Source organism: Schistocerca cancellata, chromosome 4 (genome assembly GCF_023864275.1).
Source record: "Schistocerca cancellata isolate TAMUIC-IGC-003103 chromosome 4, iqSchCanc2.1, whole genome shotgun sequence".
NCBI lineage: Eukaryota > Metazoa > Arthropoda > Insecta > Orthoptera > Acrididae > Schistocerca > Schistocerca cancellata.
In genome coordinates this window covers 382,695,228-382,983,585 of record NC_064629.1, presented here as the reverse complement: position 1 = coordinate 382,983,585, position 288,358 = coordinate 382,695,228, and the positions used below count along the sequence as shown (strand labels likewise).

The following is a 288,358-nucleotide window of genomic DNA, read 5'->3' as shown; positions in this document are numbered from 1 at the left end:
TCAAACAAACTACCCTGGTACTTGCCTGGAACAATTGAGGGAAATCAGAGAAAACTTAAATTTGGATGGGTGGACACAGATTTGAACCACCATCCTCCTAAATGTATGTCCAGTATGCTAACCATTGTACCATCACTTAGTCTGTCTGCTGGAGGTTGCACCAGAGCAGGAGGTGGAATATCTGCAGGCAATTGACAGACATGTGACCCACAGATACAAGCTACTTTCCTCAATTGCAGTGCTGCCATTGCTATTGTGGGCACTGCCTATGAGCAATGATAGTTCCCCTGGTGGTGGCTGCTAGCGTTTAGCCTGTCAACAGACTGTATAGTACAGTGCCCACAACACATGATGTACTAGCATTGTGCATAAACAGCCTCTGAAGGAGGAGCGCCTGTGGCCCTGGAGCAGACAACCCTTTGGTCATGGGTGTTGTGCTGGAAACAAGAGTAGTTGATGAATATCCAGAGAGTAGACCACCATTCCCCTTAAGGAAAAGATGGCAATTATGTCTGGACACTAGGCAGAGATCCTGCAAGTCATCCCTCAACTGGAGATGGCAGTGCCAACCAAAGAAGAAGACTGTATAGTGCCACTGGGTGTCCACTGGAAGGGGTGCCTCTCCACACCAATGCAGAGGACATCCAAGCATGACAGGAGCTTTTGATGGCTGTGACCCTGTCCTCCAGAACCCTGTAAAGTGATGTTTTCATAGGTGGTTGGCAGCAGGGGCATGACTGCAAAGAAAGAGGTGTCAAACAATCCTGAAGTGGAAAACACAGCAGAACTGTGATACTGCGGGTGCTGATTGATGTGGATAGCTGATGGAGTGGTCCCAGAGAGTGACAGCAGAGCCACAGATGACTAGCTGGTGGACCACAAAAGCAGACCTGGTGACTGACTGGAGCCAATCAGTGAGGTGCACATACTCTGCCAGAAACAGACAAGGAAAGCTACAGGGGGAGCATGTGGAGCAAAGAAACCAAGGAACTGGCATGGCATCAGCAGGTACCAACAGCACCGGGAGACAGGGCATGACAAACGTGGCCACTGGTGTGATGGTGCAACTGAAATGGGGTGCCAGCAACACTGGGAGAACAGGCTCAACCAATGTGGCTGCAGGCATGATGTCTGACAAAATTGCATGGTACTGACAGGCACTGACAGTACTGGAAGACAAAGTTCAACCAACACGGCTGCTTTGAACACAATGGTGACAACGGGCAGCATGGCACTGATGAATCCAGACAGCACTGGGGACAGAACTTGACCAATGTAGCCACTGGATATGTGGTAGTGTGACAGCTGTGAAGCTTGTGGGGCAGTGGTCACCAGACAAGAAATGCATGAAGACAGTGGACAAACAGGAAAGATTGTGCACAGAGTGAATACTGTGAGTGCTGATAACAAGAATAGCCATAAGACTATAGGGTAGTGTAAATATGTATAATACAGTAAGTACCCAGTAACAAAATTAATTGCACAAGAGATTTCTGCATGTTGCCTTTGTGCCAGTGGAAGCAATGCTAGTGCTTTGTCACTGATTTTTTTTTTAATTCCAAAATCTAATAACCATCCATGATAACAATTCATTAGTGGCAAATCCATTAAATGGATAGCAAGAGATAGGCAGCACTGACAAGCTGTCACAATCAATAAAAGCGGAGGCTTTGTTGTCAATAGCTATAGGAAATAAGATTATTGATGATGAAGTCTAAATTATTTCTGGTTTAAATTTGGATATGTCAACTGGAACTGATTTTTATTGAAATTTTATTTTAAAATTGAAACTGCAGCTATAAAAATTACTCAGTTCAACCTGGTTATTGCTGCAGTTTACCGATCACCATCCGGGAATTTTTAACTTTTCTGAAACAAAATGAGTCATTGCTAAATAAAGTAAATAAAATGGATTGTGAATTGATCTTCTGTGGTGGCTTCCATATTGATTTCCTCACGAATAGTGGAAATAGGGAGACCATTTTGAACCTTGCAACATCCTACAATTTAAAGGCTGAAGTAAAAGCAGCTACTCAAGTAACAGAAACTTGCCAAACAGCTCTTGATCAGTTTCTAGTCAAGAAGAGTTTACACAACACCTCACTAAAAATTTTCAATGCAGGTTTTAGTGACCATCCTGCTCAAATACTAAGCATAAAAGTACAAATCAGTATTATTAACAACATGTCTTTCAGAACAGCATATCAAAGTTATAATCAGCATAATGTAAACTACTTCAACAACATATTACAGAAAGAAAAATGGTCAGGAGTATACAAAATGAATGATATAAATGAAAAATTCAACACTTTCATTGATACATTAACCCATTTCTTTGAACTTGCATTCCCACTGAAAACATTAACCATACGGGGGAACTCTAGAACAAACAGCTGGATCAAAAAGGGAATAAGGGTTTCATGCCAAAAGAAAAGACTACTTCATGAAATATGTAACTCAAAAAAATCCTTACCTGTAGTATGCGCATACTATAAAAAATACTCCAAAATATTAAGAAAAGTAATAAAAGCAGCAAAAATAATGCATAATGATGAAATCATTTATAATTCAGCTAATAAATCAAAGGCTATGTGGAGTGTTATAAAAAAAGAATGTGGAGAATACAGACTATCTTGCAAAAATATAACACTATCACATAAAAATAAAAAGTAACAAACTCCTTAGAAGTAGCCAACACATTTAACAACTTTTTCACAGGTGTTGCTGATAATATGTTACAATCAAACTTTAAGAGCACCCAGGCAAATGAATATAAAATAAGTGCATGTAGAGGATCAATGTACATCAGTTCTGCTTCACAAGCTGAAGTATCTAAAGCAATAAAAGGACTAAAAAATTTCAAATCGGCAGGTATTGATGGTATACCTGCAACAATGTTAAAGAAGAGCACATCAAACCTAATTGAAATACTCACACACTTATGTGACTACTCACTTCAGGCAGGCACTTCCCCCGATGTGAAAACATCAAAAGTTATTCCTGTATATAAAAAAGGGGATAAAGACAATGTAAATAACTACAGACCCATTACAATTTCCTCCTGCATCTCTAAAGTACTGGAAAAAGTTATGTATGAGAAACTTATGAAATTTATAAATAAAAACAGCATCCTATGTAATGAACAACATGGATTCAGAAATAAGAGGTCAATGACAACTGCTGTCTATGAGTGCATCAGTTCCATCCTAAACCTGATGGACAAAAAACAGGGAACAATAGTCCCTGACTAATCATAAGCAGGCAGTGTGCATCAAGCACACAAATATTGAACTAAAAACTGTATCTAATCACTTATTTGACTACAAAGAAATTAAATGTGGTATACCCCAAGGGTGGTTCATGGTGTGGGTTCCTGTAGTCATGTCCTAGTTCATGAACCACGGGCAACATATGAGTGGCCAAGTAGATGGTCCCAACAGTCGGGATACCAGTTACTTTGGAATAAAGCTGGGCATCTCAGACATACTCTGAGTCGTGGTCACCTTTGTGCTCATACGGCAAAGACTACCAAATCCACCGGTTAGTCCCTCAGCCGTTAGGGGTAAAACCCAATGGGACTCGGGGCAAGTAAGGCTAGCAACCTGCTTCCCTGGTACTCTAAATATGATGCTGGCAATAATCAGAGCAAAATGCCTCGGACCTTTGGAGGTGACGGAGTCCCACCTCTAACTGACAAACCAGGGACTCCTAAGATACGACTTGGCAAACAAATGGTAATGAGATGGGGAGCTATTAATATCAATGGGGGCTACTCTGGGAAGAAGGTAGAGCTGGCAGAGGCTGCAAGTAAGATGGGACTGGACGTTTTAGCTGTTAGTGACATTCGGGTAAGGGGTGAGAAAGAAGAGGAAGTGGGAGAATACAAGGTCTACCTGTCAGGCGTCAAAGCAGGAATAGCACTATGGGGTGTAGGGCTTTACATCAGGAAAGAAATGGAACCCAGCGTAGTTGCAATAAGGTATGTAAACGAACGACTGATGTGGATAGATTTGACAGTGTCTAGCAAGAAAATTAGGATTGTGTCAGTATATTCGCATTGTGAAGGGACAGATCAAGATAAGATGGATAGTTTTTATGAGGCACTCAGTGATGTAGTTGTTAGAGTAAAGGACAAAGACAGTGTTCTGCTCATGGGTGATTTTAACGCCAGGATTGGAACTCGAACAGAAGGGTATGAAAAGGTTATGAGTAAATTTGGAGAGGATATGGAGGCCAACAGGAACGGGAAACAACTCTTGGATTTCTGTGCCAGTATGGACTTAGTAATCACAAACTCCTTTTTTAAACATAAGAACATTCACCGGTATACTTGGGAAGGCAGGGGAACCAGATCTGTCATTGACTATATAATAACAGATCAGGAATTCAGGAAGGCTGTGAGGGACACACGTGTATTCAGGGGATTCTTTGATGACACTGATCATTATTTAATCTGCAGTGAAATTGGGATTGTGAGGCCGAAAGTGCAGGAGGTCAGGTCCATATGTAGGAGGATAAGAGTGGAGAAACTTCAGGATAAGGAAATCAGGCACAAGTACATAACAGCGATCTCAGAAAGGTACCAGTTAGTTGAATGTAGTCAATTACAGTCATTGGAAAAGGAATGGACAAGGTACAGGGACACAGTACTAGAAGTGGCTAAAGAATGTCTTGGAACAGTAGTGTGTAAAAGTAGGATGAAGCAAACAGCTTGGCGGAATGATACAGTCAAGGCAGCCTGTAAAAGGAAAAAGAAGGCGTATCAAAAATGGTTACATACCAGAACCCAGGTAGACAGAGAAAGTTATGTTGAAGAAAGAAACAAAGCCAAACAGATAATTGCAGCATCCAAGAAGAAATCGTGGGAAGACTTTGGAAACAGGTTGGAGACTATGGGTCAAGCTGCTGGAAAACCATTCTGGAGTGTAATTAGCAGTCTTCGAAAGGGAGGTAAGAAGGAAATGACAAGTATTTTGGACAGGTCAGGAAAACTGCTGGTGAATCCTGTGGATGCCTTGGGCAGATGGAGGGAATATTTTGAAGAGTTGCTCAATGTAGGTGAAAATGCGATCAGTAATGTTTCAGATTTCAAGGAAGAATGGGATAGGAATGATGATGGAAATAGGATCACATTTGAGGAAGTGGAAAAAATGGTCAATAGATTGCAGTGCAATAAAGCGGCTGGGGTGGATGAAATTAAGTCGGAACTCGTCAAATACAGTGGAATGTCAGGTCTTAAATGGCTACACAGGATAAGTGAAATGGCCTGGGAGTCAGGACAGGTTCCATCAGACTGGACAAAAGCAGTAATCACACCAATCTTTAAACATGGAAACAGAAAAGATTGTAACAACTACAGAGGTATCTCTTTAATCAGCGTTGTGGGTAAAATCTTCTCAGGTATTGTTGAAAGGAAAGTGCGAGTATTAGTTGAGGACCAATTGGATGAAAATCAGTGTGGGTTTAGGCCTCTTAGAGGTTGTCAGGACCAGATCTTTAGCTTACGGCAAATAATGGAGAAGTGTTATGAGTGGAACAGGGAATTGTATCTATGCTTTATAGATCTAGAAAAGGCATATGACCGGGTTCCTAGGAGGAAGTTATTGTCTGTTCTACAAGATTATGGAATACGAGGCAAACTTTTGCAAGCAATTAAATGCCTTTACATGGATAGTCAGGCAGCAGTTAGAGTTGACGGTAAATTGAGTTCATGGTTCAGAGTAGTTTCAGGGGTAAGACAAGGCTGCAACCTGTCTCCACTGTTGTTCATATTATTCATGGATCATATGTTGAAAACAATAGACTGGCTGGGTGAGATTAAGATATGTGAACACAAAATAAGCAGTCTTGCATATGCGGATGACTTAGCTGTGATGGCAGATTCGATTGAAAGTTTTCAAAGTAATATTTCAGAGCTAGATCAGAAATGTAAGGACTATGGTATGAAGATTAGCATCTCCAAAACGCAAGTAATGTCAGTGGGAAAGAAATATAAACGGATTGAGTGCCAAATAGGAGGAACAAAGTTAGAACAGGTGGACGGTTTCAAGTACTTAGGATGCATATTCTCACAGGATGGCAACATAGTGAAAGAACTGGAAGCGAGGTGTAGCAAATCTAATGCAGTGAGCGCTCAGCTACGATCTACTCTCTTCTGCAAGAAGGAAGTCAGTACCAAGACTAAGTTATCTGTGCACCGTTCAATCTTTCGACCAACTTTGTTGTATGGGAGCGAAAGCTGGGTGGATTCAGGTTACCTTATCAACAAGGTTGAGGTTACGGATATGAAAGTAGCTAGGATGATTGCAGGTACTAGTAGATGGGAACAATGGCAGGAGGGTGTCCACAATGAGGAAATCAAAGAAAGACTGGGAATGAACTCTATAGATGTAGCAGTCAGGGCGAACAGGCTTAGATGGTGGGGTCATGTTACACGCATGGGAGAAGCAAGGTTACCCAAGAGACTCATGGATTCAGCAGTAGAGGGTAGGAGGAGTCGGGGCAGACTGAGGAGAAGGTACCTGGATTCGGTTAAGAATGATTTTGAAGTAATAGGTTTAACATCAGAAGAGGCACCAATGTTAGCACTGAATAGGGGATCATGGAGGAACTGTATAAGGGGGGCTATGCTCCAGACTGAACGCTGAAAGGCATAATCAGTCTTAAATGATGATGATGATGATGATGATACCCCAAGGATCAGTAATGGGACCCCTTCTCTTTCTTCTGTACATAAATGATCTAAGCTTAAATGTTGATGCACACAAAACAATCATATTTGCAGATGACACCACGATTCTACCAAAAGGAGACAACGATGAACAGTTACAGCAGACAGTAAACACGGTCATGAAACAACTTAGCAGCTGGGCACAGAGTAATCAGCTTGTAATAAACAGTAAGAAAACCATTGCTCTAAAATTCCACAATGTTCCTAACAAGGACATGTTTATCCCATCAGTCTCTATCAATGACAAACCAGTCGGTAACAATACCAAAACCAAATTCTTAGGACTCTGGCTGCAGAGTAACATCAGATGGAATAAGCATATTGAATATCTCAATGCAGAACTGAGCAAAACATGTTACCTTCTTTGTTCATTAAAATCATGCTGTAGTGAGAAAACAGTATTGAATGCATACCATGCATACTTTCATTCTTGTCTTAGATATGGGGTCACATTCTGGCGAAACTCTAAAACAGTTAATAGCAATTTTAAACTACAAAAGAGGGCCATTAGAATCATGTTTGGGTGCAAGCCTAGAGACTCTTGTAAACCCCTGTTTAAGAAATCTGGTATTCCTCCATTACCATGTGTATACATTATGGAAACCCTTTTGTTCTTTAAATTAAATGTAATAGGCAAGGACTGGAGACTGCAAAAAAAACTGTGATATACATGATCACTTTAACAGACAAAACATAAACTTACACATGACTCAAATCAGTACAGCACTGTGCCAAAAAGGTACTTTTCACATGGGAGTTAAGCTTTATAACAAACTTCCTGAAAACATAAAAGCTATCACTGAGGTCAATACATTTGGAAAATCTCTAAAGTCATATTTACAGAATCATTGCTTTTACTCCATTGAAGAATATTTAAATTTATGAAATGTGTTATATAAATACTTACATGTAAAGTGTATTATTGTAACCTTAAATATGTATGCCTTGAAATGACTTTCAGCCTGTATATTTATAACTTGACTTGTCCAATGTCTTATGCGTAAGCTGCTATGTAGACAACAGGACCAATAAAAAATACAATACAATACAATACAATACCAGGGTAACTTACTACTGATGCTAAAGGATCAGTAAGCAGCTATGGTACCTTTTATGGATACACAAGTAACTAATGGAAAAGAGGCATTGGAGCTCCCTATTAGAATGACTAAATTAAAAAAAAATTTTTTTTTGAAAGATGGTATCACATTTGATAAAAAGGAGCAACAATTTGAAATTGAGGAGAGTGACATTTCAAAAGAAACTGAAATAAAAGTTAGTTAAACATCAGCAAGTATTTTCAAATAAGCTGGGAGTGGTAAGAAATTATGAATGTCATTTAACAGTGAAAACTGACCAGTATTTATTCAAAAACCCTTATCTGATCCCTGTTACTCATCAAGAGCCCATGAAGGAAGACATACAATGTATGTTAGATTTAAGGTGAAATAACAAGCACAAAGGGTGTGGTGGTACCAAAATGTGATGGAACCATAAGAGTGGTACTGAATGTGCATAGCTGGAATCAAATTGTAGTTGCAGAATGTGACAACCCACAAAATATACGTTAGTTACTACAGAAATTCCAAGGAACCATTTATCTCACTTTTATGGATATAACTTTTGGTTACTGGAACTTGCCATTAGGAAAGGAATCATAGAAATACATTGCCTTTTTATATGAAGAAATATGTTATCAGTATTTAATGGTTCCCTTTGGGTTAAATATACCTGTTTGTGCTTTTGTGAGAGCTATGGGCCAGGTATTAGGTAAAGAACCATTTGAACAAGTAACAGTTTACGTATGTGATGTTCTATTGGCAAGTCCCACATGGTGAGAACACATTACTTTATTAGATAAATTGTTAAATGTTGTACAGTAAAGTGATACAAAACTAAAACTGGCCAAAACTGAATGTGTTACAAGCCAATTCAATTTTTTTGGGTCATGTAATCAGTAGAGGTGGTATAATACAAGAACCTTCAAAGCTTTCTGAGATTGAATACTTTTGAGTACCGAAGAATAAAAAACAGCTTAAATCTATGTTCAGTCTTTCTTTAATTCTACAGACAGCTAATAGGTGACCAATTTGTCATTTAATGCTAGATTAGATTAGATTAATACTAGTTCCATGGATCATGAATACGATATTTCGTAATGATGTGGAACGAGTCAAATTTTCCAATACATGACATAATTAAGTTAATTTAACAACATACTTAAGTTAATATAACAACTTTTTCATTTTTTGTGCTTTTTATTTTTTATTTTTTTTAATATTTCTTTTTATTTATATCTAAAAATTCCTCTATGGAGTAGAAGGAGTTGTCATTCAGAAATTCTTTTAATTTCTTCTTAAATACTTCTTGGTTATCTGTCAGACTTTTGATACTATTTGGTAAGTGACCAAAGACTTTAGTGGCAGTATAATTCACCCCTTTCTGTGCCAAAGTTAGATTTAATCTTGAATAGTGAAGATCATCGTTTCTCCCAGTATTGTAGTTATGCACACTGCTATTACTTTTGAATTGGGTTTGGTTGTTAATAACAAATTTCATAAGAGAGTATATATACTGAGAAGCTACTGTGAATATCCCTAGATCCTTAAATAAATGTCTGCAGGATGATCTTGGGTGGACTCCAGCTATTATTCTGATTACACACTTTTGTGCAATAAATACTTTATTCCTCAGTGATGAATTACCCCAAAATATGATGCCATATGCAAGCACTGAGTGAAAATAGGCATAGTAAGCTAGTTTACTAAGATGTTTATCACCAAAATTTGCAATGACCCTTATTGCATAAGTAGCTGAACTCAGACGTTTCAGCAGATCATCAATGTGTTTCTTCCAATTTAATCTCTCATCAATGGACACACCTAAAAATTTTGAATATTCTACTCTAGCTATATGCTTCTGATTAAGGTCTATATTTATTAATGGCATCATACCATTTACTGTACGGAACTGTATGTACTGTGTCTTATCCAAATTCAGTGTGAGTCTGTTTACAAGGAACCACTTAGTAATTTTCTGAAAGACAGTATTGACAATTTCATCAGTTAATTCTTGTTTGTCAGGTGTGATTACTATACTTGTATCATCAGCAAAGAGAACTAACTTTGCCTCTTCATGAATATAGAATGGCAAGTCATTAATATATATTAAGAACAACAAAGGACCCAAGACTGACCCTTGTGGAACCCCATTCTTGATAGTTCCCCAGTTTGAGGAATGTGCTGATCTTTGCATATTATGAGAACTACTTATTTCAACTTTCTGCACTCTTCCAGTTAGGTACGAATTAAACCATTTGTGCACTGTCCAACTCATGCCACAATACTTGAGCTTGTCTAGCAGAATTTCATGATTTACACAATCAAAAGCCTTTGAGAGATCACAAAAAATCGCAATGGGTGGTGTTCGGTTATTCAGATCATTCAAAATTTGATTGGCAAAAGCATATATGGCATTTTCTGTTGAAAAGCCTTTCTGGAAACCAAACTGACATTTTGTTAGTACTTCATTGTTACAGATATGTGAAGCTACTCTTGAATACATTACTTTCTCAAAAATTTTGGATAAAGCTGTTAGAAGGGAGATTGGACGGTAATTGTTGACATCAGATCTATCCCCCTTTTTATGCAAATGTATAACAATAGCATACTTCAGTCTATCAGGGAAAATGCCCTGTTCCAGAGAGCTATTACACAGGTGGCTGAGAATCTTACTTATCTGTTGCGAACAAGCTTTTAGTATTTTGCTGGAAATGCCATCAATTCCATGTGAGTTTTGGCTTTTAAGCAAGTTTATTATTTTCCTAATTTCAGAAGGAGAAGTGGGTGAGATTTCAATTGTATCAAATTGCATGGGTATGGCCTCTTCCATTAACAGCCTAGCATCTTCTAATGAACACCTGGATCCTACTATATCCACAACATTTAGAAAATGATTATTAAAAACATTTTCAACTTCTGACTTTTTGTTCGTAAAGTTTTCATTCAATTTGATGGTAATACTGTCTTCCTGTGCTCTTGGTTGGCCTGTTTCTCTTTTAATAATATTCCAAATTGTTTTAACTTTATTATCAGAGTTGCTGATTTCAGACATGATACACATATTTCTGGATTTTTTAATAACTTTTCTTAATATAGCACAGTAGTTTTTATAATGTTCGATAGTTTCTGGGTCACTACTCTTTCTTGCTGTCAGATACATTTCCCTTTTCCGGTTACAAGATATTTTTATACCCTTAGTAAGCCATGGTTTGTTACATGGTTTCTTACGAGTATATTTAACTATTTTCTTGGGGAAGCAGTTTTCAAATGCATTTACAAAAGTGTCATGAAATAAATTATATTTTAAGTTGGCATCAGGTTCATGGTACACCTCATCCCAGTCTAACTGCTGTAGGCTTTCCCTGAAATTTGCAATTGTTAAATTGTTGACTGAACGTACTACTTTGGAGGACTGTTTAGTACTGCTGAATGGAGCTATGTCATATACCATAACTAGCTGTGCACCATGATCAGAAAGACCATTCTCAACAGGCTGAGCATTTATCTGGTTAAACTTATCTTGGTCTATAAAGAAGTTATCTATCAGTGAGCTGCTATCCTTTACCACCTGAGTAGGAAAATCAATAACGGGTGTCAAATTGAAAGAACCGAGAAATACTTCAAGGTCATTTTTCCTATTACCCTCTTTCAGAGAATCTATATTGAAGTCCCCACACTTGCTTGCATGCCTTATTGAAGCAAGATACACCATGGTCATGGACAAGAGATTGTCAATTGGCTTTTGAAAGCTGGAAGCAAACTTTCTGAATAGCCAACTATTACATCACCCAGATTTTAGTAATCCTTTTTATATTTTTACTGACTCGTGTGTGTGTGTGTATGGCCTCAATGTGAAGGAATCTCAGATCACAAAATAAGGTAATACAGAAATGCATGAATGCAGATCATTACAATTAGCAGAGATAAACTATAGCTTTTCTAAACAAGATACTTCAGCTTTTGTATTTGGATATCAACATTACTTGTTGGATAAAGTATTTTGGGAAGCCTTCAACATCCTAAAGCAGTAAAGTATTGTTACCTTAATAACAGAATCCTGTATGGAAAAAGGAAATTAAATTCAGCTGAATAAAAAGTATGTTACCCTTCTCAGCACCTGGATTCGGTAACAGGTTGTAAACATTTAAGATATGGACATTATGCTGCTAATAAATGTATTGTTAAATTGAGTGAAAGAGTGGTATTCACAAAGATGTACTATTGAGTGGCAAAATGGTTAACATCTTATGTGTTACATAAGAAGGTGAGATCAGTAAACAGTATCACACTAGGGTATATGCATTCTGTTCAACCAAATGAGCCTTTAGAATTAATAGCAAAAGTTCTTTTTGGACCTTTGCCAGTATCCAGAAGAGAATGCACTCATGTGTTTGTCTTAATTGATGCCTTCAGTAAATATGACAGATTATATGCAACAAAAAGAACTAATGTGCAACCTTTGCTGGAGAAACTGGTGAAAGATTCTCACATCCCTACAGAGACATTTAAAAACCTTCTGCCAGATAATGCTCCATGATTTACTTCCAATAAGTTCAAAGAGTGTTTGGATAGTGTATGTTTCTGCATATTTCCTCCAAGAAAATATGAGTGAAAGAGTTGTGAAGGAATTAACCAGATTGTATTTAACTTATAGTGCTAGTATACATTCAACCTGGGCAGATAACACTACATACCTACTTTGAAGAAATTATTAATAACCTAAAATATGATCCTACAGGACTGTCATCACGCAAATTGCTCTGTTGACAGGATTCACATAACTTAGTTTCTGAACTGAATGATTTGCCTATATTGTTCAGTTTAGCTTTATATGAAAATAAATCACTAGAATGAAAGAATATAAGAGCTTTCGACATAAAAAAAATGCATGATGTAAAAGCTCCACCTAATAATCTTACAATACGTGAAATAAACCTAGTAAATCCAAGGACCAGTCCAAAAGAATGACAGCTGAGACTAAGACATTTATGCACATCATCATGGCCCATCTAGAACATAAGAGAGCCTCATGCTAATGCAACTCACCTTGAATATCCTAAAAGTAAAAAAGACTTGGGACTTGGAAATGTAATTCTGACTTCAAGAAATTTGTATATAGGAGTGGATAAAATTGTAGGAAGCTTGCCACTCCATGGCAGATATAAGGTCTGTCAAACTGTGTGGTGCAAACTAGATAAAACATTATTTTCCTTTTAAAGTTTCATTCTTTCTTCATCCTTCTTATCTGTAGTACATAAGTATAATATGTCAGTTCAATTCAATTCAATTTTTATTATCACATAACATGCCTTATACAATCAAAGATTGTGACATAAGTGACTTGTCAGTTTTTACACTATATATAACAATACTAAAAATAGACAATAAACTAATAATATACATGGTGTAACATCTTCAAAGAGGTATTTTAATTACAATTATAATGCATTGTTACCATTCATGAAATCTTCTACACTATCGTAACATTTATCTTTCAGATATTTTCCAGGTCTCTTTTGGTGCCTTTTACATTTGGGTCATCCATATCTTTCCATATTTTATTTACAAATTTCATGCCCATATAGTATGGGGTTTTTTCATATGATTTTAAACGGTGCGTAGGTAACATGTAGCTCGTTCTATGTCTTGTATCATATTGATGCAAGAAGAAGTTGCCCTCAAAAAGTTGTGGGTTTCTTTTCGTGAAAGTGAGAGTTTCATAGATGTATATGCTTGGAATGCTCATTAGATCCAGTTTTACAAATAGAGGTTTGCAGTTTTGCTTTGGTTTTGCTCCCACCATTGCTCGGATGATTCTTTTTTGTAGTCTAAAAGCTCTAAGTAAATTTGTTTTTTCAGACCCCCAGAAAATTATACTATACCTAATGACTGAAACAAAATATGCATTATATACAGTTTTTCTTACAGCTAAATCAGTAATACTATACAAGATATTCATAATATATACAAGGCTATTCAGTCGACCCAGTATGTTGTCCACATGGCGACTCTATAACAGGTTTTTATTGACTAACACGCCAATGAATTTGACACAGTCTGCAGTCTCTAATTTTTTGTCCATATACCTTATTTCACTTATAGACTGTGCAGATTGTTTTGTGGTAAAATGAACAATTTCTGTTTTTGTAAAATTTAATATCAAGTTATTGTTTTTGACCCATGCCTCCACTTCCCCAAGTGTTTGTTCAATATGACGAATTAGGTCTACCTCATTTTTACAACAGACTACAACTGTTGAGTCATCTGCATAAAGGATAGTATCAGACTGGACCTGACATGGCATATCATTAATATAATATAGAAAAAGCAGTGGCCCTAATATTGAGCCTTGTGGAACACCTAATTGAGTGTTTTTCCAGCCATAGAGAAATTTCTTGCCGTTGATGTTAATAAGTACTCTTTGTTTTCTGTTTGCCAAGTATGATGACATCCAGCTAAGAGATTTGCCTTGAAAACCATAGTGTGCCAATTTTTGGAGATGCAGGTCATGATTTACTGTGTCGAAGGCTTTGGGCAGGTCACAAAAGATGCCTGACACACACATTCTATCATCAAGACATCTGCTGACTTTTGTGACTAATTCATTTATTGCATGGATTGTGCTGCGGCCTTTTCTGAAACCATATTGATTGCCTAAGATAATGCTGTTAGATGAATTGTGATTTTCAATCTGATCACATGCAGCTCTTTCAAATATTTTTGAAAAAATTGGTAACAGTGAGATTGGCCTATAGTTGCCCAATTCATCTTGTTTGCCTTTTTTGTGTATGGGCCGAACTTCTGCATATTTTAATTGATCTGGGAAACATCCCTCATCAAATGATTGGTTGATTATGAAAGAGAGTGGATATGCAATATTATTATTTCTGTGGGGACCTCATTCCACCCCGCAGATTTTGAATTTTTTAGGGACATTATGATTTTGATGACATCTGAGATGCAAACGTGAGAAAACTTAAAACATGTGCAATTGCTATCTGTCATATTGGGCTTTGTATTTGGTGGTGAACAGTCACCAAATTTGTTACAGTTTATGAAAAAGTCATTGAATGATTCACAAATGGCACTGGGTTCTGTAACAGCTCTACCATTTATCACTATTTTAGAAGGGCATTTTCTCTCTGCCTCACTGCCAACTTCACTTCTTATAACAGACCAAACAGCTTTTGATTTGTTTTTTTGCATTTGAAATGAAGTCGTTATTTGCAGTACATTTTGCTAGTTTAACTATTTTGTCAAATGTTTTTTTGCATGTGCTTACATACTTAAGAAATTGAGGGCTTCGATTTACTTTTGCCTCCATATGCAGTTTCCTCTTAGTAGCACTAGACACTCTAATTCCTTTTGTTACCCAGGATCTACTTTTTTGGGACCTGGTCCTCACTGTTACAAAAGGGAAGCATTCATTGAATATACCCAAGAATTCAGTTAAAAAGTTATTGTAATTGTCACTTGTGGAAGTGTGTTTGCTGACTGTCCACTTGGTTTGGCTTAGTTTTTTGCAAAATACTTCCACATTTTCTTGACTGAAATTCCTACATCTTTTTGTTGTGCAGACTGAATTTTGCTTCGGTAGTGATACAAATAGTGCTTTATGGTCTGATACTCCTAAATCTAGAAGAAACTTTTCTTTTACATAATAATTACAACTACTTACAATATTGTCAATACATGTTGCAGAGCTTCCTGTAATTCTTGTATACTGATCGAAATTGAGATTTAGCCCATTTGTGGCTACCAAGTTCTTTAAGTGTGAAGAAAATTTGTCATCAGTCCTTACATCTATGTTGAAGTCAGCACATATAACCACTTTCTTGTACAGTTTCTCACATTTTAATTTATGTAGCAATGTATCAAACTTATCTAAAAATACAGAGCTTATATGGTACCCAGGGGTGCGATATATACTGATAATTAGTGTGTTATACTCTTTAAGTTCTATACAACAACTTTCAAATGTGCCTTCTTCATTCAGATGGCTAAAATTCTGTCTGATATCATAGTCTACCGTGGAATGAACTAATATGCAAGAGCCTCCATACCCATTGGTCCTACAAAAGCTGGTAGCCAGTTTATAACCTGTAAGTTTATTTAGGAGACTGATATTTTCAGATTTTAGCCAATGTTCATTAAGGCATATTACTTTCACAGATTGTTTCACACTTTCTAGCAAAATTTCTATATTATAAAGCTTCCTGATCATTCCTTCAGACAGACCTCTTATGTTCAAGTGCATAACGAAATCACTACTGCATATATTATTAGGTAGAGGGTCTTTAAAACTAATTTGACTATAAAGTAACGGAACGTCCACCTGAGTGTTGACTACTTGTTCTGGATTCGTTGTATTGGGCCAAATTCGGATAGAACTGGCCCCCTTCATCAGTTTCCCTGTGTGTGAGCATCTGGATGATGAGTAGGTACAGTTTTCTTGACGATAATTTCAGTCTTTGCTGTATGTTCTGAGGCTGGTTCTGGCACCGTCTCATCTTCTGGACGTGATGTTCCTGTTTGAGCTGGCGCTGTGGCTGCGATTTTGAAATTGTTTTCTCGTTTATCCATTTCCTTGGTCGAAACTGGTTGCACAGCAATTGGTTTTCTTGCAACGTCGTAGTCTTTTTGTATTAATTTCGCTAGCATTTTGCCAACGTATGACTTGCCAGCGTTATTATAATGTAGTCCATGTTTCGTAAACAAATCTCTTGCATCTGGAAGATCAAGAAATGTTACATTTTGTTGGGACTTGCATATTTTGTAGAATTGTCTGTTTACTTTTGCAAGCTCCAGATTTACGATGGAATTGTCTTGCAGGTCGTATCTGTGAGGCAAACTAGTAACTATGATGTTCGGAACTTTCAGATCAAGTAATGTAGTTTTTAAACACTGGGTCGCATGTTTACTCTCATTTCTGTATACATCATTACTTCCACCCATGATTATGACGGAATCATTCTTAGATAGCTCATTAAGTGAGTTGCTGCTCTTAATTATCTCAGTCAAAGGTGCACTGGGTTTCGTCATACCTGTTGCCGTGAATAACGTACTGTACTCATTTATTTTTTCGGCAATTTTCTTGGCGTGGCTATCACCAAGTACAACAACTCGTCGTTTGATGTTCACTGATTTATTTTTCGTATTAGATGTTTTCTTGGCTGCGCACTCGATTGGAAGTTTCGTCACTGATTTTTGTTCGTCATTGTTCTTTGTCTTATCACAGTCTTCGTCTAGTGTTGTGAATTTATTTGCTAGCGGTATCGCCGGAACTGTACTCACTGTCTGTTTGTTTGTTTTTTTTTTCGGCAAACGCCACGTTTTTTGCGCAGAACGACGGTTAACAACACTGTCTTGTGCTAGACGATGATCTCGCTCTATCTCTTTGTATTTCGTTTCCAGTTCTTGATATTTCTGCCGAAGTTCTTCATATTTCGTATTTATAGTCATTAGTCTTCATGTTCATCTATCTTTTCAGTGTTAAGAACTATTGGACCCGAAAACTATTTTCTGTATTTGATGAGCCTGATTATGACTAACATAATAAAGAGCATTTATATTTGAAATGTTAAAGAGAAAGATACCGTCTCAAAAGTAGCAGTAAAATAATAATAGGATGGACAGATACATGTGTTTATTGCAAGAAGGAAAAATTTAATAATTTTAGTACTGATGAAGGAAAAATATACATAATGTTTGAGTGTACAAGGAATAATTAGGTGCCATTTGCCCAATTCAGCTACATTAATGCAGCTGCCAGATAAGCAACCAGTGTCATTTTATATGTTGGAGAAATAACAAAACTGTGTGACGTACTTGTCAGAATGAATGACAGGGTCATTATATGACCATGTATAAGAGTAATACGCATTAAGGGGTTTAAGGGAGAAAACTGTAAGTGAAAGTAACATGATACTGCAATAGGAATTACAAAAAGGGTATAAAAAAACTACGTATACAAAATTTTAGACTGTTTATAGGAGATAAAAAGACACTTTTTTATCTGATAAAAATGTCACAGGTACACTTTTGCCCTCAAGGGTCCTTGAAGGTTTTGGTGTTAGTGATGTTCAAAGATGGTACTCCAACTGCAGTGTGATGAGTGCTGTTTTAGATATGCTGCTGAAAGTGTTGCCCATTTAAATAATGCACAACTGACATCTAACTACTAATGATTGACTAGCACACTCAAAACAACCAGGTTTACATTACTGCTACAAGTGTCTACAGCCTAAGGGAAGGACAGCATCAAATCCTTTAGGGATTCCCAGCAGGGAAATGGAACACCTGTGACATTTTTGTCAATTAAAAAATGGGTTTCATTTTTCTCCAATGAAAATTCTAAATTTTTGTTTCTGTGGTTTCCTTTCCTTTTTTCCCCCCTATATGGGGAGAAGAGAACTTGTAGTCATTTATTTTCTCACCTCGCCTAACGAGTAAGATAAATGCATACTACTGCTGCAGTGCACAAAAGTCAGACAACATATGATAACGATTGGTGAAAACAAAAATATGATTTTTTTAGTAGTAAATACAAAGAAAGTAGACTGAAATTTTTTTCCAAAAGTTGACTAATCCTTAAAAAATTTGCCAATGACAATTAATAACTGCTTAAGAATTCTAATTTTTCAGCAACTAATGCTAGGAAATGAGTACATTTAACTAAATAATAACAAAGGGAAAGGATACACTTACAGAAGCTACTCATAAATTGTAAGTTTAAAAAAAACATATAGTTTAAAACTAAAATGCAAACAAGGCATTATTATTATGAACGTAAACTATTTAAAACTTAACTTGCTATAAAAACACTAAGACAGAAGAGCATTATTGTTTGAAGTATGACTATCAACAAAAAATTAGTGATCCATTAATGCAACTTGTGTAATGTGTACAATCATTGGTAAATAATGTGATTTTAGTATGAATCAGTGTAAAATATGTAAAGGATAAAGTTTAGAATGAATGGTAGGTTTTCTAAAGAATAATTCACATAATTTTGTTCATTAATTAATGAAAAATAATTTTTCTAAGAAACCTTGAATTGAATAGATAACTTTTGCAAAATCATTGGCTTATTTAGAACATTTGTGGTAGACAGCAGAGTGTTTAAAAATGATTCATTCTGTTAACTTTTTTATTTTTGCTTTAGTATTAAGTAGTGAAAAAGTGACACTGTAGAAGATGTTAGTTAACAAGCCTGCTACCACATGATACAAATAAAAACTCTAATGGCATTATTTGTTGGCAGGAAGTTGGAGACTATGTACAGGCTGACCAGAACTGTATGTTGAAAAGGTGACACAGAGGAGGACACTCATAACAGTGACTCCTCCCATACCCCATTTTTATACTAAACTTTACAAGTGTGTATGTATCAGTGCCTACCATAGTGGCAACCACAAAGCTATGCAAATAAGTGATTGAGTGTTGTGTAAAGGGGTGTCTTGCTTTTCAGCTGTGACTGATTTAAAATGCTTAAAGATGTAACTAATTATAAAGCTGTGTCATTGACTGTCCAATACAATGAACATTTAATTTACTTGAACAGATTTTTTGGGAAAATCCCTGAATATTTGTGGAACGGTTTAGTGGTGTATACATTCAATGATTGTATCTTCATGTTGTTTGCTAACTAATTACAAATTGAAATAAATATGTAAATTTAATTTTAATTTAAAAGCAAGCCCTTAAGTAAATTCGGAAACTTTTTTGAACCTTTAGCGGAAAAGCTCTTGAAAACAGTGAAGTAAGTTCAGTTTACACTTGCTTCTACCAGGTGGTTATAATTAAACTGCAGTTACTCAGAGGTCCAGTGTAGGCTGTAATTATCATACAGCAGCAAAACCTGGTAGATATGCTAATGTGTTAATGCAGAGCTGATATATGCTGGAAAACTAATTAGTTCCTTTTGCGACCACCAGGTGCACATCTGGCACTGTACACCGTATGATGGTATGACATCTGTGTTGTTATCTGAGAAGCCATAATGTGAGTGAACAGTATGACTATCAAAACCAAAGATTGTGTGCCTTTAGTGGAACTGATGAATGGTAGTAATTACAATGTTGCATTGAGAGAGTATCACTGACTGAAAGGTCTGAGGAGAGGTCCAATGTAATTAAACAATTTAAAGAAGAAGAAGAAGAAGAAGAAAATAGTGGTGATGGTGATGATGATGATGATGACATTTGAAAACACGGGTTACCTTGGAGTGGCACCTGGAAGACAATGGCATCCTATCCCAGTGGAAGTTATTGATGAGTTTGCGGTTACTGCAACTGTCCAAGCTGCATGTACCCAGGTAGTGCTATTGCTCATGCAGTGTTACGAGAATTATCCATCCAGTGGTCAACAGTACGGAAAGTTTTGTGGCCTATTTTGCTCTGGTAGCCATATAGGATCTGGATGCAGCAACTCACTCTGGTAGCCATATAAAATCCAGATGCAGCAACTGAAACCTCATAATCTGCTGCAACATTCCAAAGTTGCTCTTCATGGATCAAAGTTGATGACATGTGGCTGCACAATACTCTATGGAGTGATGAGGTACATTTTACACAACAGTGTGTAGTGAATACACAGAACTGCCAAAGTTTGGGTACTGTTAAACTGCCTGTTGTGAACGAAGAGCCATTCCACTCATCATATGTGACTATTTGGTGTAGATCCACAAGCACCTTTATTCTCGGTCCATTCTTCTTTGAATAGAGTACACCCATAGGACCTGTCAGGTGTTAGTGTACCATCTACATGTTATTGAGACCACCTTGAACAACATGTGATTCCTGCTTTGCAAGAGCACAACTGTGTGGAAACCACTGTTTTCATGTAAGACAGGGCATCATCTCATGTCTCCTGCCTAGTGAAAGATCTGCTTAGTGCAACCTTCCACGAAAGTGTCATCTCCAGAGATTTTTCCAGATGCATGGCCTGCAAGATCACCTGATCTGGATCCGTGTGAATTTAAGCTCTGGGCATATTCAAAAGAGTGCATTTACCAGGAACACGTTCGGTCTCTTCCTGATCTGAAAGCCAATATGCAGGAACATGCTGCTCAGATTTCACTGGAACTGCTGCGAACAATTGTCAGTCATTCAGCATTTCGATATCTTCAGTGCTCATATTGAACAAATTATGTAAGCTGCAATTAATTATTATCAACATTATGCTTTTCTCACTTGTTTAATCTTTTCTGCCCATGTTACATTTCTAATCTGTAACAAAAAAAAATGTTTCAAATGGCTCTGAGCACTATGGGACTTAACATCTTAGGTCACCAGTCCCCTAGAACTTAGAACTACTTAAACCTAACTAACCTAAGGACATCACACACATCCATGCCCAAGGCAGGATTCGAACCTGCGACCGTAGCAGTCCTGCGGTTCCGGACTGCAGCACCTAGAACCACACGGCCACCATGGCCGGCCTAATCTGTGACATATGGAAACATTTCTATACATCTTTCATACATTAACAGTGACAGACTTGCACCTGGTGGACAAAACTCGAACGAATTTTCTTTTCCCCTCCATTGTAATTCAGTTCCTCATTATAATAGCTACCAAGCTTCACTGCCATGTGATAATTGCAGCCCACACTGGACCTCTGAGAGCAGCTGCAGTTTAACCATAACCACCAGGTACAATTTGGTATTTAATTTTGTTTGAAAATTAAAAAAAAAAAAAAAACAGGGTGATGTGGCAAAGCAGTATGATTAATCACCTTGTGTGCTGACAGTAGAGATTCAGCTCTCCCACTTTATGGAACCTGTATGTGAACATAACTCAAGCTTGCTTGTCAAATATTGCACAGTATCACATAATTAAAATTATTGCTCTACACTTGTATAAAAAGTAATGAAGCTATTTAGAAATGTATTATTTACAAAGCTCAAAGTTAGTACAATTAATAATTTACCAGGAAATTAAGGTTTTTGTGTCGTCTGAGATCCACCAAAATATGAAAGCTACAAGGCTGAAATTTTAATAGTATGTGTATTCGAGTAAGGAAACATCCTCCTGAGGACTTTGTTTAATTATTTTCAAAATTTTTCAAGTTATTATAGTTAAGCATGCATCTGTAATAGAAAATCAATAAAATGTTATAGATTACATCAATCTCTTCACTTAACATGTACACCATAAATTTCAGCATCATTTTGATTAAATGATATAACAAAGCTGTACCAGTTTTCATGTTAGTAATTTCAAGGTAAAAAGAGTATTAAATTGGCACTTTCTGACCTGAAAGTCTACAGCAGTTATTGTTAACATGTTTATAGGATTAGAGGATGCTAATTAACTTTGTCATAACAAGGAAACTGCACTCTATTATGGAAAAATTTGACATTGACTTAAATTCCCAACTGGGAGAGGTGTTTAGATTTTTGTATGACGTGATGGCCCATTTATAGCCTCCAGCAGAGTTCTCACTGCAGAAACTTGGGCATTCCCTCATACACCCGCACCCACTAATGACATTCAAATTGTTCTGGAGTCATTGATCAGTAGATTAGATTAGATTAATAATAGTTCCATGGATCATGAATACGATATTTCGTTATGATGTGGAACGAGTCAAATTTTCCAATACATGACATAATTAAGTTAATTTAACAACATACTTAAGTTAATATAACAACTTTTTCATTTTTTGTGCTTTTTATTTTTTATTTTTTTTAATATTTCTTTTTATTTATATCTAAAAATTCCTCTATGGAGTAGAAGGAGTTGTCATTCAGAAATTCTTTTAATTTCTTCTTAAATACTTCTTGGTTATCTGTCAGACTTTTGATACTATTTGGTAAGTGACCAAAGACTTTAGTGGCAGTATAATTCACCCCTTTCTGTGCCAAAGTTAGATTTAATCTTGAATAGTGAAGATCATCGTTTCTCCCAGTATTGTAGTTATGCACACTGCTATTACTTTTGAATTGGGTTTGGTTGTTAATAACAAATTTCATAAGAGAGTATATATACTGAGAAGCTACTGTGAATATCCCTAGATCCTTAAATAAATGTCTGCAGGATGATCTTGGGTGGACTCCAGCTATTATTCTGATTACACACTTTTGTGCAATAAATACTTTATTCCCCAGTGATGAATTACCCCAAAATATGATGCCATATGCAAGCACTGAGTGAAAATAGGCATAGTAAGCTAATTTACTAAGATGTTTATCACCAAAATTTGCAATGACCCTTATTGCATAAGTAGCTGAACTCAGACGTTTCAGCAGATCATCAATGTGTTTCTTCCAATTTAATCTCTCATCAATGGACACACCTAAAAATTTTGAATATTCTACTCTAGCTATATGCTTCTGATTAAGGTCTATATTTATTAATGGCATCATACCATTTACTGTACGGAACTGTATGTACTGTGTCTTATCCAAATTCAGTGTGAGTCTGTTTACAAGGAACCACTTAGTAATTTTCTGAAAGACAGTATTGACAATTTCATCAGTTAATTCTTGTTTGTCAGGTGTGATTACTATACTTGTATCATCAGCAAAGAGAACTAACTTTGCCTCTTCATGAATATAGAATGGCAAGTCATTAATATATATTAAGAACAACAAAGGACCCAAGACTGACCCTTGTGGAACCCCATTCTTGATAGTTCCCCAGTTTGAGGAATGTGCTGATCTTTGCATATTATGAGAACTACTTATTTCAACTTTCTGCACTCTTCCAGTTAGGTACGAATTAAACCATTTGTGCACTGTCCAACTCATGCCACAATACTTGAGCTTGTCTAGCAGAATTTCATGATTTACACAATCAAAAGCCTTTGAGAGATCACAAAAAATCGCAATGGGTGGTGTTCGGTTATTCAGATCATTCAAAATTTGATTGGCAAAAGCATATATGGCATTTTCTGTTGAAAAGCCTTTCTGGAAACCAAACTGACATTTTGTTAGTACTTCATTGTTACAGATATGTGAAGCTACTCTTGAATACATTACTTTCTCAAAAATTTTGGATAAAGCTGTTAGAAGGGAGATTGGACGGTAATTGTTGACATCAGATCTATCCCCCTTTTTATGCAAATGTATAACAATAGCATACTTCAGTCTATCAGGGAAAATGCCCTGTTCCAGAGAGCTATTACACAGGTGGCTGAGAATCTTACTTATCTGTTGCGAACAAGCTTTTAGTATTTTGCTGGAAATGCCATCAATTCCATGTGAGTTTTGGCTTTTAAGCAAGTTTATTATTTTCCTAATTTCAGAAGGAGAAGTGGGTGAGATTTCAATTGTATCAAATTGCATGGGTATGGCCTCTTCCATTAACAGCCTAGCATCTTCTAATGAACACCTGGATCCTACTATATCCACAACATTTAGAAAATGATTATTAAAAACATTTTCAACTTCTGACTTTTTGTTCGTAAAGTTTTCATTCAATTTGATGGTAATACTGTCTTCCTGTGCTCTTGGTTGGCCTGTTTCTCTTTTAATAATATTCCAAATTGTTTTAACTTTATTATCAGAGTTGCTGATTTCAGACATGATACACATATTTCTGGATTTTTTAATAACTTTTCTTAATATAGCACAGTAGTTTTTATAATGTTCGATAGTTTCTGGGTCACTACTCTTTCTTGCTGTCAGATACATTTCCCTTTTCCGGTTACAAGATATTTTTATACCCTTAGTAAGCCATGGTTCGTTACATGGTTTCTTATGAGTATATTTAACTATTTTCTTGGGGAAGCAGTTTTCAAATGCATTTACAAAAGTGTCATGAAATAAATTATATTTTAAGTTGGCATCAGGTTCATGGTACACCTCATCCCAGTCTAACTGCTGTAGGCTTTCCCTGAAATTTGCAATTGTTAAATCGTTGACTGAACGTACTACTTTGGAGGACTGTTTAGTACTGCTGAATGGAGCTATGTCATATACCATAACTAGCTGTGCACCATGATCAGAAAGACCATTCTCAACAGGCTGAGCATTTATCTGGTTAAACTTATCTTGGTCTATAAAGAAGTTATCTATCAGTGAGCTGCTATCCTTTACCACCCGAGTAGGAAAATCAATAACGGGTGTCAAATTGAAAGAACAGAGTAATACTTCAAGGTCATTTTTCCTATTACCCTCTTTCAGAGAATCTACATCGAAGTCCCCACAAATAATAATTTGCTTCCCCCTGTCTGTCAGATAGCACAACAAGGAGTCCAAATTTTTCAGAAATAGATGAAAATTTCTCGATGGTGACCTATATACAGTTACAATTATAAATGTGCCTTTATTTAATTTAAGCTCACAGGCACATGCTTCCATATATTTCTCTACACAAAACTTTTTTGTTTCTATACTTTTTGCACAATGATAACTTTTGACATATATGGCAACTCCTCCTTTCTCCATATTTTCTCTAATTACATGTGCAGAGAGCTTATATCCACTTACATTTACCTTATCCATATCAGTAACAATGTGATGCTCAGACAGGCATAGTGTATCTATTTCATCCTCAGCTTCTAAATCTTCTAAACAAACCAGAAGCTCATCTATCTTATTCTTTAAACTCCCAATATATTGATGAAATATACTTACATTATTTTTAATTATACTTTTATGAGAACCTTTCCTTATTCTAACATTTGCAGTAATCTCCTGTCTGAGTTTCTCATTGTGCTTAGGCCTAGTTCTTATACCAGTGGTCACATGGTGTTCAGAGAGGCAGATTATGTCAACTGGGTTGGGTGACTTTAATTCATCAATGCAATTACCTAGGACTGAGATACAACTTGGTGCAGATAAACTTTCTGGTGATTGGTGAAAATTTATAATTGACAGCTGTGATTGGTGATCTAATGTGCTAGAATTGTGCTGTTTAATTTCTTTCCTAAACTGAAGATTTGTTTCAATCCTGACCTCTCGTAGAACTTGACATCTTTCTGTCTTACTTATCCTAAAAAAGGTGCTGCTCCAACACCTGTTACCACTGGTATTTTACCATTCATGGCAGTGCCTCCCCCCCTTAAATTTCCTGCTATTACCCCAGCCAGTTTACCCTTCCCTTTCCTGTTGAGATGTAGGCCGTGCCTGGTATAGTCCCACCTACTGAGAGAATCAACAGGAACCACACCAATATGAGGCCCCGCACCCAACCCAAGCAGCCGATCCAACTCCAAATTAACTCTCCCAACAGAAGAGTTCAAATGAGGCCGGTCATGGCGTCCCAGGACAGATACAAATTCAACATTGGTGTGTCTTGATGCCAACGCTATCTTTACCAGGTCACACTCTATACTGTACCCAGGATCTCTGTCGATACTGTTCCCTGGCCCTCCCACAATAACCATGGTGTCTTCCCTGGTAAATCCTTTACAGAGTGAACCTAAATCCTCTGTCACCTGATCCAGACTAGCACTTGGTTTGAAAACATTTGTGACCTGGTATTCTGGTCCTAATTCCTCCTGCAGAAGTTGGCCTACACCTCTGGCATGAGAACTGCCTAACAACAAAACTTTCTTCATTTTCGATGACTTTCCTACATTCTTTTTCAATTTCCTATTGAAAGTTTGTTGTGTCCTGTCTACACCTACCTCTGCTTGAGGCTAATCAGTTTCTAACTGAAGCAACAGGTCAAACTTATTTTTGACATTCATGTCTATCACAAGCAGGCAGTGTAAGAAATGTGTCCTAGTCTGCATGAAGCTGTCATCATAGCAATTATAATTGCATGCCATGGATGCTGTTTTGATTCATGTTGGATTGTGAAAAGGTCAATGCAAACATTTAATCAAAATTAGAAAAATTATGTTTTATAGTGGTATTTTTATAATTAGAGAAAGAGACTTGCAAACTGAAGTATCTCAGATCTACAGGTTTTTGTTCACTGCCTGCATAGGTATCCGAGTTGACAACTCCAGTAAAAGAACTTTCCACTCTTCTTCACCTTCTTCTCCCAAATGGCCAAACTTTGTCTCTGCAGCCACAGTTTCCTATCTTCAGTAGTTTTCTTCTTCATGTATATAAAACATCCCATCTTACATGTAATGTTTTTTTAAATAGAATGCTCTCAGTTGTACCCCCCACACCCTCCATATTTTCTTCCCTATTATCTTGCCTTTGAAAATGTTTTATAGAAAAATATCCTGTCAAATTAGTGTCCAACAAGTTTTGCTTTGTGTTAGCTTACAACTTTCATTAGTTCTTCCTTCTTTCTTATTTCCTTTAGAACTCTCACTTTTCTCTCTCTCTCTCTCTCTCTCTCTCTCTCTAGTTGTAGAATGTAATTTACTCATCTCATAATGCACAGTTACAAACAAATTACTTAAAAAAATAAGGTTATAATAATTAACAAATTTAAGCAGGCATTTCTGAATTTTTAGACATGAACAATTTAACAATAACATATATCACACTTATGATCATTTTGCAGCTTTCAATACAATTTATACAATATATTAACAACGTATTTTACAATAAATAACATTTATTGTTTGTTTTCTTTTCAAATTGCCAAACTGTCATGTATGGATTCTTCAACTGAACAATAATATTTTTCCACCAGTGTATTAAATAACAATCTTTTTCGTGGGTCAAACTCCATATGTAACAGATTTGTGTTATTTAATTTATTGTAAATTTTTAATCCTGTGTACAATGGTGTTTGAAGGTAAAATTTTAAATTATGAGAGGGAAGTTTGAAACTATGTCTGTGATAAGCACTGTAATTGTGGTGGAAATGAAAATTGCCAAGTGAGTTTTGATATTCATATATGAAAATCAAAATTTCATAGATGTACAGAGAAGCCATGGTTAACATTTTTAATTTTCTATATAGTGGTCAACATGATGTTCTTTTTGGACTAAACCCATTTTTCTTACGATTCTCTTTTGAAGTGTAAGTGATCTCGAGCTGTTTGTAGAGTTTCCCCAGAAAATTATTCCGTATCAAATTATAGTTTCAAAGTAGTAATCAGGAGATCCCGGGATCAAATTCCGATCTGGCACACATTTTCACTCATCGCCACTAATGATGCACACAGTCCTGATGCAGCTGATAACAACATTTCTGTAGCTTCGAGGCAAGTGTTCAGCTTTGATATTGCCCAGGTCTCAAACCCGTATGTCAGGACACTCCCCACGAGGTATTCGCTTGAAGGTTCTGATTCTCGAAAGCACTCTTGGCCAGTGTTTTTCTTCTTTCGATTTCCTCGCGACATCTATTGTTTTCCTCTACCATGTTACTGGGATAATTAAATATGGTTACTTCCTCAAGTTGCTTACTACTTATTTTTATGTCAGACTTACCTCCTCCACCTTTATTGTTTATAATCATGACTTTTGTCTCCTTGGTACTTATTTTTAGTTTTATTATCTCTTGATATAAGCCTTAAACTGTTTATTTAGTTCTTTCTCTGTGTCTGCCACTACTGCAATGTTGTCAGCAAGTCTGATGCAGTAAATATCAGTACCATTATCACATGGGGAAGGGGGAAGGGGCTGTTGATATCAGCTGTATCAGGACTGTGTGCAGCATCAGTGAGTGAAAATGTGTGCCAGACCAGGATTTTAACTCAGGATATCTGGCTTACAAGGTAGTTGTGTTAACCACTGAGTCACCCAGACACAGTGTTTGTTGCAATTGCACAGACTATCTTGGCACATCTCTCGGCCATCTGACATTCCCACCCAGTCCCAGGTCCCCAGGTCGCCAGGTCCATGTCCATGTCCATGTCCATGTCCATCATGCTCACAACTGTGAAATTCCTGCAGGAGACTGGACATAATTGTGCATCTGCACTGAATGTGGTGGATTCATTGTCCATCAAGGCAAATCAGTTATACGAATGCATGGTGTCTGTTCTTTCAGACATTTGCAGATGCATGTGTACGTCTGGCCTTGTGGGAATCTCAAAGTAGCAAGTCTGGAGAACACCGACAGGAACTGCAAATTGGCAGCACTAGGTGGGAACTTGGGTTGGCCAAGAGGTGCGCCGAGATGGTCCACGCAATTGCCATAAACACTGTGTCTGAGTAGCATTGTGGTTAACGTAACTGCCTAGTAATCAGAAGATCCCAGGATCAAATCCTGGTCCGGCACACATTTTCACTCATCGCCGCTGATGTTGCACCCAATCCTGATGCAGCTGATAACAACAGTACAGTACAGTACAGTCCACAGTCCAGTGTCCAGTGTCCAGTGTCCTTTCCTTTCCACTTAATGTATATCACAGCTGTGAAATCGGTGTGGTATCTGTTCTTTCAGACATGGTCTCCAAATGCTGCCAGCCTACCATGGGCCTGCTGTCAGCATCACAGAGCGCCTGCTCAGCATTTAGGGTGGAGGTCGCTGCCTAAGTGTCATCATTGATCAAGAACAACAGAGAGAGAGAGAGGCTTGTTTGCCTCACTGGGTCATGATACATCATATATTGGAGTGATAAAATGTCATGCTTTGTTGCCAACAATGTTTCCACAGGGTCCTCAAGCCCACCACTCTGACTATTCACAGGAAAGACCTCTTCTTTGTTATCGGTGATTCCTTATTGTTTTCAGTAACCAATTTTCCTTCTCCAGTATTCTCATCTAAACTTCCATTTTCAGCATAACTGTGCAGGTCTTCAAATCCTCACATCTGTCACTTACATACTCTATGTCAAATAGTAGTTAGCCATTTTTATCTCTTTGTTACTGTCCATGTTAGAACAGTTTAATCTTGTAGTACACTTCATCCTGTTTTTCTGTATTTAAAATCATTTGTTTCTTTACTAATTTTTTCCATCCACTTTTAAAGGAGTAGCTTTTAACCTACATAGTATGTGTTCATTACATTGTGCACCTGTTTCTCTGTTAATACAACAGCTATTCCATTCTTCCTCGAAAACTTGTCAACTAATGTCACCATTTTCAGTCCATCTTGTCCCTCATAGTCCTACAATATCCACTTGACACTTTATCATAGTCTTTTTGACTGCCTACAGTTTACCAAGATTTCGCAGTGTTCACACATGCCAAGAGCCAATGTTAAATTTATCTTTTCTTCCTTTTTCTGGTCTTCCTGCACCTTTCTGCTAGAATCTTGCAGAATGATGACTTGAAAAGCCTCACCACTTCTCCTGCCAGACCTTGGGCTCAAAAATCCATTATCAGTGAGGATACACACATTAGTAGATTCTGCCATGGTTGCTACACTTGTGATATCCAAATGGATCTTTACTGTGCTAAGTGTCCATTGACTTCCATATCTACATGCTGTTGGCCTTGGTAGCTCATCCGTCCTCATGGATAGTTTTCCATTCCCACAGGAGCAAATATTTAGACCAAGTTTTTTCCCTTATTAAGGATAAGACCACTTTGTTAATGAGCAAATTAACTATTGAACTAATTGGTGAACAATTATTTCAAGTAACTGTGTAGAACATTGGAACTTTCTGACTTTCAGAACAGATATATTCCAAGTGCTGTTTGCTTGTATTTGAGTAGGGCTTGCTTTTGATGTGAAATTTTAAGATTCTGTATACAGTAGACTCTTGACTATCTGGGGCACCTAATTAACATCATAATAATACTTCTTTGTGATAAAATGAGGATGAGTTCATTGTACATACTACACTTTTTCCAAGCTTTAGCAAGCAGATGCTCTGTGGCCTTTTGAAATGTTTTATGCATCTTTTGTCTTCTAGCACATCTGAAGCCACAATTTTAAGGTACATACAGTATTTTTAATATTGAATAAATTATCGGAATTGCTATTCAACTAACAATACTTAGAATCCCTCCTCTAGCACCCACAAACAACAATGAACACACACAGAGAGCAGCACTATTGGCAGCCTTGTGTTCTTTGTTTCTTCAGTCAAATATCAACTGTCAAAAGTTCGTGCATTGTTAAGTTGTTTTGTGTGGTCCTTTGTGTTTCAATTAATGAGTGCAAAGTGGCTGATAAACAAAAAACTTGTAGTGACTATGGATCAGAAACTATGTGGTGTAATGCAACTTAGGGTCGCATCCAAAATTATTGCTTTGGAGTTAGGGGTTACTATTGTGACTGGAAGTAAAACTGAGCAGGAATTGAAAAGTGGTGTGCTTCCCAAGCTAGCTAAAGTGGAATACAAGTAAAAAAGAAAATGTTGAAATGTAAGCATAATTAAGTTGTTGAAGTTTTATTTTTGTGGCACGAACATTTAATAGGAAAAAGGTTTGCCCATTACCAGACTGATACTGAAGGAATTGCAATGCCAGTGGCAAATAGAAGATTCAGAATTTACTGCCTGTGATGGATGGTTGAATCAATGGAAAAAACGATTCACTATTCACCAGTTACCTTTAGTGGAGAGGCTTTCACTGCTGGCAAAGAGATGGTGCCATTGTTTAAAGACTATCTTTCAAAGTTAATTGATGAGGAGGGAATTTCTAGTGAATATTTAAATTTGTGATGGCAGTGATTTAAGAGATGCTAGCTACAAAAATGTTTTTGTCAAAAAAAGAAAGCTGTGGCACCCAGATACAAGAAAAATAATGAATGAGTTACCATATTGGCTTGTAGTAATGCAACTGGTAACCACAAGCATAGGCTTTCGTTGACAGGGATATGGTTGAAACTTAAAAAAAAAAATCAGTTTTCACTGTCCCTACATTATGCTCATCTAAATAAACCATGAATGAATTTGTACCAGCTCTCTGGAGCAATATTTGAAAGAGAGCAATTTACTGAGGGAATTTCTGCTGCTTTTTGATAACCTGCCGTCGCACCCTGCCAGTGACAGATTCACAGATGGAGATATGGAAGCATTATTTTTATCAGCAAATAAGACTTCTCTTTGTCAGCTGATGGACCAGAGCATCCCTGAAATACTAAATAAGAAGTATCTCCACCATCTTCTCAGTTCATTGATATCAGCAATTGATAACAGAGAAGACTGACACCATTCTGAAAAGGATTCATATATTTGATATCATAAAATGGTTGACCGAAGCAGCTGAAGATTTCTAAACATATCACTGCTAAGGTCTTGGAAAATTCTTTTAGACCGTGACATTGGAGATTTTAACTTTGAATCAATGTGTGAAATTGAAGTCAAAGATGGAAACAATGATATTTTTTTGGCACTCAGAACTGTACCAGGCTGTGAGGGTGTCGACGTAGAGGATGTCATAGAATGGATTGCAAATGGTGAAGCTGATGAACAAAAATATAACAATAATGTGTAAATTGCAATCCTTGGGGAAGTGACACATGAACAGGGGGATGGGGGGGCAGGGGGGGGGGGGGCAAACATAGATGGCAGGAAAAATCTCATCCCACATTTGGAAGGGTTCAAGATGATTGTAGTAGGGCTACAGCACATTAGTGAGCAGGAGGAAGCAATGTCAGCTCATATCATCTGTTTGCCTTAATGGAGGGATATTGGAGCACAGAAAATTGCTACAGGAGGGAAACAGTCATCTATCAAAGACTCTTTTAAAAACTCAAATCTGTAAGTTTCATCTTTTCGTTGGGCCTTGCTTTTCACATGACTAATACATTCATACTTAAAAATTCAGATCATTTTATGTTTCCTCTAATAATGTTAGAAGCATGCAGCATATAAAAATCAAACATATGTCTAGCTATATTATGCGAGAAGTCAGAAAATGTTAATAAAATTGGGTTTTGGTATAAAAAAGGGTGTTCTGAATGGTATGGCTGGGGTTGGAAAAGAGAATTTATGGAACTCCAACCTATCCAGGTTTACCTTCCCCCACATTGGGCCATAGAGTGTAGAGTGCACTGGATGTCAGTTTTACAATATCCAAAATTTACCTTATTTCTTGAAATGCACACCTTACTGTCCATTACTGTACTGCAGGCAGTGTTTTTAAGCAGAGGTGGGATGCCAAGTTTACTGCGGATTACAGGCAATTCCTTTAGACTTTTCAGGTTACCTATTCAAGTGGCCTGCAGGCCCTTGTTATGTGGATGACAAACTTTAGGATGTGGTGAGTTACTATTAAGTAGAACTAACTGTATACGGAAAACTGGCTGTGGTTATGTTGTGCTTCTACTGAACAATATCAGACTTTCTACTTGCCAGAAAAAAAAAAAAAAATCAGAAAGTAGAAATGTGGGTTAGCTACTACAATCAGCATAGTGAACACACTACATAGCACTGATAAAGTCAACAACTACCACAGCAGTAGAAGTGTGTATGACTAATAGCTCTGCAGCTGAAGAGATTAAAAGAATGTGTGATGAGCTGATGAGATAAAGTAATTATTCAGGTTGTTAAGGAAGTTGAAGATTAAATTGTGGCAGGGAATTGAATTATTTTTTTTTTTTTAATCAGGAAAATTAAGACTATGGACTGGGGAAAGGTATGAAAGGGGAAGCCACCTGGTGGAATTTAGCATGGAGAAAAATTTGATACTTGCAAACACTTGATATAAGAATCATGAAAGATGGTTGTACATGTGAAAGGGACCTGGAGACACCAGAACATTTCAGATAGAGTATATAATGGTAACAGTGTTTAAAATCAGATTTTTAATTGTAAAAAATTTCAAGTCTTAGAATGGAAAGGAGCAATGTGAAATAGCTCCATGTACTATAATACCAGTAATGACAAACCCTTTCTTTCTACCACATGTGCCATGAACAACACACACATACTATGTAGGTATGAAATACCCAGACTCTCACCCAAGGCATATTTTCAGTGCACAGTTTCCAGGCTGTTGAAAATAACAGTGTACCGTATCTTACAGCTAGAAGACGCTGCTGACTATAAGATGTACCTTAATTTTTAAGCAGTTCTTTTAAATAATTTTTTACCTCTTTTGTTATTAGACTACAAAGCCAGACTAAAGAGCAACTTAGTTTATGAAACAAACTGACCTTTAAACTCCCTGAAAATCGTCATCTAGTTTTGGCCGTTTTGCATTCAGTCATCTATTTGCACATTTAGTATTCATTTTTTCCAGTTCTTTACTAGCCCACCAATCACAAATGGTTTTTCTCTGTTGGTGGAGGGCTGAAATGCCACTCAGCTGCTCTGTTTCCAGGTTCTTCTGCATATGCAATTACTTTCAATTTACAGCCCATTTCATATGAATACCATTTATTGTTTTACCATTATGAAACTAGCTACAAACAAAAATATTGTACTTTCAGTTCTAGTTCACTTGAACCGTAGACTGCAATGACACATCAAAGGCTAGATGGTGTTCTGGTTTTGTGATGGGATGGGAGGGAGGGAGACAGTGTTAGCAAGCTTGTGAATCCCAACAACTCATGTTCATAGCATTGACATGCACTGCTCCTTCCAGTTGAATCCGGTGTTGCCACAGAGATAGGTTTCCCATGGCATCAAATATATGGCTATTGTTAAGACTGATGAGAATTTTAAATAAAACACTGTATATTTTTATGTTAATTTTGAGAAAAAGACACACTTGAATGTAGGAGGCAATTTTGCGACAAAATAAGTGCATCTTATAGTCCATAAAATATGGTAAATCGTTCATGCAGAAGCATTTTCTTTAATGAAATATTCCAAGTTTATAATTAAGTTGAGAATTTGACCACACTAATAATTCTGTTTTAGGATTGACATGCCTTATTAGAAAATCCTCTTTCTTCTCTTTCTAAAGCTCTTTCCTTAAACTGTATTAAAAAGTTATAGTTCTTCAAAATTGGAAGCTTTCAGTGTGTTCAAATCTTAGAATGTTATCCTTTAGAAAATTCAGTGTTATTGTCTTGTAACCCAGATTTTTTTTCCATTGCAATATGTATTATTTTCCTGTTACCTTCAGGTGAAAATACCCTCACAGTAGTGAAAATGACAAATATGCAACAACCCTCAGATGCTAAAGTTCTGTGACGTGGTTGCCATTGTGCAGATCATCACTGAATTCTTACACGAGATGCATACCAGTCACCTCTTCAGTAAACTTATGCACACTGCTGTAAAAACACAAGAGACAGAACTATGCAGTACTGGCAAGTTTAAGGGTGGAGACAAGTATGGGCATCACTCATCTACAGCAAGTACTGTGAGTGAGTGAGCAAGTGGAACAAGATAGAACACATGCCATCAATATTTTCACTGCTATAGAGATACTGAGACAAATGATATAAGAAATCCAACAAAATGCAATTACTCTATAACATGCCACCAAATATCTTGTGTTCCAAACACCAGAAGATCCAAAATAACTTTGAACAACTTCCTAAACACTATTGAGTTTGGGCTCATCCTGAATGTTCCCTTTTGCTGGGCATAAACTTTAAATGTTTGTGCAGATTAACACTTTGTACAAAAATGAAGCCATAAGCTTAAAAGCTGCAGAACAAACTTCCCTATCCAGGGCAAAGTGCATGACCACATTATGGGTAAGAAAGACTGCATATTACTAGTCAGTTTGAGCACGTAAACTCAGTGACCATGAAGCCCATATAACCTCTTCACTTCCCACACAGAACTGGTGACTACTTAGCATACAGAACCCATATAACTTCAAAGATACTCTGCTCGTGTTCTGTAATGTGTCATTACCTACTGCAATAAGTTTCAACACGCTTGTCAATTAGATATAATATAAATATTAGATGAACATATTTCTCCATTAGAACTGAAGAAGGATGAAGTGGCAATCCAAACATTTTATGATTGCGATGACAATGTGCGTCACTGATTTAATCCTATCTTAGCAGCTAGTATGTGTGTTTAGTAGCACAGTGACCAATCTGTTGCAAATTTCTGAAAAGAGTATTGTACCAATGCCTGCTGCAGTAAACCATTTAGGCAAAACATGCAAATTTTTTGGGAAGGACCATATATATATATATATATATATATATATATATATATATATATATATATATATATATATATGAGGTACTAGAATACTATGGGCAACTGACTTAATGAATGTAACATGTGCATTTTGTGAACTGTCAAAGCAGTCTTTCTTTCATAGCAATATTAATCTGACAGTCACATAACTGTCTGTGTGAATGGTAAGGCTAATGAGGATCATCACTTCTTGGGGCCCATACTGTGTGGAAGAGCAAGGGAAGATAAAGAAGGACGAGGTGGTTTGGTTGGGTATGGAAGGAAATTAACAGGCAACAAGAGGGAAACTGGATATAGGCACAAGCACTAGCAAAATAATGGAGGTGATAAAGTCTCACAGGTCCATTAACATTACCTTAAAGTTGGTTCCAGCCGTGAGGTTAATGTGTCACCATAATTCATTCCTCCTTTCTGTATACAACTACAGCTATGCATGGAGAAAAAAGGTTATAACAAATGGGAACTGTCTGTTGATTATGCAGATCAGATTAACTGCTACACTACTTGCCCGAGACCATAAGCAAATGATGCCAAGAAAAGCCACAAATCTATTCATGGCCATGATCATAATGAATATAGTAGATATTTAAAATGAACTTTGAAGTAAAAACCCACCAGTTACACAGTTTAAAGAAAACTTATGTTCTCTGTCACTTCTTTTCTTTTCATACGGTGCATGTTTTAAGTATCTAGATCTTTTCACATACAATATTGTTTCAGTATTTTAGATCTGAAGACAATAGTTTGAGCAGTTGAATGCAGTCATTTTATAAATGTGCAATCAAGAAATTTTACATTGCAAATTAAAATCATTTACTCCACAAACTTGACTATGTAAAATCAAAGTCAGAGTCTAATCAGCAAGAGATCTAACTAGGTCATTAAAGATTAGGCAGGTAATTGCCAAAAGAAAATACTAAAATAATTTTTAGTAAAAAGTGCACTGCATTAGGTATCACACCAAGACACTAAAGATATGATTGCAAACCCACACCCCTCCCCCTCCCTCAAGCACAATCTGAAAGCTACAAGTGATCTAGTACAGTTTAAAATGCAAGTAAAAATAACCATATAATATGAAAGCTTTGCTTAAGAGAAAAGTTTCACAGTTGCAGTGCAAATTTTGTAATGAGTTATCACCACTGGAGTAAGTTCATATGCCACAAGTTATTCACAATTAAAAAATCACAAAATATTTTGAAATAATTCACAAAAATACTTTCCAACCAACATAAAAATCATAACTAAGGGAAGTTCTAGAATGTACATCAGGTCAATGGCACAGTTAACTTCATGCATGTTAAATTAACTAGCAATGAACAGGCACTGTTAGTCAAATGACTCCAATATAATATCAGTTCATAACTAAATAAAAACAAAGGGAGAACAGCAGAAACAAAAGTCGCCACTGAGACAGCTATGATGAATAAATTTAATACAACCAAGAGCGAAGTCAAAGCTAAAGACATGCTAGTACAACATTTTGAGAAACAAAGTATATTTTAAATAATCTAAATCAAAAACCAGAAAGTGAGAAAGCTGTCATCACTAATGCTGATAAGGTCAACCTGGCTGTATTACTGTGGATATAGACAAACCAGGATAATTTTTACTGAGAATGGCACAGATGTTAAAGCTTCAACAAAAATTTCAGTAATAATGTATGGCCGCAAATTAATAGCACAAACTTTGTACTACCAGAATCTGGAAAGTGTCTTCTAAAATAATGAACTCTCAGATTCCAAAATTGAGATCACAAAATATATCAAAAGAAATCTATTCACCCTATGGTGAAGAAAATTACACATTTTAACTTCAAAAGCTTTCGAAGAACCAGCTAAGAAGTTTACATACATTTCAGCAATCTTTCAGCATAAAACAGCTACAAATTTTCTCAAGCAGTCTAAAATGTAAGATCCAAATAATGCAATGTTAGTGTCATCAGGTCTCAACAACTTATACAGTATTGTGACTTTGAAAGAAACTATTCCAATCATAAAAAGAAATTCATTAACACACAAAAAGATGGGTACCACATAAGTATTTGGGCTAGTATAGCTTTTAGAACTAGTTTTATCTTTCAATCAATTCACTTTTAACAGTGAAATCCATTACCACAAGGGTGGGCCTAATACAGGCTACTGCTTAGCTGGCACATTGGCAAAAACAGTCATCAACAATCTGGAGAATGAGTTTGAGAATGTGATAACTTGAAGACACAATATACCTCTTATTATGGACAATACACAGATGATATGATTCTCACAAAGCAGTAAGACAGATGACTGCAAAAACTGAGTTCCATGCACCCAAGAATCAGTTGGTCAGTTGGTTGATTTAAAAAAGGGGGGCAGTGGGTGGGGGGAGAGGGACTGAACTGCTAGAACATTGGTCCCTCATCCCAATTAAAATAATTCTACAAGGGTGGAACTAAAATAATCCAGACATACAAAAAACAGCTGGAAGAAAGGAGAAAACCACAAGAATGACAGAAGGGCAACTAACACTAAAATGGACAAAATCAGACAAGGAAGACCACAGGTAGACGCAAGAAACATGAAGAAATCAAAACAAGAGAACAGATTGCCATGGCTGGCTGACCATGAGAATAAAAAGGAGAAGCCAGCCACTCTGCAACACATTAAAACCTTCACCCTAAAAGCACTAGGGTGGAGGACACAGAGGGACAAAGGGCATGCAATAAAACTTAGATCAAATGATAAAACCCACCCTCACGAACAAAACTTAAAACTAAAGCTGCTGCTGAGGCATTGTCGCCCAACACCGAAGATAGGGTGCTGGGAAAGTTAAAAGTCCACCACAGAGTGGCAGAAAGTGGGCAGTCCAGCATGAGGTGGACGACTGTCATTTGTGTGCCACAGCGACACCAATGTGGATCCTCGCGACAGAGGTCACCATGCGTTAGCCACGTATGGCCAATGCGGAGCCGGCAGAGAACAACTGATTCCCTGTGAGAAGACCCCATGGAAGACTTCCACACATTCGTGGTCTCCTTAATGACACACAGTTTGCTGTGTGTACTGTTATGCCATTCCGTCTCCAAAACCTGAAAAATCCTACGGCATCAGTCAGAATGCAGCTCAGTTTCAGAGATGCCCATCTCCAGAAGCAGTTTCCGCGTAGCCTGTCGGCAAGTTCATTGCCTAGGATTAGGACATGTCCTGGAGTACACACAAACACCACGGAACGGCGGGACTGTTCCAGGACATAGATGGACTCCTGAATGGATGCTATCACAGGATAGCCAGAGTAGCACTGGTCGACAGCTTGTAGGCTGCTCAAGGAGTCAGTACACAGAGGAAATGACTCGCCAGCGCATGAGCGAATGTGCTAAAGAGCACTAGATATGATCGCCAGCTCTGCAGTGAAAACACTGCAACCATCTGGCAAGGAGTGCTGTTCAATACATCCTCCATGAATATACACAAAGAGTATGTGACCATCAGCCACCGAGCTGTCAGTGTAAACCACTTCATGGCTGCGGTACATGTTGAGAATCGAGAGGAAGTGACAGCGGAGAACCGAAGGGTAAACAGAGTCCTTTGGGCCACGCGAAAGGTGCAGAAGAATCCGCGGCCTAGGTGTACACCATGGAGGATTATGTGAATGGACCTCAAGGTGCGGTGGTAAACGGAAGGACTCCAGTTCTCACAGAAGGGATCGGACGTGAACTGCAATCTTAAGCCCTGACCTTGGCTGCCAATACGTGAGGTGAACTTCCATAGTTGGAAAAAGGAGACGTTAATTCGGATGCGCAGAACTATGAATGTGTGCAATGTAACTGGCGAGCAGTTGTGCATGCCCAACCTTCAATGGCGAGACTCCGGCCTCCAAAAGGACACTGATCACCGGACTTATTCTAAAAGCTCCCGTTGCTAGGCCAACACCACAGTGGTGCACGGGTGGAGTAAACAGAATGCTGAGAGTGCCGCTGAACCATAATCCAGACTCCCATAGTCAAGGTGGCATTGAACAAGGGATCTGAAGAGCTGCAGCAGCTTAGAGCAATCTGCACCTCAGTTGGTGTTGCTCAGGCAGTGAAGGGCACTGAGGTGCTGCCAGCACTTCCGCTTAAGCTGACAAAGGTGACGTAACCAAGTCAATCAGGCATCAAAAACCAGTCCTAAGAATCAATATGTCTCCACTACAGTGGGTGGATTGACATTAAGGTAGAGTTCTGTTTCTGGATGAACGGTGTGCCGCCGGCCGAAGTGCATGACACATGACTGCGTGGCTGAAAACTGGAACCCATGGGCTAAAGCCCATGACTGCGCCTTGTGAATGGCTCTCTGTAGGTGCCTCTCAGCAACACCAGCACTGGAGGAGCAGTACAAAATGCAGAAGTAATTTGCATACAGAGAAGGTGAGACTGACGGCCCTACAGCTGCTGCTAGACTGTTAATAGCCACTAAAAATAGAGAGACACTCAATACGGAGCCCTGCAGACAACGATTCTCCTGAATACAGGGCGAGGGGGAGAGGGGGGGGGGACTATGGGAGGCACTGACTTGGACACGGAGAGTAAGGAGACACAGGGAGCTTTGGATAAAAATTGGGAGAGGGCCCTGGAGACCCCACTCATACAATGTGGCAAGGATGTGATATCACCAGGTCATCTATGTTTTACAAAGTCGAAAAAGACGGCAACCAGATGTTGGTGTCTGGTAAAGGCCGTTCATATGGCAGACTCGAGGGACACATGATTATCAGAGGCAGAGCGACACTGGCAGAAGCCAACCCAACTGCTGACACACCATATGTTCCAGCAGCTAACTATGGACCAATAGCTATCCACATCAAGGGTTTTTTTACCGAGTTTCAGTACCAGAATGATGGTACTCTCATGCCATTGCAATGGAAAGTCACCATTCCACCAGATCCAGTGAAGAAGACGAGGAGATGGTGCTTGTAGTCAGATGACAGATGTTTAATCATGTGACTGTGGATCCGATCCGGCCCAGGAGCTGTGTTGGGGCAATGTGCAAGGGCACTGAGGAGCTCCCACACTGTAAACGCCGTGTTATAGGGTTCACTGTGGTGTGTAGTGAATGAGAGGACTTTCCTTTCCATGTGCTGTTCAAGGGTGCAAAAGGCTGGGGGGTAGTTCTTCGATGCAGAGGCTCGGCAATAGCACTCGGAAACAGCAGGTAACACACCATTGATGATGTTAATGCCAGGGACATCTGTTGGGGTCTGGTACCCAAAAAACTGATCTTCATCCAGACTTGGGAAGGTGACATTGTCCCCAATGGGCGACACGTACCTCTCCCAACACTCCTGTTTCCATCGTTTTATAAGCTGGCATACAAGGGTACAGAGCCGCTTAGACTATCAGACGCTCTAGAGAAGGGTGCTGCTTATGTAGCTGTAGAGCTTGCCGACGCTCTGTAATTGCCTCAGCGACTCCCTGCGACCACCAAGGGACTGTCTTTCGCCAGGGGCACCCTAAAGAGTAAAGGATCGTGTTTTCCACCGCAGAAACAATCGTCATAGTTACCTGCTAAACAACAACATCAATGGCACTCTGTGAGGGAGATTCAGCAGTAACGGAAGAGGTGAAGGCTTCCCAGTCTGCCATGTTTGAAGCTCATCTGGGTAGGCATCCATGGGCACGGCACTGGGGGAGTGATAGGAAGATGGGGGAAGTGGTCACTACCACACAGGTAGTCACGTGACCTCCAGTGAATAGATGTGAGAAGGTCAGGACTGCAAACCTTGAGCATTGGCCGAATATGTGCCATGTGCCACACTGAAATGTGTAGGAGGCCCCTGTATTTAAGAGGCAGAGGTCGAATTGTGACAAATTTTCTACCCCCCTACCTTGGCCAGTAAGCATGGCACCACCCCATAAAGGGTTATGCCTGTTAATATCTCCCAAACGTAGGGAATATTAAGGGAGTTGATCAATCAGTGCAGCCAATATGTTCAGGGGTACTGCACCATCTGTAGGAAGATAGACATTGCACTCAGTCATTTCCTGTGTTGTCCTTATCCTGACAGCCACAGCTTCACTACATACTGAGTTCAGCACATAGATGCAGACTCCACCTGACACTATTATAGTCGCTACGATTCCTGTAATGTCCCTTACAGCCATGGAGGACAGGGGGTCCGGATTGCCGGGAACCAGGTTTACTGGAGGGCAATGCAGAAAGCGGGTGTAAAGCTCACAAGTTGCCGTAGCTCAGCAAGGCGGTAGAAAAAAACACCACAATTCCACTGGACGACTACATAATCATGAGACTGGGAAGGCATGAAACACTCCATGAGGCAGTCTACACCTGAGTCACCTGCTGGCACCACATGAGTACCTGGCGATTGACATCCATTGTGTCCGAGGGCCCAGTGAGACCTAGGTCCTCAGCGGACGCTGGAATCTGCACCTCATCCTTAGATCTTTTAAGTAGTAGTCGTGTGCGTGCCACTGCAGTGCCTTGGTTCTTAGGGGTCTTTTTCCTTTTAGGATTGTCTCGCTGCTCCTGAGGTTTGTCCAGCTGGGACGGCTTCAATGATTCATTCTCTGGGACTGAGGACCGTGAAGCCCTATGACCAGCTACCTGTGTTTTTGCTGCAGCCACTGGTGGGTGTCAGCTTTCCCAGTGGTAGGAACGCGGGAAGGGAGTGACCCAAGGGACCCCTTCCTGGCGAGAGGAGCCGAAGAAGACATGCGCTTCTCGGGATGAGAATTGGGGACTGACATCCCAGATGTTTGGGGTGGGGAGGGGGGAGGTGTTGCTCCTGAAGTAGGTTGTGCAATAGCAACAGGGAGGGAAGTGCGCCCACAATCAATTGATGGCTCAGAGCCAACTGTACGAGGCGGAACAGAAGATGGTAGAACCGTTGTCGTAGTGGTGACATCATATGCACAGAATGTAGCCTCTCATTCTCTCTTAACCTCAGTGTACGACAGTCAGTTCAAGGTCTTGTATTCCATTATTTTTCTTTCTTTCTGGAGAATCCTGCAGTCAGGCAAGCAGGGCGAATGGTGCTCTACACAGTTGACACAGATGGGAAGCGGGACACATGGAGGATGGGGATGTGAAGGACTTCCACGATCCCGACAGGTGACACTGGAAGTACGACGGGAAGACATATAGTCAAACTTCCAGCACTTAAAGCACCACTTCGGGGGAGGGATGTATGGCTTTTTGTCACAGCGGTAGACCGTCACCTTATCACCTTGACCTTATCGGGTAATGTTTCACCCTTTAAGGCCAAGATGAAGGCACAGGTGGCAACCTGATTATCCCTCTGATCCTGGTGGACATGATTGATGAAATGGACACGTCGCTGCTCTAAATTAGTGCACATCTCATCATCAGATTGCAAAAGGTCCCTGTAAAATGTGATACCCTGAACCATATTTAAGTTCTTACTGGGCGTGATGGAAACAAACATCCCCCAGCTTGTCACAGACGGGGAGTGCCCGTGACTGGATAGACGATGCTGTTTCGATAAAGACCAACCTTGACCAAATTTTGGAAAATCCTTCCACCTCCCCAAACTTGTCTTCTAAATGCTCTACAAAAAAAAAACTGAGGTTTGACACAAAAGATACCCCATAAACTCTCGTACATACGAGGTATCGGGGTGAATAAGCTTCGCTGCCATCCTTAGCCTGGCGTTCCTCGCATGGTGTGGCCGGGGATGGGGGGGTGGACTACGACTTGGGGTCGTATCTCTTAGCATTGAAGTTAGTTAGACCTTGACCACTTAGAGACTGTTGGTGTTTGGCCACTCTTCATGGCGTGTCATCTGCCCTGATGCCACTCCCTCCAATCAGGGGCCCTCCGCACGGGCGCCACCCAGCCGCAGCCAAGGCCACCTGGCAGGATGGCCATGCCGGGAGTTTGGTGCCCCAGGGTGACAGGCATTTACTCCTTGGCATTCGTTAACAGTGCAGGCATCAGCAGAGCGATCCCTGTGCGGTCAGGGGGCTACAACCAACAGGTACATGGTGGCATCACCACATCGGGCTGGCTACTGTGCTGGATATCAGGCTCAAACAAGCTACGAAGTCCATTATCGTCGAAAGTGCAGAAAGCGATACTGCACAGAGGGTGGAGGAAAACACACCCAGGAGGGTGACCTCGCCCAACAGCTGAGAATGAGTGGAAGCACAGATCCACATCAACGAAGGATGCGAGAGGTCTCAGCACATGATGGACACTATGCACCATGTAATGCACCCTTCCCCAATTGGCTCGCTCTTCGGGAGATTTTGAGAAAGGGAGGTCAAACCCTATAAGGGACCATCATATAAAGGCCTAAACATGTCAGACTTTTTGGTCACCTCTTACAACAGGCAGGAATACCTCAGGCCTATTCTAACCCCCTGGACCCAAAGGGGGACCTAAAATCAGCTTAACTCTAATTACAGCACAGTAACTGCATCCACTACTTAGATCTAATTGTAACATGAAAGAAGACAATTTTTTTTCCAAATTTATCGAAAACCAACACTCATGAACATGATAAATACTCATTCATGTCAACCTCAATTTTGTAAGAAACCATTTTCAGCTCCACGATTCACTGTCTAATACCCATGTCATTACTACCAAGCAAACTAAAGAGCTCTATGTACTGAAACAAACTGCCTGTTAACCCACCAATGTTGTTAATACCTGTAGAAAAGTTAAGAAATAAATCAGAATGAGGTAAACTTGTAACAAATAGGGACTTCAAAACAAAAATTACGAAATTGCTATGTAATAATAGACGAATATCACAGAAAATGTGCAATGTTTCAAAATTACATGCCACAATAGGTTTTCAAACAATTGCGGTCTCTCATAAAATTGGATCTAAATCTAAGTTCACCTCCAGCATGTATAATATAAACACCGATTGCGATAATTCTTTTGTAAATCAAACAGGATGTTCACTTGACACACACTTTAAAGGAGTATACATATTTCTGAAATAAAGCAGCCCCCCCCCACCACACACACACACACACACACACACACACACACACACACACACACACACACACACACACACACACACACACACACCCCTCTGAAGGTAAGTACTCCACAACATAAAACAGAACACCAAAGTGCTACATACAGCTATCCAGGAAAGACTGCTCAGTGTACAAGAAATTTAAATCTTAACCAATGGAAAGTGCTCCCCAAAACAGATTTTTAACAAACAGTCCACATTTAGTCAGAATGAGTTTCCTGACACTTAAGCTCCTTTACTGGTTTGATATTTTTAATGTCATGTGTTAAAATGTGATGCATTAATACGTGGCAGTCAGACCAATTGTGACAAAGCCTTATGTGAAACCAAGGCGACAGCAAGATTGCTTCCGCATGATCCATCTGCCCTCTTCCACATCAGCAACTGAAGAAAACAATTAATTCATGCACACTTTGAAGTATGTCACCACTGCTGACTGCAATAAACTCATCAGTGGTGCAACATCTCCTCTCTGCCCTTTTATAGCTTTCATTTTGTCAAATTATGATGGGAATCCCAAAAGTAAGGTCTTTTTTTTATAAGTACATTGACCTGTTTATTTCTACAATGGTTTACATCAGTTTACAGCTTGAACATTTAGCTATTTTTCGACAGTCACTGTTTTTGTCTATGCATTTTTGTGGACGCTGTGGCAGTTTTTGTATGCCCATGTCATACCAGCTCGCCGCCATGCTGTTCAGAAGGTTATTAACCTCTTCTTTCACCTCGTCGTCAGAGCTGAATCGCTGGGACCACAAATAACACTGACAGGTACTGCGAGACAACTCAGAACTGGAGGAGAGAAATGTTGAGCAAGGGCGTACACATTCTCCATGACAACACTCGCCCACACATTGCTCGGCAAACCGTTGCTCTCCTGCAACAGTTTCTGTGGAACATAATCACCCACCCTTTAGTCCTCATTTGGCACCAGTGACTATCACATGTTCCCTTGGTTAAAAGAACATCTGGCTGGAAAGTGATTCAGCTCCGATGACGAGGTGAAAGAAGAGGTTCATAACTTTCTGAACAGCATGGCAGCGAGCTGATATGACATGGGCATTCAAAAACTGCCAAGGCGTCTACAAAAATGCATCGACAGAAATAGTGACTATGTCGAAAAATAGCTAAATTTTCCAGCTGTAAACTGATGTAAACCATTGTAGAAATAAACAGGTCTATGTACTTAAAAGGAGACCTTACTTTTGGTATTACTCTCATAATTTGAATTTTCTGTTGAATTACTTTACTACCACGAAACTCCTAAAATTCTTTATCTGTTTATTTTTTTTATACATTAAACCTAACTACATACTGTTTGTGCCTTTTCACAGATTAGTGTGTTTTCTATATTATTATCATATTGGACCATTTCAGTAGGTGCGTGAGTGTACTACATGCGACATTACTCACTGCAATGAAATTTTAATGGCTTGTTCTGTCACTGTTTTATTGTAGTAAGTATAATAAGGTAGAACTTTCTTCAAACTATTTTTGTCTATTTTAGATTTGAAGGTAATTGCTTGAGCAATCGACCTGTTCCATAAATCTACGATCAAATCAATTTTTACCTCCACATTTAAAGGAAATACTTATTAACCAGTAACAGTTTTCAGTGTCAATGATCTTGACACTAAAAGATTACAGCAGGAAGTAACACACTGTCCTGAACATTTAGGCAGGCAGGGGAAGACATGTTTTACATAATATGAAGGGATTATCTATTAATCACAAAGTCTATATACCATGAGCAAAACAATGTTCAAATGCCTATCTTGTGATGAATTCTATTGGACTGCTTTTTAAGTGCATACACCCGTGAAGTGATTAGAACAATTAAATGTCAAACCAAAGTCTAAAAAAACATTTACATTTAGTGTTTGAAATTTTTGGGTAGAATTTAATGTGTGTTAAATAAAGTTTCTTAAAAAATGAACTCCAACTGATGAAGTTCAACAAATTTCAGTTAACTACATAACTTTGTGCCACACACTACCCACAATTTAGCTCCGCAACATATTAGCTGCTTAATCTAACTTACTTAGAAATCAAAAATATGACTGTGACAACACTGAAATCTAGTGTGTGTAGTGTACTTGTGAAACCACTGTGGACTCTCAGCCCGAGTGGTATGAGCCCCCAGAGATGCTTGCTGACTTGAAACTGAAGTTATTACACACAGAAAGCCTTAAAGCAACACTTAATCTTAAATAAACAGAACATCTTGTCAAATTTTTGTAAATATATTTATTTAAAACTTATGAAATTAATATACAAACTGTAGAAAAGCAAAATACATCTATGAAAATGGGAATGATGATTCTATTTATATTTAAAACTCAAGCAGTTTCCAGTAAAGCAAATTTTAACAACAGATAAGACTGAAGGGATGCCGACTGCTTTCCCTATTACCTCTGTTTTTGATTGACAGGATGCACATACCAATGTACAAGCTTTAACTACATTCACATACCACATGCAGTGCACTGAACCGAAAAGTACAGAGTTCTTTTGAAACAGTGGAAACAAAATTTTAGCCAGACTTCCACAGTTAAGTGTTATTGCTTAGTTAAGGACCAGTGAAGCTACAGAAAATTATGATTAATTCACCAAAGTGCAATGACACAGCAACAACTGGAATCATTTACTGCAACATGAATATTCGAATCTAAATTTATCAATTTTTTTCAGTAAGCAAATAATAGGTACTACCCAACAACAAATTAGAAACTTCACTCATACAATGATTCATATCAAAATAGAAATAACAGCATTAGTTTTAAATGATTTATAGAAATTGGTTGCCTTTCTCAAATTCATACAGAATCTACGTAAGATAACACTGAGTAAAATTAACTGTGTTGAATGCTCCTCCAACTCTGATGTGCTCAGTTTTTTTAGAAGCAATGCACCACTATTTCATCCTGGCCACTTTTTCAATTTATTCACGAACACAGAATATCTTAACTACTATTAAGACATTAAAATTCAAGGAAAATTTGAAACAAAAGTGATACTTCTCAAGGCACACACAGAACAATGTTTATCAAGAACATGACGTGCTTTATACTACATGACAAATTTTCTGAATAAAACACACACACACACACACACACACACACACACACACACAATTTGCATATTTAAGAAACTTTAGGAATACACTCAACACACTAACCAAATGTGTGTGCAAGATCATAAACCACTGAAATGACAATTCTGTTTGAAGCCCCTATTAATTTAAAAATACACAGGAAGGCAACAATAGCTTTCAACACTTCTTTAAATGACCATTTCTGTTCCAGAAGTATTCACATTAACACTTAATATGTAAGTTAACTACATTAAGAGCACTTTATTTTTCCGAGCTAATTCCATTGATACCAATTGAATAATCACCAAGTTACTTTAACATTTTATGCTTCTATTGCTAATTTCATATCCCCAAGATGAAAGTTTTCCTAATTGACTTTGCATTACAAATGATATACATCTGGACAGACTGGAAACCAGCAAACAATATTTGTGAAATTGTAACTTTTCACGTTTTACTAATGCAACCTAAAACAGTAGACTGCCTTTGCCCCATTTTATTAAGTGTCACAAAACTGTCTGCTAGTACAAATGAAACATCTTCACTTTACCTATGATACTGAGTATCTTTTTATTGAAGCTTTGATACATGGTGCTTTTTCCTTCACACTATTTTTTACTGTTCAATTGAAATTATGCATTGAAACTTAAGGCACTGTTATGAAGGACTTCCCACCCAAGTAATTTCATTTTAACAATGCATGTAGTCTCTAGATGTTTAACTCTGCATTTGTGTGTAATTGCATATGACAGAAAGTAAATGCAAAGGTCACTTAATAACCAAGGAAAATTAACCCTAATGCACAAACAATGAGCAAGTAGTACAAGGAAGTCCTTGCCAATGAACTATGAACTGAAATAAGCTTATCTGAAAATGCACCCTTTATCCATGTGTCAGAAGGCTTCACAATTCATTATGACAAAATGTTATCCAATATCTTTGCATATGATTTAGACAACAAATTCTGCAGCAAAAATACCAGTTTCTTTTTTGCCCTTCAGTAGAATATGTATAAGAATGTTTTAAAACTATGAGAAGACAGAAAAGCCATGAAACAAGCCAAACACTGAAGTTCTGAATCTGTTTGCAGTGCCTAAATGTCTTCAAATGAAGTACCCCATAATAGATTACATGTAACAAAGGAACAAAGAATTTCGACCAGAATAATGAATATATATAATAATCATTAATGACTGGCCCTTTCAGAAAGGTAATCATCGAGAAAAGTCTAACCACACTAACTGCAAAGATCTTTCCAGAACAACTTATTTATTATACAATGCTGTCACAACTGACCACTGCACTGCCAGATGAGAATCAAATTTAAGTACTCCAACTGGCCTAAAGGAACTTCTAAGACAAAACAGATCATGATAAGATAATGATGGTTAAACAAAAACAAAAAATCTTTTCAGATCAAATATCCAGCTTTCAAATTTTAACTCTCCAAATGGTACATGTGCACTTACAAAAGAGCTTCCACTATATAAAACTGTGCAGAAAAAGTTATTGAGAGTAACTGCAAATGGTTTTCCTGATGATACAGAAGGATTTTCTTCAATTACAGATCTATAGCACACCAAAGCTTTCATTAACATTATTATAATATACTGAATTTGCAAAATAACTACATGTGAGGAGCCAACTAATAAAATTTATTTTCTACAAGCCTGCCAAATTGTGCAAAGCAATCTTAAGAGCAATCTTAAGCAACACACATGCCTTCTCTCAGACCCATTTCACCTCATACCAACCGTAATGACACACACACACACACACACACACACACACACACACACACACACACTCTTAACTTCAATATCACAGATTTCAGTCTTCAGAACTTGCTGAACATGGCTGAAAGGAGTTTGAAAGAAATACTTTTGTTCAGGGTTAGATCTCCAGATATTGCCTCAAGCAAGGCCACCTCTTGCTGGCTACACAAAAATAAAGTGTGAGTAGCAGTACTCATTAATTCAAAAAATAAACAGTTCAGTTTCAAATTTCAGGACACCTGCCTGATACTGTGATACTAGTAGTTTGAATTCCTTTTAGCTAGCTCAACTGAGCACTGAACCTACCACTAAGGACATAACCAACCTAAACTGTTTACAGAAAAAACAACTCGTGCCATGGCTTACATTTCACTGAAATGTCCGGCAGAAAAAAATTTAACAAAAACAAAAAATACCTTACTATTATGGACGCCAGTAACATATGACAATCTTTCACACACTCCACTCTTATTACTTACCCCATAACAATCTTAATTAAATATTTTAATGTGATCACAGACTATATCCTAACTGTACATAAATATTAAGGAGTTGAGATTGTGATGTAAGCAGATTTTCATGTCTGTAAGCCAGGATATTGCTGAAGTATATTAAATTGGAAGTTGAAAAATATGGACCAAAAATAGTCATTTTTCATACAGTACATTGTTAATATCCAGGTGGTAGCTTTACTATGCAGACAGTTTTCATCATCACATCACTGTAACCTGCATTTACAACTGACCTGTCAAACATTCTCAACAAGCCAAAATGTTGAAAGGGGAAAGAAAAAATATTATGAAAACAAAACAGTGTGTTACATCTTTTTACAGCAACAATTACAATTTGTGGTTGCACATAGAATATAAAAAATGTGCAGTGAATGCAACTTGTGACTTATTACATACTTTATATGCTCTCAATTTGCCTGGAAAAACATCTATCCACAAATCAGTGTCAACTCTGTACAGTAACCACAAAGCAGACTTGAGCAAAGCATTTTGCAAATACACTGATCAAAAAATATACATTCGTAACTGTACAGGCAGGCATGATGTAAATACATGAGAATTTAATCTCATCACAACCACCACTGACATCTCAAAATGTATGCCAATTAAGCATTTTAACATCTATATCCTAAGTTCCCATAATAACAGACAGTGGTCAGTAATCAAGACAATTTTAACTATTATTTTACGTGTAAGTGAGATTCTATAAATGTACTGGAAATAGGACCTATAAACATTTGTTCCAGAGATTTCTGTATAAAGTAACTTTTACACAAGCAAAATATGACCTCTTGATATTCCAATTCCAAAATAACAACACAGTCAATTAAAGAGTGTGATAGTTCCTTTCTGTACGAGCTTTGTAGAACTTGAAAGCCACAAATCCAATTGCCATTGTGCCCAAAGAAAGCACAATTCCACCTGAAATTTAAAACAAAAACATTAGTCTGAAGACTTACTAAAATTACTATCAAATTTCATATTCAGATTAAGTTATAATTTACAACAGGCACGCAATATTTGATACTTAACGAAGTTGTTAGTGACTAAAGGAGTACTAATAGAAGTTTTCCACAACCTTACTGCACTGTACAGTGAATTTACTTTCCCATAGAAAGACTATACTGAAGCAAAAAATTCAGTCAACTTGCTTACAATAAAACTTTCAATGTTCCTACTAATGAGAAAAGTCAACTCACTAAGCACAAATTTCCCTCACCATAATAAATCCTGCACAACATATTTCTGATGTAATTTTAATAACTTCACCCAACATTACTGTTCTGTACCTCAGTAAAATTAGGTAGGGTTAGAAAGCAAACCATGTTCTCTTATTCTGACACCATATCATGTTAGTTTTAGGTGGGGACAGGCTGTTTTGAGCTCTAGTTGCTCTAGATGTTGACTGATACACACTTAGTGATAGATGTTTCACCACCAGGTCAAGCTCAGCACCTGGCATTACTGTCTGCTGTGGTCACCAGCAGCCACATAGTATCAGGCTACTTTTATGGCAATGCTAACCATTACTGAATGCCTCAAACATTTTTTATTCAATTTTTTTGCTTTGCATTTTGAGTTGCCTGCTGCTCATTCTCTTATTTTAAAATAAGTCTCAGGTCTGTCACACAGTTTAATTACATTGTGATCCATGAAAGGAAAGGGGTCACTGGTGCTCTTAAAATGATGCACCATGTGCTGCAATGCCCCAAGGTGAAAAAAAATTAACAGAAAAAATATCTACACTATCACACAGGCCTATAAAAGAGCAGCCACTTACACTGGCTAAAGTCTGTGGCACCTACACATTACTAGGAATTTTGCCAGCTCTCATCCTCATGAACTGTCAGACTGCTGGGAAGAACAAGCCAGTTTCAGTTACATCTCTAATCCGTACTGTAAAAGTGTATAGTTGTTTATATTCAACACTGCAGCAGTTGGGTTCAAATTACTTTATTTGGAGATGGGGTAGTATCTAGAAATGACTCAAGTCTAAGGGATTTGTATGGAGATCCATCTGTTCCCAGAAGATGGCAGCACTGCTCTGGCAGTCATGTTTCCTTGTGCACGTTAAGAGTATTACGGGTGCTTCCAAAGACTTATCTTGGCAAGTCATGCGTCAATAGCAACTTAACATGGAGCTGCTGTTAACAGAAACCTAAAGACTTCATGGACATCACAGTGTGGTGAACTGCCTCCAGAAGAATGATAGTGGGAACGGTTGGATCAAGAAACAGATCTGATGCAAGCAGAGCTAAATCTGAACAAGGAGAATATCTTAAGAAAATGAATTCTGCGAAGTTCAAGGAATGGTTTTCAGAGATTGTGCTTCCAAATCTCTTGCCCAATCCTGTCACTGTTATGAACAATGTTTTCTATTGTAGGCAAACTGACAAAATACCACCAGCAAATTACTCAAGGCTGCCGAGTGAATGGTTACAAAAGAGGGGGGTAGAATGCAATGACAACATGGCAAAGGCTGAGATGTATGCCCTAGTGCAAGTACAGAAATCTCATTAAAAGACAACTTTGACAAATTAGCTAAAAGCCTCAGAAGCGGCGTGCTTCGCCTTCTGTCAGACAACTGCGACCTGAGTGCAATTTAATGGGCATAAACAAAGATTAACTATAACAGGCAGCGTAAGGTGTCTGACTAACATGACTGCATAAAACCTTCAGGAACTCTTATGCTGTCTCATTCTGTTACTGCAAATGACTGGTAAAGGCATCGCAGGGAAGTGCAATAGGTGGAGCTTGACTGCAAGAGGACCTAATGAGGACATGCCAAAGTAATTACTCTAGTAATGACTCATATTATACAGACATCAGAACATAAGTTTTCATCTTGCAGAAAGGGAGGGGGTGGAGGAGAAAGGGAAGGAGGGAGGGGGTGGAGGAGAAAGGGAAGGGGGGAGGGGGAGGGGGTGGAGGAGAAAGGGAAGGAGGGAGGGGGAGGGAGAGAGGGAGAGAGGGGGAGAGAGAGAGAGAGAGAGAGAGAGAGAGAGAGAGAGAGAGAGAGAGAGAGAACAACAGAAGCACCATGAAAGTGATTAACCTAAGTTGTCAAATATTTTTACACAACATCTAAGCACATTATAAGTCTTATTTAGTTAATTACATTGGCTGTCAAATATCCATAATTTGTTTTCTATCAAACATAATTTGCCTATAATTTTGTATTGTTTCTGATAACTGATACAGATTTTTTCTCAATAGATGATTTAGTGTTCTTTTCAGAACACATTTCAGAAGATCATTAACCAAGTGAGGAAAGGGGACCTACAGTTTGACAAAGAATCTGAACCACATGTCATTTCAGGTAAGTTTTCACTCTAGTGACAGGTGAAGTCTTGATTGCAGAAGCAGAGAACATAGGTGCAGGCTATTTGTCCTTCAAGAGGGAGGCACAGATTGACCCACACACTGATCTGTCCTCGACTGGTCAAGGTCCTCAATTGTTGCTTTCTGAGGCAGCTGCCATGATAGTGTCTTAATTAATCAATGGTACTACACCATCAAAAAACAAAAATATTCTTACACGTCATCCAAAATCAGATCCTAGAACAAAAGTAGTAAAGCTAAGAACATGTTATGGCCATTTATGAACTACAAAATAAGGAACCTATTCACTTACCCATATCGGGGAAGTGGGTAGAGAAAGGGGAATTTTATTATTGACATTTAAAGAGAGTTATGTAACTGTGACCAATGAAACTTCATGCAGCATTCAATGATTAGAAAAAATAATCCACAGCCCACCAGACTAGCAAAAAGGACAAATTACTTTCTTTCTAAATGGAAATGTATGTCACAAATACACTGAAGCCATCCAGGGTCAACAATTTTATGAAGTTAAAGGGAGGAATTCAATTGTGCAGAGCCAACAGAATTAGTTTAGGAACTAGACACTAAAAGTAGTAGACGAGTTCTGCTATCTAGGCAGCAAAATAACTGATGAAGGCCTAAGTAGAGTATATAAAATGTAGACTTTAAATGGCAATGAAAGTTTTTCTGAATAAGAGAAATTTGTTTATATGCAATACAGATTTAAATGTTAGCAACTCTTTTCCAAAGGTGTTTGTATAGAATATAGCCCCACATGGAAGTGAAACATGTGGTGAAACAGTCTAGACAAGAACAGACTAGTGGGTTTTGAAATGTGGTGCTACAGAAGACTGTAGAAGATTAATGGGTAGATTGTGTAACTGATGAGGGGCTACTGAATAGAATTTGTGGGACATGAAATTTGTGGTACAACTTGCATAAAAGAAGGGGAGTTATTGGAAACATTCTGAGACATCAAGTCATCACCAATTTAGTACTGGAGGGGAGTGTGGGGGGTAAAAATGGTAGAGGGAAATCAAGACGAATACTGTAAACATATTCAGAAGGCTGTAGGTTGCAGTAGTTATTCAGAGATTAAGAAGCTTGCTCAAGATGGGGTAGCATGGGGGGCTGTATCAAACCAGCCTTCAGAATGAAGACAACAATGACAAACTGAGGACCTGGAGGAGATCTGCTGTACAACAAAATTTACACAACAAACGACAAATAAATTGACATACGAATTCTGCAGTCCTAAATTACTTCTGAACTACATGTGGCTTTGAACGCCTATGATAAAACAAGAACAGATCATTTGAGAGGAAGTAAAATTTTTCAGTTATAGATTTATATCTAGGCACACCTGATTAAATTGAGCAACAAGTGCAGTATCTTAGATAAGTACGATTAAATAGACAGATGGAAGGGGCTACCTAACAATGGAACTTATGTAAACATTTAAATAATGTTGCTGGTATGAAGAAAGCAAAAGAAAATTTCAAATGAGACAAGGTACCAATTAAAAGATAGGGTGGCAATAGGAACAAAACAGTATGCTGAATTAAGCTTCATTATTCTTTTAAGTCCTCAACAGTACACGAGAAGATAGTGAATTTTGATTTAAGATGAACAATCAGAAACAATGAATGTATAAAGGAAATTGAAAACGGTTGGCTTATTTTTTGTGGCACAATGGCCAGGTGCAATTCTTTGAACTTGACAGCACTACAGTAACTTCATCTGTGTCCCCAATCTGCACTATTTAACCAATTGAGGAAAGGGGACCTACAGTTTGACAAAGAATCTGAACCATGTGTCATTCCAGATAACTTTTCACACTAGTTACAGGTGATGTCTTTATTAAATACAGACTGATAATGTAGTTCTACCAGGATTTTACCCCAAAACCTCCATTTTCAGGCAACCACTTTGCCACTAAACCACTTGGCCCGACACTGATAAACTATACATTTTACGCAGCACAGTAAGCAAGAAGATGAAATCTTAGAAGCATGCCAAAATCTCTTTAAATATTCAAGAAACAAAAAGACTTGAAAATGAAATTACACTTTCTCAATTAAAGTAATGTCAGAAGTACTACAGTACATGTACAGTGTAGTTATTTTTATTTTTTCTGAGAGGTCATTACAATATAACATCCTCATTTGTTGGTATCCATAACACAAAAAATATATTAACAGTCTGATGTTTACTCAAGTACCTCATTTATTCTAACTCTGTTAAACTGAAATGGCTGTTTCTCAGTCTCTTTAAATTCAGTTAAAGAAGGTTCTACAGTAGTTGGTTTGAAAGGGAAAATTTCCTTTGCACGGAGTCTGCTTAAATGGTTGCTTATGGATGGTTGCTTTTGTAATTCTTGGGAGTACAAAGTCATCTTTGGAGAAACACTGGTCTAAAAATGAACAAAAGATTAAGCGAATTTTGGGGAGGGGACAGGTACAATTCTCAGGGGTAAAACTAAAGCGTTTTATGATTACTGGTGCAAAATTAAATAAGTGCATAAGATTTGTATTGCAAATCTATAATGCTGTTGCTGGAAAACTAGTTCGCCTCCAAGAGTAAGACAGTTATTACCTACACCAAAGAACAATCCAAGTGAATTTTTAAGTAATGTTAGCATAGTGGAGAGGGTTAATATTACAAGAGAGGACAATGGAAGGAACTAGAATGCAGCATATCTACCCCTGCAAGACTTTTGGTGAATATAATACATAGAACACGATCAGGAATGAGTTTAGCAACTGCAATTTTGGTTGGCTGGATTAAAAGAGGGGGAAAGGGACCTTGTTCTGAATAAAACAAACCAGACTGACAACTCAAAACTGAATGAAAGGAAAAATCACAAGAACGATGAAGGGCAACAAACATGTAAATGGATAAAAAGGGGACAAGGAAACCACAGAAACGCAAGAAACCGCACAAAGAGATTAAAACGATAAAGTAGATTACCATAGCTGGCTGACCAAGAGAATAAAAGGGAGAGGCCAGCCACTCCACAACACATTAAAACCTCCCCCCTAGAAGCACTAAGCTGTAGGACACAGAGCGACAAAGGACATGCGTTAAAACTTTAATCAGATGATAAAACCCACACTCACGAATAAAACATAAAACTAAATCAGCCAATGATACATTGTCCGATAAAATTAGCAGCAACGAGTACAGTAACCCAAGATTTCGTCGCTGGTCAGTCAAAGTGGGACAGTGTAGCACAATATGGACCACTGTCAACCGGGTGCTGCACTGACACTCAGGTGGGTCTTCACTGTGCAGAAGGCAACTGTGGGTCGTCCAAGCGTGGCCAATGCAGAGCCGGTAGAGGACAACTGATTCCCTGCAAGAGCCCTGCATGGAAGACTTCCACACATTGGTGGTCTCCTTAATGACACACAGTTTGTTGTGTGTACTGTTATGCCATTCCATCTCCCACAGCCGAAAAATCCTACGGCGTCAGTCAGAACGCAGGTCAGGTTCAGAGATGCCCATTTCCAGGAGCGGTTTCCACTTAGCCTGTTTGGCCAGCCTGTCTGCATGTTCGTTGCCTGGAATGCCAACGTGTCCTGGGGTCCACACAAACACCACTGAACAATGGGCCCAGTCCAGGACATAGATGGACTCTTGGATGGACACTACCAAAGGATGGTGAGCATAGCACTGGTCGATAGCTTGTAGGCTGCTCAAGGAGCCAGTACACAGAAGAAATGATTCCTTGGGGCAAAGTGCACAAGAGATGGCCACCAGCTCTGAAGCAACACACTGCAGCCATCGGGCAAGTAATGCTGTTCAAAACGGCCTCTGTGGATCTTAGGGTCATGCAAAAGTTCCAGACAAATCTGAGGCCTACGTGTACACCATGGAGGTGTATGTGGATGGACCTGGATGGGAGGTGGTAAATGAGATGACTACAGTTCAGACAGAAGGAATCGCATGCAAATCGCAATCGTTAGCCCTGACCTGGGCTGCCGATGAACTGCCACAAGTGGAAAAAGGAGATGAAATTTGGATGCTCAGGAAAACTAGGAATGTGTGCAATGTAACTGGTTAGCAGTTGCGCATGTCGGCTCTGCAATGGAGGGACTCTGGTCTCCACCAAGACACTTGTCACCGGACTCTTTCTAAAAGCTCCCCTTGCTAGGTCAACGCCACAGTGGTGCACTGGGTCGAGTACACACAAGGCTGAAGGTGCCGCTGAACCATAAACCAGACTCCCATAGTCAGGGTGGGATTGAACAAGGGCTTTGTAGAGCTGCAGCAGTAAAGAGCAATCTGCACCCCAGTTGGTGTTGCTCAGGCAGTGGAGGGCACTGAGGAGCTGCCAGCACTTCCGCATAAGCTGACAAAGGTGAGGTAGGGAAGTCAATTGGGCATTTAAAAGCAGTCCTAAGAATCGATATGTCTCCACTACAGTGAGTGGATTGTCATGAAGGTAAAGTTCTGGTTTCAGATGAATGATACGATGTGGACAGAAGAGCATGCCACAAACTGCAAGTCCCGGGCAAGCCCCCATGACTGCACCTTGTGGATGGCTACCTGTAGGGGCCACTCAGCAACACCAGTACTGGAGGAGCAGTACGAAATGCCAAAGCAATCCACATACAGAAAAGGTGAGACTGACGGCCCTACAGCTGCTGCTAGACTGTTAATAGCCACTAAAAATAGAGAGACACTCAATACGGAGCCCTGCAGACCACCATTCTCCTGAATACAGGAGGAAACTATGGGAAGCACCGACTTTGACATGGAAAATACAGAGTGACAGGGAGCTTTGGATAAAAACTGAGATAGGGCCCCGGAGACACTACTCATACTATGTGGCAGGGATATGCTGTCGCCAGGTTGTAGTGTATTCTTTACATAAGTCAAAAAAGACGGCATCCAAATGTTTATGTCTGGAAAAGGCTGTTTGGATGGCAGACTCGAGGGACACAAGATTATCAGTGGTAGAGTGACCCTGGCAGAAACCGCCCTGCCATCAAGCCAGTAGGCCATGTGACTCTAGGACACAACCCAACTGTCAACACACTATACGTTCCACCAGCTTGCTAAGGAAGTTTGTGAGGCTGATGGGCTGGTAGCTATCCACGTCAAGGGGGTTTTGACCAGGTTTGAGCACCGGAATGATGCTGCTCTCCCGCCATTGCAATGGAAAGATGTCATTGCACCAGATCCGGTTGAAGATGACAAGGATAAGTTGCTTTTAGTCAGATGAGGTATGTTTAATCATCTCAACTGTAGATCCAATCCAGCCCAGGAGCTGTGTCAGGGCAATGTGCAAGAACACTGAGGAGCTCCCACTCCACAAGTGGTGTGTTATACAGTACACTGTGGTGTGGGGTGAACAAGAGGACTTTCCTTTCCACCCGCTGTTCAAGCGAAGTGCTCGACAGCAGATAACACGCCATTGATGTTAATGCCAGGGACACCTGTTGGGGTGTGGTACCCAAAAAGACGTCTGATCTTCGTCCAGACTTGGGAAGGTGATTTATGGCTCCCAATGGTTGACACGTACCTCTCCCAACACTCTTGTTTCTGTCATTTTATAAGCTGGCATGCACAGGCACGGAGCTGCTTAAAGGCTATCAGATGCTCTAGGGAAGGGTGCTGCTCATGCTGCTGTAGAGCTCGCTGACGTTCCTTAATTGCTTCAGCAACTTCCGGAAACCACCAAGGGACTCTTTCGCCAGGGCATCCTAAAGAACAAGGGATCGCATTTTCTGCTCAGAAACGATTGTGGTAGTCACCTACTCAACCATCACATCAATGTTACCATGTGGGGGAGAGCCAATGGTGACATCAGAGGTGAAAGTTTCCCAGCCCACCTTGTTTAAAGCCCATCTGAGCAGGCTTCCATGGGCCTGATGCCGGGGCAGTGACAGGAAGATGGAGAAGTGGTCACTACCACACAGGTTGTCATGTGCACTCCAGTGGATAGATGGGGGAAGTCCTGAGCTGCAAACTAATAAATCAATGGCCAAGTAACTACCTCAAGCCACACTGAATTGTGGCGGCCCCAGTTTAAGAGGCAGAGGTTGAACTGAGACAGTAAAGTTTCGACATCTCTGCCTCTACCAGTAAGCATGCTGCCACCTCATGGGTGTTAAAATCTCTCTAAAGTAGGAAAGGTTTAGGGAGTTGATCAACTAGTGCAGTTAATACATTCAGGGATACTGCACCATCTGGAGGAAGATATACATTGCAGACAGTTTATTTCCCGCATCATTCTTATCCTGAAAGCTACAGCTTCAAGAGGGGTTTGAAGGGGCACAATTTCCACTACAGACTGAGTTTAGGACATAGACACTAACTCCACCTGACATGTAGTCGCTATTGTTCCTGTAATATCCCTTATAGCCACCGAGGACGTGGGTCCACATTGCCGGGAACCAGGTTTCCTGGAGGGCAATGCACAAAGCAGGTGTAAAGCTTAACAGTTGCTTTAGCTCAGCCAGGCAGTGGAAAAAACTGCCGCAATTCCACTGGAGGATGACATCTTGAGATTGGGAAGGCATGGAACATTCACTGAGGCAGTTTACACCTCAGGATCAACTGCTGCCACCAAGCTTTTTGCTTGAGCTGTCTATATCCATTATGTCTGAGGGTCCAGAAAGATCCAGGTCCTCAGCGGACACCAGAATCTCCACCCCATTTTCAGACAGAGCTTGTAGGTAGCGGTGGTGTGGGTGCCACCCCAAGTCCCTTGTTCTTTGAGGTCTTATTTTTCTATTTCTCATGTTGTTCCTTGGGTTTCCCTGGCTGGGAGGACTTCATTGAATCAGTCTCCGGGACTGAGGATGAGTGTGAAGCCACATGACCAGCTGCTTTTTGGCTCTTCAGCCACTGGCAGGTGTCATCTTTCCCACTAGCAGGAACATGGGAAAGGAGTGACCCAAGGGACACCTTCCTAGCAAGAGGGGCTGAAGAAGCCTTATGCTTCTCTGGCTCGAAGTGGGGACTGAAATCCCCGATGGTTAGGGGGAGGGTTGCTCCCAAAGTAGGTGGTGCGGGAGCAACAGGGAGGGAAGTGCCCCACTATCAAGGGGGCAGGTGTAGTCTCCCAGTTCTGAGAGGCGACAGTAATTCGAAGAACTGATGGGGCAACAACTGTTATTGTAGCGGTGGTGTATGAGGTGGTCATAGCCACATGATGTAGGCGCCCAAATTTCCTCTTTTCCAGCCTTAGTGTACATCAGTCAGTCCAAGGTCATATATTCCACGATTTCCTCTCTTTCTATAAAATCCTGCAGTCTGGCGAGCAAGGTCAATGATGCTCTCCACAGTTGACACTGATGTGAGGCGGGGCACAGAGAGTATTGGGACGTGAAGCACATCCATAATCCCAACAGGTGATGCTGGAAGTACATCGGGAAGACATATGGCCGAACTTCCAGCACTTAAAGCACCACTTTGGGGGAGGGATATATGGCTTTACTTCACAGCGGTAGACCGTCACCATGACCTTACTGGATAATGAAGGCACCGGTCGCAATCTGATTATCCCTGTGGATGTGCCAGACGAAATGGACACCTCGTTGCTCTAAACTGGAATGCAGTTCATCGTCAGACTGAAAAAGAAGGTCCCTGTGAAATGTGACACCCTGGATCATATTCGAGCTATTATGGGGCATGATAGAAACAAACATCTACCAGCTTGTCACAGGCGAGGAGTGCCTGTGACTGGACAGAGGATGCTGTTTTTGGTGAAGACTGACCCCGACCGAATTTTGGACAAGCCCTCCAGCTCCCCAAACTTGTCCTCTAAATACTCCACAAAAAACTGAGGTTTCATTTACAAGAAAGATGCCCCATCAACTCTCGTACATTTGAGGTACCAGGTTGAATAAACTTTGCTGTCATCCTTAGCCTTGTGCTCCTCCCATGGTGTGGTCAGGGGGGGGGGGGGGGGGGGAGAGAGATTTGGGGTCGTATCTCTTAGCATTGAAGTTAGACCTTGAGACCTTGACCGCTTAGAGACTGCTGGTGTCTGACCACCAGCAAGAGATGAAGTACTATGTTTCATGGCGTGTAATCCATCCTGATGCCACCTCCTCCGAGCAGGGGCCCTCTCCACAGGCACCACCCAACCGCAGCAAAGGCCACCTGGCAGGATGGCAATTGCCACGAGTCTCTATGCCGCGGGGCAACAGGCTTCTACTCCTCGGCATACGTGGGGAGTTAATGATGCAGTCATCAGCTGGGTGATCCGTGTGTTGTCAGGGGACTACAACCAACAGGGTAAATGGTGGCCCCCACCACAACAGACTGGCTACTGCGCTGGATATGAGGTGCAAAGAAGTCCATGGTCATCGTCGGGACAAAGTGACACTGCATAGTGCATGATGGAAAACACACACAGGAAGGTGCACTCGTCCAAGAGATGGAGAACGGGTGGGACTGCAATGCAACGACGTGAAAGTGGGCTAAAGATCTCAATGCACGATGGACACGATGTACCATGTAAGGCACCCTTCCCAATTGGCTCACTCTTTGTGGAAAATTTTGAAGAATGGAGGTCAAACCGTACAGGGGACCATCACATGAAGGCCACAACATGTCTCACTCCTTTTGGTCTCCTCTTACAACAGGCAGGAATACCTTGGGCCTATTCTAACCCCCGGACCTGCAGGGGGAATCTGCAAGTTTAATGAATTTTATTAATGGTCACATGATCCAAGATGCTACCAATGTGGGGAACAATTATAAAAGTAATCGTGAAACTAAATATTTCATCAGTTGGAGCCTGCAATAGGGCAAAGCCAAAGGGCCACCAATAATTAATACTCAAATGGCTAAAAGCAGAATCAAGAGATCAATCTTAAATTAAGAATGTCATCCTAAGAGAAACAGATGAAGCACAGGAATAATATAGTGACTGCAATAGAAAAATGTTGGAGGTGCCTTGTTTCATGGTATGATTAACAGTGGAATATGAATTATGAGTATGTATTTTTGAAATTTCCTGGTAGATTAAAACCATGTGGCAAACTGACTCCATTACAGGACCTTCACCTTTCACAGCCAAGTGCTCTACCAACTGAGTTACCTTAGCACAACTCACATCCTGTTGTCATTGCTTTACTTTTAGCAGTACCCTATTTCCTACCTTCCAAACTTAATTCTAGAAACCTCCAGACCATGGCTAAGCCATGGATCCACAGTATCCTTTCTTCCAAGCCTACTAGACTTACAAGTTTCACAGAATAGGTCCACGGCTTTTAGAATTTAGGAGATTAGGTACTGGCGGAAATAAAGCTTTGAGGATGGATCATGGGTTGTACTTAGGTAGCTCAGTTGGGACCACTTGCCTGCAAAAGTGGAAGGTCACAGGGTATTGTCCTATTCTGGCTCTCAGTTTTTGATCGGACAGGAAACTTCGCATCAGAGCAAATTACACTGCAGAGTGAAAAATTCATTTTAGTTTTGTCTGTCTTTGCACTAAAATTAATCAAAAAAAGATTTTAGAGACCTAATTTTTGATGTGATAGTAGAGAGGACTTTGACAATGCTGAAGAGGAAATCTTTTGAATTTGTCTGTGATTGTAATCACAGACGAGTCTAAACTGGAGAAATTATGGAACAGCTCAGTTTCTAAACAAAGAAACAAGAAGCTAAACTTCTTGAGTGTCAACTATAAAAGGAAACAAGTTTGTTAATTCAGATAATTTTTCCAAGAGAAGACACTAATAGAGATTGTTATAAGAAGAAAGAAGAGTTTCATTCAGTTTTATAGGTACATAGAATATTTTACAATCTTTTGGTTATGTATCTAGGACAGTGCTGCTTTTTCAGACACTTCAGCTCATAACCTTACAGCCAGCTTCAATATTTCAACCAGTTGACAACACTGACTGATGCTCTTGTGGCCAACAGTTCTCATGCACACACATTTAGTCTACACTACAGTGTAGCAGCCTTTGAATATCTTCTCTAAAGTGAAGATTTCTTGTACCCTGTGCCAGCTATTTTACTTTGATGGGCAGTTTCTCTCAAGAGTTTTATACATGTGTATTTCATTCTTTTCTGTGCTGGAGATAGATTCACTGCAAGCTTTTTAATTTGATTGCTTTATCTGTAAATCTGTTACTTTATTATTGCAATAATCACTATGTGGACGATGTAGCCTATTCTATACCATATTTTAAATCTGCGAGATGATTCTATGCTGATTACATTTATATGTTTTGACAATGCCATTATGGCCATATCACTTTAGGACATGGTGCAAAAAAGATCTGAGAATGGTCATCAAAGACTGAAACCGGTCATCGTCTAAAGATTTCATTTGTGTTCAGAGACTGGAATAAAAAAGCATTTTACAGTAATGGATCACTGTTTGTACACGTGATTATGTCGCAGTTGACAAATTGCGAAGTTCGTTACAGTGTGGTATTGAACATAAGAATTGAATACATACTGTGGTACTTCATAAAATCAGTGGGGTATCAATAACAAGGGGGGCTAGTTTCAGTATAAATGAACCATTTATGACAACTGCAATGCACAGCTGATTACAAAACTTAACTAGCCAAATGGCAACTTCCTGCACCCCCCCCCCCCCCGCTCTCTCTCTCTCTCTCTCTCTCTCTCTCTCTCTCTCTCTCTCTCTCTCTCTCTCTCTCTCTCTCCCCCCTCCTTTCGTGGACATTTCTTACTATTGCCAATCTGTATTTTTATCCTCTACTTCTGGTCTCGTATATTACTTTGCTACCCTAATTTCATCATCCTTGTTTGATACTAAATACTCCATCCTAAAATCTCTTTAAGAAGACAGTCAATTTAAATGCTCTTCCCAAGTACTTTGCTGTATCAGAATTACAATGTCATCAGCAATGCTGAAAGGTTTTATTTCTGCACACTAAACTAATTCCTTCCCATATTTCTTCTGCACCATCATATTAACCACAAAGACTGCACATGCACAGACACCTACACATCCTCTCCCCCATAATATAGGCCCAAAGTTTATTAACATCCCCAAATGCTTTAAGAAGTGCCTACAAAACTCTGAAAATTTATGATAATTATGCATTTGCTGGGTAACTGTGTAAATTGCAAATTGCCTTGGTACAGTAAATCTTACGTCTAGTAAAATTTAAGAAACACACGAAGATATCAAAAGTTAAGATTGTAAGATAACATTAAGAATTAATTTGATAACTAGGTTGATTTATCTTAATAATTTGATGTAGCATATTTCTTCAAACATATGATTCTGTTTACTCTGAAAGTTATTATTGAACTTTCAATTTTATGTAGTCAAGCCAGAATTTTAGATAGCTACTGAGCAACAAATTGTGTTCCACCAAGTGAAGGAAGTAGAGTACCTGAATTCTGTAGCAACATTTGCTACAAATTAACTCAGTAACTTCACATCTACTTGTCTTAATGTATGGCACATAAGGTTTATAATTGAAACAGCAACCAGCCCCACGTATGGTTTAACCATTTATTTGGATCAAATCATGACCAGTTTTGGATTTTTTCCACATCCATCTCCAAATTATTTTTACACACCCTTGTTTTCTTGCTGGGGCCTTGCTTTGTATCCATTACTGGTTTGCTGCACTGCTGTATACTTCTGGGTAACTAAATCACTCTACGTTTTTGTTATGAATTTTAAAATTAGGCCTAATATATTTTTTATGTGCACTATCAGAGCTGTTCAGTTATATGAACAATACATCACACCATTCTGTTTAATGGCAGCGCACAAACATTTACAAAGCATGGCCCAGCTTCAAATAAGTAATGTAGTTAACAAAATGAAGGCGTGTAACAACCACCTGAAGAAGAATCCAAAACAGGTCATGATCTGATCCAAATAAACCATACTTGTGGCCGCTTACTGTTTCAATTATAAACCTTACAGTATTATAGCCACAGTTCTCAGCAAGTCAAAATAGCTGTATATAATGCATATTTTCAATACCACCAAGCAACCTCTTATTGTATCAAGGTTTCATAAGACATTTTACAAGAACTGGACAAAGGACAAAGTGCTGGAAACAAACATTGTTTAAATACATAGCTCTTTCTGAACATACAGAAGACATGCCACACAAAATATCACCAAAAGGGTTTTAAGTAAATTAGAGCCAGTCTGACAATTCAACTTGGTGCACCACACCCAGGCCTTATAAGAACACATTCTACAGGTTAGTGTCACACAAATTAAAAGGCATTTAATCTCTAAGTGATAAAGCATGTAATAATAACTACTGTCGAAAATAAAGCTTACCAATGAAGCTTGGGCCATCAAATCTGCGATCTTTTACTGGAATTGACTGAGTTGACGTTTCTACAAATGGGATTGGCGAAGTAACAATTTGTTTTGATGATGTTGACGTGGGTAATGGAGTTGGTTCGGTACTCGATGAACTGTTAGTTGTAGTTGTACTAGCAATAGTAGTTGTAGTTGGTGATGAGTCAGAACTTGAGCTCTGAGTTGTTGTAGTAGTAGTAGTAGTAGTATTTGCTGAATCATTATGGGCTTGTGCAGAACCATTCATGCTGGTAGGAGCTACAGTGGCTATGTTAATGCTGCTGGATAAAGTGGTACTTTGTGTCGCGCCAGGTGCAAGAGTTGGCACTTCCCCATTTGTAATTACGGTGCTTCCAACAGGTACTAAGGTGGTTGGCACGTCATCACTTCCAGGTTTCCCATTATTCGGCGGTACAGCGATTTCACTGTCTGAACTTTTATTCTTTGTCGACGCGTCGGGTGCTGTAAAAAAAACAATATTTAAATAAGTCTAGCGTTAAAAATTCTGAGCGAATCTCTCTTTGACAGCATGAAACAAACGCATAGACAAGAAATTCAGAAATTAAACCAAAGTGCGCGGTAAATATGAAGTCACTGTATCAACAACATTCCCTTTAGTTCGCATGCGCGGAAACCAAGTAATTTTTTAAAGGACAAGGAAAAACTAGATAAAGGGGGCTTCTCACACGTAACTTACGTCATTCAGACACAGAGACCTCTGCAATAATTACAAAACAATCACGACTGCAAGATACTCACAAGCTCCAGCAGGTTTAGCTTCAACATAATGAGAAATGGCTAGAATGGAAAGAAAAACCACTATAGCAAAACCCTTCATCTTTACTGACACGATGCTTACAACGCACGACTTCTGACACGCAAGAGCAACTTCACTCATCCACCACTACAGCGAATCCTAAGATTCTAATAACTCTATCACAGATGTTTATTGAGATAATTCAATAATTTGGAACAAAGGGCGAACTGTAATTGAGAGAAATTTAATTACTGTGTCGTACTGCACGCACGTTACCAAACTTTCTGTGAGTCTTTCTAATATTACAATAAAAATAAAATAAACTTATGAAGTATTAATTCAAGGAATGTGTGTGTGTGTGTGTGTGTGTGTGTGTGTGTGAAATTAGGGGTTTTATTTCAGAAAAGTGCGAATGAGAACAGATATTCTGAAAAGTGTTATTCCTTTTGCAGATATTTCCAAACTACCAGAGCAGTAGCTGATTGTTTTATTATCGTTGACTATCGTTTTTACCAAAGTACACATCTTTGACTTTCTTCTCTTTCGGAAAGATTGTATTACTAACAACAAAGATTTGACGTTTTAAGATTGAGAATTCGGTGTTAAGAATCTTTCTTTATGTTGGAGTCATAAATATTCTAACACAACTTTATAACTATGGCAACAGATGAAAGGACTACTTTTGTGAAGTTAGAGGCGTTGAAAGAAATCAGGTATTGTTATAAACTGTAGTAATGGTAGGATAATATAAACATTATGTGTGTATTGCAAGTTCAGTGGTATACAAATGCGATCTAGTGTAATACTGTAGCTGTTAGTAGTATTTATAGTTATATGCAATAAGTATCAACATCTCTTTCATTCATATATCTATGACTGATTATACGGAAATATGATGTATAGTTATGTCCGGAATTGTTTTCGTTTGTAAGAGTCAGTAGACAGAAGTGGAAAAACGTTATTTAGTAAGGTGTGCTAAAGGATATGAGCAATAATTTCATTTGTGTGTGAGAGGTAGGCAGTGAGACAGTGTGGTGGTTAATGTATTGCTAATGTTTCAGAAACTATTTGATTATTAATTCAGTTTGTGTTACGGAATAGTAGTAAGCAAAAGCCTGGATTATAATAAGAGTTGGTAGCCTACCGTAGTATGTTAAGAATTTATTATCTATACTTCATGTAATTTACCAGCATGAACTCCGTTCGTAATTGAATTAGTTTTATATGTTCTTTGGATCATATTCCCCATCTGTCGCCATGTTGTTGAACGTCTCAGTAGATTCATAAGTAACATACCTGTTCTCTGCGAAGAAATATTTACATGTTGACCATCGAAGTAAATGGATTTTTTATTTTAATCTTGTTCTACAACAAACTTTGATAATTGTAAACCATACATAGCATCTACTCACCAATTCATCTATAGTGTAGGAATAGCAAAGTACAAAGGATTTGGAATTGTCTTCAACGGAAGCGCCCGATTCCACCCGTCTGCTTGACCCCTGACCTAATGGTGTGGGTAACGTCATTATGGCTCGCAATTTTTGAGGTAGTTGCGTTTGGAGATGTTGTGTTGTTGATGGTGCCCTCTGGTGATGGATGTAGACATGCTGAGTTTAACTTGTGGTATCAGGTTCATTTGAGTTTTTGGTTGTCATCATGTTAATGTGGTTTTGAGTTTAGGTAGTTAGTGCGGTTACATGGGTTGTGGAAGTGTTTTAAGTGAGTGGTTAAGGTTATATTTTGTTCATGTGGTTTGCGTTTTTGTAAGTTCTGATTAGTTTGATGTTTGTTGTGAGGAAAGAAGACATACTTATTTATTGCTTTTTCATTAGGTATGGATATGACAGTGAAGTTCATAATTGTCTCATTATGTTCCGAGATGGGTGATATGATGTCTGTCATTCAGTTTCTGCAGATGTTCGGTTGTATTGCTGAATATGTTTCACGTTAGTTTGGTGGTGGTGGTGGTGGTGTGTGTGTGTGTGTGTGTGTGTGTGTGTGTGTGTGTGTGTGTATAGTGGTGTCATTGTCATTTTGTATATGCTGTCAGTAGCCATTCCCACCATAGGCCTATTGATAATGTCATGGGCCGAAGCAGATGGTGGACTTCTGTAATGACAGTTCTTTTATCTTCCAGCTACTTTAATTCACAAGAGAAGTGATCACATTCTTTTATGGCTTCATGCTTTGCCCCCCTTTTCTGTTCAAGAGTAATGTTGTGTATCATGGAGGGTATATCTCTTCCTGGTGATAATATTTATGAATGGTCTGTCTGCAAGAAGGGTAGCAGAATGATCCATAAAACTACTGTCCAGTATCCTTGATATCCATTTGTTGTAGAATCTTGTAGTATACTCTGAGCTTAAACATAATGGGGTATCTCAAACAGGATGACCTCCTCCGTGCCAAACCATTATGTATTTCGAAAACGTAGGTCATGTAAAACCCAACTTGCACTTTTTTCACATGATATCCTGAAAGCCATTTATCAGGGCAGTCTGGTAGATGCAGTATTTGTCAATTTCCGAAAAGCATTTTACCTAGTACCACACCTGCATGAAAAGTGTGATCACATGAAGTATCAGATAAAATGTGCAACAGGAGTGAGGATTACGGGTCAACCGAAGCATCCGATTCCGCAGGTCGGCTTTGGGCTGTGACATAAGGCTGTTGTGGTGTGTGATGTCACGACGGTGCGTAGTTTATTTTGTGAGAGTGGCGTGTTTGTATGTATCATTTTTATGTGATTGTTGGTGCTCTCTGGTGGTGTGTTTATGTGTTGGGTGTTACGTGATGTTTTTGGTCTAGTTTGAGTGTGTGGCATGTTTGTAGGTGGCGTATTGTTGCGGTCAGTGGTTCTCTCTGGTGGTGTATTTATAGTTAGCGTGTTTATAGTTAGCATGTTACGTGGTGTATGGGGTTCATTTGCGTGGTAACATTGCACGTGTGTGGTATCGGTGGTGAATGTGCTTTCAGCGGAATATTTTTCAGTGAGTTAACAATTTTGGTTTTGTTATGTTGACATTATTGTAGTTGTTTTTCTGTTTGTCATGTGTAAATTTTGGTAAATCGCTTTATTTATGTCTTTGGTAGACTGTATGGATATGACTGACAGTCAACAGTTTTCGGTTGTCTGCGATGATGGGGACAGTGTGTTGTCTTTCATAAAATTTCTTCAGCTATTCGGCCTGTTGGCTGAAGTCGTGAAGTGTTCAGTGTGTCGTGAAGAAATGATGCTTACTAAAGTTCTGACGTCTCGGATCAGGGACGGCTATATGTGGAGATGATGTAAGGATAACAGGTCAAGGGAAGTGTTAGATTCCAATTTTGATTTTATAGGTGTGTTTTTTGGTGGTAGGATTAAGTGTGGTGGTGGTGAAACTTTTGAGACTTGTAGTGTGGTATCGGTAGTAAAAAGTAGTATACACTGAATATAAAAGTAATGAGTCACAGTGGAAATCTGTAAACTCATACATATACTTCGATGTAACACTTTGTAAGGACATTAAATGGAACGATCACATAAGCTGTCGAGGATAAAGCAGGTAGCAGACTTTCTTTAATTGGCAGAATACTTGGGAAATGGATTCAATCTACAAAGGATAGTGCTTACAAATCACTTTTGTGACATATCCTAGAATACTGCTAATGGGTGAGGTACCTGTACCAAGTAGGACTGGCAGGGGATATTGAATGTCTACAGAGGGGCAGCATGAATGGTCACTGGTTTGTTTGACCCATGGGTGTCACTGAGATGTTAAAAGAACTGAACTGGCCGACTGTTGAAGATAGATGGAAACCATCCTGAGATAATCTGCTTAAAGTTTCAAGAACTGCCTTTAAGTGAGAACTCTAGGAGTATGCTACAACCCCCTACATATCACTCCCATAGGGATTGTGAGGCTAAGATTAGGTTAATTACAACACTCACAGCGGCATTTAAACAATCATTTTCCCCCCACTCCATACATGAATGGAATGGGGGAAGCCCTAATAACGAGTCCAGTAGGATGTACCCTCTGCATACATTTAACAGTGGTTTGCAGAGTATAGATGTAGAGGTTTTTATTTTCAAGTAGTTCCCGATTCTTCACAACAAACATTATACAAGAGAAATGTATTTTGAGGCTGTTGTTAGTAAGCATAATTTTTTACACAGTTGCCTAGATGAAGTTCTATATTGTCTTTGCAGCACCTTTCTGTGCAATGAATACTTGGTCTCTATGTATAGAATTGCCTCGGAAAATTATTCCCTTTTGCATCAAAGAATGAATGCTAATTTTATGTTGCTGAACTCATGTTTGAGAAGATCCATAATACATGATTTCCAATTAAACTTCTAATTTCTATACACACCTAGAAATTTTGAACAATCAGCTTAACATGTTTCATTCTGCTGGTTGTGTGGTGTTGATCACATATCTTGCCTTATATAGGACTGAATGAACTGAACTTCCTCTAAGTAAATTATGTGATAAGCTAGGACTAGTCAATAATATTTGTGAATATTTAATTTTTTTGTCATTCCTTTTGACTGGATTATGAGTCTTCCATCTTTGGCAAAGATCACAGTAAGATGGAGGGTCACTTACACAGGGTGCCCAGGAGGAATGGTCAATATACACAGATATGATAGGAATGATCTAGCAAAGCTAAGATGTCTAGTAAACATTGGCTCTAAAATGCATACCTTAAGAGCTATGTGCGCTTCTTTAATAAAGACATGTTTCATATTAGTGAAGATTAGCAAGTGCTTACACCTTTCAAGGTAGGCATTATAGAGCATTTCTATAGTTTTGATTCCATACTACGGCCCCCCCCACCCCCACCCCTATGCAATATGGAAAGCAAAGAACTTTCAATAGAAGAAGAGATTTATTTCAGAGTATCGAAGATGAACTGGTGCTCATAGTTCTTAAGGTATGCATTTTAGAGCCCATGTTTTTGCTTTGAATAATTATTTCTGTCATGTTCTTGAATATTGACCATTCCTTGTGGGACATCTTGTATATACCAAAAAACAGTAATTGTCCAAGAATCAAACACTGTGGAACACCAGTAGTAATTTGTCCCCATTGAGAAGATTCGTGGGGAGAGCTATCTAAAATGAACCTTTGCTCTCTGTTGGTTAAATATGAAGTGAACCACTTAATCAATATACTTTGATAGCCATTAACTTAGTTTTAAGAATGTTGTGATTTGCACAGTCTAATGCCCACACAGCACAAAACATCTCAGTACTTGAAATCTTGTCATTTCGATCTATTGTAAATGGCATGTCCAATGGAAAGGTTTTTTCTGATCCATATTCTCATTTACCCATTACCTTGTCCAAACCTTTTGAGAAGGAAGTTAGCAGTGAAATGAGTTGATTCTTACTGTATCCTACCACCGAGATTCTGGGGTTACCAGAAGTTGTGATTCTACCCGTCTGCTTTGACTCGTGGCATCATCAAGGTAGCACACATCCTTCTCTCAAGCACATACAATCAGTCATGTCAGTCATTACAGCTGCAGACAAACGTAATTAACAAGTGAAATATTTAATACCAGCAATAAAATGCAGCTAAAGAGCCAACTACAGGACATATGGGGGGTTTGGGTCAACACAAACTAAATATATGGCAATAAGAATAGCAACACCATTCCAAAACAAATACTAGCCTAACACGGCAATAAAATGTGTGAAATTCTCAACATTAAACACAACCAAAAAATGCGAAAATGAAAACTGTTGGTATTGTAAATCTCTCTTGATGTGTGTAGCTTAAAAAAGCCAAAGGTAACAAGAAACTCGCACACTTACCAGAAACTCAGTATCTCAAATTTTGCTTGGCCTATATAGCTCAAACGAAGCCCACGATTCCAACAACCCACTACTGGCAGAACTAGATGTAATCAAAACCTAACCAGACAAAAATAACAACAAAAGTGATACCCACCTCTGTAAACTTTTCAATATGAACTTTAGCTACCAACACAAACTGCAAGATCAGAAACTACTATAACATAAATTTCTATACCCAAATCTCAAAGAAAATTACATACATAAACACACTATACTTAATAAAAACTGTACTTACCACTAAAAGTTAGTTAAAAATAAATCTAGGTGGGTAAAACACACACTCTAAAGCATCAAGATAACCATTACTGAAACCCACTGGAAACACCACCACATTTGCTCATTTCTGATTTGGGAAGTGAAGAGTTTGCTCAATTTCATAAATTCTGTACACTGTTGACCCTTCACACATTCCATCACAAGGCCATGTAACTGTTGTTTGTTGTTGTGGTCTTCAGTCCTGAGACTGGTTTGATGCAGCTCTCCATGCTACTCTATCCTGTGCACGCTTCTTCATCTCCCAGTACCTACTGCAACCTACATCCTTCTGAATCTGCTTAGTGTATTCATGTCTTGGTCTCCCCCTACGATTTTTACCCTCCACGCTGCCCTCCAATACTAAATTGGTGATCCCTTGATGCCTCAGAACATGTCCTACCAACCGATCCCTTCTTCTGGTCAAGTTGTGCCACAAACTTCTCTTCTCCCCAATCCTATTCGATACTTCCTCATTAGTTATGTGATCTACCCATCTAATCTTCAGCATTCTTCTGTAGCACCACATTTCGAAAGCTTCTATTCTCTTCTTGTCCAAACTATTTACCGTCCATGTTTCACTTCCATACATGGCTACACTCCATACAAATACCTTCAGAAATGACTTCCTGACACTTAAATCTATACTCGATATTAACAAATTTCTCTTCTTCAGAAACGCTTTCCTTGCCATTGCCAGTCTACATTTTATATCCTCTCTACTTCGACCATCATCAGTTATTTTGCTCCCCAAATAGCAAAACTCCTTTACTACTTTAAGTGTCTCATTTCCTAATCTAATACCCTCAACATAACCCGACTTAATTCGACTACATTCCATTATCCTCATTTGGCTTTTGTTGATGTTCATCTTATATCATTCCTTCAAGACACCACCCATTCCGTTCAACTGCTCTTCCAAGTCCTTTGCTGTCTCTGACAGAATTACAATGTCATCGGCGAACCTCAAAGTTTTTATTTCTTCTCCATGGATTTTAATACCTACTCTGAATTTTTCTTTTGTTTCCTTTACTGCTTGCTCAATATGCAGATTGAATAACATCGGGGAGAGGCTACAACCCTGTCTTACTCCCTTCCCAACCACTGCTTCCCTTTCATGTCCCTCAACTCTTATAACTGCCATCTGGTTTCTGTGCAAATTGTAAATAGCCTCTCGCTCCCTGTATTTTACCCCTGCCACCTTTAGAATTTGAAAGAGAGTATTCCAGTCAACATTGTCAAAAGCTTTCTCTAAGTCTACAAATGCTAGAAACATAGGTTTGTCTTTCCTTAATCTTTCTTCTAAGATAAGACGTAAGGTCAGTATTGCCTCACGTGTTCCAGTATTTCTACGGGATCCAAACTGATCTTCCCCGAGGTTGGCTTCTACTAGTTTTTCCATTCGTCTGTAAAGAATTCGTGTTAGTATTTTGCAGCTATGGCTTATTAAACTGATTGTTTGGTAATTTTCACATCTGTCAACACCTGCTTTCTTTGGGATTGGAATTATTATATTCTTCTTGAAGTCTGAGGGTATTTCGCCTGTTTCATACATCTTGCTCACCAGATGGTAGTTTTGTCAGGACTGGCTCTCCCAAGGCTGTCAGTAGTTCCAATGGAATGTTGTCTACTCCCGAGGCCTTGTTTCGACTCGGATCTTTCGGTGCTCTGTCAAACTCTTCACGCAGTATCGTATCTCCCATTTCATCTTCATCTACATCCTCATCCATTTCAATAATATTGTCCTCAAGTACATCGCCCTTGTATAGACCCTCTATATACTCCTTCCACCTATCTGCTTTCCCTTCTTTGCTTAGAACTGGGTTTCCATCTGAGCTCTTGATATTCATAGAAGTGGCTCTCGTTTCTCCAAAGGTCTCTTTAATTTTCCTGTAGGCAGTATCTATCTTCCTCCTAGTGAGATAAGCCTCTACATCCTTACATTTGTCCTCTAGCCATCGCTGCTTAGCCATTTTGCACTTCCTGTCGATCTCATTTTTGTGACGTTTGTATTCCTTTTTGCCTGCTTCATTTACTGCATTTTTATATTTTCTCCTTTCATCAATTAAATTCAATATTTCTTCTGTTACCCAAGGATTTCTACTAGCCCTTGTCTTTTTACCTACTTGATCCTCTGCTGCCTTCACTACTTCATCCCTCAGAGCTACCCATTCTTCTTCTACTGTATTTCTTTCCCCCATTCCTGTCAATTGTTCCCTTATGCTCTCCCTGAAACTCTGTACAACCACTGGTTCTTTCAGTTTATCCAGGTCCCCTCTCCTTAAATTCCCACCTTTTTGCAGTTTCTTCAGTTTTAATCTACAGGTCATAACCAATAGATTGTGGTCAGAGTCCACATCTGCCCCTGGAAATGTCTTACAATTTAAAACTTGGTTCCTAAATCTCTGTCTTACCATTATATAATCTATCTGATACCTTTTAGTATCTCCAGGGTTCTTCCATGTATACAACCTTCTATCATGATTCTTAGCCCCCTGCGGGTTCGGGGGTTAGAATAGGCCCGCGGTATTCCTGCCTGTCGTAAGAGGCGACTAAATGGAGTCTCACATGTTTCGGCCTTATGTGATGGTCCCCTCTCGGGTTTGACCTCCATCTTTCTAAATTATTCCGAAGAGCGAGCCAATTGGGGAAGGGCGCCTTACGTGGTGCACTGTATCCGTCTTGCATTGAGACCTTTAGCCGGCTTTTTCGTCGTTGCAATGGTGTCCCGCTTGTTTTCCATGTCTTGGGCGAGGATACGTCCCTGGGTGCGATTCCCACGCTGCACTCTGCAGTGTTTCTTTTAACTGCGACGACGACCTTGGACAGTTTTGCACCTAAGATCCAGCACGGTAGCCAGTCCGTTGTGGTGGGGCCGCCATGTACCCTCTTGGTTGTAGCCCCCTGACAACACAGGGATCGCTCTACTGATGCCTGCGCCGTTAACTCCCCACGTATGCCAAGGAGTAGATGCCCGTCTCCCTGGGGCATCAGGACTCCCGGCAATGGACATCCTGCCAGGTGGCTATTGCTGCGGCTGGGTGGCGCCCGTGGGGAGGGCCCTTGGTCGGAGTAGGTGGCATCAGGGCAGATGACCCGCAATGAAGCGTGGTACATCATCTCTCGCTGGCGACCAGCCGCCAGCAGTCTCTAAGCGTTCTCGGGCTCAATTTAATGCTGAAAAGTACAATCCGAAAACGTTCCCCTCTCTGGCCACGCCGTGGGAGTTATTCGCCCCGATTCTTAGTTTGTACGAGAGCTGATGGGGAGTCTTTTCTCTCCACAAAGCCTCAGTTCTTCGTCGAGCATTTAGAGGACAAGTTTGGGGAGGTGGAGGGCTTGTCAAAAATGCGCTCTGGATCGGTCCTGATCCAAACAGCATGCTCTGCCCAGTCACGACGGTTGCTTGCTTGTGACAAGTTGGGGGATGTTGCTGTTACGATCACGCCGCATAAGAGTTTAAATATGGTTCAGGGAGTTATTTACCATAAGGACCTTCTTTTGCAGTCTGATGACGAGCTGCGCGCCAACTTAGAGCACAGGGGTGTACATTTCGTCCGGCGCGTTCATCGGCGTCCGAAGGAAAATCAGATAGCTACCGGTGCCTTCATCTTGGCCTTCGAGGGTGATACGTTACCGGAAAAGGTCAAGGTGATGGTCTACCAATGTGACGTCAGGCCCTATATTCCTCCCCCGATGCGGTGCTTCAAGTGCTGGAAGTTCGGCCATATGTCTTCCCGCTGCACTTCCAGCCTCACATGTCGAGATTGCGGACACCCGTCTCATCCCGATACTCCATGTGCCCCGCCTCCCATCTGTGTCAACTGCGGGGAGCACCATTCACCTTGCTCGCCTGACTGCAAAGTCTTTCAGAAAGAGCGCAAAATTATGGAATATAAGACCCTGGACCGGCTGACCTATACTGAGGCCAAAAGGAAATATGACAGACTCCATCCTGTGAGAATGACATCTTCTTATGCAGCTGCTACGACAACTGTGCTAGCCCCATCAGTTTCGAGACTTCCAGCCAGCTCGATAAGCAGTAAGACTCCTCCTGCCCCCTTGCCTGTGGGGGGCTCTACCCAACCGGTTGCTCCTGCACCACCTACCTCAGGAGCAACCTCCTCCCACCCGTCGGGGACGTCCGTCCCCGCTTCTCAGCCGGAGAAGCGTCTAACTTCTTTGGCTACTCTCGCCCGTAAGAGTTCCCTTGGGACCCTCCCTTCCCAGGGTTCCACCAGCGGGAAGGATGACGGCCGCCAGTGGCATAAGTCCTCACCAGCGGCCGGGCGTAGGGCTTCACGATCCTCCTCTGTCCTGGAGACTGAATCGGTGAAGCCTTCCCAGCCGGTGCAACCCAAGGTTCAGCAAGAGAAGTCCAAGAGAAAGACCTCTAAGGCCAAAGAACTTGCGGTGGCGCCAACCCCACCGCACCTTTCGCGCTCTGCGTCTGAGGATGCAGTCGAGATTCTAGCGTCCGCTGAGGACCTTGATCTCGCTGGTCCCTCAGACGCCAGGGATGCCTCTCGTACGGGTACTAAATCGGTGGCAGTGAGTGAACAAGCGGCGTAAATTGCCTTCCCAGTCCTTTCACGCCTTTCTCAGCCATGGACAATATCATCCTCCAGTGGAACTGCGGCGGTTTTTTCCACCATCTAGCTGAGCTCCAACAACTTATCAGCCTTCACCCTTTCTTCTGCATTGCTCTTCAGGAAACTTGGTTTCCTGCAGTGCGAACCCCCACCCTCCCTGGCTATCGGGGTTATTATAAGAACCGGGCAGCATATGAAAGGGTGTCGGGTGGCGTCTGCCTCTATGTCCTTCACACTCTGCACAGCGAGTCTGTCCCTCTCCACACACCTTTAGAGGCTGTCGCTGTTCGGGTGTGGACGCCACAGGCTGTTACCGTCTGCAGTCTTTACCTTCCACCGGATGGTGATGTCTCGCAGCATGTCCTGGCTGCGCTGATAGCCCAATTGCCGCCACCTTTCTTGCTATTGGGCGACTTCAACGCCCATAACCGTCTGTGGGGTGGGTCAGTGGCAACAGGTCGAGGCGCCATTGTTGAGCATTTATTGTCGCAGCTCGATCTCTCGATTTTAAATGATGGTGCCATCACACACTTCAGTGTGGCGCATGGCACATACTCCGCCATTGACCTTTCAATATGTAGCCCTAGCCTCTTACCGTCTGTCCAATGGAGTGTGTATGACGACCTGTGTGGTAGTGACCACTTTCCGATCTTTCTGTCACTACCACAGCGTCACTCTTCTGGGCGCCCTAGCAGATGGGCTATGAATAAGGCTGACTGGGACTTGTTCTTCTCCACTGCCGCTCTTGAGTCTCTCTCTAATGACGACATTGATGCGGTGGTTCAATCGGTCACCACCGGCATTGTTACTGCCGCCGAATCTACCATTCCCCGTTCTTCTGGGTCCCCTCGGCGGAAGGCTGTGCCTTGGTGGTCGCCTGAGATCGCTGAAGCGATTAAAGATCGCCGGCGGGCGCTCCAGCGTCACAAGCGACATCCCTCCTTAGACCACCTTATCGCCTTCAAACGGCTGCGTGCGCGGGCCCGCCTCCTTATCCGCCAAGGCAAGGAGGAGTGCTGGGAGCACCGTGTGTCCACCATTGGCCTCCATGTCACTCCTTCGCAGGTCTGGGCCAAGATTCGACGCATCTACGGCTTTCGGACCCCTGCCAGCGTCCCTGCGCTCTCACTGAATGGAGCAGTTTGTACTGACTCCGACGTCATTGCCAATCGCTTAGCAGAGCATTTTGCTATGAGTTCTGCTTCTGCGAATTACCCCCAGGCCTTCCGCTCCATTAAAGAGCGGATGGAACGTCGGAGCCTTTCGTTTCGCACCAACCACCCAGAATCTTACAATGCTCCATTCAGTGAGTGGGAATTTCGCAGTGCCCTAGCTGCTTGCCCTGATACCGCTCCTGGGCCAGATGGCATCCACTGTCAGATGCTGAAACACCTTTCAGTGGACTGCCAGCGGCGCCTTCTCAATCTTTACAACCGTCTTTGGGTCGAGGGGGTGTTTCCGTCGCAATGGCGGGAAGGTGTTGTCATCCCCGTTTTGAAATCTGGAAAGACCCCTCTGGAGGTGGACAGCTACCGCCCCATTAGCCTCACCAACGTTCTTTGTAAGCTTCTCGAACGGATGGTGAGCCGGCGCTTAAATTGGGTACTGGAGTCTCGGGGCCTTCTGGCTCCGTCTCAGGGTGGGTTCCAGAAAGGCCGCTCCGCCGCCGACAATCTGGTGAGCCTGGAGTCAGCCATCCGTACTGCCTTTGCCCGCCGTCAGCACCTGGTCACTGTCTTTTTCGACATGCGGAAGGCGTACGATACGACATGGCGTCACATCTTTTCTACGCTTCATGGATGGGGTCTTCGGGGCCCTCTGCCGATCTTTATCCGCAATTTTCTGTCGTATTGTACCTTTCGCGTGCAAGTCGCAGCCTCCTATAGTTCCACCCACGTCCAGGAGAACGGTGTGCCACAGGGTACTGTTTTAAGTGTCTGCCTGTTTTTAATAGCCATTAACGGGCTCGCTGCGGCCGTGGGAAATTCTGTCTCTGCTTCCCTGTATGCCGACGACTTCTGCCTTTATTACAGCTCTACTGGCATTGCAGCTGTTGAACGTCAGCTACAGGGCGCTATCCGTAAGGTGCAGTCTTGGGCTGTAGCGCATGGGTTTCAGTTTTCGGCAGCCAAGACCCGCGTTATGCATTTCTGCTGGCGCCGAACAGTCCATCCTGAGCCGCGGCTTTATCTTGTCGACGAACTCCTTGCTGTGGTGGAGACCCACAGGTTTTTGGGGGTGGTTTTCGATGCCCGGTTGACTTGGCTGCCTCATATCCGGCAGCTTAAACAGACGTGTTGACGGCATCTAAACGCTCTGAGATGCTTGAGCCACACCCGCTGGGGCGCCGATCGCTCTACCCTGTTGCGGCTCTACCAGGCGTTAATCCAGTCCCGTCTGGATTATGGGAGCCTGGCTTATGGCTCAGCATCCCCATCTGCGTTACAGGTGCTGGACCCAATTCTCCACAGCGGGATACGCCTTGCCACTGGTGCTTTCCGCACCAGCCCTGTGGACAGTGTACTAGTGGAAGCAGGTGTACCTCCACTGCGGTTCCGGCGCCAACGTTTGCTGGCCGCTTATGCTGCCCATGTTCTAAGCTTGCCCGGGCATCCAAATTATCGTGTCCTGTTCCCGCAGTCAGTCGTCCATCTGCCAGACTGTCGGCCCCGGTCGGGTTGTCTGATCGCCGTACGCGTCAAGGAGCTTCTCTGCGGGCTTGGGTTTTTACCTGTTCCACTTCCTTTCCGGGCGCCTCTGCGTACACCCCCGTGGTGTGTTCCTCGCCCTTGCCTTTGGCTTGACTTGGCACAGGGCTCGAAGGACTCGGTCCCTCCAGAGGCCTTCCGCCGCCGCTTTTATTCCATCCTGGCCACGTATCAGGGCTCTGGAATTGTTTACACCGACGGTTCGATGGTTGCTGGTCGTGTTGGGTATGCGCTAACTCTAGGGGACCATTCCGAACAACGGTCCTTGGCGGCTGGCTGCAGCGTTTACACTGCTGAGCTAGTCGCCATCTTTCGAGCCCTAGAGTATATCCGCTCCTGCTCAGGTGAGTCCTTCGTTATCTGTAGCGATTCCCTGAGCGGTTTACGAGCTCTCGACCAGTGTTTTCCTCGTTCTCGTCTGGTGATGGCTATCCATGAGTCCCTGCATACTCTTGCGCGTTGCGGCCGCTCTGTGGTCTTTGTGTGGACCCTCGGTCATGTCGGTATCCCGGGCAATGAACATGTTGACCGCCTGGCGAAAGAGGCCACGAGTAAACCATCTCTGGATGTTGGCCTCCCAGAGGCTGATTTGCGGGCAGTCCTCCGCCGAAAAGTTTTTGCGCTTTGGGACGCTGAATGGCGTGATCGGATTACACCCAATAAACTCCGTGCCATTAAGGAGACGACGACTGTGGCGGTCCTCCATGCGAGCCAACTGCAGGGACTCAGTCGTCCTTTGTCGGCTCCGCATTGGCCACTCCCGGCTAACACACAGTTATTTACTGCGCCGGGAGGACCCTCCTGTATGTCGCTGCGGGGCGGCTTTGACGGTGGCCCACATTCTGTTGGCCTGCCCTCTTTTAACTGTGGTCAGGCAGACATTTGCGCTGCCTGATACGCTCCCTGCCGTTTTATCTGATGACCCTGTTATGGCTGCCTTAGTTTTACGTTTTATTAGGGTAGGGAGTTTTTATTCTTTCATCTGAGTGTTTCTGTTTTATTTTATTTTTTGTGTTGATTCTGGCCTTTGGCCTATGATTTTAAACTGATCTTTTAATGTGTTTCTAAGTGGTTGGCTTTTCCTTTTTTTATTTCTATGGTCGGCCAACCACTGTCACACTCTGTGTGGTTTTAGTTCGTTTTGTCTTGTCCTTGTCTCCGTTTCTCTTGTTCTGTATCGTCTGTGATCTATTCTGTTCCTCGTTTTTATTCTCTGTGGGTGTTCTTTGTATTTGGAAAAAGGGACCGATGACCGTAGCAGTCTGGTCCCTTTCATCCCCCAAACCAACCAACCAACCATGATTCTTAAACCAAGTGTTAGCTATGATTAAGTTGTGCTCTGTGCAAAATTCTACCAGACGGCTTCCTCTTTCATTTCTCTCCCCCAATCCATATTCACCTACTATGTTTCCTTCTCTCCCTTTTCCTACACTCGAATTCCAGTCACCCATGACTGTTAAATTTTCGTCACCCTTCACTACCTGAATAATTTCTTTTATCTCATCATACATTTCTTCAATTTCTTCGTCATCTGCAGAGCTAGTTGGCATATAAACTTGTACTACTGTAGTAGGTGTGGGCTTCGTATCTATCTTGGCCACAATAATGCGCTCACTATGCTGTTTGTAGTAGCTTACCGGCATTCCTATTTTCCTATTCATAATTAAACCTACTCCTGCATTACCCCCATTTGAATTTGTGTTTATAACCCTGTAGTCACCTGACCAGAAGTCTTGTTCCTCCTTCCACCGAACTTCACTAATTCCCGCTATATCTAACTTTAACCTATCCATTTCCTTTTTTAAATTTTCTAGCCTACCTGCCCGATTAAGGGATCTGACATTCCACGCTCCGATCCGTAGAATGCCAGTTTTCTTTCTCCTGATAACGACATCCTCTTGAGTAGTCCCCGCCCGGAGATCCGAACGGGGGACTATTTTACCTCCGGAATATTTTACCCAAGAGGACACCATCATCATTTAATCATACAGTAAAGCTGCATGCCCTCGGGAAAAATTACGGCCGTAGTTTCCCCTTGCTTTCAGCCGTTCGTAGTACCAGCACAGCAAGGCCATTTTGGTTATTGTTACAAGGCCAGATCAGTCAATCATCCAGACTGTTGCCCTTGCAACTACTGAAAAGGCTGCTGCCCCTCTTCAGGAACCACACGTTTGTCTGGCCTCTCAACAGATACCCCTCCGTTATGGTTGTACGTACGGTACGGCTATCTGTATCGCTGAGGCACGCAAGCCTCCCCACCAACGGTAAGGTCCATGGTTCTTTGGGGGGGGGGGGGGGGGGACATGTAACTAGAGAAATTTAATTGTAGAAGTCATATCACCACTCACAGCTACAACCAATGAACAACTAGTAAATTTCATCATGAGCCATATCTAGCAGTAAACAAAAACAAAAACAAAAATTAACGTTCAAACTATTAACAACACGACAAACTAATAATTTCAAAACTGAAAAAGAATTAGTAGGCAGTACCTAATGAGATTAAAGTAGGTCACTGTTGTAATGCACAGCACTAACTCCTATATCACACAAACGTCTTTCCCAAATAGGTAAAAAATACAAACATCATCTCTTAATGTGCTGCCGCTTACTCCAACACATCCACTACAAACACAATTTAAAGTACGCCACACCACAAAGGCATCACATAACAGAGCTACATCACTGGACAAAGCAGACAGGTGGAATCACAGCTTTTGGTTGACCCGGAATTCTCCTCTTTGTTGTCATATAGCTTTGAATTCCAAGAAATGGTCTGTAACTACTCGTTCTTTTTAATATGTTCACTGTAATGTCTTCATTGAACTTCAATTTTGTGCAGCAGTAGTCAGATATCACTACTTGTTAGTACCCAGTACAATCTTCTACTACCTGAAGATTTCTCTCTGCTGTAATGAAGTTCTGTAGTCATTTGTAACCCACTTGATGTGCAGGATGACACTTCTTAACATTTCAGACCATTTTATTTAGATGATGAATTGTGTTACTGTTCATGAAGCTATCCCAGAATTCGGTATGACTGAATGAGTGAAAGAAACCACAGAAAATCTAAATTAGGAAAGCTTTATGGAGATTCACATGCTGTTACAGCACTTCATTTTGAGGTAAATGAATGGCATAGGCCTACTGTTAATTTTCCCAGTTATGTTCATCATAAATACATAGTGCTAATCATTTTGTAAGTCCCACACACTATTTTTATTTTGGTAAGTGGAATAATGGTTTGATAGGATATTTGACAGTGACATTTACTGTTTGTGGCATGAGTGCTTTATCATGTACTTATGTTCCCCATTTGTGCGGTGCAGATTCGAAGTATCAAGGGAACTGCCATAATTCTTCATAGTTTTTAACAGTGATGTACAATATTCATTATTTTCAAAGACATTTCCCGTCTGATGTATAACTTCATCTCTTGTCTGATGAACCCATTTTGATCACAGTAATAACTTTTTTGATACTGCTCAGGATCTTGTAAGTATTCAACGTGATTCTAATGATTGTGACTTCCTTGCTACTGCCCGATGGACATCATACCACTCAGAGTTCAGAAAGCCAACTGGCAGTTCACTACTTCAGATGGCTCCCATGAAAAATGATCGTATGATAATGAAACCTTGTGGAAACATTTGTAAGGATGTGCAAAGAAATGTAATGACTCAACTATTGAAAGAAACCCATTTTAATTTCCACATGAGGGGGTAACATTTGTTAATTGTGAATCATGTTTATATTCCAGGTTACAAATGTTGCTCAGTGTGATGACCATCTGCATCCGTGACAGCTTGGAACCACACTAAAGATATCATTTCATAACTGTTCACAGCACTTTTTAAATAGTACACCATTTCATGTTCAGCTGTAGTGACAGCTCACACACTGCACATTGCCTCCAGCAGTCTCGGCTGTGACGACGATTTGTGGGACCGCTCATCGGTCTTTCCCAGGAGCTATTCCCAAGTTGCCAGTTAAATCAAACTTCAGAATCATGTTCTCCAACCCTGGTGAGGGAGGAGGACCTCTCCATATTCCTTTTGATGTGTTGTTGCAAAGAGCAGCAACACTACTGCTGTTATTTTGATAAAACAGCTTTATGAGTAAAGCACTGCTCACTTTGTTCAGACCCATGATGAACTGTTTGAAGCTGTAATGCACACTGATAGTTGGTTTAAACCCTATGTCATGGGGCCAATGCCAGTGCCTAATTGAAAGTCCTGGCCCTAACATTTCTAGTAACACAAATCCTATTGAGTCAACAAGATTGTGGGAGATGCCTCAGACGTGATCACCTGTGCTGCTGGAACTGCTGTCACCCATTTTATGGTCCCATTCCACTGTTGCCCAGTGCCATGGTGGGCCAGAGATATAGTATCTGCTATTCAGGATCATTGAAGGGCCCTGCAACACCTGGAACTACATCCTTCGCAGACTACATTCAGTACTTTTAAATGGCTCTGTGCTAAGCCTCACTATCTAATTAAACAAATTAAGAAGGAATGATGGGAGTGCTATGTTTCCTGCTTATGTCTCTTCATCCCATGTGTTGACCAAGCCCCATAGTCTGCTGGGATGCCAAAGATAAACTACTCTGCTGGGTCTCTTCCTTTAGGGTAGTCTTTGTACCGAAGCAGCAGTTCTTGCTGAATATATTGCGACCCACTTTGCAACAAGGTATTACCCCTGCCTTTGAAATGCATAAACAAGAAGATGGGGACATCTGTGATCCTCCTCCTCCTCCTCCTCCTCCTCCTCCTCTCTCCCCCTCCCCCCTCTCCCCCCCTCCCCCCCCCCTTCCTGTACCTTCTCCAGCATGCTGAATTATATAATGAACCTTTCACTGACTGGGAACTGCTTCAGGCTGGTGCCTCGACATAGGATACAGCTTCAGGCCCTAATTTGATTCATAATCTGGTAATCCATCATCTGAACATTACTCAAAGGCCTTGCCTACTCAGGGTATTCAACTGTACTTGTCTTGAAGGTGTCTTCCCTCCACAGTGGTGACACATTATCCTTATTCTAATTGTGAAGCTGGGTAGAAACCTGACCTCAATCAACCCATTAGCATTATCAGTGCATTTCGTGGACTGCTTGAAGGGGTGGTTGCTTGCTGATTATACTGGGTTCTTGAATCCCAGGACCTTTTGTTCCCCTATCAGTGTGGTTCCTGGGAGTGACTGTCTGCACAGACAACCTGGTTAGGTTGGAAACGGTAATTGGACAGGCTTTTCCTAAATGTCAACACCTCATTCTAGTCTTCTTTAATCTAGGTAAGGCATACAACACTGCTTGGCACCATCACATTTTACTTACCCTCCATGACTGAGGCTTTTAAGGCTCCCTACTGGTTTTTATTAATAATTTCTTACTCCACCAGTTGTTCCAGGTTAGAGTTAGTGCATCACCCAGTTTCCCACAAGTCCAAGAGAATGCATCATACATGCTGTATGTGTGTGTACTTCATCACCGCCAGTGGGCTATTGAGCGTCATCGCGCCACTAATCATTCTGCAGTGTGTTGACAACTTTTGCATTTCATATAACTCATACTCAGTCGTCTTTGCTGAACACTAGCTCCAAGGCACCATCCGAAGAACATCCACTTGGATCCTCTCCCACTGTCCCCAGCTCTCTCCTGCAGAAACATGGGTCACCCGTTTCTGCAGCACCATCTAAAGACTAGTGCATGCTGAAGCTTAACGCTCTGTGCTTCCTTGCCCGTTTGCTCGTACTTTAGTACCCAGATACCCAGACTGTGAATTATGACTGATCTGTTCCAAGGTTCTAAAGTTTCAGTTGTCTCCATGACCTTTTGGTGTAATTTTTCTTTCATTTCTTCAGGAGAGTTTAGGTGCTGCTGTCAATTACATGGACAGCTCTAAAACCATGGATAGGATGGGATATGATTTTACGTCAACCCTTTGTCATGAATAAAATTTGTTGACGGCAATGTTTAGTGTTTTTGCAGCAAATCTGATAACTATTAACAGAGCCCCATGTTATCACACACACCTCCCTTGACAGTGTTTTAATTTGTGGTTACTTGGTAAGCAGCCTCCAGGCTACTGATTGGGGTTACTTCTGTCACCCTGTGACATCCATTATTCATGAACTCCTTTTGGACCATAGTCGTACTCCGTGCTCAGTTGTCTTTCTCTGGGTCCCAAGTAGACAGTAGCTCATATCCTGATGGAATGCCCCCTCCAGGCTCTCCATGCTAAGCATGGTCTTCAGAATTCTTTCTCTAATATTGGTAGATAACTCAGTCTGTCTTCTCTGAAAGTGGTTTTTATTCTCGGAGACATTACTTTAAACTGCGTTCAAAATGGGGGCAGGTGATTAGGATTGGGGCATATCCCTCCAGATGCTGTATCAGGGGTGCCTCAGGCCTACATCTTTTGCCAGCTGCCTCTGTCATTCCTCCTTCACTCTGTTTTAATTGCTAGATGCGGTTTACCTGTTTTCTTTTGCCACACCCAATTTTCTGTTTTAGGTATCGAGGCACTATATTTAATAGTGGATGATGGTCCCCTCATCAACCTTTTAGTATAATGGATCAGGTGTGAGGTGGCTGTGGGACCAAGCAAGGTAGAGCAGTGATTAGCACACTGAACTCACATTCAGGATGATGACTGTTAAAACCCACGTCTGGCCATCCTGATTCAGGTTTTCCACGATTTCCCTAAATTGCTTAAGGCAATGCCTTTGAAAGGACACAGCTGATTTTCTTCTCCATCCTTTCCTAATTCGAAGCTTGTTCATCCCTAATAACCTTGATGTCGATGGGACATTAAACCTTAATCTCCTCCTCCTCCTCATCGCGTGCAGTGCACCACAGGACACCCACATGCTGCCTTACTTATTTCTGTCACCTTGTTTTATTCTTGGCGGTTCAGCTGATGTCTGTTACATTTCTAGTGATCTCACTTGTGCTGTTATGAATCTCCTGCCAAAAATGTGTTCTTTATCTGTAGCTGTCTTTGCCTTTATTCAGATTGGCAGGGAATCCGATGTGGGTAGGGTTACTCTCAACACAGTTGATTCCTGGGAGACCCCTCGTCTGCTCTGATCTATGCACTGGGCCTATCCATATCCTTTCACTTCTAAATAAATTATTTCTCCCCCACCCCTGCGGGTCCAGGGGTTAGAATAGACCCAAGGTATTCCTCCCAGTCATAAGAGGCAACTAAAAGGAGCCTCACACGTCAAGTCCTTTATGTGATGGTCCCCTATAGGGTTTGACCTCCATTTTTCAAAATTCTCCTGAAGAGCGAGCCAATAGGGGAAGAGCGCCTTACATGGTGCATAGTGTGTCCATCATGCACTGAGACCTCTCGCATCATTCGTCGACGTGGATCTACGCTTCCGCTCATTCTCCAATTGTTGGGCGAGGTCACCAGACCTGGGTGCATTTTCCTCCATCCTCTGTGCAGTATCGCTTTTTGCACTGTCGATGATAATGGACTTCTTAGCTCGTTTGAGTCTGATATCCAGCACAGTAGCCAGCCCGTTGTGGTGATGCCACCATGTACCTGTTGGTTGTAGCCCCCTGACCACACAGGGATCGCTCTGCTGATGCCTGAACCGTTAACTGCCCACATATGCCAAGGAGTAGATGCCCGTCACCCTGGGGCATCGGGACTCCCGGCAATGGCCATTGTGCCAGATGGCCTTTGCTGCGGCTGGATAGTGCCCGTGGGGAGGCCCCTGGTTGGAGTGGGTGGCATCAGGGTGGATGACACAAGATGAAGTGTAGTACGTCATCTCTTGCTGGTGGTCAAAAAAACACCAGCAGTCTCTAAGTGGTCAAGGTCTAACTTCAATGCTAAGAGATATGACCCCAAATTGTCGTCTCCCCCTGGCCACGCCATGGGAGGAACGCCAGGCTGAGGATGGCAGCAAAGCTTACTTAACCCGGTACCTTGAATGTACAAGAGTTGATGGGGCATCTTTTTTGTCAATGAAACCTCAGTTTTTTGTGGAGTATTTAGAGAACAAGTTTGGGGAGGTGGAGGGCATGTCCAAAATTCGGTCAGGGTCGGTCTTGATCAAAATGGCATTCTTTACCCAGTCACAGGCACTACTCGCCTGTGACAATGTGGGGGATGTTTGTTTCCATTACGCCCCATAAGAGCTCAAAAACGGTCCAGGGTATTACGTTTCACATGGATCTTCTTTTTCAGTCTGATGATGAACTATGTGGCAGTTCATAGCGACGAGGTGTCCATTTCGTCCAGCATGTCCACCAGGGTCAGATGGATAATCGGGTTGCCGCCGGTGCCTTCATCTTGGCCTTAGAGGGTGACACATTACCCAGTAAGGTCAAGGTGATCGTCTACTACTGTGAGATAAAGCCACATATCCCTCCCCCAAAGTGGTGCTTTAATTGCTGGAAGTTCGGCCATATGTCTTCCCGCTGTACTTCCAGCGTCATCTGTTCGGATTATGGACATCCTTCACGTCCCAATACTCTCTGTGTCCCACCTCCCATCTGTGTCAACTGCGTAGAGCATCATTCGCCTTGCTCACCAGACTGCAGGATTATCCAGAAAGAAAGAAAAATAATGGAATACAAGACCCTGAACTGACCAACCTACACTGAGGTTAAGAGAGAATATGAGAGGCTACATCCTGTGTATATGATGTCAACCTATGCTGCCACTATGACAACGGTTCTTCCATCTTCCATTCTGCTGTGTACAGTCAGCTCTCAGCTGTCAGACTCCACCTGCCCACTTGATAGTGGGGGGCACTTCCCTCCCTGTTGCTCCTGCACAACCTACTTCAGGACCAACACCCCCCAACTATCGGGGACGTCAGTCCCGACTTCTCAGCCAGAGAAGAGTAAGTCTTCTTTGGCTCCTCTCACCAAGGAGTGATCCCTTGCATCACTCCCTTGCCATTGGCTGAATGCCAATGAACGCCGAAATCTCCACCTCATCTTCAGACACAGATCTTGTAGGTAGTGGTGGTTTGCATGCCACCGCAGTGCCTTGGTTCTTGGGGGTGTTTTTCTTTTTAGGTTCTCTCGCTGCTCTTAGGCTTGTCCAGCTGGTAGGGCTTCAATGATTCATTCTCAGGGACTGAGGAGGACCGTGAAGCCCTATGACCAGCTACCTGCAGTTCCCCATCTTCCTGTCTCTGCCCCGGTGTAATGCCCATGGACGCCTACCCAGATGGGCTTTAAACAAGCCAGATTGGGAAGCCTTCACCTCTTCTGTCACCACGGACTGTCCCCCACATGGTGCCATCGATGTTGTCGTCGACCAGGTCACTACAACGGTTGTTTCTGCAGTGGAAATGAGATCCCTTGTTCTTCTTTATGGTGCCCCCAGCAAAAGACAGTCCCTTGGTGGTCGCCGGAAGTCGCTGAGGCAATTACAGAGTGCCGAGCACTTTGCCGAGCACTTTGCCGAGCACTTTGCCGAGCACTTTGCCGAGCACTTTGCCGAGCACTTTGCCGAGCACTGTGACGAGCACTGTGTCTGAGAACTACCCCCCCCCCCCCCCCCCCTCCTCCCTGAGCCCCTCAAACGGCAGATGGAAAGGAAAGTCCTCTTGTTCACTGTACGCCACAGAGAAACTTATAATGCTCCATTTACTGAGTGGGAGCTCCTCAGCGCCCTTGCACATTGCCCTGACGCAGCTCATGGGCCAGATCAGACCACAATCAGATGATTAAACATATCTCATCTGGCTACAAGCAACATATCCACGTCATCTTCTACCCGGTTTGGTGCCGTGGCATTTTTCCATCGCAATGGCGGGAGAGCAGCATCATTCTGGTGCTCAAATATGGTCAAAATCAGCTTGATGTGGATAGTTACTGGCCCATCAGCCTCACCAACTTTATTTGTAAGCTGCTGCAACATATGGTGTGTCGGCAGCTTCCGCCATGGTCGCTCTACCACTGATAATCTTGTATCCCTGGAGTCTGCCATCCAAACATCCTTTTCCAGACACCGACATGTGGTTTCCGTCTTTTTTGACTTACGTAAAGCATACAACACAACCTGGCGACGTCATATCCTTGCCACATTGTATGTGTTGGGTCTCCAGGGCCCTATCCCAATTTTTATCCAAAGCTCCCTGTCGTTCCCTACTTTCCGTGTCCAAGTCAGTGCCTCCCATAGTTCCCCCCAGTATTCGGGAGAATGGTGATCTGCAGGGCTCTGTATTGAGTGTCTCTCTATTTTTAGTGGCTATTAATGGTCTAGCAGCAGCTGTAGGGCCGTCAGTCCCACCTTATCTGTATGCGGATTACTTCTGCATTTCGTACTGCTGTTGCTGAACAGTGCCTACTGGGAGCCATTCACAAGGTGCAGTCATGGGATCTAGCCCACGTCTTCCAGTTTTCAGCTGGGAAGTCGTATGTCGTGCATTTATGTCGGCAGCGCACCGTTAATCCAGAACCATAACTTTACCTTAATTATGAACCACTCTCTGTAGTGGAGACATATAGATTCTTAGAACTGTTTATCGACACCCGATTGACTTAGCTACCCCACCTTCGTCAGCTTAAGCTGAAGTGCTAGCAGCACCTCAATGCCCTCCGCTGCCTGAGCAACACCAACTGGGGTGCAGATCGCTCTATGCTGCTGCAGATCTTCAGAGCCCTTGTTCAATCCCATTGGAGTCTGGTTTACAGTTCAGCAGTGCCCTCAGTGTTGCGTTTACTCAACCTAATGCACCACTGTGGTGTTCGGCTGGCAACAGAAGCTTTTACCCCTCAGGGGCTCAGCATTCGTTTGCTGAGTACGGGCTTGGTGATGCCGGGGTTCCTGAGCTGGGAACTGGTAAGCACTACCAGTCCTCTGTGGAATGTTGTGTGTTTCGGAGAATGGAGGTCTTGGCTTCACTGCCTGGACTGTGAGGAAGGTACCCACCTCTATAAAAAAAATCTTAACCTCAAGGTGTGCTCCGTGCTGAGGAGGTGAATGGCTGTTGAGGTAAAACAGTCTTTAGCGGGCAACATCTGGGGCACCTGCCGCACTCCAATTCAATCAGGCTTGCTCACGCGTGCAGGGCTCTGCCTGGTTCGACGGTTGTTTCCCTAGCGTCTCATGGGATCCTTATGGAACTGTCTCATGAAACTACTACTACTCCTGATGCGGTGGATGTACTGCCAGGCAACACCTACACCTACTCCTCAAAGAGAGCTCGGTTGGTCAGTCCTCCTGAAAAGAAGTCTCCGAGTAGTAGTAACAGGGCATTAGTGTGCCATAACACTTTCATTGTAATCAAACGAAATGGGGGAAGCTTTGAGACAATATCCCCTTTCTATAGTAACAAGGCATTGGAAGGCATTGCTGGGTCTCTGAAAAGTGTCAAATGACTATGTAATGGAACACTTTTGGTGGAAACTGCTAATTCCACCCAAATATCTAATCTTCTGGGATGTAAGGCCTTAGGTAACTACCCAATCGAGGCTGAATTGCGTAACACCCTTAACTATAGTAAGGACGTGGTTACCTGCTCCAATATAATGGAGATGGACCTCGCGTTGTTGCGTGAAGAGTGGAAGAATGTGGGCATCAAGGAGGTGCAGAATTATGTGGGGAGAGTCAATGGCAAATTGGAAAAATCGGCAGTGTTTATTCTAAAGTTTAGTACTCCCGAATTACCGGAATATATCCTTGCCAGCTATATCCGACTTAAGGTTCACCCCTTTGTTCCTAACCCCGTGCGATGCTATAAATGTCAAAGATATGGCCATACCACAATGGGATGTAACGGGAAGGCTACGTGTTGCAATTGTGGAGGCTCCGCTCATGAGTCAGGGACTTCTTGTACGCTTCCTCTGAAATGTGTTAACTGTTCTTGAGATTACTCAGTGTGGAGCAGAAAGTGTGGGGTTTACAACAAGGGAAGGAAAATTGAAGAGTTGAAAATACAGAGACGCATACCCTATGGTGAAGCTAAAAAGGCTTATAAAGCCATGCAACCACCGGTTTTTAGCAACTTCTTTTGCATCATCCCTTAAAACACCAATAGCTAAGTGTGATGCCTTCACACAAACTCAGATCACAGATTCAAGTACGAGCACATGCACTTGTCGCTATACTTGTGGAGGAAATGCTCTACTTGCAAATGATGTCACTCGGAGGCCATCAGCAGTAGACTTACCACCTAAGCCACATACCACTCCCCAACTTCGGAAGCCACCTAAGCCATCTCAGCAACCCAGGCAGTCTCCTCTTCGTGTCAGTAAAGAAAAACGTCCTTCTAAAAGTAGTTCTAAGTCCAAGAAAGCGGTAGGTAAGCCTTCGGATAGACATGCGCTCTCCCTTTCTGATGGCGACTGTACTCTTTGAGGATATGGACTTCCAATCGGAGGAACTAGAGAACCTGGAAGCGGCTAACGTTCCCCCTGGCCTCCCTGGTACATCGCCACCTCCGAGGGAGAAAGGAAAGAACCACCAGCGCTAACCAATGGCTTCCATAGGGACTTCTGTGTTGCAGTGGAATTTGAATGGATATCGCTCACATTTTGAAGAATTGCAGCTGCTGGTCCAGGATAAACCTTTCTGCATCTGTTTACAAGAAACACATTTTAAAGTCACACACACACACACACACACACACACACACACACACACACACACACACACACACCTACACTACGGGGCTATTATACAGGGTGATTCAAAAAGAATACCACAACTTTAGGAATTTAAAACTCTGCAACGACAAAAGGCAGAGCTAAGCACTATCTGTCGGCGAATTAAGGGAGCTATAAAGTTTCATTTAGTTGTACATTTGTTCGCTTGAGGCGCTGTTGACTAGGCGTCAGCGTCAGTTGATGCTAAGATGGCGACCGCTCAACAGAAAGCTTTTTGTGTTATTGAGTACGGCAGAAGTGAATCGACGACAGTTGTTCAGCGTGCATTTCGAACAAAGTATGGTGTTAAACCTCCTGATAGGTGGTGTATTAAACGTTGGTATAAACAGTTTACAGAGAATGGGTGTTTGTGCAAAGGGAAAAGTTCTGGACGGCCGAGAACGAGTGATGAAAATGTAGCACGCATACAGCAAGCATTTGTTCGCAGCCCAGGAAAATCGACTCGCAGAGCTAGCAGAGAGCTGCAAATTCCACAATCAACTGTATGGAGAGTCCTACGAAAAAGATTAGTTATGAAACCTTATTGTCTGAAATTGGTTCAAGCACTGTCTGCAGCTGATAAGATTAAAAGAATCGATTTCTGTGATTTTATCCTTGCACAAATGGAAACAGATGAATCTTTCGTTTCAAAGATTGTGTTTAGTGATGAAGCAACTTTCCACACTAACGGGAAAGTCAACCGTCACAATGTCTGTATATGGGGCACTGAGAATCCGCGGGAAACAACTCAGTATGAACATGACTCACCTAAGGTGAACGTTTTCTGTGCCATTTCAGCCAATAAAGTTTTTGGTCCCTTTTTCTTCGAAGGTGCTACTGTAACTGGACTACAGTATCTGGAGATGTTAGAGAATTGGCTGTTCCCTCAGCTCGAACAAGAAGCACAACAATTCATATTTCAGTAGGATGGAGCGCCACCACATTGGCACTTATCTGTCCGTAACTGCCTGAACGTCAACTACCCGAGGCGATGGATCGGCCGCCAGGCAGCCTGTGACAGAGCACTTCATCACTGGCCTCCAAGAAGCCCTGATCTTACCCCCTGCGATTTTTTTCTTATGGGGGTATGTTAAGGATATGGTGTTTCGGCCACCTCTCCCAGCCACCATTGATGATTTGAAATGAGAAATAACAGCAGCTATCCATATATGCTATATATCCTGATATGCTACAGAGAGTGTGGAACGAGTTGGAGTATTGGGTTGATATTGCTAGAGTGTCTGGAGGGGGCCATATTGAACATCTCTGAACTTGTTTTTGAGTGAAGAAAAACCTTTTTAAATACTCTGTAATGATGTATAACAGAAGGTTATATTATGTTTCTTTCATTAAATACACATTTTTAAAGTTGTGGTATTCTTTTTGAATCACCCTGTATATACAGGAAAGACGATACTACTGTAGGCAGCCCTAAAGGTGGAGTGGCTATTTTTCTTGATGACAGATACCACGACCATCCATGCAATTGCTGTGAAAGTTCTCTCACCATTTACTATCACAGTGTGTTCTTTGTACCTGCCACCCCCCACCCCCCATGACGCTTTGGATGCAAATGCACTGGCAGACCTCTCCCAGGTGCTCCCACGCCCATTCCTTCTTGTGGGGGACTTCAATGCCCACCACGTGATGTGGGGCTCGGCTACTAATTGCTCCAGGGGTCGGCTGATCAAGCAACTCGTCCATTCTGAGGATATCTGCCTTCGGAACACGGGTCAGATGACTCACTTTTCCACAGTTACAGGGTCTTTTGCAGCTATTGATCTTTGCTTTTGTTCCTCGGCTATTGCAGATTCAGTTGAGTGGGAAGTGGCTCCAGATTTATATTTTAGTGACCACTTCACCGTGTGGATTCATCTGCCGCCTAGGACAGTGACCAGCAGGAGACCACGCAGATGGACGATACAAAGGGCAAATTGGTTACAGTACAGTCGACAGGCTCTTTTTGAACGATAGGATTGTGCACAAGAGGTGGTGGCCCATATCACTCATGAGATCCAAAGGGCTGCCGCAGAGTCCATCCCCAGGTCTAGTAACCACCTCGGACAATGGACTGTACCTAGGAGGAATGATGACTGTTGATTGGCAATCAGGGCCAGACGGACAGCTCTTCGGAACTTCAAACGGTGTCCAACTACAGACAATCTTCATGTCTTCAGGTCTCTGAGAGCACATGCAAGGCGAGTGATCAAAGAACGGAAGAGGGCTTCCTGGAGAGAATTCATGACTTACATTAATCGGTCCACTTCCGGTGCGCACATTTGGGAATCAATAAGATGGATTTCAGGCAAGGGTAGTCCACACCTCCTTACGGCCTTGTCAAATAATGGGGTCCTGGTGGACATTCCAGAAGAGATGGCTCACGTTTTAGCTGAACACTTTTTTACTGTTACTAAGTCATCCAGACACGCTATTGCTGTTCAGGTATTCCGTCGGACTGCAGAGATGAGGAAGCTCAATTTTTTCTCGCATAATGAAGAAGTCTACAACCTTCCATTCTCCATGTGGGAAATGGAATCAGCTTTATCTGCAGCCAGACACACTGCTCCAGGACCCGATGAGATCCATTATACCATGCTTCGTCATCTGTGCCCTGAAACGAAAGGTCAGCTCCTCTCTTGTTTCAATCAGATTTGGTTTGATGCACAGTACCCCATGACTTGGAAGGAGACAATCTTAATTCCATTGTGGAAACCAGGTAGGGACCGTACCGCCCCTAACAGTTATCGGAGTGTCGCCCTTACTAGTTGTACGGGCAGGACTCTTGAACGCATGGTCAACCGCCGCCTCGTCTGGCTGCTTGAGTCCCGAGGTTACCTGAGACGCTCCCAGTGTGGTTTCAGGCACTACCATTCCACTCTTGACAACTTAATTCTACTGGAGACAGCGATACAGGAGTCCTTACGCTGGAACCATTTAGTTTGTATGTTTTTTTGACCTCAAAAATGCATATGACACTACTTGGAGGTACAACATCCTTCGCCAACTTCATTAGTGGGAACTACGTGGACGCCTACCACTTCTGATTCAATCCTTCCTTTAGGACAGGTGTTTTCATTATCGCATTGGCGATGCCATGTCTGATTGCTATGTTCAGGAGAATGGTGTGCCCCAGGGCAGTGTCCTCAGTGTCACATTGTTTGCCATCGCTATCAATGGCATTTCCTCTGCAGTCAGGAGCCCTGTCAAATAGTCTTTGTTTGTGGATGACTTTTCAATCTTCTGCTCTTCCTCTGATCTTACGACAACGACGAGGCAGCTACAATTAACCATTAGGAGGCTGGAAACCTGGGCCCAAACAACTGGCTTTCGGTTCTCACCTGAGAAGACTGTGTGTGTGTGTGTGTGTGTGTGTGTGTGTGTGTGTGTGTGTGTGTGTGTGTGAATTTTAATTGTGCTCGTCGGAGTTTTAACCAACCAGAGCTTACAATGGGGAACTGTATTTTACTTTTTCAAGACATGGTGTGCTTTGTGGTTTTATTATTTGACTCAAAATTGACATGGCTCCCACACCTGAAAGACCTTTGAACAAAGGGCTTCCGGTTGTTGAACATTTTGAAATACCTTGGCGGAAAAACATGGGGAGCTGACAGGTCCCGCCTCCTACAGTTTTATAGGGCATTTTTTTGATCACACTTAGACTATGGCAGCGTGGTCTATGGATCGGTCCATCCTTCCAACCTCCGGATGTTGGAAGCTGTCCACCATGTGGGTATTCGGATATCGACTGGAGCCTTTCGGACCAGCTCAGTTCAGAGTCTGTGTGCAGAGGCTGGTGAACCACCTCTCTGGATTCAGCGACGTATCCTTTTGTCTCAACAGGCACCGAAAATCTCAGCATCGCCCCAGTCATTGGCTTTTAGTTCAGTGATCCAACCCGCCTTTGAACAACTGTTCAGGAATTGGCCCCAAGTGACCCCAGCTATTTGGTATACGTGCTATGGATTGCCTCAAGTATCTGGATCTCTGGGGAATGAAAATACAGACCCAAGGGTGGAATGCACTGCCGCCTTGGTGTCTTCGGAGGCCCAAAGTGATTTTAAGCTTGATGCAGTACCCGAAAAATTGTACTCCAGATGTGGTTTTTACAACTTTGTTTTCGTCTGTTTTAAGTATGTACCATAGTTTTATCGTTATTTATATAGATGGATCCCAGCAGGGGAAAGCTTTCGGTTGTTCTGTGGTTTTCCCTGAAAGGGTTTTTAAAATGCGTCTTCCAGAACAATTTACAAATTATGATGCGGAGTTATATGGCATCCTAATGGCACTGGAGAAGGTCCACAGACATCACCGTAAGAGTTTTCTTGTCTGTTCAGACTCTTAGTGCCCTGCAAGTGCTTCACCAAATGTATCCGGCAGACATGCTGATTCAGCTCATCCATACTGCTTACAGCAGCTCCAATGCTGTGGCAAGGAGGTGATATTTTGCTGGGTACCTGGCCATGCTGGGATACAGGGTAACAACATTGCTGATAAAGCTGCGAAGGAAGCATGTTGGGATGATGTTGTCCATCAATGTCCAATCCCATTGCACACCATTATCTCATTTTCTGACAGATGCATCATGCATCAGTTGGAGACTGAGTGGTTGCAGGTGTCGGACAACAAGCTGCGGTCGCTCAAACCGACCACGAAAGCTTGGCGGACTTAGACTGCACATCAGGCATAGCCCTTTCACACATGGCTTCCTCTTGCGGGGGTGGGGGGGTGGGGGGAGGATCCACCTTTCTGTGAAGTTTGTGGCGTGCTGCTTTCAGTTCAGCATATTTTGGCTGCGTGTGTCTTGTATACTGATTTGAGGGCAGCCCTTGGTCTCGCTGGAGATCTGCCCACCGTCCTCGCAGATACTGATACCAGTGTTAACAGAGTGGTGAAATTTTGTGAACTATCAGGCCCCATCCCTAAACTGGTGGGGAAGGGCAGCAGACTCTAGTATGTTTTAAACTGCTCTGCATGTGGGGACAGCCTTTGTCCCCAGCCATGAGATTTCATGTTGACTTTTCGTCAGGGCGCTGATGACCGTGATGCCGAGTGTTCACTCAACCCAACTTGTCATTGTCATCATCATCATCATCATCATCATCATCAGGAGCTCTTAGGATGAGTCTTGTGACCAGTGTCCTAGTGGAGGCCAGAGTCCTTCCATTGAAGGTTAAGCACAGACAACTGCTGGCCAGTTATCTTGCACACATTCGTAGTTCTCCTACTCATCCGAATTACTATCTTCTTTTCCCGACCACGGTGGTTCATCACCCGCATCAGCGGCCCAGGTCAGGGCTTACAATTGCAGTTCGTGTCCAGTCCCTTCTGTCAGAACTGGAGTCCTTACTGTTTCCACCCCTCCTCAAGGTGAATTCATGTACTCATCCATGGTGTACACCTAGGCCGCAGATTCTTCTGCATCTTTTGCATGGTCATAAGGATTCCATTAACCTTGCGGCTCTCCGCTATCACTTCGTCTAGATTCTAGATACGAACCAGGGCCATGAAGTGGTTTACACCGACAGCTCGAGGGCTGATGGTCACATACTCTTTGTGTATGTTCATGGAGGACATATTGAACAGCACTCCTTTCCAGATTGCTGCAGTGTTTTCATGGCAGACCTGGTGGCCATATCTCATGCGCTTGAGCACATCCGCTCGTGCCCTGGTGAGTCATTTCTCCTGTGTACTGACTCCTTGAGCAGCCTACAAGCTATCGACCAGTGCCCACCCTCGCCATCCTTTGGTAGTGTCCATTCAGGAGTCCATCTATACCCTGGAATGGTCCTGTCGTTCAGTGGTGTTCGTGTGGACCCCAGGACATGTCGGAATCCCAGGCAATGAACTCGCTAGCAGGCTGGCCGCACAGTCGATGCCGCAACAGTTTCTGGAGATGGGCATCTCCAAAACTGACCTGCATTCTGTCTTACACCACAGGGTTTTTCAGCTTTGGGACATGGAATGGCATAACAGTACTCGCAACAAACTGCGTGTCATTAAGGAGACTATGAATGTGTGGATGTTCATTGTGATGTAAGCCAAAGCAGAATACTGTTCACCATTTTAATAACATTTTCGTGAATACAATTCACCAACGTTGCAACTGCGACCAAAATGATGAGGTTCAAGTGACATAAATATTTTAAATCATTTGATCTGTTCAGTGGACTGATACTGAAAATAATATTGCTCAAATTCTCTATTTCTGTATTAGCAGCTGCTGCATAAATAGTTTATTAATATTGGCACTGTGTGTGTGCGTGTAGTAACTGATACACCTTTTTTCATCAAGATACATATTTTGTTCTGTTCAGTTAAAACAATGCCAATGGTAAGGCTGTCACATCTGTTTTTTTGCTTACACTGGGGATGTCATTACTGTATGCACATTTTACTAGAAATTTCCTCTATGGCACTGCTGCGGCGCATAAAAATGTGCAAGAAAGTGGGAGACCAGGAACTGTGAACAATTTAGTCTATTGGTAACATTCTTATTGGACACACTTAAAAATATCTCGTTGAAACTCGACATTAAAATATAAAGCAGTCAAAACTTTCTCAGATGTAGGTTGTCAGTGAAGCTGTCAAGATCACACAATATAAGGCGAAGAAAAGTCTAGATAAGAGCCAGTGGTGTACCCACGTGTTTCATGCAGCTATATTTTCTGTGCATTCCATGAAGTGTGAAAAAGTGTGAGAAGAGTGTGTGTTGCTAGGTCTATGCAATCAGTGAGATAGTAATGGACAGTCAATGTGTTTCGTAGGAATATTGTCACATTCTCATGTCAGTATATCGCAACCTTTAAAATCATAACACACATGGAAGAAATGTGCAAATAATTTGAAAATGAAAATACTTCATTTTTATTAAAGTTGTTGTGAAAGATCCCAACCTAACCACAACCTCATAATTTGTGGAACATGTGACAATAATAATTGAATTTAATTTTTACAAGTATAATATTCTAAACTAATCTAGGCCATGGGCTAAGCTACAGATCAGTTTGTCACAACCACCTGGTATTTTGGTTTTAACATTAATTTGTATTCACCAACTCTCAACAAAACTGTCACATCCCAGCCTGGCCACAACCACAAAATTTTAATGTAGTTAAACAAATATTTATGACAACAGCAAATACAGAATGGTTTCCATTATAGTGCTTGACATTCATTTTCTCGCCTTCTGTTGGTAACATGAAAGTATCATCTCGGTGGCTTTGCAAAAGTTACACATGATCAATCTGTGAATGGTAGAGACTGTCACTGGCCCTGATCTAGAATTTGACCCAGGAATTTCTTTCTGATCTGTCACCAGTTAACGATGCACCTAACAAAATAACTAGGTACAAATTATTATAAGAAAGCAATACATAGTTTTTCCTAATTTACAAGGAAAGTGAAGTGAATATGTAAAACAATAATTAAAAAAAAACACTGAGATTACATCAAAGGAAAAGATTGGGAATTTGAGCATTTATTTTTTTCATTTTGACTAAATGTGAAATCTAGCATAATTACGATAAATTTATATACATCATTCATCAGTATATGAGTAAAGCTGCTGCAGTTTGTTATTTGTATCTGCAATTCGTAGAAATGCTAAAGTACCTGAACTAGCACATACTTGAAGACAGATGCCAACAACACTGGGGAAACATGTTAAAAATTTCAAGAATCATTCTTATGCGATCTCTTACGTATCGTTCCCAAAGGGACCAAAAAGGCAAGATCAGAATCACTACACCACATAGAGGCACTTATGCAGTTGTTCCTCCCCCCCCCCCCCCCTACCCCGACAACACACACACACACACACACACACACACACACACACACACACACACACACACACACACAAAGGGGCTCACAACTCTTTGGTGCATTCGTGCTTGGCTACCACAGGGCCCCGGCCTTTGCAGCACTTTTCCCTTCCATGCTGAATGTGCGTCATCCTGCTACTCTGTTTCCTCTCCTGTGGGGAACGTATCTGGAATATTCTTGGGACTATGTCCCGCATTTTTAGTAGTCTGACATCAGAACAGTCCTCCCACTGATTTTTCGTTCTTTTTTTCTTTCTTTGTTCCTCTTTTCCTATCCTTCCTCTACTTTGGTGTTTGAGGTTCCTCTTTTTCTTCTTCCTCCCTGTGTACTCTTGAAGGCCAGCCCACTTCTCTGTTGCATAACAGGTGACTGGATAAGTTGGAATTCCCAGCCTTTGGTCGACAGGTAGGGTTTGCACGTACCCCTGGTACAGACCAGGCCCAGGGAGGGATAATAACCTGAGCTGTTATCTTCCCAAGTTCCCAATTGGACCATCTGTCAGGTGTTCAGGAGGTGTGACATGAGGTGTGAACAATCACCTGAGGTGGATGAGCCGCCCTCTGAGGAGGAGGGGGGGGGGCGGCGGGCAGTCAGAAGGAGGGGGCCATCAGACACTCTGGCAATCATAGAGGATTTTCTTGCAATGAGCCGAAAATCTTCTCAGTCTAAGTCTATGAAATGTAAACAGAATGAGGCTAATGATTCAAAGACCCTCTCAGCCGCAACTTGGTTCATTGCAGTTTTACATACTGAGCAAAGTCAGTACTTTGCTATGATTAGTCCGTTTATTATTCAGAAAGGTGTTGTTGCAATTGCAGCCCTGAGAAATCCTGGTCTTGTTTATACAATGGCACTGTGCTTTTGGAGACTACTTGCGATTCTCAAGCACAACTTCTAGAGTTTCGCTCCTCCACGGCTATCCCATACATGTCAAGGCCCATGAAACACTGAATACTTAGTGTGGTGGTATTTACACTAGGCTGCTCAGTGGTCTGACTGGGGCAGAAATCCACTTACCTCTCTGATCAGGTGAAGAAAAAGGTAGATGCATCCATAGTGCCCACATGCACTTTTTTTCTCATGTTTGGTAGAGTAGTGCTTCCATTAAAGATCAAAGCAGGCAGTGAAATCATTACAATCCAACCGTACATTCCAAACTGAATTCGCTGCTTCCAGTGTCATCATTACAACCACACTTAAATGTTCTGTCAATACCTGCCCAAATGTGTAACCCGAGGGCGATTGCCTGCCTTCTCCCTGCTGTATCAATTGCAATGGCAATCATGCAACCCACTCCCCAGAATGTACCATGTATCTCAATGAGCGGGCCATCCAGGAGATCCAGATGAAGGAAAAAGTGCCTTACCCTGTTGCTCGTAAGTTGTTGGTTAGTTGGAAACCCAGCATTTTACCATATGGCACTTACAATACTTTTCTTGCTAAATCTTGCTCCATGAAGGATATGGCACACAGACATCCAACCTCAAATTCAGCACTGCGGTTGTAGAATTGCCCAGTGTCACAGTAGCATCTCTGTCTCCTCCTCCTCCTCCAGCTGCGCAACAAGCCACTAAATTTTCACCTCATACAGCAAAATCACCTGCTACACAACCAGCAGGTCAGACAGGACAGAAAGAATACTCCTGCAAAGACATTTTACATTCCTCCAAGTGGCCAACACCTGAATCTTCATCTGCCAACTGCAAAGGCTCCAAGAAATCAAACAAAGGCAAACAGTCTTCTTCTTTGCCAACTCGCAGATCCTCTTGAACAGAGTCACCATGTGATACCCTCTCCCAGCCGACCTCAGTGTCGTCGGTGCACACACCACCAACCATTTTTCTGCCCTGTACTCTGCAGACACCTCTGTAGAGCTCATTGAGCAGGATCCTCCAGTTGACAGTTGGAGTGCTGGCACATTATCTGCGTATCCAGTATATCATATCAACCCGTACCACATCAACAACAGCCTGAAGATGACACACTGAAGCATTGAAACTGGTTGTAACAAAATAAAATAAAAAAATCATAAGGACAGCTGTATATGTTTTATTTTGTCACTTGAAGTAGAGTGTCTTCGAAGGCTAGCACTTGGCAGCTGCCAAGGTGATGCCTGTTCATTTTTTTCCCTCCTCCCCTTTCCCCATCGTGACACTCCTCCAACGAAATGTTTGCAGTCTTAGATCCAACAAGGAGGAATTACGGCTGCCCTTGGAATCAGAGTATAATTTTTATCTGACTCAAGGAAACAAAATTGCGTCCTCACGATGACTTTGACCTCTAGCACTTCTTTCCAGTCTGCTTAGCCTCCCCCCTGACAACAGAATTCAGTCTTGTGGGGGAGTCGTGCTGCTCATCCGAGATGATGATGATGATGATGATGATGATGATGATGATGATGATGATGATGATGATCATAGTCAAACCATCTCTCTGAACACCTGGCTGCAAGCTGTTGCAGTCCCCATTTTCCTTCCTCGCTTCACCTTTTCTCTTTGTACCATTTACATCCCTTCGTCGCTCAGTGTCACCAGGGCAGACTTTCTCCAGCTTATTGGGCAATTCTCTCGCCCCTTTTTGCTGCTCAGTGACTTAAATGCATACCATCTCCTTTGGGGTTCTCCCAGGACCTGTCGGAGAGCTGCCCTCTTGGCTGAACTTCTCAATGACTCAACCTCACCTGCCTTAACACTGGAGCACCCACATGCCTTTCAGACTCCATGCACACCTATTCCCATTTGGACCTCTTGTTCTGCACTGACCAGCTTGTCTGTCATCTCGAGTGGCCCATTCTCTCTGACTCTAGCAACCATTTCCTATGTGCTATTAATTTGCTGACTCAGCCCCACCTACGTGCAAACCCAAATGGCAGCTTCCTAAGGCTGACTGGAGGCTTTACTCCTCCTTGGCGACATTCGACAAACAACTTGTCCTCAGTTGTGATGACCAGGTAGAATACCTTACAAACATTATCCTTACCACTGCAGAACATTCCATTCCTCGCACTTCATGTAAACCGTGTCATGTCCCGGTTTCTCCGTTGACTGCGGTATCCTGTGACACAGTTCTTACACAGAGGCGTGCTGTTCGTGTTTTTAACAGTCATCCTATAATGGCAAACTGTATCTGTTACAAACAGTTGCATGCACAGTATCTTCGCGTTCTTCGGGATAGCAAAAAAGCTAGTTGGATTTCATTTACAAGTTCTTTTAACAATTACACTCAGTCTTCCTTCGTGTGGCCAACCTTCGATGGCTTTCTGGGACCAAGGTCCATTCCCCAATTTTTGGCCTGACAGTAGCAAATGATGTCGTAGTGGACCCTATTGCTATCTCCAACACCTTGGGCTGCTATTTTGTAGAGATTTCGAGTTCCACCCACCATAACCCTACCTTCCTCCATCAGAAACGAGTGGAGGAGGCTCGTTCAGTACTCTTCTCTTCTTGTGAGCGCTACAATGCTGCGTTTCCTAGGAGTCAGCTTGATCATGCTCTTACTTCATCCCGATCCTCTGCCCCTGGGTCGGATGATATTCACATTCAGATGTTGCTGCACCTTTCTCTTGTGGGCAAGCACTTTCTTCTTCATACACACAGTTGCATCTTGGGAAAGGGCGTGTTTCCCAGATGCTGGTGTGAAGCCACTGCCGTACCCATACCTAAGCCTGGTAAGGATAAACACCTTCCTTCTGGCTACCACCCCACTTCTCTCGTCAGCTGTTTTTGCAAGGTGATGGAATGTATGATTCACGCCCGGATGATATGGTGGTTAGAGTCTCGCAATTTATTAACCATTGCACAATGTGGATTTCTAGTGTGCCATTCTGCAGTTGACAATCTCGTCACTGTCAGCCTGTGTCATGAATGGTTTTTTGTGAAAATACCCGACTGTGGCCCTATTTTTTGAATTGGAGAATGCCTATGACACCTCTGGAGGACTAGTATCCTCTGTACACTCTACACATGGGGCTTCCGAAGCCGCCTGCCCCATTTACTTCAATGATTTTTAAAAGACAAGAGTTTTCAAAGTACATGTGGGTTCTGCCTTGTCGGACTCCTATATCCAGGAAAACATTGTGCCTCTGTTTGCTGTTGCCATTAACCTAGTTATGGCTTCTCTCCTGCCTGGCATTTCTGGCTCCTTTTTTGTTGACGATTTTGCGATCTGTTGCACTTCTCCACGGACTTGTCTCCTTGAGTTGCATATTCAGTGTTGTTTCGATCATCTTTACTCGTGGAGCATTGACAATTGCTTTTGCTTTTCCACTGACGAAACCATGTGTATAAATTTCTGGTGGCACAGTTGGTCTTTACATCTTGGGCTTGTCAGTATTCCAGTCACTGAAAGTAAGAATTTTGTGGGGCTCATGCTCAACAGGAAACTTTCTTTGCCTGATGTACTTGTCCCTCAGTGTCCTGCATGTCCTCAGCCATACTTCCTGGGGAGTGGATTGGACCACCCTCTCCGTTTGTACCGATCCCTTTCTGATCAAAGCTAGGCTATGGGTTTTTTTTTATGTATCAGCACGTCCGTCCATCTTACACCGTCTCAGTACAGTCCACCACTGTGGCATCCGTTCAGCCACTGGCGCCTTTCACACTAGCCCAGTGGAGTCTGTATGCAGAAGCTGCTGAAGCTGCTGAACTACTGCTGTCATACAGACGTGGTGTTCTCCTCAGCGGGTACGCATGCCATTTCTCTGCCATGCCTGACCACCCATCCTATGCCTCCTTGTTTGATGACTCCTTTCACAGCCAGTATGTAGTGCATCCCTCTTCTGTTACCTCATGGAGTTCGGTTTCGGCTATTGCTCTGGCAACTTAACTTCATGCTATCTGCCACTTTCCTGATGGGCATGAACCCTCCACTACCTTGGCTTTGTGCGGCAGCACATATTCACCTTGGATTTAATTCACTTCCTAAGGACACTACTCCAGACTCACTCTATCACCGCATGTTTCTTTATCTTCGCGATAGTACCACTGTGTACACAGATGGCTCTCAGGCTGACCATGGTGTCAGGTGCATCTTCATCATTGGCACCATCAATTTTCGGTATTGACTTCCAAAACAATGCATGGTATTTACAGCAGAGCTCTTCGCCCTGTATCAGGCCGCACAGTACATCTTTTAAATTGTGTCATTTGCTTCAACTCTGTGCCCTTCAGAGCCTCTGTATCAGGCCGCACAGTACATCTTTTAAATTGTGTCATTTGCTTCAACTCTGTGCCCTTCAGAGCCTCTGTGTGCTGTACACCAGCCATCACTTCGTGCAGCGGGTCCAGGAAAGCTTCCACTTGCGCGGCTGCTAGTTCTTCCATTCCCTCTGATCATCTCTGGGTTGCTGTCTGTCAGCAGGTGGTGTCCCTTTGGCATCACCACTGGTCTCCCCTTCATGGGAACAAGCTCCGGGGAATTAAACTTCTCCCAGTGGCTTTGCCAACTTCCTCTTGGCCCTCTAGTCACAAGGAGATTATTTTAGTTAGGTTGCATATTGGCCACTGTCATTTTAGCCATTGCCATTTGTTAAGTGTTGATACCACTTTGTGCTCATTGTCATCAACCTTGTAAGTTTCACCATATCCTGGCGGAATGCCCTTTCTTTAACCACTTACATTCTAATATATGTTTGCTGTCTGAGTTATCAGCAGTTGTAGCGAACGATGCACAGCCTGTTGACCGAATTTTACTTTTTATCCATTGTAGCAATATGGTCAAGGACAGTTAATCTTTAGTGCAGGACCTCCATTGTGTGTGGCATATTTTATGGACCTTTGTCCAAGAGAAAGTTCCTGTTTTAGCTGTCTTTCCTTCCGCCGATTGGGCTTAACATGTAGTCGCTTTTCACTCCCATTTTCATCTTCATGTTGCTTGGTTCTGACATGGACACGTGTGGACTTAGTTGTTTTTGCTCCCTAAATCACAACAAAACCAAACATTCTGCCTTCCATATTCAAATAACAGGAAGAAACCATAGTACGTGGTACAATGGGAAGTACCATCTGCCATCCACTTAAGTGGACTGCAGACTGTAGATGTAGATATTCTTCACTAGATTATTTATAGAGCCACAAGTTTATCAGAGTTATCGGCTGGGCGTAACTTGAAAAACTCAACAGGAAATAACATTTTGCCAGCTACAGGCAGGCAACTCTAAGTATCAAAATGTTTCCTAGAGAAAAACTATTATTATTACTATTATATTGAAAACTTCCAGTTTTAATAGTTCACAGTATTTACAAAAGTGTCATATTCATGAAAAGATGGCCATTTCAGAAAATATTACTCCTTGTGAATTTTGAAAGTATGGATACTATGCATATTTTAACAGGGAAGGTGAGGGGTGTGTGTGTGTGTGTGTGGGGGGGGGGGGGGACTAGCCTCCACTCAAATTGTGCTCATAAGCAGTGTGTAAAATGAATTTGAATAGTTACTTTCTAATATTTGTGTTGAGGGTGCTTCATTAATAACATCAAGAACATCCAATATCATAACATAAGCTACAATGGCTGGAATTTTAATAGCGGCAACTATTTATTTACAGCTTTTACAAAATAGTTAAGTGTTTCAAAGTTTTACTGACCTTCAAAGTAGTCACCAGCATTGTGTATAACCCGTTGCCAGTGATGTGGAAGTCATAGGATACTCTTAGCAGTGCCAGTTGCATTGACAGTTCTAGTGGCGCAGTCTATTGCTCGACGAATTTGCAGTAGTTCTGAAGCAAATGCCGTGAAATTTTTCCTTCAGTTTAGAATTCAAGTAGAACTTACGATGGCTTAAGTCAGGGGAGTGCAGTAAATGATGGTCAGGTCCTGCAGAAAGTGTCATCAATTCTGCCTCTAAGCTGGTCATTGGTTGGGTTCCAAAAATGAACAGCATAAAGAAAGAAGTGGTGACACTTTCTGCAGGACCTGACCATCATTTTGCAGAACAATGCTGAAGCACATAAAGTGCAAGCTGTTACTGATTTGTTTGACTGATGGGGCTGCTAAGTGCTATACCACCTGCTGCACTCCCCTGACTTAAGCCCTCGTAAGTTCTACTTGAGTTCTAAACTGAAGGAAACATTTCACGGCATTCACTTGAGAACTGCTACAAATTCATCGAGCAATGGACTGCGCCACTCGAACTGTCAACACAACTGGCACTGCTAAGAGTATCCTACGACTTCCACATCACTGGTAAGGGGCTATACACAATGCTGGTGACTACTTTGAAGGTCAGTAAAACTTTGAAACATGGAACTATTTTGTATGAGCTGTAAATTAATAGTTGCCAGTATTAAAGTTCCAACCCTCGTATAATAATAGAACTGTAAATTACAGTGTTGTGTGGAGTGGCTGATATAAACTTGCTTATTGCTTGTTATGTGAAAAATCCATTAATAGGGTTCTATTAGCATTGCATTTTCCAATAGTCTTGCGATTATTTCAGAGCAAAAACACTGCAGTTGGAGAAAATGAAAATGAGAATAATTCAAGAGGTTGAAACAACAGAACAAGAAGAAAAATGTTTGTCAGAGTACAAACAAGAAATGGATCTCCTTATGCAAGAGAAAATGGCACACGTTGAAGAGCTGAGACAGATCCATGCTGACATAAATGCGGTGAGAAGAAAACTTGGTTGCTAATATACAAACAGTACTAATGAATCGTATTTTTAACTTAATGCTAAGCTAGACATAACATGATCAGCCTCTTCATCATAACTAATGAACAAAAATATCCCATTCTGTTGGAAATGTTTAACAGTGTAATGGATGTTGGCTGTTTGTAATTCCACTTTCTCAATCTTTTTTGTTTGTAATTTTGAAACTATCCTATTGGCACCTTTCTAGGCAGTTATGTCAAACACACCAGATATTTGCTTTTGAGAATGTTGTTGAAGTTTTCTCCTCCTCTCCTCCTCCTCCTCTATTCAAGCATTGCTGCTCCTATTGTTACAGCAACACATTAGTCGGTCATCTAATGCTTTTTGCTGCAGACTGATGCTTGAAAGCTACATTTTGGTGGAAAAAAAGGCAGTGTCTTTTATGTGAAAATTGTCTTATCATAAATGACGTACCTATAGAACAAATCTTGTTTTAACTTGCAGGTGTCTTATATCATCTGTGACATTGGCTTAGCAAACTTCTGAAGGGAATGCCATTCACTGCATTCAGCTGAAAATTTTCTGTTTGTACTGTTTATTGTTATGTGCACATTTCCTTGAAAGTCTGATTTAAACTGGGGGATAGTGCTTGCCGCATCCATGGTATTTTCATAAAACCACACATGCCCTAGGTCATTCTAAATGGCAAGCATCTGAGAGAGCTCAGCCTTCATTTGGTGGATCCAAGCTTGACTCGCTACGTTTCCTGAGCTAGGGATGGGTAAATGCCACTGGTCCTCTGTAACCTTGAGCTCCAGCCATGCTTCAGCAATCGTGATGCAGTGCAGTGGTGAAAGTTGTGTCACAGGGATCTTATCTTAACTGCATGGATCATAGGGACAGTAAAAACCCATATTAAAGGAACATCAATCTCAAGGTGTACTGTGCACTGATGGAACATATGGCTGTTGAAGTGGAACAGTCATTAGTGGGCAGCCTCTAGTGCACCTGTCACACCTCAGTTGTGTAAGGCATAACCAGGCAAGTGGGGCTCCATTGGGATGGACCCTTATTTACCTAACGGCTTGTGGGACTGAGATGGAACTCTTCAAATTCAATCAACCATCTCCCTATGGAATGGGTGAACTGCTGGTGAGTATCAACACTCACTTGCACTAAAGAACTCTTGTAGCCAGTCCTGATTTGGGATTTTTTCCAAATAAATCAGTTTATAATAACTGAATGCTTGTGTTACTAGACAGAATGTGTTTTTAATACTTAAAAGTGTGCCCAATTCAGTTCTAGTAAAACTGATGTCCGGACAACAGAAAGCATTTTGTGTTCTATATATTGCATAGTTAGGGTCAGTAATTGTTCACTGTGACTGTCGTAATGGGTATGGTATGGATCCTCCTACAGCACAGAGCATTAGATGATGACGTGAAAAATTTCGAGAAACAGGTTGTTTGTGTAAAGGCAATTTGCTGGGTCGCCCTCAAGTGTCTGACACACATTTCGAATGCATCTGCCATATATTCAGAAAGTGTCTGTAGAAACCCATTTGCTGTGCAGCTCTACAGGTAAACATGCCTCCAATGTCCGTCTGGCGTATGTTGTGCCAACGTTTTCACATGAAACCATACGAAATTCAGCTACTGCAAGCTCTTCGTGAAGGTGACCAACAGCAATGTGTGAAGTTCTGTAATTTCGTTCTTCACAAGATGGAGGATAAATTTTCTTCCATACTTGGTGTTTAGTGACAAGGCAACATTCCATTAAAATGGAAAGATGAACTGTCACAATGTGAGAATATAGGGTACACAACCACCACATGAAATTCTACAACACAAGAGGGACTCTACAAAATTTAATGCGTTTTGTGCAGTTTCACGGGAAAAGGTGTATGGTCCATTTTCATTTGCCGAGAACACTATTACAGGATATCCTTGACAACTTTCTTTTCCCATAGTTGGAGACTGATTGTAATGACGTTGTTTACCAACAGGATGTGGGGCACTGCCTCGCTGGCATCTGGAAGTGCAGAAACTTCTAAATCAAAGGATTACTGAATGATGGGTCAGTCACACTGGACCAAATGATTCAGCCTTACATTACTATCCTCAAAGGTCACTGGACCTGACTATTTGTGATTATTTCTTGTGGGGTTTATAAAAGACTGTTGATATGCCTCCATTGCCGACAACAATGGATGAACTGAGACATCACATAACAGCAGCTGTGGAAGCCGTACCTCAAGACATGCTTGCTGCAGTGTGGGAGAAATTTAAATACTGCATTGTCATATGCCGTGCATCTCAATGGGGTGCATATTGAACACCTATGAAAAGGCATGAAAAACAAGTTTTTGAGTTTCCCGTTGCTCAAAAAAACAAAATTCATTGTATATGTTTTACTTTCAGAAATACAGACTTGCCAAATTGGATGATTCTTTTTCATATAACCTGTATAATGAAAAGTAAGGTGACCATATTATCTAGACTCAAATTCGAGACATTAACATATTTCCTAGGCCCAAATCCGGAACACATTAAAAATTTTGCAAAATAGGCTGTATTTGAAACTTCCTGGCAGATTAAAACTGTGTGCCCGACAGAGACTCGAACTCGGGACCTTTGCCTTTCGCTGGCAAGTGCTCTACCATCTGAGCTAGCGAAGCACGACTCATGCCCGGTCCTCACAGCTTTACTTCTGGTTCGAGTCTCGGTCGGGCACACAGTTTTAATCTGCCAGGAAGTTTCATATCAGCGCACACTCCGCTGCAGAGTGAAAATCTCATTCTGGTAGGCTATATTTATTTATTTATTATATGAGAAGAAGGTTTCAATAAAATGTAATAAATACAAAATATCAATTAAATTTGTTACAAAGTAAAGCACATTTACATTTTATTAATACCGTCCAAGATGAATGAGTGTGATCAGGGCAACTGTATTAATCAGTGCTGTGAATTTTCTGTATCAAGTCTGTATTTTTCAACAACATATGAAAAAACTCGACACAAGTTTCATCATAATTTATTCTACTTACTAACATTGCTTTCATGATTTCTACAGCCAACTGTGTTTTGTCACTTGTCCATATATTGTCCATGTGGGAAAATACCCTTTCAGTAGCAGCATTAGTGCCAGGAAGGCAGAAAAGAAACTCCACTAGCTTGAGTACATTTGAGAATGGCACATGATTCTGGCTGAAATGAGAAATCATCTCAACCCATCTTTGACCTGGAACAGTGTTGTTAGCAGTCCATTCAATGATTTTCTCAGTGGTTACAAACTGTTTGACACTGACATACTCATCACACATTACATTTTCTGTAAACTGAACATATGGCACAGTTTTGCTAACTGGGGAAGAATTCTTTCAATGTCATCCCATACAGATATTTGATTCAAGGTAACTCAATTGTAGCAGTCCATTCTGGAAACTTTTTTCAGTCCACTTTTTTAAGTAGGATAGAGCAGTTTCATAGAAAAATAATACAGTATCATGAAAACTCTTTACCTCTGCTGGAAGCAGACCTACCTCTGTTTCAAGAGTTTCAAGAATTGTTTTAACTCTTGAGGGAAGGAACTGGTCTTAAATTTTGGACTGCAATGTAGTTTTCAACTTACTAATACAATCAGCCAGTTCAAATATAGTGACTGTCTGTCCTTCAACTTTTTTAACTGCTTCATGAAATGATGAAGCCTGACTGTGAACAAAATATAGCCATACTTCAGACAAAAGGTTTTGAAAGAAGTTTTGAAGTAACAATGGACACTTTTTTTTCAGATTTGAAGTATGATTTTAGTGATTTAAACATTTTAATGACTCACTCAACAGCAGGCAACAGTGCTAACCATCTTGTTTGAGCATAACCCAAAATCGTTGTAAAATCTGTTTCAATAAAGCTGCAAAAGTCCTTCAGAGTTTCAACTCTCACAGTGCATGATTTGAAATAGAAAAATATTTTGGAAACTACCGTTTCTATATCTATAGGCAAAATATCAGTAGCTGTTCGAACAGTATTATGCAGTATATGAGCATCACAACCAATCCCTATCAGTCTATTACCGACTTTCACTTGTAGTTTAGTAAAAACATTATTCTGACCTTTTCTTGCAGCACCTCCAAAATTGCAATTAGTGTTATCAGCACACAGTACAACAACTTTTTCTTCTAAGCTGTTTTTTCTGAGGCAGTCTGTTAAATAGCCACTCAAAATAGTAAATGTTTCCCCAGGCAACGGTTTTAATTGTAATAACCTTACTTTTACACCAGTTTTGTAATCAAAATATCTGACAAGGATAGGAAAGACCTTAATCTCTTTGTGGTTAGATACATCAGTCAGAAGTGAAATAAATGTCACTTTTTCTAAATCATGTTGCAACATATCTAATGCATGAGGAGCTAACACATTCACAATTATTGCCTCTGTTTTTGTATGTGCACAAACAAAATTAGGCTCTAATGTTGCTTGAAGAAGCTTCGATGTACAGTCCATAGGTCTGAAACTATGATTGTGCTGAATTGTATGATACGCAAAAATGCCCTCAGTTGCAACTAACCTCTCCTCCTGACCAAAACGTTTCTCTGATGTAAAAAATGACTTTAATGTTGCACTAGATGCTGCTGCAGAGACTGCTCTTTTATGTTTTGAAATCTAGTTGTATACCACCACATCCACTGTGACTTAGTGAGAAACTAGAAGCACATGTGTTGCACCTCACTTTTTCTTTTGAGTCTGAAGAACTAATGTCACTGTTGAATGGACATTCTTTCTACAATTGTTCATTGAAGGAGCATTTGCGCTTCTTTGAACTCATTCTTACGAAGAAGTATTTTTACAAAATAAACTTATCAAACGTAATATACCATAACACGACGTAACACAAAATTCAATCTGATATAATATGGTGCACACAGATGACAAATGGTAGTATTCTAGAGACCAGCATACACTGCGTTGGCGACGCCAAAGTCAACGAGAGCGTATATTACTGTTCGTCTGTTCGAGTTACTTTGTATTTCGTCTGCATGTTTGCCTTAAAACCTCCTCTGCCTCTTCCGTGGCTATCAGAAAATATGCAGATTTCTTCCTTCTTCTGTTCGAGTTATGGTTAGGACCATTTCGACTGCGCAAATGCGTTTGAGTGCGACTTTTTCCCAGTTGCCGTGGTCTCTGACTGCCTATTAGCTGTTCAAGCTGCGGCCAACATGTGTTTGCACAGTAGAAACAGTTTGATAACGGTTTCGACAATTTGTCGTACCCTCTTGTCAAACAATTTCCCACCATAACTAAAACTAATAATAAAATATACCGATACAGGTGAAATGAATGTCTAATTCGGGACAAATTGGGTCAAGATTGTTAATTTCGGGACAAACAGGTGTCCTGAATTACCTTTGAAAAAATTCGGGACAGACACACAAAAATCGAAAAAAAAAAGAAAAAGAAAAGAGAAAAAAAAACGGGACGGATGGTCATCTTATGAAAAGGATAGAGGGTGAACTGATGATACCAGTTTCTTTCTTCTTACATTCAGTAGCTGCGTCCCATGGTGTATCAAGGTAGATTGTATTCGCTTAGGTGTGAGGCCTTATATACTCAGTCCAATATACTGTTTTAAGTGCCAGCACTTTGGACACACCACTTGAGCATGTAAGGGAGAAGCCACTGGCAGCAAATGTGGTAAGGCCTCATGCAGAGGAATCATTTGTTCATCTCCATTGAAGTCTATTAACTGCTCGGGGATCAGAGTATCTACTGTGGAGACTACATTGTCTGTCTTGAAGAAAGGGAGTTACCGTCCCCCCAAGGGGCTCACATTTCTTTCGTGAGTTCGTGCATGACGCACACAGAGCCCTGAGCTGTTGTGGTCCATTCTTCATTCCCTGGCTGCATTTCCTTCATCCTGCCCCCTCCTTCCGTATCCTTGCTCCTTCACCGTTGCCACCTCCTTCCCCTCTCTCGATGTTCTGATTTATGTTGCCCTGGCTATCCACCTGGTTTCCTCTATTAGTTGCAATTCTGTTCCTTTTACCTGTCCTTTCATTCTCTTTGGCACTTAGTTCCCCACTTGAGGTTTGACCTCCACTACAAAATTTCCTGTTCTTAGTGGGAGTCGTACAGGGAATAACTCCATCCCTAGCATCTACGGTGTGGATTACTCTCCCCCTTCCTTCCCCTCTCCCTTCCCCACTGTAGCCCCTTTTCCACCCTGCTAGGCCACCAGTACGTGTAGTCAGTCCTTTTGGTGGGACTGTTATGTACCCATATGGCTGAGCCCCCTGACAGCACAGGGATCACACTACTGATACCAGAGCTGTTCCCTCCCCCTGTATGCCAAGGTGTAGTTGCTTATCTTCTTGGAACATCAGAATTCCTGGCAATAGCCGCCATGCCAAACCGTCGTTGCTGTGGCTGGGTGACGCCCATGGAGAGAGCCCCTGGTTTGAATAGGTGGTATCAGGGCAGGTGCTTGGTGCATGAAGCGTATCGAGCTGCAAAAATCTGACCATTCTCAAACAGCTGTATCTTTGAACAGTGAAGGATCTTTGAATGCTCCTTCGTATGACCCGGCAACCTTCCTTTCCCTGGCAACACCATGGGAGGAGGGCCTGGCTCGCCGTCTTGGGCTGAAAGCCTGTCCCCGTCACCTTGTCTGTATTAGGATGGATGGAGACACATTCACCGCCACAAAGCCATTGTTTTTCATGGAAAATATCGAGGACAAGTTTGGTGAACTGGAGTCCCTCAGTAAGGTGTGGTCGGGCTTCCTGTTGATCAAAACTTCTTCTGCCACCCAATCCGCAACTCTTTGTGCCTGTGATCGTCTTGGCAGTGTCCTGGTGTCTATCTCTTCTCAACAATCTCCGAGTATGGTCCAAGGAGTAATTTTCCATAGGGATCTCATCCTGAAAATTGATGAGGAACTCCGGGCTAATCTTGAGTGGACGTTCTGTTTTTGAATCTGTTTGACACGTGCAGAAGGGTCACAAAGACAACCGCACCGATACTGGCACCTTCATTCAAGCTTCTGAGGGGGATATCCTTCCAGAGAAGGTCAAGGTTATGTGCTACAGCTGTGACTTGAAGCCGTACATCCCTCCACCTGTTTGGTGCTTTCGGTGCTTGTGTTTTGGGCATGTCTTCCTGCTGTACAGCATACCCTTTGTGTGGTGACTGTGGTCACCCACTCCATGAGGGAAGCCCCTGTGTTCCGGCGCCTGTGTCAATTGTGCTGACCGCCACTCCCCTTGCTCACTGGAGCTCGGCTTACAAGAGTGAAAAGAAGATCCAAGAATAAGAGTCCCTGGATCACCTGTCTTATGCTGAGGTTCACCAAAAGTATGAGACACCCCACCCAGTGTCACTATCTTCAACTTTTGCCTCTGTTACTTCCTTTCCTCGTCATCCTCATCCTGATCCTCACCCCAGCCCCCTCCCCCCCCCCCCCCATCCCCTGCAGTTCCCACGACCTCCTGTCAGGGAGCCGCTCCCCCACCCTGGCCGAAGACGTGCCCCTCTTCTTCGGCATCTGCCTGTGATCGAGCTCCCTCCCAGGACCCCTCTCCCCGGTGTCTCTCAGGCCAGAAGACTGTTATCACCACTCAGCCACGAGGCACACCATCTGTGTGCCCCAAGGCGGCCTGCTCTCTTTCAGTTCCAGATCTTGCAGAAGCCAGTACTTCCCCCTGTGCCCTGCCCTCCTCCACCTCAGAAAGAGAAGAGGAAGAAACAAATCCCAAGACAAGGTGCCCCCAAAGGTGCCATCTCCCCCCGCCCCCTCCACACCTTCCCCTGCAACCTGGGTCTGACATATTATTTATGGACGTCACCCCATCCTTCTCAGTGATAACTACTGACTGAGTGACCTGACCTCTTCCTTGGCTTCTTCATGTCTGCCTTGGACTCACGCCACACGATCATCCACTGAATTGCAACGGATACTATTGTCACCTACCAGAAATGCAACGTCTTGTCTCCTCTTATTCTGTGTTCTGTCTCATTCTTCAAGAAACACATTTCCGTGATGACCACTTCCCAACTTTTCATGGTTGTTGAACGTTCTGTCAGAACCATACAGGCCCCGGAGTAGTATCTGGTGAAGCAATAGCGGTTTGAGTGCAAACGACCCCAACAATCAACATTTGTAATGTCTACCTCCCTCCAGATAGGCCACTTGCTTACATTGTACTGTCTATCTTAATCCAGCAACTCCTGCCACCGTTTCTCCTCCTTGGGGACTTCAATTCTCACCATCCACTGTGTGGGAGCGTTGCTTCAGTGGGTAGGGGTATCCTAATTGACCAACTTATCACAGACCTCGATTTCTCTATCATCAATGATGGTTCCCCTACCCACTACAGTGCCACTCATGTCATATCAATCTCACGATCTCCCCTGCCCTCGTGGCTTCCCTACGTTGGTCATTTCATGATGACCTCTGTGACAGTGACCACTTTCCGGTGATTCTATCATTACCTTGCTGCCGCCAGGCACACAGGCTCCCACGTTGGGCATTCCGCAGGGCTAATTTGACCTTTATATACATTTGCTGTCCACTTTGACATCCCCTCTTGAATTCAATTGATGTAGTTGTCCAAGGCATCTCTGCCACTATTGTTCATGCTGCTGGTACTGCTGTACCACTATCCACAGGTCCCTCTCATCATTGGCTGGTACCATGGTGAACCAAGGATGTTGCAGTCGCTGTCCAGGACTGCCGACGGGCCCTGCAGTGATTTAAGCAACACCCTTCACAGACTGCCCTCCTCACTTTGAAGTGCCTCCATGCTAAGGGTTGTTACCTGATTAAGCGAAGTAAAACGGAATGCTGGGAGCACTATGTTTCCTCCCTGGGGACAGAAGCCTCTTCATTGCAGGTTTGGTCAAAGCTCCATAGCCTTCTGGGCCCCCAGTGATAGTCAACTTTCCAGGGTTTGAACCTCCAAGGTGCTCTGTGCACTGATCCATTGGTCCTTGCAGAAAACCTCGTGACACACTTTGCAATGGCATTGTCGTCCTCTTAATACCCTACTACCTTTCTCCGGCAGAAACACAGAGTTGAACTGATCCTCCCCTCTGTTTCATCCAGCACCATGTTGAGCCCTATAATGTACCCTTCGCTGAATGGGAATTGGTGCAGGCTCTTAGCTCTTCACAAAATACAGCCCCAGGCTCAGATTCCATCCACAACCAGATGAGCCAACACTTGGACGTAGCCCAGAGGCAACAGCTCCTCAATGTCTTCAACCACATTTGGCTCACAGGTGCTTTTTGTCACAATGGTTAGACAGTATAGTTATCCCTGTCCTTAAGCCCAGGAAAAACCCAACATCTCTCGACAGATACTGCCCAATTAGCCTGACGAATGTACTTTGTAAACTGCTCAAAAGAATGGTCAACTTCACACTATGTTGGGTACTTGAATCTCGGGGCCTTTTGTCCCCGTATCAGTGTGGCTTCCGGGTGGGGTGATCTGCTACTGACCATTCAGTCAGATTGGAATCGGCAATCCGACAGGCTTTTACTCACCGCCGGCACCTTGTCGTGGTCTTCTTTTACCTACATAAGGCATATGACATGGCTTGGTGCCATCACAATTTAGTTACCCTCCATGACTGGGACTTCCATGGTCCCCTTCTGTTTATTATCCGCGAGTTTTTATCTTACCGGCTCTTCCGGGTTCAAGTTGGCACTTCACTCAGAGCCCCTCAGATTCAGGAGAATGGTATCCCATAGAGTTCTGTTTTAAGTGTCATTGTCTTCCTCATTGCCATCAATGGGCTTGCGACCTCTTTGGGCCTCTGGTTACCATGGCATTTTTGTTGTTGACCCACAGTACGTCCCGATCCAGAACTTTATTTAGGCAACTAGCTCCTCAATGTTGTAGCAGTCCCGTCCTTGATGTTGTAGCAGTCCCGTCTCTTGGGCTATAGTTTGGATAACAAGCTGACATGGCTGCCCCACATTCGCCACCTAAAGACTACGTGTATGCGGAAGCTTAATGCTCTCCGCCTCCTGGCCCACACATCTTGGGGTGCAGACCATTCCACTCTTCTCCATCTATACCACGCTCTGGTATTGTCCACTCTGGTAGTCAGGTTTACTGTTCAGCAGCTCCTTGGCCCTGTCCATCATTGTGGGGTGTGTCTGGCTATTGGTGCCTTTCGCACTAATCTTGTTGATGGTCTCCTCATAGAAGTGGGGATTCCCCATGTACACATCTCATGGATCGAACTCCTCGTTTCTTACGCAATTGCCTTTGCCAACTCCCTGACCATCCTCTGTACCCTGTGCTCTTCGCCAATGAGGGATGTCTCCCTCCTAACACCCGCCCATGGCTGGGATTGCCGATTGGCATGCGTCTCACTTCCCCCTGTCGGGATCTCCATTTCCACTCACTGGACTGCAGCTGTGTCTTTCCTCCCATACTCCCCCCTTGGATGGTACGTAGACCACAGATTAGGACTGATCTATTCCAGGGTCCTAAGGTCTTTGTCATTCCTATGGTTTTCCGACGCCTTGTCTCTGCCATCCTTGCAGAGTTGCAGGAGACCACCATCTTTTACACTGATGGTTCTAAGTCTATTGATAAGGCGGGATACGCTTTCACATCTCCTACTGGCTTCGAGCACCATTTATTGCTGGGACCATGTAGCGTGTTCACAGCAGAGCTTCTAGCCATTCACAGGGCCCTCCTTTTTGTTTCTGAGGCCTCGCTTCACAGTGTTTTAATTTGTTCAGACTCCATGAGCAGCCTGCAGGCCATCAAATGTCACCCTTTGGCCTCTGCTGTCCACGACCTTCTCTGTGCCCTTGAGTGCTGCCTGTTCACTCATCTTTCTCTGGGCCCTAAGTCATGTGGGCATCTCAGGGAATGAACTGGCAGACTATTTGGCTAGAGAAGCAGATATGTATCCCCCCCCTCCCCCCCCCCCATTTTCTTTCATGATTCCAGCTGCGGATATGTGGATCTATGTCTGATCTGTCTTTGGCCAAAAGTGGAATGCCATCTGGAGCGTTACTGCTCGTAGTAAAAAACTCCCCACAATCAAGGAGTCTACTGCAGTTTGGCGCTCTTCTTTCTCCTCCTCTTTGAAGGAGTCCACTATTTTATGCCGTTTACGCATTGGTCACACCCGGCTCACCCATTGTTTCCTCCTACATAATGACCCACCCCCACGATGTGGTTGGGGAGCCAGATGATGGTATCTCATATTGGTGGAATGTCCCCTTCTTTTGGTTCTTCGTATTAAGTATAGCCTTCCCGATTCCTTAAATTTAATATTAGCAGATGATCCACGTATGGTTGAACTGATCCTCTGTTTCCTCCATGAAAGTGGTTTTTATTTCCAGATAAATAAAGTTCTCATTTAGTCTTGGAGCAGGGGCAGGTTGGTTGTGGTTGGGGCTTCTTTTACAGTCTTCTCAGTCTCTGACTCCATGACAGCATCCACCTTTCTTCCAGTTTTTAGATTTGGCCTCACCTTTTATGCCTTTACTGTGTGTGTTTAATGTTTATTATTTTATAATTTGACTCCCTCGACTGGATCCGTATGCTTTTAGCAGACCCTCTTTGTTCAGCAACTCACTTCGGAATCGCAGGACTGATGACCTTGACATTTGGTCCCGAAAACCCTCTCAGTTAATTAATCAGTCAATCAAAGGAAGATATTTTGGTTAAAAACAAAAGGCCAAAAATATTTATAAAGCAATGCAACCTCCCACTTTCACTACTTCATTAGCTTCAGTTATCAAAAAACCTATTCAGAAATGTGATGCCGCTACCCAAATAGTTCATAGCTATAATATGTACATTTGTAAGTACAGTTGCAATGGTGCTGTCAGTACGAAGCCTATAGATCCCCGAGAACATCAGAAGGTCTACGCTTGCTGACATTGTATATCATCTGGCTCGTCAACAGGCAGACTCTGGTAAACAGGCCAGAGCAGTTACTACCACTGCCACAAACATTCCTCCAAAGTCTCCTCTAGCAAACAAATTGACAGGAAGCATCAACCACAGAAGAAAACCAGTCAAACTCTCAGACCATGTATATCTCATTTTCAGTCTGGTGTTCTAAGGATTTTAATGTGGAGACAATTGAATATGAAATCTGTTTGTCAACCATCTAGCTCCCTGACTAAGCTCGCCACTGACAGGCTTGCCACTCTGCCAGAGACAAGGCGAAAGAAAAACCTCGTAGATAAAAAGGCTCTCTTACTACAGTGGAACGTCAGTGGGTTCAGGACACATGTGAAGAAAGTGAAACTCCTAGTGCAGGACTGTCCCTTGTGAAAATTTTAAACATACTCTCTTATTCTACGAAGCCATACCCTTCACCCCAAGGATGACCTGAATCGGGGGAGACCAAAGGACAGGTGGCTTTGTTTGTAAATAAAATACACCACTTCTCTGCTCTGCTCCTCATTACTGATGTTCAAGCAGATACAATTGAAATTCATGTGGGTCAAAGGAACACCATCTACCATCTGCATTTACCACCACAGTAGATTCTGAGCACCACAAGGAGCTGTAGATTATGAGGATCTTACAGATCTTGAAGGAACCCCCCCCCCCCCCCCCCCCACTCACCCCAATCTTGACTATTTCTCCTACTGAGAGACTTCAATGCCCATAAGGTATTGTGGGCACCAAATCCTACTTGCCCCAGAGGTAGAGCTCTGGAGAGTATTATGGTGTGTCACGAGCTGTGTAGCTTCAACACAGGCAACACTGCTCATTTCAGCATTACTACTGGGTCATTCTTAGCCATAAACCTCTCTTTCCACTCTCCAGTCCTTGTAGTTCTGCTTAGTGGAAAGTTACCAGTGACCCAGTGACTTTCATTCCAGTGACAATTTTTCACCCCAAATCCACCTACCAGGTGGAGCAATACTTGAAAGGAAGTTGTCAGGATGGATGCTGCTGTTCAGCCACCTGGCTGTGCTTTGAACACTGAGGCAGCATACAGGAATGTGTGCACCACATTAAACATGTGATCCACCTTGCTGCTCACTTACCCAGAGTTCTCAGGTAGTATTAGAAGGCAGCCTGTACCTTGGTCGACTGATTGCTGCTCGGCAATCTTAGGTGAACATGCAGTTCTGTGATAGTTTAAGTGCCACCCAACACCTTATTGAGCAGCAAAAGCCAAAACTTGGCACGTAACCCAGGAGAACAAGAAAAGTTCATGGCAAGCATTCCTGAACTCTGTCAATTGCTCCAATTGTTCCACAAAATCATGGGAAATCATCAGGAGGATTTCTGGTAAATTCTGTCAGTTATCAGTGGTACTAAAGCAGGAGTGACTCCAAACAATGCCTGAAGACATAGTCCATACAGTAACAGAGGATTTTGCAATGACTACTGCTACTGCCAGCCAGAATTCAGCATTCTGCTGCTAATGTGTGACCATGGAGAGGGGTGAGTTGGACTTCAGATCCAACAATTCTTAGTCATACAACTGCCCTTTCCCATGTCGAGCTGGATTCAGCACTGTCTGAATCTCGTGATATTATGCCTAGTCGCAAGAAATCAAATACTGCATCTGGTGAAATTTGCGACAATGTCAAAGGAAACCCTCCAAGAATGTGTTAATTAAATATGACAGACAGGACAGTTCCCCATCTCATGAAAGAAGCCAACTTTTGTAGCTCTTCTCAAACCAGGAAAGGACCAAACATGTCCCAGTAGTTACTGGAGCATCACTTTGAGTTGTGTAGGAAAGACAATGGAATGGAGAATGGTCAACCATGATCTTGTCTAATTGTGAGGCCGTGCAGCTCCTTAGCCAGTCCTTAGCCTCATTTTAGGAGACATTCATTCACTGTTGACAATCTGACTCTGCTAGAGGCGGCTCTCTAGCAAGCTTACCTACTTAAACAACATTGTATAGTGATGTTCTCTGAGATCAGGAAGACATACAATACAGCTTAGAGGCACAATACTGTAGGACAGCTTCACCACTGGGGCTTTTATGGCCACCTCCCATCCAATCATTCCTATCACAATGCCATTTTTGTTATTGAGTTGGTGACATGCTGTCAGATGGTTTTGAGCAAGAAAGTGTTTAAAGTGTAGCCCTCTTTGCCATAGCAAAATTCAGTATAACATCTGCAGTAAGGAGTCTTATGCAATGCTCCTTATTTGTGGACAGTTTTGCATTTTTATGTTCCTTCTCCTATGCTGTAACTTGAGTAGTCAATCACATCTTAAAATGAAGAAGTTGGAGGAGAGGGCTGCAAAGACAGGTTTCACATTTTCTGCAGATAAGTGTTCGTGATTTTAATTTACCTGACTTGCATACGAGGGGCACCAGTCTAAATTTTAGAGACTCCGGTGTATATGGACCACATTTTTAATCCAAAACAACTTGGCACTGATTTGCTGGGTACAGGCTTGACAACCCCGGGGTTCTTGAGCTGGGGACTGGTAATGCTGCCAGTCCCCCGTCACCATAAGCTCTGGGCAGGCTTCAGTGACCACTGTGTGGCGGTGGATTGTTGTGTGTCTCAGAGAATGGGAATCTTGGCTTGACTGCCCTGATCGCGAGAATGGGGTAAACCTCTATTAAAAAAATCTCAATCTCAAGGTGTGCTGTGCACTTAGGGGATGCATGGCTGTTGAGATGGAACAGTCGTTAGCAGGCAACCTCTGGGGAACCTGCCCCACCTCAGTTGTATAAGGCTTATTCAGGCACACGGGGCTCTGTCTGAGTGGACCCTTATTTCCCTAGCTGCTCCTGGGATGGAGATTGAATCCTGGAATTCTTCTTCTCCTCCCAGCAGGGAGGTTATACTGCCTGGGAGTATTCACACCCATTCATCAAAAAGAATGATAGGGGCCAGTCCTCCTGATAGTAAGAATACTTTGGACTGCAGTAACAGGGCTCATGGAGTCATGAATAACAATGTGTTTCTCGTGATAAAGAGGAAGGAGAGAACATTTGAAAGTGTCCCCCTTTTATATCCAGAAGGGTTTGGAAGGCCTTGATGGAACATTAACATCTATGAAACGATTGCGTAATTGCTAATTGTTGGTCGAAACTAACAGGTCAAAGCAGGTAGACCTTCTTAAGAAATCACAGAAACTGGGTGACTGTGATATTGTTGAGATGCACACCTTTCTCAGCTCCAGTAAGAGCATTGTCACATGTCAAGATATCATGAACATGGACATAGGAAAACTGAAGCAAGAATGGATATCCCAGGGAATAGTCGATTGGAGCAACAAACACACAGGAATAACTAAGTAACTGAAAAGACTGCCACTTTCATCATCACATTCAATTCTCCGACACTGCCTGAACATCTTGTGGTGGGGATCCTTCAACCTAATGTTCGGCCTTACATTCCAAACCATATGTAGTGCTATAAATGCCAGCATTTCGGCCATACAACCATGAGTTGTGGAGGTGAAGCGATCTGAGGGAACTGCAGAAAAGTAGCTCATGATGCTGGGACTCGCTGCCCGTCTCTGGCGATCTGCATCTACTGCTCTAGAAACCGCTCAGTATGGAGCTGAGGCTGCCCTTTTTTTTGGTGAAGAATGCAAAATACAGGAGATACAAGTGACAAAGCAGATTCCCTATGCCGAAGCCAAAAAAGAATATAATGCGACAAAACCCCGTCTTTGCCACCTCATATTCTTCCATGGTGCAGAAACCTATTCCCAAGGCAGACACTTTGACACAGATGACGCCTAGTGTGCCTGTATCCACCACAAGCACCTGTACTTGTACGTGTACATGTCAAGGGAAAAAGAGTATGGACAAAGCAATCCAGGCAGCTGCACCAGTAAAGACCAACAACAGTTCCACAGAGAGCATCCAGAAGGTACAAGAACAGCAGAGTGCCTCTCAACACCCCTTTCCCCCCCCCTCATCCTTGAAGGGACAGGGTGCAGGGAAAGGCTCACAATGTTCAGGTCAAAAGCTGTCCTGAGTGCCGTCAGACATTATTCTTTCCCATCTGACTGATGAGGATGTCATGAAGTTAGATGACTTGGATTCAGGCGGCCACTCCACTCCCCATTGCTCTTAAAGTGCTTCGCCTCCTCAGTTCAAAAACGGGGGTGGCGGGGGGGGGGGGGGGGGGGGGGGCAGCCTTATGATGTCTCATGAGCTGTGCATCCTCAACATGGGTACTCACTCACATTTATCTGCTACTGGGTCATTCTCAGCCATCAACTTCTCTTTCTGTTCTCCTGCCCTCACCGACTCTGTTCAGTGGGAGGTCATTGATGACCTTCATTCCAGTGACCACTTCCCAATCCGCCTTCACCTACTAAATGGCTCACCACCTGAAGTTAAGCCCCCAAAATGGATGGTCAGCAGTGCTAACTGGACGTGTTTGTCAGCTTGCTGTGTTCAAACACTGCGACAGTGTCCAAGGATGAGTGGACCACATCATACTAGTGATCCATTGTGCTGCTAACTTCTCCATCCCATTCCTCAGATCATCTTAGGAGGCGACCAGTACCTTGGTGGACACTTAAGTGCCACTCTGCGATCCAGTAAAGGTGTTCTGCTCTTCAACATTTAAATACCAACTGACAGCAGACAACCTTATGGCCTTTTGAATTGCGAGGGCCAAGGCTTGACGTGTCATTGGGGAGAGTAAGAAAAGGTCATGGCTAGCATTCCTGGACTCCATCAATCGTTCCACTTCTTCTGTAGAAGTATGGGAAGCCATCCAGAGGATTTCTGGTAAACGCAGCTGTTTACCGATATCGGCAATGCTGGAACGGGAGTGCCTCCAAACAACACCCAGAGACATTGCTCAGATGCTGGCCGAACATTTTGCACAAACTTCTGCCAATACAATCCAGGATCTGGCATTTTGTCACTATCATGCGACTTCAGGTACAACAGTTCTGAAACCTACAACTCCCCTTTCTCCATGTGGGGGCTCGAATGGGCACTGACTGAGATTCGTCACACTGCACTTGGTCACAACCAAATCCAGTACTACATGCTTTGACATTTGCCAGTGGTATCAAAGAAAATCCTCGTCGAATGTTTTAATCTAATATGGCAGACAGGCAACTTCCCCAACTCGTGGAGGGAGGCAATTCTGATCCTTCTCCTCAAACCAGAAAAGGACTGCCTATGTCCCAGTAGTTATCGGAGTATTGCCTTAACAAGCTGTGTAGGAAAGACCCTGGAGCGAGTGGTTGTCCGTCGTCTGGTCTGGTTGTTAGAGATCAGGCAACTCTTGTGGATTCCGAAGAGTTTGGTCCACAGTTGACAATCTGACCCTCCTAGAGGTGGCTATTCAGCAGGCTTTCCTCCGTAAGCATCACTGTATTGGCATATTCTTACATATAAGTAAGGCATGCAACACTACTTGGAGACACTGTATTCTCACACAACTGTATCAATGGGGTTATGGTGGCCACCTCCACAACTTTCTATGGTCTTTCCTGCCTCAGCAGTTTTTTAGGACCCAAGTTGGTGACACACTGTCTGATCGATTTGAGCAGGAGAGTGGTGTTCCTCAGGGCAGTGTTCTAAGTGTTACCCTCTTTGCCATAGCCATCAACAGTATCACAGCTATGGTAAGAAGTCCTGTACAGTGCTCCTTATTTGTAGACAGTTTTGCTGTTTTCTGTACCTCCTCCACTGTTGCAATGGCGAGCAGTCAGTTGCAGTTTACAGTGCGGCGGTTAGAGGACTCCAGATGGTCTTGGTTACCACACCTGTGAGACCTGAGAGCCAGAACCCTGAAGGCAGTGAACACCATAAAGTGCCTTAGCCATAGGTCTTGGGGAGCGGACAGGGCACGTCTCCTTCAGTTTTATCCAGCTTTTGTGTGTTTGCAGCTGGACTATGGTTGCATGGTGTAAGGGTCAGCGAGGCCCTCTTACATGTATATCATTGACGCTGGCCATCATGAGGGGATTTAGCTGGCTACAGGTGTTTATCGGACCAGTCGCATACCTAGCAACTGTGTTGAGGCAGGGGAACTGCCACTTACCATGCAGTGCCAGCTCCTCATGGTGCGTCAGGTGAGCAAGTCCACCTCTGGAACGCCTTTTTTCCAACCTTCCACAAGCCACAATGCCATTTGGTATCTGTGTGCAGCGTTTGCTGGAGTCACTGTGCGTGGAGCCAGTATGACCCCAAATCCAGGTTTTTAACCGCCTGCTACCCTGGTTACTGGAGAGGTCCAGAGTGATTTTAGGTTTTGTACGGTACAGGAGAGAGAGCATTCCTGCTTCTGTTTTTAATGTGATGTTCTCTGATATTTTATCTGAGGACCATGACCATGTAGCTGTTTTTACAGATGGGTCTAAGCAGGGGAACTGTGTTGGTTGCACTGTCGTTTTCCTGGATCGTGCCCTCAAGGTCAGACTGCCTACAGAATATACCATTTTTGATGCAGAATTATATGCGGTCTTGTGATCGCTGGAGCAGATGAGACATTCTCCCGGTGTTAGATTTCTGATCTGCTCAGATATCTCTCTGTGCCATAGCCACAGGTCTTGGTGAGTGGACTGGTTACATCGGCCTCATTTTTATAGGGCTTTCGTAAGATCATGGCTTGACTGAATGCATTTTTTATGAATCAGTGAGACTTTATATAAAGATCATTGACACTATCCACCATGAGGGGATCATGCTGACCACAGAAGCTTGTGTGACCCAGTCCCATATCCAGTCTGTGTACTAAGGTTGGGGAGCTGCCATTCACCATCTGTCGGCAACTCCTTGTGGAGCATTAAACATGTTGTATATCTGCTGTTCCCATTCCATCAGCGTACCTTACTGGTGCTTGTCCACCTATGGAACACCTTTTCTCAAACAATCCCTGAGCAACATGGTTATTTGGGATCCACATCAGGCATGAGCTTAAGTAACTTAATGCTGGGCCAATGCACACCCAAATCCAGGGTTGGAACTGTCTTCCACCCTGGTTAGTACAGAGACCAAGAGTAATTTTAGAATTATTGTAATACAAGAGAAGCTGCAGTGCTGTCTCTGGTTTTAACACTGTTTTTGACATTTTAAATGAGAACCACAACTGTTAGCTCTATTCACAGATATGGTTAAACAGGGAGTACCCTTGGCTGTGAGGTGCTGCAGCTGTGAAAATTCAGTACCTTTGACTCTCTGCAACACTTTTACTCAGCAGATAAAGTATTCCAGCATTTCCAGGACTCCCTTCTCCACTTACAAAGGCTGATTGAGGTGGTATCAGGGTATCAGGGCACATTGGTATTGAGGGAAACAAAATGGCAGATGCAGCAGCCAAAGAGGCATGTTAAGATATTCAGATAATTTAGTATTTAGTCCCCTACATTATATCGCTATCACCTCACTGTTGAGGTAAAGTCGTATGTGGGTGGGAAGAAAGGTGGCTAGTAGTGACAGACAATAAGCTGTGTCTAGTAAAGTCAACAATTTGGTCATTTTACACCTTCTTCCAGCCACACAGACAGGATCTACATCGATGTCTATGTCTACAGCTACATGGCTACTCTGCAAATCACACTTAAGTGCTTGGCAGAGGATTCAGCAAACCACCTTGACAATAATTATAATGTCATTCCACTCTTGAAGAGCGTGCAGAGAAAAACGAACACACACATCTTTCCGTGTGAATGCAAAATTTCTTGTAATTTTTTTTTATAATCATTTCTCCCAGTGTAGGTCAACATCAACAAAACATTTTTACATTTGAGGAAGAAAGTTGGTGATGGAAATTTCCTGAGGAGATTTTGCCACAGCAAGAAACGCCTTTGTTTTAATTATGTCCACCCCAAATCCTGTATCATGTCTGTGACACACTCTTCACTATTTCTCAATAATACAAAATGTGCTGCCCTTGTTTGAATTTTCTTGATGTACTCAGTTCTTCGTATCTGGTAATAACCCCATGCCGTGCAGTAGTGCTCCAAAACAGGGCAGACAAGTGTAGCATGTAGTACTGGATTTGGTTGTGACCAAGTGCAGTGTGACGAATCTGTCAGTGCCCATTCGAGCCCCCACATGGAGAAAGGGGAGTTGTAGGTTTCAGAACTGTGCTCCAGAACAGGGCAGACAAGTGTAGCATAGACAGTCTCTTTAGTACATCTGTTGCCTCTTGTAAGTGTTCTGCCAATAAAAGGCAATCTTTGGTTCACCTTCCTGTATTTTCTCTGTGTGCTTTCCAATTTAAGTTGCTCGTAATTCTTATTCCTAGGTATGTAGTTGAATTTATGGCCTTTAGGCTTGATTTATTCATCGTGTTACATTTACTGGATTCCTTTTAGCACTCACCTGGATGATCTCACACCTTTCATTATTTAGCATTAATTGCCAATTTTTGTACCATATGGATATCTTATCTGAATTGTTTTGCAATTGGTTTTGATCTTCTGATGACTACTAGACAGACAACAGCATCATCTGAAAACAGTCTAAGATGGCTGCTCAGATTGTCTCCTAAATCATTTTTACAGATAAGGAACTAATCGCTGACAAGTCACTTTTTAAAGAAGTTTACACCCCATTTGCTAATGAGTTATTCCCTCCACAATGACAGCAACCCCAGTAGGGTGAGAGCCTGAAAATGGATTATCATATAATCAAGACTGTATACTACTACTCATTTATCCCACCCCTTGCAAGCAGTCGCTGCATCAGTATATGTGCATCGTAGGGTAACTACGTGTTCAAATGCCCCCTCACAAAACTATAGGCAGAGTAACTCTCGCAGATCTCATCATGCAATTCCACCAAAAATGCTCCTGTGTGATAATTTTGATACAAATAATCTACTTTGGTGATCATTTCATCACCATATGCATCTCCTGAAATGGGGCAGGACATGTACTTAAGAACTTCTAGAACATTGTTTTTTGCTAATGATCTCACAATGTGCTCTCTAGCCCTTGCACATTCTTCTCAGTGAGAAGTAATCAGTAACTTGCACTTTAGTGACCATGTGTCTATGTCAGACATAGAAATGCCTGAAAACAAGCCACTCAAATGGATGTTCAGCATGGCTATGGGTATACTATAGGGTCAGCTTCCTCTTTTAGAGCATCATGGTAGCATACAGAGTAGGTGGATCATATTGTGAACATGATCTACCCAGCTTCTGAGGCACTTATCTCGCAGGATTCAGATGAACTATGAAGACAGTCTTCTAGGGGAGTGATGAATCATGCTCTGCAATCAGAAGCAAGCATGTGGCTCAGCTTTAGGATCAAATGCAGATAAACTGCAGAGAATCTCGCAGAGTTTTGGGTGGTGAGGGCAAAATGTCACAATGATTAAATATAATGGCTACATTCTCTGCTCCATAAGTTGTTCCACTAAGAGTATAGGTATTTGATACACCATTGGTACATTTCAGGAAGAAGCAGAGGTGCACAGATGTTGCTGTAATATAAGACGGAAGTCTCCTATCTAGAGACATAGCCCAAACAATAGCAGAACGTTTTCAGTGTAATTTTCACTGCCAGTCAAGATCTAGTTATCTAGTATCATTGTGTTTGTCAGTGGTGGGAGTCCTCACTCTTTTTGTGTTAATGTGGTAAAGAGAGTTACCTGACTACTGAAGAAATGCTCTTTTAATCTTTCTTCTGAAACCTATACATGACCAAGTAGTTATTGGAGTGTCGCCCTCATGAAGGTGATTATACAAGAAGCCAACATATCCCAAAAAGTATTTTCTTTGTTGATGGTATTCTTTTGATACCACTTGGAAGATCAATATCTTGGAAATTTCTGTGAATGGTGCATTTGAGCATATTTTCCCAGGTTTCTACAGTCCTCCCTATCCCCACATTATTTTAAATATGTAGTTGACTTTGTCCTGTGTGACTTTCTTTGAAAGAAAGAACAATAGTTCTCAGGATGGAGTTTTAAGTGGTATTGTCTTTACAACAGTTATTAATAGTGTAGTGTAAGAAATCATCTCGAGTGTTTCTTGATAATGTTTCCATGTTTTATTCCACCACTGCCACAATAGTCAGTCAGTTGAAACTGTCAACTAGAAATCTGTGAAATGCACCGTAAAAATAGTTTAATACTCAGCTGAGTATCCTGTTTGTCCATTTTAACTGTTCACATTCATTTTTTAATTTTTGTTCATTGTGAAGGGATACTTGTAGTATTACTGACATGACTTAACTGATATGACAGAAGACATCTTCTCTCGGCGTCCAGTTACTAGTTTTTATGAGTAAATTTAAATAACTTTTCACTACACAATTGAACTAGATTCTGAGTATGTACAGTTTGTTTTCCTTATCCTTTTTGGGAGTGATCAGGTTTTGGATTCTGAACTTCAAATTTGTAACATACAGATCAGTACTATATTTTTCATAGTTCCCATTTTAGTCTAGTAGGTGGAGTGCTAGACTGCAGTTCTGGAGGTCCTGCATAAAAGCAGGCATTGTTTCCTCATTGTAGTCACTCCAGGATGGCCCCAAATCCCCTCAGTATGCTATCAAATTCAGTCTTGGTCATCTTGCCTGGGGGTAAAAGGCAGCCAGAGCAATGGGCTCACCACCCTCTCCTCCTCAGTGTCAAATTGCAACGAAAGGGCACGTCCTACCTGCAGTCAGCAAGAGGCAGGAATGATAGTTACTACATATATAAAGTATGGGGCTATGTTGTTTATTAATAAATTGGATATTCTTCAAATGGCAAAACTGATAGGTACTGTTTTATGTAGCAGAATTTTGGGTGCACAGTGTTATCCCTGGGATTCATAGAAGTCTGCCAAGAATTTTCCAGAAACTTAAATCTGCTAATTGTAATATTTTGTTAACTAACATGTTATTCTAGTAAAATTATTCATTTTTTGAAACGGAGAAATCATGCTGCAATACTGTGGCTTGTGGTTATCGAAAAGATTATATAATAAGAATTGAACATTTGAAAAAGAAAAAAATTAATAAAGAAATCTCTAAAGTTTTAAGAAAAGCAAATACACTTCTTAATTCTTGATTCAGGAAACCCGGGTCCAGGGGTAGAATAGGCAAGAGATATTCCTGCCTGTCGTACGAGGCAGCTAAAAGGAGTTTCACATGTTTCGGCCTTTATGTAATGGTCCCCTGTAGGGTTTGACCTCCATTCTTCAAAATTTTCCCAAAGAGTGAGCCAATTGGGGAAGGGCACCTTACAAGGTGTATCATGTCCATCGTGCATTGAGATCTTTAGCCCACTTTCTCACTGTCCCATTGCAGTCCTGCCCATTCTCCATCTCTTGGGCGAGGACACCTTCCTGGCTGCATTTTCCACCATGCACTATGCAGTGTCAATTTCTACGTCGATGATTACTATGAACCTCTTCGCACCTGATATCCAGCACGGTAGCCAGTCCGTTGTGGTGGGGCCGCCATGTACCCTGTTGGTTGTAGCCCCCTGACCACATAGGGATCGCTCTGCTGATGCCTGCGCTGTTACTTCCCCATGTATGCCAAGGGGTAGATGCCCATCCCCTTGGGGCATCGGAACTCTCGGCAATGGCTGTCCTGCCAGGTGGCCTTTGCTGCGGCTGTGTGTCGCCTGTGGGGAGGGCCCCTGGTCGGAGTGGGCGACATCAGGGCGGATGACATGCGATGAAGCGTAGTCCATCATCTCTTGCTGGTGGTGAAACACCAGCAGTCTCTAAGCGATCATGAGCTCTATTCAATGCACAGAAGTACGACCCCAAATCACTCCCCTCCCTGGCCACACCATGGGAGGAACGTCAGGCTAAGGATGGCAGTGGATCTTATTCACCCCAGTACTTTGTATGTTCGAAAGCTGATGGGGACTCTTTCATGACGATGAAAACTTAGTTAAACTTAGTTTTTTTGTTGAGCATTTAAAGGACAAGTTTGGGGAGGTGAAGGGCTTGTCCAAAATGAGATCTGGGTCAGTCTTGATAAAGACAGCATCTTCTGCCTAGTCACGGGCACTCCTCACCTGTGACAAGCTGGGGGATGTTTCTGTTTCCATCATGCCCAATAAGAGCTTAAATATGCTCCAGGGTATCACATTTCACAGGGACCTTCTTTTGCAGTCTGACAATGAGCTGCGCGCCAATTTAGAGCAATGAGGTGTACATTTCGTCCGGCATATCCACCGGTGTCCGAAGGATAATCAGGTTGCCACTGGTGCCTTCATCTTGGCCTTTGAGGGTGATACATTGCCCGAGAAGGTCAAGGTGATGGTCTACCAGTGTGACATAAAGCCCTCTATCCCTCCCCCGATGCGGTGCTTTAAGTGCTTGAAGTTTGGCCATATGTCTTCCCGCAGTACTTCCAGCATCACATGCTGAGATTGCGGAGGCCCCTCACATCCCAATACTCCATGTGCCCCGCCTCCCATCTGTGTCAACTGCAGAGAGCACCATTTGCCTTGCTCACCTGACTGCAGGATTCTCCAGAAAGAAAGGAAAATCATAGAGTACAAGACCCTGGACAGACTGACCTACACTGAGGCTAAGAGAAAAATTGAATGCCTGCATCCTGTACATATGACATTGTCGTACGCCGCCGCTACAACAGTTCTGGCACCATCAGCTCCGCCAACCCAGGTCACTTCTCAGAGCAGAAAGACTACACCTGACCCCTTGATGGTGGGGGGCATTTCCTTCCCTGTTGCTCCTGCTCCACCTACTTCAGGAGCAACACCCCCCCCCCCCCCCTCCAACCATCTGGGACATCCGTCCCCACTTCTAAGCCAGAGAAGCATAAGTCTTCTTTCGCTTCTCTCGCTACAAAGGGGTCTCTTGGGTCACTCCCTTCCCAGGTTTCTTCGAGTGGGAAAGACGACACCCGCCAGTGGCTGAAGAGCCCAAAAGCAGCAGGTTGTAGGGCTTCATACTCATTCTCAGTCCAGGAGACTGAGCCAGTGAAGCCCTCCCAGCCAGGGAAACCAAAGCAACAGCGAGTGAAGTCCAAAAACAAAACTGCTAAGATCAAGGAAATTGCAGTGGCACCCACACCACTGCTACCTACAAGCTCTGCTGCTGAGGATGGGGTGGAGATTTTGACGTCCGCTGAGGACCTAGAACTCGCCAGACCCTCAGGCACAATGGATATAGACTGCTCGGGCAATAAATCGGTCGCAGCAGGTGACTCTGAGGCGTAAACTGCCTCATTGAATGTTCCATGCCTTCCCAGTCTCACAAAGTCATCCTCCAGTGGAAACTGTTCAGCTTTATACCTGCTATCTGCATTGCCCTCCAGGAAACCTGGTTCCCAGCAATGCAGACCCCTGCCCTCGGCGGCTATAAGGGATATTACAGGAACTGTAGCGACTATAATCGAGTGTCAAGTGGGGTTTGCGTTTATGTCCTAAACTCGGTCTGTAGTGAACATGTGCCCCATCAAACCCATCTTGAAGCTGTGGCTGTCAGAATAAGGACGACACACGAAATAACTGTCTGCAATGTATATCTTCCTCTAGATGCTGCAGTACCCCCTGAATATATTAGCTGCACTGATTGATCAACTCCCTAAACCTTTCCTACTTCTGGGAGATTTTAATGCCCATAACCCCTTGTGAGATTGTATCATGCTTACTGGCTGAGGCAGAGATGTTGAAACTTAACTGTCACAATTAGACCTCTGTCTCTTAAATACTGGGGCCACCACACGTCAGTGTGGCTCATGGTAGTTACTCGGCCATTGATTTAACAATTTGCAGCCCAGAACTTCTCCTAACTATCCACTGCAGAGCACATGACGACCTGTGTGGTAGTGACCACTTCCCCATCTTCCTGTCACTGCCCCAATGTCAGGCGTACGGTCGCCTGCCCAGATGGGCTTTGAACAAGGCAGACTGGGGAACGTTCACCTCTGCTGTCACCGCTGAATCTCCCCCACACAGTGACATCAATTTGATGGTTGAGTGGGTGATTAGCACAATTGTTTCTGCCCCAGAAAGCGTGATCCCTCACTCTTTAGGGTGCCCGAGGCGTAAGGCAGTCCCTTGATGGTCGCCTGAAGTTGCTGAAGCAATTAAGGAGAGTTGGCGAGCTCTACAGCGGCAGAAGTGGCACCCTTCGCTGGAGCACCTCATAGCCTTTAAACGGCTCCATGCCCCTGTTTTCTACCTTATCACACAACAGGAGGAGTGTTGTGAGAGATACGTTTTCACCATTGGGTGCCATATGCCACCTTCCCAAGTCTGGGCAAAGATTAAACGTCTTTTCAGGTACCAGGCCCCAACAGCTGTCCCCGATGTTAACATAAATGGCGAGTTATGTACCGACACAAACGCGATTGCCAAGTACTTTGCCAAGCACTTTGCTCGAGCCTCTGCATCGGAGAATTATCCCCCAGCCTTTTGCTGTATTTCTCATGCATCTGAACTCTCTCCATTAAAATGTTCAGTTAGTTCACATGGAAATGGAAAAAGATGGCATCTACCATTTCTTGGTTATTTTTAGAAGAAAAGCTGACAAAACAGTGGAACACAGTGTGTACTATGAGCAGAGTTATATTTGCAGACCAAAATCTATCATCACATTGTACAGTGTGGGTAGTGTCTTAGTCATGGTATATAGAGCAAGCATGTCAGTCTCAAATACCAACAGCCTGCCAGGTGATTGCAATGCCTAAGAGCAATGCCCCAACAAAATGATTACTCTGAAGGAAAAAAAAAAGGTACGTAATGCAGTCTGATCAAAGTGGGTTCATTGTAAGGGTGTAATTGAAGATACATAGGCAACTACTGCAGTATTTTGGTGGCATGTCTTAAAGATTTGAGAGGATCTGTGAGAAATGAATGTCCGTTGAAAAACTTGAAGAACCTGTTGTGTTTAGTTATAGATGATATTGGCCTGAGAAAACATGGCATATATAACATCTCATGCCAGTATAAAATGTTTCATATTGAGCAGTCATGTCACACCATGCAAGAATGTTGGGCCTGATGGCATCGACGTACAAGCTTGAGCCAGTTTGACAAATCAGCTGTACCAGAACCCTGGTTGAACCTGAGGCATCGCATGTTCTGTGAAGTTTGAAGTTTAATCCTCAGCGCCATCATTCTGTGATTGTCTTTTTTAAAAAAGGGGCCATGTACAGCCATGTGGCAGGTAACCTTAGCGATAGGGATGCAGGATTTCAGCTTGACAGTGCCTGGAATCTAGAACTGGCTGTCACTGAATTTAAACAGGAGAAATAAGAACCTCCAATTTCTGACTGAAGCCATGACAATGCAGAGAATCAATTCAGATTTTAACCACAGCAGTGTCTGACAGGACAGTCATTGCCCATTTAGCACCCACAGAAAACCTCTTTACATTTTGGCAGGGGCACTAGGAAAGTTATTCTCATCCAACTATGAGTACCTATCCATGTATGTGTAATTCCTACTCCTGATCCCCAATAAATTTTAGCATCACTACTCTGGTGTCACCAGTTATCTTGCAGCAGTGAACACAGCAACCACCACCATCTAAAGGTGTAAAGCAGTTGTTCCCATGAAATGTTGTGGGACTTGCACAATGTTCTCCCACCCCAGAAGTGTATTTGCAGCAGATCTGTTCAGGAAAGCCTGAAAAGTCACAGTTCAGACGGTCTTTAAAAAGAAGAAAATGTGGGCTTTTAGATAAGGTATGTCAGTCAGAAAACAAATAACTATTAGCATGGTTGAATTTTCAAGTGAACATGGTTTCATGAATTTTAATTATTGGATATTTTTTAAATGAAGTGTTTATACATTAACTATTTACACTGTTATCAGCAGCCTATGAACTGAACTGTACAGCGAGTAACTAGGTTTTGAAGAATATGCCTTGGATAAGAATTTGGATACTTCAAATATGTGTGGTACATGTACAGGCATTTAGACATTACCAGGTACATAAGAGAGACTGAAAATTTGAGGTTGCAGATGAATCCTTCCCCATTACTGTGGTATGTGTTACAAATGGGACAGATGGCAGAAAAAAAAGTATTTACCACAATATGATGAAAACGGTAATTGCTACTTGCTGTATAGAGATGTTGAATCATAGACAGGTACAACAAAAAGACTGCTGTACCTTTGAGCTTTCGGCCAAAAGGCCCCTGGTCCGGCCTTAGTTACCAGAGACAATGGTCATGTGTGTGCGGGTGGTTGTGTGTGTGAGTTGTACTTACATGAATGTATGTTTTTCTACATTAGAAGGAGACCTTTTGGCGGAAAGCTCACATGTATAGTATTCTGTCTGTTGTGATTGTCTGTGACTCCTCTCTGCTATATGGTGAGTAGCAGTCCACCATTTTAATAATACTGTTGTGCTATTACACCCAGCTGTGTTACACACTGTTCTAGATTTTAAAGAATGTGAGTTTCCGGTCTGCACATTATTTATTTGCCACAGTTTGTAGACCTAAAGTCACATTCTATAAAAGAAATGAATATTTTAAAATTTCTTTGTCATAATTCATTACGACGAGCAGTCTAAGCCTGCCGGCTAGTTTTGAACTGGGCCCCACTCAGTTATGGGTGCATGGTTTATGGGTCAACTAGACCATATTATTTTAAATGATGAATGTGTTGTACAAGGAATTATGCTGGCCACAAGGCCCCTCAGTACCAGCACTATTCCCAGCCTCTATACTATAGCTGGTGGGTCTCCAATTAACCAGGCATCGGCTTCTCATGCTGCTTCAGGCTTATTAAATACCATCCACACTACAGTTAGTTACATACCATACAGTCATTAAACCAATTGACTGAACAACTTTTCACTAGTCATCTGGGAGCTTATTCAATTGTTTCATACTTAGTTTTGTGCAGGTGCTTAAGGAAAGCATTAGGAGACACAAGTGAAAAGAGATAAATTACTCTTATTGTCATGCTCTTTATATTGTTCAAAATATGAAATTAAAACATTTTAATTTTGCCAGTTTAAAAAAATCTAAAAAATTACTTGTTTTTGTTTCTTTCTAACAGCAATTAGATCTGCTTCTCTCTCTGTACTATACAAAGCATCAATCACAAAGGCAGTGGCTGAGCACTGACACACACAAACGCGAGCAGGGTCCTCCCTCTTCATTCCAATTGTGGCCAATGGTATAAATAAAACACGAAAGCAAAAGTCTTTCATGAAACCACATTAAAAAATTATTGCTGTTCTATTGTGAGACATATTAGTAATCATTATAAAATTATGGTAAATAAAACTTGTAACACAATATTGGTTAAAACACTTAAGTTCTACATCTACATCTACATATACATCCATACTCCGCAAGCCACCTGACTGTGTGGCGGAGGGTACCTTGAGTACCTCTATCGGTTCTCCCTTCTATTCCAGTCTCGTATTGTTCGTGGAAAGAAGGATTGTCGGTATGCCTCTGTGTGGGCTCTAATCTCTCTCTGTACTATACAAAGCATCAATCACAAAGGCAGTGGCTGAGCACTGACACACACAAACGCGAGCAGGGTCCTCCCTCTTCATTCCAATTGTGGCCAATGGTATAAATAAAACACGAAAGCAAAAGTCTTTCATGAAACCATATACGTAGGAGGGAGCAATATACTGCTTGACTCTTCGGTGAAGGTATGTTCTCGAAACTTTGACAAAAGCCCGTACCGAGCTACTGAGCGTCTCTCCTGCAGAGTCTTCCACTGGAGTTTATCTATCATCTCCGTAACGCTTTCGCGATTACTAAATGATCCTGTAACGAAGCGCGCTGCTCTCCGTTGGATCTTCTCTCTCTCTTCTATCAACCCTATCTGGTACGGATCCCACACTGCTGAGCAGTATTCAAGCAGTGGGCGAACAAGCGTACTGTAACCTACTTCCTTTGTTTTCGGATTGCATTTCCTTAGGATTCTTCCAATGAATCTCAGTCTGGCATCTGCTTTACCGACGATCAACATTATATGATCATTCCATTTTAAATCACTCCTAATGCGTACTCCCAGATAATTTATGGTATTAACTGCTTCCAGTTGCTGACCTGCTATTTTGTAGCTAAATGATAAAGGATCTAGCTTTCTGTGTATTCTCAGCACATTACACTTGTCTACATTGAGATTCAATTGCCATTCCCTGCACCATGCGTCAATTCGCTGCAGATCCTCCTGCATTTCAGTACAATTTTCCATTGTTACAACCTCTCGATACACCACAGCATCATCTGCAAAAAGCCTCAGTGAACTTCCGATGTCATCCACCAGGTCATTTATGTATATTGTGAATAGCAACGGTCCTATGACACTCCCCTGCGGCACACCTGAAATCACTCTTACTTCGGAAGACTTCTCTCCATTGAGAATGACATGCTGCGTCCTGTTATCTAGGAACTCCTCAATCCAATCACACAATTGGTCTGATAGTCCATATGCTCTTACTTTGTTCATTAAACGACTGTGGGGAACTGTATCGAATGCCTTTCGGAAGTCAAGAAGCACGGCATCTACCTGTGAACCCGTGTCTATGGCCCTCTGAGTCTCGTGGACGAATAGCGCGAGCTGGGTTTCACATGACCGTCTTTTTCGAAACCCATGCTGATTCCTACAGAGTAGATTTCTAGTCTCCAGAAAAGTCATTATACTCGAACACAATACGTGTTCCAAAATTCTACAACTGATCGACGTTAGAGATATAGGTCTATAGTTCTGCTCATCTGTTCGACGTCCCTTCTTGAAAACGGGGATGACCTGTGCCCTTTTCCAATCCTTTGGAACGCTACGCTCTTCCAGAGACAAGTTTGCACGAAATCTAAAGCTTGTTGCATACCAGGAGGTTACTCAGTTCAGGGACATTCTGGATGAGAAAGTGGGTGGAAATTGTTGCCATGTTATGTAGAATCTTGAGGAGGAAAGTGTACATTTGCATTATGTTAAACCAATGTAAGTCTGCGCACCAAATATGGATTAGCAATATTGCACTCAGAAGTAACATTGATTTGTGAAAGCCCATTGTAGAGACAGCTGTCTTCAAAAGTGGTGTTTATTTCTATAAATGACTCTGGAATTAATTAAAGCTGTTGTAATACAACACATTGGGCGGGAGGAGGTTGCTACTAAAGTCACTATTGTCATATTGTGATTATCATTAGTGCAGTGACTCGGCATACCTTCCAAATTCTGCAAACCTATAACACGGGTGGCCATGACGCAACATGCCGACAGTGAAATTCTTGCTTACTGTGCTAATACTACATTGCGGGATCAATAACTTATAATCTGTTTTTTTCTGCTTTGTTTCAAGGTTGACTTTGAGCAGGAATATGATGTACTTTCTGCAGAAACCCATCTGAAAATCCATGTTAAAGGTCGTGATAACATCAGAGAAAATGTAAAATGCAGGAAATGTTGTAACACGGAATTGTTAACAATGAGAAGTCACTGTATTGAGAGAATAGGACTTCTGTTGGGACAACAAAAATGAATGTGAAAAGCAGGAAAATGTAAAATGTTTTTACTGTACATTGCATAATTGCATCCGATTCTCAAATCACTGGGGCAAGTGAAGTATCATTACAGAGAAATGTGAACTAATGCAAAATATACTTGACAGCCTCACCCAGTAGGGAAAACATCTATCATCCAGCTGTGTACTGTGTCACGGGAAGATCTGAGGAAACTAACAAATCAACTTGGCAGCCAAGAATTGGTAGAGGTAACATAATGCAAAGTAACATGCAATTCCTTGCAGACTGTCATCTCACAGCTAAGTATGTGCAAATATGGTGGTGAGGGCAGTAATCTGTTGACAATAAAACCAATGTTTTGTCTGTACCTTTCCTCCTACTGGTCTCTCTGACAGGATGTCATCAGGGAATATTATGTTTTAATCCATGTTGCTTGTTGAAATTGGTATTGTATTATCACTTTAAACTACACTAGCTTCTCATGACTAATATATCAGTATTGTCATGTGCCCAAATTACATGATTTTTTTATTGGAAAGTAACTTCAGAAACTTTTTCCAGATTACTAGACTGTGCATTGAAGTTATTGTCTGTATTGAGGATTATATGATTTTTGGTTACCCCTAATTTGCAGTTTTTGTACTGGCCTTTGCATGGAATCTGTGACTAAAATTAATTTTCATCAAATCACTTTACTGAAGTGTAGATTGTGAGGTATTGCATTATTGTTGATAATAGTAATTAATGTCAATAAACATGCAAAAGAAGCCAGTCAATAGTTGGTTCAAATTTTTGATTTTGTTTTATGTTTGTTGAGTTTTTGCACTTGAGGATTTAGTGTCCATATACACACTTGGAACAATACTTTGGTTCTCACTGTACACCTGTTCCATGTATTTGAAGTAAACCAAAACACCTTAAATTTGTGCATGTATTAGTATAGTTTAAGTTTATTTGTTTGTTAGAAATAATATTTTTCACGCAAAACTGACTCCACTCTGTTAGTCATCACACTTCACTTAGAACTGTGGGATGATGATGATCAGGTATGTCTTCTGACGTAGATTCAGTGATTATCCAGTTTGACAGCACAAGTCATCTTTAGTTTACTGATACTAATGGTGTTGCTTCCACTGCCACGAAGACGATTCTTCTGACTTCTCTGCAGTTGAGCTCTGTATTGTCATCTGCCTTTGTGGAGTTGATAGAAAAGTACAGCCTTTAAAAATTGATACAGCTGGCTTTTGCTGTTACTACAGATTGTGACTGCAGGTGAAGATCAACAGCTTCAGTTTAGCATGGGTTTTAACCTGCAGAATCTGCCCTATCATACTGGATGCAGGTTGGTAGGGTCAGTTCTATAAATGTTGGAATTGTTGTAAACTATTGGGCAGTTAAAAAGTATATTTGTTGAAGCAGTTTCCATACTGAATGCTGTGGTCATTGAAAGAATGAAGAAAAGACTGAAGACATAGTACTAAAGGTGCCTTTATTTTCACGAGATATGTTTACAATAAAAGAGGATGACCACATCTGCTTTCTGAAAATAGCAACCCATTAAAAAATGTCAGCCATATGAGTCACATAAATAAGTTCCAGGATCACATTCGTTTAAAATTATCATGACACTAATACTCTGTTTCAGATGGAAAACGTCATAAAACAGTCTGAAGAGTGCCGCAATCGTGCGCTTGACACTGCAAAGCGAATTCACGAAGAATATAGACCTCTAAAACTAGAAATTGACCGTATGAGGCGTGAATATTTGGGCCTAGAAAGGCTACCAGAACTGCATGAAGAGGAAGGGGATTTAATTACTCCTGAGTAAGTTACACTTGCCTAATTCTGTTAAGTAATTATGTTTCTCTTAAGTGATAGTATCTGTTCTTGATGGTGGCAAGAATCCTGAGCAGTGTGTGTGTGTGTGTGTGTGTGTGTGTGTGTGTGTGTGTGTGTGTTTTTTTTCCATCATTCTATAAATGAGAGATTGTATAGGGTGAAACTGATTTCATAGGAGAGCATAGGTATAAGCACCTGTTGGGTCCTGTCCATAGGGACATTTTCAGCAAAATTAGCATGTATTTTTGCTGAAATTCCCACATTTTTTGTAAATCAGTAGGCATATAAATTTAAAAAATTGCCACACTATATGCCTGATGATCAAAATACCCATAAGAAATGATTGGAGATAAAGTAATAATAAAAGAGAATAAATCGTTCTTATTCTCTCTAATAAGTGGAATGTTTGCTTCTGCAAAAACTTCAACCATTTTTTTTTTCCCAAAATGGTCTTCACTATTCTTATTCTTTTGTCTACTCATCTTTTATTGGTCTTCTTGAAAAGCAGCATTTATTTCTTTGGCCTGGTTGAAACACATTGGCTTGGCTTATTTTCCAAGTGGTGTAAGTGTGGACACTGTAGTGTAGTAGTCGACCACAAGTGTAAACAAACAATTTTGACTGTGTGTGTGGTTCAGGGGATCAAACACTGCCACCTTCTCACAGGGCAGCCAGCCTACACCACTCCTCTGTTTCTCTGCAGAAACAGAACTAACGTATGGTCATAGGGATAGCTGATCCATACAGTGTTGAGAGACCTGTAATTGAAGATAAGAGTAATAATGAGCAATGCACAACCCACGACAAAATGGAGTGCACAAATCATTTGTGCTATTGCCTGTCAGAATGAGTATCCTCACACTTAAGCTCCTTTAGTGGTTTGATATTTTTAATGTCGTGTGTTAAAATGTGATGCATTAATACATGGCAGTCAGACCAATTGTGACAAAGCCTTATGTGAAACCAAGGATACAGCAAGATTGCTTCTGCATGATCCATCTGCCCTCTTCCACATCATCAGCAACTGAAGAAAACAATTAGTTCATGCACATTTTGAAGTATGCCACCACTGCTGACTGCAATAAACTCATCAGTGGTGCAACGTCTCCTCTCTGCCCTTTTATAGCTTTCATTTTGTCAAATTATGAGGGGAATCCCAAAAGTAAGGTCTCTTATTTTTTTATAAGTACATTGACCTGTTTATTTCTACAATGGTTTACATCAGTTTACAGCTTGAACATTTAGCTATTTTTCGACATAGTCACCATTTTTGTCGATGCATTTTTGTAGACGCTGTGGCAGTTTTTGTATGCCCATGTCATACCAGCTCACCGCCATGCTGTTGTGAAGGTTATGAACCTCTTCTTTCACCTCGCCGTCAGAGCTGGGGCCACAAATAATGCTGACAGGTACTGTGAGACTCTAAGTAAACTCAAACAGGCAATACACATTCTCCATGACAACACTCGCCCACACATCGCTCGGCAAACCGTTGCTCTCCTGCAACAGTTTCTGTGGAACATAATCACCCACCCACAGTATAGTCCTGACTTGGCACCAGTGACTTTCACCTGTTCCCTAGGTTAAAAGAACATTTGGCCGGAAAGCGATTCAGCTCCGACAATGAGGTGAAAAGAGGTTCGTAACTTTCTGAACAGCATGGCGGCGAGCTGATATGACATGGGCATTCAAAAACTGCCAAGGCATCTACAAAAATGCATCGACAGAAATGGTGACTATGTCGAAAAATAGCTAAATGTTCAAGCTGTAAACTGATGTAAACCATTGTAGAAATAAACAGGTCTATGTACTTAAAAGGAGACCTTACTTTTGGGATTACCCTCGTAGAACCGTTCCCAAGGTGACATCCTCAAATTTCTTCATAATACATTTTGGTATGGATGAAGCTAACGAACTTTTCATTGAAACACTTTCCATTTGCTCAAAGCACTGTCAGTCATATATATATATATATATATATAAAAAAAAAAAGTCCAGATCTTTGTAACCAATCAGACAGTTGTGGTATCAAAGAAATCTCAGAGAATATCCTTATTGTCTTTAATAGGAACACTCACTAATAATGAGACCTCATCATAGCTGACGTGTCACTTCCAATTCAGCTGCTGGAGTCATCCATATTCTTGATATGACGTGATATGGTATGCACAATTAGCTCTATGCAGAATAGGAACACTGAAGAGATTTTTTGCCAATGTAATGTTGTTGACCCAGTGATATTAATGGGCTGAAAGCTAATTCCTTCTATGATATTTTGGGCAGATGATGTGTACGTTGACTAGCCCCGAGGGTGGAGATTAACATCATTATCTTCCAATAATAGCTGCATTAGAAGCTGTGACATCTTCATTATTATCCTTGGCATTGGGTCCTGCAGAGATTGCTGATAGATATTCTCTTCAAGCATCAGTCAGATTTGTGCTTCACAGTCAGCTTGTTCCCAAATTACAGTGCACTGCCAATGTCAAATGGCAGAACCACAATGAGGGAGTCATTTTGTAATCTGCAAAGTGCATTGTGTTCAAGCCTAGGCACACTAGGTGCCAGTAGTATGATTTCAAATGATTCTGCTCCTACACAACAAACATAGTCCACATTCTCACTGGGCAAGTCACGCACTGTATGTTCAACATCAATTTTCATTTTATTGGGAAACTCTGTGTTACTGGGGCAAAGTTAATTTCATTCCTAAGTGCTGAGATGACGTCAGTGTTGAGATCTGTCATGTTTATAATTGTGTTTTATTAATTTACACACCACACCACTTTAAACCCGACTGAATTACACTTCGTATTTTTTATGGTACTCATCTGTGATGACATATCTTTGCACAGTGGTGATGGGCTAGATTCAGTACAGTCCAATTATTAGAGTGACTCCATCAATTGCTGGTGGTCTGCAGCTCATGGCTGTTTAATCCAACTGCGTGCTAGTGAAATGTATTGTCTCCAAGACCTTAGTGGGGTCTTGATGTGATGCCATGCTACAGCAAGTTGTAGAATAATCTCATCATGGCAGTTTAGCAGGAAGGCTTTAGAGCTTAACAGATTAGCCTACTTCACACAAAACTTGCCCAAGAATTTGATGATATGCCGTGTTTCCTCCTTGTAGGGGTACATAAGGTATAGATGGTTGATCTTGTGATTGAATTAAAATCTTGGAAGATGCCCTCAATAAATAAGGCAGCGTGTCTTAGTAGAGCATGGGATTATGCCATTGTGAGAAAGTATGCTGTAGTCGAATTAAGTCGGGTGATGCTGAGGGAATTAGATTAGGAAATGAGACACTTAAAATAGTAAAGGAGTTTTGCTATTTGGGGAGCAAAATAATTGATGATGGTCAAAGTAGAGAGAATATAATATGTAGGCTGGCAATGGCAAGGAAAGCGTTTCTGAAGAAGAAAAATTTGTTAACATCGAGTATAGATTTAAATGTCAGGAAGTCGTTTCTGAAAGTATTTGTATGGAGTGTAGCCACGTACAGAAGTGAAACGTGGACGATAAATAGTTTAGACAAGAAGAGGATAGAAGCTTTCGAAATGTGGTGCTACAGAAGAATGCTGAAGATTAGATGGGTAGATCACATTACTAATGAGGAGGTATTGAATAGAACTGGGGAGAAAGGAGCTTGTGACACAACTTGACTAGAAGAAGGGATCGGTTGGTAGGACATGTTCCGAGACATCGAGGGATCACCAATTTAGTATTGGAGGGCAGCGTGGAAGGTAAAAATCATAGAGGGAGACAAAGAGATGAATACACTAAGCAGATTCAGAAGGATGTAGGCTGCAGTAGGTACTGGGAGATGAAGAAGCTTGCACAGGATAGATTAGCATGGAGAGCTGCATCAAACCAGTCTCAGGACTGAAGACTACCACAACAACAACAGCAGCAACAACAACAACAACATGCTGATCATAAACATTGCCATCATTGGTGATGGAATGAGCATGAGCGATATCTTGGTCAGCAGCATGAGGTTGAAGACATCAATGAGATGTAGTCAGTTACCACTTAAGTGATTGAGGATTAATTGCCCAAAAGCTCATGGAATTTTAACGAGCTGATGCAGCGCCAAGCCTGGGAAGGTCTTATTAACCCTTCTATTGCTACAGACGAGCTCTTTGTATTCTATGTTTAGGCAGCTTTTCTTATGTATTTACTACCGACCAAATACGGTTACCTGTTCTGAAAGACGGCGTTCCAGCTGATATGAAATACTTATCTGACTTCTGAAAACTATTTAGGTGAAAAAAATTTTATTTTTGCACATCTTAGTCTTCACTTGATAAAGTATTTAATTTCTTTTCATTATATGCCATATTTACTGTACTGTATCAGATTAATTAAAACATTATACGAAAGTTTAAAGTTTCTGCAGTGGTATAAAATCAATGTGTAAATTTTGCATGCAGTTGATTTTAGCTCATATATTGCAGCGAACAAAATGTAGGTAAGGTAAGAAAACTTTATTTAAAATTTAGAGCAGAAAGATATTTCATTTCGTTCTAGAGTTATTTGGTTTTAATATCTGAAGGACAGCCTCAGACATCGCGCCCATTTATGTCTATGCGCATTGCAAATCATGTGGTTGTAGAGGATTCAAAATATTGAAACACAGTTTTCTGCAAATGGTTGCATGCAACGAGCCATGTGTATTGTGTGATAAATGCTCTAAATGTTTTTATTCGCCGAGGTATGCATGTAACTCGCTTGCAGCAGGGAGAGTTCGATGCATCGGGACGCATTCATACATCTATAACACTGTAAGAAAATCCAAGCAACACATATATAAACATCCACAACACGTGGGGAATGGCATAGCAGTACATGCATACACTCCCACAATAGTGAATGGGTTAATTGTGATACTTGTAGTCCAATTGGTTAGACTGGCTGGCAGCATTGGAGAAAGGATTTAGTTGGCTCTATTGCTATTTATGTAATCACACTATCTAAGGTCATGATATATTTTAAATATTTAACAGCACATTGTCAGTCTATATGAAGAATAAACCTAGTTTCTGTAAATCTGTATTGTGTTCAGTGCTTTCCAACATGGCTCACAAATCCTCTTTAGAGCCAGATGATGAATATAAAGTAGAAAACAAAATCATTTGAATGATATATCAGCATATTAGAAAGTTGACTGAAGTCTAAAAAATTTTTAAAAAAGCCAATTCTTTATAGAAAAGGATGTTATATCTTCCTTGATTCTCTGTATACACAGAGGTATAGTTTCAGAAATGCAAAGCTACTGTATGCAAAATACTTCTCTTCTACACAGCTCGTAATAAGTTAAGAAACTGTTCCACACATCATAATTTAAGGGGAGACGGTGGCAGAAATAATGAAAAAATTACAAATTATTTTTATTTGCTTATTTGATAGTAAATATAACTGAGATTATTATCCCAAATTTTTTCCTTGAAATTCAAACTACAAATGGCATAAAAATATTAAAACCCTAAGCAGTGTAATGCGCCAAGCCCGCTTTTCAGTGTACCAAATGGAGGAAAAATTTTATTGCAGAATTTGGCCTGTGAACCTAGAAAATATAGCTTTATAAGGCTGTGATTTTTTTGTGTACGTAACAGCAGTGTTGTAAAGAAGGCTGTGGAGCCAATTTCTGGTTCAATCAGTGTGGTATAGAAAGCTGTGGAGTGTTGTAAACAAGTTTTGTGCTGTTCAGTGGGATTCGAGTGACGCTTGATTTATTGTGCCATTCTTTGTGCAAGGTTGAATCTGTTGATCCCTTTTTACAATGCCTAGGCCTGGTAAAGTATTTAAAAATATAGTACGTCCCATATTTCTAGTATAAATAGAAAAACTGACATTGAGGTTAGGGTTGGGCCTGCAGTTGCAAACATTAGCTTGTCTCCAAGTGCATCTAAAATAAAACTTGGGACAGGTATTGTGTCAGAAGAAACAAATCATGACAGAAAACAGGTTTCAGAATCGTGGATCTGGAAATGGTGGCAGAAGCACTTAGAAAAACCTCCAAGTGCTCTGTTTGTGGAGGAAATGTGGATTTGGTTGATGATGGAATGAGAGAAGGTTTGGTTTCACATTGCACATTTTGTGTCAAAATTGTGACGCTGACAGCCCATTCAAGACATCAAAGGTTGGTAATAGAATCTATGAAGCCAATATGAGATTTGCTTATGGACTAAGATGTATAGGAATTGGAAGAGATGGTGGAAGCCTTTTATGTGGTATTATGAACATGCCTGGCTCTCCCCTAAAATTTTCTTCAGTGAATACTAATCTCCTCAATGCAGTTGCAGAAGTAAGTGAAGAGAGCATGAAAATGGCAGTCCTGGGGGCAATTCAAGAAAATTGTGAAGCAACTAATAGCAATGATATAGCAGTTTCCTGTGACAGTTCCTGGATGAAGAGGGGGCATACTTCACTGCATGGAGTTTCAGCAATCATTAGTGTCGACACTGGAAAAGTATTAGACTTAGAGGTGATGTCTAAATATTGTTCTGCATGTTCCTTGCACAAGAAATATATTGATGCAGGTAAAGAAACAGAATGGCAAGAAGCCCATAAAGCTGTTTGTAGCAGAAATTATGCAGGCTCCAGTGGTGGGATGGAAGCTGCAGGTAGGAAATTCATTTTCCATAGATCTTTGCAAAAGTATGGAGTAAGATACGTACAGTATTTAGGAGATGGAGACTCTAGTGCTTTCAAGAATGAGGTTGAAAGTCAGCCCCATGGAAAAGATTGCACTATTGGGAAACCGGAGTGCTTAGGCCATATTCAGAAGAGGATGGGTGGACAACTCCGACGACTTGTTGCAGACAATAAAGGCAAGCTACTAGAGGATGGGAAGCCACTGGGAGGTAAAAACAGACTAACAAAGAAGAGAATTGACAGCCTACAAGTCTATTATGGTGCTGCAATTAGAAGTAACCTCACAAGCTTGGATAGTATGAGGAAAGCAGTATGTGCCATTTGGTTTCATTACTTGTCGACAGACACTACACCTCAACATGGCCTCTGTTCTAATGAATGGTGCAAATTTTTGAAAAGTAAGGAAAGTGGGGAAGCTTATATCCATAAAAGTAACCTTCCTTATGAGGTTTCAATGGCCACTAAACCAACTTTTAGAGCACTGGCTTCACCAGAACTGCTAGAAAAATGTCTGCATGGGAAAACACAGAACCCAAATGAAAGTTTCAATGCTCTTATTTGGAAAAGATGTCCAAAGACTGTGTTTGTTTCCAATTTGGTGGTGAAGATTTCTGCTTTGGAAGCTGCAGCAGCGTTTAATGATGGGAATGTGGCAAGACTTCACATCCTCAGCAAGTTGGGCTTTACACCCGGAGTCTTCACTGAGCAGATACTGCAGATCATCGATAAGCGAAGAATCGCGAAGGCGGAGACTTCAGTCCACAACATACAAAAAATTGCTGGGCAAAGGAGCAGAGAAGCTAAAAGAGCTGTAGAGGATGATGAGGAAGAAATGGAATATGGATATGGGCAGTTTTAGCTAAGGTATGACAGATTTATTTTATTTATTTATTTATTTTTTTTTTTTATCCAAACTTTAAAATGATTTTTCTGCACCTTAAGGTTTTCTGCTTTCAGGAACACACAAATCTGAAACTACTGGAAGGACTGCAATGAAATTTGGCACACCTATTCTTTTACTTTGAAGCAATATTTAAGTGGAACAAAATTTTAATCGAGATATTATACTCACTTTTGTGGTTGATAATATATTGAAAAGTTTGCTTGTAAAAAATCTTCGAATCCAAAATATCACAGAAAATAATAGCATTAATAGTAATAGTTACTGCACTTAATTGTACACCTATTAGTGTAGATACCTTTACCATTAAAAAAAAAATTGCCAAATTTGCCTCGAAATTATGAAAAAGTGTACCTTAAAATAATAATGCAATAAAAAATTCAAAATTATCTCACTGCATTAGATTGTTATTAAAAATTCTGATTTTTGTTTAAACCATATTAGATCTCTATACATAAGTGTGCAAAATTTCAATGAGACTGAACAACAAATGGCAAAGATATTGATTTACAAAAAATCAGTGCAAGACTGCCACCGTCTCCCCTTAAGGGACCTTACGAATTAATTTCTCTGCCCTAGTGTCTTAGAAGTGCGTATCTTGCACTGCTTTTAACTTTTGACACACTTCCTAGCCTCTCAGTCACAGTCCTCCACCGTTGAGGAAACGATGAGGGAACAAAGAAAATGTAGTGTATATTAATAGTGCCCCACAATTTTATAATAAAATTTGGAGCTGGGTATAGTGCCAGTTCTTCCATGTTTGGGTGTTGTTGCATTTCCATATATTGGTCAATTTTATGAAGTTTTTATGGGCAGTAATGTCACCTGGGAAAATAATTTCTTGTGTAAGAGTAAGAAGGTGATTGAGATTTCTTCCTGACGTTTTTCAAATGTGCACAGATCCTTAATAAGAGCCCTGAGTGTCTTCCAGTAGGGATGCTAATTCAAAATGATTGAAGAACTATTCAAAATGATTAAAGAACTTCAGTATTGGCCCCAATAGTGTTATTAGTTGGTTCTGTTTGTATGAATGACAATTATTACCGAGAAATTGTAAACTGTGTAAAGGCTGCTACTCTAGCACATGGTAAGGCCTCTCCTGTGGCTCAGGTACCACTAACTTTGTTGCATAATTGATGAGTGCATGGTAGATACAGATCAGTAGCAACTGAGGCTACATTGTGATACATTTATGTTCTGTACAATGGAAGAACTTCTGAGATAAGTTAAGACTACTTTCAACACACGTGAGGTTGGACAAAACCTCAAATGTGTGTGAAGGAAATTATGGTGTAGGAATTTGGTTTATTTCATAAGCGTATAATAATGGTGATTCACAGGAAGATAAATCTTTTAGACATTCCTTAAAGTAGTGAAGAATCTAAGCAGGTGTAAAGCATTAGAACTTTGTTTCAATTTCAGCATAATTTGGGCTTTTTGTCAGTTTAGATTTTCCCTCATGATATGACAAGCATACAAAATACCATATGCCCAGTTGTTACATATTTTGCGTATCACCAAATAAATATTGTGGAATTTTGATTAAAGTAGCCGAACTGGGCAAGGACCACAGGCTGGCTGCTTACAAGTTAAAAGTGAATTTCACTAGATCATATAAAAAGCTGTGATACCAAATGTGTTGTTTGTGATTGAACCCTAGCTGAGCACAGCAGTTTCTTGTTACCTAAGAGTGATTGTCATACTACATCAAAATTATTGCTTCTGGGAGTATGATTTTGTTAACCTACAGATTATTTTATGTAATGTGTAAAAAATTGGTCATTGTTCTGGTGCATATTGTGCTAGTTTAAAGATACTGCGTGAATTCTCTCTGACACTCATTTTGTGCTTACATTACAGTTATTTTGAGAAACATTTCAAAACTGACTGGCGACCAGAAATGAGGGAAGAGCCTACTTTGTCTGGTTTAGCACTGGCTCACCAGAGTGCTGCTTCTGCTTTTCTTGCACCATCACAGCCACCTATGCAGCTGGTACAGAGTAGTAATAAACCAGAGCAACGTCCCATGCCACCTGCTCCAGGTCCAGCACCAACTTTTAGGTAAATTCATTTGGCTGTTTGCTCCGTTTTTTATGCTAAAGTTTCTGTAAAAAAATTGAAAATGTTGTGTGTTTATTTATTGCATATGTAATGATTAGTGTTTAAGTTATGATGAAATTATTTGTAAACTTCTAAGGGAGTGTGTTGTTATGCTGAGAAATTTGTGGCCACAACCTACCTATTGTGCCCTAAATGTTCCATCCACATAGTTATTTTAACAGTATGTATTCCCTAGCCACTTGTACCATGCACTATGCTTTGTTCTTGGTCCAGCATCTCCCAGTTATTTCATGGTCTCCCCCCCCCCCCCCCCCCACATACACACAGTAATGCTGCCAGTTAAACAGTGTTTGCTTGCTAGAGAAAGGTATGTTACATTAATCATTGTTGCAAGTGTTTCCTCCAAAGTACTTGTCAAATTAGGGAAGAAAATTCAGTGCAGAATGTGCCACTTGTATAACAACAGTGCGGGAACATAAAAATTCTTTTGCATACATTTACGTCAAAAATATTATAAGCAGGGTGAGCCATATTTTTTTGTGTAAATGTTTTTCATTGACTTGATAATAAATGTACCTGATGTTAATGTATCACTTGTTGGGTAGTAAGTATGGTACACAACTAATTGGTTACAGAACTGCATAGCTGAAGAAAGTTAACTCACTTCTTCTCACCCTCTAATTAAATTAAATATTTACATTTTTAATGTTGATAGAGTATCATCTAAAACATACCCATAAAAAATAATTTTGGATGGACTGTATGAGAGGCAGTTGTCATTCTCATGATATGCTCAGTTAGCCATAGAATGGCAGCTCCATTAAGTCCATACAAAAAGCTTTGTACTGAAAACAAATCATAGACAGTAGTATATACCAGACTCTTAAAATGTACACAAAAATTCTTGTGTCAGCATTAATGGGATAGTGTAATTTCTGTAGCATGTACATACTGATGTCTGCCAAGTACATCAGTGTTCCATATGGAAATATTGTATATTGCAAATTTGAGGATTCACTAGAGGATCATTTTTTCAACTCGATGTCGTTGTGATAGGCAGCCTTCTGCAGTTGCGATGTTTAGTGAAGTATGTATTATCAGAAATCATTTAAAGTGCTTTGTGAACACTCTTGTGGGTCCAGCACTAAAAGCCCTGTTATTAGGTCATAAAGCATACAGTTTCTTATCTTGGTGATTCACACACATTTTGGTTTCCTCAATTAAGAAATTGAGAAATATTAGTGTTTTTATATCTCCAAAAAGAGAAAAATGTAATTTGAGTGAGGAAATCTAAGGACATAACAATGCTACAAAGCTTGTATTGCAGTTATAAGAAGCATTCTTCTAAATTTTGCAATGTATCCTCTTTTAAAGATTTCTCCAAAGTCAATATGTTGCACTCAAGACTTAGCTGCATTTCCAAATTTCTATAGGGAAGTGGCCATTCTGGATAATTAAATGTTGTAATACTCATCTTGCACAGTCACATTAAAAGAGAACCTCATCACAAGTCGGTACTTTTTGGTTGTCTACAGCACTGTTGGCACTAGTAATTTTATTTTGCTTATCCATATAAGATTTTGTATTTTTAAACTTCCTTTGCAGCTTTAACCGCTTTACAAGAACATAAAGTTTCCAGAATTTTATATTGACACCAACCACATGGGAATAATATTTTGGTTTATCGCTAAAATTTACTGGATGTAGTACTTGTACTACTTAATTTTTTTGTGTGAACACACGTCAGTAAACGACCACTTACCTGTTTTGTGATAATTCCTCATTCCAAACCTCAGTATAGGCACTTTTTAAAATTGTGCGTTTGCAACAGAACCTACAACAGTAGGACAAGCTGGTGTCTTAGGGTTTCAGTGTTAGTAGTAGTGGACAACTATTCAGTTAAATAGTTCTTTGGTGCTGTTACAGTGACCTACAAGCAAATTGTTGCAGATGACAGTAGGCCTGCCTAATTTGACAGCATGCATAAATAAATGTAAAATATGACCAGGCATCGGGAGAATTTATCAGACAGTAAGAAAAATGTAAGATATCCGAACATCTTCAGTTGGCCCTCGGAAACCTTCCATCACCATTCTCTCTGTCCTGATCAGGGTTTAGGAGTAACTTCCCTTTTCCATCTACCATGTGCTCAACATCTTTCTGTATATAATAAAGTTCTCTGATGTCGCAAGTGCATTAAGTTTCGTAAATTAAATTCCAGAAATTGGTAAGTAGGTAATCCTTTTGTTTGATATGCTGTTAAGTTTAATTCCTGTATTTCATAGTAATAAGTTTGCAGACAATGTTTCATTACTGTTTCCATTTAGGTTACAAGTACTTTCTTAAAATTGCTGTTCAATTTCTGAGTGTTACAGTGTTACAGTGTTAAGTATGTGGTATTAGCTCAGCATCTTCACGTGCATCACTGGTAGAGTCGTGACGCTGTTGGCAATTGGACACTTAACAGCAAAAATATTATCCAGTAGCAATAAATTGTGGATATTGCTGGTTCAGATGAAGAGTCAGCTCCGTATATAATCCCTGTTTCGGACACCCAGCAGAGGAAATATTACTTAAATTTAAAATGGAAATTGTCGTGTTCATTATGCCCTGTTCTCTCTCTCTCTCTCTCTCTCTCTCTCTCTCTCTCTCAACAAATGAACTGAATATTGAATATACATATTTGAGGATACTAACAAAGTTTACAAAACCTAGAAACCGAAAAAAAGGTGCTGTTCTTAACTTCAAAATTGTTTGTAGATAAAGTTTCTTAATAAGCATGCAATTCATTTCCCCTTATGACATAAAACTTGCTTTATGATGACTAGAGAAAATACACATTTTCAGAATTTTGCAGGGTAATGTGACACCTAATATGTCAAGTTTGCTCCATGGTGTAATATCAACATGTTCCATGTGAAAAATTAAAAAGCAATGTGTTCCCCATGCTTCCACCTTACATGTAATTATGCACATTATCTTCCCAAATTGGGTTTCACCACAGTATGTGCAATACTAGTAACCAAAAACTTGTTCCATTTTTGCTACTTGTATGCAGAAAATAAAGCTATTTCAAAGTCAGTTTGATAAAAAAGTTCACCTGGATAACATTTGCTATGAAATAGCATGTATTAGGTACGTCAGAGTTTTTGCATTTTGAGGCAGAATTTGCAACTATATTCACATTCATCATAAAATGCAAATTTTCAGGTCCCTACTCATGGAATATCTTGCATGAGGTGTTGTCATATCGCTAATTGTAACTATACCAAAATTTTTGAATGTCTTAGCAACCTATTCTCTCTTATTCATCTACTATAGGCAACTTCAAGAACAGGCAGTTCTGAATAGACAGGCATAAATACCTCTTATATTACCTTCAGTTCCTTAAATTCTTTGTAAAACCTGTTCATGAATTATTGAAGTCACTGGTAAATTTGTTACCACCAAACAGGCATTGTGTGGCAGTCGCGTGGTTTGTAAGATGCATCTTTGCTGGAAAGTTATGCTATAATAACTAAGTACTTTATGTGAAAATAATGGTCAGCGCATGACTATTGCCTTCTCCTTGGAGGGAATTCCTCAAGAGGCCTGGACAAAGTGTATTTGAAGGCAGGCAGGCAGCTAAGAATTTGGACTGTGAAAATATGCTTGGATGTACCTTTGGTATAACCCCTTTTTATTGTATCTCTGGGCACCAAAATATTTTTTCTTAAATAGGAGTTTAGCTCTAGTGTGTTACCAAGATCCCTCCACAAATGGGTAGAATGTCCCTCATAAATGGGAGGCATTCTAGCTAGTATTGTCCTCACCCCTCCTAAAGTGGTGCTCCATTGCCCGCACAATCTACACAATGTCCTAATCCATCCCTCTACCACTACCACTCCACTCCCAACGACATGCCACAATGCTACAAGGATGGCAGACTAAGGTGCAAGACCTACCCAATCCACACACCCAGCACCTCGTACTCCAGTCCAGTCACAGGCTTATCCTACCCCATCAGAGGCTGGGCCTCTTGTGAAAGCAGCCATGTCATATCCCAGTTCTGCTCCAAACACTGCACAGCCTTTTATGTTGGTATGACTACCACCAAACAGCTGCCCACCTGGATGAATGGCCTCACGAAATTATTGTAAAGAACAAAGTTGACCACATGGTGGAACAACATGCAGCCGAGCATGACATGTGCAATTTCAATGGCTGCTTCAGAATCCAAGTCTTTTGGATACTTCTCTCCACCACCAGCTTCTCTGACCTATGCAGATGGGAATTACCCTTACAACACATCCTTCTCTCCCATAATCATCCTGGCCTTAATCTCAGGTAACCCACTGACCCCGCATCCTCCACCCAACAGTTTCCCCCTTCGTCCATCATGTCACCCACTCTCAATTCACATTTCCATGTCATCTTCAGCACGTTGCTGCTTCCCACTGGCCACTAGAATTGTGCCAGCCCATATATCTGAGAAACTGTTTATATCCAAAAGTTGTTTAATTCAGCTAATGGTATACCAGGGTGGCGACTCTTCTGGAAAATCTGAAATTTACCTGAAAAAATCAGGGAAATCTCAGGGGATTTCAGGAATTTCATAAAAGCTTGGGAAATTGTTTTTAACCTAGCATTGAAATGGAATTTTATTGAGTTTTATAAATAACAAATTTTAAAATACTTAATTACTCAAAGTGCATTCATCACATGGATATTATTTTATATAAATTATCAGTGTTTAAAAGTGCAATTAAACTACTGCCTGTGGCTGGTATATAGCTTAGCTGATAGGAAAGAAGAGTCATTATTGTGGTATGTCCCCCCCCCCCCCCCCACTTCCCCCACCATTAACTTATCAGGAACTTCTTGACACTATCTTCCTCCTCACATTTGAAATTCTGAGTGATCCCCCACCCCAAGTTTGAGTATACACCCTCTAGAAATAATATAACAGGGAAAGGAAAAATTTTCAAGTGTTGTCCTTTTTCTTGAAACAAAACAATAGTTTGGCTTTCCTGCCAGCATAACGTACTGACAACTTCTTCTTCAGCAACGGAAACTAATCCACAGTCAGCAGGGTTCAACATAGTCAGTTGTCACATTCCAGGCAGCAAAAACATGGACATACCTTGTAAATTATTTGTTCTCATTACTTCCTTCTGAGGAATCAAATTGATCACTACAACAAAACCATTCTCTATTCAGTTTTCCCAGGGTGAATTATTTAAAAAATCAGGAAGTTGCGGGTAGCTTACACTTCAGCAGGAAATTATAATAATGACGGCAACTTTTCACTGCCATTACTGTTAACACACAGCAGGCCCATCATTCTTTCATTGCTCTTTTTTTTTTTTTTTTTTTTTTTTTTTTTTTTTTTTTTTTTTTTTTTTTTTGCCCTTGTGACATTTTCCCTTCAATAGAATAGGACTATATTTTTGATTTAAATAAATTGTAGGAAAAACCCTCCAGTCCACCTGAACATGGAAAATGTTTCTGGGCTCATATCCACTATCAGTTGTGGTAAAATATCCATCTTCTGAAGTTCAGTGCTTCAAAGTCACTTTATCCAGTTGAATTTTGGCAAGAGATTATGGGAGTCTTTTGACTCTATTGATAAGAGGATGGTTTCTATGCCCTTACGGGGCCAACACACCTCGAGTTTAATTGTGCATCTTATTACATGTAACATCATGTCTGAGCGATTAACTGTACAGTTACCTGATCTATGCATATTTCAGACAGGTCATCCATCTGTGCAAGATACTAGTCCATAAGTGATCATAAACTTCACCCTCCCTTCAAGTAATTAAAGTTCGCACAGTCTTACCATTACCTGTTACCAGAACCTCATCTCGTTTATGTCGTTACCTCCATGGGAAGAAAAGGTACATTTGGATTTGATTGATGGCTTCTCAAAACTTCATAAACATTGAATGTAGAATGTGTTTCATATTCTAATTTTAATGTAACAACTGACACAACTCGCAGTGTAGTGAAGCAAATAAACAATTTTTCAAACTGCTTTTTGGAAAGAATGAAAGAAGCAACACAGCTGAAACCAGGCAACAAACTTCCCTTTTTCTGTTACTCGTGTACATGATATCATCACGAACATTGAATGTAATGCCAGAATTGAGAGAACTGAGGGCAAAAGCTGAGTGTATACACACCTGTAGTTCAGATAACCACACAGTTTTTACTTGAATGGATAACTGCACAGCTATCTTGAAGTTATGTAGTCCCCTGTAAGTGATAAAGTACAAATGTTCTCCTTTTTTAATGCAGAAGGCCATGAGTTCAAGCCTTCAAGAATACCTGCTTGTTTTTCAATATATACTGTGTAGAGAAGATTCTGTCAAATCACATTTGTTTGACACATCTAAGACTTTAATATTCTGATTATTCCAGACGTTATGAATAGTCGTCAGTTACTGCTCCTACACAAAAATTCCACAGTTTAAAATTCTTCACTCTGTAAACAGCACAAAACTAGGAATTGATTGCAATATTTTATGTGAAATCAGATCGTGTGACCTACATGTAGACATCTGCAGTTGTTCAAAATTATTGACCAAAAGCTATGACATATCTATTGGCAGTAAGAATTGATTCAATTATAGACTTTTTTTCCTAACAATAATTTCACACAACTCATTCCAAAATGTTAGGAATTTTGTGATATCTGTATTTTAGTTAACAAACTGTTTCAATATTTATTTGTTAAAAGTTGACTTTCTGAAATTAGGTTCCTTAAAATTGAATATCTGTAACATTCTTCTTACGGCATTTCACTGGGACCATAAAAAAAATTGTTAAAAGAGGGAAATCCTTAAAAGTATCCTTGTTAGTAATGGGCTTTATGGTACTATTTCTAGTAATAGAAAGTAAAATAATTTGATTGCAGTTTGACTCCACATAAATTTTTAGAATACAAATGAAACATGGGATTCAAACATTTTAGTCCATGCCCTTTACATTAAACCATTGGAACTTACAAAAGCAGATAACTTCTTCTAAAAACTATCAGATCAAGTGTTTTTTGTTTGTGCAAATTGCTGGACAGATAGAAAGCTGGTATGTCATGTTTATTGTTGTATTAGTGATTGATTTGGACTTCGTAGCTGCAGTTTCTGGTAGGGGAGTATCCATAACTATGTTCTGCTATTGTAGAGGAAAGAAGTTTGGTGGCTTGAGAAGTTAGGGACAGTCTGGAATTCCTGAGCATAATGTAGTCTAATAAATTCATATTTTTCACAGTGCCTGGTACTCGTATGCCTGGCACAAGCTGCCTGTTTTGACCCTAAATATATTAATCTTCTCACTATGACTATTGATGGTGCTTGGATATATATATTCCTGTGTATTTTCAATGCTTCACAAAATAACTGTTTGGATTCATACTACTCATTAATTGATTTCTAGCAAGAGGCATTCCTGAAATGTGTGTATCAACAATGAATAAAAGGTGGTTTACGGATCAGAAAGAAGTGGGTGGAGCTTAGTGACCTCTTCCCGCTTGAGGCTTCATGTGGGGACAGATAAAACAAATGCAGCAATAAAACTAGCCTATCTTGTGCCTAGCAACTGAGGTGGCTTTTTGAATAACACTCCTATTTGCCTGGGAGAAGATAGTGTAACATGGCCAGTTTGTTGTCAGTCCCAATGACACACTCTCAAGCAGGCTACAGTTGCTCATTAAGGTCATCAGACCTTATGACAAGAAATTAAGTGATGTAGTAACCAGTTGCCTTGCCCTTTAGAGAACCCAATATATTTTATTAATAATTCTGATACCTTTGCTGATCTAAAATTTCATATTTTCTAAAGATGAAACTCATTAATTCAGTAACACACACATCCCTTAAAGTGGGACCCAACCAAGCTCATGTCATAACACATTATCAGTCCAGTCTGTCAACTAAACCACCGAGATAGCAAGAGATTATATTGCTTATACAACCATTCAGATATTCCTTGACATTGTCCTATTATTAGCAGCTCATCAGAAGGTCAAGTACCTTATCAGATCTGTAATCCTAGAAATTGAACATTTTTTTGTATATTTAGTGATTGTCAAAATGATTATACTGTTTTTGTCCCACAATTATTAAGATTGTCTCTTTTTGTGACAAATACTGTTCAGCTAACCTATAATTTGCTCATGCCTAAAATGATGGACAGCTTACATTTAGCTCTTGCTATTTCTTGTGCCATCTCTTCCAGTTTGGAGGTATAAGCCACAAGTAAATGTAAACACATTGCTTGGTATTCCAGAGCAGAGTCAGTTTTTACCAGGAGGAAAATATACTAATTGGGCAAGGAAAAGGGAAGTTTCCATGTCGAGGGACCAGTGTGTTAGGGAATCTCTTACCTCTAGGTAAAAATACGACATTGGAACAAGGAGTGAGGCAGACATCTTAAAATGATATGATAGCTCTCACTCATAGTGACACTGATTTATAGGAAACCATCATATATACTTTCTCATTGTCAGTAGTATCCAGTGTAGCACTAAATAATTGCAAAATTTTCCTGGTAGCTTGAGTTAAGATAGGGTTTGATCATGATACTACAAAATTTCACATAGAAGGCAGTTTGTGTTGCAGTAATTAACTTTTCATACATTTTAAGGTTTTCATCATCGTCCCTGACTTCCTCTATTTTTCTGACCATCTTTCCCAAAGATACTGTCTAAATATTAAAGCAGAAAGATGATCTGAAGCTGTCAATTGGAGTCAAGGGAAAAAATGCCTCTTATTAATAAACTGTCACACTTTGAAGGTTCTGTTGTGAATTGTGTAAGTGCTCAGACTACAAATCGAAAGGTGTGGGGTTAAATCCTTGGCTGAAACAATTATTTTATTACTTTTGGTTCTAAATTTTACTCCCCAGGTGGAAACATCAAAAATTTAAAAAAAAAATTGATTTTTCAAAAACTGCTCATTTTCTAGCACACATTTTCCAAAGAGTTTTGTATATGAAACATATTTGTTTGAGGAAGTATAAGCCATGCTATTTGGTCTTAAGTTTACCAAAGTGCAGTGCCAGACCTCTTTGCGCAGCATTCTCCTATCCTATGTCACTGTATTTCGCTCTGTGGAATTCAAACGTGTATATTTTTGCCAGGGATTGTCAAAGGACTATTGATATTGATACTTCTCTGCTGCTATCAACGTGTATTGATTTTTTTCCCCCTCTCTCTGCTTTGAAAGTCTTGCAGTGTGATTTTATGAATTTCTAATCAATTTTCACGTGGCTGCATTGTTTCGTGCTTGTTTGTGGCCTATTATCTCACACGATGCCTAGGATTCGTTGCTTCAACCATTAACGAAGTTACCAGGCAACAGATACACCTTAAAGCAGATACACCTCAAGCAGAAGACTGCAACCTCTGTGCAGGTAAACGAACCACTACTGAGTGCTTCAAGAAGGAAACTTGTTTTTGCACTAATCAACTTCGAGACAGTGGATGTGAGGGTTTGTGCAATATTATTGTTGACATTAATTTACTGTCACAGTTAATATTGGACAATGTTATGTGCAAGCATTGCTTGTTGTGCAGTGTGTTTCTGTGGTGGAAGATGACAGTGCCAGGAAAGGCCTTGCTACAAACTTATCAGAACTCTGCAGCAAATGCAACCTTGGTGCATCTTGCACAACATATACAATCATAAACAAAGGATGTGATGTGAATGTGAGGGTTCCATATGGTATGTGCTGTATTAGTTTGGGACAGAAGGCAGCAAGAACATTTTGTGCTGTGGCAAAACTTTCATCTCCTCCAGCAAAATTAGAGATACACTATGTGATCAAAAGTATCCAGACACCCCCAAAAACATATATTTTTCATATTAGGTGCATTGTACCTCCATCTACTGCCAGGTACTCCATATCAGCGACCTCGGTAGTTGTTAGACACCGTGAGAGAACAGAATGGGGCACTCCGCAGAACTCACAGACCTCGAACGTGGTCAGGGGATTGGGTGTCATTTGTCATATGTCTGTATGCGAGATTTCCACACTTCTAAACATTCCTAGGTCCACTGTTTCTGAAGTGATAGTGAAACGGAAATGTGAAGGGACACATACAGTAAAAAGTGTACAGGCCGATCTACTCTGTTGACTGAGAGAGACCGCCGGCAGTTGAAAATAGTCATAAAGTGTAATAGGCAGACATCTATCCAGACCATCACACAGGAATTCCAAACTGCGTCAAGATCCACTGCAAGTATTATGACATTTAGGCAGAAGGTGAGAAAACTTTGATTTCATGGCAGCGCGGTTGCTCATAAGCCACACATTACTCTGGTAAATGCTAAATGACGCCTCACTTGGTGTAATGAGCATAAACATTGGACAATTGAACAGTGGAAAAACGTTGTGTGGAGTGACAAATCACGGTACACAATGTGGCAATCCAATGGCAGGGTGTGGGTATGGCGAATGCCCTATGAACGTCATCTGCCAGCGTGTGTAGAGCCAACAGTAAAATTCCGAGGTGGTGTTATGGTGTGATCATGTTTCACGTGGCACTATCACAGCACAGGCCGATATTGATGTTTTAAGCATCTTCTTGTTTCCCACTGTTGAAGAGCAATTCGTGAATGGCAATTGCATCTTTCAACACAATGGAGCACCTGTTCATAATTCACGGCCTGTGGCGGAGTGGTTACATGACAGTAACATCCCTGTAATGGACTGGCCTGCACAGAGTCCTGACCTGAATCCTATAGAACACCTTTGAGATGCCAGGCCTCACCGACCGACATCGATACCTCTCCTCAGCGCAGCAGTGTGCGAAGAACGGGCTGCCATTCCCCAAGAAACCTTCCAGCACCTGATAGAACATATGCCTGTGAGAGTGGAAGTTGTCATCAAGGCTAAGGGTGGGCCAACACCATATTTAATTCCAGCTTTACTGATGGAGGGAGCCACGAACTTGTAAGTCTATTTCAGCCAAGTGTCTGGATACTTTTGTATGGCTTACTGCTTAGTGGGGTAAAAAAAGTTACAGAATCATCAATGAAAAGTGCTGCTGAGGAATCCGTTGCTGAAAATAATGGTGACAGGGACATAATGAGCACTTTTTGATGGTATCTTGTTAAAAGAAAGAGCACAGTTCATTGAACGGAGTTGTTAAGCAACATTTGTCTACATTGGCAAAGTATTAGATGTTGAAGTTTTGAGCAAATTTTGTTATAGGTGTCTGAAAGGGATCCTAAGTCTTGAATGTAATGTGAACTATATAGGCTGAAGTGGAAGTATGGAAGTGCAGGGAGTTGTCAGCTTGTTTACCAGATCAGTTGCTCCCACAACCTGCGATACGTGAAGTATCTTGGCAGTGGTAGCTGTAAAGCTTTCCTTCATGTTCAAAAATGTGCTCCATGTGGAACTGGCGCTATTTTGCAGAAGTTAGTGTGTGGGGCATGTACATAAAAGACTTGGCATTATAGTTAAAAAGCTAAGGCAAGATTTGTTGGGATAAAAATTATTTGATCGAAAGGGAATAAAAGGGAGAGGGCAGCTGACTGATGCAGAATTGCAGACACATTATGACTTGGCAGTAAGAAGGAATACAAGAGACTTGAAAAACACAAAGCGAGAGGTTTGGGCCTTACACTTCCACAAAATATCCAGAGACAACAACCCTATCCACAACTAGTCACCAAAGAGAAGTGAATCATGGTGTGGTTACCAAAGGTCAATTGCTGGTGGTGAAGATCATCACAGGAATTTTCTACCAGTTGCTGTAATGGAATCCATCAGACCTATATTCAGAGACCTTCCAAATGAAAACTTATTGAAGAAATGTCTTCTTGACAGTATCCAAAACCCAAATGAGTGTTTTAATAAATGTGTATGGGAAAGATTGTCAAAAACCACTTCTGTGTGAAGAAATACATTTGCTGTTGGTGTTTATGATGCAGTTTCACATTTTAATGATGGTGTGTAAAGCAGGAAATATTTTAGAGAAAATAGGGACTAAGCCCAGAGTGGACTGTATGAAAGCATTTTATATGATAGACAGAGCATGTAGTGACATCAGATAAGTAAGTTTTGGAGGTGACAGAATCAAGAAGAGTGCATAATCGGAATGTGAAAAAGAGGTAAACTGATATAGAAAGTGAAAAAGAACATACGTATGGTGCTGTACACTTCTTAAAGAATGCCAAATAGAAACAAGCAATAATGGGCATTTTCTGCAGAACACAAATTTGTGTATGTAGGTACATATAACACCCAAAGTAAAAGTGCTATTACTTTGAACCTTTGGTATGATTAGAAAACACCATCTCCTTAATGCAAAATTCTAGAATTTCTCAAATCTGTTAAAAATTTGGTAGGAATTGAAAAAAATCAACTACAAATTTTGAGTTTTTCCTAAACATGAAGCTTAAAATGTAAGTGCTAATTCATTTTTCCGTCAGTTAAATAAATTCTAGGGTTTCAAACAGCTGCAAGTATGCTTTGTATGCTATGCAAAAATCTTCAAAGAATATATCTTCCTTATGAGGAAAAGTTTCCCTACATAAACAGGTGCATCCAATAGTTAGTGAAAAAAATAGATATTTGACGCGCATAAAAAATTTCTGTTGGGTTTTTTAACTTTCACTATTATGAGTGTGAAACCCGAATCTTTCCTGCTCATGCTGAAAAAGTTTTATTAATTTATTTGGGAAAGTACTGGCAGAGGAAATTAAGTGATCTGTGGTGCATCTCCTGCTCCCAATTGGCCAGTTTGACATCCTACCCCTCATAACTGGACAATCCCGTGTAGTTTTTCTGATTAGGTTATGTGCGGGAAGAAGATTAGGCACAGGACCTCTAATAGGACATGATTTGTTAAAATGCTGTTGTTAAAACTAAAATTATGGTTGATGACCTCTTCAAGATTTGCAAAAATGTATGTAAGTAGCACAAAAAGCAGCTCAGGGATATACACTGCTGAAAAAAAAATTGAACATCGTCAAGCAAGTCTTGTGACAGGGAGTTCATCTTTCTAGGAGTGTATGATCACAAATTCGTGTCAGATGAAACACAGCTCATAATAAAGGGTGTCCAAATGATCATAGGAGTATACAGTGTATTTTCCTGTGGCAGCACTGGAAAGATCTTAGAAGTGCAGAATGGCAGCCTGTTAAAGATTGTCCCATGCACCTCGGGCTGTGTGTTGCAGTTCGACAATGGTTCTTGTAGGCTCTGGAGAATGAGTAAGTTCCCGTTTCATGATGTCCCGTGCATATTCAGTTGGTGACAGATCTGGTGGTTGTGCTGGCCAGGCCAGTTGTTTTATATCATGAAGACCATGTCACATTTTAGCAGCCCTATGTGGATGTGCATTGTCCTGCTGAAAAAGCACGCACTCTTCCTGTTGAAGAAATAGGAAGTAGCAGAGGGATAACAGCATGTGCAATATATTAGGCACTGGTTATTTCACCATGCAGAAACATCAAATGTGGCTGTGAGTTGTAAGTCGTCTCTCTCTCTCTCTCTCTCTCTCTCTCTCTCTCTCTCTCTCAAACCTGGAGGACGGGACCTGTGTCTCATGGGTGAATGCATTCCGGAATGATGAGCCCACTGCCTGCATTACAGTCATAAAATGTGGTGAGTGTTGACCAATTTTTCTTTTTGAGTGTTGGACATTTTCTTTATTTGCTTTGTCAGGGTAAGTGTTAGTGTGTTTGGGGCAGTAAGATTATGATATAGTGCCATTTACTTACTTTTGTATTGGGTTGAGTATGATGTTTTATTTATCTCAAGATGAGATACTGAACTGTAGGAAGTCAGTTCCTTTTTTTAGTAAAATGTTTTGTTTCTGTGGGATTTTATAGGTTGAAATAGGACTAACTGGGAACGAAAGCAACACAGTGGCAGAGTCAGGGACACAAGGTGTGTAGGAACCAGAAGCGGTACTGATTTTATTGGAAAAGGTAGCACAACTGACAGCGGACATTACGCAGTTGAGAAGTGAATTAACATCTAGGAGTGATCGGGGAAACTGCATCTGATCAGTTGTTATTGCCTAGGGTGCCACGGCAGGAGATTGATCCAGCTACAGTGAGTTTGATTATTCTGTTTTCTGGTAAGGCATCTGAGGATGTGCGTTCGTTTGTGGAGGTCGGGGAAACTTCAGCTATGATAAATGGTTGGTCTAATGAACAGTTGTTACATGTAGCCAAAATTAGATTAACAGGTGAAGTGAAGACATATGTAAGGTGTTCTCAGGCCTTAAGGAAGGCAGGACAGTTTAAGCAGTTGAAGGAGGGGCTTTTACAGAGGTACAAGAAACAGAATAGCACTTGGTACTTTAGGGAGAGGTTGAGTACACTGACAAGGAGACAGGGAGAGATGGTAGAGAAATTTGCGGACAGAATATAAGAGAAATTAACAAGTATACTTAAGAGTTGGATCAGAGCAATGAAGTGAATGGAATTCTGTTGCAGGAGGCAGAGCAAAGGGCACTTGATGTATTTTTGAGGGGGTTACCGGCACACATGTCGCAGAAAGTGCACGAAGGGGCTCCGAAAGATTTGTGTTCGGCCATTCAGCTGGCAATCCAATGTGAGGAAATAGACGTGGCAACAGGGTTATGTGATAAACAAACAGTGTTTACAGTGGGTATAAAATGTTATGAGTGTGGTCATACAGGACATGTGCAGAGGCAATGTACCCAGTCACCGAGGAATAGAGGAAGGGGGGGAAATCAGCAGCATGGAGGATGGAGAAGTGGAGTTACTAGAGGTGGAGAATCATTAAATGGCAGAGGGGCTCAAGACCCACCTAAGGGGGCTCCCGTTTATTTTCAGTGCTACAAATATGTATGCAGAGGTGGAATGTTCAGTGGTAGGATCCATAGGAACTAAAAAGTTTAAGATTTTGTTGGACAAAGGGGTAAAAGTGTCTGTGGCAACTAAGAGGAAAGGGCACGGCCGACTTCCTTCCCCGTCCTTCCCTAATCCGATGAGACCGATGACCTCGCTGTCTGGTCTCCTTCCCCAAACCAACCAACCAACCAACCAACCAGCTACTAAGAGTTTAATGGGGTGAAGGCAGTTTGACCCACCCCGTTATAGGTTGCGTGGAGTGGGGGATAAAGCCACACCTTTGGGGTCAGTGACAGTTAACTTTCGCATAGGGAAAGTCCAATTTGATACATGCATGGAGGTAGTACCATCGGTAACCGAGGGCTACGACATGATCCTAGGAGTAGATTTCTTGCATCAACATCATGCCAAAATTGACCTTGGACAACGAACTGTGGAACTTGGTGGAATCTTATTTCAGCTAGGGGAAACTGTTGTCAATGCAGAGCTGTCGCGAGGGACATTCAACATAATGAACAAACCAATTGAGCCGTGTACATTAGCATTAAGGCTTAATTCGCGTGAATGTGTGTCTAGTGGCACCGGGAAGTCGCTTTGGATAAGTGTAGAGTCAAATCTACCTGTGGGTACGGTGTGTCTTGTTGAACCATTGGAGGATAATGAAGTTTTGGATCCATTAGGTTGTTTTGTGAAACGTAGTATGGTATGTGTACAAGAGGGAAAAGGCGGGCAAGTAGTCCTTGTGAACGTGGATAATTTTAGCGCCGTAAACGCGAATTTGGGAAAAAGAGTTTTAGTAGCGAATTTCAATGTACTGGATAACTGGTGTTAGAGAGGTAGGCATAGCGATCAACCACTAACTGCCGATAGAACTGCAGAATGTAACAAAGTGAAGCATTTGAAAGGAGGATAAAAAGATCATATATAAGAATTGTTGTGGGAATTTATGGATTTGTTTTTTCCGCGAGGACCATTACCAGCAACTCCATTAGTTCAACAAAGGATACCAACAGGGAACGAAGCACCTGTTTACCATAAACCATACAAAATACCGAGGTATTTCCAGCCGATTGTGGAGGATTTCATTGATCAGCAGCTTTCAGACGGTGTTATAGAGCATAGTAATAGTTGCTGGGGAGCGGACATTGTCATTGTGCCTAAAAAATCTGTGGCTAGAACTAAGAAATACAGGTTATGTTGTGACTGCCGATATCTCAATAATAAGACAGTAATGGATGCATACCCCATTCCAGACATATCAGAGACTTCGTATCACTTAAGACAGTGCCAGTACTTTTCTGCAATGGATTTGATAAGTGGTTATCATCAGTTAGAGGTGGCTCCAGATGATCGTCCAAAACCTGCTCTCTCTACTCCTGGAGGCCATTACCAGTACATTAGAAGTCCATTCAGTTTGCTGTGGCAACGTTTCAGAGGTAGCTAGACAGTGTGTTGACGGGTTTGAAACCACGGCAGTGTCTTGTCTATTTGGATGACATTATAGTGTTTTCAAGTAGTATGGAGCAGCATAGACAACAGTTAAGGGAAGTCTTTATGAGGTTAAGATCAGCTCATTTGATGTTGAGCCTGGAGAAGTGTCATTTTGCATTGGAAGAAGTGAAATATTTAGGTCATCTCATGAGTAAGGACAGAGTGTGAACAGATCAGAGCTTTGTACAGCACTCTACATCTTCAGGCCACGAGTGGCCTACCGGGACCATCCGACCCCGTGTCATCCTCAGAGGAGGATGCAGATAGGAGGGGCGTGTGGTCAGCACACCGCTCTCCCGGTCATTATGATGGTATTCTTGACCGAAGCAGCTACTGTTTGGTCGAGTAGCTTCTCAATTGGCATCACGAGGCTGAGTGCACCCCGAAAAAAGGCAGCAGCGCATGGTGGCTGGATGGTAACCCATCCAAGTGCCGGCCATGCCCAACAGCGCTTAACTTCAGTGATCTCACGGGAACCGGTGTATCCACTGTGGGCAAGGCCGTTACCGGAGCTTGGTACAGGCTGTAAGGGATTTTCGGGAGCCGAAAACAGTTAAGGAAGGACAATCGTTTGTTGGAATTTTCAATTTCTATCAAAAGTTTGTGAAGGGTTTTGCAGATTTAGCACAGCCATTTACACGATTGTTATGGAAGGGTGTGAAATTTGAGTGGACAGAAGAGTGTCGGAAAGCGTTTGACAAACCGAAAGAAGTGTTAACATCAAGTCTGGTTCTTGTGTTTCCGGATTTTGAAAAGGAATTTATTCTAGCATGTGATGCATCGAATCAAGCATTAGGGTGTGTTCTTAGTCAGGCAATTGATGGGAAAGAACATGCTGTAGCCTATGCATCTAGGCAGTTGATCGCAGCAGAGAGGGATTACTCAACAACAGAGAGGGAGATGCTTAGCATAATCTATGGGACCACATATTTTAAATGTTATTTATATGGGAGAAGATTTCGGGTAGTGACAGATCATGCTGCGTTGAAGTGGTTGTTGGGGTTGAAGGATCCGTCCATTAGACTCGCTAGGTGGGCTGTGAGTCTTAGTGAATTCGACTACAAGGTGGTGCATAAGTCTGGGAAGAAGCACGGTTATGTGGATGCACTGAGTAGAAAGGTGGCAAAAGTAGAAGTCATAGGTTATGACCTAGCAGTATGGCAAGAATTACAGGACGCTGACAATGATTGTAAATTGTGTCCGACACAGCCACAATTTAATATGTACGACGGTCTTCAGTGCAGGGAAACGAAGTTAGGGCCGAGGTTAGTAGTGCCAGCGAAACTGAGAGATGAGGTTGTAAAGTAAGCACATGATCACATGTTATTTGGTCATTGCGGGTGTAGAGCGACGAATATGAGAGTGGCGGAGAGGTATTGGTGGAGGGGTAGGAAAGGAGATGTGGATCAGTATGTCAAGAATTGTATACCATGTGCGCAGAGAGCAGATTTGACTCAGAAACGGATACAGCAACAACGATTGCCGGAAGCAACATGTCCATTTTCTGTGTTGGAAATTGATGTCTTAGGACCTTTCAGTCAAACACCATCGGGGAACAGATTCGTTCAGACAATAATAGACCATTTTTCAAGGTATGTGGAGATGGTGGCTGTGCTAAATCAGCAGGCAGCAGTGGTCATGCAAGTGTTAGTATACAACTGGATTTTGAAGTTTGGTGTACCAGAGACAATAATTACTGACCAAGGGACCATCTTCATGTCAGATTTAATGAAGGAGCTGCGTAAATTGTTGAACGCAAAGAAGTTGAGGATGAGTGCGTTGCATCCATAGGCAAATGGAAGGACAGAAGGGGTACACAGAACAATCGGGAAGATGGTGAGTTTTTATGTGGATTCTCATCACCATCACTGGGACGAGTATTTGAAGCATATTGAATGCGCATGCAATGCAAAAGACCATACCAATACCGGTTTGCCTCCATTTGAGGTCGTGTATGAGTGAAAAATGGCATCACTGTTTGATTTGGTGAAGCTACAGAAAGGAAGGACTGCTGAATCTGTATGTCAATTCCCGAGGACAATTCGCGATGTTTGGAAATGGGTGCAAAAGGCGAATACGAAGGCTTTGGAAAGACAAGAAGATGCAGTGAAGCAGAAAGGAAGTTTACTGCAGTATAGACCAGGGCAATGGGTAATGCTATCCAGCCCCTATACACCAAAAGGGAAAACAAAGAAGTTCGTCGTGAGGTATCAAGGGCCATACCAAGTTGTTGAAACCACATCCCCCATTAATGTTAAGCTTCAGCTGCCAAGTACACATTGGGCAATTGCGGCCATTTGAGGGTTGTCCAGATGTGATTCCAGATATGTCACAGGAAGGGGAGAGGGGGTGGGGGGGAGAGAGAGAGAGAGAGAGAGAGAGAGAGAGAGAGAGAGAGAGAGAGAGAGAGAGAGAGGTGTTAAACGCAGGGAAAACCAGGAAGATAAGAGTACAGCATGATGTACCATATGCTTTGCGATCCAGAAAGAAGTAGAGTATTTGTAGTTTTTTGTTTTCTTGTTATGTAGCATTGGGTTTGCACAGATTAATTAGGTATTGCATTTCCATATGTTGTATGTGTTTTAGAGTATTGTGAGCCTGCTGGGGACAGCAGTCTTTTTGAAGAGGGAGGAAGGGTGATGGTGATCACTGTTCGCAGGTCACTGAAAAGGGGAGCATTGAGCAAGTTGGTAGAATCAAAAAACTGAGGAGGTATTGGAGTTTTTGCCAAGGCAGAATCTGACCTTGTTAAATCAAACTCTGGAGTCAAGTCTGTTGAGGTCCGTAAACCAGTTCATTTCAGAGCAAGAGGGGTGCATATCAGCCAAACAGCTTGTGCAACATGTCGCTCGGTATAAGGACAGATAACAACAAGTAACGATTGCTTTGAGCACCTCTGTGCCAAGTGCCATTGCAGCCTTAACTTTGTTGTGTGTTGTTTCCATTCTGATCAGGCAGAGAGTCAGTTGCAAAAGGGAACCGACGGTAGTCCAAATCCCAGTAGATTGGCTCCCGAGGGTGGGGGCAGGTAGGTAAGGGGTTGATCGAGCATTAAGTGGAGTGGTCATCCAGTATGTAATTTTTACATTTTGTCTCATGTTGTGTTTTAAGAGGACTAGACCACATCTAAGTTTTGTAGTAGTAGTAGTAGTAGTAGTAGTAGTAGTAAATATGTCGTAAGTACATGCCGACCCAAACAAGTTTAAGAGTAGTTAGAGGTCTTTCTGAAGGGGGGAATAATGAAGTGGCACCACCGTTTAAGAGAGGAAAGTTAGATTAGGTGCAATATTGCTGAGCCCACAAGTTACAGCCAGGTGTGGGCCTGTTGTCAGTAAGTTACGCTGACCAGCAGTTGTGAAGTAGAATGGAGGCCACAGGGCCGAGGCAAGGGCTGCAGATTTGGCTGTCGTATCACAAGTGCTTGTTGTCACCCACGATCTTAACCACAACGGCAAAGAAGCATGCAGCGGGCCGCCCTGTGGCTCCCCGCAAGCGGCGGTGAGGCAACGGGGACGGAGGCTGCTAAATGGGCTGCCGGCACATCCTGACACCGCAGTACATTACACGGGTCACTGAGGGAGCCCTTCCACGCCAAGCTTTCGCAGACAGCGAAGTGGTGTCCTTGGCATTGTGGGACCCTGTGACGTAGACAGAGAGGCACTGTAGCTGGGAATAATAAAACACTTGAGGACCACGGCCGAGTTTTAATACGGCACTGTTGACAGTTTCCATCCACATCCTACATTCCTCCACCAGATGCCAGCATCTACATTTGGCAGTGACGGCTACAAAACAAAAACTTCAAGGGTTTCTTGCCTGCCAGTGTATCATATTCCATCTCCTTATTACTGGAACAATGTTTCGAACCTTGCATGTTAAACTTGTTCCATCACTGCTTAACAACAACATACTTCCTGCATGATGGAAACTACTACGAACAAGTTGATGAGGTTCAGATTATCTCATCTCTTGTCTCCAGTCATGGTGAACGTTTATGGGAAGAATTTGGAGAGATTGCACTAAAGACAGCACCACTGCCATCTAGCAACTTCTATGGCTATTTTGAAGACTCATTTGTGGTATGGCAATATGGGAGGGATGCTTTAAATGACTCCCTCAACCGCTTCAACAAGATGCATGAAAACATTAAATTTGTTATGGAGGTTGAGAAGAACAGCTACCTTCAATTTCTGAATGTCCACATGCAGAAGAAATCTGATGGAACTCCTTAAGATATGAAACATACAGCAAACCCACACACATGAACCTGTATCTTCCAATAACTAGCTACCACCAGTGGCACTGGTGCACAAAGTGAAAATCATATGTAATGATAGCAACTTACCGATGAAGCTGGATGCCTGAAAGAGACGTTTGCTTCCAATAATTAGAGAAGTAATGAAATTAAAAATGTGCTAGGGGTACAGAGGTGCAACAAGACCAGAGGAGGAGAAAACAATGAGGAGGAACAAAAGAATGTTCCTGACATAATGTTGGTGCAGCTTCCACAAGAATTTGCAGAGATGTCTAAGAGAAGTCTCGAGCCATTGTTTTAACATCTGCAACAATAAGAAAACTTCTGAGCAGCATGGAAGATAACCTCGAACTTCATATACTTGAAGTCCATCACATTCCCTGCGAATGTGGAAAATGTTACGCATTTGGCACTGTCTGCCTGTGTTGTACTGTACATATATGCAACATATGACTCGACCAGGAAAATAAATATGCCCCGACCAACACTGTGTTTTGTAAAAGTACATGTTAGCTTTCAAAGAGATACCTTCATCTGCTCACCTAACGATTTCTGGGACAGCATTATTATGGATTAATCGAGAAAAGTATGTCGATGAATCTTGTTAATTAAGATACGGGTTTTCACCTCGGTGCAGCTCGATTACCGGCTTTAAAAGCAGTAAGACAGCAGTGGAAAGTGGACAGTGGGCATAAGTTGCCAGCTGCCTAAACAATCAACTGGTGTGATGTTAAGTTGTTATGGAGCAGCTGAGGTGAGGTTTAAATACCCACTGCTGATACTTATATCAGGAAACTGAATGTGATACACCAGCTCTTTGTCAGAAGATAGTGAGTACCCCTTCTGAAATGTCTTGATCACAGCATGATCTTCTGTGACAAAAAACCCATGAAGCTTCTGTTGGCATAAATAATGTTTTATATAAAATTGGTGAAAAAGACTGTAAAGTGTATTTAAAAAGTACTCGGTGCAAGGCTTGTGATAATGAGAATAGTAGTATGTTCACAGGATTTAACTTTATGCTTAATGAATGTGAAAAAATTAAACAAATTATGTGGCAAACTTTTAAGTTTGCAATGTGTGTCTACCTGTACAACAACTTCATTGGACTTTACAAGCTTGTGTAAATTTTGTGCGGAAAATTTTACAAAATCTCTCTTAGTAATTCCAACAGAATGTTGTGATTTGTGGAACATAATAAGAATGTGATAGGCTATCTTACTTTAAAATGTGACTATTGTCACTGTGTATGTTCTTAAACTATGCCCCCCTGGGGGTCCAGGGACTAGAATAGGCCCGAGGTATTCCTGCCTGTCGTACGAGGGGACTAAAAGGAGTTTCACACGTTTTGGCCTTTATGTAATGGTCCCCTGTAGGGTTTGACCTCCATTCTTCAAAATTTTCCCAAAGAGCGAGCCAATTGGGGAAGGGCGCCTTACAAGGTGCATCAGGTCCATCGTGCGTGGAGATCTTTAGCCCACTTTCTCGTCATTGCATTGCAGTCCTGTCCATTCTCCATCTATAGGACGAGGACACCTTCCTGAGTGCATTTTCCACCATGCACTATGCAGTGTCACTCTCTGCGTCTTTGATGACCATGGACCTCTTCGCACCTAATATCCAGCCCAGTAGCCAGTCCGTTGTGGTGGGGCTGCCATTTACCCTGTTGGTTGTAGCCCCCTGACCACATAGGGATCACTGTGATGATGCCTGTGCCGTTAACTCCCCATGTATGCCAAGGGGTAGATGCCCATCCCCCTGGGCATTGGGACTCCCGGCAATGGCCATCCTGCCAGGTGGCCTTTGCTGCGGCTGGGTGGCGCCCGTGTGGAGGGCCCCTGGTCAGAGTGGGTGACATCAGGGCGGAGACATCTAAGCCAGAGAAGCGTAAGTGTTCTTCGGCTTCTCTCGCTAGGAAGTGGTTCCTTGGATCACCCCCTTCTCGGGTTTCTTCTAGTGGGGAAGACGACACCCGCCAGTGGCTGAAGAGCCCAAAAGCAACTGGTCGTAGGGCTTCACACTCATTCTCAGTCCCGTAGACTGAACCAGTGAGTCCTCCCAGCCAGGGAAACTCAAGGAGCAGTGAGAAATCCAAAAAGAAAACCCCCTAAGACCAAGGAAATTGCGATAGCACCCACACCACTCATACCTGCAAGCTCTGCGGCTAAGAATGGGGTGGAGATTTTGACGTCCGCTGAGGACCTAGAACTTGCCAGATCCTCGGACAAAATGGATATAGACTGCTCGGGCAATAAATCGGTCGCAGCAGGTGACTCTGAGGCGTAAACTGCCTCATTGAACGTTCCATGCCTTCCCAGTCTCACAGTGTCATCCTCCAGTGGAATTGCGGAGGCTTTTTCCACCGCCTGGCTGAGCTACGGCAACTGTTAAGCTTTACACCTGCTATATGCATTTCCCTCCAGGAAACGTGGTTCCCAGCAACCTTTCCTACTTCTGGGAGATTCTAATGCCCATAACGCCTTGTGAGGTTGTACCATGCTTACTGGCTGAGGCAGACATGTTGATACTTTACTGTCACAATTTGACCTCTGTCTCTTAAATACTGTGGCTGCCACACATTTCAGTGTGGCTCATGGTAGTTTCTCGGCCATTGATTTATCAGTTTGCAGCCCAGGACTTCTCCTAACTATCCACTGCAGAGTACATGACGACCTGTATGGTAGTGACCACTTCCCCAACTTCCTGTCACTCCCCCAGCATCAGGCACGCGGACATCTGCCCAGATGGGCTTTGAACAAGGCAGACTGGGGAACTTTAACCTTTGCTGTCACCACTTAATCTCCCCCACATGGTAACATCAATGTGGTGGTTGAGCAGGGGACCAGCACAATTGTGTCTGTGGCAGAAAACACGATCCCTCACTCTTTAGGGTGCCCAAGGCGTAACGCAGTCCCTTGGTGGTCGCTGGAAGTTGCTGAAACAATTAAGGAGCACCAACGAGCTCTACAGCGACACAAGCGGCACTCTTCTCTGGAGCACCTCATAGCCTTTAAATGGCTCCGTTCCCGTGTTCGCTACCTTATCAAACAACGGAAGGAGGAGTGTTGAGAGAGATACGTTTTCACCAATGGGTGTCACATGCCACCTTCCCAACTCTGGGCAAAGATCTATGGTACCAGGCCCCAACAGCTGTCCCCGGTGTTAACATAAATGGCGAGTTATGTACCAATGCAAATGCGATTGCCGGGCACTTTGCTCAAGCCTCTGCATCTTAGAAATATCCCTCAGCCATTCACATACTCAAACTGCGACTGGAAGGGAACATCCTCTTATTCCCTACATGCTGCATTGAATCCTATAACGCCCCATTTACAGAGTGGGAGCTCCTCAGTGCCCATGCACATTGCCCCGACACAGCTCCTGGGCCTGATCGCATCCACAGCCAGATGATTAAACATCTGTCATCTGACTACAAGCAACATCTCCTTGTCATCTTCAACTGGATCTGGTGTGTGGTGTATTTCCATTGCAGTGGCGGGAGAGCACCATCATTCCGGTGCTCAAACCCGGTAAAAACCCACTTGATGTGGATAGCTATCGGCGGTTGGGTTGGTCCTGGAGTCACGTGGCTTGCTGGCTCCATATCAGGGCGGCTTCTGCCAGGGTCGCTCTAACACTGATAATTGAGTCTGCCATCCGAACAGCCTTTTCCAGACAGCAACACCAGATTGCCATCTTTTTTGACTTACGTAAAGCATACGATACGACTTTGCAACTTCATATCCTTCCCACAGTATATGAGTGGGGTCTCAGGGGACGACTCCCAATTTTTATCCAAAACTTTGTCGCTCAGTACTTTCCGTGTCCAAGTTGGTGACTCCCATAGTTCCATCCATATCCAAGAGAGTGGAGTCCTGCAGAGCTCTGTATTGAGTGTCTCTCTCTATTTTTAGTGGCCATTAATGGTTTAGCAGCAACTTTCGGGCCCTCCATGCAACCTTCTCTGTATGCAGACGACTTCTGCATTTCGTACTGCTGCTCCAGTATTGTTGTTGCTGAGCAGTGCCTCCAGGGAGCCATCCACAAGGCGCAATCATGGGCTCTAGCCCACTGCTTCCAGTTTTCGTCCGTAAAGTCGTGAGTCGTGCACTTCTGTCGGGGTCGTACCGTTCATCTGCAACCTGCACTTTACCTTAATGACGATCCACTCGCTGTAGTGGAGACACATAAATTCCTAGGACTGATTTTCGACACTCAGTGGACTTGGCTCCCTCATCTTCGTCAGCTTAAGCAGAAGTGCTGGCAGCACCTAAATGCCCTCCATTGCCAGAGCAACACCAATTAGGGTGCAGTTCGCTGCACGCTGCTGCAGCTCTATAGAGCCCTTGCCCAATCCTGAATTGAACATGGGAGTGTGGTTTATGGTACAGCAGCGCCTTCAGCATTGCATTTACTCGCCCTGTGCACCACTGTGGGGTTCGATTACCGACAGGAGCTTTTAGGATGGGTCCTGTGACCAGCATACTGTTGGAGGCTGATGTCTCTCCACTGCTGATCAGACGTGTGCAACTGCTCGCCAGTTACGCAGCACACATTCATAGTTCTCCTGAGTATTCGAATTACCATCTCCTTTTCCCGCCCGCGACAGTCCATCTCCCACATTAGCGGCCCAGGTCAGGGCTAAAGATTGGGGTTCGCGTGCGGTCCCTTCTCTCCGAACTGGAGTCCTTCCCTTTACCACCTGTACTTGTGGTCCGTTCACGTACGCCTCAGCCGCAACTTCGTCTGGACCTTTTTCATGGCCCTAATTACTTCGTTAACCCCCGCTGCTCTCCACTGTGACTTCCTCTTGATTCGTGACGTGTACAGGGCTCTAAAATGGTTTACACCGACGGCCCAGTGGCTGATGGTCACATAGGCTTTGCATATGTTCATGGAGGACATATTGAGCAGCAGTCCTTGCCAGTTGGCTGCAATGTTTTCACTGCAGAGCTGGCGGCCGTATCTCGTGCTCTTGAGTACATCTGCTCGTGCCCTGGCTAGTCAATTTCTCCTGTCTACTGACTCATTGAGCAGCCCACAAGCTATTGATGAGTGCTACCCTCGCCACCCTCTGGTAGTGTCCATTCAGGAGTCCATCTATGCCCTGGAACACTCCCACCATTCCGTGGTTTTCGTGTGGACCCCAGGACACGTCAGAATCCCAGGCAACGAACTTGCCAACAGGCTGACCAAACAGGCGACACGGAAACCGCTTCTGGAGACAGGCATCTCCGAAGCTGTCCTGCATTCTGTCTTACACCGCAGGGTTTTCCAGCTTTGGGAGACAGAATGGCGTAACAGCACACACAACAAACTGTGTATCGTTAAGGAGACTATGAATGTGTTGAAGTCTTCCATGCAGGCCTCTCACAGGGAATCAGTTGGCCTCTGCTGGTTCCGCATTGGCCATACGTGGCTAATGCATGGATACCTACTCCATTGCAAAGACCCACCTCAGTGTCGCTGTGGCTCCCAAATGGCAGTCGTCCACCTCTTTGTGGACTGCCCACTTTTAGCCACTCTGCGGCAGACTTTTTAACTTTCCCAGCACCCTGCCTTCGGTGTTGGGTGACAATGCCTCCACAGCAGCTTTAGTTTTATTTTTTATCCGTGAGAGTGGGTTTTATACTTCTATGTAGGTTTTAGCGCATATCCTTTGTCCCTATGTGCCCTCCACCCTAGTGCTTTTAGGGTGGAGGTTTTAATGTGTTGCAGAGTGGCTTGCTTTCCCTTTTTATTCTTGTTGGTGGCCTGCCACTGTAATGTGCTTTCATGTTTTACTCTCTTCTGTTTCTAGTGTCTCTCTGTTGTTTTCTTGTCCTCTTTTGTTCCTTTCAGTGTTCGTTACGTTCCTTCATTCGTGTGGCTTTTCCTTTCTTTCCGTTTTGTGTTATATGTTTCGTCCATTTTATTCTCACACTTGTGGCACTGTTTTACTAGGAACAAGGGACCGATGACCTCGTAGTTTGGTCCTTTCTTCCGCCTTTAAACCAACCAACCAACCAACCTTACACTACATAATTTGAAATACGAAGCCAGTCCATAAAATGTTCAAAAGCAGTGACAAAATTTGTTCACAGCAAAAGGCATTAAACATAAAGAAGGTATAATAATGTTTTGTGTTGCTCTTAGATTCAGAATGGAATAAAATTAAGTTTGGTATTCCTGACACTGAAATATAGTGAACTGTTAACTCACAGCAATGCTTAAAAACTGAGTGCATGCTTAAGCAGACTAACATTCAGGGGTGGCACAAGCCTGTCTTCAGAGATGTGATGTACTAAATGGATTTAACAGCTTTAGAAAACTTTTATATCTGTGAATGTGGATAAGAGAGTTTGGGGTGTGAAAAACACTTTCATATATGTGGCTAACATTTCTCTGATCCATGCAAAACTCTGGCTAATGTGTGATTAAAATAACTTGAGTTGAAATTTACCTTGAAGGAGAGTGGGTGACACTGTTGATGCAGTGGCGCCAGTGGTGAGCCAATTTCACTCAGGTAAGAGTTATGTTTCTATAGTACACCCTGTTGCAATACTCAGTAAATAGTAGAATGTCGGGTCTAGCAGCAAGGGCTTGAGTGTTTAATGCTCAGCATGTAACAACAACAACAGAACCTTCCATTCAAACTTTGATGAACTGTCTGTAGTTGTAATTTATTTTAATCACTTTCAGAAGCGTCTTTTAGATATCATCAATTCATCCACCTTTCAACACAGTAAATCTGAGTTCATTGCATTGTATGAACTACATTCTGATACATTTAGAGAAGACTGACAGCAATGGCATGTTTCAAGCCACTCTTATAGTCATGCCTGATTATTTGGATCCATGTGCAATACCTTGCTTCACAAGACAGCAGCTAGAATGTTATTTGATCTGGTGTCATACATCTATGAAACTTGAGGTTAACCACAAGATTTCAGTAAAAGTGTTGGTAGCACTACAAAAGAAGGTGTGAACAGTTAAATGAGAGAATCATCAGACAAGCTCTTTGACAACTTATGCTTACAGACTGCTGACTAGAATAATATAGAGAAGAAACATTGAAGATGTACTGGAAAATTAATTTTGGATTCAGAAAAAATTGTGTCTACCTTATAAGAAATTCTGGTGTTAAACATATTAATGACTGGAAAAATAAACTTTAGTGAGGAATCTATATTATTAAAAGGCAGTCTTGGAATTTGTTACCAGTTGCAGTATAAGCATAACAAAACTTCAATTTTTAATATTTCACATAATTATTAACTGAATTTGATAATTTAAAATGCTGTGCTAATCTACTCATTGATGTATAATCTTATGTTAATGGTTTAACACAACAAGCCAAGTATTACACTTAGAACTGTGTGTTTGTCATGAGGCAGTGTAACTAACAGTGTACGAATACATGGACTTTGTTCATTCATTCAGTCGTTGTTTGAGATGAGAGCATTTAGCAACTTCCAACAAAGATTAACACAATTTCAAACCTTTACACAACTTTCTCTCACTGACACCCCCCAAAATAATGAAAGGAAAAAAAGTTTATCGCTTACTACATTTTCGCTGTCCATGTAGTCAAACTTCAGTATTGAGCATGAAGTTTTAATTACTACTTTACTAGTAAAATTATTCACAACACACTTTTCAGGCAATATCTACATAGGCCATATAATGTAGCTGCAAAATCATATCAATGCACATCACGCAGTTCAGGAAATATAATGCCAGAAACGTTGAGAAGGGTGAAAAACTAACTTCCGCTTAAAATAGATTGCAAATTACCCAGTTCATATTCACCCAGTGTTTCATGAGTGCACTTTGTGACTTTCAACAAACTTAAAGCATAATTTCAATCCTTTCGTACACTTTTTCTCACTTAACATGCTCCAAGGCAAATATGTAAAAAAAAAAAAAAAACACACACACACACACACACACACACACACACACACACACACACACACACATATCCGTAATCAGACATTCGAAGTGGATTTATACGTGGGAGGTCGATTCTTTTAAGAATGTGGGTTTATTGGTAATAGTAGAACGAACATTAAAATTGGGGGAGATAGGGTGATAGGTGTGAAAAAATTCTCCTGTCTAGGATATAAGACTATAAATGATGATAAAGATAAGGTAGGTAGTAATTTGCAAGAAGCAAAGATGGTTTGCTTTAAAAAGGGTCCTCCTCTGGTGTCAACTATTAACACATAACTGAGGAAGAATTTTGAGTGTGTGCATCAAAAGCATAGTACTCTATCAAAGTGAAGCATTAATTGTTGGAAAGTAACAACATGAAAGGCTTTCTGGTATGATGAAACTTTGATATGTGACAAAGTGCATGGGGGAAAAAAAAAGACACCATGAAGTTAGGTGAGCCACTTTTTGAAATTTTGACTCCCTTTATTTTATTTCCTGTCATCCTCGCAAAACTATTACTTTAAAGTTATCCTTAGCCCTGATAAATTGTAATGATCGCCTTACGTCACTCCAGTTCATGTGAATTATTTCATACTTTAATCAGTATGTTGAAATTATTGTGGATCTTACAACTCTGTATTGGGGTATAGCAACCAATTAGTCACATTCATCATTTCATTAGGTGTGCGAATGATGTCTATGCAATGCACTTTATTATAAAACTGCATTCACAGCTGGGGAACTGGATTGTTGTCAGATGTCATCAAAATAATGAGTCTGTTGTCAGACAGTCTTTCCGTAAGTGTGTGGATCTGTGATTATCATCTACATTGTTCAACCCATGTAATAGGCGAATAAAATTATAATCGCAAGGTACAATTGACTCAGGGCACTTGCTTTCCAGTTTTGGTGACTCACATAATGCACTTGTTTTAGTAAGGCTACAACCATTTTTGTTCTTAAATTTATCCATGTAGCAAAGATATGTGATTTTTATAGGACATTGTAAATATGACATTTCAAACCAGAAGGTAGATGTAGCTGTATAATGTTTATTCTGGCTATCAAGTCTATCATTATTCTATTTACATTGTCTCAGTACTCTTTCACTTTCTTAGTTATATTCAGTTTGCTCCAGATGTTGTTTTTCTTTTACTGTCCTTACAGTTAAGGTCTATAAATTACTTTGCTGTCCCTAAATTTTTAAAAAAGAAAAAAAAAAAAACCATTAGAAGTTGCTGTAGTGCCAGCAGGTTCAATTATAAGGGATTTAGTAGTACTTACACAGCTATTGCACATACAAACCGTGTCCATGGTATATTCAGTGAAACCACACATACCCAAAAGTGGTCACTATATATAGAGAACCTCACGGAGTTCAGTATTAGTTTTCTTGGGTATAGTCTTGGCGAACCTGAGTTTCCTGAGCTGATGTCTAGTAAAAGCCACCAGTCCTCTGTAGCCACAAGCTCTGAGCATGCTTCAGCGACTACTGTGGAGTGTGATGATAGGACATAGTGTGTCACAGGGAACAGAGATCTTTGCTTCACAACAGGGAACATGAGCATGGTATAAACCTCCATAAAAAAAAAACAATCTCAAGTCCTCTTTTTGAGAGGACCCTTGTTTCCGTAGCTGCTCATGGGACTGAGATGGAATCATTGAATACTTCCAGATCACCTCCCAGCAGAAAGGATGTACCAATGGTAGGTATCAACAAAAAACCCAAAAAGGGGGTTTGTAACCAGTCCTGAAACAGGAATTATTTCAAATACTTCAGTTTATGGTAATGGATCACAGGCTGATAAGACAGAATATGTTTTTAATAGTTAAAAAGAAAAAAAATGCAGCTTTGAGAAAGGTTTGCCTTTGTACATTCAAAAGGGTTTTGAGGGCATTGCTGGCACCTTAAAATCTATTAACCAATTGAGGTATGGACACCATTGGTTGAAACATCTAGTTCCCAACTAGCTACAATCATCCAGACAGCTAAATACCTCAGGGAGTATGCCATCAAATAAGAGCTACACATCACCTTGAACTGTAGAAAAGGTGTAGTGTTGTGTGCAGAGATAATGTAGGTATTGCCGAAAAAGAACAGAAAGATGAGTGGGCACAAGATGTGACTGATGTGCTAAATATTTTGAAAGTAGATGATGAAATCGCAATCCTTATTACTAAGTAGCCCAGATGCTTTCAGGCGTGTTTCCTAAGTGTGGCATTTCATCTGAGAATCACTTTGTAGAAACTGCAGTGTCTACCTTGAAATCTAAAAAAATTAATTGTATCCCATATGAAGAGGACAAAAAGATCTATAAAGCCATCAGCCTCCCATTTTCAATACCTCATTTGTTTCTACTCTCAAAACCAGTGTTCAGAAAACCGATGCCTCTAGATAAAGAAAGGTTCATAGTGCTAACAGTAATACATGTGTTCGTAAGTGCAATTGCAGTGGTGCTGTTATTATGAAGCCCATAGCTGCCCCCCCCCCCCTCTCCCCCCAAACACAGAAAAAGCTACAGTTGCTGACATTGTATAACTTTTGGCACCTCAGTGGGCAAACTCCAGAAAACAGGCCAGCACTGCTGCTGTCACTGCCATGAACATTCCTCCAAAATCTCCTGTGCAGAACAAACTAAATGAGAAGTGCTGAACACAGAAGAAGACAGGTTGTAAACCATCAATTCATGTAGATCTCATGTTATCCAACACTTCCAGTGATTGAGCGAGGTGGTGTAGGAGTTAGCACACTGGATTCACATTCAGGAGGACAACTGTTCAAACCCATGTCCGACCATCCTGATTTAAGTTTTCTGTGATTCCCCTAAATTGCTTCAGGGAAATGCTGAGATGATTGTTTTGAAAGGGCATCGCCGACTTCCTTCCCCACCCTTCCCTAATACAATAGGACCGATGACCTCACTGTTTGGTCCCCTCCCCCAAATCAACCAACCAACCATTCCAATGACTCAGCTCTGGAGACAGTGGACTATGTAGTTTCACTGGGGGATCCATCTAGCCTCAAGACTAAACCTCCATCTGTTGTAGGATCCCCAACCTGGTAGAGAGAGAGGCTGGAAGACAAGCCTCACTGATAAAAAGCTTCTGTACTACAGTGGAACATCAGTGCTGAAGCACGGATTTCTCCAAAAATAGACACATTGCCCAAACAGTGGCAGAACATTTGGGACTAGTACTACTAGTGCGCAGCTATAGAGAGGGGTGAGATAGACTTAAATCTAACTATTCTGAGGTACACAACTGCCCTTTCTCCACAAGTTAGCTGGATTTCTCCATTTTGGACCCCTCAGGGACTCTGTATTTGTTCGCCGAGTACAGACTTAGCAACCCTGGTGTTCCTCAGCTGGGGACTGGTAAGCGCCACCAGCCCTCTGTTACCGTAAGCTGTGGGCATGCATCAGTGAACACCGTGCGGTGCAGCGGTGGACTTGTGTGTTTCGGAGAATGGGGTCTTGACTTCACCACCTGGACCACGAGGCAGATACACAGCTCGATAAAAAATCCCTCAACCTCAAGGTGTGCTATGTGCTGATGAGGTGAATGGCTAAACAGTCTCTAGTGGGCAACCTCTGGGACACCTGCCATCCCACAGTTTTAAAAGGCTTGCTCAGGCATGCAGGGCTTTGTCTGGGTAGACATCTGTTTCCCCTAGCGTCTCGTGGGATCCTTACAGAACGGTCTCATCTAACTACTACTACTGATAGGGATGGTGTACTGTCAGGTAGTACCTACACCCTCTCAACGACTAGAGCTCAGTTGATCAGTCCTCCCGAAAAGAAGTCTTCGAATTATAGTGACAGGGCATTAGTGTACCACAACACTTTCATTGTAATCAAGTGAACAGGAGGAACCTTTGAGAAGGTCTCCTCTTTATATATTCACAAGGCAGTGGAAGGTATTCTGGGTTCTAAAAGGTGTCAAACAACTTTATAATGGAACACTTCTAGTTGAAACTGCTGAATCAACCCTGTGGGAGAAATGCTTCACTTGAAACTGAAGTCATTCAGAAGCTGCCAGCAATGGGCTTACCATCTAAGCCACATCCCACTACCCACCATCGGAAACCAACTAAGCCTGCCGTGCAACCCAAGCAACCACATCCTAGTTATGCCTTCGGATCAACGAGCTCTCTCCCTCTGATGGGGACTATGCTCTTGAGGGTGTGGACTTCCAATTGGAGGAACCAGAGAGCTGGGAACTGGCTAATGTTCCCCATGACATCCCCAGTAAATCACCACCTCCAAGGGAGAAAGAAAAGACCAACCATCGCTAAACAGTGGCTTCCACAGGGACTTCTGTGTTGCAGTGTAATTGAAATGGATATCACTCACATTTGGAAGAACTGCAACTCTTGGTCCAGGAGAAAACACATCTTAGTCACCGACACACCTGCATTACAGGGTTATCACCTATACAGGAAGGATGAAACTACTGGAGACAGGGCTAAAGGAGTAGTAGCTGTTTTTATTGATGCCAGATGCCACTACTCTCCTCACTCTCTAACCATGGCCATACAAGCAATTGCTGTAAAAGTTCTACCACCCTTAAATATCACAGTGTGTTCTTTGTACCTTCCACCTAATGATGCTTTTGATGTAGACACACTGGCAGAACTCATCCGGGCCTTCCCACACCCATTCCTCCTTGTGGGGGACTTAAGTGCACACAATGTGGGGCTCTGCTACTACTTGCTCCAGGGGTCAGATGATAGTGACTTGTCCATTCTGAGAATATTTGCCTTCTGAATGCAGGTCAAGTGAGACACTTTCCCACAGCTACAGGGTATTCTTCAGTCATTGACCTTTGTTTTTGTTCCCCAGTTACTGGACTCCATTCAGTAAGAAGGGGCTACAGATTTACATTCTAGTGACTATTTCCCAGTGTGAATCCGTCTGCCAACTAGGAACATGGCTGATAGGAGACCACACAGTTGGTTGATACAAAGGGCAAATTGGTTCCAGTACAATCAACAGGCTATTTTTGAACAAAAGGATTGTGCACAGGAGATGGTGGCCCATATCACTTGTGAGATCCAACGCGCAGCCGCAGAGTCCAACCCCCGGTCAAGTAACCACCTCAGACGATGGACTGTACCTAGGTGAAATGACGACTGTCAATTGACAATCAGGGCCTGACAAACAGCTCTGTGGAACTTCTGTCCAGCTACAGAAAACCTTCACGCATTCGGATCTGCTAAAGCACGTGTGAGGCGAGTGATAAAAGAATGGAAGAGGGCTTCCTGGAGGGTATTCCCCTTCCACTGAGCAAGTTTCGGAATCAATAAGGCAGATTTCCGGCAAGGGCAGTTAACGTCCCATACAGCCTTGTCAAGTAATGGGGTCTTGGTGGACACGCCAGAAGACATGGCTCAGGTTTTGGCTGAACACTTCTTTACTGTCACTGCATCATCCAGACAAGCTCCTACTTTTCCATAGGACTGCGGAGATGAGGAAGGCCAAGCTGTTCTCGCATAATAAGGAAGTCTACAACCTTCTGTTCTCCATGTGGGAACTGGAATCAGCTTTGTCTGCAGCCAGACACAGTGCTCCAGGACCTAATAAGATCAATTATGCCATGCTTCGTCATGTGTACCCTAAAGCGAAAGGACAGCACCTATCTTGTTTGTCAGATGTAGTTTGATGGACGGCACCCCACGACTTGGAAGGAGGCTGTATTAATGCCATTCTGGGAATCAGGCAAGGACCTTAGCACCCCTATCAGTTATCGGAGTATAGCCGTTACCAGTTGTATGGGTAAGACCCTTGAACATCTGGTCAACTGCCACCTCGTCTGGGTGCTCCAATCCTGAGGTCACCTGAGCTGCTCCCAGTGCAGTTTCAGGCACTACCGTTCCACCCTTGACAACTTAATTCTACTGGAGACAGTGATACAGGATTCCTCCATATGATGAAACCATTTGGTTTGTGTAAATTCCCCCCCCCCCCCCCCCCCCCCCCCCCCTCAAAAATAGCATACACACCACTTGGAGGTACATCACCCTTCACCAACTTCATGAATGAGATCTACGTGGATGCCTGCCACTTCTTATCCAATCCTTTCTCAAGGACCGATGTTTTAGATATCACATTGGCAGTGCCTTGTCTGATTGCTATGCCCGCAATTCGTGGTCTCACAGCTGCGTTCTCGCTTCCTGAGCATCGGGTCCCTGGTTCGATTCCCAGCACGGTCATGGATTTTCACCTGCCTCGAGATGACTGGGTGTTTGTGTTGTCCTCATCATTTCATCATCATTCCTGAAAGTGGTGAGATTGGACTGAGCAAAGGTTGGGAATTTGTATGGGTGCTGATAACCGTGCAGTAGAGCGACCCACAAACCAATCATCATCATCATCATCATCATCATCATCATCATCATCATCATCATCATCATCATCATCATCTGACTGCTATGTTCAAGAGAATGGGGTCCCTCAAGGCAGTGTCCTCAGTGCCACATTGTTAGCAATAGTTATCAGTGGCATTTCCTCTGCAGTCAGGAGCCCTGTCAGATGCTGTTTGTTTGTGGATGACTTTGGAATCTTCTACTCTTCCTCTGATCTTAAGATGACGACGACGACGACGACGACAAGGCAGCTACAGCTGACCATTAGGAGGCTGGAAACCTGGGCCAGGACAACTGGTTTTCAGTTCTCACCACAGAAGATTATGTGTGTCAATTGTACCCTTGCTTGTTGAATTTTTAACCAATCAGTTCTCACAAGGGGGACAATATTTTAAGTTTTCAAGAAACTTTGTGCTTTTTGGGTTTACTATTTGACTCAAAATTAACTTGGCACCGACACCTGAAAGACCTACAAGCAAAGGACTTGGAATATTTTGAAAGGCCTTAGTGGAAAAACATGGAAAAACGGGTCCCGCCTCATGCAGTTTTATAGGGCATTTGTTTTTAGATTAGGGCAGTGTGGTCTACGGATCAGCCCGTCCTTCCTACCTCAAGATGTTAGATGCTGTCCACCATGAGGGCATTCGGAAATCAACTGCAGCCTTTCGGACCAGCCCAGTTCGAAGTCTGTGTGCAAAGAAAGGCTGGTGGATCACCACTCTCGATTCAGCGACATATCCTTTTGGCTCAACAGGTGCTGAATATCTCAGCGTCACCTCAGTTATTAATATTTAGTTCAGTGGTCCAACCCACCTTTGAATGGCTGTTCAGGAATTGGCCCCATGAAACCAAGCCATTTTGGATACGTGCTACAGACTGTCTCAAGGATCTGGACCTATTAGGCATCAAAATTCAAAGCCAGGGACTTAACACATTGCCGCCTTGGTGTCTTCAGAGGCCAAAAGTGATTTTAAGCTTGACACAGTACAAGAAAACTTGTACTCCAGATTATGTTTTTACAACTTTGTTTTCATCCATTTTAAGTACATGCCACATTTTTATCGTTGTTTTTACAGATGGATCCCAGCAAGAGAATGTCCTCAGCTGTTATGCTGTTTTCCCTGATAGGGTTTTTAAAGTGTGTTTTCTGTAACAATTTACAAATTATGATGCGGAATTATATGGCATTCTGATGGCACTGGAGAGGGTTGACGGATATCACTGTACAAGGTTTCTTATCTGTTCAGACTTGCTTAGTGCCCTGCAAGCAGTTCACCAAATATATCCAGTAGACCAGCTGATTCAAACCTCTTTACAGTGGCTCCAACACCTTGGCAAGGTGGTGGTCTTTTGCTGGCTACCTGGCCACATCGGGATACAGGGAAACATGGCTGACTAAGCCGCCAAGGAAGCATGTCGGGATGGTGCTGTCAATGAATGTCCCATACTGTAGCATGCCATCATCTCATTTTCTGACACACACACACACACACACACACACACACACACACACACTGGAAGACAGAATGGCTGCAGGTGACAGAAAACAAACTGCAGTCACTCAAATCGACTACAAGGGCATCAACCTGCTGTGCCCCCTCCTCCCACCCCACCCCACCCCACCCCACCCCCCCCCAAACCACCTGCTGTGCCCCTCTCGTGCCACCCCAGACCCAAACCACCCCTGTGCCCCCCCCCAGCCCGAACCACCCCCTGTGCCCCCCCGCAGCCCGAACCACCCCCTGTGCCCCCCCCCCGCAGCCCAAACCACCCCCTGTGCCCCCCCCCCGAAGCCCGAACCACCCCCTGTGCCCCTCCCGCAGCCCGAACCACCCCCTGTGCCCCCCCCCGCAACCCGAACCACCCCCTGTGCCCCCCCCCCAGCCCGAACCACCCCCTGTGCCCCCCCCAGCCCGAACCACCCCCTGTGCCCCCCCCAGCCCGAACCACCCCCTGTGCCCCCCCCAGCCCGAACCACCCCCTGTGCCCCCCCAGCCCGAACCACCCCCTGTGCCCCGCCCAGCCCGAACCACCCCCTGTGCCCCCCCCCAGCCCGAACCACCCCCTGTGCCCCCCCCCCAGCCCGAACCACCCCCTGTGCCCCCCCCCAGCCCGAACCACCCCCTGTGCCCCCCCCCAGCCCGAACCACCCCCTGTGCCCCCCCCCAGCCCGAACCACCCCCTGTGCCCCCCCCAGCCCGAACCACCCCCTGTGCCCCCCCCAGCCCGAACCACCCCCTGTGCGCCCCGCCCCAGCCGCCCGAACCACCCCCTGTGCGCCCCGCCCCAGCCGCCCGAACCACCCCCTGTGGCCCCGCCCCAGCTGCCCGAACCACCCCCTGTGCCCCATCCTCTGATCCCACTCCCTCCTCCCCACCCTCACTGCCCCTGAATACTGATATTCATTCTGCCTTTCAGTGGTAACACATCTGTCAGTGGTTCAAATGCATGTGCCTGACACATCAACATGCTGTCCCAATGATCCAATTTGTGGTTAACCTTTACATGGGAATAGTCTGTGTGAAAAATCGCAGATTTTTATTAACTGTGAGGTAGAGCGTGCTCACCATTCACAGACTTACCATGTCTTCAAAAATAGAAAACTTTTGATCAGCTTACATACTTTCTGACTCTGAAGTAATATGAGCACCTTTATCCTTCATAAATTTTCACACAAGTTCTAACCAAGGTAGCACCTACAGCCCCCCTTCCCCATCTCCACCCCAATCCTCTGTGTGTGTGTGTGTGTGTGTGTGTGTGTGTGTGTGTGTGTGTGTGTGTGTGTCTGTCTCAAAAGGTTTTCTGTAATAGTTTGAGGAATGTTGTTAACTACCATAGTGAAAGCTGGGAAGGTACCAGCTAGTACAAATACAAAAGTAACCATCATGTCTGGTGGGGAGGGGGGGGTTTCAGGATTGGTGAAGGTAGATGGAATTACTTTCGAACCAACAAGCCTTTTAGAACATTTAGAACAGTATAGCTTGGATACAGCGATCCTTGAGTAGAAAGCCACTGGACAATAGATTTACAAAACATTTATTAACATAACTTAAGGAGCAGACATTGCTACTTCCAGCACTCGACAGCCTTACTCACATCATGCTTCAAAATGTCTTGCTTTAATCAAATAAATAAGTTAACATTACTGAGTGACAGCACTAAGCCACTTAGAAGGTTTTTGACAAAACTAGCAAGGTTTCTTTAATTACTTTGAACCACTAGCCATAAACATTTTAAAAGAAACGAGCTAATAAAAACATTTAATGACACCTAGACCTAAAGCCAATGGGTATGGCTTCAGATTTGCGAAGTGGCAACCTGCTGTATTACCTTCAACCTAATACAAAGGAAGTTTAAAGACAATTTGCTTATGACAAATAAAATCTTATACACCAAATTTGCATGAGCACACACTAGTCCTTGGGAATAAATGATGTAAAATTTAAATCTCAAATTTAGCAAGTTTTCCAGGAGATATGGGATCTAACCATTTTAAAATTACAAGGCATGTGATCATTACTGAACCAAAACAAATTAAAACACAGATTTTTAGATACAGACTGTAAATGACAAACTTTGGGCAATAGCCATCCATGAAATTTTTCCCACAGCAGCCCAGATCTATGACCAATGTGGTTGTCCAACCTCCGGCACCAGCCAGTTTGAACTACAGGTTGACTGACCAATTTTCCTCAAGTGCTGTTATGTAAGTAACAAGAGTAAAGATAATTTCAGTTTGAAATAAACAAACACACTGAGCAACACAACTGTCTGTTCCCTTAAGGTTTTACACTTAAATTGGTGCTTTCAGTTTGTGTCATTAAAGAGAATGATCTTTCAGTTTGGGCTCGACAACCCAGTTAAGCGACACAACTGTCTGTCCCTTCTAAAATTTAACCACTTAAGTTTGTGTGATATCTGCTTGTCATCCAAGAGAATAATCCACAACTTTACTCTTGGAAATGAGGAAACAAGAATACATGGTCACTTACAGTACCTTGAGCCGACAGCCACCTTTTCAGCACTCAGAATCAAAATTATACTACCCATTCCACTGCATGCAGTTTACCAGTGCCTTTTGCTGTCAGCATAGAAACAGGCTGTTCGCAAGCACACACCATCAGCTGATGATGATATGACGCATCACACTCGGGACATTTTCTTGCTTACATATAAACAGTCCTGCTTGTACAACAGATAACAGAAAAAAACATTAATCCACATTGGAGCACGAAAGACAGCAAACGCCACACTTGTCAAAAAAAAAAAAAAAAAAAAAAAAAAAAAAAAAAAAAAAAAAAAAAAAAAAAAAAAAAAATTTCGATGTGCAGTTAATTTCGTGGATCGAAGTAGAACACAGTAATGACTCAAACTATCGTAGTGACCTCCCAGTCAATGGCATCTCACTGGCCCACTTTCGCTGCTCCCTGGTACATCAAAACAACTGTCAAATATGGACTGCTAAGGTGCAATTGCATCCACCGCATGTGATTCTGTCAAACTACGTTAGAGAGAACCTCTCCCGTTGATGGTTCACAGCTCACTATTCAAGCACATGGACAGAGGGCCTTTTCTCTGTTTGGAAAAAGTACGATCTCTGACTTTGGCCGCATCAATACTACTATGTTGCTGATTGATAGGTTCAATCGATATACACATATCAACCTCCACTACCCCCCCCCCCCCAAAAAAAAGACAATGTTGGGGGTGGGAGTGGGGGGTGTAAGGACCTCGGGCTTATATGAGCTCTAATCTGCCAGTGTCTGCAGGACCTCAACCAAGAAATTGACCTGAGAGAGAACTCTGACAATGGTACATGGACCTACACACCGTGGCAGTAATTTTTCCGTCACCCCCCTGTTCCTTTCTGCTCTTTCCCCATGCATTCCGGACATGCACTGTCTCAGGTGGAATGCTGTGCTGCCTATGGAAGCATGCAGAGGTGTGTTGGAGACAGAATAGGGCTGCTAGGGGAAGTATTGGGAGGTTGTGTTGGGGGGGGGGGGGGCTGCTAGGGGAATTATTGGGAGGTGATGAGGGGAAGGGGGAGGGGGAATAGACAGTGGGAGAAGCCTTGTAGAAATTTTGGTGGCATAGAAGGGAAAGTTCCCACCTCTGCAGTTCAGAAAATCTGGTGTTGGTGGGAAGAATTCAGATGGTGCCATATGTGATGGGATGGTCCCTCAAAATTTTTCCGAAGAGTGAGCTGATTGGGGAAGGGCGCCTTACATGGTGCATTGTGTCCATCTTGCATTGAGATCTTTCGCCAGCTTATTCGTTGTTGCATTGCAGTCCTGCCTAATCTCCATCTCTTGGGCGTGGATACGTTTCTGCATGCAGCTTCCGCCATGCAATGTGCAGTGCCACTTTCTGCACTGATGGCGACAATGGACTACATGTCACCCAACATCCAGCACGGTAGCCAGTCCATTGTGGTGGGGCCGCCATGTACACTGTTGGTTGTAGCCCCCTGACAACACAGGGATCACTCTACTGATGATGCCTGCGCCGTTAACTCCCCACGCATGCCAAGGAGTAGATACCCATCTCCCTGGGGCATCAGGACTCCCGGCAATGGCAATCCTGCCAGGTGGCTATTGCTGCGGCTGGGTGGCGCCGAGGGGAGGGCTCTTGGTCGGAGTAGGTGGCATCAGGGCGGATGACCCGCAATGAAGCATGGTACATCATCTGTCGCTGGCGGCCAGCCGCCAGCAGTCTCTAAGCGTTCCAAAGCTCACTTTAAGGCTAATGTGTATGACCCCAAATCGTTTCCCTCCCTGGCCACACCATGGGAGGAACGAAAGGCTATGAATGACAGCGAAAGGTATTCGCCCCCGGTATCTCGTCTGTACCAGAGCTGACGGGGAATCGTTTGTGTCTGTAAATCCTCAGTTCTTTGTAGAACATTTAGAGGACAACTTCAGGGAGGTGGAGGGCTTGTCCAAAATGTGGTCAGGGTCAGTCTTAATAAAAACAGCATCCTCTGGCCAGTCAAGAGCCTTGCTCCCTTGTACGAAGTGGGGGATGTTTCTGTTACTATCACCCCACATAAAAGCTTAAATATGGTCCAGGGCATTATTTTTCACAGAGATCTGCTTTAACAGTCCAATGATGAGCTGCGCGCCAACTTAGAGCGACGAGGTGTCCATTTCGTCAGACGCGTCCACCGAGGTCCGAGGGATCATCAAGTTGCCACCGGTGCCTTCATCTTGGCCTTCGAGAGTGACACATTACCTGAGAAGGTCAAGGTGATGGTCTACCGTTGTGATGTCAAACCCTATATCCCTCCCCCCATGCGGTGCTTCAAGTATTGGAAGTTCGGCCATATGTCTTCACGCTGTGCTTCCAGCCTCGTATGTCGCGATTGTGGTCGACCATCCCATTCTGATACTCCCTGTGCCCCACCTCCCATCTGTCTCAACTGCGGAGAGTACCATCTGCCTTGCTCACTGGACTGTCCAATTCTGCAGAAGGAAAGGAAAATAATGGAAATCAAGACCCTGGACTGACTGGTGTACACTGAGGCTAAGCGGAAATATGATCAGCTTCATCCAGCGTGTATGACATCTTCTTATGCCGCAACTGTCACTCCTGCTACAGTTCCATCAGCTCCAGTACTTCCAGTCAGCTCTCAGAGTCGAAGGACCACACCTGCGCCTTGATGGTGGGGGGCACTAAACTCTGTTGCTCTTGCTCCATCTACTTCAGGAGCAACGCCCCCCCCCCCCCCCCCAAACCATCGGGGACATCAGTTCCCCCTTCCCAGCCGGAGAAGTGTAAGACTTCTTCGGCTTCTCTCGCCAGGAAGGGGTCCCTTGGGGACCTCCCTTCGCAAGTTCCGACCAGTACACAAGCGGATACCCGCAAGTGGCTCAAACAACCACCGGTCCCTGAGACTGACCCAGTGAAGCCCTCCCAGCCTGAACCACCGAAGGCACAGCGAGATAAGCCAAAAAAGAAAAAGGTACCCAAGAATCCCGACATTGCGGTGGCACCCGCCCCACCGCTTCCTACAAGCTCAGCGTCTGAGGACAAGGTCGAAATTCTGGCAATTGCTGAAGACCTGGATCTCGCTGGTCCCTCAGATGCCATGGATGTCACTCACACGGGTACTGAATCGGTGGCAGCGAGTGAACAAGCGGTGTGAATTGCCTTCAGAGTCCCTTCATGCCTTTCTCAGCCATGGACTATATCATCCTCCAGTGGAACTGCAGCGGATTCTTCCACTAGCTGAGCTCCGACAACTTATCAGCCTTCACCCTTTCTTCTGCATTGCTCTTTAGGAAACTTGGTTTCCTGCAGTGCGAACCCCCACCCTCCATGGCTATTGGGGTTATTATACAGGGTGTTTCAAAAATGACCGGTGTATTTGAAACAGCAATAAAAACTAAACGAGCAGCGATAGAAATACACCGTTTGTTGCAATATGCTTGGGACAACAGTACATTTTCAGGCGGACAAACTTTCGAAATTACAGTAGTTACAATTTTCAACAACAGATGGCGCTGCAAGTGATGTGAAAGATATAGAAAGACATCGCAGTCTGTGGGTGCGCCATTCTGTACGTCGTCTTTCTGCTGTAAGCGTGTGTTGTTCACAACGTGCAAGTGTGCTGTGGACAGCATGGTTTATTCCTTATAACAGAGGATTTTTCTGGTGTTGGAATTCCACTGCCTAGAACACAGTGTTGTTGCAACAAGACGAAGTTTTCAACGGAGGTTTAATGTAACCAAAGGACCGAAAAGCGATACCGTAAAGGATCTGTTTGAAAAATTTCAACGGACTGGGAACGTGACGGATGAACGTGCTGGAAAGGTAGGGCGACCACGTACGGCAACCACAGAGGGCAACGCGCAGCTAGTGCAGCAGGTGATCCAACAGCGGCCTCGGGTTTCCGTTCGCCGTGTTGCAGCTGCGGTCCAGATGACGCCAACGTCCACATATCGTCTCATGCGTCAGAGTTTACACCTCTATCCATACAAAATTCAAACGCTGCAACCCCTCAGCGCTGCTACCATTGTTGCACGAGAGACATTCGCTAACGATATACTGCACAGGATTGATGACGGTGATATGCATGTGGGCAGCATTTGGTTTACTGACGAAGCTTATTTTTACCTGGACGGCCTCGTCAATAAACAGAACTGGCGCATATGTTGCAGTCCCATCGTCCCTGCATCCTCAAAAAGTACTGGTCTGGGCCGCCATTTCTTCCAAAGGAATCATTGGCCCATTTTTCAGATCCGAAACGATTACTGCATCTCGCTATCTTGACATTCTTCGTGAGTTTGTGGTGGTACAAACTGCCTTAGACGACACTGCGAACACCTCGTGGTTTATGCAAGATGGTGCCCGGCCACATCGCACGGCCAACGTCTTTAATTTCCTGAATGAATATTTCGATGATGGTGTGATTGCTTTGGGCTATCCGAAACATACAGGAGGCGGCGTGGATTGGCCTCCCTATTCGCCAGACATGAACCCCTGTGACTTCTTTCTGAGGGGACACGTGATAGACCAGGTGTACCGCCGGAATCCAGAAACAATTGAACAGCTGAAGCAGTACCTCTCATCTGCATGTGAAGCCATTCCGCCAGACACGTTGTCAAAGGTTTCGGGTAATTTCATTCAGAGACTACGCCATATTATTGCTACGCATGGTGGATATGTGGAAAATATCGTACTATAGAGGTTCCCAAACCGCAGCGCCATCTGTTGTTGACAATTGTAACTACTGTAATTTCAAAAGTTTGTCTGCCTGAAAATGTTCTGTTGTCCCAAGCATATTGCAACAAACGGTGTATTTCTATCGCTGCTCGTTTAGTTTGTATTGCCGTTTCAAATATACCGGTCATTTTTGAAACACCCTGTATATCGTACAGTCTTTTGATTTCTTACATCATACCCATTACTGTCTGACTCAATGGAAATAACAATATTCCAAAGACTTTACAGTTTATCTTGACAAATGAATTTCTATTAGTTTCGATTGATATTTCATAAATGAATCCAAAAATAAAGATAATAAACTAGATTGCATAATTAATAATATGAATTTTAAGCGTGCCAAATAATTCGAAATTTCGAATGTTTCTAACAAAATTTTAACTGTTCATTCAGAACTAATATTTATCTATTATAACGTCGAAAATAAAGTAATTCCTTTTCATAAATTTTAGCTTGAAATATAACATACTGTGTACAAATTTATATGAAAGTTTTCAGAAAAGCAGCTGAGATAATGTTGACCTGTCCAAAATTCGAAAAATAACACTGGTATCAACAACTACTGTTGGGGAAAAGTAATGTAAGAGGAGGATGTCCCATTACAATGACCATACTCAACACCATTTAAGACATCAATGGTTCAACGCGGCTAGAGGTCGAGAGAACAAAGATGTTCATTCGGGCTAGGAGGAACACACAGTTGCACAATTTACCTCGAAGTAGTACCTCGTTCGCACTGGGGAAAGTATTCGCACGCACAGTGCAACAGCGTCAGGTGCATCACAGGTCGTCAGAATGGCGACCATTGTTGCGGTGTCACTTAACGTGGCAGCAGATAGGTGCGGACTCAGAACAGTGTGCCCAAGGGCAGCGTTGGGAACAGAAGTAGCACCATGTCATCTATGGGAGACGAGTACTGCTCCCGCGTATAGCGTCACGTTGGTTGTATCCCATGTACGGACGATGTGAAGAGAACGTACAGGGTGTTTCAGAAATGACCAGTATATTTGAAACGGCAATAAAAACTAAACAAGCAGCGATAGAAATACACCGTTTGTTGCAATATGCTTGGGACAACAGTACATTTTCAGGCGGACAAACTTTCGAAATTACAGTAGTTACAATTTTCAACAACAGATGGTGCTGCAAGTGATGTGAAAGATATAGAAGACAACACCTCTGTGGGTGCGCCATTCTGTACGTCGTCTTTCTGCTGTAAGCGTGTGTTGTTCACAACGTGCAAGTGTGCTGTAGACAACATGGTTTATTCCTTAGAACAGAGGATTTTTCTGGTGTTGGAATTCCACCGCCTAGAACACAGTGTTGTTGCAACAAGACGAAGTTTTCAACGGAGGTTTAATGTAACCAAAGGACCGAAAAGCGATACAATAAAGGATCTGTTTGAAAAATTTCAACGGACTGGGAACGTGACGGATGAACGTGCTGGAAAGGTAGGGCGACCGCGTACGGCAACCACAGAGGGCAACGCGCAGCTAGTGCAGCAGGTGATCCAACAGCGGCCTCGGGTTTCCGTTCGCCGTGTTGCAGCTGCGGTCCAAATGACGCCAACGTCCACGTATCGTCTCATGCGCCAGAGTTTACACCTCTATCCATACAAAATTCAAACGCGGCAACCCCTCAGCGCCGCTACCATTGCTGAACGAGAGACATTCGCTAACGAATAGTGCACAGGATTGATGACGGCGATATGCATGTGGGCAGCATTTGGTTTACTGACGAAGCTTATTTTTACCTGGACGGCTTCGTCAATAAACAGAACTGGCGCATATGGGGAACCGAAAAGCCCCATGTTGCAGTCCCATCGTCCCTGCATCCTCAAAAAGTACTGGTCTGGGCCGCCATTTCTTCCAAAGGAATCATTGGCCCATTTTTCAGATCTGAAACGATTACTGCATCACGCTATCTGGACATTCTTCGTGAATTTGTGGCGGTACAAACTGCCTTAGACGACACTGCGAACACCTCGTGGTTTATGCAAGATGGTGCCCGGCCACATCGCACGGCCGACGTCTTTAATTTCCTGAATGAATATTTCGATGATGGTGTGATTGCTTTGGGCTATCCAAAACATACAGGAGGCGGCGTGGATTGGCCTCCCTATTCGCCAGACATGAACCCCTGTGACTTCTTTCTGTGGGGACACTTGAAAGACCAGGTGTACCGCCAGAATCCAGAAACAATTGAACAGCTGAAGGAGTACATCTCATCTGCATGTGAAGCCATTCCGCCAGACAAGTTGTCAAAGGTTTCGGGTAATTTCATTCAGAGACTATGCCATATTATTGCTACGCATGGTGGATATGTGGAAAATATCGTACTATAGAGTTTCCCAGACCGCAGCGCCATCTGTTGTTGAAAATTGTAACTACTGTAATTTCGAAAGTTTGTCTGCCTGAAAATGTACTGTTGTCCCAAGCATATTGCAACAAACGGTGTATTTCTATCGCTGCTCGTTTAGTTTTTATTGCCGTTTCAAATATACCGGTCATTTTTGAAACACCCTGTAAGAACCGGGCAGCTGTGTCTGGTGTCTGGTGGCGTCTGCATCTATGTCCTTAACTCTCTTCACAGCGAGTCTGTCCCTCTACAAACAGCTTTAGAGGCTGTCGCTGTTCGGGTGTGTAAGCAACAGGCTGTTACCATTTGCAGTCTTTACCTTCCACCGGATGGTGATGTCGCGCAGCATGACCTGGCTGCGCTGCTAGCCCAATTGCTGCCACCTTTCTTGTTACTGGGCGACTTCAATGCCCATAACCCTCTGTGGGGTGGGTCAGTGGCAACAGATCGAGGCGCCACCATTGAGCGTTTATTGGTACAGCTCAATCTTTCCATTTAAAATGATGGTGCAGTCACTCACTTCAGCATGGCGCATGGCATGTACTCCGCTATCGACCTTTCGATCTGCAGCCCTAGCCTATTACCTTCTGTCCAATGGAGAGTGCATGACGACCTGTGTGGTAGTGTCCACTTTCCGATCTTTCTGTCACTGCCACAGCGTCACTCTTCTGGACGCCCTAGCAGATGGGCTATGAATAAGGCTGACTGGGACTTGTTCTCCTACATTGCCGCTATTGAGCCTCTCTCTAAGGCCGCCATTGATGCGGTGGTTCACTCCGTCACCACCGTCATCGTTACTGCCGCAGAATCTTCCATTCCCCATTCTTCTGGGGCCCCTCGGAGGAGGACTGTGCCTTGGTGGTCGCCTGAGATCGCTGAGGCGATTAAAGATCGCCGGCGGGCGCTACAGTGTCACAAGCGACATCCTTGCCTTGAACACCTCATTACCTTCAAACGGCTGCGTGCGCGGGCCCGCGGACTTATCCGCCAAAGCAAGCGGGAGTGCTGGGAGCGGTATGTGTCCACCATTGGCCTCCATGTCTCTCCATCGCAGGTCTGGGCCGAGATCCGACGCCTCTATGGCTATCGGACCCCTGTCAGCGTCCCTGCGCTCTCACTGAATGGAGCAGTTTGTACAGACTCTGATGAAATTGCAAACCGCTTGGCAGAGCATTTTGCTATGAGTTCCGCTTCTTCCAAATACCCACTGGCCTTCCGCTCCATTAGAGAGCGGGTGGAACATCGGAGCCTTTCTTTTCGCACCCACCATCCTGAATCCTACAATGTTCCATTCAGTGAGTGGGAATTTCACAGTGCCCTCACCGCTTGTCCTGATATCGCTCCTGGGCCAGATAGCATCCACTGTCAGATGCTGAAACACCTTTCAGTGGACTGCCAGCGACGGCTCCTCGACCTTTACAACCGTATTTGGGTCGAGGGTGAGTTTCCGTCGCAATGGCGGGAAAGTATTGTTATCCACATTCTGAAACCAGGCAAGAACCCTTTGGAGGTGGACAGCTACCATCCCATTAGCCTCATCAACGTTCTTTGCAAGTTGCTTGAACGGATGGTGAGCCGGCGGCTGAACTGGGTACTGGAGTCTAGGGGCCTTCTCAGGGTGGGTTCCGTAAAGGCCGCTCTGCCACCGACAATCTGGCGAGTCTGAAGTCGGCCATCCATACTGCCTTTGCCCGCCGTCAGCACCTGGTCACTGTCTTTTACGACATGCGGAAGGCGTACGATACGACATGGCGTCATCACATCCTTTCTACGCTTCATGGATGGGGTCTTCGGGGCCCTCTGCCGATCTTTATCCGCAATTTTCTGTCGTATCGTACCTTTCGCGTGCAAGTTGCGGCCTCCCATAGTTCCTCCCGAGTCCAGGAGAAGGGGGTACCACAGGGATCTGTCCTCAGTGTCTGCCTGTTCTCAATTGCAGTAAACAGGCTCACTGCAGCGGTGGGAAATTCTGTCTTCGCTTCCCTGTATGCTGACAACTTCTGCCTTTACTACAGCTCTATTAGCATTGCAGCTGCTGAATGTCAGCTACAGGGTGCTATCCATAAGGTGCAGTCTTGGGCTGTAGCTCATGGGTTCCAGTTTTCAGCGGCCAAGACCTGCATTATGCATTTCTGCTGGCGACGCACTGTTCACCCGGAGCCGCGGCTTTATCTTGATGGCGAACTTCTTGCTGTGGTGGAGTCACATAGGTTTTTGGGTGTGGTTTTTGATGCCCGGTTGACTTGGCTGCCTCATATTCGGCAGCTTAAACAGATGTGTTGGCAGCATCTAAATGCTCTGCGATGCTTGAGCCACACCCGCTGGGGCGCCGACCGATCTACCATGTTACGGCTCTACCAGGTGTTAATCCAGTCCTGCCTGGATTATGGGAGCCTGGCTTATGGCTCAGCATCCCCATCTGCGTTGCAGGTGATGGACCCTATCCTCCACAGTGGGATACGCCTTGCCACTGGTGTCTTCTGGACCAGCCCTGTGGACAGCATACTTGTGGAGGCAGGTGTCCCTCCACTGCGGTTACGGCACCAACGTTTGCTGGCCGCTTATGTTGCCCATGTTTTCAGCTTGCCCGGGCATCCTAACTATCGGCTACTATTCCCACAGTCGCACGTTTATCTTCCAGAACGTCGGCCCAGGGCTGGATGTACGATTGCGGTCTGTGTCCGAGAGCTTCTCTACGGGCTTGGGGCTTTACCTCTTCCGCCTCCTTTCTGGGCACTTCTGCGTACACCCCCGTGGTGTGCACCTCGCCCTCGCCTTCAGCTGGAATTGACACAGGGCCCAAAGGACTCAGTCCCTCCGGAGGCCTTCTGCCGCCGCTTTCTTTCCATCCTCGCAGCGTATCAGGGCTCTGGCATTGTTTACACTGACGGCTCGATGGTTGCTGGTCGTGTCAGTTATGCGCTAACTCTAGGGGACCATTCCGAACAATGTTCATTGCCGGCTGGCTGCAGTGTTTACACTGCTGAGCTGGTCGCCATCTTTCGTACCCTAGAGTATATCCGCTCCTGCTCAGGTGAGTCCTTCGTGATCTGTAGCGATTCCCTGAGCGGTTTACGAGCTCTCGACCAGTGTTTCCCTCATTCTCGTCTGGTGACGGCTATCCAGGAGTCCCTGCATACTCTTGGCCATTGTGGCCACTCTGTGGTCTTTGTTTGGACCTCAGGCCATGTTGGGATACCCGGCAATGAAAATGTTGACCGCCTGGCGAAAGAGGCCACCAGTACACTATCTCTGGGCATTGGCCTCCCGGAGACTGATTTGAGGGCAGTCTTACGCCGCAAAGTTATCTCACTTTGGGACGCTGAATGGCGCGTTCTGGCCACCCCTAACAAACTCCGTGCTGTCAAGGAAACAACGACTGTGTGGCACTCCTCCTTGCGAGTCTCTCGCAAGGAGTCTGTCGTCATGTGCCGACTGCGCATTGGGCACACACGGATGACCCATGGCCACTTATTGCGCCGTGAGGACCCTCCTCTATGTCGCTGCGGCTCGGCATTGACAGTGGTCCACATTTTGTTGGACTGTCCACTTTTAGCTGTGCTCAGGCAGACGTTTGCACTGCCTGACACTCTCTCTGCCCTTTTAATAGATGACTCTGCTGTGGTGGACTTGCGTTTTATTCGGGCAGGGGATTTTTATCGTTTAATCTGAGTGTTTATGTTTTTTAGTGTTGATTCTGGCTTTTAGCCTATGTAAACTGAGTTTTTAATGTGTTCTTGGTGGTTGGCTTTTCATTTTTTTTGTCTATGGACGGCCACCCACCGTCACACTCTGTGTGTTTTAATTTGTTTTGTCTGATCTCTGTCGGAGTATTTTTTGTCCTGTTTCGTCTGCCGTCTTTCCTGTTGTTCGTTTTTATTCTCTTTGGGTGGTTTCAGTTTTTTGGGAAAAGGGACCGATGACTGTAGCAGTCTGGTCCCTTTAATCCCACAAACCAACCAATCTGTAGCAGTTGTCAAGCAGTGCATTATGCGTCTCATGTGTGATAATGAAACTGTTAGTGATACACTAGAGTTTTGAAAAATATTAATAATCACTTCTCGTCAATTATTGGTATGTTAAATAATAAGTTCAGTGGTACAAGTAAACGCAAAAGTTTTGAAAGCTGATGTCTCGGAGAGAACTACATATTCAGCTACAGGAAACAAGCAAACATAAAACTAAATCCATTATAAAGTCATTAAAGGATAAAGACTCTCATGGCTATGATGAAATTTGAGGAGGATTATGAAGATCAATGCCCCATACATTAGTTCTGTACTCACTCAACTGTGCATTCTGTTTTTCATATGTGGTCAGTTTCATGTCAGACTGAAATACTAGAACCTGTTTATGAAAAGGATGGAAGAGAGAACACAGACAGTTATTAGCCAATTTCATTGTTGTCAGTGTTCAAAGAAGATTTTGAAAAAGCAATGTAGAGGAGAATAATGCCACATCTCAGTGTAAATAGTTTGCTGTCAGGCTTGATTTAGATTCAGGAAAAGAGTATCCACAGACACACTGGCAGGGCTAAAAGATTATTTGAGGGCAGCAGACATTTTCATTCATTTAACAAAAGCATCTGATTCCGTGGACTGTGGAATACTTTTGCATAATTTGGAATGGTATGGGACTAGGGAAAAATCCAAACAACGGTTCACTTCATAGCTGGAAAATAGGAAGCAGGAGATTGTCTTCCAGTATTGACAAACAGGAAACAGGTTTGATCAGTCTAGGATAATGTAAAGTGAAGGGTGCAATCAGGTTCTGTTCTGGGTTGATAGCTTTCCTTGAAATATATTGGTAATATGCCACCAAACATGACAGATGACTCAAAAAAATTTCTCTTTCTAGATGACACAAGTAATGTGAAAAATGTTGAATGTAATATAAGTGATGCAGTTAATAGGTTAGTCAGTGACATCAGCATGTAGTTTTTAAAGAATGGATTAATGCTTAACTACACCAATATGCAATGCATAATGTTCCTGACACTTAATTCTTGTAAAAGGAAAATTTCATTGTCCCAAGGTGGCCAAACAGTCAGTGAAATTGAACATTTCAAATTTGTAGAACTGAGATTAGATGGAAAGCGTTCTCGGAAGTATCTCATAGGAGATTGTGTGCAGAAAATGAAAGCTGCTATTGCCACTATAAGTATTATCTCTACTGTATCTGACACTGGAATGTGAAGACTTGTTGTACAGAAAGATGTGCAGTAGTCAGCAGGTTTCAGTTTCGGTAAGCTGAAAGCAGAACTGAAAAAAATTGAGTATAAACCCTAAGTATTTAAATCCAAGTAGAAAAGACATTTTGTTGTTCTGTTTATGCAGACTGCCCTGCAGTAGTTCAGAGCTTGTCATGTATACTTTCAGTATTTTTTGTGTTTTATTAATTCTTTCATTTCTTTTTTATAACTTTTCTGGTCTGGTGACTCATTCCATTCATTGGCTTGCACGGTCCCATGGAACGTAATAGACAGATATGTAAGTAATACAGACTTATGTATCACTTTAGAGTGACACACATCTGAAAATCGTGATTGTGAAATACATACATTGACAATTGAGACAAAATATGCCCTTTCTGAAATACTGTAGTTGCCAAGTAAACAGGAAATAATAATATTGTTTCATGTAATTATTGGTCATGCATAAAAAATTTAAAATGCTTGAAAGCATTACTCCCATTGAAAACTTGAAAGCTACATGATTGATGAATCACATCACATGAGTCAGATTTAACTGAAGTTTTACACATTTTGTTTGTGTAGTTCATTATTATCAGTGGCAGCTTTTAAAAAGATGGAAAATAAAGGTCACTCTAAAGTTTCTTCATACTTACATAGTTTTGTTTCCTATGTACTTTCTGTGGCATTTGAGAGCTTCCTTATCTCTATCCCCGCTGCACCACTAAAGACCATTAAGGACCTATGTGTAAGAAATGGAGAATGACCACTTTCAGAACAATGAGTGTACCCTTCATCGTCCAATGTTTGACTTTTTAACATATTGCATATTGTGGTAGCTAGATGTCATCTCTGTTCAATGGTCTGTTCTTAAAGTACAAGAAGTGGATAATAGCTGGAAGTACCTAGAGAACAGCTGGCAATATCTAGTGCTAGGAAAGTATTGAACAAAATTCTATCAATTTTAAATCATTACGTAGAAAACAATGTATCAAATGATGGTAATATCCTCCTCCATGCCTTCGCAGAAAACTGTTGAAGTCAGATTTAAAATATTTTGATGGTTGATTGCTTGAGTATACTTGCTACATCAGGTAAATTTATTACTATTTTCTTCTCTTGGCCACACATTTATGCCATATGATCATATGTTTGCCCAAACTGAGAAGTTCAAAAGGAAGGTGTCAACTTCCAGTAAATTCGTTTTGCTGAACGTGCAGCAGGGTATGATTTTGATTTCAAATCACATCTGGCACCATTTTTCAAGAACGGCATTGAATGATTTACAATAAGTATATATCTCATACTCGTCTGTAAAGGGAGGTAGGTGATGAACTTGGCTACCAAGAATACTTTCCTGGTACCCGCATTTTAAAAGCACTGCCTTACAATAGCAAGGAATATCCAGATTAACACGTTCGCTGCGGTCACCAGTGCGGGCCTCTAACACTGTAAGCGCATGTGAGCTGAGAGCTGAAATCATATCTCTGCAAAACGTGTAAGTTCATGTTGTGCACTTATGTAATATTGACAGTGAATGTAACGTCTGCGCAAGAGGTTGTGCTAGATATAGAAATAGAAGTATGCTTTAGCTGCATGCTGATCATGCTGCATGCTGTCTGACACTTACAAGCGTCATACGCATTTATTGCAAACAATTCCAACAACGCCTCTGATTTATTGATTCTATTGCAAATTGGAAAGAAAATGCAATTCAAACAAGCGATAAATCCGCTCCATCGAGAAAGAATTAGTCTGAAAACACCAATAGATTTATCAACTCGAGAAAAAGAAACAGGACTCATCTGCAATGTGGTGCTATAGAAACCCAATCCCATATAACAAATATGTTTGCAAGGTGTAGAGGTGATGTTTTTATAGCAAACCACATATAAGTCCACATACTGTACAGAAACCTCATGTTCTGAGCATTCAGTGTAACAACATTTTACTTGGCTATCAAATAAAACAAACACAAACAGTATCCAAATCAAACACGAACAGATCTTCCTCTGAAGGTACGGCATCCCATTAATTGTGCAGCAGTTCAAACAGAATTCAGGCTTGTTTGGACACGTTATGCACACGTGTGGTGTATCTGTAGGCTCGCCCATTCCGCACATGTTTTACATCGCTTCCTCATAACTTGCTTCTTTCCTTCAGTTGTGCCCCACTTTTGCACAACTTGTATGTCTTTATGATATTTGTTATGCACACCTTTTGTAACGTCCATTGATAGAAATACTCCCTTAATTATTTGTATTCTATAATCACACGACGTCATTTTATCCCCCCAGGCGGCTCGCCACTCTTTGGCGGGTTCGTGTTTGGCTACCACAGGGCCCCAGCCTTTGCAGCATTTTTCCCTTCCATGCTGCATGTCTATCATCTTGCTATTCATTTTCCCCTCCCTTGGGGAACATGTCTGGGGTATTATTGGGAATGTTCTGCATTCTGTCTCTGACGTGCAAAAAGTCTCAACTTTTGTTTTTCACTCCCTTTTCTTTTCTTCATTTCCCTTCTCCATTCATTCCTCCACTTCGGTGTTTGAGGATCCTCCTTTCTTTGTTTTCCCCCTTCTTCCTACCTGTGCACTCCTGAAGGCTGGCCCACGCGTCTGATGTGTAACAGGTGACTGGGTAACGTGTAATTCGCAGCCCCAGGTCAACAGGTAGGCTTTGCACATACCCCTGGCACAGGCCAGGCCCAGGGAGGGGTGATTGTCTGAGCTGCAACTTGCCCAAGTTGCTGATTGGTCCCTCTGTCAGATGTTCGGGGGGTGTGACCTGAGGTGTGAACAATCACCTAAAGCGAGTGTGCCCCCTTGTGAAGGGAGCCCCCAGTTGGAAGGAGTGCGCCATGGAGACGCTGGCAATCGTGGGAGATTTTCTCACAATAAGTCAATCATCTCCCCATTTATCCCCCCAGGGGGCGCCACTCTTTGGTGGGTTCGTGCTTGGCTACCACGGGGCCCCAGCCTTAGAGCATTTTGCATCTTATCGACACCCAGCCCAATGAGGCTATTGATTCAAAGACCCTTCCTGCAGCACCACGGTTCCTTGTGGTCTCACGTGCTAAAGATGGTCAGTCCCTTGCCAAGGTCAATCCATTTATTATTCAGAAAGCTGTTGATGCAATTGCTGGCCTGGCCGTGTGAAATCCTGCTCTTGGTTACAGACTGGCACTTTGCTTTTGGAGACGGCTTCTGAGTCTCAAACATAACTGCCTGCTGCCTCGCTTCTCCACGGCTACCCTGTTCGTGTCGAGCCCCACAGAACTTTGAATTCTTCCAATGGCGTAATTTACATCGTGCTGCTTGATAGTCTAACAGAGGCCAATATACAATCTTACCCCTCTGATCAGGATGTCATTGCTGTCCATCATGTGATGAAAAAGGTAGACTCCTCCTTATTGGCCACCTGCACTATTTTCCTCACCTTCAATAGGGTGGTGCTGCCGTCCAAGCTCAAAGCAGGCGATGAAATTATCACAGTCTGGCCATACATTCTGAACCCGATGCGCTGCTACCAGTGTCATCATTTTAACCACACTAGAACATCTTGTCGACACCCAGCCAAATGTGTAACCTGTGGCAGGGATGCACACTAGGGCAATTGTCTGCCTCCTCCTCCCCACTGTATCAACTGCTATGGCGGCCATGTCGCTTCCTCTTGGGATTGTCCTGTGTATCTAGATGAGCAGGCTGTCAAAGAGATTTGGGTAAAGGAAAAAGTGCCTTACCCAGGAGCTCGCAAGTTACTGGCTAGTCGTAAACCCTGTGTTCTCCCGTCTGGCACCTACAGTTCTGTTCTTGTTACTACTCACTCCATGAAGGATATGGCCACACAGACATGTGACCTCAAATTCGACTCGGAGGTTGTGAAATCACCCAGTGTCAAGGTATCATCACCCCCCCCCCCCAAACCCACTGTGCAACAAACTGTCACTCTTGTTTCAATGGGTGAAGCCATTGACTACACAACCCGTAGGCAGGAAAAAACAGGAGTAGTACTCCCATGAAGACTTCCTCCAGCCAGTCTTCCTCTAACTGCAAAGGCTCGAAGAAGTCCGCTAAAGACAAACGGTCTTCTCCTTCACCAACTCAGCGATCCTGTTCGACGATGTCTCCACGTGGTACCTTAGCCCGGCCGGTCTCTGTCTCACCGGTGCACACGACCAACCATTTTTCAGCGTTGGACTCCACGGACCAACTGCACGAGCGAGCCAATGCTTCTGTGAACCCTATGGAGCCGGATCCTCCTGCTCCTGTGCCCTGTAGTAGCGACTCTACACCAGCTGTCACTCGTCAGCTGCCGAGTTGACACCCCTCCGTCTCTTCCTCCTCGTGTCTATCCTCCAATGCAATGTTCGTGGCCTTCGGTCCCACAAAGAGGATTTACGGCTGCTTTTGGCATCACAGCATCTCCTTGTACTCTGCTTTCAGGAAATGAAATTGCACCCTCGTGACCACATTGAGTTTTCACTTTACTCACTGCTTCGTTTTGACCTTCCCCCTGAGGTCAGAATTCCGTCTCGTGGGGGCGTCGTGCTGCTCGTACGGGATGACCTTCGTAGTCAACTAATATCCCTGACTACCCGCTTTCAAGCTGCTGCAGTTCGCCTTTTCCTTCCCTGCCTAACTTTCTCCCTCTGTACCATTTATGTACCTCTGTCCTTCAGGCTGACGGTTGTTCAAAATGTTTAGCAAAGAGGGTAAAAGAGAGCAGATTTTGTTGACGGGCACAAGAATAAGTGACGTAGCGTTAAGTAAGGAGCGTATTTTACGCTTTCGAGACACTGTGCGCTTTTTGGGTTTATTATTTGACTTGAAATTCCCACACCTGAAAGACCTATGAGCAAAGGGCTTCCGGTTGTTGAACAGTTTGAAATGCCTTGGCGAAAAAACATGGGGAGCTGACAGGTCCCAGCTCCTGCAGTTTTATAGGGCATTTGTTCGATCACACTTAGACTGTGGCAGCATGGTCTACAGATTGGCCCGACCTTACTACCTCCGGATGTTAGATGCTGTCCACCGTGAGGGCATTCGGATATCAACTGGAGCCTTTCAGACCGGGCCAGCTTGGAGTCTGTGTGCAGAGATTGGTGAGCCACCACTTCGGATTCAGCGATGTATCCTTTTGGCTCGACAGGCACTGAAAATCTCAGTGTCACCTCAGTCTTTGGCATTTAGTCAGTGGTCCAACACACCTTTGAGCAACTGTTCAGGAATCAGCCCCAAGCAACCCGGCCATATGGTATACACGCTACGGACTGTCTCAAGGATCTGGATCTCTCGGGCATGAAAATACACACCCAGGGATGGAACGCATTGCCACCTTGGTGTCTTCAGAGGCTCAAAGTGATTTAAGCTTGACACAGTACCTGAAAAATTGTACTCCGGATATGGTTTTTACAGCTTTGTTTTCGTCTATTTTAAGTATGTACCGTAGTTTTATCATTACTTGTACAGGCGGATCCCAGCAGGAGAATGCTCTCGGTTGTTCTGTGGTTTTCCCTGATTGGTTTTTTAAGGTGCGTCTTCCAGAACAATTTACAAAGTATGATGCGGAGTTATATGGCATTCTGATGGCACTAGAGAGGGTTCACAGACATCACCATATGAGTTTCCTTGTCTGTTCAGACTCTTAGTGCACTGCAAGCACTTCACCAAATGTATCAGGTAGATACACTGATTCGGCTCATCCGTGACTCCTTGCAGCGGCCCCAATGCCATGTCAAGGAGCTGGTTACCTGGCCATGTTGGGATACAGGGTAACAACATAGCTGACAAAGCTGCCGGGAAAGCATGTTGGGATGGTGGTGCCCATCAATGTCCCATCCATGGGATGGGATGCACTCCATTATCCATTATCTTATTTTCTGACAGATGCATCATGTGTCAGTGGGAGACTGAATGGTTGCAAGTGTCAGACAACAAACTGCGGTCGCTCAAATCGACCACAAAGGCATGGCGGACTTTGTGTCAGCCTCGCCGCTGGAAGGAATTTTGCTTACCAGACCGCACATCAGGCATAGCCCTCTCACACATGGCTACCTCCTCTGGCAGGAGGATCCACCATTGTGTAAAGATTGTATTGTGCTGCTTTAAGTTCAGCATATTGTGGCTATGTGTGTCCTGTATATTGATATTAGGGCAGCCCTTGGTCTCACTGGAGATCTGCCCACCATCCTCGCAGATACCAATACCAGTGTTAATGGAGTGGTGAAATTTTTTGCACTGTCAGGCCTCATCCCTAAATTGGTGGGGAAGGGCGGCAGACTTTAGTACATTATAAACTGCTCCGCATGTGGAGACAGCCTTTGTTCCCAGCCATGAGATTTCATGTTGACTTTTCGTCAGGGCACTGATGACCATGATGTCGAGCGCCCCCTCAACCCAAATAATAATAATCATCATCATCATCATCATCATCATCATCATCATCCGTCCTTCGGTGTCATCAGGGCAGACTTCCTACAGCTTATTGGGCAGCTACCTCCCCCGTTTTTGCTACTCGTTGACTTTATTGTGCGTCATCCCGTCTGTGGTTCTCCCAGGACCTGTCGTAGAGGTGCCCTCTTGGTTGACCTTCTTAACCAACTTTACTTCTTCTATTTTAACACTGGAGCACCCACTCTCCTTTCCGACTCCTCCCACACCTATTCCCATTTAGACATCTCCTTTTGCACCGCCCAGCTTGCCCATCGTCTTTAGTGGTCCGTTCTTTCTCACACCTACTTGAGCGACCATTTCCCGTGTGCTCTCAGTTTTTTGACTCCTACCCTGTCCGCATGCACGCCCAGCCCAAATTGCAGCCTACTACGGCTGACTGGCAGCTTTACTCCTCCCTGGCGACCTTCGCAGAACAAGATTCCCCAGTCGTGAAGACCAGGTGGACTATCTCACCAATGTTATCGTTACTGCTGCAGAACATTCCATTCCTTGCACTTCCTCTTTACCATGTAGTGGTCCAGTCCCTTGGTGGACTGAGGCATGCCACGATGCAATTCGTGCACGGAAATGTGGTATCCACATTTTTACCATCATCCTATGATGGCAAACTGCATCCATTATAAATGGATGCATGCAAAGTGTCGTCACGTCCTTTGGGATAGCAAACGAGCTAGCTGGCTTTCATTCACGAGTTCTTTTAACAGTTCCACCCCTTCCTCTGTCATATGGGCCAACCTCCGATGGCTCTGTGGAACCAAGATCCATTCCCTAATTTCCGGCCTGACAGTAGCAGACGATGTTATCGTGGACCCTATTGCTATCTCCCAAAACCTTGGGCCACCATTTTGCGGAAGTTTCGAGCTCTTTGCACTATGACCCTGCCTTCCTCCATCGGAGGAGGCTTGGGCGATACCCTTCTCTTCTCTGAATCGTGAGTGCTACAGTGCCGCTGTTACTATGAGGGAGCTCAATCATGCTCTCAGTTCATCCTGATCCTCCAGCACAGGGCCAGACACTATCCACATTCAGATATTGCAGCACCTTTCTCTTGTGGGCAAGCACTTTCTGTTTAACACATACAGCCGTTTCTGGGCAGAGGGCATATTTTCCGGACACTGGCGTGAAGCCACCTTTGTACCCATACCTAAGCCAAACAAGGACAAAAACTTTCCTTCTAGATACCACCCCATCTCTCTTACCAGTTGCGTTTGCAAGGTGATGGAATGTATGCTTCATGCCCAGCTGGTATGGTGGCTTGAGTCTCGCAATTTATTGATAAATGCACAGTGTGGATATAGAGCATAGTGTTCTGCAGTTGACCATGCCGTTACTTTGTCCACCCATGTCATGAATGGCTTTTTGCAGAAATCTCAGACTGTGGCCGTGTTTTTTGATTTGGAGAAGGCCTATGACACCTGCTGGAGAACTGGTATCCTCCGTACTCTTTACACATGGGGCTTCTGTGGCCACCTGCCCTGTTTCCTTCTGGCATTTTTACAAGATTGACTTTCCAAGGTGCGTATGGATTCTGCCTTGTCGGACACCTTTGTCCAGGAAAACAGTGTGCCTCAGGGTTCTGTCCTGAGTGTCGTCCGCTTTGCTATTGCCATTAACCCTATCGTGGCCTGTCTCCCACTGGGCATCTCCGGCTCCCTTTTTGTTGACGATTTTGCCATCTATTGCAGTTCTCCATGGACCTGTCTCACTGAACGGTGTCTTCAGTGCTGTCTTGATCATCTGTACTCCTGGAGCATCGACAGTGGCTTTTGCTTTTCCTCTGACAAAACCATATGTATGAATTTCTGCCGGTGCAAATGCTTTCTCCCACCATCTCTACATCTTGGGCCTCTTGTTCTTCCATTCGTTGAAACTACTAAATTCCTGGGGCTCATGCTTGATAGGAAACTCTCTTGGTCCTCCCATGTGTCTTACCTGGCAGCCTGCTGTACGCGGCCCCTCAATGTCCTTCGTGTCCTCAATGGTACTTCCTGGGGTGCTGATCGAACTGCCCTCCTCCGTTCGTACTGGTCCCTTGTCCAAAATTAGACTTTGGGTGCTTTGTTTATGCGTCTGCACGCCCATCCCTCTTATGCCGTCTCAACAGTATCCACCATCTCAGCATCTGTTCGGTCACGGGTGCCTTTTGCACCAGCCCAGTTGAGAGTCTGTATGCTGAAGCTGCTGAACTACCAATGTCCTACCGCCGTTACTTCCTGCTCTGCAGGTATGCATGCCATTAGTCTACCATGCGTGGCCACCCCTCCTATGCCTCCTTCATTGATGATTCCATTGACTGTCAGGAAGGGGCTCATCCCACTTCTGTTACCTTCTTGAGTCCGCTTTCACCACTTGCTACGGCAGCTTAACTTCACACTACCTGCAACTTTCCTAGTGGGTGTGACCCTTTACCACCTTGACTTCGTGATGCGGTCCATGTTAACCTGGGCCTGCATTTGTTTCCTAAGGACGCTACTCCAGCCTCAGTGTATTGCCTCAAATTTCAGGACCCTCGCATGGAACTTGGTGATAGTACCTTTGTCTACACTGATGACTCTCGGACTGACAGCGGGGTCGGGTGTGCCTTCGTCATTGGCACCCGTGTCTTTCAATATCAGCTTCCGGCACACGCCTCAGTATTTACAGCCTAGCTCTTCGCCTTGTATGAGGCCACGGAGTACATCCGGCGACACAGCCTTTCCAATTGTTCTCTGCTCAGACTCACTCAGTGCCCTCCAAAGTCTATGTACACTGTACACTGCTCACCCCTTAGTGCAGCGGGTCCAGGAAAACTGTCACTCGCTCACTCTTCATGAAGCCAGTGTCACATTTCTGTGGGTCCCTGGTCATGTCGGTCTGCCAGGAAACGAGACTGCTGCCAAGGCTGCAGTCCTCATACCTCAGCTTGCAAATACCTATATTCCCTCCCTCCAATGATCTCTGCATTGCCGTCTGTCAGGAGGTGGTTCCCCTGTGGCATTGCCAATGATCCTCCCTTCATGGGAATAAGCTTTGGCTTATTAAGCCTCTCCCAGCACCTTGGACGACCTCCTCTCGGCCCTCCTGCCGGGAGGAGATTATTTTGACTCTTCTGTGTATTGGGCACTGCCTTTTTAGCCATCGTCATTTGCTAAGTGGTGCTACCCCACCACTTTGTACACACTGCGCCCAAATTTTAACTGTCCACCAATTCCTGCTGGAATGTCCTTTTTTTTAACAATCTATGTTCCAGCTTGGGTTTGCCATCTGATTTGTCAGCTGTTTTAACGAATGATGTGTGGGATGGTGACTGTGTTTTGCTTTTTATCCACTGAAGCAATATGGCAAAGGCCATTTAATTTTTAGTTTTGGACCTTCATTTCTGTATGGTGTTTTTTCAGCCAATTTTTCCATGTGCTTGTTTTAAGCTGTCTCCTATTCTCTCAATAGGGACTGACATATACACTCCTGGAAATGGAAAAAAGAACACATTGACACCGGTGTGTCAGACCCACCATACTTGCTCCGGACACTGCGAGAGGGCTGTACAAGCAATGATCACACGCACGGCACAGCGGACACACCAGGAACCGCGGTGTTGGCCGTCGAATGGCGCTAGCTGCGCAGCATTTGTGCACCGCCGCCGTCAGTGTCAGCCAGTTTGCCGTGGCATACGGAGCTCCATCGCAGTCTTTAACACTGGTAGCATGCCGCGACAGCGTGGACGTGAACCGTATGTGCAGTTGACGGACTTTGAGCGAGGGCGTATAGTGGGCATGCGGGAGGCCGGGCGGACGTACCGCCGAATTGCTCAACACGTGGGGCGTGAGGTCTCCACAGTACATCGATGTTGTCGCCAGTGGTCGGCGGAAGGTGCACGTGCCCGTCGACTTGGGACCGGACCGCAGCGACACACGGATGCACGCCAAGACCGTAGGATCCTACGCAGTGCCGTAGGGGACCGCACCGCCACTTCCCAGCAAATTAGGGACACTGTTGCTCCTGGGGTATCGGCGAGGACCATTCGCAACCGTCTCCATGAAGCTGGGCTACGGTCCCGCACACCGTTAGGCCGTCTTCCGCTCACGCCACAACATCGTGCAGCCCGCCTCCAGTGGTGTCGCGACAGGCATGAATGGAGGGACGAATGGAGATGTGTCGTCTTCAGCGATGAGAGTCGCTTCTGCCTTGGTGCCAATGATGGTCGTATGCGTGTTTGGCGCCGTGCAGGTGAGCGCCACAATCAGGACTGCATACGACCAAGGCACACAGGGCCAACACCCGGCATCATGGTGTGGGGAGCGATCTCCTACACTGGCCGTACACCACTGGTGATCGTCGAGGGGACACTGAATAGTGCACGGTACATCCAAACCGTCATCGAACCCATCGTTCTACCATTCCTAGACCGGCAAGGGAACTTGCTGTTCCAACAGGACAATGCACATCCGCATGTATCCCGTGCCACCCAACGTGCTCTAGAAGGTGTAAGTCAACTACCCTGGCCAGCAAGATCTCCGGATCTGTCCCCCATTGAGCATGTTTGGGACTGGATGAAGCGTCGTCTCACGCGGTCTGCACGTCCAGCACGAACGCTGGTCCAACTGAGGCGCCAGGTGGAAATGGCATGGCAAGCCGTTCCACAGGACTACATCCAGCATCTCTACGATCGTCTCCATGGGAGAATAGCAGCCTGCATTGCTGCGAAAGGTGGATATACACTGTACTAGTGCCGACATTGTGCATGCACTGTTGCCTGTGTCTATGTGCCTGTGGTTCTGTCAGTGTGATCATGTGATGTATCTGACCCCAGGAATGTGTCAATAAAGTTTCCCCTTCCTGGGACAATGAATTCACGGTGTTCTTATTTCAATTTCCAGGAGTGTAGTTGTTTAACTCCTCTCTATCATTTTATGCCCTGAGTATTTATTATATAGGTAATGTGAATTCAACATTAGTATTTCAATTACATTGAAGAATAGTTTCTCTGACCAGTGAATAGTCTTTCATTCTCATAAATAATACGAAAACATCTGGTCCTGCCTATCGGTCCCAGACATACAACTATTATTTGATGATTGGCAGTGGTTTCGAGACTATTTGCTGGCATGCATTTGGCACATGTCCCATTGTATTAGGATATTCTGTGGAAATATAGGAGACCTCTCGTCTATCCTTCCATTTGCAATCATTACACTGTCCAAATATTGTGCAATAGTGTCTCCTTTCCCCAGTTTTGCACATACCACGTCTTTAGGGGTATTTCTCCTATTTACCCTTAGTGTCCCCGTGCAGTGTGTTTTTGCTTTCAACAGGGTTTCAGCTAAAGCAAAGCTGGTTGTAAAAATTGTCCATGTGAACGTGATGGCCAACATGCAGCTTCTCTTCCAATAAATGTAATACTATATTTTCAGCATGCCCTTACCCCCCCCCCCCCCCCATATCACCACACACCCCTGTGTACACAGCGCATTTATTTACAAAACCATCTGGATTATTTAGCATGTACAATTTGATGCCATATTTATTCCTTTTGTTCTTTATATATTGTCTAAATGACAATCGTCCCCTCCAAAGAATCATTGATTTATCTAAAGATAGGTCCCTAATTGGATAATAAACCTGACACATTCTGTTGTTGAAATAATTCTATATAAGGTGTACCTTGTATAGTAGATCATCTGGTTTCAGGTCTCCTGACTCTGAATTTTTCGCAAAATGCAGTGAGCATAAAATGAGCAAATATATGTCTCTGCCCATGCTCATCGCTGTTCCTCTGTTTTCGAACAGCCTGTCTTTCTTCCAGTAGTCTTGTAATCGGACTTATTTGACGTTACCCATATGTAATTAAATACCCAAGAAGACTAGTCTTTCTCCTATACTTACAGGTTTCCAATTACTAAACCTAGAGCCCTCTTTCATATTTTTGCTCGCAAATATATTGCATGCATTACCATTCGTTTCATCAACTACGAGCTGCAGTATGTCATCTGTAACCAGTTGCCTGAAGAAACCTATTGGCATATTGCCAGCAGGATTTATCTGCAAACATTCTGCTTTCGTAAACAGATGATACTGCATCCCATGTAGTTCTTCATGCCAAGTCGCACTCGGTTTGCTTACTTCTGCAAGTGTGGGTTCTTTATCATCAGCAATTTCATCATCATCGTCATCTGTATCATCCAGTTCCAAACTGTCGTAAAACATATTCGACAGTTTTGCTTCCACACTGTCATCACTATGGTATGTTTCTGCAGTCTCCAAATCCCAGCCACCCTCCTATGGTTCATCCCCTCTGAACTCAACATCACTTTCTTCCAACACACTCAGTAACTCATGGTCAGAATGTTGTTCACTCTTCCTACTCTCTTTTGGGTTAGAAGGCCCCGGTGTCGGTTGATTCGCCACCATTGCAAATGATGCACAACACAGACGACTAAATGCGAAAACACACAACTGCAGACAGGAAAACGTTACGTGATATTTCGTTGGTTGCTTGTACTAACATGAGTGCACAGCCGAACAAACTAAACTGAGTACTCAGCTAGTGAACGCGCCGCTTATAAGCATTACCCACACTGGCTTGTTGATCGCAGAAACACTTATAAGTGTCAGCCAAACTGCCGTGTTGATCGTGTAAACGCTTACAATCGTCAGCTGCAGCGAATGTGTTAATTAAAGTTGCAGAAATGTTTATCCCTTCTACATATAAGAAGTGGTACATGGACTTCAAATGTGAAGATGAGGATGTAAGCTCTGACAGTGATGGCTCACTCAGTAAATTATGAACAATTATGTGTGAATAATGAACAATTATGCGACATGGTACATTTTGGAAGCCTTGATATACATCCAGATTTAGGCTGCTTCTGTACTAATTCATTTTAAATTTCATTTTGCTTTGTACTGATGTACGGTTTCACTAATATATTGAAAAGACAAAATTAAATAAATTGGAAACAGATTTCCAGGAACATTCTCCTATTACTTATTAATTTCTATATTAGTTTTAATTAATTGAAGTCTTGACTTGTAACTTCCAAAACATCATCTGCTTATTTTTATATTCATAAATTTTTAAATACACTGAAGTGCCTAAGAAATTGGTATAGGCAGTCATAGTCAAATACAGATATATGTAAGCAGGCAGAATACAGCACTGCAGTCGGCAATGCCTATATAAGACAAAAAGCATCTGGCGCAGTTGTTAGATCAATTACTGCTGCTACAATGGCAGGTTATCATGATTTAAGTATGTTTGATCACGGTGTTATAGTTGGCGCACGAGCGATGGGACGCAGCATCTCCAAGGTAGCAATGAAGTTGGGATTTTCCTGTATGACAATTTCACAAGTGTACTGTGTGTATCAGGAATCCGGTAAAACATCAAATCTCGGACATCGCTGCAGCCGGAAAAAGATCCTGCAAGAACGCGACCGACGACAACAGAAGTGAATCATTCAACGTGACAGAAGTGCTTCCCTTCCCTCAAACTGCTGCAGATTTCAGCGGTGGGCTATCAGCAAGTGTCAGTGCGTGAGCCATTCAACAGAACATTATCGATATGGGCTATCAGAGCCAAAGGCCCACTTTGTGTGCCCTTGATGACGGCACGACACAAAGCCTTATGCCTCGCCTGGACCCGTCAACGCCAACATTGGACTGTTGATAACTGGGAACATGTTGCCTGGTCAGACAAGTCTTGACAGTTTTAATCTGCCAGGAGGTTTCATATCAGTGCACACTCCTCTGGAGAGTGAAAATCTCATTCTGGAAACATCCCCCAGGCTGTGGCTAAGCCATGTCCCTGCAATATCCTTTCTTTAAGGAGTGCTAGTTCTGCCAGGTTCGCGGGAGAGCTTCTGTAAAGTTTGGAAGGTAGGAGACGAGGTACTGGCAGAAAGAAAGCTGTGGGGACGGGGCGTGAGTCGTGCTTGGGTTGTTCAGATGGTGAGCACTTGTCCACGAAAGGCAAAGGTCCCGAGTTCAAGTCTCGGTCCGGCACACAGTTTTAATTTGCCAGGATGTTTCATATCAGCACACACTCCGCTGCAGAGTGAAAATCTCATTCTGCAGACAAGTCTTGTTTAAAATTGTATCAAGCAGATGGGTGTGGACGTGTATGGGTATGGATACAATGTCATGTATCCATGGGCCCTACATGTCTGCAGGGGACTGTTCAAGCTGGTGGAGGCTCTTTAATGGTGTGGGGCATGTGCAGTTGGAGTGACATGGGACCCCTGATACATCCAGGTACGACTCTCACTGGTGACACGTACTTAGCACCCCGTCTGATCACCTGCATCCTTTCCTGTCCATTGTGTATTCAGACGTACTTGGCAATTCCAGCAGGAAAATGCGACACCCCACACGTCCAGAAATGCTGCAGAATGGCTCCAGGAACACTCTTCTGAGTCTAAGCACTTCCGCTCGCCACCAAACTTCCCAGACATGAACATTCTGCTGTCATAAGATCCTGTGATACAGTTTCCCGTTTGAGTAAGGTGCTGTAGTGGTTAAGCCACTGGATTCACATTTGATACAATGGTGTTCCAAACCCGTTCAGCCATTCATATTAAGGTTTTATGTGGTTTCTCTAAATCGTGTAAGGCAAATGCCAATAAAATTAATTTTGGTGCAAGAGTGAGCTGTCATGAGAGATCAGTTCATCACACACTCTACATTTCTTGTTAGTTGTGCAATGGTAGCAAAGAAATGACTGTCTCAATGAAATATTACTGGGAAACTGTTTGCAAAAGCACTGTTTTTTTGAAAAGCCATTCACATAAATATATGCACATTTGAAAGTGGCTTCTGTAGCCAATTCTGATACTCCAAAACATAGCACTCGGCTTCATTTTCCATTTAAATTGAAAGTGATTTGTGTGTCATTGTATAATAAAAATGAGATCAAAGACTAAATACATTTTACTTTCACAGCCCCAGCTTACAATGTCAAATGTGCAGATTGCATCTTTCTATTCTACATTGTTGAAAGCTTTATGCAAACGAAATTCTAAAAATTATAGCTACAGCAAAACACTGTGTTCAGGATCTAGCAAAGTTGCCTGTGGATAAATAATAAGCCCATGGTATCTGGATATTGGGCACTTATCTCTTGGTGAGGAGTGTACTCATTTTTGCTGTGATCCATTATAACAAAGTGTTTTATTTGTTCCAGTACAGTAGTCAATTTATGGGTGATGAGCTATTTTAAATGACAGTGACGAGACTGATATTTTACCGTATTGCACATTAACTGTTCCATGAGTGCTATGAGAGTGAATTGCAGTAAACACATTATGTTAATTTTACATTCGTATGTTGATAGTGTATATGCCTCTTGATCTGAAGTTCTTTCTACCATTTGTGCCACATTTTTAGACATTTTCTTGTTTGCTGTTAGATCTTCAGTGCCAAATACTTGGAGGATTTTGTTCTACATTGATTTCCACCATTTCCAGAGTCTAATTCCTTGCATCTTTCTGTTTGTCATTTGTGTTTAGATGTTAATATTTTGCATCTGAGTTGCTGTGCTCTGAATGCCATATTATACTAAGACATTTTGAAGTTAATAAACATGTAAGAAGACAGTACCTGTCAGCCAGATCAGAAAGTTTTATTAGTTGGAAAAAGTCAAAGAGATGTCACAGTAATGTTAACATAAAATAGTATGCTGCAGAACTACTACTTGTTGGTCAAAGTGTGAAATGGCTATACATCAAGACTTAGTGTGAGAATAACATTTTTTGGGTGTCATCAGTTACCAATATGCTACAGAACTTCACTACAGTAGGTTACCAGTACTTACTTGTGTTTTAGGTGTGTCTTATTGTTCGCATTCACAAATACAGTTGGTAAATTCAACTTCCATACTTTATAGAATTTAACTGCATAGTAATTGAGAAACTTCTTTTGCATTGATATACTCATGTTCAAAGGAATACTTGAATGCAGTGATAAACATAGAAGTGATGTGTTAACAGCTGATGATTTAATATAAAATAACATTGCATAGATGTCGTGCTTACTATAAGGCAGTTTTATTATTATTATTATTGTTATCATTATTATCATTGTCATTATCGTAGCCATAATCAAAACTGTATTTCAGGCAACAGCCTCCTCCTATGAAGTCGTGCCTATCCTGCCACCAGCAGATTCATCGAAATGCACCCATCTGTCCACTGTGCAAAGCTAAATCACGAAGTCGCAATCCAAAGAAACCAAAGAAGAAAGACTGAATAATTTTTATGAATTTTTACCTTCAGTGTTGTTAAAGTGTATGCCAGTATATAAGTAGTGGGCACACTTTGAATTCACTTTGCTGCTCATTAGAGCAAATAGTGTGTCCAGTAATTAAAGTTCTGTATGTGTTACAGAGGTTCAGGAATTTCTGTGAAGAAAGATCTGATGACAAATAACTGTGTGGAATAAGTATCAGTATGTTTTGTACTTAGTGTTAGAATTACTTTGAAATGTAAGTTATCACCTTATAAAAGTTCTCTCACCTGAACACATTTGAAATAATATACTTTTCTTGTGTGTAATGTACTGTGGTAAAAGTGGGAGGAGGATTTTATTAATGATTTTATGATAATGTATGTTGGAAAAGTGTGTGTTTCATACTATGGAGGTGCAACGTGGTTTGTATACTTGCCATATTTTAACACATTATTGGAAAGAGTAGGAAAGATTGAGTGTAGTAGTCAGTGTTTTACTGGTAAGACTTTAATCTTCAAGCTAAGAATACTTAAAATTACTTTCAGAGTGAATATGTTTGAAGGACAAAATATATTGTGGACATTAAAACAGCAAATTTTTCAGAAAGAAGGGAAGAACAGTGATGAATATTTTACTCAAGATTTTGCCTTCTTTCGTGAAGAAGTGTTTTTTTCTTTTAATTTTTGAGACTGCTTTATATATAAATGTTGTTTGATCTAGATGAATCAGTGTGATTAAAATTTGAATTGAAGAGTGTGTCCAGCAGAAACATTTATTTTAAGGGTGGAGAGATCATTAGCCACTATTTCTGAACTCGCCATTTTATTGTGCAGTGACACTAGTCCAAAATTAGTATCTTTATTAGTTCCTCTTATGTACTCATTACATAAATATTGCATCAATATTCCTCCGTAGTGTTATAAGGATAGAGTGAAACTTAGACAAAGCACAATGCAGTATAAAACATGCACAATTCTTATAAATGCATCTGGGCCACCTAGGACCCCTGCTTGGTCATGCAAGCAGTGCAGAAAGTGCTATTGAAAAGTCGTACAAAAACTTTCACACACAGCAAACAAGTATGTTCACTGAGGGAGATGTTGCAGTGGTCAAAACCTTGCACTTCCATTAAGGAGAAGTAGAGTGCCAATCCCCATCCAGCAGTGAGATTTTGTGTTTGTATTGGTTCCCTTCTGCTTACCTAGAGTCAAAATTTGATGCTCACACAGTTTTATTCCAATGATTTATCCTCATCTACCAAAGATTTCTTGACAGAGCTATCTTTATAATCTGTTTGAAATTGGATGTCACCGAGCGAGGTGGCGCAGTGGTTATACACTGGACTCTCATTCGGGAGGACGACGGTTCAATCCCGCGTCCAGCAATCCTGATTTAGGTTTTCCGTGATTTCCCTAAATCACTCCAGGCAAATGCCGGGATGGTTCCTCTGAAAGGGCACGGCCGACTTCCTTCACCATCCTTCCCTAATCCAATGAGACCGATGACTGCGCTGTCTGGTCTCCTTCCCCAAACAACCCAACCCAAATTGGATGTCCACAAGAAAATCAATGTGGGATTACAATCATGCCTCACAGTTGGCTGGAATAAACAGCAGACTAAAACTAAACTGCAGAGTCCTGCAGAAAGCAATGAAACACAGGTTATTAACCATTGCAGTTTGTAACTGTCTTCTGGAGGCTTACCTGAATCCAGATCTGTAGTTTGTGTCCTGTTAACAGTAGGGTAGTGAATGTAAGAAACATTGTGAAGGAGACCAGACAGAGTGAAGTGGTGAGGTGTTTTCTTTGTTTTATGTTGAACATGGTAACACACACATCTGGAGGAAGAATACATGAAGAAACTACCTCGTGTATGTGTGAAAAAGCCAAAGTACCAGTGGACTGATAGCATGGGCAAGAATTAGAATTGGTGTGTATGAGGATCCCATCCAAAATCGTTCTTCAGCAGTTTGAATATCTAGGGGCATTATGGCATATGTTTCTATGTATGATACGAGAGTTAATTTAATTAATTAATTTAATATTTCAAATTTGAAAACATTTGTTCCTGAGATGGTTTTGACAACTGCAAATCCATTCTTTCAAGCTTATACACATACGTAAAGTCTGATTTCAAAAGGACGCTATTAACCTGTGCAGACTGGAGTGTTTAATTTTAATGTTAGCAATGGCCAGTTTTGTAACTAGTGAAAAATTATGAAATAACATGAGAGTAACAACTTGGGTGGTTTGCCACAGACTAAAACGAATGACTTTGCCCAGATATTGCATCAAAATTACCCATGCTGAAGTGAACACGCACCGGAAGACTTCAGAATTACCCCCTATAAATTCCATGTCTATACAAAGTGTTTAACTGAAAAAAAAAAAAAAAAAAAAAAAAAAAAAAAAAAAAAAAAAAAAAAACATGAATCCTTGAAGGCGGCATAGTACCTTGAGTGATGGCCCATAAACTTGAGAGTTCCTTGTTTTGCTCTTTTAGAAGTACTTGTATATGAGGGTTTCCATTTCTAGGGTAATGTTAACATGTTGACTACCATGTGGCTGCTGCCAGCCACAGCAGGTGATTCTGCTGCAGTGGCCTCATTGCAGTCAACATGTTAACCAATGCGAATTTGAATATTGAAATGAATATTACCAGTCTTAGAAGGGGAAATACCGAAGTCAGTCTCTCTCTCTCTCTCTCTCTCTCACACACACACACACACACACACACACACACACACACACACACACACACACACAAAGCTCCCTTTCTAATCCTAGTGTTGAGACAAATTTTCATTGGCAGAATTTTGGAAAGCAATTGGAAGAGAGTTGGTGGCATTACATATCCTTTCTGTGCACCTTGTGTCCTGTCAATTTACTCTGCATTGTCTCCTGGAGTTGAAGACGTGTGACACTGTTGATAGTGATTTGGTGACCATCAGACACAGATGTTAAATTTGGCAAACCTGTTGATAGTATTTAAGAGGTTTGGATTTTTCTTTCTATCCTACACTTATCTATATCAGCAATAAAACAGTACTTAGTGATCCACACAATGTCAGTAAATGTGAGACAGTTCATGGACAGATCAGAACAAGCAAACTGCCTCCACTAAGACCTTGCAAAGATAAGAAATGTGGGACTCTTGTACTGCTAAAACACTGGATTGGGGAGGGTACTAAACAATTAAAAATCTAGTTTCTTACTGAAGGTGGCACCTATTACATCCTCAGTAGCCTCATTCTGCAAAAACAGGAGATGAGATTTTAATTTTATCCATTCAAGGAGATGTGATTTTTCAGGTTGCTATACATTAAACATAATATTGATAAAGAATACCATATAACAAAAATAATTGCTAACAAAATTTGCCGTCGTTTAAGGTATCCTTATGCTAGATGCTCTCCCATCAGTACTGCATGTCTGTAGATCAATGCCTACATTGTGTAAAAATTAAATGTTGCCCAGCTCTTGTGCCTGACAATACTCCTTGGACACTACCACTTTTCCAGCATTTACTTGTGCATATCGGCTAAATAAACCACTGGCTTCTTCAATTCTTAAGCCTTATTTTCATAAAAATCCATTGCTTTTTATTATTGAACTCCTCATTTGTACGTGACTCGTTTATTCTCGCACAGTTTAAAAGCAAATTTTGTAAAGAGAACTACTTTTCATGCAAGTGGAGGAAAGAAGCTGGGGATGGGTATCGGAGAATGTACTGCCAGTACAGCTGCTCACACTAGTAAGCAATGTGCAGTAATCAAATCGGATCAGTTTATATACCATCCATTAAAGTAATGCCCACATTAAGAATGGCGAGATAGCAGAGTGTATGTAGCAGCAGCAGCAGCTGCCATCCAACATTTTTTGCTCAAGAGCCAGTACTGTCATTGTGGGATGGCGACTCAGGCCACATATGTACCGATCAAATTGATAACCTACACGAAGTAGTATGTTATGAGCCCCCAATACACTACCTGTAATAGTTGGCCCTTAATTACTGATAAGTTGGCAACGTTCCCAACACTTCATGTCAACTATTTCAAATTGCATCCACCCTTGGTGACCCCAAAACTGAGCACATCTTTAACCCCTGCAATGGATGTGCTTCATACCCAGCTTTACGTAGCTCACGGACAATTTCACCGTCGATTACAATTAAGCCTTTCTTAAAATGCACTGGCACACGGAAGGGAAGAATGAAAAACAAATTGAGAGGGTATGGCATGTTATGTTAGTTCAGTTATGATAAAATCTAGTCAAATTTACAAAGAATTTGGCAATATGAGCCCACTTCTCAGTATGGTGTCACTCTCCCTATGGCCTGGAAGCAAGTAATGGCACATTAAGAAAGTGTGCCCTAACGCTGTTGTATCCTATCCTGAGGCAACCTCTTCAGCAACTGTTGTAACTGGCCCTTGATATACTGGCACTGGGGTGCAGTTGATGTTCGAGCTGGTCCAGCATATGTTCTATCGGGGACAGATCTGGTGATGTTGATGGCCATCGGAGTAGTTTAACATGATGCAGACAGTTAAGACATATACGGATCAGCGTGAACATTATGACCACCTACCTAATAGCTGGTATATCCACCTTTGGCACTGGTAACAGTGGTGACACATCATTGCCTTGGTAGGTAACTGGCAAGAGTGGGCACCACACAAGTAACCTAATTTCTGTGAATTCCAGGAAGGGGGGCAATGAGCTGTGGCACCAAGATCAATCACATCCCAGATGTGTTTGATCGGGTTCAGATCTAATGAGTATGGGAAGCCAGCAAGCCAATTGGAACATGCCACTGTGTTCCTTGCAAAACTCTGCCACTGTGCCAACGTCCAGTGCGGATGGTCATGTGCCCATTTCAGTTGTAGTTGGGAATGTGATGTTAACATTGGCACATGCGTGGTTCATCGGCTGTGAAGGCCCATTGTTATGGTAAAACCTGCCTAAAATACCCTGTTAGTAGGACACAAATAATAGATTTAAAATGTCTAGTAAACAGTTCATCTCGGGACAATGTCTTTGGACAAGTAGACACTGGACAGTGCACCCGGATTAGACATGACTTATGTAAACATTATGCACAGTAGACTGAGAGAATTCATTACACAGGATCAAACCACTACAGACTGCCTGTTCCACCACCTCCCCCAGAATAGCTGCACTTACACAAGCAATCGGTTTGTGTTATTTACCACTGCACTTATTGACGTCACGAGCTGAGTCGCAAGCACATGGGCACCAAGGGCCCGCGTGGCCGAGTCCTTGTAAGATGATTATTGTTACCTGTGCAGATGTTATTGCAACTCTGTTAAACATTAGGATGGAAGGGAGATTTACTATCACTGAATTATGTGATACCCATTTAATTTATGGAAAGGCAAAAGATGTTGCGAGGGCAGCTGTATGAGTTTATCGAGAATGTGTCCCACAACAAAGACTTCCTACATGAACGACATTTGTTGCTGTTCACCAAAGGTTTGTATCATCATAATTCTCTACTTTTACTGCATTATTTTGCAATTCATTCATGAGGAAGTACAGTAATTATCTTTATCTTTTTAATTTAGTTCTGTATGCAAAATGTATTGTCTTTTCTGATATGATTTCATTTTATTATTAAATAATCATGACAGAATACATCTTAGGAGTACATATTTAATTTGCATGGATTGAGAGATACTGACTCTTTACTACCCCACACAGAATGCAGAGTCCCACAACGTGAAGAATGTATGTTGGAAGCTGAGGAACAAATTCTAGACTGCATCCATGAAGCTCCTACTCAGGGTACTAGAGGCATCACCCGCAAAATGGTTGTATTGCACACATTCATTCATCACACTCTGAAAGAGGAGCATTTCTGGTCTTACAGCATTCGACATATATAAGTGTTTGAAGAGCAAGGTTCCCCTCTGTGATGAGAGTTCTCAGAGTGGTTTTTGTTACCAAGTATGCAGCATGATTTTGGAAACAAAATACTCGTCACAGACGAAGCGTGGTTAACTCCCAATGGAATAACTAATTTCTGTAACATGCACTTGTGGAGTGTACACAATCAGCATCAAGTAGTAGCAACTCATTTTCAGCGTCACTTTTCCATAAATGTATGGATGGGTATGACCTATTATTATGTTATGGGGCCTTGTGTTTCACCTGTGATAACAATTACTGAACCTTTCTAGAGAAAAATTTGCTACCAATTGTATTAGAACATATTCCGTTAGCCGTACATCATGACATGTGGTTGCCGACATTGGTCACAGAGTATGAAGATTTTTGAATAGATAATTTCCAGAATGATGGATTGGACAGTTTGGTCCCATCGTCGGCCAGCATGCAGTTCTGATTTATATCAACTGGATTATTACTTTTGGGGCCATATGAAGTAACTTACATATGCTCAGCAAGTAAATAATGGGGACAAACTTATACAGGGGAGTTTCAATGCTGCCAGTACCATAAAGGCAAATGTGAATGTGTGTGAAAAAGTACGACAGAACTAATTAAGCATGTGTCGAATCGAATAGTGGACATTTTGAACACTTATTGTAGTATTCATGTAAGAGAAAATTAAGTAATGTGGGGTTCTGTTGAATTAAAGCAAAATAATCTGAGTTTAATTTTTTTATGGTATTGTTGTAAAAAGAGGAAACAGGTGATTGTAATTAATGTACAATGAATTAAGCAGTAATTGGTTGATTTTGTACTAAGGGGAATACATTTTATATGATGTTAGCTTTTCTTTAATACCGCAACATTTGTTATGGTAATGTTGTAGAAGAGAAAAGTCTGGTTGTACTAAATTCATTGTTTATGTAAAATGAATTATGTGTTTGTGACAACCCAATGACTATTTACAATGTTTGTTTTGGTAGCATCTGACTGCCATGTCGTCGTACATAGCCAATGTTTACATTGCTCTGGTTTCTTCTCTGGCTACTGCATCAATGTCAGTAATACTCGAGCAAGGTCGTTTGCTGTCAGTTGACAATGTAAACAGAAATGCATCTATCAGTCTTACAAATGTCTATCGTTTAGGAATACAGAAAATAAAGAACATGGTACAATGATATTTCATTAAACCTGTTTGTCAATCTCTCTGAGATGTACCGCCTGTATAATTTTGGCAACTTAATCCATTTATACCCTGTATGACCGAAAAGAGAAGGATAATAAGACTGAATTTAAGTTATTCAGCAGTTTAGGTTTGTAAAATTAATATATGAAAAACATTATTGCAGAATGTTAATGACACAAATTTCCATTTAAAATTAAATTGTCGTCTTTCATATAGTGTTAACTCCATTGCATCGTACTGTGTCATGTTGCTTCTTTATCGATCTGTTTATTCTGAATTGTTTTTGACTGACCGCTTAATGGAAATTATTTTTCACCAGTGTAAAATTTGTTTTTAAAGGGACATTGAAATAGCATAGGACTACCTGCTGTACGCACTTTTACACCACAATACATCACAAGATTCATTGAGCTCATTGCAAGACAAGGTTAATCATATTGCATTTTGAAAAGAAAAAGAGAGAGAGACACAGAGACAGTAAATATTTTTTTCCACTCTTGTGTGGTTCTGTGTCTTGAAGTAATGGTTATACTTTTTACGCCACACTTTTAATGCAAGAATAATTTTTCATCGTATTGCTAGTGAACAAACTGTGTGTTCTTCTGCAGCTACTCTAACAAGTGTTCTTGGTATGCCACCAGCCTTATTGCATTCAGTAATATCTCCAAAACAAGTATCAAAACCCTATACAGATATGATTAGAACACAGGAATTCACATAAGTGAATGGATTGTGACAATTAAGTTGTAGACCAGGTATTCCCAAACTTTTCCATTAAGGAAGCACTTTGAGATGCTTGGTACTTTGATGGAACATGTTCCTTTTGAAGTTTCAGAAAATTTTTAAAAATAAGAAAATGTTGGTCTATTCAGAGTCTACTTCAAATTTAATCATAACTAATAACAAAGAAATGGTAAATAACTTTTAAAAACTAAAAAAAATTGTTTGTTTCAGGTGTATTTAGTGATATATTTCTCCTTAATATATAATAACAAAGTGGAGCAAGTTTTTGGTGATTTTGGGTCCTTAAACTACAAGTCGTCATGATATCAGTTACAATGCAGCGTAATAAAATCCTGCTTCATATAAATATGTAGTAGTGAATGGAAGTAAAATTACACTAACTTGTTGTATAAAATCAAATATTCTTCTGCCCAGAAATTACATAAAGGCTGATCTTGGTGCTTTGGCTTTAAATCAGTAAAGTAATTTTTCGTAGTCTTTTGCACATAAGCCTGCTGGCTTGGCTGTTTAAAAAAATGGATTTTAGACTCAGGAATTATCTTCACTAATCTTCAGAAAATTTTGCACAAGAGATTTTTCCAAGTCATGTAAGTGCTCTATAAATAGTATAGAAATGTTATCTATTTTGAAATTGTTTTCAGTCAAACATTCATGTAAAACTGGAAAGCAATAAAATTTTTCCCTTAAACTGAAGAAATACAAAACTTCAATTTTCTCTTAAAAGATGCAGTTTTTTCTCTTGTATTAAAAATTGTAACTCTTTCTTTCCAATTACGAGTTAATTTCATTGCAGTCTGTAAAAATGTGTGCCAGATATGCTAGTTTTGTCAACCATACAGAATTTCTTAAAAGCTCAATGACATTTTCTAATGACTTATTTAGGGCAATAACTTACAGGGACTCCACTCAGGAAGCACTCTGGATTCTGGAGTGGTACTCAGTTCATTGATTCACTTGTTTTATTAATCACTTTTATACACTAATTACACACAAATCAACATTGTATAATAAACATGGAAGCCACCAGACAACAGAACAGAAGACAAAGATAAAATATAATACACTTCAACAAAGGACAAGAGTGTTACTAATTTAAGAACTATACTCTCCTATGGGAAGACAGGCACCTCACCCCCCCCCCCAACCACCACCACCACCACCACCACCACCACCACCACCACCACCACCATAAACACCACCACCACCACCACCATAAAATGCAGAACACCATGTTGGAGGTGTAGGTATCTGCACTAGTCAAGAGAGTAGTGGTCGAGACGATGTCGTAGTTGGTGGGTGTGCTCATGATGGGATAGTGGGGGTTGTCCTATGGAGGGGATGGCACAGCCAGTGGTGGAGTAGGAGAAGCAGGTGGTGGTGTTGCTGAATGATGATGTGTGTTTCAGTGCTGCTGTGCACGGGCAGATGCGAGAGTGCTGTGTGGGTCCTGCGCATCAGCGGTCTCATGTAGGAGCCCGACAGGTTTAAGTAACTGTATTGAAACAGTTTTAGGTTTGTCATGAAGGAGGACATCAAAGATGTTGCCACATCCCCTTTGGCCTTTGCAGGTGATTTGAGAGCCGTCTGTACCTGGTCCTCATGCAGCATTACAAACTTGCAGTTGTGAGGGCCTTATGAATGAATATCTTGGGAGTACTGTGGTGTTGAGGAGGCCATGTTCTGTGTGAGGTGTACTGTTTCACATGGATGACTAGAGTTAGCAACTTAATGGCGTTCTTTTTAGGCTCAAGGAAGTCTATCGGTGGGTTCAAACGTTCTCCATATAAAATCACTGCCAATAACCCACTAGTCTTCCTTTATGGCTGAACGAACCTCTAGCAGTAGCCAAGGTAACGCTTCTGCCCATTCGCCCCTGTGTCACATTAAAACTGCCGTTGAGGTTCAGTTCCACCACTGTACCAGCCAATTGCTCTGAGATAGTAGGCTGTGGTGCAGTAGCATTCCACAGTTTGGATATTTCTGGGAACAGGGTTGACTCAAACTGGCAGTCCTGGTACATAGTTACTGCCACTGACCACCTGAAGTGAGAGATCCAAAGTTGTATGAAGACTTTAGTTGGGGTTTCTGCATTAGTATCTGTTATGGTCACTGCCTTTACCCACCGCATAATGCAATCTGTTGTGCAGAGGATGTATTTATATCCTGTGGACTATGAGAATGAGCTGACTAGGTCCAGGTGAATGTGCTGTAGTCTTGCTGTTGGAACATTGTATTCTCCAAGCACTGTATTTACGTGGCACCTTTTATTGTGTCATGTCAGTCTTTGAAAGCCTATGTTCACAATTTGCAGTTGAATTTCAAAATTGGAAATTTGTGGTAAGGTTCTGTGGTGCCAAACTGCTGAGGTCATCAGTCCTTAGGCTTACACACTAATTAATGTAACTTAAACTAACTTATGCTAAGGACAAAAAACACACACGCAAATGCACGTGCACACATGGGAGGACTTGAATGTCCGACAGGGGGAGCTGCGCGATCCGTGACAAGACGCCCCTGACCACGTGGCTTGAATTTCAAGGTTTGACAAACAGTGAAGACTGAAAGCTGTGATGTCACAATGAAATTGGAACCAGTTGGTGAGCTCTTCCTTGTGACAAGGCACGCCATATCTCTTTCTCAGATCCTGAAAGAGAATAACATTCAGAATCAAACCAGTCAACTGATCCTGCAGTAGCAAGTGGAGTTGCAGGTCATGTCAGTGACTCAAAGTAAGGTCATAACAGTTTATATTTGGAGACAAGGTCTCAATACAAGAAGTCCAACACTAAGTTTTTAGCACCCTTGATGTGTTGAACATCAGTGGAGAATTGACTGACATGGTGATAGTGTTGAGGAGAGCGTTGTTACTCAGATTTCTTATGGCATCAGCGAGTGGGCGGTGGTCCGTATAAATTGTGAATGGCTGCCCTCCATGTCGCTGTGTAGTGCCACACACTCTGTAAATTGCCAGGAGCTCCCGGTCAAATGCACAATATTTGCATTGTGCAGGGGCTATTTTTTTGTGAAAAAAAATTGTAATGGCTGCTGTTGTCCATTTACTAATTGTTGCAGGACCACCGCAAATTCTGTTTCACTAGCATCAGCTGGAATAGATAAAGAAGCGTTCTCAGTAGTGGGAGACGAATTAACAGTTTGTTGCCGACAGTCTGATATTGTTGAATGGTGTTTGCATCTCTTTTGTCCATGTAAGAGTTTTCTTGCTGTGCTTATTGTTTCCTGATAGTGCATCCATAAGTGGGACTTGTATCGCCACAGCTTGGGGCAAATGTCTTCTATAAAAGTTATTAGCTCCAAGGAATCTTCTTAATTTCTGATAGTTGATTTTTCTGTCAGAGCTGATATGTGTCATTATTTATCGTAATGTGATGCTTTTCTGGTGTTTTAAAATACAGTTGAGATGTATCCCGTCTTCTTGGGGCATTGACAAGAAGACCAAGATGTTTACAAGATATGAAAAGAAGAAAGGAAATTATTGTAGAATCTTGTCTATAAAAGCTGCCATGTTTGGCCAGCATATTTTAAACTGTATGGCATGAAAAGAAATTCATATAATCTTAACAATGTTACTATGGCAGTTTTGGGTATATCTTCACTTGCCATGAGAATCTGTAAAGACGCCTATTTGCAGCCTAATACGCAAAAGGTGGTAGTGCTGGCCGAAGCATGTGAAAAACCCTGTATGTCTGGAAGTGTGTAACAAATGGGTATTGTATGTGTGTTCAGCGAATGAAAGTCACTGCACAGTCTATAAGAAACATCTTTCTTTGTCACCAAGTGGATGGGTGAAGATCATGAACACTCTAATGGCATGACAATATCTGCCTGTAGCATTTCATCTTTTATGTTTTAGCGGTATGTAGCATATCAGGCACTGCACTTGTAATGCACTGGCAGTCCGGGCATGATACTGATTCTGTAAAAAGTATTGTAAATCACTCCATGTTGATTAGTGTGCTCAGACAGTGAGTGAGAGGTAGGAGTATCATTGGCAGGGTAGGGTAGCATGCACACTCTGAGTGTTGTATACTGCACTGACCTAGGTATTCGGTGATGTGTGTGTCACCTTTCTTAGATTCTGTTGCTGTGAAGTCAGTTATTGGTGCTTCTGCTGTTGCTGATGCTGCAATTGCTCAGAAACTGATTTTTCTGGCATAGATGATTCTGATGAAGGTAGTGCTGTTGTATCTGTTGGGGTGGTTGAAACTGTATGAAGTGAGGTCATTTGTTGTTGAAGTCTGTCTCCAACAGACATAACTTTTCTCTCAATACAGAATTTTTGGTGAGCATAGAAACTCTCATTTTTAGTTTCCTTGTATCTCATAATCATATTCTGGAGGTCGTGGTCCAGCACACATTGTGTGTTACAAAGGGTAGTAATCATTCCGCCTGCCAGTGGGAAACCAATGCGGCCTCACAGATTCTCTGCTAATTGTCTGGTGAAGGAACCCCTTGGCCAAGTTAAAGCAAAAGTGGAAATTTCATAGGAAGTCTATCCCCAGTATCGGGTTGCATACATTGGCTGTAATGAACTGCCAAGTAAATGTCTCGTATAACCTGATGTACACTGTCTGTTCTGCAGTTTTGAAATGTGTGATGGGATTATTGTTGGCGGTGCATAGCTGTGCATCCAAAATTTCATTCATTGATTTAAATAAACGAACTGGTATAGTGCTCATCATGGAGCTGGTGTCAATCAGAAAGAGTCTGTTAGAGGCATAATCTTGCACGAAAAGCCTTGTATCCACTCGTGTAGGCGTAGTCAAACTGGTTTGACCCCTTCTCCCTGTCTGTTGTGATTCAGGGTGCTTAAAATTGGCCACTTCGGAAGTTTGGGGAAGTCACATTATTGTGAGCAGTTGCGTGTTCTCTTGCCGTAATGGGCACGGAATTAGCACCATTGTTGTCATGCCGCCTCATCAGTAAGTGTTGCCACCCACTGACTGTGTGGTCTCCCCAGCCGATTGCAGATCAGTTTACCGTAGTCGGGTGCTGTCAGCAGTTTTCGTCAGTATTCAAGGTCCTTAATCCGTGCATGTCTTTTGAGAACCCTGTATGGCTGGTAAGTTTGTGCAGGGAATGTTATAGTTCCTTTTGTCTGCTCCATGTTGCTGTTGTGGATAGCATAAGGTATCAGTTAAGTGCACATAAATGCCCCTCAAAACGTGCTTCTTCAAGATCAATGCACATGGAATTAGGAAAAGGTAGTTTGTGTAACTAGAACTATCAAAGAGAGTTGTCCCACACGATACTTGGAGACAGCCCCTCATAGTCGCCCCCATAGTTGCAAGAGTGTTTTGTTACCACATTGAAGTAGCACCAGTTTTGTGGTGCTGAATTTGATGACATCACTGATAACATGAGCTAGTGGTGGCAGGAAAGGCATCCGGCCACCCCTTAAATATTAACCTCGCCTGATCCAATTAACCGTGCCGACCCTGCGTCATTGCAGGAGAAAAGCACGAGCAAAAGAAAAAAAAAATCTGATAACATGAGCTAATTTGCTATATTACTTAATAAGGCCACAGATTTGGGTGTATCTTCGTGATGCTGTGGCTTTGTAAAATAATTTCAGCAATTTTAAACCATGGTGCAGCATGCTCAGGTTGAAAGCTGGTAATTTAGGAATGGCATCAGGTCTTAGCAGAACAGCTTTGAAGTCCAGATTATACTGTGATGGCATGCTGAGTTTGAGCTTGTGGCACATTCACGGTGTGGAATCAAAATTTGAATAAATCTCGAAAAGTACAGCTGGCTGAACCGTCTAGTGTGTAATGAACGGATTTGTCAGGGGCAGGACTGACACGGAAGACCTGGAAACATCCTTATGTGCTCATTGCATTGGCCTGCACTTGTCATCTGAACTGAATGTTGTTAAGTGGCACAAAGTTCTTCAGATGTGACTTCACCAAGTAGGTCTGTTTGATGCGAATGTTGGTCATGTCTTTGTCTGTCATGTCTTTGTCTGTCATTTGCATTGTCAACAGCATAATACTTCAGCACAGCACTTTCATGTTTCATTTCTATTGTGTGTTCTTCATGGGGCATGAAAATGTTTGTCTTTTCACTGTGGAAAGGGGATGCCTCGAAATATTTGCCTGAAGAATGGATGTTCTTGCAGATTCTCCACAGTTAGTGTAGTCACTGTAGCTGCAGAGTACACTTCGAAGGTGGAGTCTAAATTTGTTCACTTTCTGCAGTCACCATTTTAGTAATCAATAAAACAAGCACATCAATGAATAGAGTACACCACCATTATTCAGAGTGGAGTCACCACTGTGGAGACTCCACTCAGGAAGTACTCTGAATAACGCTATGGTACTTCTTTCACTGATGCACTTATTTTATTGATCATTTTAATTACATTCAAATTAATGTGTGTATAGCAAACTTGAAAGCAACTAGACAATGGAACCAAAGACAAAGATAAAAGATAATTAACATCACCAAAGAACAAGGGTATTACTAATTTAATAATGATAATCTCTGATGGGAATAGTTCTCACAGGTACATATTAGCAGAAGTCAATGAAAATTTTGGTGCCACCATTAAATTCAAGAGTACAAAGAAACAGATGGGAACAAAAATAACATAGAATACGATAAATATACTTACAATGAATTTAAATTGAGCAGTTCCTACATGGGTACATAAGCAGGCACAGATACACATTAGTCCACAGAATACCAAGCAATAAAACCAGCTTCTGTTTTGTATGAAATAGAAACAAATATGGAATTATTTACCCCAGCCAACAATATGGATGAGACTCTACAAGAACATCTGTTCCTCCCACAAATACATCAAGGCAACCTCTTCCACAGTGAAAAGACAAACATTTTCATGCTCCTTAAACAACACAAAGTAGAAATAAAACATGAAAGTATTGTGCCGAAGAATCATTCTGTGGACAATGCAAATGGCAGACAAAGACGTGATCGACATACGCATCGGACAGACTTACTCGGGAAGGTCACGTACAAAGAACCTTGTGCCACTTCAGATGTCAAGTGCAGGACACTTCAAAAAACACCCGTGGACGTTTCCCAGTTCTTGCGCATTGGTTCTGCTCCTTTCTAATCCGTTCACAATATGCAAATCCAGTCGGCTGGGCCTCACAAGCAATGTCCAAATTTCATTTTCACACTGCAAATGTCATGAATTCGAACTGAACATGTCAGTTCAGTGTAATCTGGACTTCGATGCTGTTCTGTGCTCTGCTAAGACCTGGCACAATTTTTAAATAACCAGCTTTCCAACTTGCTGCTTTGTGGTTTCAAATTGCTGAACTTCTTTTATGAAGCCATGGCATCATAGAAGACAGATGCAAAGTTATGGCCTCATTGAGTAATATTGCAAATTATGCTCATATTATCAATGATATATCAATGCCTCACTGTCTGTAACAAAATTTCACACTTCAAAATCGGCACTACTCCAATGCTTGGTAAGACTATGAAACAACATCTGTATCAGGTTATTTACAAGGAAAGAATTGGTAGCAAAACACCCTTGCGACTATGGCACTAACTACAAGAGGCTGTCACTCCAGGCGTCCAGCAGAACAGCACTCTTTGCTCAGTCTGGTTATTCAAACTATCTAAACTAATTCAATGTGCACTGATCTCGAAGGAACATGATTTGAAGAACATTGATTTGTGTTTAGCTGGTGGACCTAATGCTGTCCCACGATGACAAGGAGCAGACAAATGGAACTATAGCAAACCCCACACAAATTTACTGGCTTCGCAGGGCTCTCAACAGATGAAATTTCCACCTTTCCCCTGACTTGGCAGAGGGGTTCCTTCACCAGACAGTTTGCAGAAAATCTGTGCGAGGCCATATCAGCTTCCCACCAACAACTGAAACAATTACTACCCTTCGCTACACACAACACATGCTGGAACACAACCTCCAGAATATGATTGGTGACAAAGAAAGATGGTTCTTACAGAATTTGCAGTGACCTATCATTCACTGAACACACGTACAATACCCTTTCAGTTCACAGTTCCAAACGTACAGAAATTTTCGCTTGCTTTTGCCATCACTACCACCTCTGGTGTATTAGGCTGCAAAGTGGTGTATTTACAGATTCTTATGGCAAGTGAAGATGTACACAAAACTGCCATAATAACACCATTCAGGTTTTATGAATTTCTTTTCATGGCGTATGATTTAAAAAATCCTGTCCAAACATGGCAGCATTTTATAGACAAGATACTACTACAATTTCCTTTCTGTTTTTCATATCCCGATGACATCTTGGTCTTCTCATCATCTCCCTAAGAACATATATCTCAACTATATTTTCAACACTCTAAGAAAGCACCATGTTGTGATAAATAACACCAAATGCCAGCTCTATCAGAAAGAGGTTACATTCCTTGGTTACTCCATCAAACTGAAGTTGCGGTTGAGCTAGCCCCTCTTCTAATTATAATCTAACGTAGATCTCTTGAACAAAAAATCGTGCCCAGTTCTTGGAAAAATGTACAGTTCACACCCGTCTACAAGAAGGGTAGTAGAAGTCATCCACAAAACTACCGTCCAGTGTCCTTGACATTGATTTGTTGTAGAATCTTACAGCACATTCTGAACTCAAACATAATGAGGTAGCTGGATAAGAATGACCTCCTCCTCTATGCCAACCAGCATGGATTTCAAAAACTTCAATCATGTGAAACCCAGCTCGCACTTTTCTCACATGGCATACTGAATGGTTAGGATCAAGGCAACCAGGTAGGTGCAGTGTTTCTTGATTTCTGAAAAGTATTTAACTCAGTACTGCATCCACACTTATTGTCAAAAGTACGATCATGTGGGGTATCAAGTGAAATTTGTGACTAGATTGAAGTTTTTTTTTTTTTAATTGAGAACACAACATGTTAACTTCGATGGAGGTTCTTTGTCAGATGTAGAAGTAACTTTGGGTGTGCCCCAGGGAAGTGTGTTGGGACCCTTGCTGTTCATGTTGTATATTAATGACCTTGCAGACAATATTAATAGTAAAATCAGGCTTTTCCAGTTGATGGAGTTATCTTTAACTAATTATTATCTGAGAGAAGCTGCATAAGTATTCAGTCAGACCTAGATAAGATTTCAAAGTTGCTCAAAATTTTCAGAAATGTAAAATTTTGGACTTCACAAAACAAAAAAACATAGTATTCTGTGACTATAATATCAGTGAGTCATTTTTTTAATCGGTCAACTCATGCAGACACTGGGTGTAACACTTTGTAGGGATATGAAGTGGAATGATCATACAGGTTCAGTCATGGGTAAAGTATATGGTAGACTTTTGTTTATTGGTAGCATACTGGGGAAGTGCAATCAGTCCACAAAAGAAATTGCTTACAAATCACTCATGGGACCAGTTCTTGAATTTTGCTCAAGTGTGTGGGACCCATACCGGATAGGACTAATGGGGGATACTGAACATATACAAATAATGGCAGTACGAATGTTCAAATGTTTATTTAATCCATGGGCGAGTGTCACAGAGGTACCAAAGAAAATGAACTGGCAGACACTTGAAGACAGACGTAACCTATCCAGAGAAAGTCTATTAACAAAGCTTCAAGAAGTGGCTTTAAATGATTACGCTAGAGATATACTACAATCCCATACATGTCACTCGCATAGGGATCGTGAGGATAAGATTAGAATAATTAATGGATGCACAGAGCCATTCAATCGGTTATACTTCCCACACTCTGTACATGAATAGAAGAGGAAGAAACTCTAATAACTAGTACAATGGAATGTGCCCTCTGCTATGCACCTCATGGCGTTTTGCAGAGTATAGATGTAGATATAGAAACAGGCGAGAATTTGCCCCACAGCAGAAAGGATTGAACTACTCCGGCACCCAAGCAACTATCAGGAATTAAGATTCCTTGGAGGTATTAACTTCTACAAAACATGTCTGCCCCAAGCTGTGGCAATACAAATTCTACTTACAGATGCACTAGCAGGAAAAAACAGGTGTAGCATGAAAGCTCTTACATGGACAAAATACGTAGGTATAAGCAGCATTCGACAAGATCAGACTCTGTCTGCAACACGCTGTCACTTTGGCTCACACTATCGAGAATACTCCTTTATCTATTACAGCTGATGCCAACAAAACAGAAGTTGGGATGATCCTGCAGCAATTAGTAAATGGACAACAGCAGCCATTACAATTTTTTTCTGCACAAACTTGCTCCACACTACGCAAATTTTCTGCATTTGACCAGGAGCTCCTGCAGGTTTACGAGACCGTGCGGCACTTCAAAGTGGAGGTGGAGGACAGGCTGTTTACAATTTACATGGATCACTGTCAACTTACAGTTGCCATAATAAGTCCGAGTAATGACTGCCCTCCTAGACGCTATCAACACCTTGACTATGACAGCTAAATCTCCACCTATGTTCAGCACGTCAAGGGTGCTGAAAGCTTAGTGGCAGACTACTTATCTTGTATTGATGCCTTGTCTACAAATATAAACTATGATCACCTTGCTTCAGCTCAAGAACATGACCTGCAAATCCACACACAAATGCAGGATCTATCGACTGGTTTGATTTTGAATGTCGCTCTCTTCCAGGATCTGAGAAACAGATCTGGCATGACATGTCACAAGGAAGAGCTCGCCCACAGGTTCCAGTTTCAATGAGACATCACAGTTTCCACATCTCGGAATTCAGTCTTCAACAAAACTAATTACAGACCATTTCGTGTGACCAAACGTGATACGTAACAGCAAACTGCAGACACAGGCTTGTGAAGACTGCCAGTTTTACAAAACAGGGTGCCATGCAAATCTGGCACTTGGAGAACATGATGTTTCAACAACAAGACTGCAGCACATTCACCTGAACCTAGTCAGCTCATTCTCATAGTCCACGGCATATAAATACATAGTCTCCACAATCAACCACATTATGTGTTAGGTAGAGGCAGTGCCCATAGCTGCTGTTATAACAGAAACCACAGGTAATTAATTCATACAACTTTGGATCTTGTGATTCAGATGTCTGACTGCAATAACCATTGGCCAGGACTGCCAGTTGGTGACTGTCCTGTTCTCAGAAATATCAAAACTGTGTGGAGTGAAATGTTAACACACCATCAGCAGAGCAATTGGTTGGTGGAGCGGTGCCACAGCACTTTAAAGGTAGTTCCAATGTGCCATGGTAGTGAGGAGACAGGAGTGTTGCCTTGGATACTGCTAGGGATTTGTTCAGCCTTTAAGAAAGACTTGCAAGCTTTGCTGGCGGAGATTTTATATGGAGAACCTTCAAACCTATCCATCGACTTCCTCAAGCCTACAGAACTTATGAACGCCAAACAGTTAGTGACCCTAGTCATCCATATGAAGCAGTACATCTCACATAGAACATGACCACCTCAACATCACAGAACTCCCAAGATATTCATTCATAAAGCCCTCACAAGCCGCATTTTTGTAATGCTGTGTGACGACACGGTACGGGCGACTCTCCAATGCCCACAAAGTCCTAAGTAGCAGCACCTTTGATGTCCACCTCCATTACAAATCTACAACCATCTCAGTACATCAGCTTAAACCTACTGGGCTCCTACATGACACTGCCAAGGCATAGGACCCACACAGCACTCTCGCATCTGCCAGTGCACAGCAACATCTCGTTGTTCAGCAACACCATTAGAGCCACCGCCACCTGCTCCTCCTGCTCCACCGCTCTCTGTGCCATCCCCTCCACAGGACAACCCTCACAATCTTACCATGAGCACACCCACCAACTACCGCATCGCCTCGACCACTACATTCTTGACTAGTTCAGATGCCTACACCTCTGCCACGGTACTGTGCAATATGTGAGGCAGTGGGGAGAGGGGTGGCGGGGTCTGTGTGGAAACTCTTCCCATCAGAGATTATAGTACTTAAATTAATAGCACTCTTGTCCTTTGCTGAAGTATATTATCTTTTATCTTTTTCTATTGCTTGCTAGCTTCCATGTTTGCTATACGAATTTTAATTCAAATGTAATTAAGGTGTTCAATTAAAAAAGTCTATCAATGACCATAGTACCACAACGCTATTTAGAGTACTTCGTAGCTGGAGTCCCTACATACTGTTTGTAGTACCTGTTAATGAGGTGTATAAACATCTGCATTACTACTGTTGCATTTTCAACATTTGCAAGTAAGAATACTCTAGTCACCAAGACTACAAAGCATATTAATCTATATCTGCATCCACATCCATACTCTGCAAACCACTGTGAATGCATGGCTCTTGGTGGCAAGAAGCAACAGCATTCGAAGCAGATTTACATACTCATTCCATGACAAGATGTAATAAAATTGAATACCAATAATGTCAAAACCTAACATGGAGTTCTCCTTTCAAAGCAAGAAAATACAGAAAGTGGATGCAAATAAAAATAAAGTAGAATAAAAGCAATATACTTAAAATGCATTTAAACTGAGCAGTTCATGCACAGATTTGTAAGCAGTAACAAATACTTAAAAGTTCATAGAACACCATGTGACAAAACCAGCTCCTGTTTTGTTTAAAACAACCAAATTTGGAATCATTTGCCTCATTCAGTATTATGGATGCACGCAGAAATCAATCTGAATAAGAGCAATATATTTACAATGCAGTTCAAAGAGTTAATACACATGAGAAGACATAATCAGATGCACAATGTGGTGAAAGGAGCTTCTGTTAACTACAAAACAAAAGGAAACGTGGCAGACTAAAAATCAGTCAATAAGAAAGCAAGATGATGGGCTGCTAAACATGCACCACTCCAAGTGGCCTGGCAGAGAACCGAGATCATGTTACTGTAAGTCCCTATTTGAGTTTCACCCGCATGGTGGAGTCATCCATTTGTAGTGTGTAGTCATTGCAAAGCCAAAATCAATAAATTAACTCCTCTGTGGCAGCAGAAAAATCTTTGATATGTCATGAAACAGTGTTATTAGATAATTGGACCACATATTCTTTTTGGAAGTCTGTTCATTAATAGCACATGACACTATTTCTTTCACATATGGCTTGATAAGTTTTTTACCAACTGAATGAGCTTCACCATTAAGCTCAATACAGTAACTTACACATAAGATGCTTTGGTTATATTTTCAGTTTTTGTAGAAGCAATTATTTGATGTTTAAACTTTGCTATTGAGCCACATGTCTTTTAACATTGTGGATATCTTTTCCTTTGCAATCAGCATGAATTGCTGAACTGTTTGCAAATTCTGTTTGATATCAAACACACTGCAGTAGGAGCATCTGACTCACCAGTACACCTGAATCCAAATTTTAAATATCTTTCATCGTATATCCATTTAGATCTATTTTTATGGGACACATGTTCTTTAATATAAGCTTTTGAAGCTATACTGATTTGTGTACCCATTTCTTCTTCAGTAGTAGATATATCAGTTGAATTACCACAACTTCCTTCCCTCCAAGTTCCTCTCTTTAACCAAGAATCCATGGATACTTTTAGCAATATATAAATTGTATAAAAAGAAAAACAGTTTTGTTGAAATGACTTCCTTATGCTTTAAATAATGTATTTAAAAAGGTATATAGGCCTTTGACTTGTCAATGCTACTTTCGGGTTTGGCCTCAAGGGAGTCCAGGAAGTGGAGGAAGAACATGGCCGCTGCATGGTGTCCAGACATGAGGGGAATGTTGTCATGTTTGTTTTTCAGTGGTGACCATTCAAGCATGCACCTGCATCACCTGCTGCGGTATAAATTACAAATGAAAGTTACAAATTTCATGAAAGCTCATCATGGGGATGTTAATGTTCAAAGGCACCTATTGTGTTATTTATTTCTCAATTGACACACACAACATCACTTTGTCATGATAGTGCCATGTCTGTTAGATCCTGATGATGGCAGCAGTTGGGAACATAAGCAGTGGATGAAAAATGTACTGACATGTGCTACATTCATTCAGAATGTCTCATGCTGCTGATAGCTTTCTCAGTGTGAAAACCTGATCATTTACATGAGCAAGCCAGTGATGAAAACCCAGTTGCAGGATATGAAACTTTATCACGTATTATTGTGTATGTAGTAAGTTTAATAGTAAACCCAGATCTCAGGCAAATGCTTAATTGAATTAGGGAAGAAAATAGGAACCAATCCTTTTTTCAGCTATAGTTTATACATATATATTTAAAAAATTGCTCAGTGTAAACCATGCCGGTGGGAAATAAAAATGTGGATCAGCTAACCCATTTTTTCATTCTCTGCTAACTTGGTTCATCTTGAAGAATTTATTCAGCTAAGTTCACCATCAGAAGCTCAGCAATGGACAATGATAAAATACTATACATGAATGTGGTGTTTACTAAGTCATACTCTAAATGGTCCGCCGCTCGTGGTCTCGCGGTAGCGTTCTCGCTTCCCGAGCACGGGGTCCCGGGTTCGATTCCCGGCGGGGTCAGGGATTTTCACCTGCCTCGAGATGACTGGGTGTCTGTGTTGTCCTCATCATTTCATCATCATCCAGGAAAGTGGCAAAATTGGACTGAGCAAAGGTTGGGAAATTGTACGGGCGCTGATAACCGAGCAGTTGAGCGCCCCACAAACCAAACATCATCATCATCATACTCTAAATGGTCAACTGTTCAGCAGGTTGCACATGGAATTTCAATAACATATCTGGTGCTTTATTGTTTTCTGGATTTCAATTAACCACAATTTGTTTTTGTTTCCAAAATTCATGAGTTTTAGTCTATGGGTGTAAATTTTAGTCCCAGTTCCCAACTACATTATTTTAAAAAAGTCAGAAAGCCATTTTAAAGCAATGAATATTGTACCGAATCCAATTGTAGGTGGGTTATAATTCGAGGTACCAAATCTGATTCTAACTTATTGGCATGTATTCTGCTGACTTCTGCAGTACAATTACAAGCAAACACACATTAAGTTATACTGGAGAATGTAAGATGTTCTGTTTTGTCTTTCTGCATTGTCTGACTTTCTAACAGTTAATTTTCATTATTTCATACTGTTGATTCAGAGTGATATGGTCATGGAGTGCCATATTGTAACCGTATAGGTTGCCAAATATAGTGAGTGAAGCAAAGTCTCCCACACCCAGTCATCATCTCATGTCATTCTTATAGCAGGCACAATAAAAAAAAACAGGAATTATCTCCTAATGTCATATAAAAATTAAAGCAAAAATGTATATAGTGAATATATATGTCTGCTGCCCATCTTACTTCATGTATAAAAGAGAAATAAAATTATTGGTGCCACCCCAGTGTTAATTTATTTTAGTTCGGACGAGTTTATGAGTCAACTCTTTTCACATGTACCAATCACAAGCATCAAAACTCAACTTAGCAACGTGAATAAGGTGATTTGATTAATATTAATTGATAAAAACAACACATTCTTACTTGCGAATTACATATTATTTCTGCAGATTAGTTTCCTCCAGAATTTAGACATCCATATTCTGAATGCTTGATAAGCATTTTACCAATGTATTTTAATCAGATTTATGAAGTATGTATCAGCAATATTGTCAACAGTATTGTGCTGCCACGATAATTAGCCCTTTGCTGTGCAGAATGCTAGTCACGGGAGAAAGAGAACCAAAATGATTGCAATTGTTGAGTGGGTTGTAGGTGCAGTGAAATGATTTTCAGACATCTTCATTCTGTGCCAACAAAACAATTGTGCCATACAGATCAGCTCAGTTTCATGAAAGTGCATTACAAAGAGATCCTTGTTGAAATGTGGTGCTTATTAGCAGTAATGATTATGAAATGAGTTATATGGGGGGTGTTATAGCTCAATTACTAAATAGTAGAAGAGAGAAGACATTTTGAACATCTGTTTAACATCAGACTGTTAGATCGAATAGGTTGTCAGTTGTTCCAAAGATGACAAATTCCAACTTCTACTGACTGTTGTTAATAAGAGGAAGGTACCAAACTAATGGTGGGAGGACATCACAAGCTATTTTAAAAAAGAATATAACCTGCAAGAAATACCTAATGTTGTTGATAGTGATGCGCACATGACATTTTATGGTGCCAACAATGGTCATTTATGAAATTTATATCCATTAAATTAGTACAGTTTTTCATGGAGCACTTATTCACTTCCTGCAGAACACCAGTGTTGTGTAGAACACAGTTTGGGAAACCCTGCTTTAGATGGATATATTGGATTCAATAACCACACTAACTCATCTTGACTGCTGCTCTTTATTCAAAAATGGCTATTGATACTGTCATTTGGGCTATCTGCAGTTACAGAAATATCAAACAAACCCATGAATATTAGTTATGATGTAGCTATAAGAGAAACAGAAGTTGAATTTTTCACTTCCTGACAAATTAAAACTGTGTACCAGACAGGGACTCGAACCCTGGGCCTTCACTCTTCACACGCATTTTCTGGTCCACCACACAGTTTTAATCTGCCAGGAAATTTCAGTCTGCTATAGAGTGAAAAATTCATCCTGGAAACAATCCCCCAGGCTGCAGCCAAGCTATGTGTCTGCAATATCCTTTCTTCCAGGGGTGGTAATACTGCAAGCCACGTAGGAGAACTTCTGTGAAGTTTCGAAGGTAGAATATGAGATACTGTTGGAAGTAAAGCTGTGAGGATGGGTTGTGAGTTGTGCTCAGGTAGGTCATTTGGCAGGGCACTTGCCTGCAAAAGCCAAAGGTCCTGGGTTCGAATCCTGTCTGGCATAGTTTTAATATCATCACCCACTCAGCTGCAAAGTGAAAAATTCATTCTAGTTGAAATTGTCTCCACAGTCTGTCCACATTTCCACCAGCAGTATGAATCTGCAAATTTGCCTTATCAGTATGCTGTAGCGAGGTACTTATGGGTCAGTATAGAAACATTTATGGCTAATTGCACTAGCAGTGTAAAGAACACAAATTATTTTTCCTGTCAGAAGTGCAAGAAAAACATATACTACTAATGTGTAGTTGAAGTTATATTTTCATCTGCAGTTTAGACTTTGGAAAAAACAGTTTTCTTTGCAGTTCAGTATGTATGCACAAGATGATAAACTGTGACACAAACAACTACACTCCCTCTCAAAAAAAAAGTGAAGCACCCAGAGGGGAAGGAGGAAATGAAATGAAAGGAAACTTCATGGGTTGAGAGGGTATATGATGTTTTTTCAATGATTATAAAATCGAATCAGATTTACAAAGAACTCGGCAGGATTAGCCCACTTACCAGTTAGACATTACATCCCCCTGGTGTCTGGAGGTATGTAAGGATTCAGTTGGGCAGGGTGTCAAACTGTTGTATCCTCTTCTGACGCAAGCTGGCCCACAGTTGCAACTGGTCCGTGACATCCTGGATACTGGCACTGGACAAAGCTAGTTCCACACAAATTATATGTGAGACAGATCTGTCTCACCACTGGAGTACCTCCACATCACGCAGACAGGCCATTGAGAAGTGTGCCATGCGTGCATGAGCATTGTCCTATTGAAACATGGCACCACAATACTGTCGCATTAGAGGTAACACATTAGCACACGGAATGTCTGTGACACACCAATGGATCAGAGTTCCCTCAATCACTACCAGTTGTCACCTGAAGTCATACCTGATGGGTCCCCACACCTTGATGCCAGGAGAACACTACAGTGTGTCTCCAAAGCTTTGGAAGGATGCCACCATAATTGCCAAAAATGGTCATTTGTGGTAGTGCAGAACATTGACACAGCTCTGAAGACAATGCAACTCCACTCATCAACAGTCCATATATCCTGGTCACAGCACTATTCAAAAAGCAGCTGTTTATAGTGTGGTGTAAATGGTAGCCTATGCACGGGATGGTAATTTGATAGTCTGGCTCCTTATAGTCTCTGACCAGTGGGGTAGACTGACACAGAATGTAGCAGGAAGTCCATTCATTACTTGTTCTTAGGCGCCAGGCAAGGGGTGAAGGGGTTATGCTGTGCTCGGTGCACATTACGCCAGTCCTGCCTTGTGACGGTCAGACGTGTTTGACTGGGACCTTGACGAGTATACCTACCCTCACGCCCCCACGCAGTACGACATTGAGCCACTGTCACATCCAAATGCCCCACAAATCTGAATATTGCACAAATTGACCACAGACCAAATGGAGATCCACAGTGAAGCCCCTTTCAAGCTCTGTCAGGTGCTGACAACAATTTCTCACATAGTTATGCAGCATCTCTTTGTGCTTCACAGTGATCACTCATCATCTGATGCTCTTTGTAAGGAGTACTGTTATCTTTGATGTTACAACATATCAGTGTTGTACTCCTTGCTTATCATAGGCTCCTGGAACTTTTGAACCTGAGAGCACCTATTCTCTGAGGTAGCATTGTCTTGCTGCATAATGGCAACAGTTCCCCAGCAGTAGTGGTCATGCTCCATCTCAGTGTGTGCAGTCGAGACATTGTTGGGCTTCAGTGCAAAGTGGTCACATGCAGCTGCATCACAGATAAATCAGTATGAAGACGCTGCTAGAAAGTGTTACGTCAGTTTGTAGGAAAAAAGTATTTTTAATAACTCAGTTATTTCATGGAGAGACTTGTGGAATTAGTTATGACATTTATTATGTAAGTTGAAGGTGGAGCTGGAAGAAAGGAAAGTAAAGGGAAGGAACTGATATCAGCCACATTAGGACTTTATGCAGAATTGGTGGTGACAAACGAAAATGTGTGGGGGATCGGGAGTTGAATCTGGGATCTCGTGCTTACTATGCAAGTGCATTAACCACTGCACCTTCGGGAAACAATGTTTATCAGAAATGCACAGATTATCTCGGCATGCTCCCCAGGCAACTCACATTCCAACAATCTGCAGTCCCCATCCATGTCCTCTGTGCTTGCTAATTTTAGATTTCTGCTGAAGGTCAAATGATATTGTGCATCTGCACTGAAGTCTGTGGATTTATTACCCATTGCATTAAATAAATTATATGAATGCATGTTCAGACATGTCCAAAAGAACAAACACCATGCATTCATGTAACTGATCTACCTTGATGGGCAATGAATCCACAATCTTCACTGCAGATGCACAATATCGTTCGACCTCCAGCAGAAATCTAAAATTAGTGATCATGGAGGACATGGACAGGGACTGTGGATAGGTGCTGCTAGGTGTGAATGTGGGTTGCTTGGGGAGTCTGCTGAGATAGTCTGTGCATTTGCAATAAACACTGTGTCTAGGTGGCTCAGTGTTTTACACAACTGGCTAGTAAGTAGGAGATCCCTGCTTCGAGTCACAGTCTGGCTCACATTTTCACTTGTCACTGTCGATTCTGCATAAAGCCCCAATGCAGCTGATATCATCAGTTCCTTCCCTTTCCTTACTGCCCACCTCCAGCTTCATTTACACAATATTTATCACAGCTGCGGATTCCGTGTGGTGTCTTCTTTTGCACATGTCTGAAAGAGCAGACAGCATACTTTCATATAATGTGACATTTATGGTTGAAACAGTGACATGTTTGTGGATCATTAACATTTGTGGAGGAACATATTGATAGTAGAACATAAAAATAAAAGGCGTCTGTGAGCAGTGATTACCTGTTTAATTAACATGGTAATGAAACATAGCAATGTTAACTTCAGTATGAATGTGAAACAAACTTAACTGTTAAAACAAGAGTGGATGAGTGTAGGCATTGTTAGGGAAGTGTGTTATGTGCTAAGTGGACAATAAGGAAAAGTAATTTGCATTGCACTATTATTATTTCAGGGTGACATATCCCATTTTTTGACTGGATAGCTTTAATATTTTACAAGTATATGGGTCACGTGTTTGTATTAGATATGTGGTCAGGTTTATTTAATAACAAATCATGTTTTCACAGTAAAGCCACCAAGATCTAGTCCGATAGCTGCGGAAAGAAAAAGTTGAGAAACTAAAGAGACAGACATGTGTCCATTATATACCCTACAAGACATGGCATGGTAATAACACTAACACAGTCTACTTGTCAGAGATGGTTGCAACTCTAATCTTTTGAGTACCAGCTGATGTGTATGTGTATGAAGTTACTTTGACATCCAACCATGTCTTTTGGATGCTTCACTGTTTTGTCAGTCAGTGTAAATAAATGCACAATTACAATGCTTCTCCTGGAAACACGAGATTCCAAACCAATAGAAAAGTCCATATTAGATACCCATTTCACTTATTGCCTACACTGAGCAAATGAAGGCAATGTAGTGACAGATGGAAAACTACAGGATATAACATTATAGCTGGGAAGTGTCACACACAAGAGTAAATGGGATCTCTATCTTTGGTGGAGAAAGATGGTTGGTTGGTTGGTTGGTTTGGGGAAGGAGACCAGACAGCGTGGTCATCGGTCTCATCGGATTAGGGAAGGATTGGCAAGGAAGTCGGCTGTGCCCTTTCAGAGGAACCACCCTGGCATTTGCCTGGAGCGATTTAGGGAAATCACGGAAAACCTAAATCAGGATGGCCGGACGCGGGATTGAACCGTCGTCCTCCCGAATGCGAGTCCAGTGTCGAACCACTGCGCCACCTCGCTTGGTGGTGGAGAAAGAAAATAATGCTATTACAATATATTTAGTATTACAAATCTTATGTGGACAGGAAGCACAAGGAGTATTGAGTACAAGGAAATAATTTTCAGTTTAGAAGTTAAGCTGTCCATGGCCTCAAGTGAACTAAAATAATACCAAAGCAGTAGCTTTTCATTGTTTGGTATTGCCAAGAGTGGTCAAGAGCACACACAGTTTATTTGTCATGATCACATGTAATGGAAAATGACATAAATCCATCAGCAGGATGCAGGCTACCTTATGTCATAAAACCTAGGTCCATATTTTACAGAGAGTACTCTCTACCATTGGCTCTCCTTTTTTTAATTGCACAACTAATAGTCTCAAATCAGTAGAAATAAGTGTAGATTTCTCCTGTATATAAGAAAAGCAACAGAAGGGATATACAAAATTATACTTAATGTTGGTCTGCTGCAAGCACCTCGAGCATATTCTAAGTTCAAATATAATGAGCAGAGAGAGAAAAACTTCTGTCCATAAAATCAGCATGGATTTAGAAAGTACTGATCATGTAAAACCCAGCTTGTTCTTTCCACAGATCCTGCAGGCCAAGGAAGCAGGCAGATTATGTGTTCCTAGTTTTTCAGAAAGTGTTCAGCATTGTACCACAATTTAGATTGTTAGTAAAGGTCTCAGTATAGAAAATGGGTTCTCAAATATGTGCCTGGCTTAAGGATGTTTTGAGTAATAGGCCCCAGGATGTTGTTGTGGATGGCAAGTGTTTGTCAGTGACAAAGATAACATCAGGTGTGCACAAGAGAAATGTTATAGGACATCCTTTGTTTTTGTGCATAAAAATTTGGAGGTTTATTAATGATCTCTGTCTACCCTAGTGAGTGGGTTATGTCCATTTCCTCACTATTTTCTAACTTCCTATGAACAGTTAATTTCTATTTATTTTCATGTATCCCTACTGGATGTGTTCTATAATTATAGTATTTCCCTTGAATCCTTTAATCAGTTTCATTTAAGACCTTCCCCTTTCTTAACCTGTGTTTAGGATGGGTACAGCCACCCAGAACAGCATCTATTAATGCAGTTCTGTTGACAACTTCATCTGCTCAGTGGTCATTTCTCTTTCCTAAGGTTTATCTTAGCCAGTCGCCCAGTCCACCAAACCCTATAAAGGACTGTTAGCCAACTACCTGGTTGAGTACATATTCAGCGAATTCTTAACCCTAGAACGGTCAGGCTGGGTCTGTGGGACCCAATAAATAAATCACTTGTAACAAATGACAAACAGTATGTTTAGATGAAATGTCAAATTTTTAGTTTGATTAGGTACTACTAAATGCTATAGTGACATTAGTTCAGCTTCCTGCATCATACAACAATTACTGTAAAAAAAACCTGAAACATCTACATCTTTGTAGTGCTAAATGTCAGTAAACTGAAAATACAAGTAAATTTGACTGAAATAAGAATATAAATGAGAGTAAGTTGTAGAAATAAGAAGCAAAAATGATGAACTTTCATTGTATAAATGGAAATCATGAATTTGAAGAATAGTTCATGAAATATCGTTCTCTAAAGTTATCACTTTTCCAAACAGTCGGCGCAAACCATTTCTGCATGCGCCAAGCATAACCACAATTTGAAAACTTTGCAGAAGTATTTAGTTTTGCTGTCCTTGCATTTGTAGCATCTTCCCCTTTTCCCTGGTTGTGGATCTTTCTACTATTCTGTGTTCTTTGGTACTGGAGAGATTAGAGGCAAACCTGCAAATATCGCACGGGAGGTTTGGTTGGTTTGCGCACATTGTCAAATATGGTGTTATGAGAGACTTTCCTAGTGTTCTGAGGTATCCTCATCTAACTGATACATTTTTGTTGGCTTTGAACACAGTGTAGCCATTGAGAGCTGCAATGTTGAACAACTGAAAAAAGACACACATAGGCCACCGTCTTCTCCCTTTAGCAACAGTATATTCACCACACATAGCATCAACGACATCTACGCCGCCCTTGGTTTTGTTGTAGTACGTTATTATACTTGGTTTTTTTCTTCCACCGCTGTCACTGTCAATTTCATCGTCATGGTGCATTGATGACAAAAGGAGTGCTGATTTGTTGTGTTTTGGTACATATGAAGGTAATGTGACATCTTCCTGAAATCCAAACATACTTGAGTTCTCTTCTTTAGACTTTTTGGGTAAAAAGTCAAACAGAATTTCAGGCTTTTTTTTATGTACAAACAACAGTAATATTCTTTTCTTGTAATAGTTTTTTGACGATTGGGTAAGAAGTAAACCAATTGTCTATCATCAGATTTCTTCCAGACCCTTTTACTGGGTCTACAAGATGGAAAACAATATAATCTGCCTTATTACTGACTTTGTACGGTCCTTGGGGTTGTGCACCTGCATAAACTTCCAAATGTTTTACGTAGTATGTTTTAGAACAAGCCAGGATGAAGACCTTGATCCCATACTTGGCAGGTTTATTCGGGATATACATCCTGAACCTGAACCTGTCTCTATATGGAATGAGCATTTCATCCAAAGTAACGTTTTCTGATGGAGCAAAATATGCTTTGCAGTTGGAGACAAACATATCAAGAATGGTTCTTATGGCAGCAAGATTATGGTGTGCATTTCTTTCTTCCCTTGTATGGATGTTGTCAAACCTGATACAACGAGTCAAAAATCTGAACCTCTTCAGTGACATACTTTCATGAAAGATTTTTATTCCTGTCCCATCTGTATTCCAGAAGTCTTCAATATTCATTTTACCGCCATGCAATGTTCCAGCTAAGTAAAGTAGGCCAAAATATGCCTTCAGTTCATCAAAACTGGTAGGCCTAGCCATTTTCGGGTCCCTTGCATAATTGTTTCGAATTGAACCAATATAGATATTGGTTGATTCAAGAACTGTATCAATAAATGCATTGCTAAAAAATAACTGCCATGATTCTAGTGGTGAATGTACATCCATCGCAGCTCGAATACTTCCAGGCAAATACATTGTAATTATATTGTGACGTCTTGTTCTAACGCTTTGTGGGAAACACGTTTTTCCCCCATTTAGTTGCTTCATTCCTTCCTTTGTAATAGCATATAGGTGACGTACCTGAGTCTGTTAGAGGAGCTGTACTTGAATCAGCAATAGCAGGTGCATCGGTGTCGGCAGATGACTGAACATCTTCCTCTTCATCACCATTTATTTCACTATTGCTGTCAAGATAACTGTTTATTTCGAAGTCTGGGTCTGCATCTGAATCGTCTGCTTCAGTCTGATCATCATACAAAATTCTGCAAATTTCACTGTAAGAAAGACTTTCTCTTGCCATGTTATACTGCAGACTACTGACAATGATAATTTGGTGTTAGGACATCACATATAGTTCACAAAATAACTAGTTACTCAATGATACACCAAAATAAAAATGGGGTTGCACCAGCAGAAATTAGTTACGTAAACGGTCGGGCTGGGTCTGACAGACCCAGGCGCTTTTGAAAGACTGCCAAACAATGATTAAACAAAGAAAAACCTTATTCATGACAATAATGCTTTCTCTCAGATGTTTCAGGAAGGTAGCAGGGCACTCGAGTCAAATCAGCAACTATAAGAATATAAATTCAGTGCAACAAAAACCAGTGGGTCTCACAGACCCAGCCCGACTCTTCTAGGGTTAAGTGAGGACACACTTTTGAACTGCTTGTCACTCATGCACTGTTAGTTAGTTAGTTACATGTTCCATAGAACATTGGAATGATTCTTTTATCAACATTATATGGAACGAGTCAGTTTACAATATATATGTATACATGATTAGTGTAAACATTAATGAGCACATTATCATTTTTTTTGTTATTCATTCAACTATACTTAACTGTTTTTTAACTAGCAATGACATTTTAAGTAGAAATTCATGAGTGGAGTAGAAAGATCTGTCCAGGAGAAATGATTTTAAATCAGATTTAAAACTTGCTTCACTATCTGCCTGACATTTTATGTTATTGGGCAAATGATCAAAAATTCTTATTGCTCATATGGAACTCCTCTCTGAGCCACTGACAGCTTTAACAGTGGGTAATAAAGGTCATTTTGCCTCTAGTGTTGTAGGTATGTACATCACTGTTCTTCTCAAATTGTTGTGTATTATTTATGGCAAATTTCATTAGTGAAAATACTTTTTTCTGTACAACACTCAAAGAGCAAAAGTGTTTGAGAATCCCAGTAATATGCTTCTTCCAGTTCAAGTTTCCAACAGCATGCACACCAATTTGGAGCATTCTACTCTACTTACTGATGCCTTCTCATGTGCTATGTCAATTATTCATGTGATTCTATTTGTTGTACAGAGCTGAATGTATTGTGTTTTTTCAAAATTTAGGAAGAGTCCATTTTGAGAGAACCACTTAACAGTTCTTTGGAAAATATCATTTACTAATTCTTCTGTTGCTTTCTCTCTAACAAGATTTATTATAAGACTAGTATTGTCTGCCAAAAGAACCAGTTTTGCTTGTTGAATGTTAATTGGAAGGTCATTCACATATACAAGGAATAGGAATGGGCCCAAAATTGAACCCTGTGGGACTCCATTTGTGGTTTGACCCCTGTCACTACAATTTTCTATGTTTCTGACATTGAATTATTCAACACAACCTTTTACACTCTGTTTGATAACTGCACATTATGACACATTACACAATTCATTCTGTCAGCCAAAGTTCCAAGTAATCATGTTGGATACATGACTGAAAACATATTTCTTGATGCTATTTCTCTCTCAGCTTACATGCTTCTAAAGGCTGATCACATAACTCATCATATGTGCATGGCGACTCGACGTCCACTCTGATTTAAAACTGAAGACATTGAGTCTGTTTTATGCTATTGGTCAAAGAGAAACAGAGCTTTCTTTTTATAAAATAAATGTATGGAATAAGCAGTATTTAAACAAATAATCCTTGTCCTCTATTGTGTTACAATTCTAGCATGTTGTAATTCTTAGAGACAGGAAGATAGACCTACATTTATATTCTCCATCTGCTGTAAACAGTGTGGCCGCACGGTGTAGCTGTACTCTCTGACGCACCATGTCATGTTCCGCGCGACTCTCCCCCCTTGGAGGTTTGAGTCCTCCCTTGGGCATGGGTGTGAATGTTGTCCTTAGTATAATTTAGTTCAAATTAGATTAAGTAGTGCGTAAGCTTAGGGACCGATGACCTCAGCAGTTTGGTCCCATAAGACCTTACCATAAATTTTTGTAAACAGTGTGGGCATGCTCTAGTGGAGGATGGTGGGTCAGGGTGAGTTGGTAGCTATTTGAAGGCAGTATAATGCCTTTATTACTTCAATAATTCATATAACAAGCACAAGCACAATATTTTGATGACACTGGAAGGTGGACAGTGTCCTGCAGCAAAGCATTGTGGTAGGACACCAACAGCTGACATACAAATGAGGCATGGCACAACCTTGCATATTCAACATCCCCAGTTGGCAACTGAGATAGATCTGAGCTGATGCAGAAAGCTGACATGGCCTACCAAGTACGGTTGACAGTGGCTGGTGCTGGGAAGCATCCCAGTGGTTCAATAATTAGTACGATCTTAGTACAATCCTTGGCCCATCAGGTAGATGCTGGTGGAGCAGTGCCGCCTCCAAGCGGAAGCCAATACTGTGATGGACACTGACTCGACATGCTGATTTGATGATCTGGCAGGCTGGACATGCAATTTTTGTACACACCAAAATGGGTTTATTGTGGTTTTTCTGCTGCAAATGACATGCATGCTATGTGCCAAAGTGTCCCTGGTTTCAGTAACTAGCTGGGCACTGAACAAGAGGTGGGCAGTGGTGCTCAGTGAGCACAATGCTGTGCCCATGTATTGCTGCTAGTGGCCTTATTTACAGCATTTAGCCCTCTTGCCTAGGCCTGTGCCATTATATACCTCTCCTCATCCAACAATTTGGTCCTCCAAATTGTCCTTGTTGTTGTACCTGGAGCTAGCTAATTCCTTATAGTTCCTTTCGGACACATGCAGGTAGTCTTTGGCTCATAACTTCTATAGGAGTCATCCATGATAGTTCAACAGCTAATCATCTTCCTAACGGGTGCCAATGGTATTTTTATAAGCCTGTAGGTAGAAGGTTGGTAGGAGTGGTATGTGTACTAGTCTGTGCCTGAGATAGTAGTAGACAGTGCTTATCACTAGTAAAATCATGAATGTGGCTACTGTGGAGGTTCCCAAAGTTATGAGTCTGTTCTGGTGCTCCGTATGACACTATTGTATATGCCCAAACAGTTGCCCCTTTGAAATTCTGGACAGCTAGCATTTGGTCTACTGAGGCAAGAAGGGTTGTATTCATGGTAGTGTTCAGATAAGCTAGGTTTTCTCTAGGTAGAATTTTGAATTGAAGGTCGGGTAGGTACAGTAAGTAATGTGCGATGTTTAACACTGTGGCTCCAGTAATTGTCTTGGGTAGCAAGGAAGGTCCAGAGATTTCACAATGTGTACCATTAATTATCAGGCCCTGCTCATGCATTTCTAACTATTGTCTGTTATTTAACTGATGCTGGTCATAGCAGGCACAGATGACAACTACTGAGTCTGCCACTGAAAAGAGCCAATGTGCACCCTCCCTTTGAAAATATCCATTCCACGTATAAACACTTTGGGACAACACACACTCATGGATTTCTCCATGTGGAATAGTTTGAGCTTGCATGATTCTAGAACTATATGTACCAGCTTTGTAGGGAATGCTGTGACTCCCTCTCTGTGTGGTGTGGAGTTCAATAGTCTCTGATTACCCTCCATGTTGATCCACACCTGTTACAGAATGAAGTTTACCTTTTCCAGGTCTTCTGCATCAGCACTACCAAAGGCTGTCTTGAAAATCCAGCCCCACTGTGTCTCTCTCCACCCTTTTTTTCTGTCACTGCCTAACCTGCAGTACGAGTTCTGCAGTCTGGCAAAGTTGCTCCTAGAGGTGCTCAACAGTGGATCATAGTAATTGATGTTTCCCTTCTGTGACATTTAGCACTGACTTGTCCTGTGTCATGAACCACAATTTCTTAAATGTGTCCTCCAATCTATCTATTTCATTTTTTACTGCCCATGCATTAAAGTCCATCCTTAATGTCCATTGATGGTCATACAGTGTCACATATGATCACTGACTGAAAAGTAAGCCACTACCTAGGGGATCTACCTTAACGGCTAACATCATCCCATAGCTGCTCAACAGGCCTCAGGCTGTCACCATGTTGATGTCTCTCACTCTCCCAATTTCCCTTGTCCAATTTCTGGCGGCCTGAAGCAGTGCTGTTATCTGCTGTCTCCCAGTGATTCATCCGATATTGTATCTGGACCATGCCCTAGGTTGAGAGGAAACTATTGACTAGTTCATATGGATAATCTGGAATAACTGCGGGATGCTCCCACTCCTTTTGTTAGGTCTTACTCTTCTTCAGGGATTGTATCTGGACCATGACCTAGATTGAGAGGAAGCAGTTGACTAGTTCATACGGATAATCTGGAATAACTGCTGGGTGCTCCCACTCCTTTTGTTGGGTCTTACTCTTCTTCAGTCCCATTTCCCTCACCCCTTTGGAGGAGGCCCCTGGTAACTGAAGAAGGGTTTCTAACACTCCTAAATGGTTGTTGTGCCATGTGTACCACACTGGTATGAGTTTGGAGCTGGAAATTTATGTTGACCTGAGAAGTCATTCCAATTACCTCGTAAAGCACCTAATATCTTGTAATAAGTTTATAAATTTCTTTGTGTTTCCCTTTATGACACAGGTGGTGGTGAACATTACCCAGCATCTGACATGGTAGGCAGTTTACCCTCCTCTTTTAGCATCCCTTACCCCCTCCCCTTGTTGGTCCCGAAAAATCAGCTTCCTGTAGTACCTTACATACACCCTAGCATCCCCTATCAATTTTAACAAAATCATACTTAGTAACTGCTTTTCATTCCATTCCCCCAATTATGCAGCTCTCAGTAAATTATATGTAAAAATTAAAATATCTTTTCTTGGCCTACCTGAGAAAGGAGTCACCAACACTGTAAACTCATAAGTTGCTTACATGATTCTGAATTGTCATCTCACATTTGAGCAACCTGATCAGATTACAGTCTGTTATTATTAAAACCACAATGTAATAATGCTATCAAGTTCAAAAGAAGGAGAAGGAAATAACCATACAGGCTCATACAAAACTTGCAAGTGCTTATATGTTTTTTCCCATTGTTTCTGCCATGTTACGAATGTCAAATCACATTTACAGTCTCTGCTAGTATTTTGGACAACACTTGTAGAGGGAGTGGGTGTGTTCTGGTGGAAAATGGTGCCTTAGGGTGAGTCAGAAGCCATTTGAAGACAGTAAAACTGCTTTATTACTCCAATAGCTCATAGAACATGCTGAAGCCCACACCTGACATTGCTGGAAGGTGAGCCTTGACCCATGGACCTGGCAGCAAAGCATCATAGTAAGACACCTGCAGCTGTTATACTCAATGTGGCCCAGGCACCGTGCGACATTGTGTAGTCAACATCACAGGCCAATGAACAAGATATGTCATGGCTGATGCAGCAGGCAGACATGGTGTTGCTGGCAGGTTCGCCAGTGGCTCAGTGGCAAGAAGAGCCTTGGTTTGACCCTAAGTCTGTCACACGTTGACTTCACCCTCTGCAGATGGTCCTGGCAAGATGTCTGTGGAGCAGAGTGGCATCCCAGTAGAGCCAACGCTGACAGATGCTGACTTAACACCCCAGGTCGACGATATGCCTGGCCGGACAACCAGTGCTTATGCACACCAAAGCAGGTTTATTCTGGCTTCATTGTTGCAAATGTTACATACACTGTTGCTGAAGTGCCCTCAGTTTGGGTAACTAGCCAGGCACTGAGCGGCACACGGGTGGCGGCACATTGTACGTGCTGCTGCAAGTGGGCCTCTTTACAGCATCAATCCCTCTTGTCTTTTCCCATTCCATTGCACTGGAGAGAATTTAAGGAGATTGTTTCACATGCATATAATAGGAAAAAACTGTACATACAGAATGATTTGAGTCACTCATACTTCTGTTCATAGCCTTACTGCCTATCATATGATATTGTTAATGTAGTCTGTAAAGCATTAGAAAAAAGTTGAGGTTAATAGATTACTGAAACCTAAACCAGTTCAACTATGATGCCATAGTAAACCGCTATTAAAACAACTAGTAGCACAGTAGGTAATGAGCCATCATCAGGTGTTGAAGTGTGGAGAAACATGCTCTTGAGTGTTCAGCGCTCTATGGCTGACTGCAGAGTTAAACCAGATGATGAATATGAGCCTCTGCTCGTAGATGATGCAAGTAAAATCCAACAGATGATCCTTATTAACAATACATAAAATTTATAACAGAATGAACCATAGACTGTGCAGTTTGAAATTCACACATATCTGTTGTATTGTATGTAAAGGGTTAAATTCCATAGCCCTGTGGATAAAACTTTCCCATCTCAACATAGGAAAGGCAAAGGCTGGTACTCTATTTCAGGCCTCAATAGATGAATTATGTGAGTTTATCTTTATACCGCTCAGCTCTCAAGCCGCGAAAATTTTTCACTTATCACTACCACAAGATAGGACTTTTGTGAAAATGTGTCTCTATAATTACAATATTTAAGCCATCTTGATGGAGTAGCACAGGCAGACAAATATCAAAGAGGCTTCCAAACACATCATGGTGCAATTACTGCAAGAACTGAAATAACTGATCCAAGGAAAGCTATGGGCAGACATGAATTGACCATTATAAAACTGCTTCACTTCATTTCAGCATTGGGTTTGATAACTATTGACTTTGATACATTACTTCATAAAATGAAACAGTTGAATTTCTCAAACAATAGACAACCAGCTAGGAAACAGATACGAGTTAGTCAACTGTAGAATTGAGTACTCGTGGAAAAATGTGCTCACAGGAGTCCCACAAGATTCAGTCCATGGTCCATTGGTTTTCTACCTCTTTATTAATGTGATCATATGTTTACTACATTCTTATTACTACCATTTACATACTGACTAGCCTTTTCCTCATGGTTTGACAACCAAGGGAGGTGGCACAGTGGTTAGCACACTGGACTTGCATTTGGTAGAACGATGGTTCAAACCCATGTCCAGATTTAGATTTCCTGTGATTTCCCTAAATCGCTCCAGGCAAATGCCAGGATGGTTCCCTTGAAAGGGCATGGCCAATTTCCTTCCCCGCCCTTGACGCAGTTCGAGCTTGGGTTCTGTCTCTAATGACCTCGCTGTCGACAGAACATTAAACCCAAGATTCTGTCTTTCTTCCTTCCCATGGCTTTGCTTGCACACTTGTTTGATACATACAGGATGATTCAGGAGGAATGTCACATCATTTGTGAGATGATTCTACTTGTGAAAATAAACTGAAAAAAGTCCTATGAACATGTGTCCAATTTTTGCTCGTTACAGAACTGGAGCATGTTGAAGACTACACATTTCCATGAATGTTTATGAAGACAAGTGTGAATATTACTTAATGAAAGGCTGTGCAGTTGCTGTGGTGGACAGAATAATTGTGTGACAGATGACTGAGCCATCCTACAAGAGGTGTTCAAAAAGTCCACCACCCAGCTAAATGCACTTGTCAAAGTGTTGAAGGGTGTGTTGTATCACACATTGAACATCATCTCAGTGGGCTTTAATGCTGTCAACAGTATTGGTGATGCGAGTGACAAATTCTTTACAGGTATCCACCTCCATAGTGTACACATCCCCCTTTAACCAGCCCCATAAACAGATGTCTAATGGGGTTAGATCAGGTTGTCTGGCAGGCCAGTTAATTGGTCCACCAAGGACAATCCACTGTTGAGAAAATGTGTTATTCAGATACTGGGATACTTTTCTGCTACAGTGAATTGATGATCCATCATGTTGAAAGTACATTTGCTTCCCTTGCTCTTATGTCAGATCTTTCAAAAGTGCAGGTAGGTCTTCTATCAGAACATGTGTGCATGCTGCAGCTGTTACACAATTTTGCAGGAACAAAGGTGCTGTCACCAGGCCATCAAACATACCACACCAGATGTTCACTGAGAACCTTACTTAGAATCTTGTTTCCATAGTATCATGTGGATTCTCTATTGCCCATGTATGAGAACTGTGGGTTTTCATGCTACCATTGTGTGTAAATGTAGTCCCATTTGTAAATAAAGTGTATTGGATGATGTCTCTGTGTACAAGCAACCATTCACAAAATTATTGTGTGCTTACTGAATCACCTAGATGCAGATGTTACGCAAGCTACACATGGAATGGATACAAGCCCTTGGAATGTAATGTGCGCCCCACTCAGTTTGTGGAATATCGAGCTGACACCTAATGCACCGTGTACTGCTGGTGAGACGCCATTGTACTGTTGCAATAATGCCTTTTCTTTCCTCAACTGATCGGATGGCTTCACATTCTGATGTTGTGTGTACACTGCGTAGTATTCCAGATTCACATAATGTCTGAAAAAGCCTGGGAAATATTCTGGCACAGCGGGTTTGTCGATCAGGAAAATGTCTGTGGCGTTCTGTCACAGCCACATGGGCACTTTAATTGCAGTACTCATACACAAACAACATTTCTGCATGGGTGAACATATGAGGCATGTTAGTATTCACAGACACCATGGACTTGCTCAATTAAACAGTGCTCATGCACAAAACACTCAAGGCCTCACAACTGCTCACTGATTAAACTCATGATTGCACGCCAGGTAGGCCTGCAGCTCTTGTTTTGGTGCAACTTCACAGTGCTCTCATTTGCTGGAGAACCCGTATACCTCTTGTAGGATGGATCAGTCATCTGTTCCACCATTATTCTGACCACAACAGCACCTACACAGCATTTTGGTAAGTAATACTCATACTTGTCTCGATATTCATTCATGGATGTGTGTAGTCTTCAACCCACTCCAGTTCCGTAATGCTAAAAAATTGGACACATGTTCATAGAAGTTTTTCAGTTTATTTCCACATGTAGAATAACCTCACAAATCCTGTGACATTCCTCCTGAATCATCCTGTATATTGCACACATCTCCTCTTCCCCCTCCATCTGTGTCCACTTCTTCCTCACCCCTTTCTCTCTATCCATCTTCCATCTCACTGTGTCACTACCGATATCCTCCTCCTCCCATCTCTGTCCACCTCTTTGCCCCTCCTCTGTCCTTCTCCCCCCATGTCTCTGTTCATCTCCTCCTTCCCCCCTTTCTCTGTCCATCTGCTTCTCCTTCCTCCATCCTGTCCACCTTTTCCTCCCTCCTCTCTTCCTTTTCATCTACACTTCCCGCTCCCCCTCTGTCCATGTCCCCCTGCCTCCTTCTCCCTTTCCATCTCCTGTCCCCACTGTCTATCAAATGATCCTGCCCCCTCTCCCTATCCACCTCCTCCTCACTACCTCTCGTTATTCATTTCCCCCTGTCCCCTCTCCCTATCCATCTCTTTCTCCACCTCTCCCCATCCATCCCTTCCTTCCCCACACCCTGACTCTCCTCTTCTTCCTCCTCTCTCTGTACATCCCCATCCTGCTCCCTCCTCTATCCATTTCAACCTTCCCTGTGCTGTGGCCATCTGCATATGTAGTCCTTGCAAAATGAGTCAATAAATCAGGCCAACACTACTCCCACAACACACCTGTTGAACACAGAAATCTACACCTTAGGGTCTTCAACACCATTTTTTTCCATCTGACATATAGGCTGCCCATGCAAAACAGGTTGATAAAGCAGCCTATTAGTAATCCAACACAATGTGGCTGCTGTGCAGAGCAACCTGCATGTCAGAAGCTAAAAAATTGTTGCTTGTCCCTGATGTGTAGCCTGCAACAAAAAGTGGTCCATAAAGCTGCCTGAGAGTATCCCTACACCAGGGCCGGCGCAAGCCCAAGTACCGCCCTGTGCGAGCTGCTAAACTGCCGCCCCCCCCCTTTTTTTTACAAACGTTTGTGGAATTTTATTTAAACAAATCTGTAGGAAATGTCAGCAACCAACTGCAATTTTTGTCTTTACTTTTCAGATCTACCTAGGTTTGGGCACTGAGTGGCCAGTCTCAAAGCTTTTAATTTGTAATACATCTAAACCGTCATGTTGACAGTTATGTTCAGCATGACGGTATAGATGTAAACATAGCTCAAAGCACTGAGAATAGCCACACTGTGCCCGAAATTTATGTAGATCTGGAAAATAAAAACAAAAATTGCAACTGATTGGTGACATTCTCTACAGATTTGTACAAAACAGTCGCTGGGCACCAGTTCAAAAATGGAGTCAAACCTGACTGAAGAAATCTAGCTAATTTTAATAAGCCTCGTGAATTTACAAAAATGTTCAAATTTGTGTGAAATCTTATGGGACTTAACTGCTAAGGTCATCAGTCCCTAAGCTTACACACTACTTAACCTAAATCATCCTAAGGACGAGGGAGGACTCGAACCTCCTCCAGGACCAGCCGTACAGTCCATGACTGCAGCGCCTTAGACCGCTCGGCTAAGCATGAACTTACAGTTAACGTAAATAAATATTTTTCAATGGTTGTGAACAGATAATGTATTCAACGGAAAACAAAACCTATTTACTATTTAACGATAATTTGGTTTGAACAATAATATTTGCAATAACTATTTAATGTTGAATAAAATAAGAAACAATACAGTAAATAACCAAGAGACTGATCATAATATAAAAATTTAAAAAAATACTAGACAAATCGAACCTTCCTGGCTTTTGCTTGTGCAAACTCTTTCACACGATCTGTGTACTTTAAGTTTTCTGCAAGCTCGTGCTCAATCGATATTGTTGCAAGATCATTCAAACGAGTTTGGCTCATCGTTGATTGGAGGTATGTCTTTATCAATTTCAGTTTTGAGAAACTCCTCTCTCCACTCGCAACTGTCACTGGGAGTGTTAGGAGAATTCTCAGAGCAATGTTAACATTAGGGCAAAAATTTTGTCTTCCTATAAACCTCAGAGTCTCTTTTGGACTTATTCCAGGTTTCAACAATGTTGAAAGCACTTTTAGTTCTTCCCTCAACTCCAGTACATCAATGTCGTTTGACTCATGATCTTGCAAAATCGCTGCGAGGTTTCTATACTTTGTGTCCAGGCTGTCAGGAGGTGCATTCTTCAGCTCGCCGATGTCGTGGAGAAAATCAAAATAATCACAATGAGATTTCAGTTGATTTAATCTCTCATCCAAAGATGTGGTTACTAATCTAAAAGATAACAGTAGAATTCAATCTTGTAACGTTTTGTTGGGTCATCTATTGTCTCATCCCTTACTTCATAGGTAAAGTGTATTAGCTTCTTACTTCGTCGCCGGGAAACACTTATCTATGGTAACTTTAGATCTTCTAGCTCCAATTCTGTAGCCAATTCTTTGTAATCTGTCAAGAAAGACACAAACTTTTCTTCTGTTCTGCAGGTCTAAAAATATGCTTTCGTTTTTTCAAGCATTTCCACGGCCTCAGAAACATTTATGTCAATGGTCTGGAGCGTCTTACTGACTACACTGATGTGAAGCAGAACGTCGTACCAGATTACCAGAGAAGTGAGAAAGGTGTAATTTTTTATTTGATTCGCAAGTGACGTTGCTTCGTGAGCGGTCATGCCATCGAATTCTTCTGATATCTGAACCAGTGCATCATAAACGCCTCCAATTTGAAACCTCAGGGGAGTAAGTGCATCGCTGCGACTTTCCCACCTAGTATCGCTCAGTGGCCTCAGCGACAGGTTAGGCAGATACTTCTTCGAGGCATCCCAACGATGAACGGAGGACGAGAAGAAGTCCTACATGCTTTTCCCTGTCGAAAACATGGAAACAGCATATTTAGAAGACATAGGGGGATCGTTTACAACAAGATTCAATGAGTGACTGCTACATGGTACATAAAATGCTCTCTTGTTCATATCTGAAATTCTTTTCTGGAGACCAGACTTATTTCCTTTTATGTTTGCTCCATTGTCGTATCCTTGCCCTCACATATTACACAATATGATTTTTTTATCCTCCAAGAACTTTAGTACTACCTGCGTCAAAGTCACGCTTGAAGAATCGGGCACTGACAGAAATCCCAGGAAATGCTCCCTAATTCGGCCATCGTATAGCCCGTCGAGTCTTGTCTCCTGGACGAAACGTACCACAACTGTCATCTGCTCAACTTTTGAAATATCTGGTGTGCAGTCCAGAATTATACTGTAATACTTTGCAGATTTCATCATTAATAGAATGTCGTTGGTTATAGATGATCCAATAAGATGAATTATTTCATTCTGTGTTTCTTTTCCAAGATGATGATGACCCTTGTTCTCACCTTGCTTTGTTCTGTGCAGGTGCTCCATCAGCACAGTGTCGAACTTTCCGATTAATTCAACGAGTTTCAAGAAGTTTCCGTTGTCAGGCTGAAAGAGTGTATCTGTACTTTCTCTCAAAGGAAGACATTGCCGACCCAGGAAATGAATTATTGCTATTAAGCGCTCAACAACATTTTTCTAATGTTCGCTTTCTGTATTCAGAAGCCTTTGATGATAGGCGTCGACAGTTCGTGAGTTTTTCAGTCCCTCGGAAAACACGGTCCACTTTTTATGTGAATTCGAATGCTCGGTAGACTTCCCGTGACTTTCGAGATACGAAGCAACCTGCCGCCAGTCGCTTATACCGTTCTTTGCAATTTTTACTGTAGATGACGAAAAAAGTTTGCAACAAAAGCGGAACACAGCATCCTTGCTCTTTGAGTACACCAACCAATGTCTATCTGCTGCTTCTAAATTCTTCAAAGAATACCTGTAGTGCACAGGGCTGAAACACCGGTTGTCGGCGTTTTTAGGACATTCTTCATCTTTCTTAATGCGCTCGGGAGGACCTCTCATGACCAAAGTCGTTCGAATGCAGTCGGTAATAATTTCCGGCCATCTTGCGGGATCTGAGTCAATTGTGTCTTCCAGTTTAGGCTCGCCTTCAATCCCTTCACCGGTGGTGAGTACCTTGGCTGATGTTCCTCCGATATTTTCCGAATCGGGTCGCCTAATTTCAGTTCTGCCTGATGTTTCAGTCTCGGAGCTTTCGTCACAAAGTAGGTCTTGAGTCCAGACGAGATCTGTTGAATGGATGGCCCACCGTCAGCATTGCTACTGTATGCGGTGGTCGCAGTACTGTGTTTGTCAACTTTCTGGTCATGTCCTGAAGATAAAGATGTAGCTGCAGTAGCTCCACTAGTTTCTGTACTTCCAGGATCTATTTTTCCACCCTCGCCGCTGCTAGGTCGTTCTCTCTTTGGCTTGAAATATCGTTGTAGTGCATCCTTTTGCTTCTTATCGTCATCTTCCTTCGCGCCCGTCTTTTCCTATATTCACTGCCAGACAGTCTTTTTCTACCGTCGGACATGCTGTGATCCAGCCTGTAAAGAACGATTACGTGAAACTAACTGTTGATGTCAGTGTACAAACTTTATTTGCAACACACTTCGCAGACAATTTTCGAGATGAAGTCATAAGAATTGAGCCGCGTGTGCCGGCCGGAGTGGCCGTGCGGTTCTAGGCGCTGCAGTGTGGAACCGAGCGACCGCTACCGTCGCAGGTTCGAATCCTGCCTCGGGCATGGATGTGTGTGATGTCCTTAGGTTAGTTAGGTTTAATTAGTTCTAAGTTCTAGGCGACTGATGACCTCAGAAGTTAAGTCCCATAGTGCTCAGAGCCATTTGAGCCGCGTGAAATTGAATTTCAGGCCGATTTTCACTACAGACGCAGGTGAAATGGTCAAAGAGTGGGGCGCAAGACATTGGAGAGAGGAAGAATAAGGAGATGGAGTAACATAATAATGCAATAAATACACACCCGGGCATAGACGGGTACTAATGCTAGTCGAAATATATTAACTCATTGCACTGCGGTTGTTCATTTCAAAGAACTGACACTCGACATCTTTCGTAATTTCCATGTGTCACTTCTTTCGTGTCTGATTATGGAATAAGGGGTAACAAATTAGTCATCGCCGTATCACTTCACTTTTCTTCGCTTTATTTTCATTCTAGCTATTGCGACGACGCGTGCTTATTTGCTGACATGCCAATTTCTGAAGTAACAGATCATAATAAAAATAGAATTTTTCTCCTTCAAGATTGCAGAATAGGAAAATTTAACTTATGAGTAACGTGCATATGCAATACTAATTGTACGTTATATGAAAAGCACTTACCTATTTCATCCCAAGTTGTAAGAAATTCGGACGCACCAATTCTTCTGTTCTTACGAAACGCAATGAAAGTGCTTCTGACCAATGTTGACTCCCTCGGCCAACTACCGAAACGAATTCTGTAGTTTTCGTTGTAAGGAACGCAACAATACCTATTGCCTGGAAAGCGAAGTGGTGACGCGACAGTGACGAGGTACAGCGAGGCTTCGGTTAAACTAGCGCCCAAGAAGAAGAAGCAAGAAGCTCACAGTAAGTATGTGACCGATGATATGGATAAATGTATTATCAGGCATCAATTTCTATGGCATTACGACCAATACAAAGAAATACGAACTTTGCGAAAACTGCACAACTTTTGTCAAACAGAAATGAGCTTCAAAGCTAGCAAGGAAACCTTTAGAAGCAATGCTCTGTCTATGGATATTCGTTTCAGAAGGTGTCAATATTAACGTTTTGTTTTCTGAGGACGCGAGGGCATTGTTGCTGAAAGACCATACTTTCTCAGTTTTTTATCAGAATCAAAGCGACCAGTAGTTTACTAAGATGAAACATGGATTCACACGCATTACACAGTAAATAAATGTTGGCAAAGTGATAATGTGCGAGTAATATTGTCACACAAAAGTGCCGGTCAGAGTTTAATTGTTGTTCATGCAGGCGGAAACAGGTGTTTCATGGCTCAAAAACCAGGCTTCTTAGCAATGCCTTTATCCCTTGTAATTACTCACAGCGTATTTACCCATTCGGAATACTTCTAGCCATTGTAGGTGTTGGACATGTTTGACTGCAGTTATGTTCAACCATTTATTTCCATAATGCGGGAAGGATAAAACACTCGGAAAATTGCTTCAGGCTTAACATGTAACCGCAGTATCGAACATTGCATTCGAATTTCCAAATTAGCTTTCGTCTTCTGAAAAATTAGTTGTGAGTAAACGCACGGCGCGTGACAGGCTGGCAGCGCTCCACTCATAAGAATACTGGCGTGTGGCGTGTATGCCAGACACCTGCGTCTAGGGGACGCCAGGGAATTGGGTTTGCTAGTTGGCCACGTCGTGCGATGACGTCTTCTCCCATACCAGCCAATCCAGATCGATGCTACTTTCTAAAACGCGCTGTTCTTTAAACGAGGCGATTTGTCTGTCGATACGTTGTGTGGCAAACTCGACATACTACTTCGCTGTTGTCTGTTCTAGGCCTGTGTCTATAATGGCAGATTCCAACACGTGTTTTGTGTGCGATAAAGCATTTCAGCTGCGAAAAACTTTATACGCGCACATCAGGAAAATGCATGATGTAGAGCCAAATACAGAAGGTACGATTAAGTGCCCACAAGACGACTAGCCATTCCTTAAATACATTGGCTAGTTTGAGAACACATGTGGAGAAAAAGCACATGGTTCGAACTGCGGATGAAAAGATTGTATTCCAGTCAATGGACGGTAAGAAACACCGTATAATAATTAGTTTTTACTACTCAATAGTAGGAATGTTTCTGGTAAAACTGTAGAATTTCTTTCTTTCTGCATTCAGTAATCTGGTGCAATGTTGTAGTGCAAAGCTTCTTTCAGTTCATATGAAAGGATCATTTGTATTAACGGCCTAGTCTTAGAAGACTAGTCCACAATGGGTAATTAATAAACTTTATTTTACTCTCCGTAAATTGTGTAGCAACTGTTTCCTTTTTTTACGTATCGCTCAAATATTTGCTTTCAGTAACATTCTTGCACTCATGAAAACTTTTGAATGTTTAGAATTACAAGCCATTTTAGCCATTCTCTTTTACAGCCAAATAGGTGTGGCCGATTTACAGTGAACAATCAAGGCTTGCAAATAATACAATGTTTTTCGTGTTTGATGTTTCAGACTTTCAAAAATGGTAGTCCAAAGAGGAGAAGTTAGCGAGATGTAGCTTTGTGATGCATGGTGGTGCGAAGCATGTGAAGGGTGGCACCAAAATCACTTATGTATGTCACAGATCTGGGATATTCATATCTCGGTCAAAGGGCAAGAGGCTACTGAAGTCTCAAGGCAGTAACAAAATGGGTGGCCACTGCACGTCTGCCATTGAGGTCAGCCAAGAAAAAAATGGAACGTGTACTTGTGTTTATTTTAAAACACATTTCGGCCATGAACTGAATATTGGTTTTCTGCACCTTAGTAAATCTGAAAGGGAGATTATTGCGGGTGAGTTCAACATTAGAACAAATGTTTTTGCTACAGCAGTTTTTATAATTTTTAAGGCAATGAAATTTAGTTGCCTATCTAGAATCAACCATGTGTAAAGGTAATGTGTTGTGTTATTCATTCAAAAGAGATTTCTGTGGGTTTGTACGTATTCATTATGTAATGTTAGCGTTATTGGATCAGAAATTATGAATTATTGTCGTAACATATTTTGCTGGTGGAAGTATTACCATCTGATATGACATAATGATTGGCGTTCCTGCTTGTGGAATTCACATGAGGAATGTAGACAGTGATCAGCTTAAATCATTGTGTGATGGTAATGCTATTTTCTTGGAAATGAGTAGTTCCAGTTTTCTACAGACGGGAAAAGTCTGGGAGCACACTTTGAATAACCTTTTACGCTACTTGAATAGGTTGTGGGACTAAATTTTACAGTGAGCGATTCACGCTCAATTCTTGCTTGTTGACTTCAACTTGTAGTGACGAACTAACTTGCAGTGCAGTCAGAGTTATAGGTAGGTTGGGTAAAGCGACTATTTTGTTGCAAGTTGGCAACGCCAATGAGTGTGGTAGCAAAATTGACTTATTAGTGAAGCCTGCTGCAATACAACCTCATTAATCAACAGATGCTCAGATGACCTTAGTCATTTTAAGCTCCTTGCCTTTTAACTGATAGTATTTGCAACCGTTATGTGAAAAAAATGTTTACTTTTTTTGCACAGTTTCGTGCATGTACTAAGATGGAGTAAAAGAAAACACTGATATATCTTTGTTTATAGATGACAAAACAGTGACAATACTTCATCAACAGACTAGAAGGAATAGGTGCTGCACATGCCATTACAAAGTAAAATTACGTAATGTCACAATGATGCTGCTCTGCAAATCCATTTGCTAACCAAATGCTAAACAAAATTCTGAGTAATGTCACAATTCAGGTGTGGAGTCAGAATGAAATACATTGAATGTGTGAAGTTGTTAATATCTTTCTCTTAAAGTATTGTTAACTTTTTGATCATGACTTATTCATAAATTTCCATCAGATTTTTGCTATTGTAATTATTACCAGTTCTTTAGTTTCCTCCACTGCTATACAAGAACAGGCTACCTGGTTCCTCCTCTTGCACCCATGTTTCCTATAATAACAAATTCCTTCCTCAATTTTTTCTCCGACTTCTTGGAGAGATGTCCAGGAAGTATTTTTCTACTAGTCTTTGCCTTTCTGGGTGCGTACACTCGAATAATCGCATATTCCAGGGTAAATCGTGACATTTCAACTGGAACATTATATTTAGTGATCAGTTCCCATTTTTTAATTCTTTGATATTTTCTTTTTCTATCTTTGATATAATTAATACTTTCATATACATTGCATGGAAACCTAGTATATTGTGCTAATTCAGAATGTAATAAATATTTGATTTGAGGTGACAGAAGTGAAAATGTCGCTTGTGGAAGTTTTCTGAACAGTTGGTTTTAAAAGTACAGCTGACTGGCAATTTTAACACTGTGCCATGACTCAATGTGCCAGCCTGTGTATAATAAAATGTTGGTAATGAACTGTTGGCTGATGTTTGAGAAAATAATTTGTTGTTGTTAGTGAATGGATGTGCATTTCATAGTATGTAGGAGATTTCTATTGTTTGTCTTGTACATACGTAATCACTTTTCACTAAACACTTGATTGCAGGACATTTTTAGTTCATCCACCCTGTAGTAATTAGGTGCTACTGTGACCTTAGAAGTTTTGCCCACCACCTGATGTACTCTTCACCTGTTACATTATACACAATTGAATACATGCTGTCTGGATACCTTACCAATATAATTAGAAGTAAAGATACAGTTCAGATCTGTGAAAGGTGTAATTTCTATATACTTGAGTTGTAATGACTGTTTTTGTGACCGTAACATCATAACTTGCAGCAATGATGATGCAGTGTGTTAACTGTTTATTTACTGGCAACCAGTATTTGTCCTGACAGAATTGCGCAAACAGTGAAATATTAGGTATAGATAGTAGTATTTGTTTAATGTTATGGTTGTAGATTTATTCATAGTAGAAATGTTGCAGGTAAAATTGCTGAGGGTGTGACATTCCAGAGGATTTTGGATGATGTAAGAGATTCCATACATTGTGAGGAGGTTGAGAGACTGCACCTCCTTACTCGGAAGGATCTTCACAATATCGAAAAGGAATTTCTAATTGATCCTCACCAGTACCATCCTAGTGGTGAAATTAGTGTGAGTATTTTTTTAGAAAGAATGAAAGACTGTGTTCTGATGCACAAACAAGCTGGTCAAAACATGGGAAATTTATCGAGTGAAGACACAATGATAGTGTTAATGACACCATTCCAAAGTGAATTGCTGAGAAAATTCGGTTCCAATATTGTTTGTGTAGACTCGACACAGTGCACAGACGTGTACAAATTATTAGTGACAACATTGTTAGTTATAGATGAATTTGGGAGTGGTATTCCAGTGGCATTTTGCATTTCTAATAAAGAGAATACAGCCATAATGACACAGTTCTTTACTTGTGTCAGGGAGAAAGCAGGAGTTATCAAATCAACTGTGTTTATGTCGGACGACACAAATGTTTTTCGATGTGCTTGGGCAGGTGTAATGGGTCTGGCAGGACACAATTTGCTATGTACGTGGCATATTGACCACAGCTGGAGAAGCAACTTGAGGAAAGTGCACGGTGGCCCAAACAAGCAAACGCAGGTTTACAAAGCTTTGCGTATGCTGTTAGAAGAAGCAGATATAGAAAAGTTCAGTGAGTTGCTAGAGTTGTTTGAGAGGGAGCTACAAGAGGATGAAGACACAAGAGAATTTGGAATGTTGTTCACAAATCATTACGGATTCAGGCCCCAACATTGGGTGTATTGTTACTGCTGTAATTTAATCATAAACACAAACATGCATCTGGAAGCCATGCATAGAGTATTAAAGTACTGCTACCTTGATGGCAAGACCAATAATAGACTGGGCAAGTTGCTGCTGGTACTAATGAAATTAGTAAGAGACAAATGTTTTGAAAGAATTATTAAGCTTTACAAGGGCGGACATACTCATCGAATAGAGAAAATTCAAGAACGGCATAGATAATCCAAAAAAATTGACAGAGGCCAAATGACGGCCAATAGTGGTGGCAAACGATTTTATGTGAAATCTCAATCAACAAGTGGCATCACATACACTGTTACTTCAAAAGCACTAAAATGTAACCGCAGTTGCAGACTTTTGTGTTGCACTTGTAATATTTGCATTCACAGTTTCTCTTGCTGTTGTCCGGACAATTTAATAAATCTTAACATTCGTAAACACATTCATGCTGTATCAATGACATATGACTTGCATTTCAGTAAAACAGTCAAAGTTAAAGAAACCAGTTTGATAGAACAGGCATCTGCTATTTTGTCCTCAATGAAAAAGCAAAATGATGAGGCAACTGCTTCACGGGGAACACAGTTGAAAGCTAAATTAAAAGTTCTGCAAAACCATGTCGATTCATTAGATACTGAAACGGAAGAGACAGTGGAAAAAGCAGTTGACCATTTGCTGTCACTTGTTAACTCTCGCTCCAAGAAAGAAGGTCCACACTGTGCCAGCAATGAGAACGTGCAAGTGCAACGAACATCTAATAAACAGAACTTCAGGCCAAAAAGTTTGTTTGGTAAAACAACCCTGGCTGAAAAGTCGAATGTTGCAAGTGTTTTGGTGCAACCCGACAGTGAAGTGTTGAGTGTGCATGTTGGCTTTGATCACACATACTCTAAAAATTAAATTTTTACAGTTGTGTGTGCATGTTTGTGTATCATGGTTTATAGGCCTACTGGGGAAACTCGCCATGTAAAACAATGAGTAACGCATCATACTCGGTACCTCAGGGTGATGTGGAAATCCGAGTGTTCTTAATAAAGAAAATGTCACTGTTTGTGTGTTTCTTTTGACTCATCTATCCTATTGCATATAGGTAACAAAATGTAACTGAAATATCTACTATAGAATGCTGGCAGGTCGATAGACACACATACAAACACAAACATACACACAAAATTCAAGCTTTCGCAACCAACGGTTGCTTCGTCAGGAAAGAGGGAAGGAGAGGGAAAGATGAAAGGATGTGGGTTTTAAGGGAGAGGGTAAGGAGTCATTCCAATCCCGGGAGCGGAAAGACTCACCTTAGGGGAAAAAAAGGACGGGTATACTCTCACACACACACATATCCATCCACACATATACAGACACAAGCAGACATATTCAAAGGCAAAGAGTTTGGGCAGAGATGTCGGTCGAGGTGGAAGTGCAGAGGCAAAGATGTTGTTGAATGACAGGTGAGGTATGAGTGGCGGCAACTTGAAATTAGCGGAAATTGAGGCCTGCTGGATAACGGGAAGAGAGGATATATTGAAGGGCAAGTTCCCATCTCCGGAGTTCGGATAGGTTGGTGTTAGTGGGAAGTATCCGCATAACCTGGACTGTGTAACACTCTGCCAAGATGTGCTGGCCGTGCACCAAGGCATGTTTAGCCACAGGGTGATCCTCATTACCAACAAACACTGTCTGCCTGTGTCCATTCATACGAATGGACAGTTTGTTGCTGGTCATTCCCACATAGAATGCGTCACAGTGTAGGCAGGTCAGTAGGTAAATCACGTGGGTGCTTTCATACGTGGCTCTGCCTTTGATCATGTACACCTTCCGGGTTACAGGACTGGAGTAGGTGGTGGTGGGAGGGTGCATGGGACAGGTTTTACACCGGGGGCGGTTACAAGGGTAGGAGCCAGAGGGTAGGGAAGGTGGTTTGGGGATTTCATAGGGATGAACTAAGAGGTTACGAAGGTTAGGTGGACGGCGGAAAGACACTCTTGGTGGAGTGGGGACGATTTCATGAAGGATGGATCTCATTTCAGGGCAGGATTTGAGGAAGTCATATCCCTGCTGGAGAGCCACATTCAGAGTCTGATCCAGTCCCGGAAAGTATACTGTCACAAGTGGGGCACTTTTGTGTTTCATCTGTGGGAGGTTCTGGGTTTGAGGGAATGAGGAAGTGGCTCTGGTTATTTGCTTCAGTACCAGGTCGGGAGGGTAGTTGCGGGATGCGAAAGCTGTTATCAGGTTGTTGGTGTAATGGTTCAGGGATTCTGGACTGGAGCAGATTCGTTTGCCACGAAGACCTAGGCTGTAGGGAAGGGACCGTTTGATGTGGAATGGGTGGCAGCTGTCATAATGGAGGTACTGTTGCTTGTTGGTGGGTTTGATGTGGACGGACGTGTGAAGCTGGCCATTGGACAGATGGAGGTCTATGTCAAGGAAAGTGGCTGGGATTTGGAGTAGGACCAGGTGAATTTAATGGAACCAAAGAAGTTGAGGTTGGAGAGGAAATTCTGGAGTTCTTCTTCACTGTGAGTCCAGATCGTGAAGATGTCATCAATAAATCTGTACCAAGCTTTGGGTTGGCAGGCCTGGGTAACCAAGAAGGCTTCCTCTAAGCGACCCATGAATAGGTTGGTGTACGAGGGAGCCATCCTGGTACCCATGGCTGTTCCCTTTAATTTTTGGTATGTCTGGCCTTCAAAAGTGAAGAAGTTGTGGGTCAGGATGAAGCTGGCTAAGGTAATGAGGAAAGAGGTTTTAGGTAGGGTGGCAGGTGATCGGCGTGTCTATCGACCTGCAAGCGCTTTCTTTTGGTAAGTCACATCATCTTTGTTTTTAGATATATTTTTCCCACGTGGAATGTTTCCCTCTATTATATTCATATCATTAATTTGAACCCAACAATTACGTTTGTTATTGTCACTGTTGCATTTCGAAATCTTTTCTGTCGTCTTATTTTCTCTTTCTGTTTTTGCCAGTAGTTTCACTTTGTATTCACCTTCTCCTTTTTACCGTTATCTACTATACAATTTTATCCCGCCTATATATACTCAATAATACGTAACCCACTTCTAAACCATAACCAAAAAAATTTTTTTCCGCTTTCAACACTACCGCTGCTATAAAATCCAGCGTTTCTAGTTCACAAACAGTTCCTTTCACCTATTAAACAACCATTTCGGCTAATTCTAATAACTTTCGCTTTATTTCCATTTCCGTTTTTCCCACATCACTGATAATTTTTAGCCGCTTCCCACAGGTTTTAACGCCATTATTTCTTCGTCAGACAATTGTTGGCCTCATTTTCATAATCTGCCACCACAAAACCACTCCTTTTAATTCATTTACACGCAGTTTTTTCGAAATTTTCCCGAATTTCTACACCCTTTAACGTGTTTTGGCAGCAACACAACCACCTAACCTTTGTACACATCGTTGTCTACCAACCCAAGTTCACCACAGGATCAACATAGCCCAGCTTTAACCAACACTTTATTGCCTTTTTTCACACCAGATCTCCAGTTACTTTTTAGTTCACCTTTATCTCTCCCCATATATTTTAATTTTCATTTTAGCCTCATGTTACACTTTCCACCTTCTAATACCATGTCACCCTCACAACACCCCCACAACGACCCCATTAAGTTTTATTTACATTCCCTCCGCAAATATGCTTTCGCCTTAGCCAGATTACACTCCCATATTTTATTTTCTCAGGCTTGTCTGACATTTGGCACTACCCCCAAAGGCCTCACACTTAAAGTTCCCATCTCTGGCTGACAACCCTTCTTTCCATCAGTCCTTATACCAGTTCCAAACTGCACAATCCATTGCCCTCACACACCTAATCCTTCACCTACACATCAACTCAGCCAATGAACACACCCGTCAACTCCTATCCTTAATAAAAGTCCTCAATCATTCCTCTCCCACATCCACACCGGCTGTTCAGAGCATCCTCCTACAGGCCAACTGCAAATTAGAACAGCATTCCACCCTCCACGTCAAAAAACTATCCAATCTCCTGGTTTCCCACCTCCGGAAAGGCAACTCACTCACCCTTCACAACCTTTCCAGCAAACGTCAACCTCCTCTCATTGCACACAAACCCAGTCTCTCCCATCTACTCAATCTCCCACTTCCAGCTCCACTCCCTCCAAAACCTCAAAATTTCAATCAACACAATCTGGAAGCACAACACCCTAATTCAGTACTTAACCTTTCCTCCAAACCTCTCTCCCAATCCGAAACCTCTGTCCTATCCAAAAGCCTCACCTTCAGCCCCACTCCCAGATTCAACCAAACAGCCCTCATCAAAGATTTACTGTCCTACACTCGTACTCTCTGCTGGAAATATCACTTTGCCACCAAGAAAAATGATCCTAATCCTACTCCTAATGATCCAACTTCCCAAGACACTATCCAAATTGAACCCTGCCTGGAACAGTTTCGTCCTCCGTCACAGCGGGACCCACCTCCTCTTCCTCAAAATCACCCTCTCCAAACCTTCCAGGAATTTCTGACTTCCAGCCTTGCCTCTCAATCCTTCTCAAGAAACCTTAATCCTACTCCCAACATCACCACTGCTGAAGCCCAGGCTATCCGTGATCTGAAGGCTGACCGATCCATTGTCATTCTTCCGGCGGACAAGGGTTCCACTACCGTGGTACTTGATTGTTGGGAGTGTGTGGCTGAGGGGCTGCGTCAGCTTTCAGACAACACCACATACAAAGTTTGCCAAGGTAATCCCATTCCTGATGTCCAGGCGGAGCTTCAAGGAATCCTCAGAACCTTAGGCCCCCTACAAAACCTTTCACCTGACTCCATCAACCTCCTGACCCCACCGACACCCCGCACCCCTACCTTCTTCCTAAAATTCACAAACCCAATCATCCTGGCCGCCCTATTGTAGCTGGTTACCAAGCCCCCACAGAACGTATCTCTGCCTATGTAGATCAACACCTTCAACCCATTACATGCAGTCTCCCGTCCTTCATCAAAGACACCAACCACTTTCTCAAACGCCTGGAATCCTTACCCAATCTGTTACACCCGGAAACCATCCTTGTAACCATTGATGCCACTTCCTTATATACAAATATTCTGCACATCCAGGGCTTCGCTGCAATGGAGCATTTCCTTTCAAGCCCTATCACCTGACCACCCTACCTAAAACCTCTTTCCTCTTTACCTTAGCCAGCTTCATCCTGACCCACAACCTCTTCACTTTTGAAGGCAAGACATACCAAAAATTAAAGGGAACAGCCATGGGTACCAGGATGGCTCCCTCATACACCAACCTATTCATGGGTCGCTTAGAGGAAGTCTTCTTGGTTACCCAGGCCTGCCAACCCAAAGCTTGGTACAGATTTATTGATGACATCTTCATGATCTGGACTCTCAGTGAAGAAGAACTCCAGAATTTCCTCTCCAACCTCAACTCCTTTGGTTCCATCAGATTCACCTGGTCCTACTCCAAATCCCAGCCACTTTCCCTGACGTAGACCTCCATCTGTCCAATGGCCAGCTTCACACGTCGGTCCACATCAAACCCACCAACAAGCAACAGTACCTCCATTATGACAGCTGCCATCCATTCCACATCAAACGGTCCCTTCCCTACAACCTAGGTCTTCGTGGCAAACGAATCTGCTCCAGTCCAGAATCCCTGAACCATTACACCAACAGCCTGATAACAGCTTTCGCATCCCGCAACTACCCTCCCAACCTGGTACAGAAGCAAATAACCAGAGCCACTTCCTCATCCCCTCAAACCCAGAATATCCCACAGATGAACCACAAAAGTGCCCCACTTGTGACAGGATACTTTCCGGGACTGGACCAGACTCTGAATGTGGCTCTCCAGCAGGGATACAACTTCCTCAAATCCTGCCCTGAAATGAGATCCATCCTTCATGAAATCGTCCCCACTCCACCAAGAGTGTCTTTCCGCCGTCCACCTAACCTTCGTAACCTCTTAGTTCATCCCTATGAAATCCCCAAACCACCTTCCCTACCCTCTGGCTCCTACCCTTGTAACCGGCCTCGGTGTAAAACCTGTCCCATGCACCCTCCCACCACCACCTACTCCAGTCCTGTAACCCGGAAGGTGTACACAATCAAAGGCAGAGCCACGTGTGAAAGCACCCACGTGATTTACCAACTGACCTGCCTACACTGTGACGCATTCTATGTGGGAATGACCAGCAACAAACTGTCCATTCGCATGAATGACACAGGCAGACAGTGTTTGTTGGTAATGAGGATCACCCTGTGGCTAAACATGCCTTGGTGCACGGCCAGCACATCTTGGCACAGTGTTACACCGTGCGGGTTATGTGGATACTTCCCACTAACACCAACCTATCCGAACTCCGGAGATGGGAACTTGCCCTTCAATATATCCTCTCTTCCCGTTATCCAGCAGGCCTCAATCTCCGCTAATTTCAAGTTGCCGCCACTCATACCTCACCTGTCATTCAACAACATCTTTGCCTCTGCACTTCCGCCTCGACTGACATCTCTGCCCAAACTCTTTGCCTTTGAATATGTCTGCTTGTGTCTGTATATGTGTGGATGGATATGTGTGTGTGTGTGTGTGTGCGAGTGTATACCCGTCCTTTTTTCCCCCTAAGGTGAGTCTTTCCGTTCCCGGGATTGGAATGACTCCTTACCCTCTCCCTTAAAACCCACATCCTTTAGTCTTTCCCTCTCCTTCCGTCTTTCCTGACAAAGCAACCGTTGGTTGCGAAAGCTTGCATTTTGTGTGTACATTTGTGTTTGTGTGTCTATCGACCTGCCAGCGCTTTCTTTTGGTAAGTCACATCATATTTGTTTTTAGATATATTTTTCCCATGTGGAATGTTTCCCTCTATTATATACTATAACATTAATTGGACTATGTACATAGCCGTTTCAAATGGTTTTGCTATTTTTCACAGGTAAAGTATGAGTATTCACCAAAATCCTTCAGTACGAATGTTTTCCAGTTGACAACTGAATGAAGTCAAAAAGCAAAATTTGCTTGGACAAACTGAAAATTGTTTATTCAGTTCCAGTTATTTTTTTTTTGTATTAAAACAGCCCCCGAGGATTTATTTTGCTTAATTTCTTGGTCTAATTTTCTATATTTAACATGTCAGTTATGACATGCTTGGTGATGGATGTTTTGTCACCAGGCATATAGCATCAGGTGTGTGGCTTCCAGTGACAAAACTGCAGTTGATGTGTTAACAGCTTGAGCATGAAGTATATGCATCTAGAAGTCTTATTTAAAAAGTGTCCACCCCCGGTAGCTGAGTGGTCAGCGCGACAGACTGTCAATCCTAAGGGCCTGGGTTCGATTCCCGGCTGGGTCGGAGATTTTCTCCACTCAGGGACTGGGTGTTGTGTTGTCCCGATCATCTTCATTTCATCCTCATCGACGCGCAAGTCGCCGAAGTGGCGTCAAATCGAAAGACTTGCACCAGACAAGCGGTCTACCCGACAGGAGGCCCTCGTCACACGACATTTCATTTCATTTAAAAAGTGCATCCAAAATTCTAATGTCTGTCTGAGGAATTTCCATTTAATGTAATGTTTTTGCCCAATAATTCAGTTAATTCTGCTAATCAGTTAACATGGTAAGTGCTGTGAGGCCAATACCAGCCACAGCAGAGCCATCTGCCATGGCTGCTGGCAACTTTGTGACAGTTAAGGGATAATATACAAAAGTGGGCTGTGCAAGAGGTTCAACCTAGTTTTCTTTGGTTAAAGCAATTAAAATCAAACTTGTGAAGAATGTTAAAAATCACATACTCCTCACCATAATTTAAATGTTTACATTGAAATGGTTCTGACATGTGCATAATATATGGAAATGTTATATTTTCTTGAAACCTTAAGAACCAAACCTGTCGGTTGGATTAACATATGAGTAAACCCATCACAATAGCACTATGTTATGCATCAATTAGCTGTAGTTACAGGATAAGTAAACATGTACAGAAAACTTTTCGTATAAATTTTATTATAAAGCTTGCAAAAGTTATAGAAAAGATGGACAACAAGATAAACTTGTGTAGGCATCATTGTAAAAACATTTTTACTTTAAGAAAGCTGAATAGGATAATAATCTCAAGAGTGCCTTAAATTGCATGACATATATCACCAATCAGGTATTTTCTGTTGGAGAAATAGTCTGGTTTTTCACAATTTTTTCATTTGTTCTTGTGAAGAACCTTGTATCAAACAGCTGTTTTTCTACAATCAGTCCATTATTACATGCATGCATGTAGTTTCGGTGACCCAATGGCAGTCGTCTTAAGGCTGTATGCAAACCACCAGATAAACATATCTACATAGTTGATCTGCATTGTGCAGGTCCCAGCAGTTTTGTTATTAGATTCTGTGAATGTCTCCTTCAGTTCCATGTGGATACCTCTGACATAAAAGTATTATGATAATTTTGTTAAATGCTTTCTTGCTGTGTTGTTGACCTAGATCAATGGTGACACAAGAAAATTTTTACTGGATTGGGATTTGAACCTGTGTTTCCTGCTCTCAAGGCAGTTACACTGACTACTTCACTACCCAGACACAGTGCCCATCCCGACTATGTGGATTACCTCAGCAAGTCTCCCATCCGGCCCAAAATTCCATATGTCACTACTACTGCCGTAGTACCCTCACTTCAGCTGTCCATCTCACCGTGTCCATGAGATATTCCTGCAAACAGCTCTGAGTATATGAGTGCATCTGAACTGAAGAAAGTTCCCCAATGCCAAGCTAGGCTATGTTTAGATACAATTGTATGCATGGTGACTGTTCTTTTGGATGTCTGAAAGAGTGGATACCATGCATATAATTGTATAAATACACTCCTGGAAATTGAAATAAGAACACCGTGAATTCATTGTCCCAGGAAGGGGAAACTTTATTGACACATTCCTGGGGTCAGATACATCACATGATCACACTGACAGAACCACAGGCACATAGACACAGGCAACAGAGCATGCACAATGTCGGCACTAGTACAGTGTATATCCACCTTTCGCAGCAATGCAGGCTGCTATTCTCCCATGGAGATAATCGTAGAGATGCTGGATGTAGTCCTGTGGAACGGCTTGCCATGCCATTTCCACCTGGCGCCACAGTTGGACCAGCGTTCGTGCTGGACGTGCAGACCGCGTGAGACGACGCTTCATCCAGTCCCAAACATGCTCAATGGGGGACAGATCCGGAGATCTTGCTGGCCAGGGTAGTTGACATACACCTTCTAGAGCACGTTGGGTGGCACGGGATACATGCGGACGTGCATTGTCCTGTTGGAACAGCAAGTTCCCTTGCCGGTCTAGGAATGGTAGAACGATGGGTTCGATGACGGTTTGGATGTACCGTGCACTATTCAGTGTCCCCTCGACGATCACCAGTGGTGTACGGCCAGTGTAGGAGATCGCTCCCCACACCATGATGCCGGGTGTTGGCCCTGTGTGCCTCGGTCGTATGCAGTCCTGATTGTGGCGCTCACCTGCACGGCGCCAAACACGCATACGACCATCATTGGCACCAAGCAGAAGCGACTCTCATCGCTGAAGACGACACGTCTCCATTCGTCCCTCCATTCACGCCTGTCGCGACACCACTGGAGGCGGGCTGCACGATGTTGGGGCGTGAGCGGAAGACGGCCTAACGGTGTGCGGGACCGTAGCCCAGCTTCATGGAGACGGTTGCGAATGGTCCTCGCCGATACCCCAGGAGCAACAGTGTCCCTAATTTGCTGGGAAGTGGCGGTGCGGTCCCCTACGGCACTGCGTAGGATCCTACGGTCTTGGCGTGCATCCGTGCGTCGCTGCGGTCCGGTCCCAGGTCGACGGGCACGTGCACCTTCCGCCGACCACTGGCGACAACATCGATGTACTGTGGAGACCTCACGCCCCACGTGTTGAGCAATTCGGCGGTACGTCCACCCGGCCTCCCGCATGCCCACTATATGCCCTCGCTCAAAGTCCGTCAAGTGCACATACGGTTCACGTCCACGCAGCATGCTACCAGTGTTAAAGACTGCGATGGAGCTCCGTATGCCACGGCAAACTGGCTGACACTGACGGCGGCGGTGCACAAATGCTGCGCAGCTAGCGCCTTTCGACGGCCAACACCACGGTTCCTGGTGTGTCCGCTGTGCCGTGCGTGTGATCATTGCTTGTACAGCCCTCTCGCAGTGTCCGGAGCAAGTATGGTGGGTCTGACACACCGGTGTCAATGTGTTCTTTTTTCCATTTCCAGGAGTGTATAACTAGTTGTCTTATGACTCAGGTGTCCACGTCAGTCTGAATAAGTCCATGGAATCTAGTAAAAAAAAACTGGTGGCACCTGCACAATGTAGACCAACTATGTGATGTAGTTATCCGGTGTTTTACATATAGCCTTAAGATTAATGGGATGCTGAAACTAGTTGTATATAGTAAAGGATTTATAAATAGAAAAACAGCTGTTTGGTACAAGGTTTTTCACAAGAATTTGAAGCCATCTGAAATCCTTTATCCGATCTCCGATGGATTCACAAAAAAAAAAAAAAAAAAAAAAAAAAAAAAAAAAAAAAAAAAAAAAAAAAAAAAATCATTCATTGCCCTAAGAATTTCTCCGAAAATATTACCCATTACATGGAATGACCAGATGCTGCATTCAGAACAAGAATTTTGGAGACCTATGCAGGACCAATTTGTGGTAAGTGCTAGATCAAAATATGACCTCTTCCAACACCTCTTCATTTTCTACCTCGTTTTCATTACTGTCATGGCTGTTATATAATCCGGATATAGGCCCGACTTGGAGTTGTAGCTGGTTAATTTCTGTAGAAGAGGGCAAAAGGAAGACAGAAGTCCTAAATTTTGCATTTAAGAACTCAATCACACAGGTTGATCACACAGACATACTTGATTTTGTCCATCACACAGACTGGCATGTGATTGAACTTGAACATGGCATCAGAGCTCACTTCCCAGTATTTACAAGAATTAGGTGACTTCTGTGTGCAGATCTGGTGCCAACTCCCTCCAGCGACCTATCAAAGCTTCATTGATTTCATGCAAAAATGCATTGTCACTGTTATCTGTGCTGAAGACTGACATACTGGCTATTAGGTAGATGGTCAAAATGTTCTGGTTAATCAGTGTGTGTAGCTGTACTTTGTCAAGGATAGACTGTAGCCATTCATCGAGTTGAACACTTACTTTCACTTCTTTTTGAGAATATAACATTGTTTCAATCTATAGGAACAGCAAACAATTTGTTAGAGAAATCCCACAAGCAGTATGGTGGGGTCAGTCTGGACCCAAACTTACCAGCTCTAAAAACAACCACTTTGTTTTACAGTTCAGAGTGGAAAGTCTGCAAAGTATGCAGACCTACAGCACTACAATTTTACAAGTATTCAGTCTAAACATAAACCAAATTCCTTGGCATCCGTATGACCCAACCAAACTGGTTATGGGTTAGATAGGCTACACCTGATGACATGGCAGACATTTGTAAAAGAATGAAATGAAGGAAAATTAACTGAGGTGATGGAAAAAAGAGGCAAGGGAAAGTAAAGAGTAAGTACCATTGCAGTAAAGATGCACTTGAATATTGCATAAAGGAAGTAAATTTTGTGAATTAATTGGAATATATTTCAATATCGTGCAGTGTACAGAAACAACTTACTTTCAGTTTATTTAATTATTACTATTTGCCTAAATAAACACTTGCACAATATTGTACATACATTTTCAATAAAAATGTTTTGGTTGCCAGCAGCTTTTCAAGAAGTAATGTATCTTATACAAATTCATCCCACCAAATACAGTAATAAATTGTAAAGTGAAAGAATTAAAATGATTGTTCTGATAGTTTTCTGTAAAGTTATTGGAATAATGGTGTTAACTCATTCTACACAAATTCTGGAAGTGTTTCTTAGTATTCCAGCAGGTTATGTGATTCATGTTTTATGTACTTTTAAATAATTCATAATTTAAGTGAACACTCAAAACAGCAAAAAAAATTATAATAATTCAATTAAATACAAATACAAACTGAAACACTAGCAGGACCATGAAACAAAAAATAAAGATTGAATTTCCAAGTACAGTGTACCATTATATATGTATAGGAAGTTACTTTTATTTTTTAAAATAAATGCAAAAGGAAATAGTGTGCAAGGATTAAATTATGGGTAAATCACCAGGGAATGTTAAGCAAACAGTATATGTTTTAGCCACTTTTGACCAGTAATTAGTAATGTGTTTCAGACATTGCCTATCATCAGAATATCTGTCCAGAAACATCACAAAATATGTATGACACATTAAGTGTACTTAGATTCATAGGCAAATAAGTTAACATACCAGAGAGAAAACTTTACTTCAGAGTATCATGCCAAGTGTTATCTATCATAACATTGGAGCTCTCAACTCACAGCATTCTGCCATCACATAATTTGCTATTACAACATACCACTGACTGACTTGGTTCAATATTTTGACAGATAATTAACAAAAATCAACTGAAAAACCATAAAAACAGCACATCATGCTAAATGATTTTTTATTCCTTTACGAAAACTAATAATCACAATTGAGAGTGCAAAGATCACATTAGAACAAAAGTACAGTATTAATACAGGCATGCAAGAGATGAAGGGAAGGGACAAGGGGGATGTGGTGAGAGGGTTCCAAATTAATCTCAGCTTAAGTAAATGAGAACCAGCAATCTCTGGTATTAATAAACTTAAAATAGGGAATAGAGGCTTACTGTAAGTCTAGTAGGTATTGCACATACACATAATAAGCTGAAGGTGAAATTTCTTTAAACTGCATGAACAGATTATTAAATTATTCCCGCACTTAGGTAAGAACACACAATATATTCAATATAATGCTATTTTAGTGGGGAGAAGCCATTAGCTTCTGTCAAACAGTAGTAAGTCACATATTTAGCTTTTTTTGTTTGTTTTCATAGTTTAATTCTTAAGTTAGAAATGGTAGGACGGATAGTGTATGTGTTGGACACAAAAGGAGCTGGCTGCAGTTCATGATTGGCTGAAGGTGCTTTTAACTACGGTCAGCTGTCTTCAGGCTGCTGCATTCAGGTGTAGTGGTGGTGGAGAAACTGCTGCATTGCTTGGAACCACTCAGGTATCATTTGTTTCACCATAGGCTCTGCTGCTGAGGCACCTTCTAGTGTATCTGATGTGGTGGGTCTGCCCTGACCATAGGGTCAGCGTTGAGACAGATCATTGGGAGAGGGGTGGGGGTCGGATAGCACATGGTAAAGTGAGCATTCACGATCAAGGAAAGATGTAAGCAGAACACGCATTAAAGGGTTGGTGGAAGGAGGGTTGGAGCATGGAGGTGTAAAAAATAAGAGCATAAGAGAGGGATATCTTTGTTTGGTTGTGGAACTACACTCCAGAAAATACCCTCTATATGTTTTGATGGATATCAATGTCAACACTAATAGGTAAATTTGGATATCATCTTATAGTGATTGGTATTGGCAGTCATTAGGTGTAGTATGATGGTCTTTGTGGTACTAAAGTCTGCCCTATGATTTTGGACTTGCCCCCATGAACCATGGACGTTGCCATTGGTGGGGAGGCTTGCGTGCCTCAGCGATACAGATGGCCGTACCGTAGGTGCAACCGCAACGGAGGGGTATCTGTTGAGAGGCCAGACAAACATGTGGTTACTGAAGAGGGGCAGCAGCCTTTTCAGTAGTTACAGGGGCAACAGTCTGGATGATTGACTGACCTGGCCTTGCAACACTAACCAAAACGGCCTTGCTGTGCTGGTACTGCGAACAGCTGAAAGCAAGGGGACACTACAGCCATAATTTTTCCCGAGGGCATGCAGCTTTACTGTATGGTTAAATGATGATGGCGTCCTCTTGGGTAAAATATTCCAGAGGTAAAATAGTCTGCCATTTGGATCTTCAGGCAGGGACTACTCAAGAGGAGGTCATTATCACGAGAAAGAAAACTGGCGTTCTATGGATCGGAGCGTGGAATGTCAGATCCCTTAATCGGGCAGGTAGGTTAGAAAATTTAAAAAGGGAAATGGATAGGTTAAAGTTAGATATAGTGGGAATTAGTGAAGTTCGGTGGCAGGAGGAACAAGACTTTTGGTCAGGTGAATACAGGGTTATAAATACAAAATCAAATACGGGTAATGCAGGAGTAGGTTTAATAATGAATAAAAAAAATAGGAGTGTGGGTAAGTTACTACCAACAGCATAGTGAACGCATTATTGTGGCCAAGATAGACATGAAGCCCATACCTACTACAGTAGTACAAGTTTATATGCCAACGAGCTCTGCAGATGATGAAGAAATTGATGAAATGTATGATGAGATAAAAGAAATTATTCAGGTAGTGAAGGGAGTCGAAAATTTAATAGTCATGGGTGACTGGAATTCGAGAGTAGGAAAAGGGAGAGAAGGAAACATAGTGGGTGAATATGGATTGGGGGAGAGAAATGAAAGAGGAAGCCGTCTGGTAGAATTTTGCACAGAGCATAACTTAATCATAGCTAACACTTGGTTCAAGAATCATAAAAGAAGGTTGTATACATGGAAGAATCCTGGAGATACTAGAAGGTATCAGATAGATTATATAATGGTAAGACAGAGATTTAGGAACCAGATTTTAAATTGTAAGACATTTCCAGGGGCAGATGTGGGCTCTGACCACAATCTATTGGTTATGAACTGTAGATTAAAACTGAAGAAACTGCAAAAAGGTGGGAATTTAAGGAGATGGGACATGGATAAACTGACTAAACCAGAGGGACATGGATAAACTGACTAAACCAGAGGTTGTACAGAGTTTCAGGGAGAGCATAAGGCAACAATTGACAGAAATGGGGGAAAGAAATACAGTAGAAGAGGAATGGGTAGCTCTGAGGGATGAAGTCGTGAAGGCAGCATAGGATCAAGTAGATAAAAAGACGAGGGCTAGTAGAATACCTTAGGTAACAGAAGAAATATTGAATTTAATTGATGAAAGGAGAAAATATAAAAACACAGTATATGAAGCAGGCAAAAAGGAATACAAACATCTAAAAAATGAGATCGACAGGAAGTGCAAAATGGCTAAGCAGGGATGGCTAGAGGACAAATGTAAGGATATAGAGGCTTATCTCACTAGGGGTAAGATAGATACTGCCTACAGAAAAATTAAAGAGACCTTTGGAGAAAAGAGAGCCACTTGTATGAATATCAAGAGTGTTGATGGAAACCCAGTTCTAAGCAAAGAAGGGAAAGCAGAAAGGTGGAAGGAGTATATAGAGGGTCTATATAAGAGTGATGTACTTGAGGACTATATTATGGAAATCGAAGAGAATGTAGATGAAGATGAAATGGGAGATACGATACTGCGTGAAGAGTTTGAAAGAGCACTGAAAGATCTGAGTCGAAACAAGGCCCCGGGAGTAGACAACATTCCATTGGAACTACTGACGGCCTTGGGAAAGCCAGTCCTGACAAAACTCTACAATATGGTGAGCAAGATGTATGGGACAGGCGAAATACCCTCAGACTTCAAAAAGAATATAATAATTCCAATCCCAAAGAAAGCAGGTGTTGACAGATGTGAAAATTACAGAACTATCAGTTTAATAAGTCACAGCTGCAAAATACTAACGCGAATTCTTTACAGACGAATGGAAAAACTGGTAGAAGCTGACCTCAGCAAAGATCAGTTTGGATTCCGCAGAAATATTGGAACACGTGAGGCAATACTGACACTACGTCTTATCTTAGAAAATAGATTAAGAAAAGGCAAACCTACATTTCTAGCATTTGTAGACTTAGAGAAAGCTTTTGACAATGTTGACTGGAATACTCTCTTTCAAATTCTGAAGGTGGCAGGGGTAAAATACAGGGAGCGAAATGCTATTTACAATTTGTACAGAAACCAGATGGCAGTTATAAGAGTCGAGGGACATGAAAGGGAAGCAGTGGTTGGGAAGGGAGTGAGACAGGGTTGTAGCCACTCCCCAATGTCATTCAATCTGTATATTGAGCAAGCAATAATGGAAACAAAACAAAAATTCGGAGTAGGTATTAAAGTCCATGGAGAAGAAATAAAAACATTGAGGTTCGCCGATGACATTGTAATTCTGCCAGAGACAGCATAGGACTTGGAAGAGCAGTTGAACGGAATGCACAGTGTCTTGAAAGGAGGATATAAGATGAACATCAACAAAAGCAAAATGATGATAATAGAATGTAGTCGAATTAAGTCAGATGATGCTGAGGGAATTAGATTAGGAAATGAGACACTTAAAGTAGTAAAGGAGTTTTGCTATTTGGGAAGCAAAATAACTGATGATGGTCGAAGTAGAGAGGATATAAAATGTAGACTAGCAATGGCAAGGAAAGCGTTTCTGAAGAAGAGAAATTTGTTAACATCGAGTATAGGTTTAAGTGTCAGGAAGTCGTTTCTGAAAGTATTTGTATGGAGTGTAGCCATGTATGGAAGTGAAACATGGACGATAAATAGTTTGGAAAAGAAGAGAATAGAAGCTTTCGAAACGTGGTGCTGAAGATTAGATGGGTAGATCATATAACTAATGAGGAGGTATTGAATAGAATTGGGGAGAAGAGGAGTTTGTGGCACAACTTGACAAGAAGAAGGGATCGGTTGGTAGGACATGTTCTGAGGCATCAAGGGATCACAAATTTAGCATTGGAGGGCAGCGTGGAGGGTAAAAATTGTAGAGGGAGACCAAGAGATGAATACACTAAGCAGATTCAGAAGGATGTAAGTTGCAGTAAGTACTGGGAGATGAAGAAACTTGCACAGAATAGAGTAGGATGGAGAGCTGCATCAAACCAGTCTCAGGATTGAAGACAACAACAACAACAACAACAACAACAACAACATGATTTTGAAGTCAAGTGAAGTCAAGTTTGCATTCTTTGCAGTATTAGGTATGTAATATATGTATTGGTTACCTATGCAAATTCCCAGTTGGAAGTCAGTTTGCTATTAATTCAGATAGAACACTGCTGTATAAATTTGGATCATGCCTTTCGACATGTAGTCTGTGGTCTTGTCATAATGCTATGACATAATCTCTTCTGGTTTTGTATTTATTATGACTCCAAACCACCTCCCACCCCCTTGCCATGACCATTTAGTCACTATTTATCTTACTTATATCCTTGACCATACCTCCTCACTTTCCCATTGCTCTTGCACAATCCACCCCCCCCCCCTTTCCCTCCAAACAAACATTCTGTATATGAAATTAGGTCAAATCTGTTGAAGAAATCATCAGCCAAGTCATGAGGATGAATACACAGCATGGCTTCCCTTCTGTGGTGCAACAGGTAAGTTAGAGTGTAAACAGCCAAGGAATCAGAGGAGTCTTTTTGTCACCAAGGAAAATTAAAGAAAGGTCGTGGCCTAACAAACATACTCTCAGGCTCAGTGTACCAGGGATTTATAATATTCCTTGTGAGTATGGTATCAGTTATATGGGACAGCCTATACAAACTACTGCTAATTGCTGTGTTGATGATCATCATTATCTCAAGCATGAAAAAATGAAAATTAGCAGTTTCCGAGAACTGTTTAGTGAGTAACTACAAGATAGCCTTTAAGCAGATGAGAATCTGGCCCATATTTCTAACTGTTGGGTCTCTGTAATTACGGAAGCAGCTGAAATTAGAATGTATGATCACAATAATACACATGCTGGCTATGTATTTATGTTTATTTATTTGCTTTTTTCTAACACAAGAACAGACTACATGAGGGAGTATATAGGAATATAACACAATATTTTCACACAATTTCAAATTAATTAGTATAATTAAGCAATGGATGGAAGCATGCACTTCGGAAAGAAAAATTACAGAGAAAAACTTCACATAGTTCACCATCTGTTACAAGTGATGGCACTGCAAGCTATGCTGAACAGCTTGCAAAAAAGGTGACCTATGGATGCAGAGAGTTTTGCTTTAGCATATGCTTTCTCCGTGATGTAATTTAGCCAATTGCATTGTGTCCGCTGGGCGTAAGTGTGAACCTCATTAATTTTATGACAGTCAGACCTGGCACCTGACAATTGTGATGGAGGCAGTAATCAAAAGCATGGGATTCTATTCAGATTTGATGTGGAATCTTATGAGAGAACTTTTTATCCATGTGAGTAAGATTATTGTGTAAAAGTGATAGTTTGACATCTTACAGAAGCCTCCTCATTGTCTTTGAGTTCACACTCTCATGTCAATATATTAACCCCCTAATTTTATTTGCTGTTAATAAGAAGCGTGAATTTAGGATTATTTGTGAAATTAAATGCCATAATGCTTGCATAGACTGTTTCTCTGCCTGGGGTTCAAAATAGTAATTTACATTCTGGTGCAAAATCAGAATTTTATCCGTGATGGATGGTGCTGATCTCCATGACTGTTCCTTTATTCTACACCCTGTAGTCTAACAGGTTGCTGGCAGGCATCAGACAGAAAACTGGAAACTCCAGATATTAAATAAATGTAATTACTTTTCAAACAGTGATTTACTGCCATATGGAGTTCTACCAAGCGAGGTGGTGCAGTGGTTAGCACACTGGACTCGCATTCGGGAGGACGACGGTTCAATCCCGTCTCCAGCCATCCTGATTTAGGTTTTCCGTGATTTCCCTAAATCCTTTCAGGCAAATGCCGGGATGGTTCCTTTGAAAGGGCACGGCCGAATTCCTTCCCAGTCCTTCCCTAACCGAGCTTGCGCTCCGTCTCTAATGACCTCGTTGTCGACGGGACGTTAAACGCTAATCTCCTCCTCCATATGGAGTTCTGCTACATAGACAGCCACTGCCAATGGGTCTGAAGATGACCACATAAGTGATCGAAGCCAGTCACTACAAATAAATTCAAATTGTGATCAAGAATGATTTAAAGTAAATTATCCAAAATAAATATAAAGTAAAAGAGTATCTCATTAGCCTCCTCTCCTATAATTAATCATGTTTGGACTCAAGGATGCATGTACTGGATAACAGTAATGTTCATATTAAACGGATATTTAACTTTACAGTTATATGAACACCTGATGGTGCTCTCTAAAAATTATAAAATGGTTTGTATGAACTATTAGAGGAAACAACAGTTGAGTAAAAAAACTATTTCTAGCTTTCTGTACTTGTAGTTCCTTCGTCTGGGAAGATTGGGAATGAGGGGAGTGTCACTCAGACCACAAGTTGAGAGAAACCCACCTGTATTGAACACTGATGGAATTCATTCTGGAGTACCACTTGAATTTTTGAGATCCCCACCAGGTGAGTTTA

General features: G+C 42.0%; 3 protein-coding genes and 1 non-coding gene across 4 annotated transcripts; 3 read left to right on the top strand and 1 right to left on the bottom strand.

Moving 5' to 3' along the window:
* Nucleotides 1–49,461: 49,461 nt before the first annotated feature.
* On the bottom strand, nucleotides 49,462–66,524 carry LOC126184953 (uncharacterized). The gene is made up of 3 exons (XM_049927629.1): nucleotides 66,346–66,524; nucleotides 65,563–66,048; nucleotides 49,462–50,903 (listed from the first exon to the last, which is right to left on the bottom strand). Exons 1-3 carry the CDS (start codon nucleotides 66,482–66,484, stop codon nucleotides 50,809–50,811), a joined length of 720 nt encoding a protein of 239 aa, XP_049783586.1. The 5' UTR covers nucleotides 66,485–66,524; the 3' UTR covers nucleotides 49,462–50,808.
* Nucleotides 66,525–66,855: 331 nt separating this feature from the next.
* On the top strand, nucleotides 66,856–218,669 carry LOC126184952 (zinc finger C4H2 domain-containing protein). Its single transcript, XM_049927628.1, has 5 exons — nucleotides 66,856–67,056; nucleotides 107,626–107,797; nucleotides 140,749–140,927; nucleotides 150,363–150,563; nucleotides 218,230–218,669. The coding sequence occupies exons 1-5, from the start codon at nucleotides 67,001–67,003 to the stop codon at nucleotides 218,357–218,359; spliced, it is 738 nt and encodes a 245-aa protein (XP_049783585.1). The 5' UTR covers nucleotides 66,856–67,000; the 3' UTR covers nucleotides 218,360–218,669.
* Nucleotides 218,670–266,010: 47,341 nt separating this feature from the next.
* Nucleotides 266,011–280,572, top strand: LOC126184215 (uncharacterized). The gene is made up of 3 exons (XM_049926583.1): nucleotides 266,011–266,155; nucleotides 268,233–268,402; nucleotides 280,400–280,572. The coding sequence occupies exons 1-3, from the start codon at nucleotides 266,011–266,013 to the stop codon at nucleotides 280,520–280,522; spliced, it is 438 nt and encodes a 145-aa protein (XP_049782540.1). The 3' UTR covers nucleotides 280,523–280,572.
* Nucleotides 280,573–287,614: 7,042 nt separating this feature from the next.
* On the top strand, nucleotides 287,615–287,687 carry Trnaa-cgc (transfer RNA alanine (anticodon CGC)). The gene has a single exon. It is a non-coding gene; the product is annotated as a tRNA-Ala (tRNA).
* The last annotated feature ends 671 nt before the right edge of the window (nucleotides 287,688–288,358 follow it).

What these genes read in the sequence shown, in the direction of transcription:
- LOC126184953 (XM_049927629.1), bottom strand. Translation starts at nt 66,484, where the DNA reads ATGAGTGAAGTTGCTCTTGCGTGTCAGAAGTCGTGCGTTGTAAGCATC. An exon ending in AGCTAAACCTGCTGGAGCTT is followed by an intron (nt 66,049 to 66,345) that starts GTGAGTATCTTG and finishes TTTTTTTTACAG; the next exon opens with CACCCGACGCGTCGACAAAG. An exon ending in TGATGGCCCAAGCTTCATTG is followed by an intron (nt 50,904 to 65,562) that starts GTAAGCTTTATT and finishes TTTAAATTTCAG; the next exon opens with GTGGAATTGTGCTTTCTTTG.
- LOC126184952 (XM_049927628.1), top strand. Translation starts at nt 67,001, where the DNA reads ATGGCAACAGATGAAAGGACTACTTTTGTGAAGTTAGAGGCGTTGAAA. An exon ending in GAGGCGTTGAAAGAAATCAG is followed by an intron (nt 67,057 to 107,625) that starts GTATTGTTATAA and finishes CGATTATTTCAG; the next exon opens with AGCAAAAACACTGCAGTTGG. An exon ending in TCCATGCTGACATAAATGCG is followed by an intron (nt 107,798 to 140,748) that starts GTGAGAAGAAAA and finishes ACTCTGTTTCAG; the next exon opens with ATGGAAAACGTCATAAAACA.
- LOC126184215 (XM_049926583.1), top strand. Translation starts at nt 266,011, where the DNA reads ATGGGTGGCCACTGCACGTCTGCCATTGAGGTCAGCCAAGAAAAAAAT. An exon ending in TGAAAGGGAGATTATTGCGG is followed by an intron (nt 266,156 to 268,232) that starts GTGAGTTCAACA and finishes GAAATGTTGCAG; the next exon opens with GTAAAATTGCTGAGGGTGTG. An exon ending in ATCCTAGTGGTGAAATTAGT is followed by an intron (nt 268,403 to 280,399) that starts GTGAGTATTTTT and finishes TTTGTTTTACAG; the next exon opens with TTCAGAGTGGAAAGTCTGCA.